This window comes from Phlebotomus papatasi, chromosome 3 (assembly GCF_024763615.1).
Source record: "Phlebotomus papatasi isolate M1 chromosome 3, Ppap_2.1, whole genome shotgun sequence".
Lineage (NCBI taxonomy): Eukaryota > Metazoa > Arthropoda > Insecta > Diptera > Psychodidae > Phlebotomus > Phlebotomus papatasi.
Genome location: NC_077224.1, coordinates 75,781,353 through 76,057,532, shown reverse-complemented (window position 1 = coordinate 76,057,532; position 276,180 = coordinate 75,781,353). Strand labels below are relative to the sequence as shown.

Sequence of the window (276,180 nt, the reverse complement as noted above, 5' to 3'; positions counted from 1 at the left end):
GGCAATGCTGACGGGGCTCTTCTTACCCCAAGGGATCCTCCCTGAACAGTTCTCTTAATTATTTTGTATGTTTTTTTAGCTAATAAGACATTAAATTTTGTCCATCCGGGCTCCCCTTACACTGAGAAAAAACTGGGGTGCGATTAATTTTTTTTCCTCATAACTTTAACACTTTTTCAGGTGCAAAAATTTATTAACATTTTTTAATGTTAATATTACACCTTTTTAAGGGTAAAATTAACATGAAAAAGGGTAACTTTAACCCCCAATACACCTAAAAAGGGTAATATTTACACCGATTTCGGATCAATACTGCAGGGTAAAATAAACATTTTCGGAATGTTATTTTAACTTTTTCGGAATTCTCTCAGTGTACATTGCAGGCTTTAACCCTTTAAGAACGATTGGAACACCGTTGTCCCATAAAGACAAAAATTTTTCGTGACTACCTAAAGTTATTTCTTTAGGTTGAATAAATCTAGGATATTTTTTGCAAGTCTTCAGTTATTTGCTATATAGTAAATTTTTAAGCTCAAAAATGACGAATTTTTAAATTCTCATAATGATAAAATTAATTTTAATTATTTTTTTTAAACTTCAAATTTTTTTTTTAAGCAAAACCGTTTTGGAAAAAGAAAGTACAATACTCAAATACAGTAGACTCTCGCAAATTCGGCTCTTTTAAGATCGGGCTACTTTTTATTTCGGGCAGCGGTTACATTTGAAAAAAGTTTGTTGTCATTTTTCAAGTTTGATTATGATTATCAAATGAATCAAATATGCTCAAATTTAGCATGGTTTTTCTTAGTTTTGATGTGATTTTGCATTATGGAGGGATTTTCATGCAATTTACGATATATATGAGTGTGTAAACTCAATATCTATAAGCACATGTCGCCCGAATTTCTGTCTAATTCGGCTGACATTTCGGTCCTATATGCCCGAATTTGAGAGAGTCTACTGTATATAATGTTTTCCATTAAAGTGAAAATTATCATTCATTATTATTGTCAGAAAAATTACTTAAAATTTTAGGCTACTTTTGTCCCTATCGCTCATAGAGATAAAAAATACACCGAATCGGATTAAACACTAAACAAAGATGTAGCGAACGTTGGCACGGAGGGGCCGTTGCTTTCTTTTCACGATATTCAAGAACAAGAAATAAAAATAAAAATTATAAACCAAAAATAATTCAAAAACATTAAGAATCAGCTCAACTGAAGACCATCTTCACCCAAGGCGCTTTCACTGTTTTGAAATGTGTTTTGTTGGATTTAATGTCCTTTCCAAAAAATTCGAAATCAAATAATTTGGATTAAAAATTGATAAAAGATAAAAACCGATGAAAAATATTAAGTTTTGTACAAAATCAAATACGTGTAAAATCTTCAAAATATACATTCAAGAGAACTTTGGGAGAATTTTTTATCAACTTTTCTCAAAGGAAGCTAAAATGTCGTTTTGGAGGAGGTAGGGAATATCTCTCAAGAGCCTTCGACATTAGATGCCCAAAATAATCGCAATAGAGTTAGAATTGAATTTATAAAAGAAACTGTCAAAAAGTTTTTAAAACTGTAAACAGCATTTTCCATTCCATTTTTGATCAATTTCCTGCCTTTTTCTTCAGATAAAAGTACTCTTGGTGGATTTTGAAAGCTTTTAGTTTACAAAATCCGCTGAAAGATTGAAATTAAATTAAGTTTTTAATTTTAAACACACAAGAACATTTTTTTATGAGAATTTCCACCCAAGAAGGCCCTTGGAAACATCTTAGATTTTTTAGTTTTTTCTTTTTCGACTTGCATACATACAGTAGGTGTCAAAAGTTCGTTGCCTCGTGAATGTTCGGGAAACCAGGTACAAGAAATGATAGAAAAAAAATCACTTTTTAAAATTTTTCTTTTTACAAATTAGTTGTCTGTAATCTAAAGATCTTGTTTATGTATTTCGAAAAAAATATTTCATTTTATTTCATATAAAAAAATATTTGTTTTCCAAAAGTTATTAATTTTTCATGCGTCAAAAGTTTGTTGCTTCATTTGAAAAGTTACTCAAAATGGTCAAAAACATGCAACTAACATAAAATAAACCGGCTATTTTGAGTTTATGTCATTTGGGAGGTAAATGGTGGATGTGGATATTTCTAAAGTTGTTTGTAGTAAATACATGTGTATAAAAGTGATGATAAATAACAAAAAATAATCTGATTTTTTGATAATTCATAATTTAGGTTAAAATGGCAATTTAGAAGGAGTTAAAAGAAAGAAAATCGTCCAGAAATACCGCTGGAATGCATTTTCGTGGTCATTTGATTAATTTTAAGAAATATCACGTCAAAATATATTTAAAATCATTAAAATTTATAGTGATGAGGCATGATCACATCTAAAAAACGCTACTAGCAGACCTAGGGTATCGACTCAGAGGGTTGATAATAACAGCATTGTAAGTATATCTGATAGTGACACAATTATGGCTGCTTCTAAATTTGAAAAACAGTTGGGGGCTGAAGGGACATAGGTCCCTACTGTTTCAAAAACAAACTCATTGAGAGAAAATGGTGAGAATGTTTGGGTAGCTCGCATTATTCCGTTGGTAATCAAGACCAATCTGAATAAAAGGTTGTAGATTTACTTGAAACATGTTAATCAAGTAAAACTACAACATTTTATCCAAATTAGACTTGCCATATAATTGAATATTGCGAGCCACCCAAACATTTTTACCATTTTCTCTTGATTTTTATAATAGTGAGGACCTGTGTCCCTTCAGCAACTAACTGACTGTGAATACCAGATGCTTATAATGCTGTTATCGACCCTGATGCGAAATCCTTGGAGTGCCAGTAGCGTTTCTTAGATGTGTCGTGCCTTATCACCATATATTTTGACGATTTTATGTAGATCCTGAAATAATTTTCCATAAAATTAAGCAATTGACGACGAAAATTTATTCCGGTAGTATGTTTGGACGATTTCCCTTGTTTTAACTTTTTGTAATTTGCAATTTTTAACCAAAATTATAAATTATCAAAAAAATAAATATTTTCTTGTTACAGTGCCCGCTCTCTAATCCGGATCGCCGTAATCCGGACGAAATATCGACGGTTAGATTTAAAATCATTTTGAGGTTATGTATACACAAGTATTCAGCAATGAAAATGAAATATCCTGTGATGTTTTTTTTAATAAATGAAGTATAATAGCATAGAATTCTCTAATTATGTTTTTTAAACTTCTTTGAAACTTTTATTATAATTCTAGAAAAAAAAACCTTGTATTATATTTTCGAGACGTTGAACAAATTCAAAAAATCCATCCGGATTACGAAGCGGACATCTGTCATATTGTCTCCCAATCATCCGGATTACGAAGCGGGCACTGTATTTATCAATATTTTTATTTGTCATTGACAACTTTCGTAACATACAAACCCACCATTTGCCTCTCAAATGACATAAACTCAAAATGTAACCGGCTTACATTAGGTTGGTTGCATGTTATAACCATTTTGAATTACTTTTTTAAATGAAGCAACAAACTTTTGACGAATCACAAATCATCAACTTTTGGACATCAATAACTTTTTATATGAAATAAAATTAATTATTTTTTTTTTAATTATATAACTAAGATCTACGGATTGCAGAGAATTCATTTGCAAAAAGAAAAATTCGAAAAAATATTTTTTAAAATAATTTTTTGTACCTGGTTTCCCGAACGCACATGAGGCAACAAAGTTTTTGACACCTACTGCATATCGTCGATTTTTAATCGACGATTAAAACGAATAAGGGGTCAATCCAGAGATTCGGATTTGTCTGCTGATTTGTTTAGCTAGCTAACAAATGTACGTAGCTATTCACAAATTAAGAGCTTTCTCCAAAAAAGCTCCTAATGGGTACTGATTTATCGCTACTCAGTGTGGAGAGTTCACTCTTTGGTGGGAAATAAAAATTATTTAGTATAAGAACAGTAAGAAATCTTTAATAAAAATTGTTTCATTGAATTTTGATCTTTATCTTTCTAAACCCGCTTATCAGAGAGCAGAGCAGTGATGTCCAATATATCCAATGAATCTGTTCAGTTCTTTGTTTAAATATTTGTTCTACGTTACCATTTACTGATTAAGATCTAATATTTTTTTTGAAAAGCTATCTTAAATGCTTATTTCTATACTTACATTATGACTTCCTTGAGGAAATTCCAAACTCTAATAAATTATACAGGAATACAAAACAAATTCAATAATGTTTTCATAGGAATGAGGAGGTTTTATTTCAAAATGTAATCATTTATAACGAAAATACATAAATACGTTCCATCATTATGTAATGTGATACAACATAACGACCTACAGTTAAAACTTTTTAAAATATCATTCAGAAAAAAATACTTTTTAGATTGGGAGAAAATACAGTATATAATTAATTAATTATACTTGACTAAAAGCTACGAAATACGCAATGTGATTTTTGCAAAGACACAAGAAACTATTCATGGACAGAAATATTTCAAAAAAAAAAGAAAAGAAGATAATTTGGAGACTGATTCTCCAGTGAAGAATTTTCCCATGACTTGTTTTAAAAATAAATAATGCATCGATTAATTTGTAAAATATTTTTGTTTGCCTTAAGTAACCGAACTGGCTATAAATATTGTTAGATCTAGCGAGAAGTTCTGCCACATAACTAATTCATTCGAACTGTCCGTTGCTTATTCATATTTGTGAGCATTAGTGATATGTACGAGGTGAGAAGGTCATCCATCTTGTAGCCCAGTGATGTTTCGCAGAGTAGCTTCGAGCCACGAACCAGATTGCCTATCGTCATGTGGAAGTACGTGTTGCCAGACGACCAATTGGAGATCCGGGTGAAAGGATGCGTCACCAGAATGTCCTGTGATATTTTTTTTAAATTTTTTATTTGTTTTTTTAATAATTAATTCATTTATTTTTAATATGAATTAAACTTCAATATACCTTCGACTGCGGATGAATAAGACTGACTCCGTGTTTGTTGATGGCAATTAAGAGCATTTCGGGATAATTGGGTTCAGTGGTTTGCTTAACTTCAAAGAAGGCTGATCCAAACGTTGGCCATCTGAAATTGGCAAAAACCAAAAAAATAAAATTAACTTTTTCAACTTAACTCTTTCGCGTCATTAGGGTCATATATGACCTGGGGAAAAAACATTTTTTTTTACTATTTATATTAATTGAAATCTATCGGTTTGTGCACGACATCATAATAGAAGGATGTAAGATTCTTGGCTAATTTTCTCAAGACTCCAGATATTTGAGAAATGACTTTTATTTTTCAACATTTTTTATATTCATTTATTTTTTTCAGCAAAAAGTTCTTTAGAAACACAAAATAGAATATCCAAAGATTGCATATTGCATATTTTGATATAATAAACTACTCTCAATTTTCCAGAAAAGCGTATAGAATTTTCCGGGTCATATATGACCCTATTGTCGGGAAGGGTAACAGTGTTTTCGTCCCAAACCTATAGCGAAATGTAGTTGGGACATTGTTTTTCTTTGTGAAATGCAGGTGGGACATCTTGCTCCTGGACATTTCATCTTATATCTGATGAATTATAAAATATTTTGCAATATTTTAGAGTATTCTGCAAGCGTCTCATGTTGTGCAATTGTATTGTGTGTGAATAAATATGTGGATAAGTTTATTTTTGCCAAATACCACTCAAAATATTGTGACAGAGACTGTTCAAGGGATTACCAGGAAGATTCCTTGAACACCAAGAGTACAGTGTTCATCACAACAATCCAGTTTGCCATAGTTTTAGCCAAATTAATAACTTCAAGCAAAAAAAAAACTCTTAAAAAGCCCGTGATATAGATTTTGAAAATGGTATGTACACTTCCCTTGAGGACAATAGGGTCATATATGACCCGGGGTTTTTCCGAGTTTTCACGCAATGGAAAATTTTTTCCCTCTCTGAACTATTATATTTGATCATAAAGCATTAGGAAAAACTCAATTTTACATGAATTTATCTGCTCAAATAAAAGTGTGACAAGAAAGAGTTAAGAAAAATACCGAAAAAACTACCTGTAGACTATTTTGAGGAATGTTATTTTTGCATCTTCAGGACTCATGCCTGCGTCCTGATTGTATGCAGCCACAATCAAGCGTTTCCAGTCATTGCTGCTCTGCAATTTAATGAGGTCCGAAGGCACCAATTCGCGAAGCATTTGCCTACAAAAAGATACGATTTTTAATAGATTGTAGATATAGCCAATGTTAATGATTAGCTTACGGTATAGCCTGAAGCTCCTGTTTGCTCTCTCCAAATCTCACCCGATAGACCAGAGCTGCCAATTTGGCGGCTTCGTCCTTGGCACACTTGTGATATCCCCTCAGCAACTTTGGCAATTCCTGGTGGTAGTGGAAGATCAGATCGGCGTTCCTATCTTTACCAGGCACCGTATTAGTCCAGAGTTTCTTCATGAAGAACACTTGATACGTAAACTGGGGATTGGTTCCATCACGAGTGGGTCTGGCTTTCTTGATCCAATCCGTAAGGTGACGTACGAAATCAAAGAAGAAATCACCTTCGGGAACGGAAATCACCTTATCGGCAATTTTTACAAATAAGCTGAAACCTTCGGCTGAGCGGAGAGTGAGACGTTGTGAGATGTTGTGGCAGAAGTCCTTAGCACGCGTGGAGGAGTCCACTTCGAAAGCTTCGTCTGTGTCATCTGGAAAGTAGACTTTATGGAAGATCTGTGTAGTCTTGTGCTGAATTGCCTCCACTTCTACTTGATGCGGAGGATATTTGCGTTGTCCGTTGCGAATTGTTTTTTGAAGACGATGGAGGCAGTCCTGGGAGATGGGATGCCTTCGTGAGCGTAGGAAGAGTGTGAGTTCCTTCAGTAAGCCCTGGCTGCACGCAAATAATCCACTTGCCAGCCACATTAACTCCCATCCACGCTCTTCTGAGATTCTGTTTCTATTGTCTGTAAGCTGTTTCATTAGTTGGCAGAAGATCTCATCTCTGAGAATTTCATGTTTCAAGGGACCATCGAAGATGTGATCTGTGATTTCATTTCCAACCCTTGGGCGTTTTGAGGGTAAATCTCCCATATACTTCAGAATAGCTGAGAAGGCGAAACATGCTTCTTCAGCTAGTTCCTCCTTCATCAGCAACTTCTTCAGCAAAGGCTGCTTCAATGGTTCCCTTGAGTATCTCCATAATTCTTCATTGTTCCTCTTAGAGCTCAGGGTTAGAGTCTTGGACATGGTCCTCTTGGGTGGTGGTCTAAAGTGATCCAACGCATACTCAGCTAAATTATGTGGCCGATCTCGAGGTTCTGTTCCTCCATTGGACACCGTACTCAAACGTCGTCCATGATGAGCATCCTCCACGCTAAACAGAGCCAGAATATCATTGGGAGGCTTCGTTAGAGTTGGCAAAACGTAGACAGTTTCAGCAGGAAAGTCCCCACGTTCCTGTGTCCTCTCGCAGCGCCCGATACACCAGCCATTGTTGAGCACGGTTTCACCTGTGCTATCCTCCTCTAATATTATCAAATCGCCCTTCAAGAACGACAGGAAACTGGTACCCTCCCCAGGGCTCTTGTAATCCTGCAGTGCGATCACAAACTTGGACCTGAAAGCGTAATATATTGATTTTCATATTTCCCTGGTTTGGGCTTCATTCAGAATTTACCTCTTTTTGAGTCCTTCCAAGAAGTACACAACAAGATCACGAATATCTTCAGCATTGGGACTCTGGAATGTAAACTCTTCACCTCGCACAGTGGACAAACTGAAGGTCTGCGTGAAGACTTTATTGGTCTTTTGACTGGCGACGGATGTGATTTCGGGGAAGGAAAGTTCCAACAAAACTTGCTCTTGATCATCTACCACATAAACTCCTGTCCAGTTTACTGCTATGATGACATCATTCTTGGGTAGATTTGGACCAGAATTCCTGTAAAAAACGATTTATTATGAGATCTTCTTTTGCATATTAGTAATATTTAGTCAATCACAAAAATAGGGTTCATCCCTCTTACAATTGTGATAAAGAAAAAAGAAAAACAAGTTAAAAAAACAGCAACAAAAAAAGAGAAAGAAAAATAAAAGAACGATTTACAATAGTATAAGAAAGGTAAATGAAAATTAAATAAGAAAAAAAAAATCTAATAAGTGTTCTCTTAAGATTCATCCTGAAAAAGCGTCGGATGCCATCTGCAGACCTACGCAGATCACTTGGAACGGAGTTAAAGATAACTACGCCCTTTACAAATAATGACCGGTAAAGGCAGTCACTCCTGACCTTAGGCACTGTGAGTCCCCGAACCCTGGCCGAGCCCCCCCCTAGCCAGAAGACTCGACAGGTACTGAGGACACCCAAATATTAACAAACTAAATAGAAAGAGCACAGCTCTTAAGTTTAAGTGTGAAGTAAGGTCACAGCCAATAAATACATTTCTATGGGGAGTGATATGGTCCCGGTGATTTAAGCCACAGATATATACCTAACACAATTATTGAAAGAAACTGTTAGACGACGGATGGTGTCACTATCCGCCGAAAAGAAGAGTTCTGCTCCGTAGTTAAAGAAAGGAAGAAGAAGCGCTCTCGCGAGGAGTAAGCGAGTGTCATAAGGTGTGATGTCCCGGAAGCGTCGAAGGGTGTACAAAGAATAGTTTACCTTACGGCAAATTGATGTGGCATGATCTGACCAAGATAAAGAAGAATTGAAGATTACTCCAAGGTTTTTTACCTGATCAACAAAGGGAATAATTTCTCCGTGAAGGAGTAGAGGATAAAAATCAAAAGAAGCTGTTCTCTTAAGCTGTCTACACATTACACAAATTATTGAAATAATAGCATTTCAAAGTGATATTGAAAAGAAACTTCAATATTGAAGTGAATATTGAAGACAATATTTCAATAATTGCCTACACACTGAACAAATTGACTTCAATATTAAAACTTCAATATTAAAAACACCAGTCTAGTCAAGAATTCACAGATCTTTTGGGATTTTCTTCCATATTTTGTCATGAACACCCAAAAATACCCTAGTTGGTCAGAAGGTTTCTCCAGTTTCCTCCAGAAAATCCCAGATCTTCTAGGATTTTCTTGTTCATTATGTCTAAAGCACTTCAGATATAGTATCTGAAGTGTTTTTGACATAATATACAAGAAAATCCCAGAAGATCTGGGATTTGCTGGAGGAAGCTCCAGGAATCCTCTGACCACAGAATGTATCTGAAGTGCTTTGGGCATAATGAACAAGAGAATCCCAGAAGGTCTGGGATTTTCTGGAGGAAGCAGGTGATTAGTGCTGACCAAGATGGGTTCTTGAGGAGATTGAACAAAATGTATAACCAAATTCCAAGAATCTGGGATTTTCTAGAGGAAGCAGGAGAGATGTGTCTTGACTTGGATTTTGATCTTGGATGTGTTTTCATTCATGAACAAGGAAAATCCAGCAGTTCTGTGATGTTCTGAAGGAAGAAGATTCCTGACCATTAAAAAATGTTGAAGGAAATATTAAATCTATTTAATATTTAGAATTTCTTTGAAATTTTATTTCAATGTGACTTTGAAATTTTTTATTGACATAATTTGGCCTGTAGCCATTAAAAATAATGAAATAAAATATTGAATAGAATGTTCCATATTGAAACAAATATTTCAATATTTGCCTTCAGACTGGACAATTTTCTTCAATATTGAAACATTTATGTCAATAAATCTTTGTAATGTGGAGGCAATCCTTGTCAATATTTGATATTGAAAAGAAATATATCAATAAATTATATCTAATGTATAAATAACGATGGCTTGAGACTTTTTCGGGTTTAAAAGCAAACCATTCGAAGACGCCCAGTGCTCAATATTAGAAAGGTTGGAATTCATATGTTCAAAGGCGCCCAAGGGACTGGTAGGATCCCCATCCACATAGATTTGAAGGTCATCTGCATAGAGATGGAATAGGCAATTTAACAAAATTGAAGGTAAATCATTGATGAAAAGGGAGGATAAAAGAGCACCAGCAAAGGGTACCAGCAAAGTAGGATTGAATAAGGGCAACAGCGGAAGAAGAAAATTTGAAGAGACTACACAACTTGTATAGCAAAGAAGGTTGTGAGGAAGACTATCAAAGGCCTTAGTGAAATCTAGAAGAACTATAATCACAAAACGACCACGGTCAATAGCTGAAGAAATGTCATAATTTACCTTGAGAAGTGCGGAGGTAGTACTGTGACCCTTTCGGAAACCCGATTGAAAATCACAGAGAAAGCCATTGTCAGTCAGATGTTGAGAGATTTGTTCATGCAGAACAAATTCAAAAGCTTTTGAAAGGACAGGGAGAAGGCTAATAGGTCTAAAGTCAGAAGGAGATTTGGGATTAGAAATTTTGGGAATTGGAACCACAAGGGTCCACTTCTAAGTATCCGGGTAAGTTGAACTTGTACGGATGTGATTGAAGATATTAGTGAGCACTGGAGTGATCATCGGGAGAAGAATTTTTAAGAAGTCAAGGGAAACGCCATCACACCCAACGACACTTGACCTGACACGGGAGATAGCATGAACGACATCCGCTTGCGAGACGCAGCTAAAGCTAAAACCCTCCCAGGGCGCGAGGGAAGAGAAGGGGAAGCCACAGTCGCAGCGGAAGAAGAGGAGAAAAATGTACACAATTCATGAGCAGTAATGGATGACCTATCACTAGGTGAAACAGAAGAGCGCAAATCTAGTTTTTTTCAAGGGGTTATTCATAAGCAAATAGAGTGGCTCGAGTTCCCCGTTCCCTGAAAAAATACATGAGTTCCCCGGGTTCCCCAGAAAAATGCATGAGTTCCCTGGGTTCCCTGAAAAAATGTATGGGTTCCCCGGGTTCCCTGAAAAAATACATGAGTTCCCCGGGTTCCCTGAAAAAATACATGAGTTCCCCGGGTTCCCCAAAAAAAAATACATGAGTTCCCCGGGTTCCCCAGAAAAATGCATGAGTTCCCTGGGTTCCCTGAAAAAATGTATGGGTTCCCCGAGTTCCCTGAAAAATGTATGGGTTCCCCGGGTTTCCTGAGAGTTCCCTGAAAAATATATGGGTTCCCCGAGTTCCCTGAAAAATGTATGGGTTCCCCGAGTTTCCTGAAAAATGTATGGGTTCCCCGGGTTTCCTGAGAGTTCCCTGAAAAATATATGGGTTCCCCGAGTTCCCTGAAAAAATGTATGGGTTCCCCGGGTTCGCTGAAAAAATGTATGGGTTCCCCGGGTTCCCCATAAGTTCCCCGGGTTCCCCGTGGGTTCCCTGGTCAGATTGGCTCGAGTTCCCCGAAATGAGTTACCCCAAGGGGTTATTCATAAGCAAATAGAGTGGCTCGAGTTCCCTGTTCCCTGAAAAAATACATGAGTTCCCCGGGTTCCCCGAGAGTTCCCCGGGTTCCCCATGAGTTCCCCGGGTTCCCCGTGGGTTCCCTGGTCAGATTGGCTCGAGTTCCCCGAAATGAGTTACCCCTTGGTTTTTTTTTATGTTGCTCCAGAGAGTTTTTAGTAAGGTTACGCACTTTGTTTCGTAGGCGCTTAAAATTAACATGATCGCTTGTACAACCAGATCGCTTCCATTTCTTGTATGCAAAATCTCTGCGCTTAATCAGTGACACAACGTTATCGGTGGAAAAAGGCGGGATAAGTGAGCGCTTCTTGGGCACAACTCTCTCAAATAAGTCATTAAATTCAAATCATTAATTCAAAGGATTTTTAGAAAATGGCCATACCTGTACGCTTCGTAAAATCTGGAGAACAATAGTGGCCACTTGTATTTGGCGTAGCTCACGATATCTTCCTTAACTTTCAGTGTGGGAACTTTCTCTTTCAGATAGTAGCTCCTCTTGTAGGCTTGCAAAACGAGGGCTGCCCAGCGATCCATTGCTTTCTCAACACCAGTAAGACAGTAGTCTGGGATAAAGTTGGGCAGGAGAGTAAAGAGACGCTCCATGGCCATGTCATTACCATATTCGATGTAGTACTGTTGGGCTGCAATCATGGCCAAATCCTCTTCTTTGTCGCATCGGTACTCTCCGAATTTTACCCCTCTCACCACTTGCTGGTATATGAGATTCGTGGCAACTTGATCTTCAGTGGGATTGTGCCAGGGAGCAAAGATTTCCTTGCGGAAGAACAGGCGCCAGGGAGCATTCCGTTCTTGAGCACCCTGTTCCTTAGCATACTGTTCGCATTGGGAGATGGCGTCCATAACGTGATCTCCACCGCTACCCAGAGATGATACCTTATCAAACAAAGCTATGTAAAGAGAGAATCCAAACTGATCTTTCAACTGTATCTTGTCTGACAGCTGATTGCACAATTCCCGAGCCGTTGTGGCAGAATCCGCAAGGAGAGTTTTAGTATTCCCATCCATGAATGTGATGGGTAGCATGATAGGCTTCTTGGACTTTGTGGCTTGGAGTTCCAGCCAAGATGGTGGCTGATTGCGCGTACCATTGTTAAATGTTCTCTTGAGACGATCTTCACAGTATGGCGCATATCCTGGTGGACCCTCACGGATGAAGGCTCTCAAGTAGTTTACAAATTTCTCAGATGGTGCGAAACAACCTACGCACAGAGAAAGAAGAATCCACCCACGAGCATGGGAAGATTTGGACGGATTGTTAGTGAGTTCTTTGCAGATTTGACAGTAAATCTCATCCCTAAGTTCTGCCCTTAGTATACCATGGCCGATAATAAAATGCAGTTTTTCTAAATTTGACGTAGGACGTGATTCCAACCAGGATTGATAGCTATCAGCAGTATATTCCTCATCTTGGAGACGTCGACGAACATCCTCACCCAGTTTGTTCTTGCGTTTGAGGGTGAGCGATACAAGTTTATGTCGAATTGAGCGGGGTTTCTGTTTCAGGAATGTCTCAGGATCCAGACCCATCATCTGTGCTTCTTGGAATTCTTTGCTTCTAATAAAATTTCTTCCCAATGTCGCAGTGACTTTGGACATAACGGACGTGTTATCGCGATCCATGGTATGATAGCGTGGTTCAGGAAGATCTCCTGTAAATCTCAAAATGGTGATCCAGAGCGCCTGTGCTGCCAGTTGATCACCTTGAGTATGAAGCGGAAGAAGAGGATGTTTGAGCGGTTTCCTTGAGTATTGATGTGTAACATTGCCTTGGAAGTATGTAGCTGCAAATTTCTGGAACTTGAACTCCGACAAATCTTCCTCATCTTCAGATATTTGATGCACTTGACCAATAATTTCCTCTTGATGATCTAAATGAACCGATGGCAAATCATTAAATACTGAGGTTTCGCGACCACCGTGAGGAGTTGGTGCTTCACTGCTGGAGTCTGGAAGAAAGTCAAACATCGCTTCTACCAATTTGCTATCATCCACTGGTTCATCGGCCTTTCTGGCAGCATCATTAATAAGATTCTTCTTCACTTCTACCCGCCTTCGTTCCTCCATTTCAATTTCCATCTCCTTTCTCTCCATCTCATTGAGACGATCTCTGTAGTGTTGCTCAGCTATTTCCTTGGCCCTCTTGTTGCCTTGATGCTTAAGTTCTTGTTCTTCAATTTTTCTGAGACGCAAGGCCTCATTGTAGCGGCGGTAATCTTCCCTCAATTTTCTGTATTTCCGCACAGCTATCATCTTTCTAACATGGGATTGAATCTTCACTATTGCCCACATTTTATGACCGTATTCCCGACGCACCAAGTACCCTCTAGCATGAGCTTGAAGTCCTACAATGTGACCTCGAAGATGCCTGAACCGATGACTCAAAACTCGTGATCTTATCAATGCTTGAAGTCTCATGTATCCCACCTTCATCTTCACGAATCTCTTTCTCTGAGAGTATCCCTTCCAGTATTTCTGTATAACTATAGCTGCAGCCTTCATCCTAAGGAAGCGTCTTCTGTAGACCCAACCTCTAATTGAGCGTTGGAGAATAAGAATCTTCCTTGTCAATACTCGATCACGTTCTTGTTCTAAGAAGAGATCATGAGCATCTTTCAAGAAGACTTTCGTATGGCCTAACTGGTAGTCAGACTTTCCCAAAACTGCTGCACAAATTCTAGATGTGGCCAAGCGACAGTCTGTCCGATGAGCTGGTGGTACTCCTGAGATGAGGAACCTGTAACGCTCAACAAACTCTCGGAAACCATGTCGTATTGGATAGCCTGCTCTTCTGATACGAATGGTTTCCATCATTCCTGAGTATCTCAACTGCCGACAGCACAGTCCTCGATCAAACATCATTGGCTTCTTCGATTCATTGGGCTTGATACATCGAATAAAGAATGGCTGGCAACTGCTAAGCGTCTTCATTAGAGAATCCAGACTCTTCTTGAATTGTGTAGACAGTGTTGGGGTCCTTTTCCTTGTCTCTGCTCCCATACCAATGTCTTCAGCAAAGACCAACTGAAGAAATTTGTTATTGGATATACTGATCAGTTGCAGAAGATCTGCACTAAAAGTATCCCGATTCTTCTCCAGGAATCCTCTGGTATCATAAAATACAACTCCTGCAAAATGATTGAGTCCAAAGCTCGTGTTGATGTCACTCTTGGGTTTCAGGTAGTTCTTGTGTGATCCATGAGTTTTGTGCAGCTTTGCTAGCATTGTCTGATCAGTTCCTTTGGGAAATTTGGCTTCCTCATCGATCAGAGCCATGATGTTCAGTTGCTTGATTGCGATGAGATCCAGAGCATCTTGATTGTCCACAAATTCAATATGCTGCCAATTGATTCCTTCGTGATTATATTCCTCCTGTTCGAGCTTGAAGATATGCTGCACAAAAAACTGCTGTAGATTCTCATTGGCATAGTTGATGCAGAACTGTTCGAAACTGTTGTGATCAAAATTCTCAAAGCCAAAAATATCGAGAACTCCTATGGAATTTCTCGAGGAGGCACGTGGCCTATAAATGGCGCTATTGATTTTTTTCACAATCAAGATGAACAAGCGTCCGTAGATGCCTTTGACAAAGGCATCTCTAACATCTACGGACTGTTCTCGCGAAAGTGTTGAGACTACGGTTTCCCCATGGGCAAAGAGAGTTTTTCTGGTCAGTGCATCTATTAGGGGCTGCACAGGAACACCCAGAAGATTAGCCACTCTCTCAACATTGATGTTCTCTGTGATTTCTGTAGCATCGAGATTATCTATTACTGTGGCCTTGTATTTGATGTTACCACAGTGAAGTAGAGCAGCTAGCAGCTTTAGAATATCCCAAATTTCACTATCGGAAAACAGGAGGACCTTCATTGCTGAACGAATGTCAGCAAATTCAGCTGCATCTTCTCGTCCTTCGCAAGTTATACTATTTCCTCCGGTTAAGTATCTGTAGTCTTGAGGTTCCCCTAGATTTAGCTTTCTCTTCTCCTCATACGACAATCCCGCCAGAAGGCAGTAGAACACATGGTAGTTCCTCTCATCTGGACTCTGTGATACAATTCGAGACTTTTCCAGCAAGTACTGCTCAATCTTTGCTCCTTCAATCACTCCACTACTGTTGAAGTGGATGTCAATGTACTTCCCAAATCTTGAAGAATTATCATTCCTGATGGTTTTGGCATTGCCAAAGGCTTCCAGAATGGGATTTGCTTCGAGAATTTGCTGTTCAATCCACGAGTGTTTCCCACTAATGGCAGCCAGATACTGTAGAATGAGCTTGGTGCTCTCAGTCTTTCCAGCTCCAGATTCACCCGAAATGACAATGCATTGATCCTGGCGATAGCGCCGCATATGTGCGTATGCATTGTCTCCTATTGCGAAGATGTGAGGAGGAAGCTCACCGATCTTCCGTTCCTTATATAATTTTATCTGGTCTGCGGTGTAAATTGGAAGTATTTGATATGGATTCACGGCCACCAGAATTGATCCCGTATAGGTCTACAAAAGGAATTTAGAAGGATTAAATTTAATAAATCTTTAAGCATGATCTTCATTTATAAAATTGGTATGAACATGAATTTTGAAGAAGATGCAGAAATAAAATTTCAAATCCCATAAGGCCACAATTGTGAAGAAAATTTCTCACAAATGAAACTCTTTTCATCGCAAAAGTTAGTGAGATTTTCATTTTCAAAACAAGAATTAGCATTTCAATAAGCGTGTGAGATAGTAGTTTTTAGTATTTGGCTCACTTACATAAATGAGATTGTCATTGTAGCGTATGAGTAAATTTCTGAGAATTCCCGCCTCATGAAGATCTCCCAGGGAGATCATGTCTTCTACGCCCTGCACCGAAGACGCGTGCATCGCCTTTATCCGCCTCTCTGGCGTTAGCCATTGCTCGTGTCCGTCGTCGTCCTTCACCTGGATCCGTCTACCTTCTGCTGATACCACCCTTGCACCAATTGCTACATCGAATTCCCTCCCGGAGACGGGCTCGATCCAGATGTAGTCACCCTGGAAAACAAAAATGCATTAAATGTGTGGCATCAGAAAACGCATAGTGTAAAAATATTCCGGAAGTATGTCGCTGTATTTGATGAAGCACAAGCCTCTCTCTGCCAGACCCTTTTCCTCTTTTCAGTTTGGCCAGCGATGTGGTGCATTTTGTGCCATGGAAAGGTGAGCAATTGTGAGAAAGAAAAAGAAGTGTGTAGCAGACAGAGGAATTATAAAAAAAACCCATGAATGGCGTGCTACCACTGGCAATTTCTACCAGTTTGATGTCAAGTCACGAAGGCCAGAGACCACGAAATATCCTCGTCAGACACTGGCTCTTTCATCCATCCAACAAATATAGGCCTTCAATTTCCTCAACAATGTCTTATGTTTTTATGCACCACCCACCCAACATGGGGAAATTTTATTTTCTCTAACTTTTCCTCTCCCTCTCTTTCTCTCTGGTCATTCCACTTTCACTTTCCTCGCCAATTACATTGTATCCCCTTTTTTCGACACCTGACCATGTGCCATTTTTCAGCTGAAGCAGAGTGGAATCAAGAAAAGTAGCACAATCAAAGGGGTCTTTTGCATAAGTCAACAGAACACCTCAAATAACAGGTTGATTTTTTAATTCTTTTTTTTTAGTAATCATAAATTCTTAGTGTAAATGATTATTTGGGAATTTGATGATATACTTTCGTTGTTTTGGAAAAAATAACTACCGGTTTAATCTAAATTATACGTTACTTTTTAAATTGATGCTTTGGCACAAAAAAATAAGCAAAGGGCAGGAGATTCATTTGGTTTTATAAGCAATGAATGGCAATTCAGAAATTTTTAAAATTTTCAACAATGGGGCAAAATTAATTAATTAAAAATTACCGCAGAAATTAATCAAAATTTTAAATTTTCATAATAAGAATAATGCAAAGTGAAAAGAAAATTCAACTTTATCTATCTAATAATTTATAGTATCTGGTACAATAAGACGGCGATGGTCGCATGAGAGTTGCGTTAAATTAAAGAGATGACAAATAAATTCCCTATTCTGTTATATAGAAAAATGACAAATAAACACTTATCGAAAGTTCTCAATATGCAAATGGAAGAACAATCGGATTTGATACACGAAATATTGTTTAAAAAATTTATACAAGGTCTTTATAAGTTTGTTGCGATATGAATAAATATAAGTATTTAATTAAAAAGACTTTACATGCAAATCTTAAAAAAAATTACAAACTATGCAACATATTGATTGTTTAAGGCAGGGCAGGTACAAAAAAAGCAACATATTGATTTTAATGTTAATCTTACTAAAGGCATAGGGGAAGTCTTTCAGTCTTCGCAGGCACTCTCCCTTCGAACATTTAATATTTTTCCCATATTTGTGTTATTTATAATTTTTAAAATATCATATAAAAATAAATACATTTTGCAAGATAATAGTTTTTCAATCCTTAAAGTTGATACTATACCGACTCATTACCGATTAACCCCGATGCAGTCAGGTTGGAAATTTCAAAATTTTTCCAAAAAAAAAAAAATTCAATTTTAAGCAAATCAGTTGAAAAATAGGCCCTTCAAAGTAGTTAAGCTCGATAGAAATGTTTTTCGAACATAGGTATCATCGCTTCGAACATAGACGAAATATTTACCTTGCCTATCTTCAAACCATATTCGAAAATGAAGAAAATCTTAGGAGCCGTTTTCGAAATAAACTAAAAAACATGGTTTCGGAGAGAAAAGAAGGGGCTGGGAGGGAAAAGAAAAAAGACTGCTAGATAATGTTTACTTATGGGGGGTCGTCGAAGACCGCACTGAGAGAAGTCCGAAAAAGTTAGAATAACATTCCGGAAATGTTAATTTTACTTTGCAGTGTTGATCCAAAATCGGTGTAAATATTATCCCTTTTAGGTATATTAGGGGTTAAAATTACACTTTTTCATGTTCATTTTATCCTTAAAAATGTGTAAAATTAACATTAAATAATGTTGATATATTTTTACACCTAAAAAATGTTAAAGTTCGGAAGAAAAAAGTTAATCGCATCCTCTTTTTTTTTTCTCAGTGCGGAAGTCGATATCTTTTACCATTTGGCCTCCAGCCCGTGTAACAAATTGAAAAAAGTGGACTTTATAACTGCTCTCTTTTTGAATTCGAGCAGTGAAATAGGGGGTTAAATAATCAGATTCAGTCAAAAAACTAAAATGCGTGATTAAAATAAATTAGTTAGGAAAATACTAATTTTTGTTTACTAAAATCTGACAAAAATTTGGCTAAACATAATTAACATTTAAAATAATTATACAGGTTACAGATACAATAAAAAAAATCTCTTTATTTTCCCTTTGGCGAATCTAAGAGTTTTCTCTGTTTTCATTTCGGGATTGGTTCGGTAAGACGGCGGTGTTTAATACTTCTTAAAAATTGAATTATTTTGTATCCCTGTATTTTTCAAATTTGTTTTTAATAGCACTCGCTCTAAAGTAGTCATGTTAATAAATTAAAAAGTAAATAGAGAACTTGCATTGAAATTTATCTGTTTTTAAGTTGAAAATTGAGTTACCGATCAAATTTGATTTTTCGCTGATCAAGTTTAATTTTTTATTGCCCATCTATTCAGTGTCTTTTAAATTAAAATACCAATTTATGTGAATCATATCTCATTATGAGATCATTAGTTAATTCAAGAATATTAAATCATTATATAATTATTAGTTTAATATTTGATCTTTAATCATTAAAAATAAATTAGGCCCCTTAAAAGATTTTGTGCAAATCTTGTCACATAGGGTAAAGTGGGACAAGTTGGACAGTGGTACAATTTGGACAATAGCACAATTTGGACAGGGTTTTTTGGCTTGATAAATTTAATACTTCATTTTTATTTGTATATTTTTAATTCTTTAGTTTTATAATTTGGTTCCTTGTGCTTAAGAACAAATTTTATACTGTATTTATCAAGAAAAAAGCCATGTCCAACTTGTACCGGCCAATTGTCCAACTTGTAACACTAATTCCAAATTATATCACTTTACCCTAATTACTGTGATTGTAACTATCATCAGGTGGATTAGCAAAATTTTTCTGCACTTAAAAAATTTTAACGGGGTGATGAATTAAAATTTGGAGTTTGAGATAGAGAAAACACGCAAGAGTGGGGCTTATTTTTGAGAGGGCGTAGTATAAAAGCATCTTTTTACCCTTATCCTTCATTTTTAAACATTAATAAGATGCATAACCTTTTATGATTCACTTACTCTTAATAATTTTATTAGAGTGACTTGTCCCTGAATATTGCCATACTCTAACTCTAACCAATGTTGGTTCTAAGCTCTATCTGAATTGGGGCGTTTATATCTTGTAGACTAAATATTAAGAAAACAGTTCTTTCTATCCTCAAGTTGCAAAAGAATCAGAGTTGAGTTAAAGTGCTTTTCTTTTTTGTATTCTTTCATTATAAAGTTCTACAGCATGCTTATATAGATATCATTAGAACTCTTTATACTTATTGTTTATTTGTAATGACTTGTAAATGTTATTGCATTTTGCCGAGTAGCTATTGATTAAAGGAGTTAATGAAAAATCAATATCATCTTAAATTAATAGTTATATAGAGGGAGCGTTAAGTTATTCCCTGCTCTTTGAATTTACAATTAAGGAGATTATCATTTTCTTTCCAATTTATTATTTTCATAATTTAATCCTAACTGAGATTTGGAATTTGAATTGAATAATGGGAATATTTAATACAAAAAAAAATCAATGACTTCTTTTATAATTCCACATTTCGTCTGCTTAATCACCAACAATTGTACGTGCACCTTGAAGATTTTGAGATTTCCACGTAAATGGTGTTATGCAATATTTTCTCTATTGCATGCACAAAACAATTAATAAAATAAATGGAAGATTTCTGATTGACCAGAGATAGTAATTCACTGGTTTTTCCTTCACTCTGCAAATTGTGCCCTGGAGAAAAGTCTCTCAGTAATTACTTATACGACAGCTGATGATGGAAAGACATGGTTTGGCTTTTAATGATTTTCTTAAGAAATTACTGTATGCTTCCCCTATGATTTTATGGAAGGTTCAATTCGATTGTTATTTATATTGTTCTTCCATCTATAAATTATTCATTGAAATTTAATTTATTTTGCATAGAATTGCTGTCCATATATGCCACTAATGAAGACAATGAACGATTGAATTTTGCGTGAAGTGTTACAATTTGAAACTCTATATGCGTGTGCTACTTTTGAATTCTCCACCCTGTATTTAAGCGATTTAAGCATATTAAAAAAAAAATAAGGTAGTGCTTCATGCAGAATTTTAAATGGTTTTGAAACAAAAAGTGTGTAGGAAAGAGTTTTTTTTTGGGTAATACTCACTCGTGTTACGATCACCATCTCTTCGCTTCATTGACCTCTCGAATAAGAAAACAGACTCACTTAACGCTCAATTTATTCGGATTCCTGGTGCAGTTGACGATTCCGTCGAGGGTTTCTATATTGTAGAATTAAAATGCTATAATAGACCAATGTGCATCGGGAATGTTCGTGGTGCATCACCTTCCATTGGCTTCTTTTTCACCTCTTCTTCTACATTCTTCCACATACATTTTAATGTGTATTCTTAACTGTTATTCCCTCTCAATCAGGTGAGTCAAGTCAATTACTTGCGCGAGGTTTTTTTTCTTTACGCCTGTGACGCTTTTGCTCAAATACGAAGTCATAGCAGAGGATGCAATTCAGGAGCAACCTGACGAAATCGCCAGGTTAGCGAAAAAGTAGTAGCAAGAACTATGTGTTAACGGAAATTTAAATTTGAAATTTAGCTTCCACCGAGCGCCATGAGCGCGCCTAGCGGGAAATGACAGTGTGAGAGAAAAAAGAAAAGGAGAGAGCACGAAAAATTAATTGGTAAAAAAGTGAATTAAAAACTTGATAAAAGACAACACAGTTTGTTTTATTTGGCAACAAAGTGGCGCCCAACGTGGGGCACAAGTGAAATGAACAGAGAATCTACTAGATATGATGGAGCTGCCGGGCAAAATGCGGAGCTCCAATTGAGGTTAGATCAGACACTTTTACACGTAGAAGAGCTTCAGAAGGAGGCACGGGATATCCGGAGGGAGATGAAAGCTCGTCGGGAACGTGAAGAAGGAGAATATTCCTCGGGGGAGGAGCGAGATGATGATTATCCTACACCAAGAAACATTCTCTTCAATGAAAAGCGAGATTCCCGGGAGACCACGTGGAAGGAAGAAGTCTCTGCATATCGCGAGTTGACACAGTCAATGACTCAACAAAACCAACAAATCGCAAAATTGGCTGCACGTCAAGCTGGGCTGAAGGAATTGCCACGATTCTCGGGAGATGTGGAAGAATGGCCAATTTTTCTCAACCAATATGAGCAATCTGCGAAGACAGGTCAATACACATCGGCTGAAAATGTTTCTAGGCTGGAAAAGTGCTTGTCTGGAGACGCACGTGAGGCTGTGAAGACGCTCCTATCCATCCCATCCAGTGCAAACACAATTATCGATATCCTTCGCCAGAGATACGGCAATCCTCGACAGCTAATGCTTCGCTTGTCCTCGCGTGCAAAAGAAGCAGAGAAACCCAAAGATGACAACCCAATGTCTATTATCAAATTTGCTACAATTGTCCGGAACATTACATTTGCACTTAAGACATTGGATGGAGGGAGATATCTTTTCGGTTCCAATATCCTTGATGAACTGGAAAATAAGCTCACCCCAATGATGAAAATGTTGTGGGCTGAAGTGATACACTATAAACCGGACTATACAGTGGTTGATCTGTCAAACTGGCTCGATAAACGAGCAGAGTTAGCCCTCAGCATTGTCCCGCTTGAGATTAAAGAGAATACAGAGAAAACTGAGGAACGACGCCGTAAACCATTAAAATCAGGAAATGCTCGCTCTGTGTTTGCTGCAAATGCAAAGGTTGGTCAGTGCAACAATTGTGAAGAGGAGCATTACACCACCGTGTGTCCAAAACTCAAAGCGATGACACCTAATGAGAGATACGAGAAAATAAATGAATTGAGACTTTGCCGATGCTGTTTTGGTCGCAATCACCGATGGATCAAGTGTTTCAGACGTCGAGAGTGTGGAATCAATGGATGTAAGGAAAATCATCACCGTCTCCTTCATGGACATACGGATCCCAAGAAGAAAGCTCAGGCCATGCAAACAGACAATGAAGGTAAAAGTGTACAATAATATGTTTCAAAATTAACGAAACTAAAATTTCACAGAAATTTTGAAATGAACAAAGAAATATGAAATTAAGCTAATCTAATAATGCTATCAAGGAACGTGCTTTGATTATAAAACTTATTGAATTTTCTCGAACAATATGATTAATTTTCTTGAATTGAAGTGAAAAAAAAAAAATGCCGAAAATATTGAAAATGTTTGCCCACTAAATTGATACAAGAAAAATGGAATAAAGAATAAAATGAAATGTAAATTAGTTGCATAAAGGTATTTTTTCGTTATTTAAATGATATTGAAGAAATACATGATTTTCAAATTAGATTGATTATGCTATGAGTTACAGATTAAGTGAATCAATATTGTCTCTACCTTTTCCGGCAAGAGGATTTGCAGTGGGGGTGGTAGTATGACAGAGACATATTTATTACAACCTTTTCCGGCGAGAGGATCGCAGAGGAAGTGGCAGGTGATGGTAGTTAATATTGTCTACCTTTTCCGGCAAGGGTATTGCAGAGGGAATGGTAGAAAAAACGGAATTATGTTTGTCATTACCTTTTCCGGCGAGAGGATCGCAGAGGAAGTGGTAGTTGACCATGACTCTTAATGTCTTTACCTTTCCCGGCAAGAGTATTGCAGAGGGAATGGTAGTAGACTTCAATTTATATTTGTCATTACCTTTTCCGGCGAGAGGATCGCAGAGGGATACAAAGTAACTGATAATATAAATTTAAAATGGAAATATATGAATATTTAGGTACATGTGAGTATGTACATTTATATGTGAAAGTTGATATCATGATTACAGGTGAACAGAGATCTCCTGATAATACCCAAAGAAAAGATAAGGTGAAAACGAGAGTTGATGATGTGATGATTGAAGATAAGCAGCAAAGTGACCAAGGAAACGAAGTCCCTAGTTCTAACGAAACCACGTACTTGAACCGTGTGTGTGCGGCTGCTAATGTCTCTAAAAATGGACTCGTAATGTTGCGAGTATTACCAGTAGTGGTGAAAAATGTGAGTACCGGCAGCACTCACAAAACATTTGCTCTGCTTGACTCAGGTGCTACGGTTACTTTAATTGATAAAAGCGTTGCAAAAGAATTGGCATTGGATGGGACACCAGTTCCTATGAATTTACAGTGGTTGGATGGCACGGTCCAAAATCGGAATACTGCGACACGTGTGACATTACAAGTTAAGGGACAGCAGTCTCAAGAAAAGTGGTTTGACGTTGATCTCTGCTATGTTATTGATGGATTGAGACTACCTGAAGTAAATGTTGACAGAAACAAGTTGATTCGGGCTTATCCCTATTTAGCGAAAGTCAATTTCGAATCCATAAAGGCTGGGAGACCAAAACTGTTGATTGGAGAAGACAATGCTAAGCTGATTGGTACTCAGCAAATGGTGCATGATAAGAATTACAAACCCGTGGCGTCTTTGACAGCTCTTGGATGGGTTATAAGTGGAGTAGTGGAATACCCTGGTAACAAAAATGCAAGGAAGAAGATAGCCTGTCACGTGTCAGAATGTCAGGAACTCATTGACTTGATTAAAAATAGCTTTAGCCTGGAGAATGTTGGTGTTAAACCTTTAACAGCACCAATGATGTGTAAAGAAGACAAACTTGCAGTTGAGACTCTTAACCGTACAACAAGGCGCGTGGGAGATAGGTTTGAATCAGGTCTTCTGTGGCGAATGCCACAGACGCCAATGCCTACCTCTAGAGCAGCGGCTTGGACGCGACTCATGCAAATTGAATCCAAGATGGATCGCAACCCAGAATTTGGGCAGGAATATGTGAAGAAGATGCAATACTATATAGATCAGAATTATATTGTTCCATTAGACGAAAAGGACTTGAACACCGTAGAAGGAGAGACGTGGTATCTGCCACATTTCGCTGTATTTAATCCCAATAAACCGGGAAAAATCAGAATTGTTTTAGACGCAGCAGCAGAGGTTGACGGTGTTTCACTGAACAGCCGCCTAACGAGTGGACCGAATCTCATAGTATCCTTGCCGATTTTGTTGATGCAATTCCGCACAAAATCTCATGGATTTGTGGGAGACATTAAAGAGATGTTCCACCAAGTGACCATCCGTGATGAAGATCAAAATTACCAGCGTATTCTATGGCGAGGTGTAGACCGTGATGTTGTGCCCCGTGAATACAAGATGAAAGTTATGATTTTTGGGGCTACATGCAGCCCAACAATCGCAGCTCATGTGAAAAACATGAACGCGACAGAATACAGCGACCAATATCCATTGGCTGCCCAAGAAATTATTAAAAAACACTACGTTGACGACTACTTGGGTTGCAGTGACAGTGAGGATGAAGCAATTCAACTCATTCAAGAAATCATCGCAGTGCATCGCAAGGGAGGCTTTCAAATAAGAAATTTTGTCAGCTCCTCGAAAAAGATTCTTTGTGCATTGCCAGAAGAAGTCCGCCTACACAAATCCGTCGTTGATCTAGACTTTGAAAATAAATTCGAGAAGATCCTTGGTGTATGGTGGGAACCCTTGACAGACGTGTTCTCATTCAGATGTGAAATAAAGGTGTCTCTGGATACTATACCAACAAAGCGACAAGCACTGTGCACACTGATGAAAGTGTATGACCCGTTGGGGTTTGTATGCCAGTTTGTTATTCGAGGGAGAATTACTTTCCAACAAATCTGGCGATCTGGAATCAAGTGGGATGATGAACTGACTCCGGAGATGTATCAGAAGTGGAGAGCTTGGGCAGCTCAGTTAAAACAACTAACTGAGGTCGAGGTCCCACGTTGCTATGCATCAATCGAAATGAGGAAAGGGCGTGTGGAATTACACACCTTTACTGATTCCAGCGAAGACGCTTATGCAGCAGTGACATACCTGCGGTTTATAACCGAAGATGAGATCCACGTGTCATTTGTAATGGCGAAAGCCAAGGTTTCCCCTTTAAAAGCGGTGACAATTCCTCGATTAGAATTGCAGGGAGCAGTTCTCGGCTGTAGACTAGCCAACTTTGTTTTGGCAGATTGTGGTATTGTCGTGCATGAAAAGATATTTTGGACAGACTCAACTGTTGTTCTTAAGTGGATCAAATCTGACTCACGGACTTTCAAGACATATGTTGCACAACGAGTAGGTGAAATTCAAGAAACATCTGATCCCAGTGAGTGGCGATGGGTGCCAACCGAACTGAATGTCGCAGATATAGCGACCCGTGATAAAGGAACGACTAACTTTTCTCCGACATCACCATGGTATCGAGGTCCAGAGTTCCTTTATGAATCAGAAAGTGCGTGGCCGGAAACGCAACAATCTTTAGTGGCGCTTACCAAAAGTGTGAATGATGATGACCACTGGGAATCTCCAATAAACAGCAAACAGTTTGTAAAATGGCATCATATCCACAAGGTCGCGGCTTACGTACATCGTTTTCAACGAGCTTGTCGAGAACGCTGGAGGACTAAGAGTAATAAAGAGCATCCCAGGTCAGGAGCTTTAGACGCATCAGATTGGAAAGGAGGAGAAATTTACTTGCTCAGACTTGCTCAACGTGAAAGTTTTAATGTCACCAAAGATTTGGTCAAGAGTACAAGTTCCACGGACTTGCTGCCATTAGACGTAGAAAAGGGTGATGTCCTCTATAAGTTCAATCCGGCAACCGACCAAGATGGGCTTGTACGAGCGAACGGACGATTGCAGAGAATGCCACGAGTATCGCCAGAATTTAAAAATCCCATTATCCTGCACGCTGAAAATCGTATTGTGCAATTGCTGTTGAGTTCGTATCACGAACGTCTTGGACATTGGGGACCGGATTATACTCTGGCTGAGTTAAGAACAAGGTTCGAGATTATCAAGGGAAGGACTATTTTGAAAAGTTTGCAGCGTGGATGCAAAAAGTGTCAAATTGCACGAGCTAAGCCAAGTATTCCAATCATGGGACAGTTACCCCCAGAGCGATTGGATTCACATGTGATTCCGTTTACGTATACAGGTTGCGACATGTTCGGCCCAATAATGACAAAGGTAGGAAGAAGCGAGGTGAAGCGCTATGGAATGATTTTCACCTGTTTAGTTACCCGCGCTATTCACCTGGAATTGTGTACTTCAATGACCACTGACTCATTCTTAATGGCACTCCGAAGATTTTTCGCACATCACACCGTGCCAGCGAAGATTCTGTCTGACTGTGGCTCAAATTTCCGGGGAGCGAAGAAAGAGCTTGCAGATGAAACATCAAAACTCAATTTGAATGAAATCGCAGATAAGATGGCTCAGTTAAACGTGGAGTGGATTTTCAATCCTCCTTATTCACCTCATATGGGCGGTTGTTGGGAGCGACTAATTTCATCTGTAAAACATGCTCTAAGGATGTCAACCGAGTTTACAAAACACTCGCCTAGTGATGAAGTGTTATCAACACTGTTCGCCGAAGCTGCCAATATGGTGAATAGCCGTCCTCTTCTGGAGCTATCGGATTCAGGTGAATCTTTGACGCCGAATCACTTTCTGCATCATCATAAGTCATCTCTGACTTCCGGAGGCATATTCGACGACAAGGATTTGATATTACGCAAGGAATGGAGGAAGGCTCAAAGATTGGCGGACCACTTTTGGCAAATATGGTTGAAGCATTACGCGCCTACGTTGACAAATCGCCCAAAATGGAGAGAATCAGGAGAAGCCGTAAAAGTCAATGATCGGGTTGTGGTCATAGATCCGAATCGTCCCAGGAACTATTGGCCGATTGGAAGGGTAATCGAAACGAGGCCGGGCTACGACGGCAAGGTGCGCATCGTGAAAATCAAAATGGAGGATGACGGTAAAGAATATGTACGCTCGGTGGCACGTCTGGCAGTTCTCCGCCCCCCACCACTTATTGAGGATTGATGGAATTGGAGTTCAAAGAGCCTCCAATTCGGGGTGGAGTGTTAACGGAAATTTAAATTTGAAATTTAGCTTCCACCGAGCGCCATGAGCGCGCCTAGCGGGAAATGACAGTGTGAGAGAAAAAAGAAAAGGAGAGAGCACGAAAAATTAATTGGTAAAAAAGTGAATTAAAAACTTGATAAAAGACAACACAGTTTGTTTTATTTGGCAACACTATGTACATTTTTATATAAAGAAACAGTATAAGTCGAAGGATCAATTCTGTACAAATCGAGATTAGAAAGACGACTATGCAGGAAAAAGCATCTGATAGTCTCTATGATTCCTTATCAAGGCTTTGGACCTTAACCAAACGACGAGAGACTGAAAATTTTGGGGTCAGAATATATCTCTTTTTCTGACATCTTATAACAAAACAATAGCATTAATCAATACTACATATTGATACAATACTGAATAATTAAAATTATATCCCAAATAGTTCAATAATAGGTTATAAGATTTGTACCGTTTTATAAATCACCTCAAAGATTTCTCAAATAACGTAAGTGTAGTGCAATTGAAGCGATTAAAACTTAGTTTCGGTTCAAGTTTACTTCCGATTGTAATATGGAGATAACCTCCTTCCGGGTGCAACAGGGATGCTGATCCTTTCTGAGATCAAACAAAAATTTTTTTTCCGCCAAAGCTTTCGGCACAACAGTGCGCCTTTTTCAATAGCTAAAAGGCGAGAAAATTTATTAAAGAGACTTCCATACATTTTTTTTGTTATAATTTTACTCACTCAAAACCGTGATTCTTTAATAATTTTACTATATAAACTCTTTAATAAATTTCCCGCCTTTTAGCCACTGAAAAATTGCGCATTGTCGTGCCGAAAGCTTTGGCGAAAAAAACATTGTTGTTTGGTCTCTGAAAGATCAGCATCCCTGACGCACCCAGTAGAAGATTACCTCCCTATTGAATTACACATATTCTTCGTCAGTTATTCTATTGGTATAAGCTTATCTGGTACTCAACGACTATTTTTGAGTAAATCCGTATTTGTCGTATTTTTTTGAGAAACATAATATTTTTTCTATAACTGTTAAACCTCTGATGAAGTGTATTTTCAAAAGTTAACTCTACTCTAAATTTATGCTACGAGAACCTCAAGCGCATGTTCTTATTATGTACAAAAAGTTAAGGCATAACATTTTTGAAACATATACCTATCTCTAAATTAAGAAATGCACTATAAGACTTCTGATACTAAAAAATCTGCTTTACAACATTTTGTAAACTGATTTAACTGTCTTGGAATTTATAAAGATTTTTTTGTAAACAGTAATATTTTCTGAAAGTTTCAAGTCATTCAGAATATAACTTTAGGAAGAAATTCTAGGGGGGAAAGCGCGCTATCTTCGGACGATTTATGCTTCGAATATATTTCATTTTTTTCAATGTGTTACACGAATTTGGCCTATTGTAATATTATATTTTAATAGCTAGTCCAATGCCTCGAATTTTCAGAAAAGAGCTATGGGTAAAATCCATAAGGAATATAGAGAAAAAATTTAATTGTCCGAAGCTTGAGTCGTCCGAAGGTAGCGCGCTTTCCCCTAGGGGAAACTAGCACAGAATTAGCCAGCAAATAAAATTTGTCTTTGTCCATAATTTGTGAAAAACTTGTTTGAATCAAAGTTGAATAAGGAAGGAGTTTATTATTTTGAGTAAGTATAGTAGTTTAACTGCTATAGTAGTTTGCTCAATATTCTTTCTAAGGAAAACTACAACACCCCTCTGTCTAATTCTACTCCTGACTAATTCGGCTTCGATTTCCTCTACTGTCATTGGAGTAATATTGGTGATTATAAGCCGATTGGAAAGAGTTCAAAGCATGTCTGAAAATTAAAGAAATCGACGAGACCGGTCAAAAAACGTGCACAAAACATTCAAAAAATCTGATTCTGAAGTAAAAGTAATGGGCGCGAAAATTGATCCTTGAGTAAAGTCTGAGTGGATGGGGGTCCTTCAAGATCCCAATTCGTTATCTCTAACCGTTTGTCTTGCAGTCCTAATGAAGTTTAAACTGAAAAACAGTTACTATCAGCGAGTAAACTTTTCTATCGCCACAATTTGGAAAATGGCTTTATACACACATTTCTTTTTAAGTTTAAGAAAATTGGTTTGCAATATCGTTATAGAGTAATAATTTTCTTACAAAATGTATTAACTGGTTATTACTCTCATTTACGAGAGCCGGTTATAAAACGAATAAAAAATATACAAATTATAATACATGTCTAAAATACATCACAACTTTCCAGAACTTTCTCTAAATCAATTTTAAAAAATGGTTCGAAAAACACATTTTTTAAAGAGATAGGTTATAATTATTATCTTTGTAAAAGCTGCAAAACAAATCTCTTATTGGAAATCCGTGAGATAATAATATCCATTTTGTCATATTGTACCTAATGTCACCTTATATTTTTAATATTCATCACATTTTTGTACATTTAAATGGGATGTGGAAGGAGTTTTAATATTTACGAAGATTTAATAAAATTTTTGAGATTTGAGAATACATACAATAAAGTTATGACAATTTTGAATTGCTTTAATTCTTTCTTTAGAAATGTGTTTAGAACGCTCTGCCTTTTTGATATCAGAATTGTGATAATAACTCAAAATCGTGGAAAAGCATAAATTTTTATACTTGGTTCTAGGAAAATTATAATCTTGCATAGTGTCAACAATATTGATAGAGATTTTAGCCAATTATGCCCAGAGCACAATAACTTTTGTTTGTAAACATGTTTTCAAAATTTTTAATGAGAATGAGTGAGATGACTAGACATAGATCTCACTCACTCTCATTGAAATGTCAATAACATGTTTACAAAACAAAAGTTATTGTGCGTTCGGCATTAGAATGAATTTCAGACATTAAACGAAAAGCATCAAAAACATACATAAAATACAAAAGTCTGCAAAGGATTTGCGAATTTCATCAAAGTCAAATTTACGACTTATGCCGAGAAACGGCTTAGTTAGAGGCAAACTGATGGGAATTTAGTCTAATCATTATATTGATTGTAATTACGTTAAGCCGTCTGTCGGCTTAAGTCGTATGTCTGTCTAGGTCATTATATTCATTTATAAATAAAATTCAGAATTTCGTACAACATACTATTTCCGAGCCTTAAACCAAGAGGTAAATTTACTTCCAAGATTTCAAATTACAGATAGTAAATTAGCTAATAAGGTGTCTATTTGTCGGACCCCTATAGTCAGTTCAACTGGGCTTGAGGTAGAATTATTCAATATAAAATTTGAAATTAAATTGTATTAAGAGCTTTAAGCCCCATTTATTTATTCATACGCTCGGCTGCTCGAAATTTCATGAGATTCATTTTTTGGATTTCTAAATATTTGCCGAATATTTTATATCTTCCGCACGATTTCTCTCATTTCAATCCCCCATCTCAATTGAATATTGATATTTGGAGACCATTACGTTCACTTCTTTTTAGTCCCAGAATTCAACATTTTCAATATAAATCAACGGTTAATAGTGCCTGTGATTAAGCGGTAATTTATTTTAAGTAAATTTAATTGGTGTTTTCTTGCACTCAAAAGATGCCAAATTGCATGAATTGTTACAAAGAATGAAATATTTTCCCAGACACTGGGTTTTCACTGTTAAGATGTTAATTGATACACACTGGGAGTTTGGTAAGATTCGAGACTACGTTATTTTACTTTCAGTGAATAATAAAATGTGTGCTTTTGGATCAAGCACGAACGCAGAAAAATATTTTATTTCGAGTGCAGGTTATAAGAGAATTTTATTCCTTCTCAAAAAAATTATTTTACTGAGAGTTTAATTTTTTAGGTCAGAAAATTCTCTTTTTAACTGGATTCTATTGAAACTTTGTAATTTGGGTTGATTTTTTTGCGAAAAATACTATTATTGCAAGTTTTAGCTTCAAAAAATAGTTCTATTAAACTGTTTGATTTAAATAAAAAATCATTGTTGATTTTCTCAAATTAATTGTGTAGTAATAAAAACTATTAATAAGTAAATTATTCCAGTTAGTTGCAATTAATAAAATCGTCCCTAACAGATTTACCTCCAGGAAATTATTTTTTCAATAAATTCTAGTAATAATAGTTAAAATATGAACTTTATATAATTTCTAAAAAAGCCATTGATTGGAATTGCTTATGATGCAAGAAAGCATTATGTACACTGAATTAAATATTTAATCCCTTTAAAGCATTTTTAGGGGGAAGTGGGGCACGTTAGAATTGGACCAGCGTTGAAATTGAGCTTTTTCTCCTATTTTTAAATGGATTGAGCCTTATCATTATGTATTTTAGCTTTGAAAATAGTTCGTGGAGCTAAATTATACCATGGTAAATTCCACTTTCATTTAAAAATAAGTGAAAAAAGCTCTATTTTAAAGCTGCCCTAATTCAAATGTTGTTGCTCTACTTTCCTCTAAATATTTTTTTATAGATCATACATATTCTCTGACTTAAATTCAAAAATCTATCTCTATTCAATTTAATAAAGTAATATGACAGAAATATATTTTAAAAGATTTATTTATTTAATTACATGTGAATAATCCTGACTGAAAAAAAAGTTAATCTTATAAAATACTTTTTGAATATATTATCTTTTCTAACAAATTTAATCATGGAGTGATTGAACAAAAGAATAAGCAGAAGAAATTATTTTCTTCATTCTCTTTTTAATTTTGAATGGAAGAAACCTGCATGGCGCTGGCTTACACTTAGATTAAGAAAATTTCATGAAATCAAAATTAATAATAATAATAATAATCATTTTTAAACATCACGCCAAATTCAATTTAGTTTCAATCAAATTTTGAGTGGGAGAAAATGAAACTGACTAATGCAAAACGTTTAAAAGAGAAAAGGATGTGAATTTTAATTTCACGAAATTTTTCCGATTTAAAAGAAATTTAAAAGAATTTTAATATTTACTGATAAAGAAGGATTTTTAAAATCTGAATTGAAGGAAGGCTAAAAACCAAGAACTTTGCATTTCAGCTGAGATTAAAATTTGTGATTTCTTTTCTCTGTGACGATTATAAATGAGCTTGAAAAGGTCAATTTATAGAAACGTAAAAATTCAGAGATTTAATCGTTTAAGAATGAGAAGGTCAAAAATTTGGTGTCAGAAAAATCACTTTTTCTGACTTCTCAGGCTACAGGAATTTATTTCTGGTACACTGGTATTCCAATAGTCCTTAAAGGGTTAACACAAAATTGAGGGGTAAATGTAATTCTCTACAAATTCTACAGTGGCGACAAGATAAATAGCACACCTTCAGCGATTTTCCTATTTTGATGTTTTATGATACAATATCAATCTTTATACATGATCATACTTTATTTTTTAGAAAATATAATGCCCATTATAAATAAAAATGATTATTATTTAATATTTGTATCTGTTAGAACCATGTGTTTTTTTTGTCATTTTATGAGTTTAGGTATAATTCGTGTGGACAATTTAAATAGCACACTTTCGTTTTCTCTGAAAATATTACCTGAAATTGATTTTTATTTTAAGATTCATTATATTTATGTATTTCTTATCATTTATAGGCATTAATGCCACAAATTTTCGTAAAATAAAGTTATGAGAACTGAAAAATCATGTAAATAGAGCCTCTGGTGCAGATTTATAGGCTTTACGTAAAAGAGTTCAGGATAACTAAGAATTTTTTTTGTAAATCATATTGTTCAAAGAAGATAACCATCAATTCAATAATTTTTTATGACCAAACTTACAAATCACACAAAAACTCGAAAATTTCGAGAAAGAATTACGATTTCTAGAGAAAATTCTGCCATTGTTCGTATAGTAAAATTGAATTTATTTGCCGCCGTTCCGAAAATAAAGGAACAAATTGAACAAAATTTGAAAAAATGACTGATGTGAGCATTACTGAAATCCAATTATGTAAAAATAACTGGTTTAGAAGTGTTTCCAGACGTACAGAGTTAGTATCCAAACGAAACCATACCTGTTGTTTGATTTTTGTTAAAGAGCATATGCAGAAGGACCTGTAATTCTGGAATAATATTCTTTGAACAGATGTATTCTTGTTTAATATCACAGGATATGCCATAATAAAATATTAGATGTCCCAAAAGTCAAGAATGTTGTACTTGATACATAACTAAGAACGTAAAACTTAGCGGTGGTAATTTTATAGTATGGGGTTACTTTTTGCGAAGTGACGTATGGTCTGTATATGGAATATCAGGTAATATAAACCAATTTGTTTACAAGGATATCTTTGGACAAGAAATGCACTTCAACATAGAAAAGAATTTGCTTTTGGTTTTTAAGTTTTACAAATTGATTTTCTGGAATGGTCAGGACGGTCTAATGCCCTCAATCCTGTTGAATTTAAAAGAAAAGATTGACCACAAGATAAATCTCTCGAATGTGACTAATTTGAGATAGTTTTAAGTAGATATCCACACTACATGAAATACAATCACATTAGAATAGTGTCAAATCCTGATTTCCCTAATGATCCTACGTTGTCAAGTGCACATTTTTCCAAAAGTTACTTAACTAAGTACTAATTAATCCAAATTTAATTACAAAATAGAATTCGTAAGTTGTTAATTGCAATAGAAACCGAAAACTATCATTTCTTATGGGGTGTGCTATTTATATTGTCTTCTTAATATGTACCATTTCAAGAATTTTTTGATCGTGATAAATTTCTTGATAGAACTTTCAGGTTTTTCTTCGTAATCAAAATGTATTTATATACAAGTTCATTTATTATTATTACTTTCATCATTTAAAAGCATAATTTTTCGAAAAACAAAGCATATATTACAGTGTCCGAAACTGTGCTATTTATCTTGTCGCCAATGTATGCTTCTTTTAGGTATTTATTTATTTTATTGATTTTATTTTTCAATTTACCAACAACTATTTTGGCTTAATTTCTTTTCTAGTGACTATAAATTGATTCTTCAGAATGGTATTGCAACAGCCATTACTGCAAAGTAAATTGAGGTCGAAATTGTGCCCTTGTAATAAGTTTTTTGATGTCTATACTTAATCCGTTGAATATAAAATGGAATTTTCTATAAATTAAATAGAAAATTTTTAAATTATATAATTCAATTCGATTTAAAGATCAAAATCCCAAACATCTTGAGTTGACTCGCATTAAGAATCTCACCCAAATAAGTGTTAATCTACGCATCTCTTTTATTGCTTTTAATCTTTTGGCTTACCACACCAATAACTTTCTAAATAATTTTCACAGTTTTTTCTTCTTTTAGGAATTTTTCCATTCTTTTAAAATCATCATATAGCGTTGTCTGTCTGAATCAATTAAAAGTGAAGATTTCTATTGGATTTCGATGTGAACAATCCACTATCGGAGAATGTTCATTGGAATTCTAACAAAAATATGAATAACAAATTGATTTTAGATGCTGCATTTTTATAGTGTACAATAAATATTTGAAGGTGGAAAATCATAGTGATGAATATATTTGAATAAGTTTATTCAAAGGAGTAACACATATACAAAGAATTTATATTTGATGTACCTCACAGTATTTTATTTCCATTCTGGGAACATAAAGAATGTGAAGTAATATTTCTCACAGAAACGGAAATAGCGAAATTCTTTGCTGTCTGCTTCGCAATTTTTTAAGCAACGTAACTGCTTAGGAGTCTTTATGATGAAAAATTAAACAAATATTACAATTTGATGGAAAAAGTAAAAGGAAATAAATTAAAAATATCGTCGGATTAAAGTTTCTCCGTAGAGTATCAGTTACTTTCGTGCGTTTATGTTAATATATCACAGAAATTTAAATGTGCGTTTGAAATTACACTGTTAAAAATAGTATGTTAAATCATTACACGAAGGATTTTCATACTACAAAATTCTGAACAAAATACAATTTATATAATGTATGCATAAAATTATGCAACTTCAATATAATAAATCAATTAAAAAAAATTGCAAAATTTCAAGTAAATATTGAGTTCAATTTCCTTTTAGGTTTCTAGAAATTTTTATTTAGTCAATTATTTATAGTACAAAGAATGGAAATTACAACTTCATTTGCTTTCATTAGTAAACAGTAAAATCTTTTAAATACAATAAGTATTTTTGTCTAAATATTACCCACTGATTTACTGTTACTATCGTTCAACTGTATGATCGCATATTAATTCAAGGGTATAAAGTTGAAATGTATGAAATGTACCCCCTCCGGAGGACCACTTTTTTTTTAACATATCTTCAGACGATTTCAGAGAAGTAATGTCACGCTGTTTATCCGTCGCGTCTGTGAGTGTGTCCGTCCGGCTGTTACCACAACTAGAGCCCAAACGGTTAGAGATAGAGACTTGGAACATTCGTGGGACCCCTTCCACACTCCTCCTAAAAGTCAATCTTTGGACTATTAACATGCACCTAATTTTCCGCATACCTGTACCCCCCCTCCTCCCCAAAACCATGTCTTACGATTGCACGAAAACGCGTTGTACGATTTTTTTCATTTTTGGATTATGTTTCAGAGGTTAATAACCAATATCTAATTTCTATCCGAAATTCAATCACATTGCTCCTAAAGTATTTTGGGGAATGTTTTGAGTAATTTACAAATCGGTTTAAATCGATAATGAACCGAAAATGATCCGGCTGTGAACCGATAAATTGTTGTCCGGTTGTAAATCAATCTAGTGAATCTCACTGGATTCAATTCTAATACCTCTAACGCCAGAGAAGTTCTTAGGACTTAAAGGTGATTCGTACTGTGAACATTTGAATCACAGAGCGAGTGCTGTACCACTTGACCCATTGAGTAGGTTCCATAGACTTGAAAAATGTATATGATTCGAGTTCCCCGTGGGTTTTCCCCCGATTTCCCTGTGAGTTTTCCGACTAAAAATGGCGCGTATTCTCTGTAAAGAGTTACTATTTATATTAAATTGAAATATAAATTCGCAGAATCAAATATTTTAGGAGTTCAGCTATTAGTGGGTAATGTGTGATGGTATGAATAGTACATTCTGATGCAAGGCACAATACAAAATTATTATTAAGTTATGGGGATCTCACTCAATGGCGCAATAGGCAAGACCGTTGGATCATGGGCGGGCGAGATTTCTGCCTCGATTCGCAAAGTTGTGAGTTCGAATCCCGCCCGGTGCAGGCAACTGAATATCAGGAAAAGACATTTTCATTGTGATAAAACGTAATATAAATGCAACCGCCTCTGCCCAAAAAACTCGGGAAAGGCGCTCCTTACAAGGAATACAACAGTAATAGCATGATTAGGGGAAACTGTGGCACCACCAAACGTAGGGTAGCACCAAACACTGCGATTTTTTAATCAGATATTTGACTTCAGAGGACAAGACTTATAGAAATTTATAGGCATTATAGAAATAGAATTGTTTGTTCACTGAAGAAATGCTAAAACTAATCCAAGTAGTTTACAAATAATAGTTTAGAAAAAGTGTTTGGTACTACCCCGTGTTTGGTGGTACCCCAGTTTCCCCTACATTGCAATAAATTAGGGGAAAATTATTTTCCAAAAACTTTGTATTAAATAACCAATATAAATTTTAGTTTTAGCTGAGATTCTTTACGAGTAAATTAAAATGTTTAAAGAAAGTAAATATAGGTCTGAAAAAAAAATACGGGTTAGTCGTAACTGTAAGATCCCGATTTGATGTGATTCCCTATAATCGTACATCTTAAGTTTATTTACTTAATATAATATGCTATATATTTTAGGGTAATTTTTCAGGAATTATGGAATTTCTCATTATTCTTAAGGGGTAAAATCTAAAAGAATTCTGAATAACTTCAATAATTTTTGTACATTCATATGGTAAAACACTATATGATCAATGTCACATGATAAATGAATTTCTTGCTATTAACTCTTTTTGTTCACTATTTCCACTGACGTTATCATTGAAGTGACAGTAGCAGTTTATATTTGGAAGTGATGATTTAATTTGGTGTCTTCATTTGAAAACAATTAACACTTTTAGCGGGACGGTACTAAAAATTCTATAATTGTTCATCTAAATTTTACCTCAAAAATGTAGGAAGAAAGTCACTCTTTGAATTCTAAAATATATACCTTTCTGGGCGTGTTGTTATTCCAACATTAACTAAAGTCGAAAATTTTGTTCAGTCGAAAAGATAAATCAGACAGCTATTATTGTGTCTTCTATAGACTTTTTTTCTATAGACTGCGGAAAAACTATGAATAAAATATACAAACCAATGTATATTTTTCCATTATACCATCATGTTTGAACACATATACAGAATTACTGTTACGGTAGAAGAATTTCACATAAATTTGCCATAGGTGTGAAAAGGTATGAATGTATTGAACCTCTCACCTATGCTTCATGTGGTCTTCCATGAATGTGGTGATAAGATTTTAAAATTCTCCTCAATTTCGATATTGATTGGAAAGAATTATATATTTGAAATTATTTGCCAAGTATGAGCTCCTGTCAGAGATACAGCAAAAAAAATGTTGTATCATCGTCAGTGTGTCAATCTATTGAAGTGACAAAATAGAAAATCAACATTTCACTTTGATGCAAGGACAAGTTCAATAACCCACGCGATAGCCATTTGAACATTCGCGATGTTCACCTCTACGATGACGAGGTGTTTTGTTAGAGCAACAGATGATTTGTTGAATTAAATAGGAGAGTTAGTGCATCATTATCATTGTAATCTGCTCAGTTGACTATTTAGGTGCTTCTATTGGGATTTTTACGCATGGTATTCTTTGAGATAAAGCTCAGGTTTATCACGCTCGAATGTAGAAGCGCATATTAAATTAAATACATAATAGGCGCTGTGATAAGAGATAAATTTCCTGCATCTTCCTTTTTTTTTTACAAAGATGACAGTGAACAGAAACTAAAAGCTAATGCAATCTAAATGTGGGAAACAATTTTCATCAAATGTTATCTTTTTAACGATTTTTTTAAATGGCAAATAAAATCCATACTGGTGTTGCAAATTTCAAATAAACGCAAATTTTTATTTTTTAAAATCTGTCCCAGATTTTGAATGAAATTGCTTCGCATTGGGGAGATTTTTATGGCATTCTGACATTGATAAGAAATAATTTTCTATACAATAAATCAATTAAATTAAAAAAATATATTCTTCCTACTCTTATCAACCTCAAACCTAAATGTAATTCAGATGTTTGATAATTACAGTGCCCGGCAAAAGTGACGAAATGTTTTGCAGTACTGTATAAAAATTAAATATTTCATGATCTGATTCCCATGTCACCTTCAACTTTTTTTCCTTGAAAGCTTTATTCTAAAGCTACCAAATGAGCCTTATAAGGATTTTTTGAAAAGGTACAAAAAAATTTTTAGAGCTTTTTACAAAGAGGATGCATTGGGTCACTTTTGCCGGTAGTGTCCAAACGCCAATTTTGATCGTAAATTCTACTTTACGCACAATTTACGTAAATCGAGGTGTAATATAATGACTTTTGAGTTTTATAAGTCCTAATTGCATGATCACTTCCGGGGTTTTCTCACATATAACCACAATAAAGACAATTTTGAACCATAAAGTAACATACATAGAGAAAGTGAACAAAAAATACATTTTACTTTACAAAATGGCCATCAAACATGACGTTGGCCATATAACCAGTGACTAGACTGCACATCCGTGTTTCATTCTGCTATAAAAATAAGCAATAGAGAAATTATTCCGAGTTCATTACAAAGAATACATTGATTCTGGTCGAAAAACTCACTATTAGCGGGGTATACAGAGTTGCCTAACCTATAAAATCGCTCAAAACCGATAGTCTAACTAAAGATCAGTTTCAGGAAAGATTAATAAGCCATGAAATATCTGACTTAAAAACCTATATGGACGATTAAGAAGTCGAAACTTTTATTAAAAAAATCTTGAAATTTTAGACCAAAAACAACCGCTTAACTAATTTCCGATAATATAAAAATAACCATATGGATACGAAAAATGTAAAAAGGTGTTGAACAATCTAAAGAAAAGTCGGTTTTTCGTGAGAAATGACAGGATTAAATTTACAAATTTCAAATATTTTGTTTTTAATGAAAATCTACTACTTTCTAGTCTATATACGTTTTTAAGTTGAATAGTTCATGGCTTACCGATCTGTCTTGAAACTGATGTTTAGTTAGCCTACCGGTTTTGATCAATTTTATAGGTTAGGTAACTGTGTAGACTTCACTGAAAGTGAGGTTGTGTCCAAATTCAACTTCTTCTTGGTAGTGAACTTGGGATCATTTCCCATTATGTTAATTATAAAGCAGGATAGAGCATGGCTGTGTAGTATAATTACTTGTTATATGGCCTACGCCATGTTTGGTAGACATTTTGTAAAGCAAAATGTATTTTTTTCACTTTCTCTATAGGGGAATGTAGGCATGGTTCGTACAGAGTGAACCTTCAAACGATGTGAATTTTCTCTTTGTTTGCAAAGAGCTAACTTAACATTTCTCATCGTGTCTCATGAGCTTAATAATTATCCATCTTATGGTTAAAAAATGACGAACTAGCTCTTTGTAAACAAAGAGAAAATTTGCGTTGTTTGAAGGTTCACTCTGTGTGAACCATGCCAACATCCCCTTTATGCAGCTTTTTGGTTCAAAATTGTGTTTATTGGGGTTCTAAAAGAGAAAACACAGGAAACATCATACAAATCGGACATATAAAACCTGAAAGGTATTATATCACAACCTGATTTACGTAAAATATGCGTAAAATAAAATTTAGGATCAAAAAGTGAGGTTTGGACAGCACCGACAAAAGTGACCCAATGCATCCTCTTTGATAAAGGCTCTAAAAATTACTTGTGCTTTCCTGAAAAAATCCTTATAAGGCGCATTTAGTAGCTTTAGAATAGAACTTTTAAGGAAAAAAAGTTGAAGGTGATATAGGTATTAGATCATGAAATATTTAATTTTTATATAAAATTGCAAAACATTGGGTCACTTTTGTCGGGCACTGTATCTTTTTATAAACCGGTCAACCGAAACCAGGGGCCTCTCTAGATTTCATTTTTCCATACGTTTTTCCATAGAAGCACTGATTCCATATTGGCAAGTTTTTTCCTAAAGAGAATTGATTTATCAGTGTGATATATTTCGAAATTGTGCAATAAAAGCTATCTAAAAATGCATATTTCATAATGTTCGCCCAAATAATACAAGAACTACGAGTAAATTTGTTCAAGTCGCGGTGCAATGGCTGCAAAATTTTTACAAGGTGAAGTGAAAAATAGCTTCACTTTTTATTAGGCTTGATGGGCCCCTGACCGAAACGAAAAATGTCCTATTCTGCCTTCATTTTTTTCCTGGTATTTTGACGTATCAAATCCAAAAGCTTATAAGACTAATGAGGAAGTTAAATCCGCTGTTTAAATTGACATAGACTATGCCATATGTATTATACATTGTTATTCTCGATGTCTTTTTCATTTAACTTAAAATGCGATCATACATTTGAAACTCAACTATAGGAGATTGAGAAATGATTCAAATCTTTAGCAATAAATGTTGCGATAAGAGCAGAATAAATTCTCTTGTGTGTGGGACACTGATAAAACATTTGAAATTGCTATCTGATTGAACAAGGTCGCGGGTGTTTTATTCTGGGAAAAGAAGAGAGCTTCATACTCAGTGTTTTTATCTCATGCATGTAGATCGTCAAAAGTGCGACAAAAGTAGATTAATCGGGCGCGTTATGGGAGTTCAATTATCACAATTTCGTGACTTGTGACGGGTGTCAGAGATTTCATGAAAGAGATACAAGAAATTCATATTGTTGAAATCGTACGTGAAGAGCAATTGTTAAAATTTCGCAAAATTCTTTGTTTTTCAGTTTAATGATTAAAAATTGAGAAATTGGCTCATTTGGAAGATGAATTCCCCAATTGGGATTGAAATAGAATCCAACTGTGGAAAGTACTATATAGAATCCACAACAAGTCTGTGTTAGTTGGAGGTACTACCTGGAGAGAAACCCATTTTATGAGATTATTTCAGAAACACAACTGTATTCTATATAACACACACTTCTAGAAAACACTGTATGTAGTCAGATGTATGATATATTCTAAACAATATTCCATTGAAAAATGGAAATAATAAAACTATACGGGATGACGGTGTAATACCAAAAAAAAAAAAATTAAAACTGAATTTGAATATCTGTGATGAAACTTCTAATGAGAAAGTCTCTCCAATTGTGATCCAATTGTGACATAAATTTCACACAAAAGTCTCACTTTTGACGCCATTTTTCGATGGGGAAGACTCGTGGATTTTGCAGAGAGAAGAAAAAAAGTAAAGAGAGGTGTCTATCTCCCATGGTCTTCAATTAACACTGCACCTGCTACAAAAGCAGTGATGTGGCGTAGGATAGTCCATTCAGCTGAATTTTAACCGTAAAATCATTCATTTTTGCCATCTAGGCTATCACTAATTCTTCAATATTAGCCCTTAGATTACAATTTTTAGCATTTTAATCCACACCCTAATTCTTTTCCATCCACCATTATCCGCAGAAACGCCGTTTAATGGATTGCACAATACACTCAGGTGGAAGAGATGTAGAAGAAAAGCCGAGAAAAAAGTCCATCAGACACTCAGTAGAGAGAATATATATATATTAAAAAAAAAAGACTCTACGGTAAATCAAATTCCAACTTCACAATTTTTCATCACCTTTTTCTCAAATCTAATAAGAATTTTTCCAATAAAGTATTTCACTGAGCACCAGGTAAAAGAGTTTTTGAAGGTATAGAAAGAATTTTTATGAACTTCACCAGGCACCTCGAAGATAGTTCATTCGTCCGAGAAACCAGAAATTAAACTGGACTCTGGCGCAAGTTGAACACTCTTTCAGATATAATCCGTAATTGTAAATAGCCTGCGTGTCACTAAATACAGTGAAACAAACTTGAGTGTCTTGTACCTGCCCCAGGTGGAAACACACCTCAATACAAATATCACACAGCCAATCATTCAGGTGTGGATGACACCAACACAGTGTTAATCTCATCAAACTTTCCGGAGAGACGATAGAAAGGGCGAAAGTGTATGGGTTTCTTAGTGAAATTTTCACATTTTCAATTTCCATTTTCCCCCATTTGGTCATGTTTGAAAAAATAATCCTGACGGTTTTAATCCCTTGTATTAATTCCATTGACTCTGACCAGGTGATTCAGCGTACAACATGGTGGAAATTTCGAAAATATGGGGATCACTACCATCGTCTGTTTTATCGATTAATCCGGTGGTTTCAAAACGTAGATCGTGAGTCATCTAGTGCTTAAAAGCTTACATCTTGCTACACATTTTCTAACAGTGTACTTTCATTGAAAGAAAATTGGGAATCACATGAATTGACTCATCATTTGATGGAAAAACTATTACTGCAATTTTATATTTGAATAAATTAATTGAATAGACCAAAGCAAACAACACTTTGCAGAACTCTCGAGCTACTGTCTGAGAATTCAGTTGGCATTCTAATAAATTGGATGGATACAGAATAGATCGATGAAGTCTTAAGTAGGATTTATGTTTAAAATTTTGCTCTCTACCCTCTCTACAATCTTACTTTATTTTGCCAAACTTTCTATCATGGGTGGAATCTTTTTCAGAGGGCATAGAAATACTAAGAAAAATAATAAGAACACTTATTTTTCAATTTTTAATTTTGGAAATTTTTGGAAACGTTGGCAAGATAAAGTTATAGGGGAAATTGGGGCACCACCAAACACGGGGTACCACCAAACACTAATTTTTATTTCTAAACTACTTGGACTATCTCGATCATTCGTTCAGTGGACGGACAAGCATCCCTATATTGCCTATAAATTCCTATATAGGTCTTATCCTCTGAAGTCGAATATCCGATTAAAAAATCGCAGTGTTTGGTGCTAGCCTGTGTTTGGTAGTGCCCCAGTTTCCCCTACACCAAAAGGGGCGGCAAAATGTCCCAGGCTTTGCGAAATGCTCGAACTCGTGACTTAGCTGTTATACTACAAAAGTACTTTCGTATCATTTACAATAATTTATTTGTTCGCAACCGATTTGAACAAATTTGAACCGATTTTTGAATCACTCAAAAGATCGCCAAATATAAGCTTATGCGAGTAATATATAATTGAATTTTGGATAAAATAAATTATCGCTTCTTATCCGATTGAAAAACGATTCACTACTTGTTCATAACCAATTGGAATCGGTCAAGACTTATTAGAAATTCCAAGACCAGTCTAACGAATTCAATCATGATCCAGAAAAATCTCATAAAGTTTTTTAAACCTTTCATATTTTAAAAATCGTTATTAAGAATAATTCAACGATATTTTCGTATATGGACAAATTGTCTGCCCATGCAAATATGGGATCAAATCAATACATGTATTATACCTTAATTTAAAGCTTGATTGCGGCTGCCGCTGACTTACCACAATCGATCTCATCAGGTAGCCGACGGAAACCACTAAATTATAGAATCATAGAACGTAGATGCCAAAAATTTGTATTAGTTTTATAATTTTTTCATCACATTGTCAAATTGTTTGTGCATGGCAATAGATGCGTAGGGTAACGTGTGGTATTTCTGGACAAGGTGATTTTTGGGACATAATCACAGCGAACAGACTGGGCTTTTCTACATGGTCATTGCTTTATTACGCCTTCATTGCTTTTTTACATGTGGAAAAAATAAGAAAAAAATTGCGGCATCAAACCAATTTTTGCACTAATTTGATATTATTTACGCCCTATAAGACAATATTCTTAAAAAAGAAAATGACATATTAGTAAAAGTTTCCGATTATAAGTACCTTGAGAAAAGAGCAAAGAGCAATTGACCGGTCAATTGCTTTTTGCTCTTGATTCGAGGTGTTCAGATTTGGCAAATTTTACTAATAAATCGTTTTCTTTTTAAAGAATATTGTCTCAGAGAACTGAAAAACATCAAATTGGTGCAAAAATTGATTTGATGCCCGCAATTGCTTGAACAAATTTTGAAAGCTTGAACATTTTTTCCACGCGTAAAAAAACAATGAAGGTGTAAAAAAGCAATGACCATGTAGAAAAGCCCAGTCTGTTCGCTATGAATATGGGTATTTCTGGATACATCAAAAATCCTATCAATATATGTTTTCTTATTATTTTTAAGTTCTATATGAGATTTTAAGCTCTTCACGTATCAGACCAACATAAAACTTCTGAAATTTTATTTAATTTAAAATGTGAAATACGCGTGAATTGTGAGTATCACATTCCACTTTTTACAAAACCTTCAGTGTGGTCAATTTTGCAGATGTCAACACAAACAGTGCTGAGTTTTTTTCGATTTAAGACACTTTACAAGTGAAATATAAACAAAATTTTTATGATAGAGTGAAGTTTAGACCATCTACTTAAGGTAAATAGTCAGGCTCAGTGAAATTTATTTGCTCAATAGCGATTTTTGTCTGTCCCGAAATACACCATTCTTACTTCTTTATATTTGTTGCTATTTTGGATAAAAAATTATGCATTTTTCAAAATTTTTCGCTAAGAATCTTATTCTGGATAGAATAAGGAACATAAATATTTGTATCAACAAAGAAAAAAATAATTCGAGTAATCATTAGGCTGTTTGAAATTTGAAAGTGCTAAAAAGTGTCCTAAAATACCACACGTTACCCTAAGAAAGAGTCAAAAAAGCTAGCACATATTGAGGGCTGAATGGGCTGAATGTCAGCTCGGCCAAATAGGCATGTGTGTTGACACTGGGATTAGTGAGTGTGGGAGAACAGAATTATCAAATCGCAGAGGATCAAAGTAGTGATCTAGAGGTAGTTTTAAGCAGGATCAGGTGGAAAGAGAGGGGGTGCCAAGATGGCCAGAAAGGATAGAGCACTATATGCCAAAGGCACGCTTAAAGTATTCTCAGAGTTTTAAAATATACATTAAATCTAAACTGAAATGAATGGAGAAAAAGTAAGGGCAGAATCACATTAACAATAAAATGTTCGCCGTAGCCTCACCATATTTCGTTAATTTACACATTTTCATTGGAATTCTTACGCAACTTTTCCATTACAGTATTACCTTATCTCATACACGGTGGCACTAGGTGAAAATAATACAAGAAAATTGAAGAAATAAAACGAAAATGCGATAAACGGTGAGCAAAAAAAACTCTAAGTAAGAGAAATTATTCGTTTTATTTCTTCAATTTTCTTATATTATTTTCACCTAGTGCCACCGAGTATAAGATAAGGTAATACGGTAATGGAAAATTTGCGTAACAATTGCAATGAAAATGCGTAAATTAACGAAATACGGTGAGCATTTTATTGTTAATGTGATTCTGCCCTAAAAGTTGTGATAATGATCCTTAGGTCGAATTATGGAAGGTCGAAGGTTCCAAGTCGCTGTCTCTAATCCTTTTGCCTCTAGATCTGATAACGAACGAACGGACACACGAAAAACAAACAGCGTGACGTCAAAGAATTGAAAACTTAAGATTTTCTAAGTTCTGCTAAAATATGACTGAAATAACACTCAAAATATATGCATATATGTAACTCAAAATTGCGAAATTATATAAAGGCTCAGTAGAGTTAGAGCAGTAAAATTTAAATTTAAATCCTGCCTTTAACCCTTTAACGACGAGACACTTTTTACGGACTGAAAATCAACAATTAAAATTAAACTGAGAAACATATTCAATGATAAGTCTTACATCTAACCTTGGAAAATCCAACAGAGTCTGATTCGGTGAATCTTGTGCTTCTTATGAACGATGGGAATAAAAATATCCCAAAAATTTAAGTAACTTTTCTGACAATACCAATGAATAATATAATATTTTTCGCTATAATGAAAAATATTACGTATGAGTATTGTAGTTTTTATTGTCATAAGGGTTTTGCTTAAAAAATTGGAAGTACAAAAAATAAATAAAATCAATTATGAATTTGAGAATTTAAAAATTCGCCATTTTTGAGCTTAAATATTTACTACATAGCAAATAGTTAAAGACTTGCAAAAAATATTGTAGATTCCTTCAACCTTCTACTTTACAATTATGTACAGACATAAGAAAAAAATAACTTTGGATAGTCACGAATAATTATTTTCTTTATGGGACACCGGTGTTCCAATCGTCCTTTAAGGGTTAAGGGTTTGCCTCGCAGACTAGAAAAAAACATATTTTCTCTATTTTGTTTTCAATATATGAAAATATTGTTTAATTCAAACTCTTAAGCGTATAAAAGTACATCGTTTCAAAAATATTTTTTGAGATTTTCATTGAAAGATTTTGAAAATTCCGCCATTGAAACCTGAATCGGAAAATGTCGATGAATTTCTGTGTTATATTAGCAGTAACTTCAACGAAAATATTGTACTTCAACGAAGAATAAATTGAACAGAAAAATACTTCTTTATATAAAACTTCGTTTCGTAACAAAAAAAACTGGGGCAATTTCATACAAAAAACTACATATATTTTCGTATTTTACCCCACATTTTACTGTAAAATAAGTCGTGATAGTAACCAAGTAAAATAAAAATCTCCTTGCACAAGTACTTAATTATTCTATCTAGAAATGGTAACCAAACATTCAATGAAGTTGATGCATATAATCTCAAAAAATCTTTGAAAAAAGTTTTTAGAGAGGAGTATGTTAAAATTATTAATGCTCTGCAACTGGCCGAAATTTACGAATAAAGAAACCTATAAATTTTTATAAGTTTTTTTTTTGGGGTAACCGGTGACTCAATCGTCCTTAAAGGCTTTAAAGATCCTTTAGAAATAATGCCTCCAAAGATTGCTCTTTAACCCTTTGTAAAGGTGTTGTATGGAAATTTGTAGGCATCGAAAAATACTTATGTCGACTAAGAAAGACTTACAAGAAAATTACCATTTAATGATTTTAGTCACTGGATACTTGCTATAATAGTTTCTCATACAAGACATACAAACAATTTGCAATTTTCCATATTTTTGCTTCCAAATTAACAAAAAAAAAAAGCATTGAAAATGTCTGTGTTAATGAGGAATTATACTTTTTTGTAATGAAACCCCTAAAGATAAGGTTTCAACAGACAGGGTTTTTGCCTAATGCTGGTTTCTCCCTGATCAATATCAAGATAGTGAGTGTACTTAAAATCACATTTAGCTATCTCTTTAGTGGCTTTAGTGTTCTTGAAGAGACAATTTGTTATGACAAGCCGTCCGAAGAATTAATTTCATATATAATTAACATAACAAGAGATACTTCTTGAGTTTTGAATTCTTCAACAGTGGCTTCAGGGGATTTCCAAAGGGAATTTCCACTATGCTCACACGACATTTCTTTGGGATTCTTCTAAATAAATGAGAGCTTAGTGATTTTGCAGAAAACAGTGGTTGGGTATTTTGTTGTCTATAGTCTGATAATTACAGGAAAACCATACGAAAGACTGGTAATCTCTAGACTAGAGAATACAAGCATAATTTGCGATATGCAAAATTTTTTGGATAATAGCCACTTTAGCATAAAAATTAATTCATCAAGTTTTCTGAAAGTATTCGCTGAGACGAGTTTTTCAACTGAAGAGGTTAAAACTACTCTTGGCGGTTTTATGGGAAAGTTATTACAGTCAGAGGTAAAGAATGCATTGGAAAAATTCATTGCACTTGCACCAGAATATGTCAGAAAACTACCTGTTGAAATCGTTGAGATATTCCAGACTGGTTGGTTGAAAATCCTGTCAACGAGTGATGGGTTAATTATTGACCATTTCTTTACATTTTAGACATTTCAACACAGATAGATGGTATGTTGTTAAATGCGAACATAATTCAAAATGACCCAAAAGTGGAATATTTTTAAACATAGTGAAAGAGTGAAACAATTTTTGTATAATGATTTTTTTTTACAGAAATTTAATTTATTGCTTCATAGAGGTACATTAACCGTGAATTTATAAGAGTCAATTGTGAAAGAAGCACCTTTTTTGTTTAAAATTAAATTTAAAACACATTTTTGTTATTTAAGTTGCAAATTTTACCGCTAAAAGTGCAGTAATGACAATTAGAAATAATAATTCTGTTAATATTAATTGAATAAAAAATAAGCAGCAAAACTTAAATTCGGTTAGCAAAAAACTAAATTTTGTTCATTAAAAAATTTTAATCTTTACAAAATTAGGTCTAATCTGTGTAATTAATATCTTCTTAAATGTTTTCAGGTAAAATGAAAACACTATTATTTTACCTTAGCCAAAATATCCATGAAAATTTTATTGTTTTTAAAGTTCTAGGACCCAAATTTCCTACACAAGTATAGAGAATTTGAAGTATAAATTCCCTACGCTTGTGTAGGAATGGACATACATTTCTCTAGTGTGTAGAGACCATTAAAGAAGTTTGATACTTAAAAAAAATCTTTATAAAAAGGTGAACAACTTGAGTGAATTGGTTTTTCAGTTGTGCATTGTAAGTCAGAACAAGATGTGTAGATTTAAAAATGAATTTTTTTTCTAAAAAGTAAATCCTAAACTTTAAAAAAATTAAATTTCGTTTGCAGAAAATCAAATTTTAACTTAAACCGTATTCAACTTAAAACTTTAAAAACAGTGGAAGTTTTATGCAGATTTTAGAAAAGGGCAGATGTCTTTCTTTTTACCTGCAAAAATCTTAGAATTAATTAAAACTATTGTTGTTAACTGCTTAAAATTGATTTTCTTAGTGACTTAATTAAATATTTTATTGGCCAAAGTTAATTTTCCTTGAGCATTGTTTTACTGCTGTAATGTACACAGTAAAAAATAAGTTCTTGAAGATAATTAAATTAAACCGAGGGATTATTCTTTATTAATTCCGCGACTGAGCCACCAACTCGTTTATTCTAGAACTCGTGGGAGACTTGTCTTTACCCATTGGAGGGCTAAACCCTGCGCAACCCAAACGCACTCGGTAACGAAAGGAATAGACATGCGCATAGCCCTCATCAAGACGTTACACCTTAAGTAACGACTTCTATCCCAACGAGCATAGATACGAGGGTGACTATAATAATACTCTATAGGGGACTATATTCAAATTCAAATAGAGCCGTTGAGCACTGTTCTACATTCTATGCAATTTAAGTTAACAAAAATATTAAATATATATCAATCAAAGGATAGTATTCCATTTTAAGGCTGATCAAAAGATAAAAAGTACTTTCTCCACTTTCTCAGATAGATAGATAGAAAAATACATTTGGTAAAAATTTATTGATTGCAGGAAATCAGACATCTAGGTTATTTGGAGCGCCTTAAACTACCCGAAAACCACAACTTTTGTTAATATTAAAAATTTCATAACTTATTTGAAGAAACAAGATTAAGAGCTCATAGCTTTCAAACCACTTGTAACAGCCAGTTAGAAGCTCACAAGAGCATTTCCGAAAATATTTTGGGAAACTTCTTAAATCTGTAATGGAATCTGTAATTAAACTTTTCATTTTTCTAAATATATCTTGATACAAGGATACTTGTAGCATTTTAAAATGCTTTAATGGTGCTGTTAAAAAAATGCTTCATTGCTAGTCATCGTTCTTGAGATAGTGAAGCAAATTCAATGAAATTTTCGTCATATCAGCAAACAAATGGTCCGTGAGACGCTTATATCTCAAACATTCATTGAACAAAAATTTTGAAAGGACCTCCATATGAAGCCTTAAACATCTAAAAAACGACAAGACCTTATCGATCCTCAAAAAAAAAGTTATGCTCGATAGACCGAAGAAGTAACTTGGCTTGCACAGTTACCAGTTGCAGGATATCGTCTTTTTTATGAAAAAAAATTTCTCTTTGGTCAGCAAACAAAGTGATTATTTCTATACCTGAAGGGAAAATCTTACGATAATTTGGACATTCGAATGACCACTGAAAGTCAAAGACCACCGTATTTGAAGGCCTGGGCTTCTGTGATGGCAAATTATCGATTTCCATAGGGTCTTTTGTGTTGCAGAGTCAATATGAATACCAATGTGTACATGGAAATTATCCCAGAAAGACCTCTGAAGCCCTGGGCAAACAAAAATTTCGGTAAAAGATACTGGAAGTTCGTACAAGACTCGAAATCATCGCAGAAATCATGCGCCAAAAAAGATTGGCTAAAAAACAGCCTTTTGTTTTTCGGATTTTGGAGCACAATTACCTCAGCGGTTCCCGGATGCAAAACCGTTTGACTTCTACAAAACAGGCATTTTATTGGTTAAGAATAGGACTAAAAAGTAGCGAGGTGTCGATAAGTTGAAGACAGTCCTTGGTCTTGAATGGCAGGGCATTCTGAAGATTAGGATTCGTGTAAATTGCGATGCATTTTCTGACAGATATAAGACTATAGTTAAGTCTTTTAATAGGTCTTTATAAAGGCTTATTTGTGTTCTTCGGTAAATAAAAATTTTGGAGTGTTAAATTATTTTAGGTGTAATAAATTAAAATATTCAAATTTATCAATAAAGAAGCTGGAAAGGAAATGTCAAATATCTTAATATTTTCCTTAATTTTAAAAATCATTAGAATGATCTTTAAACAGAATATAGAAAAATTTGAAGAAAGAATGGTCGCTTTTTGGAAATTTTGTAAGGAGCCAATTCATTTTCAGACATTTTTCAGGAGACAGCATGAAAGATCCAACTTTGTCTAAATAATTATTTCAATTCAGTGACTGAACAAAAACATTTTTTTTTCTTTTTTATTTGTATGAGCATTAATATAAAACCTACATATTTTTATCTTTCAAAATAGTTTTTTTTTATGAGTTATCTCCTGTTATTCTACAGTAGAGCCTCGCTATAGTCCATGTTTGGTTCCAGATTTGACACTTGTGTCGCACTAGTTCATGTCATTTTTTTTTAATTATCAACGATTTTTAGTATTGAAATTTCTCGACGGCTTCTACTTTCTTTGCGATTGTGCTACGTGTCCTCGCTCTATTTATTATGGATCACAATTATCACAACTACTCAATTAAGTTTGCCATAAATATTAAAATAATTATGACAACATTGCATGTCGCGTATTAAAAAACATAATCTAACTTAAAATCGTGTTTTGAAATTGATTGACGGTAGATAAATTGTGAACTATAGAGCGATGGCCTATAGCGGGGTTCTACTGCAAATGATGCGAACATTTTCCTGAAAGTAGAATATCAAAGAATTAATTTGCATGAGTTAGTCCCTTGTTGCACAAAAATTTGAGCGATAAATCTATTTTGTGCCCTTTGTGCCCCTTTACTTCAAACAAAATTGCGCAAGAAATCAAAAAGAGTAAAACTTTTTTAATAACGAAATTTAATAACTTATGTCATCTGAAAATTTATTAAATTTTCAAAATCGTACTTAAAATCTCAAAATCGTAAAACATTAGTTGGCCCCTTTGTAATTTCTTAAGGAGTGATATGAATCAGCATTATTCGTTAACTCAGAATTACTAATTTTGACACCAAGTACCCAACTTAAATCTTTGAGTTAGGAGCTAGCTTTAGAATTAAGGGGAACATAAAAAACCATTATCCCAAAACTTAAGTAATTTATTCAAATTTTTGACATGCCAAACGTAATGAATCACAAAATTCTTTCCCACTTCTGAAATTTGACCGATCTTTTTGCCTTCCTCGGAAGTAAACCATTTGCGCAATCAGAGATTAGGGAGAATGCACCTAAAAGTTATATAATTCGTCTCGAATATTAGTTTGTGTATTTTGTGGCTGGTCAACATTTCCCCCACCAAAAGTTCGCATGCGAACAGCGAGGTGAATAAATTCATTGTGATTTCACGGAATGCTTTCAATCGTGTGTTGTTCGTCTGACCAGACAGTTCCGCAAAAGCTCGCAGAGTGTGTGTCTCAAAAGTTAAACTTCCTGTTTGTTTTTTCAATTTTTTGCCTTTTTGAGACTGATAAGAGGGAGTTTTTCTCATTGATAGAAAATTCCCGTAGAGGATTTATCAGTGAAAGTGCTTGAGAGTGGATTAGGAAGTCAATGGATTTTCTTAATTTTTTTTCTCTGCAGAATTTGCATAAATTGATTGAAGGAGCTAAAAAGTTAATAAATAAGTGAATTTTTGGTAGAAGTGATGTCTGAAAAACTCTTCAAATAAGACAAGTGGTGTTGAAAGTGTATGCAGATCAACTGCCACAAGCTAAAAGATGTTAATTGATCTATCGAAAATGAGAATAACCTTCTTTAACCGGATTTACTAAATCCTTGAATTTGTGAGCGTTTGCTTATTTTAATTTGAATTATGCAAATATCATTAATTTTTCATAAAATATCACCAAATATTGTGTGAAGGAGTACTTCTTGGTACAAAGTGAAATGTGAAAAGTGCATTTTGTCAAAAAAAAAAAAAATAAAATTGCCATTGGATTAAAAATCAAAAATAAACATATTAAAGAACTAGGTCCTGTGGCGTCGTTAAGAACTTCCGGATGTGAATCGAAAACAAATAACTGTGGTATTTGAAGTCTCAATTACCTCGGAAAACGTGAGACGCTGTGCAGTGAGAGACTTGCAATAAAATCCATTCTCCCACACAATTCACTCCTAAAACGTTGCTCCAAGTAAAACAAACGGTCAAGGTCTTGCAGCAATTATGATGGTGAAAGCATCAATAACCGTCCTTGTCGCTGGTAATTTACTTTTTTTATCACCAAATCTTTTAGTCTGTGTGTGTGTGTCGTTTTCTGTTTTTTTTTAAGATGAAAAAGTCAATGAGCGGAAATTGGCAGCAAAAGCCCCCACACATTGTTGATTTTTCCAACGGCGCGACGTGTATACAGATCTGTACAAAAAAAGTTAACGCACTGAAATTTAAATAAAAGTCAAATTGGGATATTCAAACACAATGGATTTAGTTATATAGTGCTCGTTCTATGATACATGTGCCCTGAGTTTTAATCCGTACCTCTTATTAAATTTGTAAACGCTTCCCTTCAATGAATTCCAGAAGGTATAATATTGAAAATCCCTTTTTGTTAACTTACGTATCTTTAAAAATTACAATTTTAGTTTTTTCCTCCTAATAGAACTATGGGGTGTATTGCACAGTAACCAGCTTACTTATTTATAAATAAGTTACTTATTAAAATGGCCGTTGAAAGCTTAATTTCAAATTAATAAGTATTCCTACGCACAGTCCTTAACATTTTATTAATTAATAAAATTTTTTATTTATAAACATGCTCCTCGAGAGGAGTTACTGTTACTGTTAAAATTAAAACCTCTTTGGAATATGTAAAATTAATTGTCATTCCCTCCTTTTCCTCACAGTCCCAGGTTATTTTCAATTGATTTTAAAAAAAAGATTTTGGAAGCTTCTCATCAAAAATGTTTTACTTTGATTTTAAGGTGATCACCTGGTAAATCTCTATAAGACCACATAAATCGTAATTTCCTTCGTAAAATGTATCAATTCCTAATGTTTTTTCTTCTTAGTTTGACGATAATAAGTCTAAAAAGCTCCTCTCGAGGAGCATGTTTATAAATAAAAAAAATTATTAGTTAATAAAATGTTAAGTACTGTGCATAGGAACACTTATTAATTTGAATTTAAGCTTTCAACGGCCATTTTAATAAGTAATTTATTTATAAAAAAGTAAGCTGGTTACTGTGAATAGGTTTTCTTATTTATTAACGAATTAATAAATCAACTGGTTACTGTGCATATCCCCCTATATCACTTTAACTAAAGAAAACTACATTTATTACTATTTCAATTTATTTTGAAATAAATATTTTTTTAATGAGAATTACAATTTGAAATTTACTGTCTCTTATTAAAGTTGTTCTGAAAAAAAAATCACGGGTTTTAGACTTTTTTTTATAAATTTAAAAAAGGTCATTAAGTAATTCAAAGATGATCATTAAACAAGCAAATTTTGGTCATTATGGCTCCGGCACACCTTTTAGATCAGGAAAATTTCATGAAATCAAAATTCACATCCCTTCCCTTCTCACACGCTTTATGTATGTCCATCTCGTTCTTTCGCACTCAAAATTCGATTGGGCTAAATTGAATTTAGAGTGATGTTTAGCAGAAGAAGAAGAGTGCGCAAGAACGAGATAGACATATGCAAGGAATGTGACCAAGGCAGAGATTCGAATTTCGATTTCATGAATTTTTCCTTACCTAAAAAGTGTACCGGAGCCATTAAAATCTATGTTTGATAAGTAGATATGAAAAGTTTATCAGTTAAAAATAGTTTAAGTTATTGAAATTGTAAATTTGGTTAATACAAATTCATATTAAAAACGAACAGTTGAAAGTTAATGTAGGCAGAAAAATTATCAAATTTTCTTAGCAAAAAATTCAAATTTGGTAAGTAAAAAAAATCGATTTTGGGCAGTAAAAAAGAATGACCAAACTTGTTTCTTTTTTCAAAATCTTTTTTTTTTAATTTAATATCAATTCTAGTCCGATAAAAAAACAAACTTGACAAGTAAAATGTCAATTTTGCTCAGCATACCTTTTAGATCAAGAAATAATTGCATAAAATCAAAATTCATATTAATTCTCAAACTTTTTTTATCGCAACTGATACGCACATAAAATTGCACTAAACTAAATTTAATTTGATGTGATGCATAAAAGAAAAGAAGAGCGTGAAAGAACTGGATAAACATATGCAATATTTTTGGGAAAGAAATAAATATGAATTTTAATTTTATGAAATCTTGGTCATCTAAAAGGTGCTCTGGAATTAAACAACATAATTTTGATCAGTAAAATATAAATTTTGGTCAGTAGAAAATTTAATTTATTCATTGTATTGTATTGGTAAATTTAGAGCCTTGGGAACAGCAAAATCATCAGATAAAGTGTATTTTGTTTTCTCTTAGAATAATATTTTTACGGATTTAATTTTATTACTTGTAACAATTGATATTTTTACTCTTTTTACTAGTCAAAATTGATTTTTATTGACCAAAATCGTTTTTATATTTGTAATTTTTTTTATTAACTGGTTAAGTATTTTTCGCTATTTATAAATTATCTTTTGCATCCATTAGTCCTATGTAATATATTTTGCATAAAATAGTTGGTCTAAATTAGAGAATGTACGTGAAAAAATCACTTATCTGGGGTCACGATCCGATCTTCAGTGTCAATAATTTTAACGATTCCCTTAGTTTGATTTTAAGAAATATTCCTGATCTAAAACATTTAGAAGATGATGCATTTAATATTTCGAAGGATGAAAATAAGAGATATAATTAACCAATTAGAAAGAAAAAAATTGAGACAATAAAAAATAAAAATTGCAGTAACATATCTTGCGTGGATCTGTTTTAACACAATTGCTTGCTCTTACAACTTGTTGCAGAAATGTTATTTTTCAAATGTCTTTTTCAAAACAAGTTTCACATGGGAAAACAGTATTTCCCTAAGAGATTGTTTATTTGTCACGTAGTCCAGTGATAACCACTTGAACTCTAGTAGCACCAAAAATGCGCGGAGATTTTTTGTCCTGTTTTGTGGTTCCCGCGATAGTCATCGGGAAGCAATAATTTAGCAGCTCATTCATTCATTCTCTCGTCCATTCATTGATCACATTTTATATTCTTTAATGGGAATCCAAATTTAAACGATATGGCTCCAAGTAAGGTGACCTGCATTAAAGATGCGTTGATTTTCAAAATTATTGATACTCTTTACCAATAATTTTGACTATAATGGAAGTGTTTTACTGTGTTGACTCGCGACGGTTGCATATTTAGCAATTAATAATAAATTTTATCTGTGGAAATTGTTAGAGTTTGGCACAGCAAACAGGTTTCTTCTCTCCCAACGAGTCAGGTGAAATATGAACCGTCCCGGATGTATCGGTAAATGTTATATAAAGAAAAATCTTCCTTGTGAAACAAAGATCAATATAAACGATGTTACGTTCTCAAGGATTCATCGCAAATTGACTTTATGAGGGTAAAATATTATATCAAATCAATATTTTGCCTTTGGATTCTTATATCCGACCACTGTTGTCTAGAGAATGGCAAATATTGCACTTCACCCTGACTGAGAAATTAAGAAAATAAATTGTTAAATATTGCCACAATCTTGGAAATTAGCAATTCGCATTTATAATTTACTGGCAACTTGTAGGATTTTTATTATATCGCTGAACCCTTGTTTTGTTACAATCATACACTTTTTCTATTTTTTAATACCTAATCTTTTCACAGGGATTATAAATTTAATAAAATTTTACACATCTGAAATTTTTAGAAAAATAAATTTTATAGCCTTTAAAGAAATTTGAATCATATCTCGCTTGAAATATTTATATAGCAAAATTTGGCAATAAAAAATGTATGCAAAAAATCTTTAATCCTTGATCCCAACTTCTCAGTGTGTTTTAGTTGAGCTGATGTTTTACTAATAAATTTTACTAGCTCAAAATTCTTTAGGATAAGCTTTATCCTAATTGAAGCTTTAAGAAAGCATCTGATTGTCTTTAGAAGAGATTAAAGAGGAGTCAGAGGAGTAGTCCATCCATAAAAAATATACTTCTTCCCTTGTGATGAAAAAAACATTTAAATTATTCTTGTCAATATTGTAAAGAACCAATAACGAGAATATCCGTTAACAGATTATAAAAAAAAAATCATTAAAACCTATAACTCGTTAACGAACTAAAAGTACCGTAAGTACGGGCGACTTTGTCTCCTGCAAGTGACTTTGACCTTCGTTCGTAAACTCTTCTTTAATTCTAATGTTTAAGAATGGTTCTCACGGTTCTCACCGATCAGACATGGTAGATTGGATCGGTAAAGACCACCCTTAAGTTCTAGAAGCAAAGAAAAGCTTACGAAAGTACGGTGTCAAAGTCAAAGTATGGTTCAAATATTACTATTAGTAATAATAATAATAATTATTATTATGGCACAACTTTCCATAAAGAAAACAGTCTTTGAAAGCGATATTTCAGGACATGGATTATTTTTTTTCTTCCATTCGAAAAGCTTTAGCGCCAAAATAATTTCTGGTGATCTAAAGGGGATATGATCCCAGGACATTTTCTTCATAAAGCAAGACTCTACTTATTTGACCTAGGATCGAAAGAACACCTCTTCGACAGGGAACCTTTATTGACACTTTTGTCAAAATGATGAAATTTATTAATTGTATCTAATAAAATGGAAGCAATACGGCGTTTTTTCATTATTCTACGTTTTTCGATAAGGAGAACTGTTCAAATTTCGTATTCCAAATGGTACAGAGTAGGGTGTCAATAGGTCCTGAAGCGAGCTCTTAAAGTGTCAATAAGTGTTCCTTTCAACTTACTGAATGTCTCAATTACCTTTTAAAATCCAATTGAAATATTTTCTCTGGAAACAAAAATAAAGGTACATACAATTGAAAGATTTAATAAAGAATAATAATAAACTTCTTTAGAGCAGAGCAAAGGTGATTTTTAGGTTTTAAGCGCATGGATGCTCGGCTCACTATTTGCGATTTGTACACTTTTAATGTTAAATTGCAAATTGTTTAACCCTTTAAAAACGATTGAACAGTGGAACATCGGTGTCCTTAAAAAATAAGTCCTATGGCCTTCTAGAATAATGTTTTGCTTCAAAAAGTAAGAAAAGGTAATTTTTCTGTTCCTAACTTTAGATACTCGTTTTTAAAGGGTTAATTTTTTTTTAAAATTCTTTAACAATGATATGTGAAATTCAATTTTCGTGTTTAATATAGGCTTTAACCCTTTAAGGACGATTGGGTCACCGGTGACCCAAAAATGAAATTTTTCCTACGACCTTCTGAAGCTATACTGTGTTCTAAAAAGTCAGAAAATGTGATTTTTCAAGATACTCCATTTTTGATCCTCTCGTCCTTAAAGGGTTAAAAGCTAGTTCGTATTCTCTAATAAGAATCTTTATTTATTATATCAAATTTCTTTAAGCTTTTAAGCTATTATAGCTAAACTTCACACTTGGAAATGTTAAGCTTCTTTAAGTTGTCCTTAGCCTTAAGGTTTTTTTTTTTTTTTTTTTTTTTTTTTTTTCTTTTCCCACCTCCACCCCCAGGTCCCAAGCTCATAGAGCTTATCTAGGACAGGGACATTTCCATCATTGTGCACTTAGACATTATGACCAAAAACACATGCATGGTATAAATAATAAATAAATAAATATATGAATAAATAAATAAATAAATAAATAAATAAATAAATAAATAAATAAATAAAAAAGCAAATAAATAAAACAATGCATGTGTTCTTCCGAGACTTTGAATCGTCGAAGCAGTACCAGGTCACGCACCTGAAGACGAATCCCGCCGAGACATACCCCGCCCGGTCATTGAATGCCCGCGTTTCACATGTGGAGGTTGAGAGAGGCGAGAGACCCTCCCAACGCGGAAATCCAAGCCGAACGACCTATTAAGAAACATAAGGTATCCCGCGGCGCATAAGACTGCCTCCCGGCACATAACCCCTCAACCACCTCAACGGTACAGAGCCTCGGGCAAACATTAAATAAGAATATTACAATTTTTAACGAATTTAGCAACAGCTCTGGGCATTCTCTTGTCGTGGTTTTCAAAAGCAGTTGCCAACACGTCTCTTACACATTTCATACCATGGCACGCACTAATTAAATTTTGTCTACTTACTTGCTATCTGAGGGCAATAGAATAAAATATGATCCACGTCCATGTACGTATTACACGAATTACATAAAGGAGTACTACTGATGTTAATTCTATATAAATGAGCGTTAACTCTAGTATGGTTACTTGCTATTCTGCATGATACACTGATCTCAGATCTGGTAAACCGCGCTGTACCCTTGAACCACGCATTTAAAGACACTCTAGGCAGTATAGAGTGACAGTACCTGCCCAACTCCCCAGAGTCCCAGACTTCCTGCCATGTACACAATGCCCGATCATGTATCTTCTCATATATTGCACCCACTTCGGACTGAGAAGAGAAACCATAGTTTTGCAGCCTAGCCATAGCCATAACCACCCTACTACTGGGGAGACGGTCCTCGATTCTAAGCACGTCCCTTAACAACTGCTCCTGAATTCTTAGTGCACGATTAAGAAACCGTTCCATTATGTAGTCAAACCTTAATTCTAAGGGCAGAACACCAGCGAGGACTTCGACTGAACCAGTATGCGTACTAGGCATTAAACTTAAACAAACTCTCAGAGCTCGCCATTGAACTCTTTTGAGCTTTAATATATGTGTCCTAGCAGCTCCGCTGAATGCAAAACACCCATACTCTAAAACCGGCATTATAGTGGTTTTAAAGAGAATTAACATTAAATGTGGATGGGCACCCCAAGACGTACCAGCAATCGCTCTCAGAAAATTAATCCTCAGATCACATCTTTTCACGACATCCCGACAGTGTCCCCCCCATAAACACTTCCTGTCAAAAAACACACCCAGGTATCTAAATGAATTACACTGTGAAATGGAATTGCCTTCAACAAAAACATTTACTACAGGATCCCTGTGTCTCCTTGAAAAAATAAGTACTTCCGATTTCTCGGATGAAATTCTCAGGCCTAAACCTCTAAACACCACAACTAGGCTATCACAGACAATATTCAGTTTGTCCTCTATATATCTATCATAAAGGCTCTCGACACCGACTACAATGTCATCCGCGTACTGCAGAATAAAGCAGTCTGGAGGAATCGCCGTCTCCACTGCCCTAACATATATATTATACAAAATAGGAGACAGTGCAGATCCCTGAGGCAAACCCATACGACCAACTCTCTTCGTGACCACTTTAGAATCAAGGACCAGCGATATTTCTCTATAATTTAACAGTCCATAAAGAACTGCTGTGAAACCCGCCGGAAGACCCACAGTTCTCAAACCCTCACATAAAACGTCTATAAGCACGTTAGCCTTAAGGTTAAACATTTAAATATTGATCATTTTCAAAAAAAGCAATTTTAATCTTTTAATTAAGGTAAATTTTCAATTTTCCTTCACCCTAGAAAGAGGCATATTAATTGAATTATGTACTCTTATTGAGATAAAAAGTTTAAAGTTTAATATTTTGTGACATTATTAAAGATTTCCATTTTGAGTTGAGACATAATGACGATTCACATATTACAATAAGCTTATGTAATAATCTTTAATACGCGAGGTTTTGAAAGGTACTCGCAATTAGCTAAATTTAAAAGAACTGAACATTTTCATTATAACCTCGTTCTTGTTAAATATTATACTGTGTTTTTGCATAATACGGTAAGGACAATTGGAACACCGGTGTTCCAAAAATTTTTTTTCCTACGGTCTTCTAAAGTCAGAAAGAAAAGTGGTGTTTTTCTGACCGCTAATTTTTAAACTTCTCGTCCTTAAAGTTTTCCTTAAAATCTTCGGAACTGCAGCATATGAAGCGAGCCAAATTTCCGATTTTTTGATCAAAATTGTCTTATTTGGTTCCGGAATTGAGTGAGGTCGTACAAAAATATCCTATAGATTGAATCATCCTTTTTTATCGGTTCTAAACAATTTATAAAAATTGTTCTTTTATCAGAATATCCATAGTTTTCTATGAGTATACCTAAGGCTTCTAAAGCGAAAGAGGTAAAAAATTAAGGAAATTTGAGGCTTTAAAATTAGAAATTTATCTTAAAAATGAAGAGCTTAATTTCGAAAATAAATTTTCAAACTTTTAAAAGTGAATTAACTGAAATCATCAAGTCTGAGTAAATAAATTATATCATTGAGCAAGTGTACTTGGGGCAAAAAGTGCAAGAAATTTAAAAATATAAGCCTTCCAAAATTAAAGAAATCAAAGTTTCATATTTTAACCACTCACTTAGCCTTAATGAGTTTCCTTAAATGTCCAAAATCTAAAATAACGAAAAAAGAAATACAGCAAACAAAAAATTAATTAAATTTTCAATACTTTTTTCGCATGTATACAAAGTCATTATTTAGTAGACCAACTTTTTTATAAAAATTTCTGTATTAGTGATTTTTTTTTCGAATATTTTCAGGGAATAGCCTGACATTCATGAGTTCAAGCATTTCGCGAATTCCTTTTCATTTCGCCATCTCTCATTCTTCCATAAATTATTAAAATTAATTCATAGATTCATATATAAATCTATCTATCTTCAAATCTAATTAGGCAATAAAACGTTTGATGAATTAATTGAATGACAGTGCAAATTTTTAGGGAAATTCGTGATTTTCATTTTTCTCTATACAAAGAAAAAGTAAATAAATTTTATATAAATTGTGCGTCTTTCAGTTTATGTGATCGGGCGCGCCAGTCCGTCTAGTGCAGTCCCGCCTCCGTCAGAGATCATAGAGTTCAAGTGCGCCTTTCCGGATGACTATCTGTATGCCGTTCCCGGAACTCTGTGTCGCTCCTACTACAAGTGCCAGGGAGGCCATGGGGCACAGTATCAATGTCCCAATTCCACTGTATTCAATTTCTTCAAGCAAACTTGTTCGAGCTCATCAGGTGAGTTTCGCGCGCCAGTGGCATTCCAATGATCTATGCTGGAGATAAGAGATGTTTGATTTACACAATTTTGATATTAAGAATATTTTTTGGCTATTTTTAATCACTTTATTGGCTGGCTCTTCCTTCACCTCTCTGAAAATATTCCGTCCCTTGGGCCATTCTCTAAAATTCTACACGGATCTTCATTATTATTTTTTTTCCATTCCTCATATTGTCAAGATCATTCATGCAATTCCCATATTTTCCAGCTCAAAAAATTTCACAAAATATATCTCTCATTTTGATCCAACCACTGTTTTTGGGATGTCAAAAGCCTTGAGAAGATGGCTAATTCTGTTTAAGATACAAAAATAAGAAAAAAAAAGAAGTAAAGCATCATCTGCTGACCATTGAAGCAATATGAGATCCCATAAATAAATAAATTTCGGTGATAAACCTGAATTTGTGAATGATTCGTAGAATTATGGGTTCCCATCTAGACAATCCGGCAACTAAATAACCCACACAATTTTGGTTTGCGGTGTGAAAAACCACAAAATTCCACTTAAATCGACTGATTGCTCCTCTTAAAGCCATCTGTGGGTGGCTCATAATGCTCAATCATTAGCATTTTGGACATAAAATGAACCACCTGTGAAAATATGGCAAGTTTTCACTTTCTGCAGATGTTGCTCAAAAATTTATTGGGACTTTGCTCCATCAATCAGATTACATTGATGGGAGTCCCAGTGAGATCTTTATTAGAAACAATAAAATTGAAATGAGATCACGAAGATGCTGAAAAAAATGTGATCATAAAGAATGAAATAAGATGGCATTTTTATCTAAATTATTTCATAGAGAATCATTATGTGTTAAATCATTCAAGAAGAATTTTTGCAAAGCTTTCTGAAACACCCAATTTAATCAATTTTTAGAATAAGCAGAAAATTTATTGGATTCAGAAATTATACTTTTTAAATGTAAAAGATTTATTCAAGCTTATCAGATATTTTTGAGTCGTAGTAGAAAGGATTTGTTGTAGATCTCTTAAAAGTGATGAAATGTTACTCTGAATTTTTTTTTGAGATATTGAAAAAATGGAAATTTTCAGATATTTAGCAAAGCAATATAAATATGAATTTTCGATATGAAATTGAAATAAATAATTTTCATAATTCATATAGATAATAGATTCAGATAGATGACGTCTTCTCTCGAATTTTCTTTAAAAATTTATTTGACTAAAAAAGAATAAACAGAGAGAAAAAGAAAATAAAATTCAGGATTGAGTAGTTGGTTCCCTGAAGATTTGAAATTACTATTTATGTCTTTGTTCTTACTATAATGTCTTTATAAAGGTTATATTGGTAGAAGAGACTGAAGCAATTTCATATTTCATGTTTCATGATTCCTTTTAGAGGGATAAGCTTAAACTTTCTAAAGTATACTTACCTAAACCTAAATAATACGTACCTTATATTTCGAGTTCTGAAATTGAACTTATAAAGCTGCATTTTAACTTACCTGACAAAGTAATATAATTGCAACAGTACTTAAAATAATAATAATAAAATATTTACAACCGAATGAGTTGTATGATGGCTCTGAAAAATTTTCTTTCGATTCTGGAAATACGTGAAAGACAATTCCAAGCAGGTTTTTGTCTTATTTTTAAAATGTTAATGATATTTTAAGTTTGAAAATGATTTATAAACATATTTAAATCGACATTAATCTTATATGCACCAAAAAAATGCAAAAAAGGCAGAGCTCGTTCTCAGGAGTTCGAGCAACTCGCAAAGCCTCTGGAAGCTTTACCACCCCTTTAGGGAAAAAATAATTATAAATTTAACTGTAATTTATCAAAAGGATTTAGGGGAAAGTGACCATGCTTGATACTGTAAAATGATGTCCAAGGTTTGTGATTTTTTTCTGATTAACACACAAACCGAAGCGATTCTTCCACTATGACAAAAAAATGTCTCACTTATTAGGTTCATAGTCCTACCTCACATAGTTCCTGGAAATCCTCAGATTTTCCTCAAGAAGAAAATGGAAATTCAGTAGCGATTTTTATACAAGTTGGGTCCGGGGCCTTCCTGTATAATAATTGATTCGACAATTCGGAGGCCCATTTTCACTGCAAAAAATTCACCGGATACAAAAAATTGAACATCAATATTTAGACGGAACTCTAATCTATCTGCTTAAATCGTTTGTACGACTGGTTATTAGTTTTAAAATCACTTTTATGTAATTTTTCTAAGCCGTGTTTTTATGACATTAGGGCGCTAGCGAAAACCATTTTTTCACTTTGAGTCCATGAAAATGTCATTCTGCAACCTTAAAATTCAGGCAACAGGGTTGAAGATTATGTCAATTGTCGATAAAATTGGCGGATTTCAATAGGTGTAATTATGAAAGAATCACATCTAATGATAGAGTTGCCACAATTAAATTATCATTCATGGACCCTTTTTAAAATATAGGATGGACACAGGTAGAATTTATGAATTTGTCACCACCCACAAAAACAGTGTCCCCAAGTAAAAATATTTTTACATAAATATTAGTACTGATGACTCCTCTATGTGCCCATGATAGTAGTTTTCCTGAAAAGCGACATTAATTAAGAAACACTTATGAAATATCATGTATCGAAATTACAGTTTTGGACCCATTTTTGATTTTTGCTTCCTGAAACTAGGAAAAAAGAGCTAGGATCCTAATTTTTTTAGGAAATGTGAGGCTTAGCACCAGCTATTGAAATATATTGCGATGAGTCATAACTATTGATTAACATAGGAAAAAAATAGTTATTATCAAGCTTGGATCGTATCAAGCATGGTCACTTTCCCCTAATACAAAAAATAGGTACTTCCTCAGTTCAAATTTAATTTTCAAATTAATGCTTAACCCTTTATGGCCTCTACACACTAGAGAAATTGATGTCTATATTGAAGCACATTCCCTACACTTGTGTAGGAAAACCCCTTCAGTATTGACGTAAATTTCTCTAGTGTGTAGAGGCCATTAAAGACGATTTTACCAAAGTTTAACACAAAATTTTACCTTTAGCCATAAAGTAATGTTTTTCTCTAAAAGTTATTAAGAAATACTTTTTGTGATCCCCAATTTTTGACTCTCTCGTTCTTAAAGGGTTAAAACTGACCAACCATTTCGATAAACCGGACGTAGTAAATTATTCTAAAAACTTTAAGGGCCACAATTTCTGTAGAAACAGATGTCTATAGTTTTTATTATTTTGGTACTATTTACAAATGAGTTAATTATAATTTGATATAATAAATATATATATGTAAATCTATAGAAGAATTTAAAGAAAAAATCCTCAAACAAGCATTTTAAGAAAATTTTAAAGATAGTTTAAATAAACTTTGACCGAAATTAAAAAAAAATGCTGGTGGTAAATAAGTCAATTAAAAATCAAGTATATAGCCAGTTAAAAGTAATTGATCCAAAAAAGTTTAATAAAAGAATAATTTTAAATCAATTAAAGGATTATGTAGGTCAAAATAGAATTAAAATAGCATATTTTCTCTATATTTTTTTAAAATAATTTAAAAAATTAATTCAAGCTTTTAGTCATACAAAAATACAACATTTAAACAATATTTTCTGAAACTATCATTTAAAACTTTTAAAAATTAAGCCTCTGAGACACTTGATTTTCGGATATCTTTGTGAAAAAACATACTTTTCGAGTCCTTGAACTTGAAACTTACTTTTCGATACTTTACTAGTTCTTGAACGAAGAAATTTTCGAAAAATATAAAACTTGATTTTTTTAAATACAAAAAATACCATTTTTAACGTATTTTACACCACGTTTCGTCTTTTAGAAGAAGATGCGATCAAGTAAACATAAAATCCTTCGTTCAATTGATGAATTTTTAAAATTTTTAAATAAAAATTTTAGAAAATATAGCTTGAATATTGTACTTTTATATGTTTTAGAACTTGGATTAAATTAAAAATTTTATACGCTAAAAAAGAAACTCTGCTTTATTTTTGAGTCTTCTTGACCCACGTAACCCCTTAAATCGTTAAGGGTGTATAAGATAAAAATAAGATAATGTATTAAATTTTCATGAAAAAAAAACTTTTATTTTTTTATCTTAATCTAAAGATTTTTCATGAAAATTTAATATAAGGGAAGAGCACCAGCGATCGGCAGTGTTCCTCGGATCGTCAGGTTAATATTGTAATGTAGCTTCAAATAAAATGAATATTTAAAAATTATTAGCTACTTTTTACCATTTAATTCTCACAAGAATGCAGTGCATTAGCTCAGATTTAATTTATGAAACCAGTTTTTCGTGAGACACCTGATTAAATTCATGACGGTCCGAGGTACATAGTACATATCTGCAATTAGACCTATTTTTTATTATTTTTTGTAAAAATTTAAAATGCAAATGCATAGATATAGTTAAATGGATCACTACTAAACCGATTAGCATACACAAAAATACTTCAACTAAATATCGAGCATGTCTCCTAACATTCCGATCCGTGGTACTCTTCCCTTATAATGTTGACAAATTTATTTAGTAACTGATTAACGCTTGGAGGACGAGAAGATCAAATATTTGGTTATCAAAAAAAAAAAAAAAAACACATTTTCTGACTTCTTAGCGCAAAACATAACTTTAGTTAGAAGGTCGAAGGAAAAAAAATGTTTGGGCGCCGGTATCTGTATCGTTCTTCAAGGATAAAGAGCAATGGACAGTATTTCTAATAAATATGATCAGTTAAAAAAGTTGTTAGGTAGGTAATTTAAAATCAAATTGTAAGTTATTTACGTTTTAAAACAATAATGAATTGGAAAAAGGAAAATTTAGAAGTTGTGACATTTTAGGAATTTAAGGATATGATTTTCAATTAATTCTAATTCATTTTTGCGTTAAAAGAATATTTTACAACCGTAAAATACTTTGTTAACCGTTTCAATTTTTTGGTGACTTTATTGATTTACGGCACATAATTGTTTAATTTCTTTTTCACATGTTATAAAAATATTTTTCCCTGTTAATTTATTTTATTATGCAATTTAGCAAGATAATACCTACCAGTTTATTTTTGCATAAAAATCGTATGTATGATTCTGCCCATTTTCTGCCCCACTTTCTTGCGTACCACGGCAGTTAATTACTTTAATTTTTTTTCCAATATTATCTGTGAAAAATCCAGTCTTTGTATCAAGTTTGAAACAGGATATTCTTAATAATCAAATTACATTGTTGGTAAGTATTTATTAAAAAACAAAATCGAATGATTCATCCTTGCAAGTATAATTGAAAAATAAGACCTTTCCCTCTACCGACCGTTATTACTTTTAAAGTTGTAAGCATTTCCTCATGAAAAACTTTACATTTAAATACTTATTAAGAATACAATTTTCTCTTAAAATAAAAAAAAACATTTTGTCTCTTGAGATCAATCTCTAATTGTTTACTCATATACATAACTTTCTCATTTAACATTTTAAACATCTGCAGACTGATGACCTTTTGCGCAACTTCTTCAGTCCATTTTTGCGATGACTCTTAAGTGCGACTCATTTGTTCAACGCCTTCGTTCACAAATTTGTCTGTCATGTCAATTTTATGATAATTGACAAAATTAATGCAAAATGTTCTCAAAAAAATATTATTTTAAAGATAAAGTTGCAGTGAATGGAAAAAGCCCGAAATACGCAACTTTTCAAGTCTTTTTGTTTTCTCCCAAAACAATTGTACTCTCCAAGTTGTTTCGACTATTTCTGCGTCAACTTTTAATGGTTTTGGCGGACCAGTTTGTAAAAAAAGGTGTCGTCATTCTTAACAACTCTTTTATATTTCAAGTTCACGCGGTCACTGACGTGAATGCAAAGTGATATTTTTCTCACAGTCGTGTGCCTCCGATTCGACTCACTGAGCCAAATGCAAGGCATCAGCCGGTAGACTTGTTCCAAATGTCTACGTGACTTCTTACTCAAATTGCGTAATCAAATACCTAGGATGCATAAATTGAAAATTAATTACAACTTTTGCTCTTCATTCTCCTCAATATTAATTGATTATAATTAGCTATAATTTTTATTCGATATTATGCAGGCATTTTTTGTTCTATAAATTGAATGATACGTTTTGCTATCAGACACATTAATTTGACTAGTACAATCGGGTAAATAGCTCCAAACATGGTTTTGATTGTAAAATAAAACTACTAATTTAGGGTAAAACCGACAGAAATTGAATTCACCAATTGGAATTTCCAATTAGATTTCTTTGTGAAAAAACACGCAAAATCAACTCAAGTGAAAATTTAAGGCATATCGAAAAACAATGTTTGTTATTTTTAAAAAAGCATAGCAATAAACTTTAGTATGTGTTTTTGTTGTTAACAATTTCTCATGAAAACTTTCGTAAAACAATTCATTCAAGTCAAATTAGGAATTTATTATATCTAAACCACCTTTAAAAATAAAGAATAACAATAAGTTTTAGCCTGTATTTATTAGCACGTTAATAGATTAGTGACTGTGACTATGGATAGTCGGCGTTTTTATTCTATTTTTTTTTTATTAATGCACCCCGAGTTGCACGCATTTAGAGGTCACCTTTAAAGAATCGAAGCTACTATAAGCGGGTCCCGGTTAAAATCCCGAAAGCCAAAATTACGAACGCCAAAATCACGAATGGGTCAAAATCACGAAAGTCAAAATCCCGACAGCCAAAATTCCGAACGCCAAAATCCCGAAAGCCAAAATCCAGAATTCTTAAAAGTGTCACAGCTGTATCTTGGGAAATTATTCAACACATTATCCTTCATATATAAATTTCATCTCTTTCAGGATTTTGAACATTCGGGATTTCGGCTTTCGGGATTTTGGCTCTCAGGATTTTGGCGTTCGGGATTTTGGCTTTCGAGATTTTGGCTTTCGAGATTTTGGTTGCCTCCGACTACACTCAGTCCCGGGATTATGCACATTTTCGGGACCGAAAAAAAACGTGTGAAATTGTTTTCAAAATTCCCGCGTCACACAATAGTATACATTCAGGCGTAGCCCAAAAATAATTTCATAACTTGAATCCTAAAAGTAGGCAAACTTGCATAATTGTAGGGTAAAGTGGTACAAGTTGGACAATGGTACAAGTTGGACAGGGTTTTCTTCTTGATAAATTTAGTACTTCATTTTTATTTGTATATTTTTAATGCTTTAGTTTTATAATTTGGTTCGTAGTGCTTAAAAAAAATTTAGTTCTGTATTTAGGGTAAATTAAACTAATTCTAAACCTACTCCAAATGGAAATTTTTCGCTACTCCAAATGGAAACGTCATTGTTTTCATGATAAATACAATACTAAATTATTATATTTATATATTTTCTATAACACAGTTTCGTAATTTAGTTAATTTTGCTCCAAATAAAACGAAAATCAATTCATATTCACAAATTTTAATTTGTTAATTTCTCAGAAAAATTAAAACTGTACCTTTTCACCATCGAATTTTTCATCGATCGACCTTGTTTTCCAATGAAAAACACAATAAAGTGACTGTTGTTTATTCGTTTTGTTTTAACATTTAGGTCATATTTCTGGCTAATTTTAATTAAATTAAGTGCTAATCTTTATTGTTAACGGTACGTGAAGTTTTCAAATGAAATAATTATATATTTTGTGAACAAAAAAGGGTTTTTCTGAAGTGTCTGCAAATGCTTCAATAGGAAACCCCGGAAATATGATTGTTTTGGAGAGATTTTCTTATTGTTTTAGATGGGAAAGGAGAAAAGACCAGGAATAAGAACAAATCCTGCACTAAAGAGCAACTCAACAAGGTTTTGGAAGTTTTTCGTCGCAGTTTCACTTACACTGTTTGTCTCTAATTAGAAACTTTCCCTTGTCTCCATTTGGATTAATATGTTCTCAATAGAAGTATTTTGCACTCTTGTATTTTTCTTGTATTTAAGAAGTTTTCAAATTATATCTAAAGAATTTTCACCAAACAGTAACATTCTAGAAGAGCCAAGGAGCAAATTTATGTAATTCTCTTCAGAAAAAATATGAACTTTATGTGTTGAATCTTTTGTCAAAGTTAAAGCTTCTGGAAATGGTTTTGGATTAGGACATTTACCCTATCAAGAAAAAATCCCTGTCCAACTTGTACCGGCGAATTGTCCAACTTGTAACACTATGTCCAACTTTTACCATTTTACCCTATGTGCATAATTTCGTCAGGTGCATAATCCCGAAGTGCATAATGCCGGGACTGAGTGTATAAGCTCATCTTGGCTTACAGTGGTCACTGGTTTTATTATTATTATATACCATAATTCATTATTGATAGTGTTCGGAAATTCATGTCATTAGGTTCAGCAGATAAGTGATTAAAGATTCAATCACACTTTTTTCTTAAAAGTCTATTTTTTAAGTTGTTTATCATGATTTCTGAAACCGGAAGGGATATTAACTTTCGGTCTTCGTTGACTACCTCTAAAAAAGTATTATCTAGAGACGTTTTTCCCTTTTCTCCACTACTTTTCTTTTATCCCTCGAAAACCATGTTTTTTAGTTTTATTACCGGGAAATTCGCCAGAATTTTATTGAAGCTCAAAGGCCAATCACTTTAGAGAACTCATTTTTCAACCGATTTGCTTAAATTTTGATTTTTTGGCCAGGTCAGAGGCCCATCAAGACTAATAAAAAGTGAGACTATTTTTCACTTTTCCTTGTAAAAATTTGGCAGATATTGCACCACGACTTAACCCTTTAAGGACGATTGGAACACCGGTGTCCCATAACGAAAATAATTTTTCCTGACTACCTAAAGTTATTTTTTTATACTTCTAATTTTTTTTAAGCAAAACCCTTTTGGGAATAAAAACTACATTACTCATTACGTAATATTTTTCATTAGACTGAAAATTATTATTCATTGTTATTGTCAGAAAAGTTACTTAAAATTATGGGCTATTTTTGTCCCTATCGCACGTAGAGGTAAAAAATGTACCGAATCAGACTCTGTTGAACTTTCCAAAGTTAGATATGAAACGTTTCACAAATTTTGTTTATCGGTTTAATTTTTATTGTTGATTTTCGGTCTGTAAAAAGTGTCTCGTCGTTAAAGGGTTAAATAAATTTGCTCGTAGTTCTTGTATTATTTCGGCGAACCTTATGAAATATTATGTATTTTTAGATAGCTTTAGATGTATGATTTCGAAATCCCCTGGGCTATGTCGTAAAAATTATTATGCGCCTAAATCAGTCCCAATTAGTAATGAATTGGCCAAGTAAATCGTAATTAATTTATATTTCTCAAATATCCTTTTTTTATTTGTGCGTAAGCATACTACTAGTGTCAAAAACATTCCAAAATGCATACTTTTTAACCAATTTTTTAAATTCAGAATTGTTTTGTGATTTGTTAATCATTTTAATTGATTTTATCCTTGTAAAGGCGATTTTATAATTCATATCTTGTAACAATGTTTAAACAAGGCAAATGACCAATTAAATTACAATAGCATGAAATAATTATGCAAACTAAGATAACAAAAAGAGCAAAGCCCAATAAGTTTAAGGAATTCCAAAGAATAGCCAAATACGCAGAAGAGATAATAACAACATAAAAATTTAAACAAGACTTTCTTCCTACAGGAGTTTGCTATGAGGCTGTTTGCAGAGGACGTAAGGATGGGAATTACCCAGACACAACTCATGCTTGCCGCAGGGCTTTTATTTGTCGTGGAGGATCACTCGTTGGTCTCTTTAACTGCCCCTCTAGACATGTTTTCAACGGAGCTTCTTGTATTAGTGAAGAGTCTGGGGCATGTGAACCTCCAGAATCCACAGCCATTGCCTATCCATATGCAGGTGATCAAAGATGTCGCGGATTGCCAGATGGACACAATCCCCTGCCAACAGATTGCTGTCGCTTCCTTATTTGTGCTAATGGAGAAGTTTCTGAGGAGAAACTATGTCCCAATGGCCAAAGATTCGACAGTTCTACGAAAAAATGTGTTCCACCAGATCAAGTGCCTTGTATAGTGCACAATCCCTGTCTCGGAAAGGCTACAGGACTCCATGCAGATGAGTTATCCTCAAACTGTCGAGACTACGTGAAATGTAGTGAAAATTCTATAGTAGCTCGGCTAAATTGCGGTGATCAGGGAGTTTTCAATGGGAAGCAGTGTGTACCAGTAGGGCTCTATGAATGCCCTCAAGATAGACTTCCTAATCCCCAAGCGGCTTTTAATATTTGTCGAACTAAATCGAATGGATTTCATTTGGATCTCCGTAGGGGATGTCGCTATTACGTTAAATGCACATCAGGACGTATCATTAACACTTATGAATGCCCTAATGGGAACTTCTTCGACAGTGAATTACGCAGCTGTATCCCGGAAAATAAACAACAATGCGAGGATCCAACTCCTTCACGTGATTGTGAATTTTCAATTGGATCTTTTCAGGTAAAATCGATGGGAGTATTAAAATAATTAGATCTATGATCACTCACAATCATTCACTACACAATGTGAAATGTTAATTTTACCCTGCAGTATTGATCCAAAATCGGTGTAAATATTACCCTTTTTAGGTGTATTGGGGGTTAAAGTTACCATTTTTCATGTTAATTTTACCCTTAAGAAGGTGTAAAATTAACATTAAAAAATGTTGATATATTTTTACACCTAAAAAGTGTTAAAGTTATGAGGAAAAAAGTTAATAGTACCCTCATTTTTCTCAGTGTAGAAATCCTGTAAAAAAGATATAGTGTGATATGGGGTAATTTGGAACCATTTACAATTTGGGACATTTGATATTTTCTCACTGTTTTAGAGATTTAAAAGGAAGAAACCACCCAAGGGGCATTTGATATCCAAATAATGTATGTCTCAAATGTAACCAACATATTTTCAACGTAATCGAGCCATTTCTTAAAAATATAATGTATGAACGCAATGGATGTATATTATCTGAAAATTATGTGCGTTGAATGCCAGTATAATAACTTGACTAAAAATTGTATAGAAAATATCAGTTATTTTCTATTAATACATATAATACATTTTGTTTGATAAATTCCAGTTAAAATATTGTTATTTTCCCTTAAAATTACGACTAAACATTTTTAGATCCATAAACAAGTCATAATATAATCTATTTTTGAGTGAAAATGTATAAAACTATGTCAAAAATTTCTGAAGTATATTTATCTTACATATTTATACCATTATGTTCACACAATGTCGTGAAATTGTATGAACATCATGTTCTGATATATTTTAGTTACATTTGTTCCATAAAAGACACAAGTTACATACAACTTGTCTTCTTTTTGTATGACGCTGCCAGATTGTCAAATTCTACTTTGTTTACTAAGCAGAAGTTCATCTGCGAGTGAAAATTTGTGGAAAAAGTGATGTCTCACATTAATTAGAGTCCTGAAATGCACCAGCGTGTGCAGAAAAATCGAGTATACAGATAAAAGGCATTAAATTTTACAAAGTAAGTGCAAATGATGAAAAAGTAGTGAATTAACACTTCGTTTGTGAGAGCTAATATTTTCTTCCTTTAATTGCAGTGTACCGCAAGTACAAGCATTAGGACAGTTTCCAGATCATTTGTTATGAAATCAAATTGCAGAATGAGTGCCCAGAATGCAGAAAAAGTTTATCAAAAGCATAATCTTTCAGTGTTTTGACATTTTTGCTGTATAATGATAATATTGTCGTAAGAAGTCTACAAAATGTAAATATGATATACGACATCTTGTAAATATAATCACTAAAATATATAAATGTGTTTTATTTTCTGCTTTTCTTACTTATTCGGGTTATAATACCTTGATTTTATTTTATCAGAACAAAAAGAAGATTATGGCGTGGAAAAATATAGAAAATTGGCGACGCCAAAGTCAATTTAATGGAAAAATGATACGCAAAACATTGCAGTACAATTATATTTGACCAAATTATTATTTAAAGGGCTGTGTTCTATCAATACACGCAGTAAAAATTTAAGAACCATAAGTTTTTTAAATTATGTAATGTAAAAAGCAATAAATTTATTCAATTTTGTTTTATTTAACTTCTCAGCTTTCCCTTAAGAATTTCGAGTCGGGAATGAAATTTTGTTCACTAATATTTAATCCTCTAACGGAAAACAGTTATTGCATTAAACCTTCATACGCGATAAAAGTGCACGAAGCACAGAAAATGTCACTGAATCGTTGAGGATAAATAATTATTCATTTGAGGAAAATATTTGAGCAAGTCTTAAAAAAAATGGACAAGAAATGACAGTTCTTCAGTCGATATAGTTATAATATTGGTATGACAGAGTGATTATATTTTATTTAGTCATGAACAATACATTTTACCGTACACGATAACTTGATTAACTCTAAAATAAAAAATTGTTATATTTCGGCTATAAAAATTCCCCATTCACCCAAATATGGGCCTGTTTTATGCGATTATATAGAAGAAATTTGTAAAGTTTTCGCCATCATTTTCGTATAGATATCAGACATCTCTACTCATTTATGGCGATAAATGCTCAAACGTCTTTTTCTTCTATTTTGTGGCCTTTGTTTTCTCTTTGCTCATTTGAAACAGTGAGAAAATCTAAAGTTTCCCAAATTATAAGTAGTTCCAATTTTTTCTCCTCATTTTACCCTACTGGCTGTGCTCTTGCTTATAAATATATCATTTTTTTTATCTTCAGGATAAAACTGATAACACAGACTGCACTCGCTACTTCTACTGCTACAACGGCCTCAAGACCCGTTTAAAGTGTCCTGAGGGCAAAGTCTTCGATGGTGAGGACTGTGTCCCAAAATCTGTATACCAATGCCCAACAGCGGATAGTAATTTTTGCGAAGGCAAACCAGACGGATACTACAAGGATCCTTCAGGAGGATGTCGCTCATATTTTAGCTGCATTCACGGCAGGAAATTCACCTACCTCTGTGCCGAAGGGCAAATCTTCAATGGTTCCCGCTGTACCGATCGTCGTCCTGGGGAACAATGTGATCGCGATGAGTGCGTAGATAAACCCGATGGCTACTATCCTGATCAAGTCAGTGATTGCCATAAATATTTCTTCTGTCTCAGAGGCGAAAAAATTACCACACTAACGTGTCGAAATGGGAAAGTCTTTAATGGACAGGGATGCGTAGAGCCTGGCATGTTTTCCTGCCAGACATTCACGCCAAAATGCATGGAACATTCATGTGAAGTAGAAAAGTGCCATAGGGATGGATTCTTCATGGACATCTCGTCGGGATGTCGCAACTACTTCTTCTGCATCGGTGGCAAGAAGAGTGTACTGTCCTGTTCCGAAGGACACCTATTCAACGGTGAACTCTGTGTACCCCGAAAGACTTTCCACTGTCCGAGTTTCTGTCAACCTCAGAATCAATGTTCTTAGTTCAATATCCACCTTACCCCCAATTGATGGTTTCTTTGAAAATGTGCCGTGAATTATTTAATTTGTAATCCCTTAAGACTCTCTGGCTCAAACCGATCTCATATAAACGATTTTATTCACAAAATATTTGATCATTTTCTTCAACGATTTAATCACCGATTTCCATTTGAGCCTAGTGTTGTAGGTAAATGTAAGTAATCGTCTTTTGGATTAGAAAAAGTATACCTTCTATATTATTAAAGCCATTCTTAGCATAGAAATTATTCAGAAAAATTCCAATTTGTGGAATTTAAGGCCAGTACCTTTAGTTTTAAGGTTGAATTTCAGTACGATTTGTCATAAATCCAAACAATAATTACCTCATTAGCTAATAGAAAAACGTATTAGTTTATTTTAATGTTACCGCATTACTTTGCAAAACTGTAATAAAAATCCAAATAAACTCTAGCCGAAAGGAAAAGCCACGCCCCGTTGAAGATTTGTAACAATTAGCTGAAGTACAAATTATTTATAAAACATTTTACTAATAGGAAACATGTGCTGTAGCTTTCCTTAAGTAATCCATCCACAAAATTGCAATCGAAGACACTCAGAAGAGATCGTCCCACAAAAATTTAGGACACGCCCCTAACAAAAAAATATTCCGAAGAGACTAGAATAATTTATATTTATTAAGTTACTTCCAAAACATTTTAATTGCTAAACATTTTTAAGAATTTGTCACTTTGGATATGAAATAATTAAATTTGGTTTTAGGCGGAAAATGCCATAATTGGACGTGACCTGTATATATGGTAAGTGTGCCAAATTTCGGCGTAGTTGCATACAAACAAGCGTCAAAGTCTAAAGTTTGAAATGAAATATTTTAAATTCAAATTGATTTTTTTATTCTTTCTTCTTAAAGTGTTGCTTGGAACCTTGTAAAGACTTTACCGTCTTTATTTACTTTAAAATCATTCTTAATACATTTTAAAATGAATAAAAATATACACATAGCTTTGGTGCCCTATTTCGGCCACCTTAATTCTCATAGTTCCTTGCCCTTCGGGAATTCTTCCAATATATTTTTCACGTCATCTCGTTTGTCGAATCTACATTACGTAAAATCTAAACGTTCATGAAAATTCGAGGAACAAAAAAGGTGGCCGAAATTGCAAGCTGGCCGGAATTTGGCACACTTACCCTATGTGGGCTTAGGAAATATTCAACTTCTGCTTTTCGTTTGCAGAATTCCGTTTTCATTTGCACTCTTAATTCCTTCAAATATTATAATTTTACAGTCATACTACTGAAAAGTTTGAAGAGCGAACTTGAAAAAAACAAAACATAATTGCAAAACTAATTTTATTATACCTAATAATCCCCTATGACTTTAATGAACTTGGCACAGCGACCCTTCAACAATTCTATTCCTTAGCATGAATGTGTCTCTGAAAGTACCGCCTAATCTGATTTTATTGTTTGAAGTTCACAGAGAAAGCAGGATACAATCCCTTGATTTTTCACCTCCTAAAATTTCCTAAGAGAAATGGCGTCAAGCTGTTTGTGCGTCTATCGCTAGGACGATTAACTAACGGATGGAGCATTTTAATTCACAAATGGTATATTTTTCTTAAATTCTTTAGAATTTTCAAGCTTTAGATCCCACAAAAATAAATATAACACGAAATGGTAGCCACATATACAGAGAATATATTTTTATTGTGTTTAAAATTTTACTGGCGTTACAGATAGAAAATTTTTCAGAAAAATTCAAAAAATTGCGAATTTTACATCTTTTTCATAAAGGTTTTAGAAACTATTAACCTCGTGCAATCATTATAAATTTTGTGCTAATAACATAACATTAGATACTCTTTCATTTGGTAAAAGTTTTAAAATGATTGCATTTGGTTTTAATACCAAAACTAAAAAAACCACTTAAGAAAAAATATACCACATTTTTGTACGAAAAATGTATGAGAATGCTCTGCCCTGGTCTGTCGTCAGCTCTATAGAGGCCAAACGGTAAGAAATAGCGGACTTGGAACCTTCGGGAGAACCCCCATAAGTCCCACAAAAGTCATGTTTTTTGGAATTGCTCGAAAACGCATCGTGCGTTTTTTTTCATTATTGGATATTTTAGAAATTACCCAGGCGAATATTTGACCATGTGTAAAAATACTGTTGAATCGTTCCTAATAACTGTTTCTTAACGTGAAAGGTTGAAAAGGCTCTAGAGAACGTATATCTCAACCGAAAGGTATCATGTTTTGGCTCGTTGGAAAGTTCTTGGAATTTTCTTGATCTTGATTCTTTTCTCTATTCATCAATGATCATCAGTACTTTTTGTAACTGTTCCTTTCATCTCTATGCAGATGACTTACAAGTCTCTGTTGTGGACGAATCCTCTAATCCTTCATTGAATGGATTGGTTCTCAACCCTACTAAGCCTCAAGCCCTGATTATTTCCAAGAGAGCTTCAAACTGCTCAAGTTATCCCATTCCTCAAAGTGCCAAAGCTATCCCCATTGCCGACCAAGCAATAAATCTGGTCGTTCTTTTCAACTGAACTTTGTCCGATCATGCCACTTTCATTTGCCGCAGGGTCAACTTTTCTCTGTTATACCCTACGACGCTATCGGGACCTCACGCCCTTTGACACTACAATTCTCTTAGCTAGGTTACTTCTTTTGCCTTTCTTCTCACTGTGCAGAGCTTTTCTTTTCGGCGGATAGTGACACAATTCATCTGTGAACGTGAACTTGGTCCCCGTGATCATATCTCATCACACAGAACTATAAGTGATGCCCTGCCTACCTGGCGTCATTTTTGACATCATTTTTGATTTATAAGGGCTCGGCTAGAGTTCGGGGGATAATCGTGCCGAAAGCGTATTCTGATACTTTTTATCTTACGCGTTCTTTGTGGAAGGAGTCACTCACTTCCTCTTTAAGTTTTCTAATATCTTTTTTTCTTCTTTTTCTTTCCTAATTTGTGTAGTTTACAAAATTGAATTGAAATAAAATTTTTGACAAGCCTGAACTGATTCTAATCGTCTGAATCGGAAATGAACCGGTTCATTATCGATAACCTCAACTAATTTTTATCCGAAATTCAATTATATTACATAATAAGGTATTTTGTGTGATTTTTCACTAATTAATGAATCAGTTTAGTACACTTACCGGGTAAGTGTACCAAATTTCGCCATACTTGCACGCCAGCGCCAAAGTCTCAAGTTTAAAATGCAATATTTTTAATACAAATTAATTTTTTTTTGTTACTTCTTAAGAAGTGTTTCTTGGAACTTTGTTGACAGTTTATCGTCTTGAATTTGTCTAAAATCATTCTTGATTCCATGACGATTCTTTATTGAATTACAATGTAGACATAGCTTTGGTGGTCTATTTCGGCCACCTTCATTCCCATAGTTCCTTGCGCTTCCCTAATCCTTCTAAAGTCTTTTTCACATCATTTTGTTTGTCGAAGTGACATTTTTTGCTATTTTTTTGCATCGTATAATCTCTAGAGCAGGCCTGTGCTAAAATAAAAGCCGAAGTGAATTTGGTGGTACCAGTTGGGATTCTTCGAAATGCCGCGAAAATCCACGTAGAGAACATGAGAGATTTTTTAATGTGAAAATTGTTTAATTCTTTAGAGTTAAGTCATTTTCACAAGAAAATCCTTTTAATAATTTATTTGAATACAGTTATTTGGGTTAATTGTCAATAATTTTCGATATCACAACAAAAACATTGGGAAGAAATTTTGAGCTGGAAGACTCATATTCTTTTGAGCTGTCTCAAAATTCAGGATAAGTCTGAGAAAAACCCTTTTGAACAACACTATTTTGGTTAATAAGGAATGCAAAAGTACATATTACAAGAAGAGACACGACCTGCTAATAAGGATAAAATAGAGAAGAAAATATTTTGTCGCATTTCAGAGATTTTTTTCAACCGCAGCGCCGCCAAACGTTTGTCAAGTGAGTTATTTGTGTCTCTATCTCTCTCTCGAGTTGAATTGCGCGTGGTTTAGGAAGATTGTTATTTGAAATTATATTTTCTTTAAATTTCTTCATATTTCCACAAGATTCAAGTAAAAGGGTGTTTAGTGAACAGCTATCCGTCTTCCGACAAAGATATCAAGAAGACATTTTTATGAGAGTTTTTCTTTCTATTATTTTTTTTGGCACAAAAAAAATCATCATGGCACCCTGAATAAGCGGGATTAGTGTTACTAGCACGTCAATCTGCAATTTCCATTAGAACTATCAACACAAAATTTCCGATACTACACGACTTTTAATAAGCACAGGTTTGCTCTAGAGTAAGCAAAAACTAAAAATTCATGGAAATTCGAGGAACAAAAAAAGTGGCCGGAATTACAAACTGACCGAAATTTGGTACGCTTAGGGCAGAATCACATTGACAATAAAATGCTCGCCGTAGTCTCACCGTATTTCGTTAATTTACGCATTTTCATTCCAATTCTTACGCAAATTTTCCATAACCGTATTACCTTATCTCATACTCGGTGGTACTAGGTGAAAATAATATAAGAAAATTTAAGAAATAAAACGAAAATGTGACAAACGGTAAGCGAAAAAAACTGTACTATTAATTTCTCTTACAGAAAACTCCAAGAAAATACATTTCATGCATTTTCTTTAAATTATTCATCAATAGAGACATATACCCTGATATAAGCTTACCACTGAGAGTGAGTGGCCTTTCCTTTTATTTTTTTTTGAAAAAAAAATACAATTTTGCAAAGTAATGCCAATAAAAGTGCCTGATTGTGCTCAAAAAGGGAAAATAAATCAATGTAAAAACCTTTCCTGTTTTTTTCTATAAGTTTTTTTATTTATATTCACTTTTTTTGTAAACATATATTTACAGAAAATAATTATATAGCTCAATATCTCAATATCTCAAATATCAATAATAGAAATGAATTCATATATACTTTTCATTCATACAATAAGTGATTCATTTGATATTCCTCGATACAGCGAAATAACGTAAGAGAATGAATCCAATCCTTTTTTGTTGCAAAGCATTTTTTTTATGTTTATTTAATTTTTTTTTCTTGATTTTCTTTTCCACCAAAAAGAAAAACAAATAGTCATTGAGATAAATTGTTTAGCATCATGACTAGGAATGAAGGATTGTTGGATTTCATTATTTTCTTAATTTTTTTTCTCTATAATATATTTTTTCGTTTTGTTTTTCTTTCTCTTTCTCTTTTTTTTTTTAAACACAATTACAACTTATTTATTCATTTAAAAAATATATAATAATAGAAAGTAAATCTTCCCACTTAGAGTAGTGATTATTTAACAAAATAATAATAATAATAATATTTTTTTCTTTATATGAAATTGTATTAACATGAGATTAAAAATAAGTCATAATAAAAATTTGATGTTTTAACTTATGATATGATTTTTTTTAATTCCTCTTTGTGGTGGACTAAGGAATATTGATTTGGATGTTTATTTTTTTTTGTTATCTATTGCGAATAATGTGAATTTAGGAAAAAAATAAGAAAAGAAAAGAAGAATAAAGAAGTCAAAATAAATAGCATTCACTTACCCAAAAAATGTTTGTGGGAAACACATTCAGGAGAAAAGAAGAAAATGCCGATAAGCACTGCCACAGAGGCATTATGAGAATATTGGTAGTGTTACACATGCTTTTTTTTCTTATTTCATGTTTTTCTTTCTTTTTTTTCTCTTTTGCCCCACCACAATTTGCCATTGTCCATCAAATTAAGCCCAAATCGATGAAAGGTCCCAGACTTTTATAACGCGATCCTGACCAATGCTAAGCAGTCTTTTGCGTCTTTCGTCCAAATCCATCGCCACAATGCTGTGTTTAGCATCATGAAACATCGCCAGAGATGGTCTCCTATTAAATGAGAAAAAGTTCATCCCCAGCTTTAGAACAAACTCTTCACTTTACCTCAAATGTTAAACTTACTCAATGGGTTGGAGAACTTTGAAGCATGGATCACACACTCGTACGTCAAATTCAAATCCCATTATCGGTATATTAATACGTTTCGTCGAACATTTATCACAAATAGCTTTGCCACAGTGACGACAGTGATGTTGTCTTATACCTGGAAAGTATGTAAATAGAACAAATGGAGAATTTCAACTTGCCCTTGTGCACTCTTTCAATGGAAACAACAGCTAAAAGGGGAGAATTTTGTTTGTCAACATTATTCACTGTTTGTGCAAAGATGATAATGCACTGCCAGTACACTATTGGAGTTTCAATGAAAATTTGGCCTCAAATTTTGTAATTTTATTCCTCTGCAAATCAATTGTATTATCAAAAAAAATTTTTTTCGCAACTTTTCCACTACTTTTTTTTATATTCTATTTTTTTTTATTTTTCCTGAATCTAAAGGTGTCTACACATTATGAGAAATTTCTGTCAAAAATGAGCTTCAAGAAGTGTGCATCAAAAAATTTACCTACACATTATTGGTATGAATTTTTGACAAAAAGATGGGTTTTTGAAGAAAATTTGTCTAAAGGCGTCTACACATTGAGAGCAATTTTCGTCAAAAATTGCGTTTTTGACAGAAATTTGACGTTTCCCCCTACAGCGCTGCAGGGAATTTCCTTCAAAAAAGCAATTTTTGACAAAAATTGCTCCCAATGTGTAGAGGCCATAATGTGTAGGCAATTTCTTTCAAAAATCATATCCAATTCAAAGTAATTTCCATCAAAAATTTTTGAAGGAAATTACCCTCTACACATTGGAACAAAATTCATCAAAGTCGTTTTTGACAGAATTCTTGAAGGAAATCATTACGATTCAAGATTGTTTCTCATGAAAATTTGTTGTTTTCTAATGGCCTCTACACATTGGGAGCAATTTTTATCAAAAATTGCTTTTTTGAAGGAAATTCCCTGCAGCGTTGTAGGGGGAAACGTCAAATTTCTGTCTAAAACGCAATTTTTGATGAAAATTGCTCCCAATGTGTAGACGCCTTAATGGAGAAAGTAAGTAAAAGTGTTTGGTGAAGTTCTTTGGGATAGTATTTATAGTGAATTTGTATGGCAAATTTTCCAAAAATGCAAAACAAGAGTGTTTTTTTTTTGAGATGTTGTTCCTAGTGGAATCAGATTTGAAGGAACATTTCCTCTAATTTTTCTCTAGAAATTGCCAGAAGTTAATCAGTGTACAAAGCCACTGTACTGAAAAACACCTCAGGAATACACAGTTGCAATGATTTCCATCAATATCTAGAGAAAAACCAGAGGAAATGTTCCTTTAATGGCTGGGTTGGATTCCACCGGGAACTACATTTCCAGAAAAACACTCTTCCTTCGCATTTTTGGGAAATTTTCCACATAAATTCACTAAATACTATCCCAAGGAACTTCCACAAACATTTTTCTCGCTTTTTTTCAACAGAGAAATAACAAATTTTCATGAAAAGCAATTACAAGAGCAAGAGACTTGGGAATGATAGCAATCTGTCAAGAATTTTTGATGGAAAATAAACCCAAATGTGGAGGCATTTTTCTTCTAAAATTCCTTCAAAAATAGGAATTTTTTTCAAGAATTCTTGATATAATTTTTGATGAAATCAGCTCCAATGTGTAGACACCTTAAGATAGATTTTTCCATTTTCAATATCCCTTTATTAACCAATCAAATTACTATACTCTCAAACTAGGATTTTCAAGCTTCAATTTTAAATTGAATTTCTCATTAAAAATTCGAGAATTAGCTGAAATTTGCCATCTAGCAGACACATCTGCGAGAAATTTGCTCAAATCAAATGATTTCCGGGATTTTTGATAGTGAAAAATACTCCAAAAAATAAGAAAATTTGCCTCTTACAAACCTCCTACTATCAAGTGCGCTAATCCGGGCTCTTCGCTATGTGGATCGTTATGACTACGCTAACTAGATAAAGTCCACTTAAAATAATACTTTTATTTTTATTTCCGTAATATAGTCACTACCGTAATATAATATAACTATTCAACTTTGAGAAAAAGCAAAAATAATATTTTTATCCATTAAATAAGTGAGTGTAATCAACTCATTTCAAACTTGTGCCAGCTGAGTTCTCTACTTAAAACTTTCTTTCAGAGATATTTTCGCTAATGACATCTGATTGATTGAAAACATTTATTGATTTTTTCCTTGTGGAAAAAAAATATTTTAAATCCAAAGATTTAATTAAAAGTGAAGTGCAGTCATTCCCCTACAAGGTTAGTAAATAGATCAATCAGAGCATATGACACCCAAATCATCCAGTTTTTTCTCAGTGGAGATAGGAAAAATTCCTCGGCATCCAAAAAAGGTCTAAATTTTAGGGAATAAATTTCCTAACAAAACAAAATACGTTAACTCTTTCGTCTCCTTTGGGACACTGGGTACCCATGGAAACAACAATTTTTTTTAGACTATCTAGAATCGATAAAAATCCGATTCTTTTGGATAAGTACAAACTATAAGGATGTCCAAATCTAGGATATTTTTTGCAGGATCCCAATTAACTCCTGAGCTTAGATATTTTTGGTCAAAAATAGTGAATTTCCGATTTTCTGCTTCTTTGCAGATATCCTGACTTTTTCATATTTCTAGACAAGAATAAGGAAAAACCTCTCGGGGCCAATAAGTATGATAACTAACAATTACAGATTACATAAATTCGAAAAACATTTTTTTCTTAAATTTTCAAAAAACTTGTTCAAACACTTTATGGGTACTCTCATCTGCAAAAATCTAGAGAGAAAATTCCAAGCAAAACCTTGTGAGAAAATTCCAAGCGGGAGCGAAATTTTTGCCAATATGGCCGATAATTTTGACATTTGGCAACGAGGGAGATTGCTTTCAGGGAAGTTTTTCCTATTCTTCCTGATTTTGGTGAATTGTGATTGTCGGGGAAGTGTCTTTTATGCTTTTGAGAAAGCTTAATGTGTCTACAATAACATCGTGTTGAAAGAAATGTGTTTTAAAGTGTTATGTGTAAAATATTATGAGGAATCTGTTTACAAGCAGGAGCTGGGTGTCTTTTTTAGCACTTCCTGGACATCCCACAAGATACTGGTCAATAAAATTCACCTTGTTTTAGTTAACAACATCGTACAGGAGTCCTTTGACACGCTCAAATAGTTTACAAAATCGATAATATTGGCTTTGGGAAAATTGAAGTTTGTATCCTTTCCGTTCTTTTGGGGACGAGAGTACCCTTGAGTTTTCCAATTTCCCAGAGGTGGAAAAAATTCTTTCTCTGTAAAAGTATCATATTTGACCACTAAGAGTTACAATAAAGTGAGTTTAACTGAAATTCGTTCGTTGGATATGTTGTGGTCCGGAAAGAGTTAATGATGGTCATTTTTTAATCATTTTGATTACCATATAGATACGGGTAACTTTGCACTCCGGGGGTGAATTTGTACCCGTGGTTTTCGTAAGTTTTTCTCTCATTCTAGCATTGTCACTGGACCATACATAAGTCCTAGAATTGAAGCAAAGCTTCCAAAAAACCGGGAGTACAAAGCCATTCGCATCTATGTTACTCCATCTCTGGTAAATATTTTACCTAAAATTTGTGAAAATTATCACAAAATAAATTTTGAAAAGAATACTCAAAATGTATATTTATTTTGCTTGAAGATGGGGGAAATGGTTTTTGGCAAAAATGTAATCGCGAAATTTTCCTAAAAGTGTGCAGTAATTAAATAAAAATTTCTTAAGTCTCATGGGAATGGGAACTCGTGAAAAAATAAAATATCCGTTTTGACACATTTTGTTCCAGATTTCCTCACTGAGAAATTAACACCATTGTGTTAATTGGATGTTTATTGTTTCAAATCTATATAAAAAATATTTTATGCATCTCTTGGTTTAATGAATGTAATTTCTGTTATACTTATAGAACTGAGTCTTGTGAATTTATGAGTTTTATTTCATTTGTGTTTTTTTTTCTTATTGTTTTTCTGTTAAAAATTTTTCAGTAGGAAATAAACAAATTTGCTCAGTATTATTCGGAATGATAAGTAAAAATATTCAATTTGGTCAGTAAAAAGCAAAATTTGATCAATAAAAAAAATTAAAAATGAGCAGTAAGAACTTCAAGTTGACCAGTAAAAATGTTCGAGTTGATCAGTATAAAAAATCAAAAAGTGATTACTAAAAAGAATTAAAAATTATCAGTAAAAAATAAAAATTAATGAGTAAACAATAAAAAATGTTCAGCAAAAAATTAGAGATGAGCAGTAAAAAATAAAATATGATCAATAAAAAATAGTAATTGGTCAAGAAAAAAAATTAAAAAGAACAGTAAAAAAATAAATTGTGATAAATAAAAAATAAAAACAATAATTTTATTCAGGCATAATGATTTTACTTAAAATTTTTATACTGTAAATTTTGCATTATAAATGAGGAAAAGTGGATGATAAATGCATAAAAGTATATCCGAAAAACTTTAAAATAGATTATCCCGGAAGTTATGAGAGACACAGGCTTCTAACTTCACACTCCATTGAAGCCTTCTTTTGACTTGAAATGTGCAAAATTTCACTTGAAAATGACGAAAATTGGAATTGAAATGCAAAGAGTTATTTGAAAAATTTTAATGCCGACTTTAAAGTTTTTCAAATCACACAGACCATATTTTATTTTTTACTGCTCATTCTTAATTTTTTACTGAACACATTTTATGTTTTACTGGCCACTTATAATTTTTTACTGACCAATTTTAATTAACTACTGAACATATTTTATTTTTTACTTCTTAGGGCAGAATCACATTGACAGTAAAATTTACACCGTATTTCGTTAATATACGCATTTTCATTGCAATTCTTACGTAAATTTTGCATTACCGTATTACCTTATCTCATACTCGGTGGCACTAGGTGAAAATAATGTAAGAAAATTGAAGAAATAGAACGAAAATGCGATAAACGGTAAGTAAAAAAAAACTGTACGATTAATTCTCTCACAGTTTTTTTAATTTTTACTGACCATTTTTTATTGCTTTCGGTACTCCTTTTTGAACTGTAAAATTTCGTGAAATTAAGATTCTCGTCCCCTTCTTCCTTAAAAGATTTGAATAGGGTAAGTGTGCTAAATTTCGATATAGTTGCATATAAGCGCCAAAATCTCAAGTTTGAAATCCAACATTTTCATTACAAGTTGATTTTTTTTGTTACTTTTTTATAAGGAGTTTTGCTTGGAATCTTGTAAAGAGTTTACCGTCTTTATTTTCTCTAAAATCATTCTTAATACATTTTAAAATGAATAAAAATTTAGACATAGCATTAGTGGCCTATTCCGGACACCTGCATTCACATCGTTTCTTGCCCTTTCGTAATTCTTACATTATCTTTTGCTGATCATCTTGTTCGTCGAAACGATATTTTTTTGTTATTTTTTACATTGTATAATCTCTAGAGCACACAAAAACTAAAAATTCATGGAAGTTTGAGAAATAAAAAATGTGGCCGGTATTGCATGCTGGCCGGAATTTGGCACACTTATCCTAAGTCTATCCCATTTTTCAGAAACAAAAATTGGATTGAACTAAATTTAATTTGGTGTGATGTTCAAAAAAAGAAGAAGAGTGCGAAAGAGTAGGACAGACACATGCAAATCTTTTACGAAAGAAAGGGATGTGAATTTTGACTTTATGAAATTTTCCTGATCTAAAAGGTGTGCCGAAGCCATTACTGACCTTGTTGAATTTTTGGTTGACCAAATTAATTTTTTTACTGCTCGAATATTCGTCAAAATAAAGTGTCTTACTCTTAAAAAGGGGACACTGGGACAGAATGAGCCAGAAAAGGAAATTTCTCTTTTCCTGTCATTTGTGAAAAACGTGTTTAAAATGAACTGATAAAGGGGTTAATTACTCCGAATAAATATTAGTTTTTTTAAGGTTCTTTCTAAGGAAAACTATAACACGTCACTGTCTGATGTCTGATATTACTGCTGACTAATTCTGCCCCTGTTTCCGCTAATAAATTTTTCTTGAGTGAGATCCAGCTGCTAGGGATAGTTCAAAAATTAATGTCTCAAAATTTCATTTTCAGTATTTTTTTCAATAATATACTAGTGCTAAATAGTAATTTGTAACCAAAAGAAGCAATGGATTTTGAAAGAAAAATTTTAAAAACTCTAAAAAAAAACAATTCTATATAAATTCTGTGGTATTATGGAGCATGTTATTCACTTGAAAACCTATCCTGAATATTTAAATTTCAGCCTGTTTGCACCTACAACCCTTTTTTACTATTCCTTCCGATACATGTGATTGCGATACTCTTTTTGGCCTTGATCTGTATTACTGTCTTGCGAAATTTAAATAAATTTTAATCATTTTTTATCGCTTCTTTCTTGACTATCCAAATAAGGATTTAATTTGATTATCCACAATTTTAGAAATTGTATGATAAATTCATCTGACTTAGAATTTATCTTTTATTGACATTTTTTTGTTCTACAAAGAAAAACGTGTTGACAAAAAAATTCTCCGCCACGTTAAATTATTGCAAATGATAACGAGACAATCCCCTTGGGAAAGAGCATGACTCACCAATTTGTCGTTGATCCATCATTGCTTTCAAATTCCAGAAGAATGGTCGGCTGCAGAGTTGGCAAATGTCCGATTCCACCCATTCGGGCACTTCCTTGCGCATCGCATTCATCTCCCAGAACACAATAACGGAATCCTCGCCGGCAGAGATGAGCTGCTGCGCGCCATTGGCATAGGCCAGAGCTGACACTTTGTTGCTGTGTCCCTGGAGCTCATAGATAGTGCCACGGCGTCCGCCTACATCCCACACGATGACCGACTGGTCGAAAGAGCCGCTGAAGAGTAGCTGTGGCCCCGGAACCCAGCTTAAGGCACGAATTGAGCCAGTGTGTCCCTTGAATGTGGTCACCACGGTGGTGCCGGTCGAATCGAGACGCAACATCGTTATCTGACCGGCATAGTCGCCCACAAAGGCGTACTTGGCCTTCACGGAAGGGAAAGCAATGGGATCTTGAGAATTTATCCAGGTTTGGGAAAAGGGGTAAAACTTACCTGGGAATCGTATTGGAGGGCTGTACAGATGGCCTCAAAAGTGAATCCGCCGATGCGATTGCCAGTGCTGGTGCAGTGATAGGAAAAGATCTTATCTCGTCCAGCACTGAGTATCCAGCCACTGTGTTTGGCAAACACCACAGCCACAACACGAGCCTGATGAGCCAGAAAGTCCCGTATGAGCTGGAGACTGTTGCAATCCTCAGCCAGAAGGTACTGTGACACTGTGCCATTCTCCTGACCCACAAATAAGTGCCTCGTTTCGGGAATGTAGTCCAGAGACGTACATCCGGATGGCATGTACTGACAAATACTTGGCCAGTACTGCCCCGAGCCCCGTTTTAACCACACCCGAATCGTCTTGTCATCCGACACACTGATAACGCCATCCTCACCAGGAATGAGGCAGGCAGCATTGACGTCGTCGCCACTGCCTTCCAGCTTACTGAGAAGCTCAGGCTTTGGCTTTGACGTACTGAATCTCTGGTCATTCCCCGTACGTGGGGCTGGTTTTATCTCTGCCGCCATATCACTCGTTCGTTCCTCTCACACTTTGCACAACACACTGCACACCACTTGAACTTTTTCACTAGTTTTTTTTCTTCAGCAAAAGAAAAATTCCCACAAGACGCAAAACTTCCTTTGACAGATTGCTCTTGGAAAAACTTCACACAGATTTCCAAAAATTTCCACCAGAGGCGCTTAGCATTTAGCAAAGTTTGCTTTTTATACCACCTTGAGGGCGCTGCGATTTGTTTATAAACATTTGAAACAAAAATTTTGCACACTCAAGAAAACAGTGAAAATTCACAAATCTTCCGGCCGAAAGTCACTCACATGAACACTTACACTTACAGACCAAAAAACAAGAATCTGGTGATCGTGTTCAACAGTATCAAGAATCCACTGATTAGGGAGACAAGATAAAGTTGTGCCCTGTTAAAGCGCAAATTGTGCTCTGGGAAAGACACAATTTGCGTTCTGGAGGACACAACTAGAAACCCTAAAAACAACACTCAGAAAGACACTGAGAACATTACTGGGCACTGGGAAAGAATAATCTAGTGCAATAATTGTCTTCCAGCATCAGATCCCACTCCCAGAAGCGATTAAATCTCACACATTTTAATTTGCACTTCACTGTGTTTTCCAGTATGGCTGTCAAATTTGGGTCGTCATTGTGTGCTAGCTTCAGCTCACTCCAATATTCATTTCAAATTCATTCATTTTTTATGTTTTTTATTGTGGAAATGGCCTCAGTGTCGATCCACAAATTAAACCAATTTATCTAACTATCTATCTCTATTCATTTTTTTTCAAAAATGCAAAAGTAAAAAACGATGAGAGGCAATTTACGAAATATCCAGACAAAATTGAATGGCGAATATATGGATGGTGTGGCGAAAAGGGCGAAAAGTAAAGTCGCGGGTGACCCGGTGACCGTGACATGTTCTTTTCGATATAGTATCGACTGTAGATTCTAAAAATTTTAAATTATTGGCTATATGGATCTAATTTGAATCCAACAGCCGTAAAAGTAAAATAAAGAAGAAGAAGAAGAAATTATATGAGTCGTCAGTTAAATCTGCATTTATCGTAACTTCATTTTTGCGATTTTGGGATACATATTTAGAATCAGCGTAATTTTGTTTATTAAACTCATTTGAGAAAAATTGACATTTTGGGTTTTTGAATCTGGTCAACGGTTTTTCTATTTTCTGCTGTGGGAATTTGTTTTTTGTCGAAAAACAACAGAATTTTCATTGTGGTGTGTTTATGTTTCATTTTGAACCTGTAGCACGATTGTGTGTCAAAAACTTTGATAAAATGAAAATAACACATTAATTCACTCTGGACAAACTGCACGCTTCGTAAAAAATCGTATTTGAATACATCAACCGCCAGTGTTTGGCAGCTGTCACCCGGATAACGAAGTACCGGATAACGAAGAGCCGAGTGTAATCAGCATTTGCCGTAACTTCTTTTGCTCACTTGCGTGGCTTGTAATTTGCAGAAAAAAATTAATATTTCTCATTAAAACGTTCACAAACTCTTCCAAATACCCAAAGATAGGACGAATAATACAACATTAAATCATTTTAATTCATTATTTGTGAGAAAAAAGTGAAAAAAAATCCCTGCCCATCTGTCATTAATTCAAAACAAAACAAATGACGCGGTGCACAAAATTTATTTAATACCATTTATGAAATAAAAGCTTTTAGGGACAGGGATAGTGAAATAAAGACACTCATTGTCACTAGAGTAATTAAAATTTATATAATGTGTTTTTAAAAATTGTCGTAACTTCCAAGATCTCCATACATTGGAATTTACGGATTTATAAACGATGGAAGTTACGATAAAATCTTATTGTGTTTCATCGAACATATATCTCATTATCTCAGCTTTCAAATCATTTTAATAAAGATTTTTTCGAGTTAACTTACAGTTTATTAGTGCCACTTTTATTATTTTGACTCAAAAGTATCGCATTCGGGGCTCATTTTTAAGAAAAATAAAGCTGAACTGAAAATTTCGTCCCCTGAAAAGTTGTCAAAAGGAAGTTACAAGTTTAACTGACGAAGTTACACTTTTTTTTTTGGATATTACAAATATTTAGCAACAATCATATTTTTTTTTAAAATGGTACAATAATCGCAATGTGGTCCAATAATGTTTAAAATCTGTTATTTACTCAGTCTACAAGACAGATTTATCGATACCATAGATTCGATAGTATCGAAAAGTTATCATTCCACTGAAATAAACATGCATTTTTCAATCTACACTGCCCGCTTTGTAATCCGGATAATTGGGAGACAATATGACAGATGTCCGCTTTGTAATCCGGATGAATTTTTTGAATTTGTTCAACGTCTCGAAAATATAATACAAGGCTTTTTTTGTAGAATTAGAATGAGAGTTTTAAAGAAGATTAGAAAGACATAATTAGAGAATTCTATGCTATTACACTTCATTTATTAAACAAAAACATCACAGGATAATTAATTTTCATTGCTAAACACACATGTATACATGACCTCAAAATTATTTTAAATGTAACCGTCGATAACTCGTCCGGATTACGCCGATACGGATTAGAGAGCGGGCGCTGTATCTTTATCGCCGAAAAGTTGGGAAAAATCAATAAGCAATTATTACAATTATTATATGAATCTTCTTCTTCTTCTATTTTATGTAAGGCTGGCGTACTCACTAAATCGTTGCAATTTCTTGTGAATTTGAAGCATTTTATGATAGAGGAAAATTTTCAAACACCAATTATTTATATTTCAGTGAAGCATGGAAGATTAAATGGGGTATAGTAGAGTTCCTCAAATTTGAACATTTGGGAGGTGTGTGTAGATGACATTCTCACTCCTCTAATTTGAACAATATTGCAAAAACGTAACGGAATTCATGTAAAATTAACTTTTCCTAAATTAAGGAAAATTACTGAATTTTATCAATGAAATCTGTTGTTAAATAGGTGGAATTTGTTGAGGAAATTAATATAATACGACAATATTGAGGAAACACCAGAGAAAAATAGTTCTAATTCAGACTCCATCGACTCCTCAGAGAAACGAACAACTCGCGAATGGCCTACATTACAGGAGATCGATTTAAATCTGAGATTTGTATTTGCCAATAAATCAATTACTTTAACTTTACTTTCTTATTATTGTACATCAAATGAATGGATTCAATAATAGCTATCTTATTTCTAAAAAAAAAATGACAAAATAATGTATATTTTATTAACTATTTCTGAGCTGTCGTCATATCAAATTGTCACTAAGAAAAATGAGACGAAATATAAATTAGCTAGCAGATAGATAGATAGATTTATTATCATCAATGCTCTCTGGAATAATGCGTTACAAAATTTATATAACAAAAATTGCAATTACTATAACAAATGAAATTTGCAATTAGATCATGAGATATTCATTTTTTTATAGAGAATCGTGAAACATTGATACAATTTTGCCTCTCACTGTAACACTTTATTATTTTCTGTATTAAATTTATTACTCACACGTCACAAAACATACACTAAATATAATTCTGAACAATACCACCAAATATAAGGTACTTTTAGTATAAGACAGTTAGTTTAACTTTAGAATTTGCTTCAAAAATGCCAATTGTTTGGGAGAAATTTTCTGGTACAGAAGAAGAGGTTGAAAAAGTGAAATATGCTGGAATGGAGGAGTTTATCATTGTGAAAAATACGGACGTTTCGCAAGCACCTGTATGGCCGAAAGATCACTCGTACTTTCTTCCTGGTTTCTTCCAGGACTCCATAGAAACCATTTATGATTTCGAAGTGCGTCCTGATGATGTTTGGTTGCTAGCTTTTCCAAAATCCGGATCTACATGGACTCAGGAAATGATTTGGCAGATTTGCAATGATTTAGATTATGAACGATCTGAAAAGAAATATGAAACAGAGACCTTTACCTACCTTGAGTAAGTTTACATAGTGTCATAGTGATCAAACGTATTTCGTTCGAAATGTATCACCAACGTGGAGAATCTTTCATAATGGTATAATCTCCTTATTGTATATTTTAATAAATACCCCAAATGTATCTCTGTTAAAATTACCACTCAGGATCAGTTTAAAGTGGGTTAATTCGAAATGTGCATAATATTTCACTAAATTTGTGCTTTATAAATTAAGATATGAAAAATTCAATCTGGTTGTTAAAACACATTAAGGGATTTTTATTTAGAAAGAGTAGCTTAGAATCAAGATACTCACGCTTAAAAATACTCTTTGAAACATATATTTCATATAATATTATAAATATTTTCTCAGAACGAACTACATCTTATCTAAGCAAGTGAAATTACCCAATATACTGAACATGCTGAGAGAATCAAAATCTCGTCGATTTATCAGGAGTCTATTGCCAGCCCCTCTGCTTCCCAAGCAGCTATGGACAGTTAAACCAAAAATGATCTACGTGGCTAGAAATGTTAAAGATGTAGCCATCTCCTTCTACCATTATTATAGAAATGTGCACCACTTTTCTGGGAGTTGGGAAGACTTTTTCGATATCTTTATGAAGGATCGGGTTATGTTTGCTCCATATCATACCCATGTGTCTAACTTCTGGCACATAAGAAATGAGGACAACATACTTTTTCTCACATATGAAGAGATGAAGAGAGATCATCCCAATGTTATTAGAAAAACTGCTCAGTTTCTGGGAAAATCTTTGAAAAAAGAAGAAGTTCTTGAGCTTGCAGACTACTTGTCTTTTTCAAGATTTTCTAGTAAGTTAAACAAGACAGTTTTATATTTAGCGATTTTTTTTTATTAATAACCTACTAAATTAACTTTAAGGGACGAAAAATTAATGCGGTGTCTTTTTTTATAGAAAATTCTAGGATAAATTTTGAGAAGCACGTTGATAAATTTCAAAGGGACCTTCAAACAACACTACCTGATGCTGACTTTCATTTTGTGAGGAAGGGAGTGATAGGATCTTACAAGGAAGAAATGCCAAAAGAAGTGATTGAGCAGTTTGATAAGTGGACTCTAACAGAAATAGAAAAAAATAATATGGACCCAGATATTCATCGTGTTTTCTGTGACATCTAACTCTAAGAATATTTTGAAAAGAGTGTTTTCATTCAGAGATCGTCATAAACATTAAATAAGACAGCGGTGGACGAAAATAAAATAAAGTTCTTTGATGTTAAAGTGTTTTTTTTAATTGTTTTAAAAAAAATATAAATATTTATTGATATGACTCCTCAAATTAGCTTTTCTGTTTTTGTTGTATTTTTGCGATAACGACGTATAATATTGATTTTTTCAGTCTTGATCTGCATTACGCAAATAATTGACGATTGCAAACAAAAAAGTTTAATTTGTTTCAAGTATATGTTATAAATACGTAGGAAAAACGGTAACAGGAACTAGATAAAGTTTTTGTCGTAAATGTAAATCATTAAAAAAAAATGCGATAGTTACTTCAGTGTTTTCTATGTGTTGTTTTAACCTATTTTTATTTATTAGTAGAGCTTTTTAAATATGAAGCACAAGGCTAGTTAGTCATTTAATTAATTTTTGAATCTGTTTCTCTTAAAATGAAGGCTATTCAACAAGCAAAAAGATTATCAGAACTCAATAAGCAATTGTTTATTGAGCTTTAATTTGTGTTTCGTAATAGGAATACGACTACCTATTAGGGCGTTTCAACTAGGAAAAAAATTTTTTGGCACTATTCTCACGGTGTTGTATTTGATGAGACAAGAAAGTTTTACTTCTACGACCATATGATCAGACGCTGTTTAGAGGTGGCTGAACGACCCTCTCTGTAGAACAAATTTCTGATTTTATCGGATTTTACACTACAGAGAGGGTCGTTCAGCCACCTCTAAACAGCGTCTGATCATATGGTCGTAGAAGAAAAACTTTCTTGTCTCATCAAATACAGCACCGTGAGAATAGTGCCAAAAATTTTTTTTCCTAGTTGAAACGCCCTACTACCTATACTTTATAAAACAAAATAATAAAATAATGCAATATGTCTGTTTTACCCTTACTTTCGTTTTGAACTAAAGTCACAATCTTTAGGAAGTTACGTGGATCACGAAGATCGAAGATTGAATACAGTAGAGTAGAGTCTCTCTCAATCGGGCATATGGGGCAAAATGTCACCCAAATTATCGGGGGATTTGGGCATCAAAATCATTATAAATTCCACAAAAAGCGCTCAAATTTTGAGAATCACGATAAAACAAGGGGAAATACAGCAAATTTGAAAAAAAATTGCTTGAAAATCAACAAATTTTTGCGCCCGATTGAAAAAGAGCCGATTGAGCGAGAGTCTACTGTAGCAGCATATTTTTTTTTTTGAATATTTTAGTGCTCGAAAATGTAACCGCTGCCCGAATTTAAAAGTAGCCCGATCTTAAAAGAGCCGAATTAGCGAGAGTCTACTACTGTATTAAGGGATTTTCATGCAATTTACGATATATATATATATGAGTGTGTAAGCTCAATTTGTATGCAGATGAATAAAAAATCGTTGCATTTCAAAAAGTATGTTGCCCGAATTTCTCTCTATTTCAGCTGACATTTTGGTCCCAAATGCCCGAATTTGAGAGAGTCTAGTCTACTGTATATGAGACGCTCAGAGCAGAAGTGGAGTGTTTTAATAGGGAAATGCGGGAAATGCATACAAAGGAGACCACTTCTGCTCTGAGCGTCTCATATAAAATTTAATTCGGAAATAGTTTACGTTATCAATTTAACAGATCCAGAAAATTGTGTAAAAGTCAAGGTAAAGTAGTATTTGAAAAAATCCCTGACCCGATGTGGCCACAATTACACTGAATCCCAGGATTATGCACATTTTTGGCACCGAAAAAAACGCGCGAAATGGCATTATGTAAGGTAAGGGAAGTATGTATCGGCCAGTTAAGTAAAATGCTCCACAATTTGCTTAAAATAAAAGCTCCAAACCAATTTTTGGTACTTTTGAACATGTTAATTGGAACTCTAGTAATCCATTTATCTATATATCTCTACATTTGATTTCTTAATATTTAGAGAAATTAGTAAAAAAAAATAGATAAAATTGCAACCATGCACTGTGTATATATTGTATCTGCCATATAAAATCAGATAAAGGGGACATATCGGCCAGGAGCGCCAGGAGTAATGCGGGTATCGGCCGACAAATAAAACCCTTTAAAAATAATACAAATTTGAAAATTTTTCTAATTAATTAATATGTACTCGGAGAAACACTCTCTGCCATCCATCCCTTATTAGCACAGATATTTTGCCTTCCATCAGGAGCAGTTTTTTTTTTATCACTTTCCAGGGAGTTTGTTGGTGAGGTCTGCCTGCGCCTTCTACAGTAGTCTCGCTATAGTCCATATTTGGTTTCAAATTTGACACTTGGGTCGCACTATAGTCCATGTAATTTTTTAAAATGATCAACGATTTTTAGTATTGAAATTGCTCGACGGCTTCCACTTTCTTTGCGATTGTGGTACTTGTCCTTGCTCTCTTTATTGTGGATCGCAATTATCACAACTACTTCATAAAGTTTGCCAAAAATATTAAAATAATTATGCATGTCGCATACTAAAAAACATAACCTAACTTAAAATCAGTGTTTTGAAATCAACGGTCGATAAATTGTGGACTATAGAGCGATGGCCTATAGCGAGACTCTACTATAATTTTTCACTATAATTCTAGCCCAATTCTGAAGCTTGGATTTAACGACAAGAAATCTAGTTTCGGCTAATTTCATAATCCTCCACAAGCTTAGATCATTCTTTTTCTTGACTTTGTACAGGCTTACCAGTGATTTTCCTTTTGATTGTCTTCCGGAAAGTTTATCATGCAGGGTCATCGTGGGCACTCCATACTTAACAGACGTTTTTAAAGGAATCACCTGCCGTCATGACATTCAAAACATTTTTCAATCTTTCCTCTGAATATTACAGTTTCTAACGGCGTTATCACACTTACACATTAAAATTTTAATGTGATTCACATTAATTGTCGCTTGTGAGCGTCGAAATATGTTATTTGTGTCTTTGAGTCACTTAATATTTGGGGTTTTTCTATTTATTGATAAAGAAGTGGACTTGGCCTGCAAAAATAAGTTTCAATTCACCTAAAGCAAAAATATTTTTCACATTAAAAAATTAAAGAGAAAATCGCATTAATTTTTCGCATTAATGCTATAAATCAATTTATATCAAATTTTTCGGGCCAAGTCTACCTTTTTATCAACAAATAGATCAAATTTTGAATATAAAATGATTCAAACACACAAATTACACATTTGGACTCTCACCAGCGACAATTAATGTGAATCATATTAAAATTTTAATGTGCAAGTGTAATAACACAACTTCAAGATGTTTAACGTTGATAAAATGCAAAAGTCACGGTTTTACAGTAGACTCTCGCTTATCCGTGAGAGCGGGACCAAATGTCATACGGATTTTGTGAGTGATTACCCATTAAATTGTTTGAAATCCAACGAGTTTTTTGTTTAGGGGGAACTGGGGCAGTAGTAAACTGGGGTAGTTGTAAACACTGTGATTTTTTTCAATAATTTTAAGACTCCAGAGGATAAAACCCATAAGCATTCATAGATACCATGGGGATGTATGTCCACAGATGAATTGGTCAATAAAATCCTAATACTTTAAAAATAAAAATCATTTTTCCCGAAAATGTTGATATTTCAATTATTTTGGTCATTTGGATTTCCACCTGGAAATTAAAAACTGTGTAAAATAATCGAAATATAGCAATACCAGTTCTTTCCTACATCTTTTAGGATTATATTTATGCATTTACTAGACCAATTGAGATTCTCATTATTTCAAAAGAATTAATAATTGGTGAGAAAACAGCATTTGGGGTAGATGTAAACAGGCAGTTTCAATTTCACAAAATGAGTAGATAAAAGAGCGGAAAATTGACCTTCAAGCGAAATATCTATAAAGACCTCTACACATTAGACTAATTTATGTCTATATTGAAGCAAATTTCCTACGCTTATGTAGGAAAAACTCTTCAATATGGACATAATTTTGTCTAGTGTGTAGAGGCCATAATTCATAGATTACGAAAAAAATTGGTGGCGCTGTGTTCAATAAAAAGTCACATGATGTCAAAATATGGGGAAACTCCATTGAAAAATGTCTTTGATATGCATGCTTTTAGTTTTTTTGCTATTTTAATTATTCTTTGTAAAAAATATCGTGATTTTTTGAAAAATATGCAGTCTTTATATATCTTTTAAGTAATTAAAATAATCGAAGGTGGTGCAAAGTTAATTTCAAGGGTGGAAAAAAGGGTGTGTGGAGAATTACCTGTGGTAAACAATAATTTCTCTGTGATAGGATTCTGTGATCTTTAATACCCTCTTCTTCCTGCCCAGTTTACCTATAAATATATTGTGGTGTTATAAATCTGTCAGGGACTGTGTGTTTCTTGGGCTTCCTTCTACCGTTTGTGATATTCACGTACAGTAGACTCTTCGATATCCAGCACTTCGATATCCGGGTGACAGCTGCCAAACACTGGCGGTTAATATATTCAAAATTATTTTCACTAAACATGAAGTTTGTCCAGAGTGAATTAAAGTATTATTAACATTGTATCGAAGTTTTTAATACATAATTGTGATAAAAAATGAAACATAAGCACACCATGAAGAAAATTCTCTTTTTCTTTGTCAGACAGAAAATAAATTCACACTGCACAAAATAGAAAAACCGTTGATCATTCAAAAAACCTAAATGTCATTTTGTCCCCCAGTCAGCCGGATATCGAAGAGTCTGCTGTACCTGGAAATATATATTCCTTTATTAAATATCTTCAACAGTGATCCGGAACGTAGGCGGCTGGATTTTCCAGAAGACGTTTCCTCGATGACCGCCAAATGCCCTTCTCATAATCCACTGAGGCAGTGAAACACAATTATTCCCTTCACCAATTATTTATTTACACCAATTCTCCTCTTAGATTTCACTGAACACGTTTAACTCTACGTCACGTAAATTTTTCTGTAGTTTGAACTAATATTTAACTTATAATTCACAAAATAAACTTGTACACTTTTCTCCTCACGTCTCTTTGTCAAATCAAGTCTTACGTAATGCCCAGACTGGACCGCTCATTCCCCTACTTTTTTTCCAGCTGATACTATTCACCACTTTTTCCTCTTTCTCTCTCCCTCCATGCATATTCAAAATCCAACCGTCTTTTGTCTCTTAAAATAAGAGATCTCCAATCAATGGAAATTCTATACAGGTGTTTACATCCTCCCCAGAAAGTGTTTACTTCTACCCCAGGTATTTTGTGAAAAGAGAAAAATGCACAGTGACACAAATTTTATTTTTATGGAAAACTCAATTGTTTTCCAGCATCCGACAATTCCTCAGATTACCTTCGACGAATTGCCTATACCTAAGGGTAAAACATGAGCTAAGAAATATTTTCCAAAAAATCACGGTGTCCTTGGAAAATCACCTCAAATTCGCATCTATCGAAAATGGTTACATGTGCCCCAGTCTCCCCTACATTGAAAATTTATGGAGTGAATCTTGACTTGACCCGACTGAATCCGACAGTCTCTCTAAACATGCGTACTGTCCAAAAACAGTGAGTAAGAATTGCAGTAGATAGAGCACATTTGCTTAACAAAAAAAAAACCAAAACGGGAACAATGTGTCATCAAAATTTTGAAAATTCAACTGCCTCACGGATTTTTTTATGTCACCCGGAAAAAAGAGTCCACGGATAAGCGAGAGTCTACTGTAATTTTTTAGTTTGCATACTCATAATGGAAATTGTTTTCGAATTAATATTACTGACTGTTAGTCATAGTTGTTCAGCCGGGTATCAGTCAAGTGGTGAAACTGTGAACTAAAATGGAAGCTGTGGCAGCAGAGGAATTGCCAGAATTACTGTTTTTCGATACTTTCTCCCACGAAATCAATGAGGTAGATAATACCATTTCAACCAGAAAATTCTGCTTCACACAATGCAATAAAATTTTTTGGGGAAAATCACGAAATACTCTTGGGAGACGTTGAAGAAACAAACTAACCTCAATCATTGTTTTGTTTTCTTTTCCGGTTAAATCAAGGAAATCAATTTGGACTTGGTGCAATTTCCTGCACCAGTTTTCATCACAGAAATCCGCATAATCCCCTTGGGAGCTCGGGTGGAGGCTGATTTTCCAGGAGGTGTGAGATTGGGTGCAACGAATCCCTCAAAGTTCTCAATAGACTTCTTTGTGAATGACTTGAGCAAACCGGGAGCTTCGACATTTGAGATTTTGGGCAGTTTTGAGTACAATCAGAATGACTGCATTCAGCTGGAGTGTCGTCCGGAGTTGGGTACTAGGTCAATTCCTACAGATGGATTGGTGCTCAGGGGATGGTATACAACGATAACTCTGGCAGTTTATGGAACTCAGACGAAGAACATCACAGAACAGATTGCTTCGCCACCGGCTAGTAATGTGGTTGCTCCTGTGGGAGAGACTGTGGGTAATTCTGCGCCAGTGGAGGTTGAGACGAAGAAGGAGTGGCCAATTGAGATGGCAGTTGCTCCAGTTCCGGCCCTGGAAACCAACTATGGGCACGCTGGGGCCACCACGGGGGAAATGTACCAGGGACAGTACTATGAGAATCAAGAGTACCATCCGGAAAACTATCCTAGTGCTGTGGATCCCATGGTTGTGGATAAGGAAGTTGCCCCGAAAGATCCTAGGACTTATGCTGAGGACATGAAGAAGGAAGTAAAACCGTCTCATGATTTTGGGCATGGGCGATATGAGCGACATGAATTTGAGGAGAGTCGCAAGAGGCCAAAAAGTCCCCCAAGTCCTCGACGTCCACGTACTCCAGATCCTCGGATTTCAGCCAGTTCCAATGGATCTGATGAGGATGTGTGCTCGGGAAAGGGTCAGCCGATCCGGGTGATAGATCATGGGAGCACGGTGACTGAGGAGAGAGTTAAGACCCAGCAGAGACGTACACAGAGTCCAAGTTCAACAACGGGAACACCTCTTGAATCCCCAGCTGCCATTGAGGAGGACATTTGCAGTTCTGGCGAACAATTTGAGCCCATCCTCAGTGACGAGGACATTGGGGATGATGATTCAGGAGACAGTCAATTTGACATGGATTTTGAATGTGAGGATTATTCAGAAGAATTCACCAAATCCTTCAATCCCTTCACAGTGGAACTTTCAGCTTACACTCCACGCACCAGCAAGCAACTAACGAAAGAATTCGATTCCATCTCCCTGATCATTGACAAATTCCAGGGACGCTTCTCCGATGAGCTCTCCTGGAGCAAATTTCCAGATTTAAGCTACGACTGCAAGGAAAATTGGGTTTACTCCACGGAGAGGATTGTTCAGTATCTATCCTCGAGTTATCAATGGGAAAGATCTGTAGTGATGCCCTATTTGAAGTCCCTGCTAAAGGATGAGAAGAAAGCAGAGAGTATCATCGAATGGATTGCCGTGGGATTGAGCTATGAAGCAGCAACATCGCAGCAAACCTACAAAGTTCGTCATCTCAAGGCTGGAATTAGGTTAACGGAACTCCTTGGATGCTACGAGGATATCGTGATAATGCTCGTGAAAAAGCGGAAATTTGATGTTTTTGGGGCACTTTTTGGGCTGCTGAGGCAGGAATTTATGGCACTCTCCCTTCAACTTTTCATCCTCAGGGCAATTTCTTCATTGCTGGACACTAAAATTGGCGTTGACTACTTCCTGGGAGAAGGAGATAATCCCACAAACAGGTAAATTTTTTTTTAAATTCTATTTTAATCCTTATTCTTCTCAAAATTCTTCATTTTTTTGACCTCTAATCAGTTTTGTACTTGATTATACAAAAAATTATGATTTTCCTTCAGCAGCATTTCTGCGAAATTTTTTTTCAATTATTCAGAACTGATTAAAATCCAATTCTTGTAGATTATTACAAAATATAAGGATGTCCAAATGTAGGGGAGACTGGGGCAAAAAGTCACAAATCGAAAAATTCAAAATTCAATATCTTCCAATGTAAATAAGATAGGGTGGAATAACCACATATCGCCATGTTTAGGAAAAAAAGGTACAGTAGAGTTCCTCAAATTTGAACATTTGGGGGGTATAGATGACATTTCTCACTCCTCAAATTTGAACGATATTTTCAAAAACGTAACGGAATTCATGTGAAATGCACTTTCCGTAAATTAAGATAAACAACTTTAAAGAATATATCAATGTAATTTATTGTGAAATAAATGAAATTTGTTGATGAAGTTAATATAAAACGATAATATTGAGGAAATACCAGAGAAAAATGGCACTCCACGCAAAACTTTCTTGACATAACCTCAAATTTTACATTTTGAACTCAACTGTCGTTCAAATTTGAGGAGTTTAAATTTGAGGAACTCGACTGTATTAATTTTATTATAACTTTTGAACTCTTATTGCAAGATAACTCAAATTTCATACAAAACTACTTAGAAGTATTGGCTTTTGATACGTGAGAACAATAGTCCTAGAATTTAACGCTAGACTATTTAAAAAACTAATTTTCATTAACAATGCAAAAATAACCACTTCGTCGCCACTTTTCACCACTTTTCGCCAGTTTTGTAACCACTTCTCGCCACCCACTTGTAAAGGTCCAAACTCAATTATTTTAGGCAATGTTATAAAAAGAATACATTCAGCATTTTTTTCCTTATGATCGCCTTATGATTACTCACTTTAAACGATTTTTCTCCACTTTTATTTGAGAAATCAAACTATTGGACTATTGCAAAAAGTAAAAAATCCATATTTGACAACTGAGAATCTACGAAGTGAAGTTAGCGTGGCCTTTTGAAAAGAGATGGCGACAGGTGGTATAATCATTCCAAAATATTACCACTTTTCGCCATACCTCATTCTTATATAAAAATAATATTTATAAAATGAAATATTAATTAACTAAATACAAATTTTATGTATTCTACAAGGGTAATTAAATGTTCAATGGACAAATTATTTATCCAAAAAGATATTTTTTGCTTGATGAAAATTTGATGACACTTAGTATATTTGGTACACTACTGAGAGAAATCCAAAAAAGTTAAAATAACATTCCGGAAATGTTAATTTTACCCTGCATTATTGATCCGAAATCGGTGTAAATACTATGCTTTTAAGGCGTATTAGGGGTTAAAGTTAGTCTTTTTCATGTTATTTTATCCTTAAAAAGGTGTAAAATTAACATTAAAAAATGTTGATATATTTTTACACCTAAAAAGTGTTAAAATTATAAGGAAAAAAAGTTAATCGCACTCTCTTTTTTTCTCAGTGTAAGAAATATTGGATTCGATGCACTTGGTAAAAATATTACTCTAAAAAATGCTCAAAATCGTAAATCCAAAATGAATAATTATTATTTTTCGATTCTATACGCACCAGCAGTAAAAATACAAAGAACTTTGTGGCTCATTTATTTCATAAATCGCAAAAAATATCCATTTCAATACAAGTGGCGATAAGTGTGGGGCATTGGCTAGAAGTGGTGATTCCACCCTAGTGGCTCAATTTTTTTTCTATAGATAGCCTCCATAGACCTTCTTCAATGTCGTAAGTTTCTTAGAATTCGGACTTAAACTCGTATTCTTAGAATTCAAACAAGGAATTTAGAAAATAAAAAATATCAAAATTTTTAGCCCTATTTTTGAAATATTTTCCTTGCAGAAGATAACAATTATTACCGACTTATTTTCCAAAATTGATGCACTGGTGAATATTTTCTAAATAGGGTAGAGTAAGTACTTTTCGCCACCTTAAGGTTTGACACCCTTATATTCTTACACTTTTTGTCGAAATAAAATGAAATTTTGTGTACAAGTACTTTGAAGCATTGTCTATCTATTGAGCCAGAAGACTTTCCGGGGACTTTTGAGTATCTGGTTGAAAAAGTACATTTCTTGCAACAATGCATGTTTCAGTACTTTTCGCCACCTTGTAAACACTTTTTCGCCACTGTGTAAGCACTTTTTCGCCACTTGTTTTCAATTGATTTTTAAGAAACAGCAGCTTTCAAAAACCCCCAAAAGTACACGGAACAGTACTTTTCTTATTTAACACCGATTTTAGACAATTATTGGAGTATTTCGAATGATTTTTTGCACATTTTTTATTTGCGACAAAAATCAATTGAAAATTACGCCTGTTTGAACTAAATTCCGCGAGGAGAGCCACTTGTAAAATGCTTGGAAAAAATGAATGGCCAAAAGTACTTACACAACCGAAAAAAATAAGCCCTATTTCACCACATCCGTATTTCTTTATTTTTTTTAAAAAACATTATTAAAAAATGATATTAGAACAAAGCTTAGTTAATAACGGATTGACTTTCAGTGAAAAAATATCGAATACTGTACTGAAAAAACATAAAATAATGCAAGACAATTTGTCTGAGCGTTGACAAGTTTATTAAGAACTCCATATTTTTTGGTGACTGTTCACCTTGTCGACAATTTCTTTAATTAACTTGCAAATAATCTAATCGGTGGATCATCTGATATGGTTTTGTGATTCATTTGGCTAGAGGTCACGAAATAACACTCATTTCGTAGTTCCATGAACTCATAATTTTCTTAAAATGTGATTTTAATTTAGGTGGCGAAAAAGGGCTTACTGGCGAAAAAGTACTGACTCTCCTCTAATTTGGATTCTTTGAATACGAATCCGCTATCTATTTTAGAATTTCACAAAAGTTCTTTTCTCCAGAAATCCTTTTATTAAAAATGACCACTTGGGGTAAAAAGTAACAAAAGGTATAGAGCAAAAAGTACAGTAGACTCTCGCAAATTCGGCTGTTTTAAGATCGGGCTACTTTTTAATTCGGGCAGCGGTTACATTTGAAAAAAGTTTGTTGTCATTTTTCAAGTTCGATTATGTTTATCAAATGAATCAAATATGCTCAAATTTGGCATGGCTTGTCTTAGTTTTGATGTGATTTTGCATTATTGAGGGATTTTCATGCATTTTACGTTATATATCAGTGTGTAAACTCAATATCTATATGCACATGAATAAAAAATCGTTGCATTTCATAAAGTTTGTGGCCCGAATTTCTCTCTGATTCGGCTGACATTTCGGTCCCATATGCCCGAATTTGAGAGAGTCTACTGTAACAAAAAACGAAGCAATTTCTGATGTCTCACAGCGAAAAGAAACGTCACTACCATGTCTCGCCGCTTGTTGTTTGCATTGGTCAAACGATTTGCAGTCTTTTGTGTGTTTTTTTTTCTAAAAAAAAGCTTAAAAAGGGCTTTTCTCGTTTTCTCACTTTTCTTTTGAATAAATTTTCTATGAAAATATGTCCTATAGGTATTTTTTCAAATTTACGGAAGCCCATAATAAAACAAATCAAAATATGATAATACCCAATGTCTGGTACTATTTTCCCCAGCATTTTTGAGAATAGTCACAAAATTACCTTTTAGAAATTGGCTCGATAAACGTATTTCCTTACAAAATAGAGGAAAATTACTTTCACAAAGTTATAGAGCGGTAAATTTCCTATAAAATTGCGCTAATAAGAAATTTTTGAAGCGCTCGAGTTGCTTGTAAAAAAATAAAATATCCGTTTTGTGACTTTTTGCCCCAGTCTCCCCTACAGAATATTTTACGATCCCGAAAGGGTTAAGGTATTTGGTTAACTTTTTTTTTTAATCTTTGTTATCGTTCTTAGTAATTATTTAGTTTATCCCATTTGTTATGATTTCCATCATATTAATCATATTTCCAGTTAAATCTTTAAATGAATTATAATGCCCAACGCACAATAACTTTTGTTTTGTAAATATGTTTTTGACATTTCAATGAGAGTGAGTGAGATCTAGATCTAGTCATCTCGCTCATTCTCATAGGAAATTTTAAAAACATGTTTAGAAACAAAAGTTATTGTGCGTTGGGCATAATGCCCAATGCATAATAACTTTTGTTTGTAAACATGTTTTCAGAATTTCTTATGAGAGTGAGCGAGATGACTAGATTCCGATTTCATTCGCTCTCACTGAAATATCAAAAACCTGTTTACAAAAGTTATTGTGCGTTGGGCGGCTTCGCATAATTATGCTCAACGCACAATAACTTTTGTTTTGTAAACATGTTTTTGACATTTCAATGAGAATGAGTGAGATCTAGATCTAGTCATCTCGCTCACTCTCACAGGAAATTTTGAAAACATATTTACAAACATGCTAAAAAAGTATATCTTATGTTGACCGAACAGGTACTGCGAATTGCTGAAAATGATTGAGGAAAATCCAAAAATATGCGTAAAATTTGCCCTCAAAGCACTCGTAAAGAAGATCAATCTCTATGAATCTCTCAGTCTTATCCGTGATTTGACATCAAAGTGGTTTATTGAATCTGGAGGAGGAATTAGTGAAGAAGATGCCAATCTTTTGACATCATGCCTTGGTGAAGTTATAAATGCGTATACCTGGGATGAGAAGAGCTATGCTCAGCCCAAGGGATTATTTCCGATTGTGAAGAAAATTGAGCATGTTCAGGATCCGGTTGTCCGTCGTGGAACATCTCATGGATTTCATGCTCATTTTCGCATTCATTCCTTGTTGGAGTCTTTGGTGTTGCTGGTGACAAATTCCCATGCAATTTCCGTTGATTTGATGGCCAGATCATTGAAGATGATTGTGGCTCTTGTGAGGAATCTCAGTGGATTGAATTACTTGACGGAATGCATTACTGCGACGAATTTGTTGCAGAGATGTTTATTGCATGAGGGAGCTGCCAATGAAGATGCCTATCCGAATCCTGGGAGAGAGATTAAATCACACAGAATTGCCATGGAAATTATTTATAAGGTGCAGACAAAGTTTCATCTTGATGCAATGTCGTGTATTAAAGGGGATGACGATGAATTGGTTGAGCATTTATTTGCTCTGCATGCATTGACAGTGACGACAGGAAGGTGTTTTGTGGTGAATTATCTGACCATGGAGGGAAATATTGGGATTATTTTGGGTCTGATAAATGCCCAGAAAAATTACTATGCTGAACATCCGGAGAGTGGAAAGTGTAAATCTCCTGTGCTCAATTATGCAGTTGATATTTTGGATTGTGTTATAAGGAATTGTACAAATGTGGGATTTTTAGTGGATTCTGGACAGGCAATTGTCAATGTGGTGAAAAATCATGAGATTTTTGAATCTTCCGTGTCGGCAATGCTACAGGAAATGGCGATATATATGAAACCATTGGAGATTTCAACAATTTTTTCCTACAATGATGTTCAGTCTCTGTGTGAAGTGATAAAGAGGAGTTTTGATTTTTTCACCACTTTCCCGGGAGATCTAATAACTGCCCTTCGGATTGCTAAATTTCTGGCCATTCCGGAGGCATATGGTGAGGAAATTGAGAAGTGGAATGAAGCTGATGATGATACCTTGGAATTGAGGTATAAATTCTTTGTGATGCAATTTTATTCGGCTGATGGTTTGGCTCTGATGACGTCGATTCTGGAGAAAATGGTGAATTTCTATCAGCAACCAAGTGTCCATGTGGCTACTTTGGCGTCTAATCAGGGTGTTCTGACAATGCAAATTCTCCTGCCGACACTTCAGGTGCTCCGAAGACTAATGACTTGTGTTATCCTGGCAAGAAATACTCAATTCAGGGATACAACTGCCATTGAAATCCTCCTGCAGATTTACAATCTTACTCACTGCGTTCCCAGGTCAGGAGCAGCCTATGCAGATGCACAAATGGCTCAAGAAGAAATTATCAAAACTCTCCTGGTTTATACGCAACCAACACCAGAGGAAGGAGTAGACACAGAATCGGTCCGGAAGAGTTTGTGGACTCATCTAATTGGTGATCTCATTAAATTCACCCTCAAAGGACCCTCAACATTCCTTCCTGGATTGTTGGTTTTTTCAGAACTTCTTCCACTTCCACTGCCAATTCCCACTCGGGATTCCCTCAGTGATGCCGAAGCAGCTAAAATTGTCACAGAAAGACAACTCTGGTCAGCTCATCTTCATCCACAATCCACCAATCTCATCGAACTCATTCAGAGTCTCTGTACATCGAGCTATCCACAATTGATCCTTCTACTGAGTCGTGTTTGTCTCCAACTGGCAGATTTGGCACCCAATATGAGCCTGATGGTCTCAAAGACAATCATCAATCTCCTTCTGGCTGATCCATTGACAAATGGAGTTGCCACGAGTCATCAGAGTCGTCTGATTAATTTCTTTGCCAGTCTCGTGAGTCATCCTTCGGTAAAAGTGTCTGTCTTGTCAATTTTACCAGGAAAGCTCATGGAGCTCTTTGTGGCAATTCTGTCCACGGAGAATACCTCAGTGGCACACATTCAGGCCCAGGAGAATGTCTATGAAGCTCTACAGGCTCTGCTGGACTCTGAAATAACCATGATTGCGCCAAAAAATGCAAAAAGTCGTGAATTGGCTCTGGCTTGTGCCTTTCCAAGCAAAGAACTTCTCCTGCCCATTGTTAATTGTGTCCTGGATAACTTCACAATGGACTCCATGCCGTGTCCACTAACATCACTGAGGACGATGCTTCTCATGTCTGAGCACGAGTGAGTATTTTTATTTATTTATTTTTTTTTATAAAGTTTACTTTCAGGTTAATGCCTAATGCCCAACGCACAATAACTTTTGTTTAGTAAACGTGTTTTTGACATTTCAATGAGAGTGAATGAAATGTAGATCTAGTTATCTCGCTCACTCTCACAGGCAATTTTGAAAACATGTTTACAAACAAAAGTTATTGTGCGCTGGGAATAATGCCCAACGCACAATAATTTTTGTTTGTAAACATGTTTTCAATATTTTTTATGAGAGTGGGCGAGATGACTAGATTTATATCTCACTCGCTCTTACTGAAACATCAAAAACATGTTTACATAAAAAAGTTTTTGTGCGTTGGGCATAACGCACAATAATTTTTGTTTAGTAAACATGTTTTTGACATTTCAATGAGAGTGAGTGAGATCCAGATCTAGTCATCTCGCTCACTCTCACAGGAAATTTTGAAAACATATTTACAAACAAAAGTTATTGTGCGCTGGGCATAATGCTCAGCGCACAATAACTTTTGTTTGTAAACATGTTTTCAAAATTTCGCATGAGAATGAGCGAGATGACTAGATCTAGATGTCACTCATTCTCATTGAAATGTCAAAAACATGTTTACTAAACAAAAGTTATTGTGCGTTGAGCATAATAATGGCTTCCACGCACCATCTATTTCAGAAAAATTTCATAAAATCAAAATTCATATAACTTTCTCAAACATTTTGGATATGCCTATCTCATTCTCTTGGACGCAAAATTTGGTTGAACTAAATTGAAATTGTTCTGACGTTCAAAAAGGAAAGAAATGTGCAAGAGAGTCAGATAGTCAGTGCAAAACGTTTGAGAAAGAAATGGTCGTCAATTTTGACTTCGTGAAATTTTCCAAATCTAAAAGGTGTGCCGGAACCATTATTCAAATTGAATCATTATGGCTCCGTCACACCTTTTAGATCAGAAAAATTTCATGAAGTCAAAATTCGAAACCCTTTCTTACATGTTTTGCATATGACTACCTCATTCTTTCTCATACCAAATTCGATTGAGCTAAATTGAATTTGGAGTGATCTTTAAGAGAAGAAGAAGAGTGCGAGAGAATGAGATAGACATATATGCAAAACATGCGAGAAAGAAAGGGATCCGAATTTCAACTTCATAAAATTATCCTGATCTAAAAAATGTGCCGGAGTCATAATTGTTTCAAAATCAAAATATTTGCGTTTCATCACGGTGTCAAATTAATTATTTTTAATTAATTTAGTAATTTGCATTTTATTAAAGTAAATAAATATCACGTGAAGGAGAGAACTGTAAAAAAAGTCCATAAGGAAACCGTAGAAAAATTTAACCAATTAGCGGATATACACACCATGAAACTAATTGTCTGGGATAATATGATTTTGTTTTCTTTTACAAGGCTTTTTCGAATGAAATATATAAATGGTTTTTTTTATTAATTGAAGCTAAAAAATTGAAATTAAATAAAAATAATTGATAAAAAAATATCTAAATATAAATAATTAAAAAAAATTAAAAACTAATAAGGTAAGGGCTCATAATTTTGGACAGTCTACTTATTAGCATCGATGTTCCAAGTTTGAAGTGCGATATTTTCAATACTAATTGACTTTTTTTGTTACTCTCTTTTCAGAAGGGTTGATTAGAAACTTGGCAAACTATTTATTGTCTTATTTTTACTAAAATTAGTTTTAATACGTTTAAAAATTAATTGACATATAGAGGCGAATTTGACTCTGATTTTGGACAACTTGGTTATTAATTTGGACAACTTGTCTGTAAATTTCGACAGCTAATCCGCCTCAACAGGATGTCCATTGTTCTCCATTTCAAGAACCTATTCTACCAAGTCCTCATCCAGTTTGTGTAAGGGAAACGTAGAATGTCACAAGAAGCCCGGAAACTTTCCATATCATTCATTAAAGTGAGTTGACTTCGGTACTCCAAGTACGTGCAGATTCGCTCATTCCCTGGCCTTTCCGGGAGCCTTTCAAGCCATTGCTCGCTACATCTCTTTCGTAGAGATGATGCTCCTTTGTTTCTCAATGAATTTGTCCAACCTAGTCATCACGAAAGCTAAAACTTTACGAAATTTCGTGAGAAAAACACCTGTCCAAAATAAGGAGTATCACCTCACTGGTAAATGTCTTAAAAAATTTCCATTTTCACACGAAAAATCTAATTCACAAGTCAAATCTCACTTCAGGTCGAATGTACAAATCACCACTAACGTGAATCAACACAATATTCAATGAATAATCAATAATATCACTCAAAGAAAGCGGAGAAACATTGTTAGTACTTCACCACAGCTAAATAAGACTGAAGTAAACACGAAGTTCTGTCATATTTCTCGTAAGCAATTGCTCATACTGAATTTTCAACAAAGCAATTTCAACTCAAATCATATTCAAAATTTAACGTATTTAGTGTTAAAATCTTCCAAAAAAGAACAAATATTTGGATAGAATTCATTATTCATCAAATATTGGAATAAAAATCCATCATTTTAATCAATTTATTTTTAGTGTCCAATTTTATCCTCAAAGTGTCCACAATAAGAAACTGTACAAAATTATGAGCTTTTCCCCTAATCAAAAAAAAAATGATATAGGTTAAGTGTGCCAAATTTCGGCATAGTTGCATGCAAGCGTCAAAGTCTCAAGTTTGAAATGTAATATTTTAAATACAAATTGATTTTTTTTATTCTTTCTTCTGATAGAGTGTTGCTTGGAACCTTGTAAAGAGTTTAGGGGGAGGTGGGGCTACATTGAGCTGTGGGGCTACATTGTTATACGATTTTTTCGCATATTTCTAAATGAAACTGGGTTTTAATATGATGTAAATTAGATAGACAAAATAATTGTGCATCTAAATAAAATAATTGCAAGGACCAGTTTCATTTAGAAATATGCGAAAAAGTCGTATAACAATCTAGCCCCACAGCTCAATGTAGCCCCACCTCCCCCTACCATCCTTTTTTACTCTAAAATCATTCTTAATACATTTTAAAATGAATAAAAATGTAGACACAGCTTTGGTGCCCTATTTCGGCCACCTTCATTCTCATAGTTCCTTGCCCTTCGGGAATTCTTCCAATATCTTTTACGTCATCTCGTTTGTCGAAGCTACATTTTTTGTTATTCTTTTGCATTGTATAATCTTTAGAGTACGTAAAATCTAAAAGTTCATGGAAATTCGAGGAACAAAAAAGGTGGCCGAAATGGCAAGCTGTCCGGAACTTGACACACTTACCCTAAATTTTAGAAAAAACTTAAGAAAAATTTCAAAATAAATTGATATTTCCGCAAAATTTGAATTTGAATAGCTTTTTACTGCTCGAACTCTACGGAGAGAGCAGTATATTTCAAATTTTCACCTTCAACTCCCCGGAGACCACTTTTGTCAAGAAATCTTCACGTTTCAAACGATTTCTGAGAAATGTCGTCACGCTGTTTGTCCGTCTGTCCGTCTGTTACGTCTGTCTGTCCGGCTGTCGCCGGCTCTAGAGGCCAAACGATTAGAGATAGAGACCAGGGACCTTCGGGGGACCTCCCGGTAAGTCCACCCAAGCATCGTTAACATGCCCCTCATTTTCCCCCACCCCTCCTCTTCCCCTCCAAAACTATGTTTTTTTGGGGATTGCTCGAAAACGCGTCGTGCGATTTTTCTCATTTTTGGATATGTTTTAGAGATTACCCAGGCGGACATTTCGTCCTTAAACGAAAATACCGTTGAACCATTTCTAATAACGGTTTTTCAAGGTCAAAGGTTAAAAAGACACTAGAGAGCGCATTTATCAAGCAAATGGGGTCATGTTTGTGGTCGTTGGAAAGGTCTTGGAATTTCTAACAAAACTAAACCGGTTCCAATCGGTTTTGAATCGGTAATGAACCGGTTCATAACCGTTAAAAATTTTATCTGAAAATAAATCCTATTACTTTTAAAACTATTCTGGGGGATCTTTTAAGAGATTTATGAATTGGTTCAAATCGGTTGAGAACCAGTAAATGGTAAATGAAGCGAAAGTACTTTTGCGGTTTAGCATCTAAATCACGAATTCGAGCATTTCGCAGAGCCTGGGACGCTTTGCCACCCCTTTGTATTCCATATTCTTCGTTCTAATCCCTGAAAAAAAAAAACTTTTAAGCCTGGGTCTCTTTTATTTTCGAAGATATAGAATTTTTAAATTTTCCATTTGTTACATTTTGCCCCATATTTTCCTGTTATATGTACCTTGTTTAATATTTGTTTTTATTTAATTGGAGTTTTGACTTTCAGAAACTTGAGTTCCTAATTTTATAGAATTACTTGAGTCTAACAATTGAGCCAAAAAGTTTAACATTAAGCTGTTCTAAGTGTTGCATACTAATAAAGAGTTCATTTTTTTTCAAATTATCTCCAAATTTAAATTTATCCGAATCGATTCTAGTCCATTTTAAGAAATGACCTTGAAATAACTTAAAGAAATTTTTTGAGGTCACTGTTTTTGATGATATGTTATTCCTAAAATATATATTAAACTATATAAACAAATAAATAAAAAATATAAAATTAATTAATCACGAAAATTAACAACATGGTTTTCATGTTTCGCACACATTCTGACTTCGAACATTTCATTTTTTTTCCATATTGCTTTAATTGATCTCTCTATATTTCTCTCTCTCTCTCTCTCTCTCTCTCTATATATATATATATATATATATATATATATATAGATGAATTTTTAGAAAAGAAAAAAATTTTACCTTTCATGGGGGCGCGGGGGATTCCTGTTAAACACACGTCTTAACGGTCGCTGAATTTAAATGCTGTGCATTAATTTATTACAAACTCTATTGCTTTAGATAGTTCCTCATCCAAGAAAACAAATTGGCAACTAGAATTCAAATCAGGAAAGAAGAAAGAGGCCAATTTTAAGAAATTCAACAGAATGTAGCATTTTCCGTCCGCCATTTTGAGCAAAAATTTTGCATGACCTTCCGCGAAGCAAGAAAACAATAACAAAATGTATTCCCATCTCTGTCGGACCATTTTTCTCAAGAAATTGAAGAACTAAAATTACTAAAAATCCATTCCCGACAGCAATTCGGATTAAAATTGCCCGGGAATAAATCATCTAAAATCACTCAATTTGCGTATGATGTATAATACCATGGTAAGGAATGGGTTAAGTCAACCATTTCCTGAAAAAAATAACTCAGAGTAATAAAGCAATGTAGAAAAACATGAAGTGTTCGAAGTCAGAGTATGTCCGAAGCCTGGAAAAATGCACTGAAAAACAAAAGCAATGTAAACAAAGCCTTTTAAAGTTTAAAATTTAATAATAATTTCATTTGGTAGAAAATTTCCTAATTTTGAAAAATTGACATTAAAAAACAAAACAAAACTCGATTTGCGAAAGAGCGTATAATAACATTTACGAAAAATCAAAAATAAATAACGCAAATAAAAGCAGTGCGTTTAATCAGTTTATTACTAATTATAATGATTCAATTGAAATTCTCTGTTTGATTGCACAGATGAATTTTTCAATATCGACTAATGAATAATTTATCAAAAACCATTCTGTGGACTATTGTTTTTTCATATACAAATTGCGGTGGCGCACCATCAATTGCTTTTTAATTTGTGAATAATATTTTCCTTTTCAGTGTTATGATCAATTTGCTGTATAGTGAATTTGTTAAGAGAAAAAGTGCTGTTGGTGAAATTCTCAAAAAACTCGTGAGTAATTTCACAGAGAATGTTGATCAGAATAGGGGTATTATTGAGACTCTGATTGATTTTTTGCGAACACTCATTGCCACTGAAGTGGTTGAAGATAGTGAAAATCAATTGATACCACCAAGAACTCTGACTTTGTCGGGTAATCAGTTGGCATCGATGATAAATTGGTGTACAGAATCTAGTGAGAGAGTTAAAGACAATGTTGATGATATTCATGCTCTAGTGAATTTGCAAAAATTCCTGGAACAGGATGAAATATGTGAGAAGCATCAATTGGAGGGGATGTTGGAGAATATTCGGCAAATTGTTGAATTTATTGAGAAGGAGAAGGAATTAACGGGAACAGATCCCATCTTGGAGGTTAATGTCGATGCAGCTCTGCCACAAGCTGAAGGAATTGTCACGCAATATGCATCAAGGATAATTTTTGATGTGTCTGAAGGCGTTGGAGAACGTCTTACAGTCAATTACTGGCTCAATTCGCCAGTTTGTTCCAAGGACTTAGTCGAAGGGATGGAACAAATCCCTTGTGATCTAGCTGAAATGATTAGAGTTTGCCTTCCGGCAGAGACAAACATCGTGGCTGATTGCAAGAGACTTCTTCATCTGGTGGTGTCTCCACAGACAACCCGCGAACGTCCCATTGCAGCACCATGCTTCAGGACGCGTCGTGTTGAGGTGGAACCATCAACTGGAAGGCCAGAAAAAAAGATATTTGGTAAGTTTTTTTTTCTATTTTTTTTATTCAGGGTCTATAGTAAAAAGTTAATTCGTTTAGATGTCATTTTTTATTTATTCTAAAACAATGTGCTCTGTTTCATGAAAATTTCCCCAACATAATTTTTATTGTTCTTTTTCCTATATTCTCTAAATTTTTGTTCATCATATTTCAAGTTTTTGTCAATTAGCAACTTGTTTTAATTTAATTACTGCGAATTTATTTGGTAGAATTGCCAATTTTTCTGTCTTCAAACAGTTTTGCGCAAAATATTTGACTCAGTGTTTAAACTATTAGCATGAAAAAAATACTTTTTCATTATCCATTCATTTTTTTTTAAAGAAGTTAAAATTATAAAATACCTCTTTGCACATCACAAATTATCAGCTCGATAAAATTCATTTTAGTAGGAGAAAATCATATGATTTAATAATTGTGTCTTGTTCATAATGAACACAAAACCAAAAGTATTGTTTTTCCTGCAAAAAAAGCCAGTAAAAACCAACCAAAAGTTGGTTACGTAAAAACAATATGAATTTGTCTAATTACAAAAATAGTTGAAATTTTTCCCCAATAATGTGAATTTGCAATGAAAGAATCACCTCTATCATAAGCTTATGTAGGCTTATCACTGGCTTTTTTTTTAATCTTGACAAAAAGGGATGGCAAAGCGTTTTAGGCTTTGCGAAGTGCTCGAACTCGTGACTTAGATGATATACCGCAAAAGTACTTTCGGGTCGTAATTTACCATTTACCGGCTCATAACCGATTTGAACCGATTCATAAATTATTCAAGATTGCCCAAAGTAAATTTGAGAGTAATAGAATTGATTTTCGAGTAAAAATTACTTTGGCTCCATTCGTCTCGTTCAGTAATAACCTTCCTGATTTGAGAGCTTTCTAAAAATCGGAGAGAACTTACCTAAAAACCCGTTGGAAGTTCGAACGTTTAAACCGAGGAGTTACACAAAAGTGAGCAAGTTCATCAAAAGGACATTTAATTGAATGAAATTGCAATTAAAATGTTCTGCCATCCTAAAATTCCACAAAACTACCCAAAAATTCACTTTTTGCTGCAAACGTTTGCACACTGTTGCCGATAAGAATATCGAAATTCGAAATGGCAGAACAATCAGCGCTAAAGCGGTGGGTATATCAACTTGCACTTTAGGCTTCCGGTAGCTTTTCGAATAGGTTTGGCTTCCCGTCAAATCATTGCTCTATCTGCCGATTTTACTCGGAGTTTTTTTTAATTGTAACGGTATATTCTAGTACATTCAGAGGAAATCTGTAGATTTTCGGCAGAGTTTCTGCCTGGAAAATTTGTAGATTTTCGGCAGAAATTCTGCCGAAAATCTGCAGATTCTCGACAGAATTTCTGCATCAGAAATCTGCATAGTCTCTATTGTCTCAACAAAAATATTGTTGATTTATCAAGAAATTGTAGAAGTTACAAAGAAAATGGTATGCTCTGCTTAACAAGCATTACCAATTAAACATTTTAAATAACTAAAAAGTTGCGAGCAAAAATACTAATTTCTTAAAAATCGCCAATCGAATTATACAAAAACACGAAATTTAGGTCGACACTGTGTTTAAAGATATCACTTCACTATACTCTACTTATAACACGACGTCGCAGAATTCTTTATTTTATATAAACACTGTGAAATCACCAAGAATCACTCTATTGAATTTTGCAAACTTCAGTGAAAAATATTCCATCTTTTCTGACACAGCTGTCTGGAAAATCTGGAATGTAGAAAAATCTACAGAAAATCGGCAAAATATCTACAGAAATTCGTCAGAGTGTGCAGTAGGATTCGTCAGAAAATCTGCAAAAAATTCTCACGAATTTTGTCCCAAGCCCAAAAAAAAATTCGTAGAAATATCTACAGATTTCTCGGCAGATTTTCTGCAGAGGTGTAGATATTTTCTGCAGAAATCTTAAAGATATCTGACGAAATAATTTGACGAGAAGTTCTCTCTCATATACCTTCGAATCGGTAAAGGAAAAACCTCAACCGGAGAGAGTTCTCAAATCGGAAAGGTTATTACTGAACGAGAGGATTCTGAACTAGTTCCAATCGGTTATAAACCGGTAATTAATCGGTTAGGAACCGATAACTAAGTTTTATCCGAAATAAATTGTACTACTTCTAAGCTATTTTGGGCAATCTTTTGAGTAATTTATAAAGCGGTCCAAATTGGTTATGAATCGCTAAGTAATTTTTAGTTTTTTAAAGCATTTTTTTTTTAAATATCTATGCATTAATCAGTTAAAATAGTTATAGAACGCTCAATATTATAAAATACAATAAGAAAATAGGGATTCTACGTAAGCTCGAGGATCAACATCTAATTAGCGAGATGTTCCTAGTTCAATATTTAGCGAAAGTCGAAATTTTTCCTACCTCTGCTCTAGTAGGAATTCGACTTTGAGCGCAATCATTGATTCTGGTTAACGTTCTTAATTATTTATCGTACAAAATGGCGCATATTTGCCTTTATGCTTGGTATTTGGTTAGTGATTGAACTTTGAACAGTACGAACGCGAATTTTGATTTGATTCTACAACAGTAGACTCTCCCTTAATTGGCTCTTTTTCAATCGGGCAAAAAATTCTGTTGACAATTTTCACGTTTCATTTTGAAGCAAATTTGCTCAAATTCACTGTAGTTCCTCTTATTTTATGATTCTTTATAATTGAGCGCTTTTTGTGCAATTTACAATGACTTTGACGCTCAAATCTATCGATAATTTGGATGACATTTTGCACCATATGCCCGATTGAGAGAGAGTTTAGTGTATTGCTTTATGTTTAGGAACTTTATAGTAACTTTTCTATGTAAATAGTCCTTTTCTTTTTATGGATAGCAGACAGTAGGGGAGACTGGGGCAAAAAGTCACAAAACGGATATTTTATTTTTTTTACAAGCTACTCGATCGCTTCACAAATTTCTAATTTGCGCTGATTTATAGGAAATTTACCGCTTTACAACTTTGTGAAAGTAATTTTCCTCTATTTTGTAAGGAAATACGTTTATCGAGCCGATTTTTAAAAGGTAATTTTGTGACCATTCCCAAAAATGCTGGGGCAAATAGTACCAGGTATGGGATATTATCACATTTTGATTCGCTTTATTATACGAGCTTTCGTGAATTTAAAAAAAAATAGCTAGAAGACATATTTTCATAGGAAATTTATTCCTTTACACCTTTGTAAAACACCGTTTTCTCTGCGAGAAAAGTGAGAAAACGAGAAAAGCGCTTTTCAAGCTATTTTAGAAAAAAACACACAAAAGACTGTAAATCGTTAGACCAATGCAAGCAACAAGCGGCGAGACATGGTAATGACGTTTCTTTTCGCCGTGAGACATCAGATATTGCTTCGCTTTTTTGTTACTTTTTGCTCTATACCTTTTGTTACTTTTTACCCCAAGTGGCCATTTTTAATAAAAGGATTTCTTTAGAAAAGAACTTTTGTGAAATTCTAAAATAGATAGAGGATTCATATTCAAAAAATCCAAATTATTTAGAAAATATTCACCAGTGCGTCAATTTTGGAGAATAAATAGGTAATAATTGTTATCTTCTGCAAGGAAAATATTTCAAAAATAGCACTAAAAATTTAGATATTTTTTTTTATTTTCTAAATTCCTTGTTTGAATTCTAAGAAACTTACGACATTGAAGAAGGTCTATGGAGGCTATCTATAGAAAAAAATTTGAGCCGCTATCCTTTTTACCTTGGAAGATATTGAATTTTGAATTTTTCGATTTGGGACTTTTTGCCCCAGTCTCTCCTACTATTTTTATTGAGTCCAATGTTTAATTCAATTAATTTGTTATTATTATTTATATTCAAAAATCGTTTAAATTTGTACACAAGGCAACACAAACAAAATTTCAAATGATAGAATCATTATTTCCCGTAAGTTGATCAAGGTTCATCACGGGCATTTTGTTTTTTTTTTTTAATTTATCTTTCAGTGACTCCTATGAGAGGCAGAGGTTTTCCGAGAACACCCCAAGCCAGAGGAGATTTGTTCAGATCTCGTCCGCCAAATACATCCCGTCCACCGTCACTCCATGTGGATGATTTCCTGGCCCTGGAAACCTGTGGGGCTCAACCGACTGGACCAACGGGCTACAATAAGATCTCTCGTGACATGATCAGTATCCGGGGTAGTCGGGGTGGCCGAGGAAGGGGTGGTTTCGCGTCAGATCGGGGTCGTGTGAATTTGGGGGGTGCCAATGGATCGGGGGGAGGTGGTGTCTATCGACCAAACAATTCACCAACAACCTGGACAAATCCCCATCTAACGCAGCATATGATGGTGGATTCGGGGCAGACGCAATCTGGGGGACACTTCAGGAGTACCGATGGGGCGTCTGCCAGTGGTATTGTGTACGGTGGGGACTACAGGGAGTCACAGAGTCATTTTGGTGGGGCTGCTACGAGGGCTAGGATGACACGGGGCTTCGTGAGATCGACAGCGAGAAATTTTACACGGTAAATTCTTCTTTTTTATCTCCATGATTTTCTTTTTTTTTAGTATTTTTATTTCATCCAATTTCTGGGTGGTTCGTCTCATTGCTGGCATTAAAGTCTCTTCAAATTGCCTGATGATGTGATTTGATTAATTATTGGCACACAAAAATATGAAGTAAATGAAGGAGTAAGAAGTTTATTATGCTGTGTGCGAGGGAGGGGGCAGGGTTTTGTGTGAAAAGAGAGCCGGAGAGAATGTGTGAAGAAAATATATATGAAAAGAAGTTTTTTTTTTGCATACAGAGACAGAAAAGTTGACAATGCAAAATCAGCAAGAATTTATTTTATTTCAAATATGGAATTGCGGAAATCAACAACTTCCGTTTCTCATTTCTATATTGGAGTTTTATAATATTTTTTTTTGTTAAATTATTTTTCTCCGTGTCGCTGTTTTTTTTTTACCTGAAACTCACGTGAGTTTTTTTTTCGTGAAGTTTTATTAGTGACAAAGTGAAGGTATCCTGAGGGAATTTTCTTTACAAAAAGAAATTCTATTCTTGTGAAGTTTTCTTTTGGTTTTTTTTTCTCTTTGGCATATATTTAGTGCCGGGAGGAAAAGTGTACAGTGATTTTCTGTGAGTGGTTTGTGTAGTTGTGTCATCTTCGTTCGACGACCTTTTAGCGCACACTGGTAATATTAATAGAAAAAAAAGACACTATCACTAAGTGCCAGGTGCGTACTAAGGAATTGTGGATCTAAGCGAGGAGTAAGGGACGAATGGTGTAAGGCAAACTGTGAAATGTGAATCTAGCAATTTCAATCAATTAATTGCAATAATATCCTCTTTAGAAAAGACGTTGAACGAGAAATGATGACGAGACCGTAAATTCCAATTTATGAGCATTTAAGAGGCAAATCGACATGCAAAATACTGCTTTAGTAAAATTGTCCATAAGTTCTTCAAAATGAAAAGATGCAGGGAAAATGGTTAAAATGGGGCAATATGTGCATAGAAATCGAATTGAAGTAGAAGTAAAAAAAAAATCATTGTAGTAAATAGTGATTTTGGAATATGATAAAAGAAGAGGCTACGGCATGAGTATACGCGCGCGAGAGAAGATGGAGAAAATGGGGCCCATAACTTTATATAATTTTCTCATATTAAAATAAATCAGGGTGTTATTTTCTTAAAATTGATATTTCCGGACACTTTAACTTCATTTAAATTCTCTCTCGCGCATCTAATACTGTTTCTCCACAATACGAACAACTCTGTTGTATACAAATACCACGGGATTTGTCTACGAAAACACAAGCTTTGGGCTTGTAAAGTGGAGATAGTTATACATATAAGTAAGTAGTTATTCTCAGATGGGCATGGAGAAGTGAGAGAATAATGTTGTGGCAAAATAACATGGGGACTCTGCAATAAAATGGAATTATATAGAACAAGAGTGTGAGTGAAAATTATTTAAAAGATGAAGAAAAAAAAAGATGTCGTAGTTGTCAGAAAGCAGAGAGTATCCTTGTAACTTTTAATAAAATACTGAAAATTAGTATGGGCGAATCATTTAGTATGACAATCCGGGGGCATTTAATTCATTCAGAAAATTGTGAAGTAACTTCTGTCACTGCCAATAAATTTAGATCACTTTTGCAACATTGACCCCATTTGTCGCGTGTGTAGACTTACGGTAATAAAAAAAACTCATTCTTTCTGAATTGCATTTTCTTAATCAGTCAAAGCATTTTATTCAGTAACACAAAGCTCTAAAGGCACTTGCTGGAGCTAAAAATTCTTAAACTGTATCAATTTTTATTTTGAAAATGATAGAGGATCAAGGGGAAAAATGTGACAAAATGGATACAGTGCGACTCCCAAAGTGTAAACGAATTCAAAGTATTATCATAGGGTAAATGTCCTGATTCAAAACCATTTCCAGATGCTTTAACTTTGACGGAAGATTCAACACATTAAGTTCATATTTTTTTCTGAAGAGAATTACATAAATTTGCTCCTTGACTCTTCTAGAATATTACTGTTTAAGTGAAAAGTCTTAAGATATAATTTGAAAACTTCTTAAATACAAGAAAAAATACGCGAGTGTAAAATGCTTCTATTGGAAACGAATTAATCCAAATGGAGACAAGGGAAAGTTTCTAATTGGAGCCAAACAGTGTAGGGGAGACAGGGGTAGAATTAGCCAGCAAATGAAGCTTTTTTTTCGCGAGTGGCTTGTGAAAAAATGATAAGTTTTGTCTAATATTTTTATGTTTCATAAGTAGCATTAGGATATTGGCTATATGAAACAGTGTAGTTCAAAGCTCTAAAATCCTTGGCTTTTTCTTGAGAGGATAATGAAAAAAGTACTGCACATTGGCTACACTTACCCCTGCCTGGGTAGAAATAGCCACTTTTGGGGTACTAATTGCCACTAGTTTCCCAGATGAAATTTTAAACTGGAGATACCAAATATTGTTTCACTTGATACACTGAAGCCCACTGATGCTAAATATGTTACTTAAACCTAAAGAAAATGGCTTTAGCCAACTTTTTTATGACATTTTTGTAATTGAGGCAAAATTAATGCAAACATTCTGAAAAATCTATTTCTCAAGTTGCTCATACATATGGCAATATTGCTTGGAATATCAATAGTACTTTTACATCTAACAATTATCCATCTATTAGTGAAAAATCATTGATAGTTTTAGCCCGCCACGGAAGAGTGACTACAACTGCCCCGAGGGCTGTTTCAGTGTTTATCATCTTATAAAAAAAAGTGGATAATTATTATCCAAGTGAAAAATATTTTTTAATTAGGTTTATTAAACCAGAAACGAGGTAAAACTATGAAATCTTGACTAGAAATTCAGAAAACCAAATGCTGGTCCAAAAACTGTAACATCAAAACTACAATTTTATACCCATTTTATAAAAATGTTTCTAAATTGTAGGATAACAGGATCAGAATTATAAATATTTCTGGGAATATGGGGATGTGTTCCTACTTTTATTAAAAAATACTTTGCTCGATGTACATTTTAAGAAAAACGAGAAAAATCCACTGTCTACTTTTACCCCTGGCTATAGGTACCCCGGTCTCCCCTAAGTGAAACCGCGACGAAAGGCTTCCAAAACCTTGTTGAGTTCCTCCTGAGTAGGGTAGAGTCAGTACTTTTTCGCCAGTAAGCCCTTTTTCGCCACCTAAATTAAAATCACATTTTAAGAAAATTATGAGTTCATGGAACTACGAAATGAGTGTTATTTCGTGACCTCTAGCTAAATGAATCAGAAAACCATATCAGATGCTCCACCGACTAGATTATTTGCAAGTTAATTAAAGAAATTGTCGACAAGGTGAACAGTCACCAAAAAATATGGAGTTCTTAATAAACTTGTCAACGCTCCGACAAATTGTTTTGCATTATTTTATGTTTTTTTCAGTACAGTATTCGATATTTTTTCACTGAAAGTCAATCCGTTAATAACCTAAGCTTTGTTCTAATATCATTTTTTGATAATGTTTTCCAAAAAAAAAAAATAAAGAAATACGGATGTGGTGAAATAGGGCTTACTTTTTTGGTTGTGTAAGTACTTTTCGCCACTCATTTTTCCAAGCATTTTACAAGTGGCGCTCCTCGCGGAATTTAGTTGAAACAAGCATAATTTTCAATTGATTTTTGTCGCAAATAAAAAATGTGCAAAAAATGATTCGAAATTCGAAATACTCTAATAATTGTCTAATATCGGTGTTAAATAAGAAAAGTACTGTGCCGTGTACTTTTAGGGGTTTTCGAATGCTGCTGTTTCTTAAAAATCAATTGAAAACAAGTGGCGAAAAAGTGCTTACACAGTGGCGAAAAAGTGTTTACAAGGTGGCGAAAAGTACTGAAACATGCATTGTTGCAGGAAATGTACTTTTTCAACCAGATACTCAAAAGTTCCCGGAAAGTCTCCTGGCTTAATATATAGACAATGCTTCAAAGCGCTTGTACACAAAATTTCATTTTATTTCGACAAAAAGTGTAAGAATTATAAGGGTGTCAAACCTTAAGGTGGCGAAAAGTACTTACTCTACCCTACAGGTTTTGTTCTTAGTCCTGGTCTTTTCTCCTTTCCCATCTAAAACAATAAGAAAATCTTTCCAAAAAAATCATTTCCGGGGTTTCTTATTGAAGCATTTGCAGACACTTCAGAAAAACCCTTTTTGTTCACGAAATAGGTAATTATTTCATTTGAAAACTTCACGTACCGTTAACAATAAAGGTTAGCACATAATTTAACTAAAATTAGCCAGAAATATGACATAAATTTTAAACAAAACGAATAAATAACAGTCACTTTATTGTGTTTTTCATTGGAAAACATGGTCGATCTATGAAAAATTCGATGGTGAAAAGGTACACTTTTAATTTTTCTGAGAAATTAACAAATTAAAATTTGTGAATATGAATGGATTTTCGCTTTGTTTGGAGCACAATTAACTAAATAATGAAACTGTGGTATAGAAAATATACAAATATAATAATTTAGTACTGTATTTATTATGAAAACAATGACGTTTCCATTTGGAGTAGCGAAAAAATTCCATTTAGAGCAGGTTTTGAATTAGCTTAATTTACCCTATGGCCCTATTATAATTGGAAAAAATCATAATTTTAAGATGAAAATCCTTGTTTTAGAGTCTTTGAAAGGCTTTGAAATAATTTTGCTTAGGGGTAGACTGAGGCAACAGTAAACATGGAGTGATTTTTATGTCTACACTGCTTGGAATTTTGTCGACCATTTCTTAAATGAACAAGGATCTCTATATAGTATCTGTGAATTCTTATAGGTTTCTTCCTCTGAAGTTTAATATTTTTAATTTTTTGATTTTTCTTTAATATTCAGCACAGATAGGGTCTACCTCTCAAGAAAATTCACAAGAAAATTATTTAATATCCCAAAATTTTCTTGTGAATTTATTCAATGGAATCTCTGATGAGTCAAATATCCCGAGCGGCGTGCACAGTGTGACCCAAAACAGTGAGGAATTCTCAAATTCGGTCGTCAGTAATTTTGACAGATGTTTTTACGAAGCTGCAAAATTAAATTTTCCAGAGCTGCAAGGGTGGTAAATTTTATGAATTTTCCTCCACCCACAAAAACGATCCCCTTCAAGCAAAAGATTTTCACGGTAAATATTAACCAGTATAAACCCTCTATAACTTGGAATAGTTGCATTTTCGAAAAGACACTTGCAGTGTGCAAAAATGCATAAAATATTACACATCAGAATTAGGATTTTAGGTCCATTTTTTATTTTTGCCGTTTGGACCCAGGAAAAAGGCCTAGGCTTTCAAGTTTGTCAGGAAATGTGAGATGTAGGACTAGCTTTTAGATTATATGTCCATGAATGAAATTCATTTAGTAACTTGGAAAAAAATCAACTTTTACAAAGCTGCAACATTACGAAGGTGCAAAACCTTACCCTAATTCTCAAATACAGTAGACTCTCGCTAATTCGGCTCTTTTAAGATCGGGCTACTTTTTAATTCGGGCAGCGGTTAGATTTGAAAAAAGTTTGTTGTCATTTTTCAAGTTTGATTATGATTATCAAATGAATCAAATGTGCTCAAATTTGACATGGTTTGTCTTAGTTTTGATGTGATTTTGCATTATTGAGGGATTTTCATGCATTTTACGTTATATATCAGTGTGTAAACTCAATATCTATATGCACATGAATAAAAAATCGTTGCATTTCATAAAGTTTGTGGCCCGAATTTCTCTCTGATTCGGCTGACATTTCGGTCCCATATGCCCGAATTTGAGAGAGTCTACTGTATTCTGCTGATAGAAGAAAAAAAAATTTCAGGTGATATTGAGTAAGGCACTACTGGCTTTTAAGTGGTGCCACTACCCTATATTTGATGAAAAATAAAAATTTTCGTTGTGCACACATTATGCTTCTGTGTAAATTGTAAACAAATGAAAAAGGAAATTTCGAAATTTGAATTAATGTAAATAAAATGTACAAAGGTATTTAAAAATGATAAACTTGTGATTGAGCTATTATTATTAAAAATGCAAACTCACTATTCTCTAGCCATCACACAATTCGGCTGTGGGTAAATATGACTTAAAATAGAGCCATCAGAAAATGGGAAATACAGAAAAATGAGAAATTAAATGCCCCATGTTTCAACCAAACAATATACCAGAGCATTTGGATTGCAAGAGAAATTTATATGCATATCCACTGTAAAAATTCAATTAATCGTAAGGTTTGCTCTTTCTCCCTTCCATTTCTATTCAAACATAATTTATTGACATAATTTTTTGTCACTCTCTTCCTTTCTCCCGTATAAATGATTTTTTTTTTTGCTTTTACACTTGTTGGCAAATTGTGACAAATATTAATTGGTCATTGAAGCGAAAGAGACGCGACGACAAATTGTGCGTAGTTGAAGGATTTCCATATGAACCCTGAAATCATTTCTGCCGGAGAAATTATACAGAAAATCGTCCAGAAAATTGTGGTCATTAGAGCACCATGTTTATCTCTTTTTCACATCTAAATGGTCTAAATGACAATATTTATGAGTTTTTTTTTCGTCTCATGCTCTTTTAGTGTGGCTAAAATCCCAATTTTGGAATTCGTCGTGCTTGACCGGTATTGCTCATACATCTCTATGCTTTTAAATGCTGCTGAATTTTCAGTGTCATGCAGAAATTACTTGAAATTCCATAATATCAAAAATCTATGAACTTGAACTCACTTCAACTCGGGATATTCACTGATGTGTGGCAATAAAACAATATGTTGATTTTCTCCTCTCTCTCCCCCCTACACTTTCGGTGAGAGAAAAGAAGTAAAAAAAATTGTATTTTCAACTGAATGAGTCACTAAAAAGTGTTTTTGTACCAATGAACTCAAAAAGCTAATTTTTCAATGGAGAAAAAATACTGGAAATGATAGATATTTCGACAAATTTAAATTATATTAAAAAAAATAAATATTGATTTTACTAATAGGAGACATTTAAAGAATTTAAAATTAGTGTATAACTATTACGAATTTTTGCAAACACAGAAAGATGTTGGAGCAGCATCAAACATTAAATTTCGAATACTAAATTGGTTTGTAATGGCTCCAGCACACCTTTTAGATTAGGGAAATTTCATGAAATCAAAATTCACAACACTTTCACTTTTTGCATATATCTATCTCATTCTTTCGTGCTCGAAAATAGATTAAACTAAATTTAAATTGGTCTGATGTTTAAATTAAGAAGAAGAGTCTGAAAGTGTGGGATAGACATATGCAAAACGTTTGAGAAAGAAAGATGTGTGAATTTCGATTACATGAAATTTTCCTGATCTAAAAGGTGTGCCGGAGTCATAAAAAATCAAATTTGATCAGCAAAATATTAAATTTAATGGCTTCGGCACATTTTTTAGGTCAAGAAAATTTAATGAAATCAAAATTCACATTCCTTTCTTCCTTAAATGTTTTGAACATGTTTACCTTAGTCTTTCGCAAGCAAATCTAAATTGAATTTGTAGTGATGTTGAAAAGAAGAAAAATAGTGCGAAAAAGCAGGGTAAACTTATGCAAAACATTTGAAAAAGAATGAGATGTGAACTTTTATTTCATGAAATTTTTACACTCTTCTTCTTCTCATGAGCGTTACAAGAAATTCAATTTGGATTTGAGTGAGAAAAAGTAGCATAGACTTAGGGGAAGTGCTCATAATTTTGGACAGTCTGCTTATAAGCATCGAAGTTCCAAGTTTGAAGTGCGATATTTTCTATACTAATTGACATTTCTTGTTACTCTCTTTTCAGAAGGGTTGTTTAGAAACTTAGCAAGCTATTTATCGTCTTATTTTTATTAAAATTAGTTTTAATACGTTTAAAAATGAATTGATAAGTAGAGGTGACCTTGGCTCTTATTTTGGACAACTTGGTTATTAATTTTTACAACTTGTCTGTAAATTTGGACAGCTAATCCGCCTCAACAGGATGCCCATTGTTCTTCATTTCACGAACCAATCTTACCAAGTCCTCTTCCTGATCATGTAAGGGAAACGTGGAATGTCACAAGAAGCCCAGAAACTTTCCATATCATTCATTAAAGTGAGTTGACTTCGGTGCTCCAAGTACGTGCGGATTCGCTCATTCTCTGACCTTTCCGGGAGCCTTTCAAGGCATTTCTCGCTACATCTCTTTCGTAGAGATGATGCTCCTTTGTTTCTCCAGGCATTTGTCCAACCTAGTCTTCACAAAAGCTAAAACTTCACGAAATTTCGTGAGAAAAACACCTGTCCAAAATAAGGATCATGACCTCACTGGTGAATGTCTTAGAAAATTTCCCATTTTTCACACGAAAAATATAATTCACAAGGCAAATCTCACTTCAGGTAAAATGTACAAATCATCAGTAACGTGAATCAACACAATATTCAATGAATATTCAATAATATCACTCAAAAACAGCGAACAAACTTTGTTAGTACTTCACCAAAACTAAATAAGACTGAAGTAAGCCACGAAGTTCTGTCATATTTCTCGTAAGCAATTGCTCACACTGAATTTTCAACAAAGCAATTTCATCTCAAATCATATTCAACATTTAGCATATTTAGTGTTAAAATCTTCCAAAAAGAACAAATATTTGGATAGAATTCATTATTCATCAAATATTGGAATAAAAATCCATCATTTTAATCAATTTATTTTTAGTGTCCAATTTTATCCTCAAAGTGTCCAAAATAAGAAATTGGACAAAATTATGAGTATTTCCCCTATGTGAAAATTTTGTGAAAAATTGATTGATTTCGTGATTTGTTTTACGAATTTGAATGTTTTTTCTGAATGTATTTCCTTACTAGTTCACTACTTTTAGAGTTAGAGTGACTATCTATTGATCAAAATTGATTTCCGTTGGCGAAATTTAATTTCTATTGCTTGAACTTAAAGAGAGAGCAATATATATATATATATATATATATATATATATATATATGCATCTACTATACCACAAACAACTCTATTTAGATCAGCATGAGTAAAGAAGTGTTTAAAGGGTTAAAAATTTAAAACAATTACGAATGAGCATAAAAATGCACAGTGTGAAGTCTGAATTTCGTATTTGGTGCACTACATCAGTGAAATTCCTTTATAAGCGTGAAATTGGCAGACAGTCTTGAAAAGCTTGTTGATTTGATTTTATGTTGAATTTGGCGGTGAAATATCATCACATATTTGTAAAGCATTAAGTAATAATTTAGGTTATGCCTCCTTGATAGTAAAACGACCAACCAAAGTGCAATAGATCGAAATTAAAAGTCTTCTTCTGTAGAACAACTAACTGTTTACTCAAGTAATGTTCTTAGTTCGAGACTACAGTTAAGTTCCTCAAATACAAATTCTTTAAATTCGAAGGACGGTTGAATTCAAATTAGGTGAATAAAAGCTGAGTTCCTCATATCAAATTTGTAAATAAAAATCAAACTTCATGGTTGCTTCCTGGATGGAACTGTATGAAATGCAAAGGAAATACGTTAGAATTAAGATTTGTCAGAAAGTTATTTTCAAACACTCGAGCTTTTACAGAAAGCATAATCCCTGGAAACAGTGGCAAAGAAGACAATGAGATTCAGTGTTGGAATATCAACAATAGTGAGCTGTAAAAGCCATAAGAAAAAATTGAAAAACATGTTTGTTTTTTAAATTCTAAAAGTAAATAATATCACCGTAATGTCATTAATGTTATTATTTTTTTTCTTTTTGAAAATGGCATTTGAATTTAAGGATTGGGAAATGTCATTTATAACCCTTAAACATTCGAATTTGAGTATCTTGACTGCAGTTGTTTCATAATATTTCTGATGTATGTCTTGTATTTGTCTCATGGCCTCTAACTAGAGAAATTTTTGTCCATATTGAAGCAAATTCTTTACGCTTGTCTAGAAAAAAATCTTCAATTATGTACATAAATTTCTCTGAGGATATAGGTGAGGAAAAAATGAAAAGTATGTTAATAATATTTAAAAAAAAACTGAATAGCCTAAAAGTATTTGATACTGCTAAAAAGTGATAGAGAGTGTATCCGGTGTTCCCCAGTGGAAAAGTGGTCACCCTAAAGAGGAAAACACTTTTTTGCTCTTGCCCAGAGCTTTCGGTCTCTATGTGGACCTATTTCAGTGGCTGGAAGGGCATCAAAATTTATTTTGCAACATTTTCTTTTATTTTCTTGTTTTTACAAAGGTAATTTTTGGATAATTTCAACACTCACTTGACTAAATTGTGTTTTCGCAGCTTTCCTCAGGGATCGGTCGATTTTTGTTGGCTAGGAAGATCATCATCAGTAGGATGTCACTATGGGGGGTCTTTTCTTGTGAAAATTTCTCACTATTTCTTGTAATATTTAAATAGTAATATTTAATAAACACAATTTAGTCGAGTGAGTGTTGAAATTATACAAAAATGGCCTTTGTAAAAACAAGAAATTGAAAAAAAATGTTACAAAATAAATTTTGATGCCGTTCCAGCCACTGAAGAAGATCTATATCGGAACCGAAAGCTCTGGACAAGACTAAAAAAGTGTTTTCCTCTTAGGGTGACCACTTTTCAAACTGGCGAACACCTGATACACTCCCTATCAAGAAAATCGCGCCAGTTCCCATTATTAAATTACGCTAAGAAGTGAGTTCCCATAATGAATAGTTGTAGGGTCATAGGAATACCTATTTGACAGGGAACACTTGTTGGCAATTTCGTCAAAACTGTCAACAAGTACTTCGATATCGATATCGATACCGAGTTAAATCAACATTTTTGGTCGTTTTTCAGCGCGTTCCGTCAAATGACTGACCGCGGTAGGGCAAGATACTTCTTGGAAAAGAGGAGAAATCAAAATTGATACACTGAAAAATATATTCATTCATTCATTCATTTTCAACCGCTTATCCCTATTGGGGTCACGGGTCCATGACATCCAAATTAGCAGCCCACGCTTGTCGATCCTCCGCCACTTCAGGAAGATGTTCGGGTTCGATCCCGAGGCGTTCCAAAGCAAGATTCTGAATTTGATTCAGCCACCTTGTCCTAGGTCTGCCTCGAGGCCGAGGTCTCCTCACAATGGCTTGCATAGCTTTTCTGGGGAATCTTTCTTCATTCATGCGTTGAACATGTCCGTACCATCGAAGTTGTGATCTCTCAACCCGAAGAAGCAGCTCCTCGACTCTTAGTTCTCTGGAGTTAGTTCTCTGGAGTGACATCAGGTTTGACAAGCCTACCACGACGACAACGGCACTTCAGAATGGCTACATGGAAAAATATATTACGTGCATATTTTAAGAAATTCATAAAGTTTGATAGTGACTTTGTACAGTTTAAATATGTAAAAAGTTTTGGTAGATTTAGTGTTAAATCTACAATTTTTTTCTTAGTGTAGAGACAGATGTTGATTTTTTTTTTATCACGAATGGTATACAGGAAGGTTGACAATAGGTCGTGACGTGAGTTCCTAATGTGTCAATAAGTGTTCCTTCGACTCTACCTTAGTCGACGCCATTGACGCAATATTCACTGCCATTGATTTAAAAACACTCCCAACCCAAGAAGCAATTTTTTCTTAATATAGTCTTGTAGAATTCCCTAAGTAAGGCATTATAGAACCTTAAATTTTTTTATTTGCTTATAACGCTCTTGGTTCCATCACTGAGATTACTATAAGTAAAGTGGCGCACTGTTAAGGATCTTAAGAGCTCCTATAGGAATTTCTACAGAAAATTCTCACTTTAAGTCTTTTAAAAGTGCACTAAAAGACTTGTTTAATACTTGGTTCTATAAGGCAGCTATTTTGCTTCTTGGGAAATGGATTGTCGTATAGCACTGCCACGTGTAAATGTATAGGGAAGACAGGGGCAAAAAGTAACAAAACGGATATTTTATTTTTTTACAAGCTACCCTAGTGCCCCTGAAATTTCTAATTAGTGCAGTTTTATAGGAAATTTACTGCTCTACAACTTTGTGAAAGTTATTTTCCTCTATTTTGTAAGGAAATACATTTATCGAGCTGTTTTCTAAAAGGTAATTTTGTGACCATTCTCAAAAATGCTGGGGCAAATAGTACCAGGTACGGGATATTATCACATTTTGATTCGCTTTATTACGAGCTTTCGTGAATTAAAAAAAAAAATAGCTAGGTGATATATTTTCATAGGAAATTTATTCCCCTACACCTTTTTAAAACACAGTTTTCTTTATCTGAACGAGAAAAGCGCTTTTCAAGCTATTTTAGAAAAAAAAAACACACAAGAGACTGCTAATCGTTTGACCAATGCAAACAAAAAGCGGCGAGACGCGGAAATGACGTTTCTTCTCGCCGTGAGACATCAGAAATTTCTTCGGTCTTTGTTACTTTTCGCTCCATACGTTTTGTTACTTTTTACCCCAAGTGATCATTTTTAATAAAAGGATTTCTGTAGAAAAGAATCTTTGTAAAATTCTAAAATAGATAGTGGTTTCATATTCAAATAATCCAAATCATTTAATAAATATTTACCAGGGCATCAATTTTGGAAAATAAGTAGGTCAAAATTGATATCTGTTGTAATGGCTCGGGCACACCTTTTAGATCAAGAAAATTTCATGAAGTCGAATTTCGGATCCCCTTCTTTCTCACATGTTTTGCATATGTCTATCTCATTCTCTCGCACTCTTCTTTTTCTCTTAAACATCACTCTAAATACAATTTAGCTCAATCGAATTTGGTATGTGAAAGAATGAGATAGTCCTATGCAAAACATGTGAGAAAGAAAGGATTTAGAATTTCGATTTCATGAAATTTTCCTGATCTAAAAGGTGTGCTGGAGCCATAAGGAAAACATTTCAAAAATATGGCTAAAAATTTCAATATTTTTTTCATTTTATGAATTCCTTGTTCGAATTCTAAGAAACTTACGACTTTGAAGAAGGTCTATGGAGGCCATCTATGGAAAAAAAATTTAAGCCGCTATCTCTTTTATTTTGAAAGATGTTGAATTTTCAAATTTTCAATTTGTGACTCTTTGCCCCAGTCTTCCCTACGTATGTAGAAAAGATTGATAAAGAGACAGTGATTCGGAATAGAATTGAGGAATAAGTATGCACAACAGGCTGAATTGGGGGCTTGGATTCTAAATGGGGGTGATAGGACCATGTATGTATGTATATATGTATTTATTTCTTCATTACCATCGATAATTGCATGTAACCCATCCACTTTACCTTGCGGCCATCGCCGTCTTAGTGTTGATGACCAACCTCCAGGGTGAAACGATGGAAAACCCCTTCGCAGGTTGTATGTTTGACCATATTCCCTTCAGCCTATAATATTTTCAATAAAATTATTTTTTCTTATCTAACACATTATTGGTAATAAAGGCTTTCAAATTGTTTTTTTCCAATGAGGGTGTGGCCTATTTATTATTCGACAACGGTATTAGACCCCGCCCCTTGTGCATCTTTCAATATTCTGTGTACATTTTATAAGAAAATTAGTGAAAAATGTTGGAATGGTATTTAATGAATGAAAAAGGGAGGCTATTAATTATGTAAGTAAAATTTAAATTTTAAAAGGGAGATTAAAAAAAGAAATTTACAAAGTGTATTAAAACTTTTTTTTTCAGTGAATTGTGCCGATTTAAAGCTACCTATGTTTTGCTTTGATGAAGAGTTGCGTGATGAATGAAAGAAATGAATCACTTCCACGTGAAAAGGATATCAATGAAGGTGTGAGATTGGCTCTCTCAGGAAAGATGAAGAGAGAGAGAGAGAGAAAGACTCCTGGAATGAGAGATAGAGCAAGGAGTTGGAGAGAGATTTGGAGAAATAGCATAATGTTATACGATGATTTGGATATGAATGTTGAATGAGTGTGTGAGGTGGAAAGGAAATATCATTGCTCTCAAAGTACATACAATTAAATGGAATGCTCCCAGATGGAGAGTGGCAGAGAGTGAGTGAGAGAGCGAGAAAATTGACAGTGTGATAAGGCAAGGAGATTGTGTCAAGGTGGAAGATTGAGTGAGATGGGGAATGTTGACGGGGGCAAAACGGTGTTCAAATCCGCACACATTGAGTTAGTTGCTCTTTGGAATTCGATGGGAGCGGTTGTTGGATTGTGGATATAAGGAAAGGCACGAAGTGGATATCCCCCCTTCATTTTATTATTTTTTTTTTTAAAATAAGAAACCAAACAGAAAAGAAGAAGGAAAAAAAACGGCAAGAAGTTGAAGACGTAGAGAAGGGAAAATTCTCTTTTGTTTTTTCTTTTAAGTTAGACTTTTTAAAGAAAAAAAATAAATAAAAAAGATAAAAGTATATTCTTCTTAATTTCACGAATGAACAAGAAGTGAGAATTGTGCGGAGGCGGACAACAAATGAGATAAACTCCAAAGTGAGATTTCATGTGAAGGAGAAACAGAACATACCTGAGTGAATAGTGTGTGAAATTCAGGTGTGGAAAAATTTTCTCTCAACCTGGGTGTTTAAGTCTCTTTGGCCAGAGGCGGAAAAGAAAATTCACCAACTATACACCTATTTTCTCAGGCATTAACAATTTTTTTTTTTTGAAAGAAACTTGATGCTGGCAAAATTGGAACAGAGTGGCTGAAGAATAGCTTATTTCCCAATTTTCACGACAATCTCCCTAACCGTGTGAAAAGTGCGGTTTTTTTTTTTTAAGAAAAGGAGGTGTTATAAGTGTTGCAAGTGATAGAGGCAAGTTTTTTTTGGTTACTCCAAAGATCACAGAGAATCCTCGTGATTAGACCGTGACCAACTGTGCAGAAGTGGGAGTGCAGTGTAGGGAAGAAAAAGGTGAAAATTGGTTTTTCCTACAGGATAAAAGTGGTCCATTATAGTAAGTGTTTTTTGGGGGAAAAATTGCAAGAGAAAATAGGCTCAAAGTAAATTTCTTCAAAAAAATTGCTGAAGAAGAGACTTGCGAGAGAAAAGAAGTTGACGTGGACTTGTTGCTTCTTTTTATCTTCTTTTTTTTCTTGTGTGTTATCCACATATATTCACCTCTTCTACGTCCAACTTTAATACCATCTTTCTTCGTGTATTTCTTGTGCAAACTTCTCGGCTGTGTTGGGATTTTAAAATACAAATACACAAATCACACGAGAGTTTAATTGGAGAAATTTTCTATGATTTCTGCTGCTATTCCATCTATATTGGATGATCTTTTCTTTTAATATACATAAACTAATTCCACTGCAGTCCAAAATGAAAATGTCTGATCAGTGAAATGTATATTTCTATTCAACTTCATGTTCATTTATTAAATATACATATCCTATGAAAAACAAAAACCAGGAATATTTGCCATGAGTTAAAATCCCTCAGCCTAGAAATTGCTCACAGGATAAATGAATTTGTCACGAAAAGGGATTAAGTACAACATAGTGCTTTGGGGCTTAAACAACTCATCCCCTTTATTTCTTGCAAATCCCAACGAGATTTATCAATTAGAGTCTGTATGTGTTTGATACATTTTCCCATGATTGAGGTATTTTGTGAGCTATTAAACCACATTAAATGAATTTCAATCATGCAAGTGAAGTGCATTAGTGAAATCTCTCTATCCTATTAAAACAGGGGAAAGGGGAATATATATATATTGCAAATTTATAATGGCAAATTGACTCAAAGAAAAAGTCCCAATTGTGGTTTAATTTATAATAATATTAACTCTGTTGTACTCATTTAGCTCAAGTTTTGATAGAGTTTTCGGTTGCACTTGCAAATCCAGTTGCGGTCAAAAGTGCGATTTAGTTGAAAATATGCATAACGTATTCAAAATATCTCTTTCGAGAGAGCCCACACCACAAAATAGTTGCTTGGAGTTGGGTGATCAAAGGTAATTGGGTTTTTTCCAAGTTGCTCAGGTGGACACCTGGTGGCAGCACCCGCCAACAGGTAAAAGACGCTCCTCATTCTCACACATTCAATACCGTAAAAACCTCCATGAAGATCAGTCCGATGGAGTGTGCGTGGATGATCATGAGATGATCACATGTGGTGGTATTGAAATTTACTTAATGGGCACCTAACTGATCACAGGGGATAGTTGGGGGGGGGGAGCATACCCAAGAAGATGGAAAAAGATTTAAGAATGTGTTAGAGAGGATCACTCTGAAGATCATCTCTGTGTGCACGATCTTCTCCAGGTTCTGCCCACAAATACGTAGAGAAGAGATTGCAATGGAAGTGATCAGTGACTCTGTGGTTAATAAATATGATCATGTTTCGAATACACTTGCAGCCCTAATGAATTGAAATAGGTCTCGAAACACGTTGCAATTGAGTGCAATTTTCTTTAGAATTTCCATGTTGGTACAAAATATCTCAGCTAATGCATCCCCTTTTCGTGAGAAAATTCATTTTATAGGGTGAAGTCATAGGTTATGTCAATATTTCCCATACTTTTAGTAATTTTTTTATTACATTCTCAAGAGTTCCATTGGTGAAATTGGTACAGATTTTTTTATTTAAATCAGCCATTTCCGTCGAAAATACCTGATATAAGATCATGAGAAACTTACGATAATCGCTGATTCAAGCGACATTGTGACGAATTTAACATGATATGCACCTTATTCAGGGAGGGTGAGATTGAAATTTTAATATTGGTTATGAAATTTTTTAAATTTGAATTTAGAGTGTTATCTCAATTGATTTCTCAAGAATTGTGAACAATTTGTATTGAAAATCTGGGTCAAGAACAAATTATCCAAGATGAATTATATGTATTGCTTTGAATTAATTGAAAAACACACAGAATAGTCGTTTAGAATCATTGAGTGACAATAAAAGGTTCAATGAGGATGCTTCTAAAAGAATCCTGACCTAAAAGGCCCAACAGAATGCTTGTTATAAAAGCATCTATAAATAAGATAGCCGGACTTTCCGTATATTTCTAGCACGGTTGCCTAGTGTTCATTTTCGTTCGCCTTACCCCCTAAGAATTAAGGCTTTTGGTTTGTCTTATAACAGATCCCCATTAAATAAACGTTCCCATTAAGTTACATTTTGATGCTTTCTTAAATTCGATCCTTTCATAGAGATCAGCAATTAAACGTAAACTTCGGGAGAGAAAATCTTAAATTAAATAGGGACAGAGTGAAGACAACGTGTCAATTTTAACATTTTAAGAGTATCATAATCGAAATCATACATTTTAATTGATTAACTGCAAATTTTGTAAATTGTTTTTCGTTTTTACTGTTATAAATATTTTGAACAAAGTTGTTTAATTCGAAATAATTTTTACACTATTCACTGGTAAAATTAAGAGGATTAAATTGATCCAAATTTAATCCTTTTTCAAAGAATGGATCATATTTTAAACTTTGAATTCATATTATTATGATAGAACTTGTTAATTTTATCCATCAAAATGATCGAATTTGAATCAATTTGATCATTTTATTTTTACTAGTGTTATAGTGTTGAAAAATACAACTATTCTTAAAATATACTTAGGCGGCGACCTGCTTATGCAATCGACTGGTGTGGGCTCTAGACTATTGTGAGCTCTCCGCACTACGTCCTTTCACTTGTACGACTCATGATGAACTTTCATCCGTACTCACTGAGATCGTACGATCGACTTAATTACAGTCGTCTCCACCATCACCTGGCGCTGGCCTAGATGGGAGACATTGCATCTCGAGTATTTAGGGTTGCCTTTAGCAGAGCTTTTATTGCTATAAGGCGAGAATTTTAACCTCAACAAACTATAATATTTTTTTGTCATATGGCACGGCACCACGAAATTAAAGTTTGACATTAGTTTTTCAAACTATTTTAGTGAAAAACTTTGTGCATTTCATTCAAAGTTGTTGAGTTTTAAACAACTGAGTTTTGTACAACTGACACCAGGGGCGCTGTAGTCTCATAAATGTCAGAAAACATGGGAAAATCGAACTTTTTAGCAAATTTGATCAAAAATATCTCGAAAACTAGGACTGTCCCTAACAACCTGTTTTGTGGGTTTGATAGAGAATTTAATCAGCAACATTTTCGTCTATGTACAACTTTTCTCTCAGATTATTTTTTAACCTCGATACTGAGGTTCTTTGGCAGTCAGATTTTCTTTCAGTTAAGATATCCTTCTCTTACATTGGAGATAAAGATTCCTTCCCGGAATATTACACAATTCTTTTAGTAGAAAAAGATCGATGTGATGAAATTAAATTAGAAAAATTATTCTTTTAAAAAATCATTTGACTGTTTTGGCCTATTTAAAAATATCATTTGATGGTGAATTTCAAATGTTTATCAGTTTCTAAAGCGGTCTTTAGACTATAGAGGTTTAACCTATTTGCCAAAGTTCTTAATATTTTATATAACAAGAAATTTTATTGATTTTTCAAAATCTATTTAATCCTTAACCTTGATATCCAACCCTAAAGCAAAATTTTCCAAAAAAAATTAATTAGAATTTGGAGAAATTATTCCATATGACTAAGTCACAGGTCTCAAGCCCGTATAAGTTATCGATAAAAGCTATCAAATCGTTTTTTTTTTTTAATTTTTACTAGTATGAGAAGTTTACACACTGAGCTCTTGTTTAAATTTTTTATGATCATTTATAAAATTTTTCTCTCATTTGCCTTAAACTTCAAGAGGCAATACCAATTGAAATAATTCTTAGTGGCCACCATATGTGTAAAAACTCTTCAATATAATTCATACTTATGGCCATATCGAATTTAAAATATTATATTTGAAAAACCATAATGACATATAATAGTAAATGATATTTTATTGATAACAGAAACATATTTGTTGAATCCTACAAATATTTTGGGATGAAGGCATGAATTGAGGGCGTTAACGATTTTGCGACGAGCGTAAATTTCTTAACGATTTTATTTATTTTTTCAACATAGGGAGAATTGGGGCATTTTTAAATTGGGGAAGTTTTAAAATAGAGCTTTTTTTATCCCATTTTTAAATGAAATTGGACTTTATCATGATAAAATTTAGCTCCATAAACCATTTGTGCAGCTAAAATACATCATGATAAGGCTCAATTCTATTAAAAAATATGAGAAAACAGCCTAATTTCAAAGTTGCCCCAATTTAAAGGTGCCCCACTTCTCCCTAAGCAAAAGCAACCATTTATAGAACAAAATTCTGGACTTTAGCGAAACGGCCATAACCTATGTTACCACCCTATTCCTTCCATAATCAATAAATATTTATTTTATTATTACCTTCAATGTTATCCAATTTCTCAACTATTTTTTAATCATATTTTTATGCAAAAGATGATTAATTGTTCTCTCACACATTTTTTCTCTTCATCTTTTCCCATAACAGATCAAATTGAATATTGAATACGCAAGAGGATTGAGTGTAACAATTGTGTAGTTGTTCCAAGAGATCAAACAAGTAGTGTTAACAAAAAATTGTTATATCTATTGGAGGAGAATATAAGTGATAGTGTGAATATTTCTGGGAGAAATAATCCAGTGAGAAGAGAAGTCCTTTAGAAAAAAAAGAAAAGAAAAAAAAGAATTAAGTAAAGTGAGTGGAAAGTGATGTTACCGCTGATTAACCATTTGGATTACACATTTTGTTCCTGATTTGCCACGCACACTTATCACACGCCCTCGACGGTCTGTCTCAGAGTTGATCGACGGAATGGAGGAGTCGTCATCGAAGCGAATATCGCGATGGAAATGGAGAAAATTACTTCACACGGCGGCTTTTGTCAATTGGACAGTTGCAGCTCTGCTGCTGGCTTTTGCCGGTGTCCAGGGACAATTTGTGTCCACTGAAACGGCACCAGGACAAACAGGTGAGTCCAAAGATTTAATCTATATTTTTTTTCTTTCTGATTATTTAAACCCCATTAATATCATTGAGGTTTCATTCCCTGAAAATTTCAAACTTATACATTCTCTGTAATCGACGATATATAAAAGCCACGTTGATGCTTCGATTTTTGTCTGAAGCCTCATTATAAACTAGGTGAGGTAGATAGAGTATCTTGCCAAGTTTTCCGTTAACTCTTGTTTGACCACACCAATATTTATAATATTGTATCTTTATTCCAATTTTCAAAGTAGTTTCTGATAGAAGAAAAAAAACATAGAATAGGGGAGACCGGGGCAGTTTAGCTAGTAAATGAAATTTTTCTTTGCGTATAATTGAAAATTTTCTTGAATCAATTACTTAGATTGAATAGTAGTTTGTTCAATATTATTAATAAAGAAAAAATATAACATACTAATGTATAATTCTACACCTAACTAACCTGCCCGCCCGGTCGACTCTATATCGAATTTGAAATAACTTGAATACATTTTATAAAATTTGATATACATTTCTAAAAGTATTTATTTAAAATTTATTTCTAAAATCCATTTTTATGCTGCTGGCACACCTTTTCAATTGAGTGAATTTTAATCGATTGAAATTTTACATTCTTACTCTTTCAAACTGAAATAAAATATGTTTGTCTCTTTCTGTCAAATGAAAATTTAAATTTAAATTTCAATTTTAATTTTAATTTAACAGAAAGAGACAGCTACGTCTGATTTCAGTTTGAAAGAGTAAGAGGTAGAATTTCAATCGATTGAATATCACTCAGTCAGTTGAAATGGTGTGCCAGCGCCATTAAGTTTTTTTAATTGATCGAAAATTAAAAATTTATTTGTACTATCTCATATATTTAACCAATACAAGACAACCGTTTAAACCTGCCTTTAACTGAGATAGCTGTAAGACACATGAATTTTAAACAATTAAAATGAATTAAAGTAAATCAATTATTCGGATTGAAATCATTATACGAACTTTTGCTGAGTGTACTTTTTCGGTTTATACAGCAAAAGGAGCCTCTCGTACATTTTCTTATAAAAATATCCCCCTTTTGCTCCGTGTTAGACTACTAATGATTACAGAAAGGGTTAAAAATATTTTATTTTGGTAGTTAATAGGCATTCAAGTATTTTTTTCAGTAAATACAATCATCTGTTTTTGACTTTTCAATGAGAATGAAAAACATCTACATCTCGCTCACTCTCATAGGCAGTACCGAAAACATGTTTACAAAACAAATGTTATTGTGTGTTGGGTGTAATGTCGAATCTACAAACATTTTGTAATGTTGTTTTTGACATTTCATTGAGAATGAATGAAATGTCAAAGATATCTATATATAGTCATCACGCTTACTCTTGTAGACAGTTTTGAAAACATGCTTACCAAACAAAATGTATTGTGCGTTGGGCATAAATCATCCGAAAACCATATTGAAATCGATTTTAACGACTTCTGTTTTATAAACAATGTTTTTGACATATCACCAAGAGTGGTCAAAAAATCTAGTTTAATGTTAAACACACAATAATTTTTGTTTTGTAAACATTTTTTTTTTCAAAACTGTCTGTAATGGCCTCTACACACTAGAGAAATTTATGTCCATATTGAAGAGTGTTTTCTACACAAGCGTGAGGAATTCGCTTCAATATGGACATAAATTTTTCTAGTGTTTAGAGGCCATAAGAGTGAGCGAGATGACTAGATCTAGATATCTTTGACATTGAGTGAATTCTAAATCTAATCATCTCGCTCACTCTCATACGAATTTGCGAAAACATGTTTACGAAACAAAAGTAATGCAATGCTGCATATTATGTCAAAAAGAGCATTTTCAGTATTGAATGGAAATATGACATAATTTAAATATCTGGTAATCTATTTGTTGCAACTTGAAAGGGTTAAAAAAGCACCAAAGGAAATGATTAATCTTTTCTAGTATGGGAAACAAATTGAAGTAGCAGAAATATTTCTTCACTATCTTGAGTGAGAGAGGGTTGGGAAAAAGAAAACAGAACAGAAATTCATTTTTCATACACAATATTCACAAAATTCTCAAACTGCTTTTCAATAAAATCCCATCACAATTGAAAAATGAGACCAGAAGAAATAAAACTCAGAAAAGAAGTCAATTTGAGATCAATCAATGCTGTCAAGTGAATGATTGCAAAAATTGTGATGTGACAAGAAAAGGATTGTATAAAAATGTCACAAATTAAGTAGAGCAAAGATGTTTCTCTTTCTGTTCTTTGTGTTTTATTTTTGTTGGGAAAAGGTGGAATAGAAAGATAGAGGGGTGGAGAGAAATGAGGTGAAAGAGTTCTATAAGTGAAAGAGAAAAAGGCGGGAAAAAAGGAGGAAATAATCTCTTCATTTAAATGCACTCAAGTAGAATCTTCCGGTATTTCTGTGTGTTTTGTGGCGTCTCTTTTCATTCTTCATTGTCGTCTTTTCGGCATAAGGGTTTGGGTGGGAGATTTCCCGCGGGGGAAATAATTACAGTGGCGCTGACAATTCCATTGCGGTAATACGTGGGTGTTGCCTTCGGAATGGGTTCGAATCATGTGAAGCCATGAATTTTATGCTAGGTATATTCAGTTTGCCCAACTCAACTGGGGTGAAAGTATTCGATTCAGAAGGTCCTTAAAAGTTTTACTGAATTTTCTCCATTTGCTTATTACTGCTGTATCCCAGTCATAGCTTAATAATTACGAGATATAATTTCAGTGATGTTTAAATTACGTAAATCAGCATACATACTGATTTACTTAGTAATTTTATTTGTCGAATTTCAAAGACTAACCCTTTAACGACGAGACACTTTTTACAGACTGAAAATCTACAATAAAAATTAAACTGGGAAACATAATCAATGATAAGTCTTACATCTAACCTTGGAAAGTCTAACAGAGTCTGATTATGTGTATTTTATGCCTTTATGGACGATAGGGACAAAAATAGCCCAAAAATTTAAGTAATTTTTCTGACAATACCAATGAATAATATTTTTCGCTTTAATGAAAAATATTACGTATGAGTATTGTAGTTTTTATTGCCAAAAGGGTTTTGCTTAAAAAAAAATTAGAAGTATAAAAAATAAATAAAATCAAATATGACTTTGAGAATTTAAAAATTCGCTATTTTTGAGCTTAAATATTTACTACATAGCAAATAGCTAGAGACTTGCAAAAAATATTCTAGATTCCTTCAACCTTCTACTTTGCAACTACATACAAACATAAGAAAAAAATAACTTTAGGTAGTCAGGAATAATTATTTTCTTTATGGGACACCGGTGTTCCAATCGTCTTTAAAGGTTTAAAGGCTTCTAGAGAACGCATTTCTTAACGTATTGGAATAGAAATGAACTTATTTGAAAGGTCTTGGAATCCCATAGAAGTCTCAAATTGTCCATTGTTATTTTTTAAATAACAGACAAGCTTGATTTTATTTTTAAGATATTTCAATTTAACAATTGATTTGAAAGAATGCTTATAAATTCGAAAAATTTCAAAGCGTTTTAGCATTTGATATTAATATTTCTTGTATCATTACTTGCACTGAGATTTCTCTTTGGTGTGTTTTCTTTTGAGTTAATGCCTCTACACAAATTTAAAAAAAAAGCATTTCTTTTAGGAAAATTTGACCAATCAGTAGGCTGAAACGTCAAAATTAAAAAGCAATCTTTGACGAAAATTGCTACCAATGTTTAGAGGCCACAAGTCAGCGGTAGACGCACAGAGAAACGTGTTGTAAATTTAAAATTTTAAACTATTAAGGTCAGATTATTTGGGAATGTTCGAGTGACAAATTTAGAATCAAGAAAGAAGGCTATATAGTTCTGAAGAACCTTAGACTTAGGTGGAACTTGGTTCTTAAGATACATTGGATTCCTGCAAAACCTATTTTTAACTTTTTTAACTTTCTGTTGTAGCTGCTAGTCTGAAAAAAAGTTTTGTCAAATTAACAAGAAAAGTTGGTCAAAAGGATGTTCTATCACACATAATATGTAAAAGTTTAGTCAAACTGGCGGCCAAGTGGATCTTGTTGAAAGTTTGTCAAAAGAATATTCTTTTTTTTTAATTTGGAAACTGAATTTTAACAAGATGTAATTTGGATAGACAAAATAATTGTGGATCTAAACAAAATAATTGTAAAGACTAGATTCATTTAGAAATAGACGAAAAAGTCGTATAACAATCTAGCCCCACAGTTAAAAGTAGCCCCACATCCTCCTACTAGCACAATTAGTCAAATTTAGTTTTTAATGGCTATATAGGGTAAGTGTGCCAAATTTCGGCATAGTTGCATGCAAGCGCCGAAGTCTCAAGTTTGAATTTGAAATGTAATATATTTAATAGAAATTGATTTTTTTCATTCCCTATACTTAAGGACTGTTGCTTAGAACCTTGTGGAAAGTATATCGTCTTTATTTACTTTAAAATCATTCTTAATACATTTTAAAATGAATAAAAACGTAGACATAGCTTTGGTGCCCTATTTCGGCCATCTTCATTCTCATAGTTCCTTGCCCTTCGGGAATTTTTCCAATATCTTTTTCACATCATCTCGTTTGTTGAAGCTACACTTTTTGTTATTTTTTGCATTGTATAATCTCTGGAGTAAGTAAAAACTAAAAATTCATGGAAATTCGAGGAACAAAAAAGGTGGCCGGAATTTGGCACACTTACCCTAAGTTTAGTTTTAGAGTTTTAGATTACCCTATATAAAAATTAAATAAGAATTTTCATTGTAAACCCAATTTAGTTTTAAACTTGGGTTCCGACCTAGGATGATTAACTAACGGATGGATCATTTTAATTCACAAATGGTACATTTTTCTTAAATTCTTTATAATTTTTAAGCTTTAGATCCCACAAAAATAAATATAATACGAAATGGTAGTCACATATAAAGAGAATATATTTTTATTGAATTTAAAATTTTACTGGTGTTACAGATAGAAAATTTTTCAGAAAAATTCAAAAAAATGCGAATTTTACGTCTTTTTCATAAAGGTTTTAGGAACTATTATACTCGTGCAATCATTATAAATTTGTGCTAATAACATAACATTAGATACTCTTTCATTTGGTAAAAGTTTTAAAATGATTGCATTTGGTTTTATACCAAAACTAAAAAACCACTAAAGAAAAAATATACCACATTTTTGTACGGAAAATGTATGAGAATGCTCTGCCCTGGTTCCGACACACCTTTAAGATCAGAAAAATTTCACGAAATCAAACTTTACATGCCTTTCAATCACATTTTGTAGAGAAAAGCGCGCTACCTTCGAACAAGTCAATTTTTTCTATGTTCTTAATAGTTTTAATTTATGACTCTTAATAGGAAATTTGACGCATTGGACTAGCTATTAAAGTATAATATTATATTGGGTCTAATTCATTAAAAATAAATGAGTTCGATGTTCGAGTCGTCCGAAGGTAGCACGCTTTCCCCTATGTGCCTATCCTACTATTTCGTATTCTTCTTCTTTTGCAAATCACAACAAATTTAATTTAGTGTCAAAAAGAGTGAGACAGGCATTATGGTCAACTTTTGAGAAGGAAAGAGATGTGAATTTTGATTTTATGAAATTTTCTTGATATAAAAGGTGCGCCAGTGCCATGAGCTCCAATTGTTATCTACTTAAGTTGATATAGGGTAAAATGAGGTAATTTGGAATCATTTACAATTTGGGACACTTGAGATTTTCTCACTGTTTCAGATGAGCAAAGAGCAAACAAAGACTGTAAAATAGAAGAAAAAGACAATTAAGAAAAAAAGGAACAGATTTCTTCCTTTTCAATCTCTAAAACACTGAGAAAATCTCCAAATGTCCCAAATTGTAAATGGTTCCAAATTACCTCATTTTACCCTATCCATATAGCACTCGTTTTGCTGAATTGACTAAAGCTATCTTGATTTAACAAAGGTCTGCAAATACGCGTAAATTTTGATCAATGTCTCCTGGTTGAGGGTGAGGTGACATTCTAGGGGGATGATTTCGAATAAAGTGAATAAAGTGCCAAAGTAAAAGTTGCTTCCAAAGTAATTGTGGGATTTAAATGGAAAATGAAAGATCGCCAAGAGATTTTTCGTGGTGACAGAGCGCAAAAGTTTTCCCATCTTCTTATTCCTTTTGCTATCCTTTGCGTCTTTTTGTGATCAAGCTCTTTCCTTTTTCCTTTTTTCGTATTATTGAATCTGTACAGAAATCCAAAAGGGGGGGGGGAGAGACCAAAGAGCCATGACAAAGGAAGAAAAGAGATTCAATTAATAATAAGTCATTTGATTGTCTTCATCTCATTCTCTACAATAATCCTCTTTCCTCTTGAGAATCACAACGTTTTATCTTTTATCATCATCCATTAGATAGACGTAATAACTACGGAGTGTTGGGTATGGTGTGAGAAAATGGAGAATTCACTTAATTAATTAAAAATCGCTGATTTTTTTTTGAGAATGTGAGTGGTGTTTATCTCACTGTGGCAGAAAATGTTGAATTGTTTTTCTGCGAAATTAAGCCATTTTGAGTCAAGTTTCTCTCCACTTGTTCCAATTAAATGAGATTTTGTAGTGGAAAAAATTTATATGGCCGGGTATTTTAGAATATGTTTTAGTGTTAATAGCCATCGGGAATGTCCTCTGTTCAAGGTAAATTTTCTTGTAAATATTTCAGTTAATTTGTTAAATTGACTTTGTGGTACATTTATGCCTGATAATATCGTCTCTACCTTGTTGGATTTGAGAAAACCATTGACTTTCTTCATTAATTTTCCATTTCATCCTAAATGAGAATTTTATGTGATTTCTTTTTTATCATTTATATTAATCTGTCACATTTTCTCCATGTTTGGGTTGGAATTTTTCAAGAAGGAAAATCCTTCCTGAAGATATAGTTGAATAATCTCTGTTAAAAAGGAGAAAGAAAATGAGGAAGAAAATTCCATTAGACTTAAATCGGATTCAAAGTGAATTTCTCCTCATGTTGCTCTATCTTTTTTAAGAGAGAGATGATTTTGTGGAAAAATCGAGGTAGAAAGAAGTTTTAGTTATTTTATGTTTTTTATTATAATTCAATATTTGCATTTTCCTCTTTAAATTTTCGTATATGAACTTTTGTGAGAGGTATTTTTTTTTAATTCTTAAATGTATATTTTATATATTTTTCTAACTTGTTTTAATATAATCTCTTGATTTTTTTTGTAAATGAAAATGTAGTATTTTGTCACGTTTTATGCATAAAATTGTGACATATTGTCACGTTCCTTGCAGAAGGAATTTTTCAACATTAGTTTGTAGTGCTAGGAAATGTTTGGAAAATATAACCAAAACTGTGACTAATTCACGATTTTCCTATAGGTACACACAGAAACATTAGGAGATAGGAGTTTATTTTAACAAAAAGACATATTTTTTTTTTCCTTCTCATCTTACTTCAATAACTTTCACTCTGGAGGTGACAATTTCTTCTCATTCATTTCCTCATTTCATCCCACTTATTCATTGTGATTCAGTGAGATTGAGAGCGAGAAAGAGTATGAATAATAAATTTACGTGTGTATTTTTCATTAAAAAGATATTCGCGGTTTAAAAAAGAGACTCCAAAGAGCCGATCAGTAGGTCAATATTTGACCTAGAAAATCAACGCTATAAGCGCCAAGTCTTTCCCTCCTTCTTCCACTACAATGTACGATATAAAATTTTCAACAGTGGTCAGCAAAAGTATTCAAACTTACAATGATATTTAATGTTTTATTCTATTTTATATCTCTCATATTACATGTGACAGTATGTCTTACATAATTAAATGTACTTTTGTAGGTCATGCGCCTCCATTGAGACTCATATGTGAAGTGGTGAAAATTGGACAAAAAAAAAGTGTGCAAATTTAGAGGAATTGTTTGCAAATTTTCAGTCAAATTGTTGTTTGAATTGAAATTTATTCCCAAATTTGTCAATAAATTATCATATACTATTTTCAATTATCCCCCAGTGATAAACAATATTATTTAGGCTTGGAGCCTATTTATGGCACGCAAATTAGCTCTACTGATTAATCACTATGCTCATACGTTCTGCTAGACCTATTTGTCTAACTAAAATAATCATTTATTTGCAATTGTTTATAAAATGATTTACATCACTGTTCTATGTCATCTATTAAATTAAGTTAAATTAATTTCATGAATAATTTATATTCGATGAAAAAAATCCAAAGAGCAATTTTTGACAGAGAAAAATGTGAATATAAAATGCATTTTGCGAAATGCTAGAATTCGTGACTTTGATGCTGCCGAAAACTAGTTTTGCGTCATTTGTTTAGATTTAAAAAGTTTTTTTTTAAATGAATCATAAATCACTTCAAAGTTGGTCTAAAATACAATTATTGTTGATTAAAACATCAATAATTTACAGTACGACTCCAATAGACATGCACATCTCCAATATTCTATGTTATTAATTGCTGTTCTTATTATTTCACTCGTTAAATATTGTGTTATGTTCTTACTTAATAAAAGCAGTTGAAAAGTTTGAAATTAAACCTGGAATTTTACATAGTTTTTCAAGTTGTTTTAAATTTTTGGGGATTGACTCTAGCGCAGTCGCACTGTAGTTCATTTTTTTTCGTATTGATACAGATTTTTCACAGATTCAAAGACCTTTCCAACGAAGCCAAACTTGTCCAAATCGATTAAGAAATATGGCCCCTAGAGTCCGAAAAGTCTATAAAAATAAAAAAAAAACATGACTTTGACTGTTAATGTTTGAAAAATCATTAACAGAAATGATTCCTGTGTTTTGAAAAATTATTGAAAATAGTAGGAGAGACTGGCGCAAAAAGTAACAAAACGGAAATTTTATTTTTTTACAAGCTACTATTGCGCCCCAGAAATTTCTAATTAGTGCAGTTTTATAGGAAATTTACTGATCTACAACTTTGTGAAAGTCATTTTCCTCTATTTTGTAAGGAAATACATTTATCGAGCTGTTTTCTAAAAGGTAATTTTGTGACCATTCTCAAAAATGCTGGGGCAAATAGTACCAGGTATGGGATATTATCACATTTTGATTTGCTTTATTACGAGCTTTCGTAAATTTGAAAAAAATAGCTAGGTGACATATTTTCATGGGAAATTTATTCCTCTACACCTTTTTTAAAACACAGTTGTCTCTATCTGAACGAGAAAAGCGCTTTTCAAGCTATTTTAGAAAAAAAACACACACAAGAGACTGCTAATCGTTTGACCAATGCAAACAAAAAGTGGCGGGACGCGAAAATAACGTTTCTTCTCGCCGTGCGACATCAGAAATTGCTTCGCTTTTTTGTTACTTTTTGCTCCATACCTTTGGTTACTTTTTATCCCAAGTGGTAATTTTTAATATTAGGATTTCTGGAGAAAAGAATCTTTGTAAAATTCTAAAATAGATAGTGATTTCGCATTCAAAGAATCCAAATTATTTAGGAAATACTTACCAGTGCATTAATTTTGGAAAATAAGTAGGTCAAAATTGATATCTGTTGTAAGGAAAACATTTCAATATTTTTTATTTTCTGAATTCCTTGTTCGAATTCTAAGAAACTTACGACTTTGAAGAAGGTCTATGGAGGCCATCTATGAAAAAAAATTTAAGCCGTTATCTCTTTTATCTTGGAAGATATTGAATTTTCAAATTTTCAATTTGTGACTTTTTACCCCAGTCACCCCTATTGAGATGAAACATGGAGGTGGTAAGAAGGCAAAAGTGCTTTTAATAATAAGGAAATTGGGTTACTGAGTGTTCCTTTAAAATCTAAAATCGTTATCTCAAACCGTTTGGCCTCAGGTTGAGCTTACAGTGTGACAGTGACATCATATTTGAGAAATCGGTTGATTTGCGAAGACATTTGAAGAGGTGTCAAAGCATCTCATGCTTAGCGAAGTGTTCAAAATCGTGACTTACTTACTATACCTCAAAATCATGAATAGGGGATTTTGGAAGTAGTCTTGCAGTAACAGTCTCTCAGGGAGATACATCAATTTTCTTCAGAGCTTTTGGTTTGGTCTCCAAACCTTTATCAGGGGCTTAGGAAAAAGGTCAAATTTTATTAAAACAAAAATTACTGTTCATAACTGATTGAAACTGACTTCAGACTAGCACTCACGATTACCATACACGGATCACGCATTGGCCGAATGTTTTCACTGCCTGTTTAATTGTTCTTTCTGTGAAATTCGAACAAAAAAATGAGAATATGTATATACATATTTTTTTTAAATTTACTTAATGAGCAATTTTAAACTATTTTGGTTTTTCATCTCATTTTGGCATAAAGTGTTTGAGTTTTAACATCAATGAGTGTAATTTAACGTTTAATTTATTTCGACGTATTTTGACAGTTTTAAAAACTATAAAAACTGTCGTAATGTTGATAATATATATAAAACATTTTTTTTGTTAAATTTTTATTTGAACTCATGCGTGTATTTATCTGATGGATAAAATGAGAAATGAAAAAAAAGAATAACCACTCAGCGAACAGTGTGAATAATAATTAAATAGACGCAGACGTGCAAAATGAAATAAAGGAGACAAAAAAAAAACATGTTGGGGAAAAAATAAAATTTTTATAAAAAGATAACCCACATAAATAATGCTGAAATGTGCAAACAATTGCTATTTAGTTTGTTGCTGCTGCATTCTCATGTACAAAAGAAAGAGAAGTGTATATAGTGAGGGAAAAAAAAGCGAGGTAGGACAGTGGTAGAAAAAAAAGATTGCAATTGCTAAACATTGTGTTTTTCTCTTGTACATTCTACAATATTATAGTGTTTGCGGCATAAAATATGTGAAGCCGTGGTAGCAGAAAAAATAGGAAATTCCATACGTCAGTCTTTCCCTGTCTCTCACTGCCACATTTGCTACATAACGTGGACTGCACGTACATAATATGAATCACTAAATCCACCCAGAAATAAAGTAGAATTGTTGATGGTGTGCAACAATTGTAAGAACAACTAGCAATCTTTTAGTGCATTTTCAGGTTGTGATATTTTAAATGTAATTCTTTACAATCACGGCTTTTGGGGTTTGAGATAAAACTCTATCTTATATTGACAGTAATATGGTATTCAGTCCTGAGGTTTAGTTATATGGCTTAAATACTCTATGTTCTTATCATATGCATGATTTTCGAGAAAACTGTGACTTAAAATTGGTTATTAAGGGCAAATGATCTATTAGATTTTGAAAAATTACGAAAATTACTTGTTTTGTTTTTGAGAATTTTAAGACCTTCTTGAACTAGGATAAACTTGCAGTCTGAAGACTGCTTTATAGGAATACATTAACTTAAAGTTTTACTACAAACGTCTACAAATCTCTTTTCCTTAAGCATGTAATAATTTCGCTTTATGAATATTATTGCTTTACTTTATTATATTGTTTGAGCTTCACAGATAGAGCATATAAATTAATTTTATGATAAACCTTATATATATAAATTTTATAATTTAGAAAATTAATGTATAATCACGGAAACCACTCAGACGACACGTCTTCATTTGAAACTAGTCGGAATGTAATTTATCTATCTTGGCACTAAACTCTAACAGGTCTAGGTGATCTAAATGAAAGTCTGATGTTTTTTTTTTCAAATTAAATTGTGTTCAGAATGTCGATCATTCTCCTCTCGAAGAGAAAAGTTTTAACGAATTCTTTTCGAATTAAACAATTTCCGAAATATGACATCTCGTTACTTACTCGTCAGTTCGTTCAGTCGTTACCAGAATTAAGGACGAAACGGGCGAAACGGTTAGATAGGGTTCGAGCCCTTTAGAGGACTTTTCTGACTTCATAGACCAAAACATGACTTTAGAGGTCCGTAGGGAAACAATTTTTTTTGGGACACCTTTTTTTTTGAGACCCTATCGTCCTTAAAGGGTTAACTTGATTCTACGTAATACTTACACCTACCTTTACCCTTCAAAAATATAGTTTTCTTTATAAGAATACTATATTATAAATAAAGAATAGTGTTGCTACAACTTTTTTTTTAGAGATTAGAGATTATAAGGGTTTTAAACTTTAGGTTTTTGACACACTTAGGACTTAAGCCGAGAGACGGCTCAGTGCAAAATGATAGAAATGTGGTGTAATCATTATTTCGAATATAATTACGTTAAGCCATATCTCGGCTAATCCTGAAGTCTGTCAAGGCCGTTAGTCACACGTAAGACTTAAGCCGAGAGACGGCTTAACATAATTATAAGCAAAATAATTATCGGACTACATTTTTACCAGTTTCTGACTAATCCGCCTCTCGGCTTAAGTCGAGAAACGACTTAGTTAGTGAGAAATTGATGGCAATTTAGTCAAAGGAATATTTTGACTATAATTACGTTAGGCTGACTCTCAGCTTAGATCGTAAGTATAACCAGGACATAAGGCTTAGCCATATGGCTTAAATTTTCTAATTTCTTCTCAGGCGAGATCTTTTTTAGAAAATTTTGACTTAAGATTGTTTTATTACACTGAGAAAAAAAGAGGGTGCGATTAACATTTTTTCCTCAGAACTTTAACAGTTTTTAGGTGTAAAAATATATTAACATTTTTTAATGTTAATTTTACACCTTTTTAAGTGTAAAATTAACAAGAAAAAGGGTAACTTTAACCCAAAATACACCTAAAAAGCATAATATTTACACCGATTTCGGATCAATAATGTAGGGTAAAATTAACATTTCCGGAATGTTATTTTAAATTTTTTGGATTTCTCTCAGTGTAAGGGCAAACGTATCTATCGTATACTGAAGAATCAGTTTTGGTTGCTTATTTAGGATTTTGACATCTTTGGGAACTGGGCAAAACCTCTGTTCTGAAGACCGTTTAAGTTTTCTCACATTTACCTCAAAGTATAAATTTAATCCTGTCTGAATTGGGTTCTGTGAAGAATCACAATTACCACAAGCTTGTCGTGATTTTTCACCTTAGGTGTTTTTTGTAACACTATTCTCTCAGCATATTTTTGCTTCTGTGCTTTAATTTAGTTTGTTTTGCGAAAAATGGGTGTTTGGTAATTTTATATAGAGTACATAGTTCTTTCGAGTCTGAGAAATTGTGCAAGAAAAGCTTTCTGGCTTGATTTCAATCTGTGTTTTGTGATTTTGTGCAGAAAAATGTGTACAATTGGGAGGTAAAACCTTCAAAGAGCATCTTGACTTTACATAAGTATATAACCTTTTAATACACGATAGCAAATATATATTCAATTTTCGCCAGTAAAATGTTCGTCACGTTTTCTCTACCCCAAGGCAAAAAAGCTTTTTTTTCTGTTAATCACTTAAAAAGCTCTCTCATCATCCAGAAGCTTCTAAGCACTTTACGCGAGATGATATTCAGTGATTTTTACGCTTTTCCAGTGATTCTGTTTAAATTACCAGTTTAAAAAATATTATGTTAATAAAATATAATTTAATTAGTTAATTTTATTTCCGTGAAATTTTGTGCAATATTTTAAGGTTTATGGAAGTTTTGGGGGTTTTGTTTATAAAGCAAGATGGCGCTGTAGCTAGTAATTTTAAATATTATATAATTCCAATGATCTATTACCTAATTAGGGTTATAAATTAATTCTTTTGTAACTTTAGTAGTGTAGTCTACTAAAATTAAACAAGTATTTTAATGAATAGGTTATTTTTAAATTAAATATTTCAATTAAAGCGCCTTATATTCCTATTATTGCATAAGGGGTATAATAAGTACTTTTGACTAATTCCCTTATTATAGTAGTTATTCTAAATGTATTTAAATTTGTATAAGTATATAGGTGATGTCGTATATTATCGTTGGCGCTAATTGCTAATCTCATTGGTCATTTTTTAAATTTTATCTGTCTTTTTTCCTCTCAATGGTAATTAGGGAAAATTTTAAATGAAGGATGGATGTAATAAAAAGCGTGCTCATAAGGCTGATTGCAAATTAGTGCGTTGGAAGCCCTCATGTAGAAGTAGAGCTTTATATGAGGCAGATTTGTGAGGGAAAATGTGGTATTTTCCTTCTAAAATCCCAATTTAAATCCGCTGTAATTGACATCTTGTGTTCAAGAGCTTGCTGAATCAATTGATTTCTCATGATTTTGGAGAGCTATGGAACGATGAATACTTCTAAGTAGATAAATTTTCGCAGATAGAGATGCTGCATATATAAGTATGAATATCTCTTATTTCATATAGCATTTTCAACTAATGGTAAATCGTTTCTACTTTGTTCGGCTTTAGTGTATAATTTGTTGAATTGTCTGGGGTATGGGATTACTTTAGTATGGTGTTGTGTTTTGGGAGTTTTTTTTAGGGGAATTTGCAATGAGAAAAAAAAACGCAAAGTTTTTCCAGACGATCCTTTCATTTATAAATCCGTACACTGACTGTACACAAAAAACTATTTTAAACTAACAGTTCCACTTTAGCAAAACTCTTTCCGCAATTTCTGTACAATTTAAAACTACATAAAACTATGGTGAAATTGTTTGTTAAAATTGTGCTGAAAAATGTTGAATATTTATGAGAATAATATTTTTGCATCGTTTGGAGGTCATACAATAATTTAATTGTTTCATGTTGAGCATCTCACAAAAGTACTCTCTGAATAGCTTGCAGGAAATTTCATTTTATACTTCCCTATATAAATAATTTTACCAATTAAATAGTTTAACAGTTTGGAATTGATTGGGAACTTTTGTAATTATGCTGAAAAGTTATGATGTTACTGGATGACATTGCAAAATTTAATAAAATTTGAGATTATTTCTTAGATTTTGTTATTCATTTATGGGATGTTGTTGGTTTTATTGATGGGACACAGTGTAAAAGAATGACTAACTGGAAAGAGAGAAAAAGAAAGAAAAGAAAGAATCCAATGGAGATGTTTAAATAATTTAATTTGAATTTTGCTCCAGCATCTTCTGTGCCACACATTATATACAATTTGTGTGCAAAATCACATTCTATCTCCTTCAGCCCATTGCTCGTGATGTTGGTGCTTAATGATGATAATTGAAATGAAGTAGTAGTAGAAGTAGCAACAGCTAAAGCTTCAAGCAAAAGGCTAACACCGTGAGTGCCTTTTCGGAGCGATGGTTGTGTGTACTAAAAGTAACTAAGTATTTAAGAGAGTGAGGGAGATACTCTTAATGTTTTGCAAGAGCGGTGGGTGGCACAGAGGGTGGCGAGAGAATCTATTTTATTGTATACATACCTTAGCATTTCACTGTGCTTATAACATATTTTATTCCATAAAGGTGTTAACATGTGTGTACTGCAATAAAAGATATATACCTATATATACTGAGCACTTTAAGCTTTGAAGAGAATGAGAGTCTGAGAAATTGGGGATCCTCAAATAAAATTTTCCCGTAATAAAAGGCAATGTTTTGTTTTCCTTATTTTATTTGTTGTTTTTTTTAATCATAAATATAAGAAAATATTATTTAAAAAAATTTAATGAAACTATTAAAATAAGTATAGCGATCTATTAAAAGCCAAGACTTTATACTAGAAAAATCAGCATAATCTTATTTTAATTTAATTTTTATGATTTTTGGTGGTTCACGGATAGCTCATAAACAGTTTTCATTCGTTTTTCATGAACAATATTAGCCTTTGTTTTTGTTTTAGGGAAAAGGATGAAAAGCAACTTCAGTGTTTTTTCCGGGGTCATGACATTTCCTATGTTTCCCATATGTTTCTAGCGCGTCGAAAAAACTTTTGGGTTTATTAGCTGTTTTCTGTCAGTGTAGAATGAATTAGCAAAAAATATAAATGCAAAATAAAAGTCAATTTAATATTGAATAGGCAACCGAAAACCCCAAATTGGCAACCTACGTAGTTTTGGAGATAACTCGTGAAATGTGTACGAAAACAGGGAAAAATTTACACTAAATTCGGTCGCATTTTTCAGAGGTTTTTTTTTGAAACTTCTTTAGGAAGATTTGAACAAGCTTTCTATTTAAAATTCACCATAATTCCATTTTCATATAGTTTTTGATGAACTTAAGTTATTTGGAAAGACAAGAAAACTTCCAAAAAAATTTCTATAAAACATTTAAAGTATATTTCAAATGGGCTTTTTTGGGTGGAAATTCCAATATAGAAAAAGATATTTTTTATGTATTTAAAATAAAAAAAAACTAATAATTTAAATTTAATCTTTCTGATAATTTACTAGAGCTATCAAGAAAGTTTTTCTTGAATAAAATGGTGAGAAATTGATCAAAAATTGAACGAAAAAATGCTTTTTGCAGAATCTCACAAGTTTTTGAAAGTTTCTTTCAAAAATTTAATTCTAACTTTATTTTTATAATTTTGGGGCCTGATGTAGAAAGCTCTGGCTAGATATTTCCTAAAACATCGTCCAAGACGACATCCTAGGTTCCTTTTGATCAAAAATTTCCCAAAGTTCTCTTATAAGCCTATTTTGGAAATCTTAAAAAAAAAATAGATTTTGCACAACGATTATAATATTATTCGTAGATTTTGGACTTTGGTCATAAGATCCAACAAAATACCAAATACTGTATAAAGCGCCTTGGGTGAAAATGTCTTTAAGGTGAGCTAAATCCTATTGTTCTTGATTTTTTTTTAGGTTTTATAGTTTTATTTATTTATTTATTTATTTGAATATCGTGTAAGGGAGTGACAAAAAAGGGCAAACTTGTGAATTTTCACAAAGATATCGCTAATTTTCTAAGTTACCAGTCCTTTTTGGCGTGGGTCTTGGTAATTTTTAAATCATTACCGACACCTACAAAATGTACTTAGTCCCATCTCTAGAGAAGGTTTGAATCAGCTCCCATAAATTTCTGTCCATAGTCCTTTTACAAGCTAAATATTCTTTAGGATCAACCTAAGTCTATTTATTTTCATTGGGCGATATTCAGGATTTTCAATTATGAAAAACAAGTCATAAGGGTTAAGTTTAACCGTCCTCGGGCTTAATCTAGTTGCGCCGTTTGTATACTAAATGCCGCTACGCTGACTTTCCAGTTAACTTGTAACTCGGAATATTTGCATATTCAATTGTGACGAATTAAGACGAAAAGTCTAAGGTCATGTATGAACTGAATCAAAATCAAAAGCAGGTGGATTTGAATCCTTGATAGCAGAGGCGTGCAAAAACCGTTGAAACCGAATAAACGTCAAATGAAACATGTACGTCAGTGGTCAAAACGCTACCAGACAAACTTATTTTAACGTTTATTCGGTTTCAACGGTTCTTGCATACCTCTGCTTTATAGTATGGACGTGTACTGATCTTTATCAAAAGCCGTACGCGGATATCTCTCTCTGTTCTCTCCCCAAAATCGTTTGTACTAAAAGAGATTTCTGTATTTGTATGACATTTTAGTACTCCAAAATTATATGCATGTAAGCTGTAGAAAACTTGAAAACCTTTCAGTATATACCGCATTTTAAAAAATTATTTAAAAAATAAAATCCACTTCGAAAAATTACTTAGTGAACATTATAACGTAATATCTTTTATGTTTACTATATGTGCATCTTTTGGTGCCTTATATCAGAATCAGTTTAGCCATTCAGTTATTTATTCACTTATAACTGGGTTTAAAGAGATAACCCTTCAGTATAGTCAAGGAGGAAAAACATTGTTAAAAGTTTTCGTGAAATGTAAGATAATTTGTATAGAGGAACAGTATATTCATAATCTTGCAAGAATGTGCTTTTACTGAGGAAATTCATCAATCAGGAAATGATTTGTGACTTTCTAATGTTACTCTACAGCAGTTGAGGAATTTTCTTTCTACAAAATTGACATTCCTTGTGATAATCAATTTTGATTTAATTTGAAATAAAAAGCAACTATTTTTATGTTTAGTAGTTCTGTATGATTTATTGAGTATTGTTTTTTCAATATTGAAAATGTTTAATGCTGCATTATGCCCATAGTGTTAAATTCCAAAAGAATTTTCTTTGGTGTTTCCGGTGTTTCTCACTAGATAGTTTAGTAGAAAACAATATTAGGCCAAGTTTTCCCCATTTCAGCATAATTTACTGTATTGGATGAAGAAAGTAGGAAAAGAACTATGAAAGGAAAACTAAAGGAGAAGAAAGTTGTGTATGTCTGTGTCTAAACTTTTCTCCATCAAATCTTAATTTACAATTCAGAAAGTTTTTTTTTCCAAGAAAAATTTACTATCTCAAGAGAAATTCTAAGTTGTTAGTTTACTGGTTTTTTTCAAAATCCTTGCTGTAGTGAGTTAAATGTTTCCTATTTTGGAATTCAATTTTATTTAATGTATGAAGAGCACTGTATATAACTGCAAAAATCCATTTAGGAAGAGAGTTTAGTATTGAAGAGTCACTATATGAGAATGCAAATGATGAGTTTTGAAAACTTCCTGATTCATTGAATTGCGTCCTTTAAAATCACATTAAATCTTCTATCTAACATTCTAAATTAACAAGCATGTTCCGTACTGTGTGTTAAGTATAGAGAATCGTGATTTCCCAACTTGAAACCATCATTTGACTTAACCTTTAGTAGAGGGATGGTGAAAAAAAATCATTCAATGTGAAAGAAGATCGAGTGATATCATGTTCGTTTTGCTATATTGTAAATTGTGTGGTATATAAGAATACAGTGTAACATTTAAATACAGTCCCGTGATGAAAATTGCTACTTAATGATATCCGATAAATGCAACTTTTCAATATTTATCAATTTATTTCGTAAATCTTCGTTTTTGTTATTCACACTTTTAAAAGTTACACTCCTATTCCGTATACGGAAATTAATTTTACTAGGAGAAGGTGAGGCAGTTCACACAGCTGAACTTTTATTAAAGACAGCACAATTCCTACACATAAAAAAATTGACTCTAAATGTCTAAATTTTAGAATATATAAGACGCTGGGACTTAAATTTGTACGTGAATCCCTGAAACGTTTAAATTTGGAAACTTAAGTTCAGCATTAGCAGAAAAATGAAAAAATGTCTTGAGATTTGCAAATTCCAACTCAAACTAAACCATCAAGGATTCCAGAATTAGGGCATTGGCATTCATCGGATGGGATTTGAAATTAAATTTATAGGTGTTTCTATTTAAGAATTTTTCATTTTTCTGTCTGTAGATAATCCTCAAAAATGCATACAGTAGACTCTCGCTCAATCGGGCGAAAAATTTTGTTGACAATTTACACCAACGCTATAAAATAAATTTGAAACCCTATCGAGGGTTATTTTTACACTAATGGTATTTAAAATTTGCAAACCTCGTCATATCTACATATTACCCCTCTTTCTTTTAGGGGTATATTCTCCATCCATCCCATTAAAAAATATATTTGGTTTCAAAATTCTTTATTTTTTCATTTTATTTTGTGACATATCAATACATTGCTTTATTATTTTTATATTAACAATTTTCTCCGAAACTTGCTGATAAAAATATTTCACATATTCTATTTTTTTTTCGGATAATGTTTCTTTACTGATATTGTTTCAAAAAAATTTAGGCCTCCCAAAGAAGTCATATTTTGCTATATTATGTTAGGAATTTATACTCTATTGGAAATGAATATTCTTTAGGTCTTATTTAAATACTTTTCACGAGATGTAATATTATATTTATAATAAAAGTTGCATCTTTTGTTCGTAAAATTTTTCTAATCATCTTCATCATCTTAAAAGCAAATTTTTTCCATAGAATCCATTAATATTGAGGGTGGAAAACAGGACAGTTTCTGGAATATTACTCTCGTAAAAATTAATATATTAAGTATTTAAAATATCTGTTAAGGTTGGTAAGAAAAACTTGAAAATACTTTTGTTAATATTAGAATGCCTTATCAACATATTAGAATGGATTTTTGGAAACAATATTTTTATGCACATTTAAAAATTTTACACTGTCATGTGTCCTTTTGATATATATATATATATATTATTTTTTAATTTGTAATTTAAAGGAGAATTAATGGAATTAATTTGTGCTAAAGTTACTTGTAAAAAACAATTTAGCATCTTACTTTTTTCCCAGTTAATTTAGGAGGTTAGGGATCTTCAAAGCATTTTGAACTGTCCTGTAGCTGCGAGGTCGTTCAAAATTTGTGCGAGTGGAGTAGAATTTCACATTCCGGAAAGTGTAGAATGATTCTTTTTTAGGTGTGATTCTTACATATTCAAACCTTTCCTTAATATCCTGCCTAATCACGATAAATCCAGAGGGAAAATCATGCGCAGACCATGAAGACTTACGATCTTCTTTAGATCTAGAACACACAAAAGAATATAATATTACTATGACGATTACACAAAAAAACCCATAATTTTATTTTTTTTAATTAAAAAAGGTGCTAAAAAAAACAAGTAGCAATTTTACCTTTATTAAGAATGAGTCTGTAGAAGTAGGCATCCCATCGTTAGGGTGCTTTTGAGGTCTATAAAAGTGCGCAGCCGTGTTCGGAAGATAGTGATAGTGGATTTCATTTCCATTCTTTGCATTATGTAGTACATAAAGGTAAAAAGCCCACAGGTTTCCGACATGAAAACAATAAGGTGTTTTCCCCAAAACTGCAAAAGAAAGTAACCAATAATAAAATTTATGTAGTGAAAATTATTTCTAAATTTCTAGATTTTTTAGGCAACCCGTAGCACACTATCAACACTTCCATATAAAACCAGAAAATTTTTCTTTTTCCAGCAAATATCTTACTTTTTCACCAAATTCTAAATAAATTTGCACACTTAAACACATTTTACATTTTATTTGTTTGCACACATAAACATTTGGCGTCTAAATCACAATTTTATCACAGAATTACATGGAAAAAGACTAACACGGACACGGAGCACTTTCTTAAATGCACGCTCTTGAAAGACTGAAATAAAGCGAGGAATGCAAAAAAATTAAAAGCGTCCTTTTGTTCAACAACCCCGAAGAAGTGTTCGAAAAACACTACTAAAGTGTATTTTTCACACTCATCTTGTATTTGCTTACCTTTGTTGCCAGCAGTGTAAATCTAGCACTCGATGAGGTTTAAATTTTTAACAGCGTATTATTTTCTAGAATAATATATTTTTAATACTTTTTTCATATCATAAATAAAGAAAAGTGTACTAAATTCCGACTAGACATGTTCATGACATTCCTAGATGATAAAAAATACATTTTTATGTCCTTTTTCACGTATTGTATGAATAGTGTAGATGTAGATGTAACACTCGGCAGGGTTAATTTTTTATAAAGCGAAGTTGGTGTGAATTTCACTTTTTTCTTCATTTTTTGGTGTAAATCTAAACCCCGATTGCCATGGTGCATATTCAACACCTCTTTCTAACCCCGGCTCCCAGATCCATTTCCCTCAGTGTAGCTTAGCCTTATAATTATTCGTAATGGTCTTAAAATCTAGGGGGTATTAAGTTATCCAGAAACGGAAATCTGGGAAAGAGGTTCGTCAAAGATCTTGAAATAATTAACGATTTTTAGTAAGTTTAAACCCATAATGAATAAATAAAAGATCAATCACGCTCTTAAGCTGAGATTAAAAGAAATATGATTTTATTTAGTTCAGTTCTTTAAGAGGATTTATTTCTAAACAATTTTTATTCAGAAAAACCAAAAGTCTTACGAGAAAATGTTTTACAATTTGGATTTTTATCTGACCTCTGACTCTGCCCTCTGCTTTTTGTAATATTTTCTTTAATCCTAGTATTTAAGTATATAGTCTAAACTTAAAAGTAACTTAAGTCACTCCTTGAATGCAAAGCTGTCTGCAACTACGGTGCAGTAAAGGTACAAAATCAACAGTAACCAGAATCTTATTTTAACATGTTCAGATTACTATCAGTGTTCATTGATCTAGAAAAATAATACGAATACTTTCAGGGCATAGCATCCAAAGTTGAGGGAATAAGGTAAAGTGCCCTCGGTAGATTTATTTATTAAATTTATTTTTATTTGCTATAATATTTTGCTTATGATCTAACATTAATAGGTCAATCATTACATGAATAATACGAACCAGTGACTAATTCATACACTCTGAAAAATAATCGAGTAAAACTTACTCGTATCGATGTTGAATTGACTCTTTTTCGTTGTTAGGGTGGAATCACCAGTTCTCGCCAGTGCTCCACTTCTCGCCACTTACATTGAAATCGCTATTTTTCGCTATTTATGAAATAAATGAGTCGCAATTTTTTTGTATTGTTTCTGCTTCTACGCATAGAATCGAAAAATAATAATTATTCGTTTTGGATTCACGATTTTGATCACTTTTTAGAGCAATATTTTAAGCAAGTGCATCGAATCCAACATCTCTTACCAAATGTACTAAGTGTTGTCAAATTTTCATCAGGCCAAAAATACCTATTTGGGTAAATAATTTGTCTATTGAATATTTAATTGCACTTGTGGAATACATAAAATTTGTATTTAGTCAATTAATATTTCATTTTTTATTTTTTTTGTATAAAAATGAGTCATGGCGAGAAGTGGTAATATTCTGGAATTGATTTTACCATCTGTCGCCATATCTTTTCAATAGGCGACGCTAACTTCATTTCGTACATTCTCAGTTGTCAAATCTGCATTGTTTACTTTCTGCAAAAGCCCCATAATTTGATTTCTCAAATAAAAGTGAAGAAAAATCATTTAAAGAGAGTAATAATAAAGTGATCACAAGGAAAGAGAAATGGTGAATGTATTCTTTTCATAGCATTGCCTAAAATAACCGAGTGTGGTTCTTTGCAAGTGGGTGGCGAGAAGTGGTTACAAATTTTACAAAACTGGTGAAAAGTGGTAAAAAGTGGCGACGAAATGGTTATTTTTGCATTATTAATAAAAATCAGTTTTTTAAGTAGTCCAGCGTTATGTTCTAGGATTATTGTTTTCACGTATCTAGAGCCAATACATCTAAGTAACTTTGTGTCAAATTTGACTTATCTTGTAACAAGGATTCAAAAGTTATGATTAAATGAATTTAATTTTTTCCTAAACATGGCGATAGCCGGTTATTCCACCCTATTTTCGATTAACTATATTTTAGAGTTGATTTTACTTCTATTTAGGTGTAATATTCGGAAGAGTTGTTTTAACTTTTTTTTCCTAAAATTTACATGACAAAAGAGTGTAAATAACTGTTTTTAAGAGTTAAAATAACTCGTTCCAAGAGTTAAAAAATCTTTTTTGGAGTTAAAATAACACTTTTAAATCCCAAAATGGATAGATTTAGAAATTATATTTATTTTTTTTTTATTTTATCATTTCTTTATTTAAATTTTCTTGATCTTAAGTTCCCTATATTCCTAGCGAAATATCACGTATGAAACGTTCATGAAACACTGTTAGGCATATTTCTAGTTGATGTTCCATATGAACTTTGTCACACGAAAATCTTCTTGACTGAAGTATATTCTTAAAACGAAAACACTTAAGCATATACTTCAGTCGAGATGAAATTTTACATTGAAAAAGAGTAATAATTACATCGATACCCGACGAATTAATTCAACTTACACGAAGAGTTGTTTCAACTCTATTTTTTAAAATTTACAACGAAAAAAAGTAACAATTACATCGATATTCGTAGAGTTAATTCAACTCTACCATAGAGTTGTTTTAACTTTTTAGGTTTTTTCTTAGTGTAGAAATTGACGAAATTGACGAAATTGACCATCAAACATTCAAAAATTGATCCATCGGTCGAGTGAGGGTACTTTACCTTACGAGTATTTCAATTTAGTAGAGTGTATTGTGACGAAAAATTTAAAAAATAACGTTTTTATTTTTTGATATACCACTGTATCGCGGATTTTGATTGAGCATTGATCTTCTATTGTTTAAATTGTTTTTTTTTTTGTTAATTCTCTTAGAATTTGGCAAATGAAATGGGGAATCTAAAAAAACACAAAATACAGTTTGACAAAAAATACGTGATGTTAATTCGTGGAGAATGAGAAAAAAAGCTCTATTCTTCGATAGGAATTAAATTGATGAATTGAGATACCTTGCTGAATGTGATTCTTTTTGTGTTTCGTGGTGCTGCCCGATGGATAAACCAGCCGTGGAGTAAATACATAAAAAAAGTGGGAGAGAATAAATAAATTTAAAATAAAATTTATATTGCAGACCCATCCTCAATTTATTGTATTGGACTTTTTTCAAAGATGTGTTTGTGTGTAAAAAGCTTGTTTGAAGTGTGTAAAAAAATCTGAGCTTTGGCATTGAGTTTTCTCTCGGTTATGCTTAGAGACACTGTAAATTGTCTGTATAGGTTGGTTGATGGAAAAAAGTTTTATCGTGGATTTTATGTGATGGTCGCAAATTTTCAATGTCAATGACGATGATATAGTGGCGGTACAGTAGCAGAAAAAATTTGCACTCGTCTAAATCATTTGATAGGAAATCTGTCTGAAATTCTATGCACTTCCCATATGGAGATAATTACTTACCTGTCGGGATTTTTTTTTACTTGGATGTTGATTTTGCGTGTGCAAGAGATCTGGCAGAAACTGATATAGCAGGTTTACATCCAGAAATTTTTAAATTAAAATCTTTATTTTTTGCACCTGGGAATATGGGATTTTTGGTCATAGGATCTGTTTTTTTTTGAAGGGGAATTCCCAAGAGATGTGTTTTCTCAAAGATGTTTTCACATTGCTTCAAGATGGTGCGGAAGAGAGAGCGGGCAGGGAGGAATGAGATAATAAAATAGCACACGAAACGACCGGTTTTCCAATATTTGCTGACGTTAATTTCCACCTTTTAAAATTCATATGGGAATTAAAATAAAGAGTCACATGCAAATACCGAATTGCACAAACACATATTGAAAATACTATGGCAAACAAGGACCAATGAAAATAACTTTGGTGAGGAAAACAAAGAATCAGAATTATCTGGAAAAAATAATATTTGAGAAACATGTTTGTATCTTATGCATATTTTGGGATAGAATACACAAAGATTTCATTAGTCGCTATAATGTTTTTTTTTGTTGTTTGCAAAACGAGAGACGCGAATAAAGTGTCTCAAATGACTTTTAAGAGGTAAGGGAAATATACCAGGTTAACTTGTACAGCAATAGTATGAAAAGTAGATGATAAGCTTGGGTATTCTAAGAATTGTCTGCAATTATAATGCAAAAGCTGGTGAACACTGCAAAAGCATTTAAGAGCAAATTTGTTTAATCAGCTTTATGGTATAACAAACGAAATGCGCAATTGAATGAAACAAGAGGAAATAATTTACGGAGTTTTACTTTCTACCTGATTGCTAGATGGTCATGTCTTTAAAGGTTTCTACACATTGGGAGCTGTTTTTGTCCAAAATTGCCATTTTGATAGAATATTGACATTACCACTACCGTGGCTTAAATCATTTCCCTTAAAAAAAAAAAAACAATTTTTAATATAAGAACCTCCCAAATGTGCTTTAACTCTTTCGTCTCTTTTGAGACTCTGAGTACCCAAAGCAGCATATGAATGTTCTGTGAAAAACAATGTTTTTCTATTATTCAGAACTGATAAAAATCCTATTCTTGTGGATGATTACAAACTATAAGGATGTCCAAATGTAAGATATTTTTTGTAGGACCTCAATTAATTCCTGAGCTTAGATATTTTTGATTAAAAAATGGTGAAATTGGCTTGCAGCATATGCTGCGGTCCGGAAAGAGTTAACCCTTTGACGACGAATAGGACACCGGTGTCCCACAAATAAAAACTAATTTTTCACACTATTTATACATTGAGAGAAAAAAGAGGGTGCGATTAACTTTTTTTCCTCATAACTTTAACACTTTTTTGGTGTAAAAATATATTAACATTTTTTAATGTTAATTTTACACCTTTTTAAGGGTAAAATTACCATGAAAAGGATTACTTTAACCCCTAATACACCTAAAAAGAGTAATATTTACACCAATTTCGGATCAATACTGCAGGGTTAAGTCAACATTTCCGGAATGTTATTTTAACTTTTTCGGATTTTTCTCTGTGTAGGACAAAATATCTTTCTATAATTAAAAAAAAATGTTTTTAGTATGTGACTCCGGTATCCCATTCGTTCTTAAAGGATTAAGTCAGTATATTTATTGATATTGAGTCTAATGTCCGAAATGTCTTGGATATTATGTTATGTAACTTAAAGAAAAATTAAGATGGCGGCTACGCCGAAAAATTATTCTGACAGTTTTTTTTTCAATTTCTCTTCTAAACGACTTAGTTATTTAAGGCAAATGTGATACAGATGGAAAAGCCTTGATTTTATCTACAATCTAAGCGTGTTCATCTTTTTTAATAGTATAATCTTATTATAATAGATATATGGTAAGATTATCTTAGTATAATCTTACTATACAAATAATAAAATAGTATAATTTTTTGTTCCTTACAATTGTCGGTTCTATAATATTAACAAATGTTTGTAGTCATTGGATTTTAAAGTGAATTTAAGGCCTTATAGCTTTTATCCTACAATTTTTCAATTTTTATAGAAATTTGAGATTTGTTTGTTATTTTTTAAAAATCACGTATAAAATGCATTTTTAACAATTACAATAACTTGATGATTTTTAAAATTTGCTAATTATCAAAAGAAGATGAATGGGTTGTATTCTATTGTTCTTCTGTACTTTTTGAACTTTTGAGTACACAGAAAAAATATTTCATAATATTGTTCGCAAATATTTGTTAAATTCGACAGGGGACTTACGAAATGCTTGCATTGTTAGTAACTTGAGCAGTTTACGAGCATTTTTTGTTTCTTTACAAGCATTTATTCGTACATTTTTCATTGTGTGACAAAACTTTACGAACAAACGACAAGATTTTACGAACAATTTTTTAAATTTACGAACATGATAAAAATGTTTTTTAGTGATCATGTCATGAAAACTATTTGTGAAGAAGTACAAACTTTTACAAACTTTCTTGTTTGCTGTACGATTTTCAAGCATTTTGTAAGTTCTCAGTAATAGTTCACAAACATTAACGAACAATTTTACAAAATATTTTTTTCTGTGTAGCAATTTTTTTAAATATATTTTTTTTTATTATTTAGATTTTCTTGTATTTAAATAATTTTAATACATGATTTTTCTTTAGTGAAAAATACCACCATGTTACCAACATACGGCCTGTCAAAATAATTTTTCATTGCTTGCAACAATACGTTAGGCGACTAATGAGTCATATCGATTTTAATTCACTTTAGAGAAATGATTAATTTGAGAGCATGTTCTGATGTAATTTATTACCTTAGCTAGTCTTAATTGATTAGCTACTCAGTGCTAAAATTTGCAACAAAAAATTTATTCGGTTATAAATGATTCCGTCAACTATAAATCACTACTTTAAATTGTCACACCTTTAAACTTTGCAGTATTAGGGGAATGTGGGGTAAAATATCATTGGATTTTTTATTTTGTAAACGAGCTGCTATAAAACTTGAGAGATTTCTAATCGTACATTCTTGCAATGAATTTACCAATCTACAACTTTGTTGCAAGATTATTTTCCTTTATGGCCTCTACACACTAGGAGAAATTTCTTTAAAAAATGCCCTTTTAAAGAAAATTTTCCCTATCCTTGCAGAAACGTCAGAATTTTTAAAAAAAAAGACAATTTTTGACGAAAATTGCTCTTAGTGTATAGACACCATTATTTCGAATGATTTTATTTTTTACGAAACATTTTTGAAAGTTTATTTTGTTAAAATCCATGTGTAAATTATAGGGCAAAGGGTAATTTATATAAATTTAGAAGGAAATGCATAAGGTAATTTTCTAAAAGCTGCTATTAGGAGTTCTGGCAGAAAAGGTGAATTAAAGATGAATTTTCCTTAATAATTTTCACGTTCTACTCCTATTGGTCATGTGATTTTAGAAAACCGTTATTATAGAAATAATTCAACGGTGTTTTCGTATGGGCGAAATGTTCGTCTAGGTGGCCTCTGAAATCTGTCCAAAAAAAATTGTACGACATTCTTCTGAGAAGTCCAAAAAACATGGTTTTGATACTCGAAAATCCCGACCGCAAGTCGTATCTCTAACCGTTTGGCCTGTAGAGCCGTTATGCAGCTCTTGCGACTTGTCGGCTTTCAATGTGTCACATTTTGCCCCATATTCCCCTATATCCGAAGAAGGATTTTGTGTATGTCCTTCGTACAGCTTTTATTGGAAATTCGTTCATTGACACGTGTAAAATGTAGTCAATGTCCTGAACGTCTTAAGAATTCAAAGAAAACATTTCCTTTACGTGTAAAGAAATTCTATAGAGTTGTGAAGTATTCTAGCAATTCTAGCCATTTCTGAGATGCTTACTAGGTATCGCAAAGTAACTTCCTGAATGTGTTTGTTGACAAAGAGAGAGGCGTGATTTATGATGGAATTTTTTTCTACACATACTGTTCATCTGTTGAAACTTCTCAAAGCTTTTACCTTCCATCATCTCATTTTATTGCTTGTTTATTAATTGTTGTGAAACTTCAATGATAAATTCTTGAGCAAGATCTGGTGCGGGTGCTAAATGGTAGAAATATTTCCAGAATTTGAGTTGATGTCTGAGAGAGAAGAAGATTCAGCGAAAGATATATAAATATACCTTAAGTAAATGTTTAATTCAAGCGCTCAAGACAGTGCTGAAAGTGGGGATTTATTAATACAAAATTTAAACTTTTTTTTTATGAGTTTAATCTCCTAAAAATTTTGGCAAGGGAATATCGTCTGAGTAAGGAGAGAATGCTTTATTATTATTTTTTTATGGCACGCTATATTTTGTGTTTTATTTGAAATCTTAATGGATTGATGCATTAAAATCTAATCAAATAATCTTTCACAGCACTCATGCCTCCCTTTTTTCTGAGCATATCTAATAATGTTACCGAATCTGTCGGCAATTTTTTTTCCTCGAATTTTCTTTGATATTTGCTTGAAGTTTCACAAATCAAATTAAATCTATGATTATTTTCAATTAAGGCTTCAAAATAAAATTTCACTGGCAATTTGGACATTGACAAAAAACGGAAATGAGAAGAATTGCGAGAAATTGTGGAAACCAGAAACAAAGAAATATGTCTTCGCGAGTCTTTCTCCCTGTATGCCTCCAATTCTTTTTGTTTCATTGCAATTTGCCAAGCAAGTCTTCAAATTGCTGCAGAAGACACAGACATGAGGACTTTTATTTTGTACAAATTAAAATGTGACCCACTTGACAATGTCACGATTTAATTTTTATCTCTCTTACATCCATGATCTTTTTTCGGTTTGTTTGCATTGGTGATGCGAGGAAAAGAGAAAGAAAAAGATCATAATGTGTATATCTTTTACTTTATTAACATTTGGGGTTTGTCATTGTCTACAATTGCAAATATTGTAATAAAAATTTGCATATTATTGGGGTTGGTTTGTGGGAGCTTCACAAATAACAGGGTAGACCAGTTTTGTTGGCTCTACATGAAATTTTTTATTTAAAAAAAGATGGCAAAGAGTCCCAGCTTAGCGGATTGCTCGAATTCACGACAAAAAGCTGTGTGTGTACTATCTTTTCGTATGCTTTTTGGGTGCATACCTCTTTACTATCGATTAAATTGATTCATAAATAGAAAAACATTCTGAAATAAAAACTTGGTTAAGAAAGCACATTTTAGAATATTTTAAGAATGAGTAAATCGCATACGGACAAATAAAAAAGTTAGGGGAAACCGGGTCAGAATTAGCTACGTATAGTATTAGTATCTTATAGTTTGCCTTCGAAGGAATATTGAGGAAACCACTCTTTATTCTAAATATATACTTCCCTTAGGGTAATTGTCCTATTTCAAAACCATTTCCAGATGCTTTAACTTTGACAGAAGATTCAACACATTAAGTTCATATTTTTTCTGAAGAGAATTACATAAATTTGCTCCTTGACTCTTCTAGAATGTTACTGTTTAGTGAAAATTCTTTAAATAAAATTTGAAAACTTCTTAAATACAAGAAAAATACGCGAGAATAAAATGCTTCTATTGGAAACAAATTAATCCAAATGGAGTCAAGGGAAAGTTTCTAATTGGAGACAAACAGTGTAAGTGAAACCGCGACGGAAAGCTTCCAAAACCTTGTTCAGTTGCTCCTGAGTGCAGGATTTGCTCTTATTCCTGGTCTATTTTCCTTTCCCCTTTAGAAAAATAAGAAACTCAATTTAGAATTAAGTGAAAACTAAAATTTATATAGTCAGTTACAGAATGTATATTCTTTTGACATGAAACAAACATATCTATCTATCTATCTATCTATCTAAAATCTCTCCAAAAAAATCATTTCCGGGGTTTCTTATTGAAGCATTTGCAGACACTTCAGAAAAACCCTTTTTGTTTATGAAATAGGTAATTATTTCATTTGAAAACTTCACGTACCGTTAGCAATAAAAATTAGCACTTAATTTAACTAAATTTAGCCAGAAATATGACATAAATGTTAAACAAAACGAATAAACAACAGTCACCTTATTGCGTTTTTCATTGGAAAACACGGTCGATCGATGAAAAATTCGATGGTGTAAAGGTACACTTTTATTTTTTTCTGAGGAAATAACAAGTTAAAATTTGTGAATATGAATGGATTTTCGCTTTAATTGGAGTAAAATTAACTAAATAATGCAACTGTGGTATAGAAAATATATGAATATAGTAATTTAGTACTGTATTTATCATGAAAACAATGACGTTTCCATTTGGAATAGCGAAAAATTTCCATTTGGAGCAGGTTTTGAATTAGCTTAATTTACACTATTATTCATTGAAATATTTATCAGCCTCATACAAAAATATTTTTTTACAAATTATACGTAATGAAAAGTTTCATTTGGTAGCTAATCTACCCCGGTCTCCCCTAATTTCGAGAAAGGTATAACATTTACGCGTACATTACCGATTAATTACCGATTGAGTCCGATGCAGTCCGGGAGGTGGGTGAGGGGGGCGGATAAAAGACTAGACTGTCTTAAGATAATATTGGCTTATGGGGGATCGTCGAAGACTGGAAGTCAATATATCTTACCGTTTCGTCTCTAGCCGTATTACAAGCTTTTAACAAATAAAACAGATTTTTGAAAAATTACATATTTATATTTATATTTATATATGTAAAGGATTTTAGGAATAAAATTTGCGTAACTATATCTTCAACATTTCGAATAAACATAAGCAAAAATCAACGTCTCAATGCTAAACCCGAAATTTCATGCAGAACATTTTAATTGCCAGTATGCTCGTTATTGTTAAATTATGACGAATTCTTGAAGCATTTTGCATAACCTATACTATAGAGTCTTGTTAACGTATGATAATGAAGAAGTTTAATAAATTTAGTTACTTGTGTTTGCGTGTGCAACTTGTGACTTAAAATTTACTAATTGAAAAATTAATGATTGACTTATAAAAGAATGTTTTTTTTTGCATATTTCTTAATCAACAGTTTTTCGAGAAGCTAATTAAGCCATGGTTCTAAAGACGCAAAATAGTCTATGTGTACCAGAAACAATGGCTGAAAGTCTCACACAAAATTTTTCATATAAAACTTCTCCATTGCAGTCACTGGCAATATTTGCAGTTGGATGAGATATAAAGCTTTTGTTTCAACAATTTTAGTACATAATTTGACAGAATATCTCATATTATGTATAGCTTCTTTCAAATTTAATATTAAGTTTTCTTCCTTATCAGAACATTACCATAAAAAGATAAAAGATCTGTCTATTGAACAAGATATTAAGTTCATAGAAATTGTTATTAATTTCTTTTCAAATTGCTTTTATGCGATAAGAACATTTTGATATTAAATTTTATAAACTACAGTTTGCTCTGAAATAAAATAATAATAACAATTGAAATAGTATTAGGGTGAAAATCCTATAACTTCTGATAAGATTGGGACACACTGTACATTTACAATTGGGTTTATTTGCCTGAGCCCCAAGTGTTGAGTGTTATTGCTATTTTAATGATTTTCTGTATTGTACCTGGACTAATGGGTGAATTTTATTTGGAATTTCTGGTAAAATTGACCAATCCATTTCAGGAGGAAGAAAAAAAAGAACATAAAATAAAACTTCAACAAACTTCCGTTATATGACTCTCAAATGAAAATGTTAATTAGCCGGAAAGCAGGGAGAAAGAGGGTGAAAATCATTAAGTTAAATGGGAGACAAAATGGCTTTTCAAAGGAATTTTCTCAGTCATCATTTTCACTTTTGTAGAAATTTTCTGTTTTCTCCTTTTCATGTTTATAGGGATCCTTTCTAAAAATAACCAATAAAATTGACAACATGTAATAGGGAGGAAATTGAATTTTTGTGATGCGAAACGGAAAAACTTTTCAAGTGTTTTTTCTTCTTATACTCTCTGCAAAATTATTTTCCATGTGACTCGACTCTTTTGTCTATTTCAGTGTCTATTTTTCTCCTACATCCAAAATGCCATAAATAATAATTTGTATTAAATTGCGACACAGTGTAGCGTGTCTTTTCTCAATATGTGCTATATTGAATGATTTTTCACAATATAATGATAACGGAAAGTCATCACGTTTCACATGAGAGGCATTTTTATTGTGTTTTCGGGGAATGAGAGAGTGAGAGTTTTGGACAAGCGGAAAGAATAGGATGGACAATCAAGCATATATATATATATCACTGATTATATGTCACTAGTAATCAGTAAACTAATATACAGTCAAATCACTTCCGATTTTGTGCCATTGAATCGTACATTTGACCCAGAGGGGTTTCCCATATTTACAAATGAGGACGTCTGCAAATTGATGGGTTCACTAATGCCAGTACATGACACCTGCTATTAGGCACATTTTCATGGATGAATTGCTAAGTCAGTAGAATATCCATCATCACGACCAAAAAGGTTATATTTTATTAAAATTCTCTGCAATTTTCCATTGATTTTCTCTATGTTACAAAATGTTTATACGAATATATTGTGTACAGATTTGTATAAAGGAAGCTGGGGCATCAAGGGCACTTTAGGACAAATTTATGAAATTTGAAGTGCAAAAATCTTATATCCTAATTTCAGACTCAAGTCTGCCTAATAAATTTAACTCCATTTGTCTTAAAAATTGCCTGTTACTGCTCGAACTCCATAAAGAGGACAATATATAATTTCTCGATTTTGAGTTATGTATATATTTCGATTCCTAACCCCCCAAGGGGTTGTAATTTGGTAGAATTTTAGAAAACTCAAGTTTCAGTTTTTTTTTGACATCATGTTGTTTGTCTGTGTGTCTGTCCATTTGTGCGTTCGACCATTACCACGACTAGAGTCCAAATGGTTAGAGGTGAAGACTGCAGACCTGGGCCTTTTCGGGGACCTCCTATAAGTTCACCCTGAGACCATTAACCTGACCCTCCACTACCCTTCCACACCAAAAAAAAATTTTTTTTGGGATTTCGTCCACATACGATAATACCGTTGAATTATTCCTAATAACGGTTTTCAAGGTCAAAGTTTTAAAAAGCTTTAGAGAGCGTGTTTTTCAACCAAATAGTATAATTTGGACTCGTTGGAAAGATCTTGGAATTCTTGAGAAGCCTGAATCGATTCCAATCATCTATGTTATTACTCCTAAGGTATTTTGGGAAATGTTTCGAGGGATTTATAAATCGGTTATGAGCCGGTAATGAACCGGTTATGAACCGATAAGTAATTTTTGTCCGAAAATCAATTCTATTACTCTTAAAACTACTTTGCGCAATGCTTTCAGTGATTTATGAATTGGTTCAAATTCAAATCGGTTGAGAATCGGTAGGGTAAATGTCCTAATTCGAAACCATTTCCAGACGCTTTAACTTTGACAGAAGATTCAATACATTAAGTTCATATTTTTTCTGAAAAGAATTACATAAATTTGCTCCTTGACTCTTCTAGAATGTTTCTGTTTAAGTGAAAAGTCTTAAGATATAATTTGAAAACTTCTTAAATATAAGAAAAATACGCGAGCGTAAAATGCTTCTATATTGGAAGCATATTAATCCAAATGGAGACAAGGTAAAATTTCTAATTGTAAACAAACAGTGTAAGTGAAACCGCGACGAAAGGCTTCCAAAACCTTGTTGAGTTGCTCCTGAGTAATAAAATGAAACTGTGATAATCCTGAGATAATGAAACTGTGTTATGGAAAATATATAAACATAATAATTTAGTACTGTATTTATCATGAAAACAGTGACGTTTCCATTTGGAATAGCGAAAAATTTCCATTTGGAGCAGGTTTTGAATTAGCTTAATTTACCCTAAATGATAAATGATGTGAAAGTGTTTTTGAGGTATAGCATTAAAGTCACGAGTTCGAGCACTTCGCAAGGCCTGGAACGCTTTGTCATCCCTGTTTTAATATTTAAGAAAAAAAAACACTACTGAAGATTGACACTATTGGTGTCGCATTGTATATATTACTTACAACCTGATGACAATATAATGTTGTTGGAAATTTAACGATTTCTATATAAATGAAACGAAACGATTTTATGTTCGTTGTTTATGCCTTTGCTTTTTCTAATTCTTATTATTTTTGCCCTAAAATTTTCATAAAATTAGTGGTAATAACTCTTTTTTAAGAGTTAAAATAACCCTTTCAAATCGTAATTTTGCATTTTATGTTTATTTTTTTATTTTCTTTTATTTATTTTTTGATCCTGGGGTCTCATTGTTGTGAGATACTCGCATATGATGCACTACAGATGTCTTCGTGAGAGACTTTTAGGCATATTTCTATTTGATGTCTCATATGAATTTTGTCAAACGAGAATCATCTTGACTGAAGTATATTCTTAAATCGAAAACTCTCAAGCATACTTCAGTCGAGATCAAATTTTAAAATGTACAACGAAAAAGAGTAACTACATCGATATTCTTCGAGTTAATTTAAGTCGGTAATAGTGTTGCTTCAGTTCTACAGGTTTTTTCTTAGTGATGTGATGTGCAACAGCCATTGCTGGTCTAAATACCAAACGTTAAAAGGTATCGTTTTTTGTATTTTAAGGACTCTTCATACTAAGAGTAATTTTCCTCAAAAACATATTTTTGACAGAACCGTAACACTTATTCCCGCTACAGCAGCATAGATGATCTCCTTAAAAAGCAATTCTTGATGAAAATTGTTCCCAATGTGTAGGGGTATTTAGATGATGCAGTCCATAATTGCTTACTTTTCGTTCTTGTGAATATATAATATTATTTTTCAATTAATTCAGGTGCTTCATTCTCTATAAAAAAAATCTTCATATTTTGATAAAATTGAATGATCGATAATATCAAACTATTAAATCCACGTCCAAAATGATAAGTGATTAACCTCATGATACTTTTTTTCTGAAATTCACATTGACTGATATTGAGAGGGATTTAACAAAATTTACAAACTCATATTATATCTAGAGATTAAAAAATTTTATTCCACAAAAAAAAAACAATTGGATAATCTATAAACCTGTCAGTTGATGAGTTTATGTCAGTGTTTATTGTTCAATATACGCTACACTAAATCAAGTGTTTTCACAAAGGATTTTTTTTTATTTAGTGATTCCATAAAACTTTTTGGCAAGCTTTTGGCATTTGTAACAGTTCAATTCATGAGTGAAATAGAGAATAAAATATATTGTAATTTAAAATTTATTTACAGTGAGTGCTACTTCTGGGAATTAAATTCATATAATATACTTTGATTGATATGCACGGGAATTCCAATAAGAATATCATTATTTTTGTGGTGAGAAAAAAATCCAGGAACACCGGTTAGATGGGTGATTCTTCTTGGCAAGATTATTATGTAAAAAAAAATCTTGTCAATAAGTTTTACTGAACTGTGCAATTATATTCCTTTCTTTTTTTACTCTCGCACATCTTTACATAACAACAAAGTTCAAGTGTAACGAAAAAAAAACAATCAGTGATTCCATGAAGCGTGAAAACCCCTTGGAGTGACTTTCATGTGTTGCGATGCAGATATAAATTTATTGTGAATTATTGCAAGCTCAGCTGATGGGGGCGCCTGGTCATCACCCGGCGTCTCCACTTGATTTCAACAATAACATGAGGACTCAATTGTATTATTGTGATTTATGGGCAATTGTGGGGGAGGTGATATTGTAGGTGGGCAAGGGGAGAAGGGTTCAATGTGGGACAAAATGAAAAATCCCTACATATAGAATTAAATTGAAAAATTGGTAAAAATTTTTCAATTTCCACCCATTCGGTGTCGTCAGCTGTTGAAGAATTCGTCTTTTTCTGTACCCATTCTCCATTCCAGGGCGGAAAAATCGCGTGCATTTGCAATAAAATGCAAATGATTTTAAAAATGTCGAATGCACAAATGTCTCACATAAAGCAATGCTATGCTGAGATTTATTCTATACAGATTTTATTACGCTTTTTGTGTATACATATACTCTAGCGGGTGGAATGTTGAAATAAATGGCCTATATTTGTGTTCATTAGATGGTGCAGAGATGATGGTCATTTGCTCTTACAAAAAAAAAAAAGAAAAAAGATTGGCATAAAAACCTTTTTTTGTCCTGGGTCTCTCATATAGTTTCAAATCGAAATACTCTGGATCAGGAAGGATATTTTTGGGGGGAGGTTTTAAATTGATTTAATGATTCGATGATATACAGATGAATGTTGAAAGTGGAATTAAAATGATTGATAGTTGAGAAACAATGGAACATCCAAGTGAATCCCTAGCAAATTTTATTCCACTTTCCATTTGGTATGAAAATTAAATTTTGATGTATATACATAAATAGCGAATTTATGCTTGTCTATGGTTTTCATCAAATGAACATTCCATGCTATGTGTATGATATTGCTGGGAGAAATGGGGGTTAGGAAAAGAGAGGTCTCTTCATCTTGAAAGGGTGCGGAAACACGTTAAATTAATTTAGTGAGGGTTGAAATGCGTTGTGTAAAAGGAGGAAAATTGAAATAATAAAGTAACTTCCTTTCTCGTCATTTTCTCATGCCATCTATACTACCCTTTTTTGAGTATATGTGTCTCCTAAGTAAAAGAGCATGAAAATTAATTACAATCGGAAATTGTTCATCTCAAATCACTTGTAAATTTTCCCAATGATGGGAGTATACCACAAGAAATATATATATTTCCATCTTATTACATTTTACGTATATGAAAATTCTATATTTACAAAGTCGTGTGTTTCATTTTCAGCACTACTCATGAAGAAAATAAAACATTCCAATGAGATTGAAAGATGGAAAAAAGTTTCACTAAATCGTTTTTAATATAAATTTTCTGCAATATTTCTATAATTCACGTGCTTGAGTGAATTTTATACACATGAAACATGATTTTTTTTAACCATTGCACTCAATCTCAATAGCACGCAGTTCATTTCAGCACGAGAGAGCGTATCAATTTTCTTTGGCGCTTTTTTTTATAATTCAACATCTCTTTTCAACTAATGTAGTTTGAGTCCTCTGTGGTCACCCAACCACCCAACCACTAACAGTGTGAAATGTGTGATCAATTAGGAGGAATGAGAGAGACAAATGATAGCAAAGCATCCTAGCTTTGCTAAATGCCCGAACTTGTAATAGTTCATGAAATTAATATTATGCTCATGAATTCGAGTATTTTGTAGTTATGTTTTTTTTTCACTTAATTTTTAATGTTCAACCGTTCGCTACTGTGCACAGGACTTCAGATTTAGATAAAAATTAATTATCTCACGTTCCTCGGGGTGTTATTCACGAGTGATGGTGAGATGGACACAGAACCCTCGTCACGAATCGGTCAAGCTTTGGCATGAGGGAGCTTGGCAGAAGCGTGGTGAGGAAGGCCTAGCTTATTCGTTAAGCTAAATTATCGGTTCTCAAAGTTGTGTTCATTCATATTCTTACCTATGGTCATGAGATTTGGGTAATGACCGAGAGTATAACGATCGCTCAGAATAAGAAACGAATAACTCGCAGTAGGCAAATTTTACAGGAGAGCGATTTAAATCTGAGTTTTTCATGCAGAGTATAGGATTTTTGAGATTCAAAATCTCTATAACTTGGAAAACAATTATCTTTGTAGTATAATATTCACAGGGGAGGTAGAGGGTATAAAGAAGTATCTAAAAAGCGAATAAAACGATTTTTGTCAAAATCCAGTTGTTCGACTTATATTCTGAGTCGTCGATAAGATCGCGAGTGCAATCTGCCTAAATGAGCTACCTCCAAGCGGTTAAGGGAATCGTTCGTCGACATCGAGTGAGGAATGTGGCCGTTCATGAGGAGCTAAGAGTTGAGGAGTTGCGTCTTTGGGTCGAAAGATCACAACTTCGATGGTATGATCATGTTCAGTTCATGAATAAAGAAATATTCCTTAAAAAAGCTATGCAAGTCATTGTAAGGAGGCGTCGATCTCCAGAGGAGACCTAGGACAAGGTAGCTACGGCTGTATCAAATTTAGAATCTTTCCTTAGAGTGCCTTAAGATCAAACCCGAATATATTTTTGAAGTGGCGGAGGATCGACAGGCGTGGGCTTATAAACTGGATTTCATGGGCTCACGTCTTCAATAAGGATAAGCCGCAGATAAGCGGTTGAAAATGATGATGATGATGAATTTATTATCGGTTTATAGCCAGTTCTTCGGTTTAAATACATTCATAACCCTTTAAAACTGGTTGACACTTTTTTGGGATTCCAAGATCTTTCAAATGAACTCATACGTACTTCAATGGGTTGAGAAATGCATTCCGTAGACTTAATAAACTTGTGACCATGAAAATGTTATGAGGCATGATTGAAGGTTATTTTTAAGGCTGTGACGTTGGCTATGTCTTCTTTATATTTCTCATAGAGTCATTAAGCTTTTGAGTTTGATTGCTGTATTTAGTTTTTGTGTATGGGAAACTTGTCAAATGTATTAATTGAAACTCCAGATTAAGTTAATATGAAATAATTTACGAACATTTTTGTTAACAATACGAAACTGCAGTACGACTCCGATAGAGTCAACCCCAAAAATTTTTAAACATCTTGAGAGAAATATTTAAAATTCGAAGTACAGTGTAAAAATTTAAACTACTTTTGTTAAGTAAGAATTTGATACGATTTTTAACGAGTTAAATAGTAACTACAACAATTAAAAAAAAATAGAATACTGCAGAAATATAAAAATCAAAAGTGTTGAATGATTGCAGTCGTACTGTAGATCTAAACATATAACGAGAGAAACATTTGAATGCTTAAACTGAAAGTGGTAGCACTTTTCAGAGTTAGTAAAAACTTTCTTTTCTTTAAAATCAAAAAGAAAAATCACAAATATTTAATAAGTATTTTGCGTTAGATTTATAAAATACTGTAATATTGATAAAAAATACCTCTGAGAAAAATATCTTGTTAAACGGATAAATGTATCTTGTTCAGATTTTGTCAAAAGGATGTTGTTTACTTGTTTGACAATTTTTTCTTGCGTTTTATATAGAAAATCATCCTTTTTACAAACTTTTAACACGATCTAGTTGATCGCCGATGTGACAAAACGTTTCAATATCCCGTATGGAAGACTATCCTTTTGAAAAACTTTTTTTTGCTAATGTGACAAGACATTTTTTTCCAGAGAATATCACTACTCTAATTGCAAAATATCCACTCTGGACAACATTTACAACATATCTGTCAAAAAATGAAAAATGTTGCACAACACCTTTTTGAGACATGCTAATAAAAAAGACATGGTTTTAAATTGTGTGGAAGTAAAAACTCGTGTTAATAATCATTGAGGCGTTTTATAAGGAATTCTCTGAAGACCCCAAGTCTCTATCTCTGAATGTTTAGTTTGTAAACCGGACGCATACATACAGGTCGGTTTACAAACTTCTGAGCCCTGACAGGAAAAAGGGAATACATAATTCCAAGATTTTTTTTTTATCAATAATCTCCTATAACTTTGACGTACTTGACCTAATGAGCCTCCAATAATTCTAATGACTTAAGCGTGTTGCTGGAACATCTGTAAAAGATGCTTTTATGACTACTATTGCTTCTTTATTCAGCTTAAAGTGTTGGCTACGGAGAAATTGATTCACGTTTTCCGATAGATAGATGTTGCTGGAGTTTAAATCTAGTTAATAATGATGGATTATTAAACAATTCATACATATAATATTCGAATTTTGGATTAGTGTTGAAGCAAGTTTTTGTAACACATCAACTTCAATTGACTTGAAAGATAAGGGAGAATTTTCAGTTGGAAACTAAGTTAGGTATAGATCCATATTAAGAGTGATACTAAATTACTAACTATAATTTATAATTCTCCCAATTGTTTATAAGGGAAGAGCTCATAATTTTGGACAGTTTCTAAATTTGGACACTTTGAGGGTAAAATTGGACATTAAAGATAAATTGATTTAAATTATGGATTTTTGTTCCAATATTTCATGAATAATGAATTCTATCTAAATATTTGTTCTTTTTGGATGATTTTAATACTAAATTTGTTAAATTCTGAATAAGATTTGAGTTAAAATTGCTTTGTTGAAACTTCAGTGTGAGGAGTGTGAGCAATTGCTTACAAGAAATATGACAGAATTTAGTGTTTACTTCAATCTTATTTAGCTGTAGTGAAGTAGTAACAATATTTCATCGATATTTTTAATTCACATTAATGGTGATTTGTATATTTGGCCTGAAGTGAGATTTGCCTTATAAATTACATTTTTTCGTGTGTAAAAATGGGAAATTTTCTCAGAGATTCACCAGTCAGGTAATTCTTGTTACTTTGAACAGGTGTTTTCCTCTCGAAGTTTCGTGAAGTTTTAGCTTTTGTGAGATAAATAGATAGAGAATTAAAGGAGTATCATCTCTACGAACGAAATGTAGTAAGAAAAGCCTTAAAAGGGACCCGGAAAGGCCAGGGAATGCGCGAATCCGCGCGTACTTGGAGTACTGAAGTCAACTCACTTTAATGAATGACATAGCACATGTGACATTCTACAGTTCCCTATGGTACAGGAAGAGGACTTGGTAAGATTGGTTCTTGAAATGGAGAACAATGGGTATCCTATTGAGGCAAATTAACTGTCCAAATATACAGCCAAGGTGTCCAAATTTCAACCAAGTTGTCCGAAATTTGAATCAAAGCCATCTCTACCTATCAACTCAATTTTAAACGTATTAAGGTTAATTTTAGTAAAAACAAAGACGATAAACAATTGCCAAATTTCTAAATAATTATTCTGAAAATAGAGTAACAAAAAATTCAATTAGTATTGAAAATATCGCACTTCAAACTTAGAACATTGATGTTTATAAGCAGACTGTCCAAAATTATGTGCCTTTTCCCTAAGTGTCGCTCTCAGAACTTTTCACCCGAATTGTGGATTGATGTCCAAAAACTCAAAAGTTCAAAATTTTATTTTGCAAGCTGTACAAAAATCAATGGATTGTATACATGTGGTACTCTCTGTAATGTTCGAGCAATAAAAACGCGTGCAATTAATAGCTCTTTGGTTTGAATTTTCACTCTCAAATAGACGGCAATTGAGTGATTTTTTTCTTATTTTATTTTCCTCCTTCTTTCACTATAACTTCACTGCAATTTACTTTATCTTTTACCTCATAATACCTATCTCCCTTTCTTTTAGTACTGTACACTCAAAGAAATCCCTTTCTTGGAAAAAGTACCGTAGCAGTGAAATCTAGGTATTTCCTGTTGTAAAATAAAAAAAAATAAGAAAATAAAAACACTTGGAATTGCTCTTCAAGTTTACTTAATTTCTTGTATAAGAGGCTCTAAAAAGTCATGAATAGAAAGATATGAGTCAAGCAAAATTACAAACGAAACTTCAATGAAATATCTCTGTTTAAATGGAAATCAGCTATTGTATGAAACAAATATATCAAGTGGGTTTTGGTCTTCTTCACCATTGTTTTTCTTTCTCTAAGATAGATTAAATTTACCTTACAAAATTCTACTTCTTTTCATAGTCAATTTTTTATGTGGTTCGGATAGAGGCGTTTAGTGGTATTTTAATTGAGCAATGAAGATAGGTTTTTTTTCAATGAATTTCTTGAAATTTGTGGGCAGGAAATTACAATCAATTCTTCAAGTGTTTTTATTCTATATCAAAATTAAGGGGAATAGATCAGACGCAAGTAACACAACGTATTGTTGCATTATTTTATTATTGGCTACAGAAAGGACAGAAGACTGGTAAAATTAACCAGTAAATATGCGTTCAGATAGTAAAAATATTGTTAACGGAAAGAAAGTTTAAAAGTTATGAACTATTTAAATGGTATGCAGACATTTCTGATCAATTTTACGTTTTTTTAATGATAGAAATGGATTGTTTAACTGACTATAAAACTTTTTCATTTAATAAAATGGAATAAGAGAAGAAAAACTTTTTTTATGAAATACCATATTGCATTATTGATCACCATTTTCATCAACCATCATATAAACATTTTCGCGGTTTTCTGATTTTATTATGAATTGAAAATCAGCCACATTTCTGAGTGATGATTTTTCACTATCACATCTTCGAAATTCAACTACGGAAGTTAAATCAATAATGGGGAATGCTATTAAAGATATATTTGTTTTTAATAAATACGATTAAATACCTTGTTCACGATTACGTATTTCACAAAGTTTAAAATTTCATTTTGATAAAATTATGTTTCAACATTATAAAGTCTAGAGATTTTTGAATTAAGTATACACGGTAAATAATTATTAGCCGTTTCACCATGATTTCCATTGAAAATTTACATAAATGTGTAATTTTTGTGTACTGCTACACATTTATGTAATGCCTACACTTTTTCTCTAAAATTTGTGTAAATTCTATATAAAATGTGTAAAAATTGGGTACAGAATATCCACAACTGTTTGAGTCTTCATTCCAAATTACACAGTTTAACATTACTTAGAATTAATATTACACATTTTTAAATTACACATACATTTTCCTGAAGTACATATTTGCGTAATTTTACTACAATAATCTTGGCAAGAAAGCAAGTCAGTAAATATATTTGCAATCTTGTTCCATGTGTAAATGGTTACGTTATACTTTAAACACCTTAGAGATTAGTTTTCATCTTAAACGTTCGTAACATAATCAGTTGACAAGATTTTTTTTGTTCTTTTAGAAATATTTTTGGGTTCCCAATTTGGGAAACCCCCTAATAACTGTATATAAAACTTAAAAGTTTTATTTATTGTCAATCGTTTCATGTGATGAATATACTCTCGATTTTATTGTTTAGGGGAAAGTGCTTTTCTTTCGAACGCTCATGCCTTCGAATAATGTTAATTCCTTTTCTTTTTCGTAAGAGATTTACACTAAATTATTACGGAATTATCAACAATTGGTGATAATGCAACTAATATTTAATAGAAATGTGTAAGTCTCTTAGGAAAACTAAAAGAAAATTCAAATTATTCGAAGGTATGAACGTTCAAAGGGAGAGTACTTTCCCCTATAATAATAAAGCAAGAATATTAGATATAAAAATTATACATCTGACTCTGAATAAGTGCATGTTCTGAGTACTTGATATCTTTTACTTGGGTTATATCTTAGAATTTATATGGTAATGAAATTTTCCATAGTGTTTTCCTGCATTTTCTCTGGCTTTCAATTTTTCGTGGTGAGGAGAATCTTATCGATACTCATGAATTTATGAATGTGTATCTGGCTCTTCGTGAATAAAATTTGACTCGCGATTGTACTTTCATTGATTCCTGTGGTATATTGGCCATTTTTCCATTGTTTTAGCATCTTCCTTTCTTATTTTTCGACTGACTGCCGACTCGTATAAAGAAAAGTGTGTGTGCAGAAATCACAATTCAATAGAATGGGATGGTTGAAGGAGTTTTTGCCGGTACAATGGTTGGAGTGAAAGAGAGAATAAAGAGACATGAGATGTATTAAAATGGAAAAGAGGCCGTGGGAATAGTAACTTTCTATGATCATCTTCTCTTTGCCCTCTTCATCATCATCATCGAACACACACGCTCTTTTTAACACCCAAAGCATAAGCATAAGATACCAAAGATTTCTTAACTTAGCTTCATCTTTGGGGGCTTTTCTTGTGCCCTTCCACGCGACTCAAGCGGAATCAGTTACAAATGTCACCTCTTGACTTTTATTGTTTCATGGCGTGGACAAATCTATCAGCAATTTTTATACCAGAAACATAAGCTTTCTTGTACGGAGGAAGTTTGCAAGAAGTAAAAAAAAAAGAAAACAAAAAAAAAAAAACCGAGCACGGAAAAGACAAAAAAGTTGGAAAATCATGTGTCCAGAGATGTTTAAGAATATTAATTGCCTACAAGAGTGTAAATTTCTTCACATTTACCCTCATGATACAGTAGAAAAAGTTTAGTGTTCTTCTTCTTTTGGACTTAAAATCACGTTTAGGTCATTAATATTTAAGTTTAATTATTTGCAACAACACGATAATTTCTCACTTTGTATCTTGTTCACTTTGGTAGTTTGTTCTTCTCTAAATGATATTGTGGTACTTTTGGGGGCATTTCAAAACTCCCTCCCAACACTTTGCTGGATAAGGAAAATGAGAATATGTAGGTGCGAAAACCACGAATGAAATGGGAAGCAAGGGAAGGATGCTATTTGTTTCTCGAATTAAGCCGTGGTAATTACTTAAAAATCTCTCTACGTACACTACAGAGACTAATGAACGTACTAATGGAGTGCTACAGGACAATGGAAGTAGAGGAAAAATTTTCAAGTCCCAGATGAAAAAGCCCACGTATTCAACTTAATGGTGGAAATATCATAAATGTTTCATTTTGCATTAAAGTAGCTTTTCGGGACGCGAAATATAGTGTAAAAGGTGAATGCAAACATTTTTCGCAGTATGCTCAATTGGTGCGAAAGTAAAAGTGGACATAATGCGCACCTTAATAATTAATTAATCTTATAATGTATTTATTTCGAAACACTGTATTCACATTAAACAGTATTTAAAATTTATATGTGTATTCGTCCACTATATCTAATAGGGTAGGTTGGAGCAGTTTCATACAGTAGTTTTGATTTTAATCTTGCGACGGTTTCATTATCGTACTAAAGGTACTAAAGAATGCAAAAGGCTTGAAGTCGTAACATATGGCATCTACACATTAGAGGCAATTTTCGTCAAAAAGTTTTAAAAAATACGTTTTCGCCGACACAGAAAAAAAAAATATTTTGTAAAAATGTTCGTAAATGTTCGTAAATGTTTGTGAATTCCGGGGGAGTTACGAAATGCTCGTGAATCGTATAACCGACAAACATGTTCGTAAAAGTTTGTACTTTTTTCACAAACATTGTTCGTAACATGATGACTTGACGAGCATTTTTTGTACTTTTACAAACATTTGTTTGTAAATGTTCGTAAACACACAAAAAATGTTCGTAAAATTTTGTCATTTGTTCGTAAATGTTTGTTTTCCTGTCGAACATTTACGAACAAATGACTAAATTTTACGAACACTTTTTGTGTGTTTACAAACATTTACGAGCAAATGTTTGTAGCAGTACAAAAAATGTTCGTCAAATGATCATGTTACGAACTATGTTTGTAAAAAAAAGTACAAACTTTTATGAACTTGTTTGTGGGTTATAAAATTCACGACCATTTCGTAACTCCCCCATAGGAATTCACAAACATTTACGAACATTTTTACAAAATATTTTTTTCTGTGTTCAGTAATAGGTGGAATTGTTTTTAAAAAAGCAGTTTTTTAATTGCTCCTAGTGAGTAGACGCTTTTAGATGCCACATTTCAAAAGTACTTTCATAGTAATATCCTATATTAATGAAGTTCTTTAGAGATAAAGTTCATGGGGAAAAGTATATTCTTCAGTTCATGATTTTGAAATTTTACAATTATTTTTGCTTGAAAAGAAAATTTAAAGTGATCAATAGGGTGGAAGGTATACCTTCTCGACAATATAATCATCTACAATCTACATCGACAATCTAATCTATCCTTTTTTACAAGTTTTTAAAGTGCCAATAGGTGTTCTTTGGACCCTAAATCATTGAAGAATTTGCCTGAAGTATCCTAGATGGAATACAATTTTGTAGCAATATTGCTACAGGTCTCACACGAGAACATGCTAGAGCACCTTTCATCGTTAGACTCCCGGAATTGAGCCCAATTGCCCATTTCAGGATAGCCACAAATCTGGTGTCCTCCTCACTTCACTGGTGAAGACCGAGTGAGGAGCCGATTCGATTGTGCCTTCGAAATAACTCGTCGAGCACTCACAACCCCACCTAGCGGATAACTATAGCGATATAGTTACTTGAGGTTAGCCGTCGTTATAGCACCCCTCAAAGTTACTATCCCAGCTGAACAGTGATTGATACCGTTGGCTTAGAAGAGTCTTCGTCAGGACGGGCTTTCTCCTTCCAACTTATTCAGGCTCAACAGTCCTACTACAATTTTATTTCGTTTAAGAAATAATAATTGGATCATAACCGATCAAAATCGATTCAGACTTGTTTGATTGACTTGATTGACTTATTTGAGCGGTATTTGATTCAAATACCGCTGCAACGACGCCAAATTTAATTAAGTCTGTTGAGAAATATACTTTTTAAATTTGCTTAATTCGGATTTTTTGCAAGAACTTGAAATTTCCAACCCGGCTTCATCGGACTTAATGGGTAAATCGATAAAGTTCCCGTAAATGATTTACTTTACTCTTCACTTGTCTGCATGCTTGTTGCTCATACCGAAGCATTCTAAAATGAGCTCTTCTTAAGCAATTTTCTATTTCGGTATGGTTATTTTTTATTTTAAATTTATGAATTAATTTAATTGGTAGTAAAGTGGTATGCACCCAAACACCATGCGAGAAGATAACTCACAGAGAGCTGTTTCTTGTGAGTTCGAGCTTTTCGCAAAGTTGAGACGTTTTGTTATATATTTTAATAATATATTACGTCAAATATAATTTTTTTTTAAAGAATTTTTAAAAAAATAAGAAGTATAACTGTTTCAGAGTTTTGTATTTGTTACTAAATAGTTTTTTAAGAGAATTATGTAGCACTTTTTGGGCTGTTGAATGTAAATATTCATAACATTTTATTGCTAAACGTATTAAAATGAATTGCATTTGTTTTCTTTTAAGGAAATGTGTATAATTGTTCTGTTTTAACGCTTTCCTGAATTGAATTTATTCAAAAATTGTATCGAAAAACGTTAATTTTATGATGGTGAAATACGGTTTTGGGAAAGAAATCTAGTTGCAATATGCTTTAAAGACGAAGATGATACTGAAAAAAAACGGGAGTGCAATTAACTTTTTTTCCTCATAACTTTAACACTTTTTAGATGTAAAAATATATCAACATTTTTTAATGTTAATTTTACACCTTTTTAAGGGTAAAATTAACATGAAAAAGGGTAACTTTAACCCCTAATACACCTAAAAAGAGTAATATTTACACCGATTTCGGATCAATACTGCAGGGTAAAATGAACATTTCCAGAATGTTATTTTAACTTTTTCGGATTTCTCTTAGTGGACGAATAGGACACGATTCACATCCTGTGCTACTGTACGGCACTTGCTATGAAACGGAGGATGTCCTTGGGTGACTCTGTTTGCCCTGCCTCTCTCATAAAAACATCTTAACCTGGAGCTTTATTGTCCTTCAAAGGACATCCCAATAGAGCTGTAACAAACAAAAAAGTCATTCAGTTCCTAAACATTGATTTATTATCCGAAGAAATTAATGTTTAAAATTCTTTCTTTAAAGTTTTAAGACTTAAAGTACCCCTCTTTCCCTTTCTCAATTCATTTATAAGATTATGTTTCGCATATTTAAACTATTAGTTCATATTACATTTGTCACTAGATTAAATGACAGTTTAAATTGGAATCTTGAATATAGCCTACCCATGTCTATCTCCGTAATTTAGGTCACATAATGTAATTTAATAAATTATGTAGGATTTCCTAAAGTCTATCGATTAATACCATATTTTTTCATTATGGTTTAGCTGGAAGAACAGGATCAATAATGTAGAGGTTAGATAGGGTGCAAAGTGACAATTCTAAGAACTATTTGTATATTGAACTGTGATAGTGACACTTAAGTAGTGCACTTATATATAAAACTTTGTGATTTCCACGTGATGTTGTGAAATAATGCCAAAGAAAATTTTATGTTGCAATAATCATTCGTAACATGTCTTTGTCATTTCTTTTCCATTTTATTGGAGTTTGAGACTCTTTATTGTGATTCTTCTGTTCCACGTGAAAACCTCTCCTCAATTACTGTGTCTTTTTCATTTTCTTGTGCCAAAATTGACGAAGAGGAAATTGATGGGTGGCAATAGACGACTTTTCTCTGTCGTCTTATGGTAAGAAAAAGGGGGAAAAACTTTTCAATTTGATTGAACGAAGTGAGAGAGAGAAAGTGATTAAATTGTCACACACCTTATTTAGGTGGAAAAAAATAAGACACGTTCACAACCAATGTGTAATTTATGCCGTAATCATGGAAAAGTCCATGCTTTTTATGACACAGTACTTCTCTATTACGAACCATTTTCCACCGAGTTTTCGAGTTCTCGTTCAGCTTTTTTTTTGTGTTTTAAAACTTTAATGAGACGTTTTAAAAGATCGTAAGAAACAAATTTATGGAATTGTTTTTGACGTGTTTTTTTCTTGTCACTCTTGTTAAAACAATTAACACTTTGGGAAATTAAACAAGACACAGAAGCTTGTTATGGTATAGAAGTTTTTAAATGAGTAGTTAAACTTTTGTAAACAGAAACTTGAACATTCTAGAATACTTTATGTTCGCACTTCTACTTTTGTATCACTTTCAGATGAAGAAATTAAAATTTTATTTTTATATCTTCAAGAAAAAGTATAACATTTGTAGGTCACAAAAAAATAATACATTTTATATGGTCATCTTGCGAGTTTTTTGTTTTTATCTTTTGAGATTTAATTTTATCTTTTGAGATTTAAAAAGGATGATTTTATTTAATAATAAATATATAGGGGAGACTGGGGCAAAAAGTCACAAATCGAAAAATTCAAAATTCAATATTTTCCAAGGTAAAAAAGATAGCGGCTCAATTTTTTTCTATAGATAACCTCCATAAACCTTCTTCAATGTCGTAAGTTTCATACAATTCGAACAAGGAATTTAGAAAATAAAAAATATCGAAATTTTTAACTCTATTTCTGAAATATTTTCCTTGCAGATGATAACAATTATTACCTACTTATTTTCCAAAATTGATGCACTGGTATTTACTGGTTGATATTTTCTAAATAATTTGGATTTTTTGAATACGAATCCTCTATCTATTTTAGAATTTCACAAAAGTTCTTTTCTCCAGGAATCCTTTTATTAAAAATGGCCACTTGGGGTAAAAAGTAACAAAAGGTATGGAGCAAAAAGTAATAAAAAAGCGAAGCAATTTCTGATATCTCACTGCGAAAAGAAACGTCGTTATCATGTCTCGCCTCTTGTTGTTTGCAATAGTCAAACAATTTGCAGTCTTTTGTGTGTGTTTTTCTAAAATAGCTTGAAAAGCGCTTTTCTCGTTTTCTCACTTATCTCGCAGAGAAAACGGTGTTTTACCAAGGTGTAGATGAATAAATTTTCTATGAAAACATATCCTCTAATTTTTCAAATTTACCGAAGCCCGTAATAAAACGAATCAAAATATGATAATACCCCATGTCTGATACTATTTGCCCCAGCATTTTTGAGAATGGTCACAAAATCACCTTTTAGAAATTGGCTCGATAAACGTATTTCCTTACAAAATAGAGGAATATTACTTTCACAAAGTTGTAGAGCGGTAAATTTCCTATAAAACTACGCTAATTAGAAATGTTTGAAGCGCTCGAGTAGCTTGTAAAAAAAATAAAATATCCATTTTGTGACTTTTTGCCCCAGTCTCCCCTATGTATTATATTTTAAAAGGCAATAACAAATATTATAAATATTTACTTTCTGAATGTGTTAACGAAAATTATAAACAAGGTACTATGTTGTGAATAATGCAATTTTTTTCTCAATTTCCTTTTTCGAAATGCTATTCTAGAATATTTTTGGCAAAGAACTGCGAGTAATACACTTACATATAACTTATAATAGCTTAAAGTGATTAGAAAAGCGAATTATTTTATTGGATACAGTAAGTTGTTCTTAAAAGTCTGCTTGAATGTTACATTATAGAGAACTTATTTCAGATAACTTTAATATTACTAATATCAATTGTATTAAAGGATATACACTATTCAGGGTATCCAGCATAATTTCTAAAGGGCGCTAGACTACACCTAGTTATCATTTAATTTAGATCCACAATTGTCTTGTCTATCTAAATTACATAACTTTAAAGGAGCAGCTTCCTTTAAAAAACTGCCAAAAAAATAGCATTTTCAATGTAGCTCCATCTTCCCCTATTTATATATAAACTGACCATTTCTAAATTATGTCTCTTCCTCAAGTTCAAGACCCTTATCGAATTTGTAGTTATTTTGAGTTTACTCTCATTAAGAATCTCATCTAAAAGCTGATTTAAGGTTAATATACAATCGTAATCTGAAAAACATGGTTTAGTCACGCTGTATAAACTATAATATGAGTTAGCTGTGATTGAGATACTTTATTTTATGAGTGCACTTGTGTATCGTTTTGCATTTTACGAGCGTGTTCTTAATATTTCGAATAAAATAGTCGTTTGTCTATGCCTAATTTTGCAGTAGTGCGCAAAGAAATAAACTTTTAATGCATTTTTACCCGACTATAAAGACCAATTCAATGCAAATTGCTTCTTGCAGAATGTTTTTTTTTTTTAAGAAAATTCTGCAGAATTTCTGTGTTATTTAGTTGGCTATTATTAAAATAGGACATCTCGAAGTGTTTTTTTCGATAATTGAATCTCTCAAACACGCAATACTATACTTAATGAGGCCGATGATTAGAAAGATTCATATTGCAGAAATTCACACAATTGATGATCATTTTCACTTTTCATCATCGTAAATTGTTCTGAGAGTTCTTTGAGATTTTTTTTTTGTACACTTACATTTTCTTACGAGGCTCATTTGTGACCTTTTGGTTGGGTAAATCAAAATCAAATAATAATATGTGTTCCACTTTGATGTTTTCTCTCTCTATCTTTAAGTGAAAATTTATGTACTCGATTCGCGTGATGATGGATAAGTTTCTAGTTGTGTCACATAATTCTGCAATTCAAGGTTTATTGTTTGCAAACTTGAGCTCTAAGTCTTTCACTTTATTCTCTAAAAGATTTTTTCTTCTATACACAATTCTGTGATAATTATATTCATTGAATATTGCAATGAGACAGTTTTAAGACAATATATTTGCTATGTGTCACGAAAGAGAGTGAAGAGATTATAGAGTTTAAATGTGACTTTCAGTGAGATTTTTCTTTTCCACTGCTTGTTTGTTTAATAATGCCACAAATTTTCTTAAAAAAATACATATATGGTATACTTTCTGATGCACCCATAAGATATGAGAGAGGTGAGAGAGATGAGAAAAATTTCTCGGAAATATTTCATAAACAGAAGAATTTTTATAAATATTCTTCGTATTTGCAATTTGTTGTGTGCATTTTAACATTTCATTAATGACTGTCTTGTAATCATGTGCAGATGGTTAAATAGGGTAGGGTGGGATAGTTTCGGGTATAAATTGCAAAGTGAGTTTTGAGAGCGTTTTATAAAAAAAGAACGATAAACTGAAGTAAAACTTAATTATATCCTGTGACTTATGCCCAACGCACAATAACTTTTGTTTAGTAAACATGTTTTTGACATTTCAATGAGAGTGAGTGAGATCTAGATCAAGTCAACTCGCTCTCTCTCATAGGAAATTTTAAAAACATGTTTACAAACAAAAGTTATTGTGCGTAGGGCATTATGCCCAACGCACAATGATTTATGTTTTGTAAATATGTTATTGACTTTTCAATGAGAGTGAATGAAACCTACATCTAGTCACCTCGCTCACTCTCATAGGAAATTTTGAATACATATTTAAGAGAGAGTTTTCATACAGAGTTAATAAAAATAAAAAAAATAAATAGTTTAATCTCATTGGTTTATTTTGGGAGGAAAGATTAAACGTGAGTGTTAAAATGTGTGACCTGAAATCCAGGGAAAATTTATGCAAAACTGAGATTGTTTCTAAGAAATAAAATTTTAATTTAGTTGAAACTTGAAGGGGAATTCTATAAGTGTTGTGACATTGTCACGCGTGAGTTCGAAACCTGACAATTCGAGCTTTTTTTGTCACATCACATGAATTCGAATTCGTAAAACAATTAATTGCTATTTGAATGAAATCTCTTAAGGATATTATGTAACTACAGTCCGTCTTGGTTAATTTGTTTCGTAAAATTCATTGTTATTTATGTGTCAAAAACTCTTATGTGACTTTTGACATTGCCACGTGAGCTCAAATGACGATGTCATGGTTACAGAATCACTTTTTCGAAAAAGCTCTCCTAAAAGTCGAATTCGGATGCAATTTGTCATGTGGCATTGTTAACGTGTTACAAAATTTTCCTACAGAAATTTTCTGAGACTTCAAAACACAAAAACTATAATCGAATAAGGTTTTATTATTTAATTTAAAAACTTTTTGATTATAAGATAGAAAACATTGGATTTTGTTTGTAGGGGGAGGTGGGGCTGTAGGGATACATTGTTATACGATTTTTCGCTCATTTCTAGATGAATCTGGTCTTTACAAATATTTTATTTAGATCCACAATTGTTTTGTCTATACAAATTAGATCAAGTTAAAACTCAGTGTTCTTTAAAAATATGCGGATAAATTGTATAACATGTAGCCCCACAGCTCAAAGTATCCCCACCTTCCCCTATGTTTCTTATTAATTGTTAAATTTTGGTAATTTGATATGCGATTGGAAGGTCTTTTAGTGTTGAATTACTTCAGAATATTGAAAGATCTCATTATACCGCATTAAAACTTGTTATTATTAGTATAACTATCTTTTTAATAGCTTTTAAAAATCTTGAATTATCATAATATCTAAAATATAGAACATTCTACAATTTATATTCTCTCAAAGTATGTTAAAATATATTTCTGTTCTTTTTTTTAATTTCTTTTTAAGTGTATATTTTTAAAATCTGGGGTGGAATGATAACTTTTCGATACTATTGAATCGATAGTATCGATAAATCTATATCTCTTACTCTTTTTACTCATCGTTAGGCCATTTATTGTGTCATTTTGAGAAGAATATGATTGTAGATAAATATATTAGCTACAAAAAGTATAGCTATTAATTAAATATTTCAGAATCGATAGTCGATACTATCAGAAATAAGTTGAAAATTCTCCCATGTTTTTCGAAACATCGATTTTTATTGACAATAACAGCCATCGAGTCTTTTTTAATGAACATTTCAGGTTGTTTTTTTTAATAAAATATTTATTTTTGGATACAGAAAATTCTCTATGACTGTGTATGAATTTTCCCTTTACGTATATTCAGTAAAATTAGCAGAATTATTTAAAAGTTATTCAGTTTAAGATTATTTATTATAATCATAAAATCAGTATTAAACTATTATATTTTATTGTTCGATAGATAACTGCAGTCAGTGGTTCAGAAATTTCTGAAAGTAAGGCGTCCCAAAAATTTTCTTTTTTATGCATTTTTATGAATTTATATTTTATAAATTCAATCGTAGAACTTAAGCGCAGAGTTTTACAATATTGACAAAAAAATAAAAATGGCACTGCCCCTTTGTTAAACAGCTCCATCCTCTATACTAACTCTGGAATCACATTTGCTTTCTAGTATTTTAATATATAGCACTTCAAATGGTTAAAGGAAAAAGACAAGACCACAAATAAGTAGGGGAGTCTGGGGCAAACAGTAACAAAACGGATATTTTATTTTTTTGCAAGCTACCCTAGCGCCCCAGAAATTTCTAATTAGTGCAGTTTTATAGGAAATTTACTGCTCTACAACTTTGTAAAAGTTATTTTCCTCTATTTTGTAAGGAAATACATTTATCGATCTGTTTTCTAAAAGGTAATTTTGTGACCATTCTCAAAAATGCTGGGGCAAATAGTACCAGGTATGGGATATTATCACATTTTGATTTGCTTTATTACGAGCTTTCGTAAATTTAAAAGAAAATAGCTAGGTGACATATTTTCATAGGAAATTTATTCCTCTACACCTTTTTCAAACACAGTTTTCTTTATCTGAACGAGAAAAGCGCTTTTCAAGCTATTTTAGAAAAAAAAACACACAAGAGACTGCTAATCATTTGACCTATTGCAAAGAAAAAGCGGCGAAACGCGAAAATGACGCTTCTTCTCGCCGTAAGACATCAGAAATTGCTTCTGTCTTTGTTACTTTTTGCTCCATACCTTTTGTTACTTTTTACCCCAAGTGGTCATTTATATTATAAGGTTTTCTGGAGAAAAGAATCTTTGTAAAATTCTAAAAGAGATAGTGGTTTCGTATTCAAAGAATCCAAATCATTTAGGAAATACTTACCAGTGCATCAATTTTGGATAATAAGTAGGTCAAAATTGATATCTGTTGTAAGGAAAATATTTCAAAAATAGAGGTAAAAATTTCAATATTTTTTATTTTCTGAATTCCTTGTTCGAATTCTAAGAAACTTACGATTTTGAAGAAGGTCTATGGAGGCCATCTATGAAAAAAATTTAAGCCGTTATTTTTTTTATCTTGGAAGATATTGAATTTTTAAATTTTCAATTTGTGACTTTTTACCCCAGTCTCCCCTACTCTTTGCCCATGTGATACAGTGAGAAAATCTCAAAGTTCTAACTTAACTTCGTACCAGTACGCCAGTTTAAACTCTCTCTGACGAAAAACTTATACAACTCAATTTATGGAACATCTAATTAAAATGTATATTTCACTAGCAAACAAATATAAAAAAAATATTGTTAATATTTTTTTAATTAATTGAATAATTTATTTTAATGATTTTGTAACAATTGAAAATCGTAAAAAATCAACTGATGTCGCTTCCATTGCAACTATCCGGTATAGCTTAGCAATTTCTTCACAATGTGTATCAACGAACCATACTCACGTCACAGATAAACAGTTAAATCTTGGCACTGGTTAATGAAGAATGAATGAGAAATGAAGAAGGTGGCAGTTTTGCCAAGATCGAAATAGCAAAAGTGCGATCGTGTTGGGGAAATTCCATTTTCTTTGTGCACAATAGATCAGTTCTTGTGATATGCAGATACCTATCTCAGAAACTATGATCTTATATCGATATCATGTGATCTTCCAATGGTCTCATGTGATCTTCACCGGAAAGATTCCTCCTCAATTTCCAGTTTTTGTTCATGAATGAACTTATAGTACATTTTTCTATTTAGACACTTTTTTTTCCTCCAACTGTGAAATAAATCTCTCTTTTCCCCTGCATTTGACTTTCACACACTCATATTGTGCCTGTGTTGTGCGTCGAAGAATGAGGTGAGAGACCTAAAGAGTTGTGTTGGATGTATTTGTGGTGATCATGTTCCAATCGACAGCTTCAAGAGTTCATTGCCTCTTTTCTCACAGTGTTTTATTTTTTTATTCAATTTAATTCATTTACAACTCTCGGTCGCTGAGGTAATTGTTGACTTTCATAAAAATTTTTCGTCATCTTTCACTCAACAGGTTTGTTTATGCGGCTTTTATGGTCTTTTGCCCACTACAACTCGGCTGTATCGCATATCTTTTCCTCCACTTTTTCCACGTGCAATGATGTTAAGAATGCCAAACAATTTTGCTAGAGAGAAATTGTTAATTTGTCAATTGAAGAGTCATAATTGATGAATAATCTATTAAAATATTTTGGATAGTCTTTTAAAGGAGTCAATAGCCTCAATGTAGGAGTGATTTATTGGTATTTGCCTGGGAGGAATGACCTAGTTCTTGAAGAACATGTAACTTCATGTTATTATTCTGCTGATAAGACAACAAGAACTTCATGTTTTAATGGATTTACTGCATCATTGGGTTTACTCTATGTTTATGAGCTTAATACGATAATATTTCAGTGAATATCATGAAGCATTAATAAGTGAACTTTCCTTAAATTGTAGGGAAGAGCTAAGCAGTTTGAAAAGTTTTCACAGGTTTTATGCTAAATCAATGTAAACTATAGAGGAGACTGGGGCTGAATTAGTCAGCAAATAATAAAGTTTTTTCTTGCCGATAATTTGTTAAAAAATTGATTTGATGAAAAATCTTATACTTATCAATAAAATTATAGAGATGGTCACATTGGTAATGAATAGGAGAAACTGAGACAGTAGTAAAGCTGGAGTAGTTATAAAAGCTGATTAACCGATAGGGGTAATGGTGTGCTAAAAAAAATTCACAGTCCTTTAAAGTTACGTTTTGCTTTAAGAAATCAGAAAAAGTGATTTTTCCTGACTCCTAATTTTTGGCCCTCTCGTCCTTAAAGGGTGAAAATAAAGTGCCCTCAAGACGGCTGATTCTTCAACTCGGCCGGTAGAATTATAACCAATTTTTTACGTTTTGTAGTCAATTACTCTGAAATTTTCACTGACTTGCACTTTATATAATATAATAGATCTTATAATGTCAGACCGGTTAGAGCATATTATAGCAATTCTAAGTAAATTGAATAAATAGTCCTACTAGCCGAGTTGAGAAACCGTCCGACTACAGGACACTTTACCTTATAGGGGAAACTGGGGCACCACCAAACACGGGATAGCACCAAACACTGCAATTTTTTAATCATATATTCGACTTCAGAGGACAAGACTTATAGAAATTTATAGGCACTATAGGGATGCTTGGTCACTGAAGAAATGGTCGTGGTATTCCAAGTAGTTTAGAAATAAAAATTAGTGTTTGGTGCTACCCCGTGTTTGGTGGTGCCTCAGTTTCCCCTATGTCTATATTGGACTTATATCGACCATTGTGTCAGTGGCCAAGGATCTCTATAATAATCTATGAATTCATATATAGGTTTGTTATACATATAATTCATTCAAGTCTAGGGGAGACTGGGGCAGAATTTGTCAAAACGAAAATTTCAATATTCACTACTTTCTAAAATAAAAGAGACTGAGGCTTGAAATTTTTATTATAGATCCATCACGAACCTTCTTAAACTTACAAAGTTTCAAGGGATTCGAGGAAGGATTATGTAAAATAAAAAATAATGAAATATTGAGCCCTATTTTTGGAATATTTGGCTTATAGAAAATATCAAAACTGATCAGCTCAATTTAAGCACATTTCTCGTTAATATAGAGAAAAACTATCTTCGACAAAGTTGTAGAGGAATAAATTTCCTATAAAAATATGTCTATTTAATATTTTTAACGTTTGCGAAAGTAAAACGTCACAAATTATCCGAAGACTGACAAAATTTTCCCGAACAATTTTGAGAATCTCCACAAAATCGACTTTTAGAAAATGATTCGAAAATATTGTATAGCAGTAAATTTCCTATAAGAGTATGCTCAATATAAAACGTTTAAGGGTTCTCAGAGCTCGTGAAAGAATTAAATATGCGTTTTGACAAGTTTTGCCCCAGTCTCCACTATATATCAACTTTGTATTTTTAGGGAAAAGAAGAAAAGATTTTTCCTTAACTTCACTATCCCTCAAAAGCTTACTTTTATTATATGTTAAAATCTAATGAATTCTTTGTTAATTTTAAGCATAATAAAAACTATTATCTTAAGGAAAAATCTTTTCAATCAATAAATGAACAACAAATTTGAATAAATTTAAATTAATTAAATAAATTTAATTAAAATCGGTCGCATTTATAAAACTTATTATGATTTTATTGCTTTTAATTCCTCCGCCGCACTTTCGTGATCGTGAAAATTTCACGAAATTAAAATTTCCATCCCTTGTTTATTTTTAGACATATTCCGTATTCTTATGAAACTGGAACGAACCTGAAATTTTTTTAAGAAGTTTTATAATTAAAGTAATTCAATTATTAACTTTTTATGAAATCAAAATTGCGTTTGACTCACTCAATCACTTTCACATCTAAATTTAATTTGTTGTGATGTTCACAACAAGAGGAAAAATAAGAATGCGAATAAGTAGAATAGGCATTTCTGCAATGTGTTTGAGAAGTAAAGGGATGTGAATAGTGAAGACCGTGGAAAAGGTAGACAGAAGTAAAATTAGACAGTTCTGGAATGTTCTAATTTTTCTTAGAATGAATATTGAGCAAACTACTATTTACTCGTAGTACTTAACTGCCTTATTATTCATTGAAAGATTTATCAGTTTAATTTAGACAAGTTTTTCATAATTTATAGACAAAGAAAAAATCATCGTCTGACTAATTCTGCCCCAGTGTTCCCTATTAACGTCTTGAAATTTTCCAGGTCTAAAAGATGTGATGAAGTTGGCTGAAGTAATATGCAATATTATTTTCAGTTAGGTATTGCCCTGATATCCTCTATTTAAAATATTTAACATGAATATTTTGTCAATTTTTGTGTAAAATTTATCTATAACCGCTATAGGGTAACGTGTGGTATTTCGGGACACACTGTTTAGCACTTTCAAGTTTCAAACAGCTTAACGACTTCTCAAATTATTTTTTTTTGTTGATACAAATATTTATGTTCCTTATGCAATCCAGAATAAGATCCTTATCGAAAAATGTTGAAAAATGCATTCTTTTTTTTATACAAAAGAGCAAAAAATGTAAAGAAGTAAGAATAGTATATTTCGGGACAGTTGAGTATTTCGGGACAGACAAAAGTTGCTATTATGCAAATAAATTTTACCGAGCCTGATTATTTACCCTTAAGTAGAAGGTCTAAACTTCACTCATTCATAAAAATTTTGTTTAAATTTTACTTGTAAAGTGACTTTAATCGAAAAAAAACTAAGCACTGTTTGTGTTGACATCTGCAAAATTGACCACACTGAAGGTTTTGTAAAAAGTGGAATATGGCACTCACAATTCATGCGTATTTTACGCTTTAATTTAAATAAAATTTCAGAAGTTTTATGTTTATCTCATACGTAAAGAGATTAATATTTCATATAGAACTTAAAAATAATTAGAAAAAAAAATATTTATATGATTTTTGATGTGTCCCAAAATACATATAATTATGTCCCGAAAAGCACCTTGTCCAGAAATACCACACGTTACCCTAGTTGTGTCAACTTTGAAAGTCGACATATTTTTTGTAAATAAGGCGATCAACTCTGCCAAAGTATTATTTTCTTCTATCTCTCACTTACTTCTTTCGTTCTGTCAGAGAAGAATAAAATCTGGGGTATGGCATAGAGGTTCACAAACATCATATTGAACCATGACAATTAACATTGAGCATGTAATTTTGTTCACCAATTTTCTCAATTAATTTGCAAATGTGACACGTGCCACGAACATTTAAACTTTTCCACCAACATCTTGTAATACAATTTGTATTTTTTCCATGTCGCTTTTCACCGTGAAAGGGTTTTGTCTTTCCTGTTCTCAATGGGTATTACACTTGGTGAATGAAAGTATATGTAATTTTCAGGTGAAGAGACACTCTTATTGAAATTCTCAAGAGTTATGCTGTACTTAAAGATATTGAAAATTCCAGGGATTTTTTTTGCCCAGCCATCCTTTTTTATCCTCTATGTGCGCCTCCTTTTGCAGGTGTTTGCACAAAAAAGTGGAGAGAAAAAGAGGTGGATGACATGAGTATAGAATGCGAGTGAGAATTTATTGAAGAAAATTTAATACGAAAATTTCATATAATTTCTGTATGACACAAAATTTATTCCACCTGGATGAGCTGCGCTCTATTTTCGTTCCGGATGAAAAAATGTATCCTCATCCATGTGTGTTGGATTGTCGGTGCTAGATAAAGTTTAATCAAAGAGATGCTGATCAAACTTGTTCATGGAACTTTGTATTGAATGGTATATAATGTCAATGGAAGTTGTGGGTATTCCCATGCTTGGTAGAAGTTCCTTCTCAACAGAAATTATAATCGATTGAATTTGGGATTATTGATGTAGTGGACATGGAAAGGGTGATGTAGGGGGAGGGGGAATTTTATTCCTTGCCAAGAGGTAAAAATCGATTTTGCTAATGAGGGTGAAATGCTGTGGAGAATTTGATACTTTTGCCCCAAAATTTCACATCAAAGGGATGTAGAGAGGTGAATTATAATGAATATGGGGGTGGTTCGTTATAGTGTGGGTCACAATTAAAATATATTCATACAGTTTGAGGATGGAGATAGCTACATCGAAAGATTAAAGCATATCTTCAATATTTTAAGGGAGTGAGGGAGTTGAGAGAGTTGAGAGATAGAGAATTTGGGGGTGTGTGGATACTGAAGGAAAATCTTGTCTCTGTTGCGACAGATGGTGGCATAAATTAATGTCCTTTGACCACAATTTGTAATAAATCACACCAGCATTTGTATCTTTGAATGGACTTTGCCTCACCTCCATAGGGGACACTGGGGCAGATTTGTATTTATTGCATAACTCATATTTTATTTTTGGGATTATAAAGGATAATAAGAATGATAAAAAATACAGTTTTTCATGAAAATGAAAATTATGTAACTTTGTGAAAATATTGCATAGGTTACAAACCAGAGCCAGAGGCCTGGACGAAAATTTCTTTTAAGGAAACTTTTGTAAGGGTCCAAATGGACTCAAGTTGATCTTTGAGAATATTTAGCCCGTAAAACTCGACAATAAAGATTTACCCCAAATTATCATACACTGAGAGATTAGGATCATCTGAGGGGTCTTTTCCATAAATTTTCTTGATCTGACACTTAATTGCCAAATTTTACTGGATAAATATTATCGAAGATCATCGTGAGTCTGGGTCCTCACACATTTTTTCTCAAAAGAAACTTTTGTCCAGGTTCTCACAAAATTTTATACACACGACTGCTAACTGATGTTTGTACCGGGTCCCGGTCAAAAACCCGAACGCCAAAATCCCGAAAGCCAAAATCCCGAACGCCAAAATCCCGAAAGCCAAAATCCCGAAAGCCAAAATCCCGAATTCTTAAAAGTGTCACAGCTACTCCCACGATTGTACCCGCGCTTGCTGGAGGCAAAGGGAAATCTTCTGTGTGTTAGGAAATTATTCTAAACATTTTCCTCCATATAATTTCATCCCTTTCAGGATTTTGAAAATTCAGGATTTTGGCGTTTGAGATTTTGGCTTTCGGGATTTTGGCTGCCACCGGTTTGTACCAAATGCTCGTAGGGAAGAAATCAGGAATCGAGGGTTTTCGTTCACTGATCAGTTGATTTATAGGCTAGGATCATTCAGCATTAGTCAATTTTTACTCGTTTCTGTAATAGGGTTTCAGGCCTAAGGCTTAGCCAAATGGCTTAACTGATCTAATTTTTTATCAATTACGATTTTTTGGAAAAATTTAACTTAGGATTGGATTATTAAGGGAACATGATCAATTAGGCTCTCAAAAAACAATAAAATTGCGAGCAATTTAAGATTTTGAGAGATTCGGGAACTGGGCTAAAACTCTAGTCTGAAGCCGGCCTAAGACCAATCGGTTCCGCGGTTAAAGTTCCTGATGCCGTTATTATGAATCCCCAAAGACAGATTGGGTACACAGGATACACGATGTGCTTTGTCCGTAGGATTAGCTCTCTGGATGGGAGGTAAAGGGTGCAAATCTTTAAAAAACCTAATAGTGATCATGCATTTCGATGTGTATCAAACTTTAGGCAGAGATTATGTGCCTTACAATGATATGCTTTCACCAGATCGTCAGTTGATCTTGAGCTGTGAATACGTCAAACATACCCTTAGTAAGATCAATCTTATCCAACCACTACAAAGTTGTACAACTATATGTGCGCTTTCCAAGGCTTCAATTATTTTGATCTCACATTTCCAATCTCCTTTTTGCCTTTGCTGGGCCCGAAGAAGATTCATGGTTAATAATGTTGCTCGCATGAAGTTTATCCTCCAGTTATTGTCCTTTATTGTCTTATATGTCTTTCCCTTGCACTTGGACTAGGGTAAATGTCCTAATTCAAAACCGTTTCCAGACGCTTTAGCTTTGACAGAAGATTCAACTCACTAAGTTCATATTTTTTCTGAAGAGAATTACATAAATTTGCTCCTTGACTCTTCTAGAATGTTACTGTTTAAGTGAAAAGTCTTTAGATATAATTTGAAAACTTCTTAAATACAAGAAAAATACGCGAGCGTAAAATACTTCTATTAGAAACATATTAATCCAAATGGAGACAAGGGAAAGTTTCTAATTGGAGACAAACAGTGTAAGTGAAACCGCGACAAAAGGCTTTCAAAACCTTGTTGAGTGCAGGATTTGTTCTTATTCCTGGTCTTTTCTCCTTTCTCATCTAAAACAATAGGAAAATCTCTCCAAAAAATCGTATTTCAAGGGTTTCCTATTGAAGCATTTGCAGACACTTCAGAAAAACCCTTTTTGTTCACGAAATAGGTAATTATTTCATTTGAAAACTTCACGTACCGTTAACAATAAAGATTAGCACTATTTTAACTACATTTAGCTACATTTAGAAATATGACACAAATGTTAAACAAAACGAATAAACAACAGTGAACTCATTGTGTTTTTCATTGGAAAACATGGTCGATCGATGAAAAATTCGATGGTGAAAAGGTACACTTTTAATTTTTCTGAGAAATTAATAAATTAAAATTTGTGAATATGAATGGATTTTCGCTTTAATTGGAGCAAAATTAACTAAATAATGAAACTGTGGTATAGAAAATATATAAATATAATAATTTAGTACTGTATTTATGATGAAAACAATGACGTTTCCATTTGGAGTAGCGAAAAATTTCCATTTGGAGCAGGTTTTGAATTAGCTTAATTTACCCTACGTTCATTATTTCTTCCTGTGAAAAACATTTCTATAAAGTATCTCAATACACATGAGTCTCGTCTTTTGGACTCAATGAAAAAATTGCAATGTTCGGAACTGCCCCTATGCGGATGCACTACAGCTTCCTCTAACCCCAGAAAGCTTTTGTCTGGTGTGGTTGTTGAAGCTTTTTGAATTGGTCTCTGGAAAATTTAACAGGGTGTTGAACTATATATACTTTGGAAAAATTCTCTCTGTCGTTGTCTGTTGTTGGGAAAATTTGCTTCCCTCATTTGAAAATAAATGTGCAAGAGAGGGGTTGGAGCATATAACGAGAAAAACAGATGGAAATCCTCTTCAGTTGTATAATATCTTCAGGAGAGTGGGAAAAAAGTTGCTTCTTTAAACACCATCTACCACAAATAAAAATGGTTTGGGTGAAACAATAGAATGAAGAAAAAAAATTCAATTGAAAAATTAAGGAACTTCATTAAAAGTTTTCCATTTTCAATTTACATAAAATACTCCTCTTGTTCTTATATCTTTTCTGTACCAATTTCACCTTTTTTTCTTCACTTACATATGGTCCAGAGTAAGGACAACAGTCAGTGACGAAGTAGAGCGGGAATGAAACATTAGGGAAATGCGTGAGACAACAAAGAATTTAGTAGAGAATATAACCAGCAGAAAAAGCGAAAACATGATAGAGGAAGAATTTCTCCATTACCTCTATCTGAGAATATTAGAATATAAGGCTATTCCAAAGGACGTAGGAAAAAGGCAAAAAGAATGAATAACAGATGAATGTGTAGAATTGAAAAAAAAAAGAATTCAGGAAATATTTCGTTCTAGCAAAACGCAAACGATGATGACAAAAAATCTGTGGAATTTACAGAATTTAATTTAATTTTCTGTGGTTTTTAGAAGAAACATACAGGGAATTTTGGTTGTTTTTTTACGTAGTCATTCATAATATTTCCTTTAGCTTCCTGTAAAGATGGCAAGGATCGTACAACACTTGACAGAAAAGAATGTCTCAAGTGAAACGAAGTTTTTGTCTTGAACTTACAATCCAGAAGAGATAGAGAGCGTAGAACTTGAGGGAAATTGGTTCAATTTTACTGTGGATTCACTTTTTATCAGCTAAAGTACTTTTTAATTATGTGTTTATTCTCCATATATTTTTAACGAGCTCACAGTGAGATTGGAAAAGTATTGTAGGGAATCCATGAAGATATCCATAGTACTATACTTAATGACTTCCCACATGAATTTTGGAGGTATTTTAGGAAGTCACGTTGAGTACCAATGTGATTTAGATTTTGATGGAAATTTAATTGGATTGAAGTTGTACGTGAATGTTCACGGAAATTAGGAAAATTCTAATCATGGCGTTTTCTAACTATTTCATTTTGTTTCAAATCATTTCTACGAACTAAAAGGAGTTTTTGTATCCCAAACTAACGAGTTGTGCACGGATTTTCATTTGTAATGCTAATGGAAAATAGAAATTTAAATGTACTGTACTAATCTTTTTGCTTTTGCACCCTCTAATAATCTGATGCACAAGTCTATAAAGCGGACCAAGCCTTATGGAATGCTTAAAATTTGGACTTTCCTATTTTATGCTCTAGAAATTGATTTTGCATTATTTTTTTGATTGAATAGAGCTGTGCAGTGCTCCAATTCCATTTTTTAGGAAAAAACATCTTGCTCACAAGAAAAGTTTGAGATTTTAGTGTTTCTTTTCGACTTTTGCATTGAACTTGTATACTTATGTACAATTAAATATATTATTTTAAGTTATTTAAACCGATTTGGTTTATAATCTATTTAAATCAGCTCAGTTTATTCAAGGACTCAAATTAATGTATTTAAAACGAATTCAAGCTTGTTTAAACTGATTGAAATATGTACACATATAGGGTAAGTGTGCCAAATTCCGGCCAGCTTGCAATTTCGGCCACCTTTTTTGTTCCTCGAATTTCCATGAATTTTTAGTTTTTACATATTCTAGAGATTATACAATGCAAAAGAATAACAAAAAATGTGGCTTCGACAAACGAGATGACGTGAAAAAGTCATTGAAAGAATTCCTGAAGGGCAAGGAACTATGAGAATGAAGGTGGCCGAAATAGGGCATCAAAGCTATGTCTACATTTTAATTCATTTTAAAATGTATTAAGAATGATTTTTAGAGCAAATAAAGACGATAAACTGTATACAAGGTTCCAAGCAACATTCCTTAAGAAGAAAGAATAAAAAAATCAATTTGTTTTAAAAATATTACATTTCAAACTTGAGACTTTGACGCTTGCATGCAACTATGCCGAAATTTGGCACACTTACCCTATATTCGTTTAAGATTTGACTTTCACATTCACAAAATCTTTATAAATGTGAAAATTGACATGTAGAAATTTTTGAAATGGTTAATAAAAATGTGATATGATCCCTCTATTTCGAGATAGGTGATGATGAAGCTTTATTGAAAATAATGTTCTCTATACTTCATTCTATATTAAATTTATAGCTTCATTCAATCTTTTAAAAGCTCATTAAGTTTTCAGAACTTCACAGATAGAACAAAACCATAAATAGACTCGAACATAATCATGTTCGCATTGTTGCATTAACACAGCAGTGTTCCAAAACCTAATTATTGTTAAACATAATAAACCAACAATTATCACTGTATAGTTTTTACTGAGCATTCTTAATACGATTAATACACTCAGTCCCGGCCGGGATTATGCACATTTTCGGGACCGAAAAAACGCGCAAATTGGCATTATGCATCGAGAAAATTTACAAATTTCAAAAATTAGCAAAGTATTTAACCTTTCTGCCACTGCTCTTTCAGACAAATAAAAATGAGTCTATATCACTTCAATGGTATTCAAAATCTCAGGGTAAAGCTCTTCTTTTTTTATTTTACATGCATTGGTTTATATATCTTGGAAATGTTAATCCGAATTTGATATGAATGTTTGATATGAGCGAGACTAATAAGGGATCTTCTACTATAACATCAGATTAGGTGTTCCCTTATTCTATTCATGTTTATTACTCTGAGTAATAAATCTTATTGAGAGAGAATATATGTGGTTATTCAAGCTTTACGGGACAACTCAAATGTAAGAATTTTGTAAAGAAAAACTTACCTTATCTGATATTTGAATTATTTCATTTAATCATAAGCTTGTGTTATTTGTGGCTCTTATGAAATTCTTATGAATGGAAATGTAGTGGGGTCTGAAAGTAATTTATCCATCTGACTTTTCCATCCATGAAGGTGAAGTTTAATTAATCCACCCCGGTAGAAAAGTGTAAGTAAACGAAAGTGTGTACGGTCAATGGTTAAATCAATAGTAAAACATAAAATGCTTATGATTTTTTTTTCTATACACCTGAGTTCCTATCGTGAAAATTGGATAATATTTATTTATTGCCATTTATTCATTCTTCGTTTTTTTTTTATTTTCAGGTGTGTCAGAAGTGCCATGTCCAACAGGAATGTTTCGATGTTCTGAGGGCAAATGTATACCATCGCTGTGGGTGTGTAACTATCAAAAAGACTGTGAAAAGGGGGAGGATGAATTTCAAGCGTGTCGTAAGTCTCTCATTTTTATCTCTTTCTATATCCCTATTGCTATCCATTTGCCAAACTGAAAAAATAACGCTTCTCTAAATACAAGTCACAGGGAGAAAAATGTGTCAAATGGACAGGAAAGAGGAAAAAGTGACTCACTGAGATATATTTCCTTCTTCAATACCAAACTATAGGTCGAGTGAAAAGTGTTGAGAATGAACATGAAAACTGATACATAATTCCAAAAGAAAATTGATTCTTAAGCAGTTACATGGATCACGGCAAATAAGAAACAGCATATTTTCTTTTACCATAATTAAAAATATATATTTAAGTTCTTAAGCATGTAAAAATATAATATTAGAACTTTTATTTTCTGAAATTTTTATTCAAAAATTTTAAAAATTCTACCGTTGGGACCTAATTTTCAAAGACTCTTTAGAAAACACTTACTTTGCAAGGTTTGCAAGAGTTACGATTACTCAGACAGAGTTCATCACAAATCAAAAAACAAAATATTACCTGTTATTAAATTAATAAGACTCATACTTGAACGAAGGATTTTTAGTTGCCTTGATCACAGCTTCACAGTTCGCCAAAAAATTGTGGGTTTTTTTTTTAATAAAATCCTTCCAAAAATCCAAAGGACAATGGGCAAAAATTTATGGGGTTGGTCTATGTGGCGTCCACAGATGAGACTAAGCGCATTTTATAGATAATGATGTAGGATGAAAAACTACCGAGATCCAGGGCGATATTCACCGGGAGTCCTTGTAAAAACGCCTTTTATCCTTTCGAAAAAATACTATTTTGACATCGAATTACTTAAAATCAGTTGAACCAATTATGATGAAATTCGGTACGAAGCCAGTGTACGACTTAAGCTATTTATCCATGGATACTACCCCCTTCCCCTACTCCTCCTTCCAGTAGCCCCTATACAAAATGAGTACTTTTTCCACTATAACTCCCCTCTGAAAAATGATAGAAAGCTGAAACTCAGCATGGGAACATGGTTTATGGAAGGCTATTCAATCATATAAAATCTGATTACGATTTCAAAAGAAAATAAATAAATAAATCAGTTAGAAAAATAAGTCAAAAAAGTGTAATGATTAGAAAATAAGTGTAATGATTCTACTGAAATCGATGAATACAATGAGGACAAATCTTTCTATAACACATTACAAGTATCAGACATTACATATTATAAGATCATTAAAATTGCTTGATTAGTTTCGAAGCTTAACACATTTCTTGTTAATTGAAAAATTTGATAACCTGGAGCGCCCCTTGCGGTTAACTTGTGAATATATATATATACCGTCATTTTGTAGGATTTTTCGAGACCTTTCGATTGAGTATTCATTTATTAAATTCGGTTGATGAATCTCTGAGATATAAGGTTTAAGGTTTTGACTCTGGACCATCACGTTTCAATGTCCTCCTACGCATGTTATGCGTTGTAAAGACATATGCTTTTATGTCCATTTCGAGAATATGCAGTCATTTAATACATTTTATGTTGCAATTTATTTATTTCCTTAATTTCGTATAAGAGATTATTTTTCTCTATGAAAATAGTTTTTATGCTCTAGAACTTTTCCTCCATGATTTAGAACTTTGGTCCCGGAACAAAAGTTGTTACCTATACCATAGCCTATTCAATGATATAGGTCTCATTGGTGGTCGTACCATAGACCACTCTTGCCCATTGTCCTTTCAGTTTTTCAAAAGTCCATTATTGTTCAAGTACGAGCTTTACGTGTAACTACTGCAAAGTTTTTCAAAAGAAGTTTCCGAAAATCAGATCAAAATGGTTGAATTTTTAAAATTGTCAAATGAAAATTTCAGAAAATATAGTTTGAATGCTGTACTTTTATATTCTTACAACCTTAAATTAATTTTTTATCAAGAAAAAAAAATTAAAGAAAACATATTGCTTTTTTAGTCTTCGAGATTCACGTAACATCTTAAGTAATATTCTTTGATTTTGATGAACTTGGTTTCTTGATTCACCAATAATTTAATGCCATGGAGGAAGTATGTTTTCGAGAATCTACTATATTTATTCATTATTCAACTAGTAATGATTCCTACGCAAAGAAATTTCTTCGCGTTTCTGAATAGATGAAAGTCACTGAAAACCAAAATTGGCGAATACAGCGCATGATCAAACATTTCGGACTTCGAATCTTTGAATTTCGATATTCGTAAGACGCGTTTGTGAGCAGGTGCTTTGTCGTGGTGAAGAATGATTTTCTTACGATAGTAACCCAGATGTTTTTTTTCACGACTTTATGGTTGAAATTGATCCGAAACGTTACAATAATGTTCAGAATTAATTGCTTTACCTAATTAATTAACAATATTTGTATCCCAAATATTAAGCTTAAAAATATTTTTGGTCTCTAGTACTTTGTCTGCTTTGAAACTGAATATCAAGATTCACTCCTCTGTAATCGTTTTAGTTCTAATTTAAAATCATAGTGAAGGATCCAACGTTCAATAAAAACGATTTTATTCTTGTTAAACTGATTCAAGTATTTGTAGATGTACCTTCCCTTTAAGGAACTCCCATAGAAAGTACCCCTTACTAAATATATGTGAAGGATATTGCTTTGCGTTCGTAGCGGTGAGCATTGGAAATACCAAAGTTATGTTTTCGGCCGTGTTACTCAGCCATCACTGACAAGAAGGAATACTTTTCAAGATCTGTACTTGTACTGTACTTGTAATATCTACCGTTTGTAGAATATTCAGAAAAAAATCAGGTGATGCATTTTACAGTTTTATTCGCCCGTCATTAATGTACGTGGAAAATCCAGTCCTTACTTAGGGCCTATCATTTAGAGATCTTACCGGTAGGGACTAAAACTAATATCTATAACCGGGTGTTAATTAAAGCCTTAATGCTGAAACCTCTTTACCCTGTGTCAAGCGGGATGTTTTCTTTTGCAAAGCCTGTCACACTAATTTATTTAAAGCCCTTTTGGTATGAATATATTAATACATATTTGTATTTGAGCCTTCAGAAACAATAACTAGGATTTTTTCAATTATTTTTCGATTGAAGTGCTCTTTGGGATTTCACTGCTAGATCATATTCATTGCTTACAAATCAATTGAAAGCTCTCTAGTGACCAACTGTAAACCAATGATTTTGAAAGACCAGATAACGCTATTGCTTTTACCGTCTTAGAATTAATTTACGTAGCCCTTAAATATTTTTTAACAAAGGATTTCATCATTACGGAGTTCAAAATTTCCAATTTAAAAAAGCATTGATATGTAAAATTTAACTGACTTATACGGTAAGAAAGAATTTTCAGACGATATGTAGACTTAGCATAGGTTCATACGAAGATGGATAGCGGAAAGTGGGACTCCTTTACAAGTGGGGCACCTTTGAAATTGGGATTTTTCATCTATTTTTAAATAAAATTGAGCCTTATCGTGATATAATTAGGTGCACAAACAGGTTGGGAAACTAAATTACTTTACGAAATGGCTCAGTTCCACTTAAACATTGGAGAAAAATCCCAATTTTAAAGGTACCCCACTTTTAAAGGTACCCCACTTCTACCTACTATTAATCCACTATTATTTATAATTCTATCGTTTACTTATATTTTATAAGAGTTGCTCTCAAGACTTTTCATTCGACCTACATTTGGGGAGATTGGTTGGGGTCACAAAGTGTGGGATTTTGGGTGGTAAATTTATGTTTAACACGTTAGTCTTCTCATACATGCTTTTCCTTCCTCTCTTTTTATATTCAACCCTTTTATCTTCCTTTTTCTTCCAGCTCCACCTGAATGTGAGCCACAGCAATTTAGCTGTAATCAGTATGTCTTCAATAAGACTTACTGCATCCCGCCACATTACAAATGCGACATGACCATTGACTGTGTGGATGGATCTGATGAATCAGATTGTCGTAAGTGCCTTTAAAATTTTCTCTCTACCTTGGCTCTTTCTCTCCCTCACAGCTTAATTGCCATTTATGATAGAATTGTCTATTTGTTTTATAAGAAAACACAGAGGAAATTCCATTAAGAATTTGTTGAGAGTTTAAGCTGTTTTCTCTGCCAATTTACTAGTTCAATCTAAATCCAAAAGTGATTTCGAAGTAAGAATATACCTATGCACTTGTACTTAATGGAGTTTCATGCACTTGTGGTAAACTATTGTTTTGACTTTTAAGAGAACCTAGTCTCTCTCAGTGAATTATTTAATGAAAATCCTATAAAAGTTTTAGTCTCTTGACAAAATTGCTTCCTTGGAAGTTGTTCTATTCGAAACTGTTCCTTCAGATAGAGAGACTTCTATTTGAAATTGACTTGTAGAAGTTTTTTTTCTTGCCATTTTTTATTGACTTTTACATCTCCATTATCATTGTAAGGTTAGACAAAAAAATGTTTCAATAAAAACATCTAGGGGAAAGTACTCTCCCTTCGAACGTTCATGTCTTCGAATAATGTGAATTTCTTTTATCTTCTCTAAGACATTTATACATAAATTATCACGTAATTATCAATAATTAACGATAAGATAACTAATAATTAATATATATGTGTAACGGCGTTATCACACTTGCACATTAAAATTTTAATGTGATTCACAATAATTGTCGCTTGTGAGCGTCCAAATATGTTATTTGTGTCTTTGTGTCACTTAATATTTGGGGTTTTTCTATTTATTGATAAAGAAGTGGACTTGGCCTGCAAAAATAACTTTAAATTTACCTAAAGCATAAATATTTTTCACATTAAAAAATTAAAGAGAAAATCGCATTAATTTTTCGCATTAATGCTATAAATCAATTTATATCAAATTTTGCGGGCCAAGTCTACCTTTTTATCAACAAATAGATCAAATTTTGAATATAAAATGATTCAAACACACAAATTACACATTTGGACTCTCACCAGCGACAATTAATGTGAATCATATTAAAATTTCAATGTGCAAGTGTGATAACACAGTAAGTCTCTTAGAGAAATAATATAAAATTCACATGATTTGAAGGCATGAACGTTCGAAGGGAGAGTACTTTCCCTTAACTATTTTAGATTTAATACATTTATTCATTTTACAACAGATTTAAAACTATTCTTAAATCGCATTAACGTGAAAAATTTATAATGAAATTTGTACTCTGCTCTTTAGCAGTATAAAATGATATTGAACCATTAAAAATAAAAAAAAACTGCAATTAAAATTGTCATTAACAATGAAATTTGTTCTATATTAAAATAGAGATCATAAACAGTATAATTTGAAAATATTATTTTTCTTTCACAAAAAAGGGATGACCCTATTAAATGAGCATAATGAAAAATTATAAACTATTTTGACAATTTTGATTTGATATGAAGAGACTTATGATTTTACTGGTTCTTTACAAACTTAACATTGAAATTTGTTTTAACAGTTTAAATTATATAGAATGAACAAATTGATTTTTATTGACCAATCTGCTAATTTAATAACCAAAAATGTTTATCTCAAAAGTAAATTTGGTCATTTTAGAAGTTTATATCTTTCGTACACTTTTGGATCAGTAAAAATTTCAGTAAATAATAATCACAGTTCTTTTTATCCCAAACGATTTGCATACACTGAGAAAAAAAGGGGGTGCGATTATTTAAATACATTATGAAGTACGTAATGACTAAAGATTTGTGAAAAAACACGAGTATTTGATTTAAAGTACAATCTTCCATAAATTCCGTTAGTTTTGAAAATATCGTTTGAATTTTGAGATGAGAAATGTCATTCGTACCCCCCAAGCGTTCGAATTTAGAAGACTCTGCAATAGGGTGGAATCACCACTTCTCGCCAGTGCCCCACTTTTCGCCACTCATATTAAAATCGCTATTTTTCGCGATTTCTGAAATAAATGAGCCGCAAAGTTCTTTGTATTTTTATTGCTGCTACGTATAGAGTCGAAAAATAATAATTATTTATTTTTATTTATTTATTTTATTTATTGTGCTTACACTCGAGTCCTTTTCAAGTAATATTACATTTTGCATTTATGCGGACACCGCCGTCTATTCGTTTTGGATTTACGATTTTAAGCATTTTTTATAGTAATATTTTAAGCAAGTGCAGCGAATCCAATATTTCTTACCAAATATACTTGTGAGTGTGATCAAATTTTCATCGAGCAAGAAATATCTTTTTGGATAAATGATTTGTCTATTGAATATTTAATTAACCTTGTGGAATACATAAAATTTGTATTTAGTTAATTAATATTTCATTTTATATTATTTTTATATAAAAATGAGGCATGGCGAAAAGTGGTAATATTTTGGAATGATTTTACCACCTGTCGCCATCTTATTTCATAAGGCGACGCTAAATTCACTTCGTAGATTCTCAGTTGTCAAATCTGCGTTGTTTACTTTCTGCAATAGATCTATAATTTGATTTCTGAAATAAAGGTAAAGAAAATCGTTTAAAGTGAGTAATAATAGGGTGATCATGAGATAAAAGAAATGCTGAATGTATTCTTTTTATAACATTGCCTAAAATAATCGAGTTTGGACCTTTTCAAGTGGGTAGCGAGAAGTGGTGACAGAACTGGCGAAAGGTAGTAAAAAATGGCGACGAAATGGTTATTTCTGCATTGTTAATAAAAATTAGTTTTTTAAGTAGTCCAGAGTTAAATTCTAGGACTATTGTTTTCATGAATCCAGATCCAATACATCTAAGTAGTTTTGTGTCAAATTTGAGTTATCTTGTAGTAAGAGTTCAAAAGTTATAATAAAATTTATTCCTCTTTTTCCTAAACATGGCGATAAGTGATTACTCCACCCTATATAAATAAGACTTATAAGTATTTTTTATTGATAAAAAATTTAATTTATCAATTATTAAATCTAATTTTTGACTGATTAATTGTTTTATTCTTAATAAACTCATAATCAAGTGCTATCACACTTAGGATTTTTTACAATTTAATTTTAAATTGAACTCAACAAATTGAGCATTAAAATTGCGAGAATCACTTGAAATTTTTCATAGTCAGGACACATTTTTGCGAGAAATTTGCTAAATTCAAAAAAGCCGCGCAGATTGCCAGTTGTTTTATTTTGTCATTTGTGATTTTGTTACATTATTAGAAAAATGAGTGAGTCCAGTGATGAGGAAGAAATTTTCCTATTTTATATAGGATGCATGTTCAATAAAAATGTGTCTCAAGGTAAAAGGAAGAGATTTTTGGGCCAGAAAATGGATCCAAGAGAGATCTGCCCACGGATTCATTGAAAAAATGTATGATGATATCGCAATTGGTGATTTTTTGGACACAACAATTTTCTTCATATGTTTAGTGAAGAATTTGAGGAACTACTTCACATATATAGTTGAACCTCATTTGCAGAAAAAAACAACGAAAATGAGGGTGCCTATATCGCCTAAGTCCAATAAAATTGGAATAATTGAACAATTTTAACATTTTAATTTGCTGAGTTAAAATTAATTTGAGCAACCACATTTATGCTATTTTAGCATATTTAAACATGTTTTGGTGGACCAAATATTACTTTATATGAATAAATAAGCGAAAATCTATTAATTCAAATGATTTTTAATGCAAAATAGCGCATAGGAATAATTCATCTGAAACTTAAATTGAATTTACAAATTGAAAAATCCTAGTGTGATAGCACGGTAAATCTCTCAGGTCGATCTAGACCTGTAGGGGAATTCTGTAATAGTATGACAATATCATATGACAAATTTTGAATATGTTAGTAAATTCAGAAAAAAAAAACTAATTGAAAATGTGATTCGTGTCAATTACTGAGAACTTCTTAGAGTTCCTTAATGGCCGTTCAGTGACCTCTGACCTTTAATGTTACACTGATTTCGAATTTATCATAAATACTTGTCATATGACATTGTCATATTGTTATAGAATCGCTCTACTGGTCAGGTGTTTCAATACCTTTCAAATGAATCCATATTTACTTGAAATTGTTTAGAAATACGCTTTTTAAACGTATTTAGACTTTGAACTTCTAAACTCAGTTTGTTTGATTAGATAACCTATGAAAATTATCCTTAAAAAATCATGACGATTTCAAGAAATATTAAGCTTACGTTTACGCTTTTAATAGACAAATATGCCGCTTTTACCTCTTCTCGCTATCCTACACTGAGAAAAAAAAGAGGGTTCGATTAACTTTTTTTCCTCATAACTTTAACACTTTTTAGGTGTAAAAATATATCAACATTTTTTATTGTTAATTTTATACCTTTTGAGCCTTTTAAGGGTAAAATTAACATGAAAAAAGGGTAACTTTAACCCCCAATACACCTAAAAAGGGTAATATTTACACCGATTTCGGATCAATAATGCAAGGTAAAATTAACATTTCCGGAATGTTATTTTAACTTTTTCGGATTTCTCTCAGTGTAGGTACCACTTTGGGCCACTTAACATATCCACTTTTCCACAGGTCCACTTTTTTATGAATAAACAGATCAAACTCTAAAAAACAAATAAAATTCACAGACACAAATTACACATTTGAACACTGATTATGACAATTATTTATTGTGAATTGCATTAAAATTTTAACTAGCAAGTGCATGTGATACAAGGGATAGATCAATCTTTTATTACTTTAGAAAATTACATAATTAATTTAGAGATGATAATAGTAATATTTCATGTAACCACAAGACGATAGACTACAATTACAACTTGGTAAGCCCCCATTCCTCCTGAGTCAGAAGAAAAGGGAACACAGTTGGCTCGTTGAACTTTGTCATTGACCTCATGCTAAATTGTTTGTGTCAGAAGAAAAGCCACAAAGTGGGAGTGAGAGAAAGAGCAAGATTCTCGAAAAGTAATTTTGTATTAAATTAAATTGAATTTCCTGTCTTTTTCTTCTTCATATACCCTTCCATCCAAAAAAAAAAAAAAAAAACTAACAAAATCTGTCCCGCCAAAATACGGCAATAAGCAGCATATCGGAAGTGTCTGCAGGACGACATTCACTGTGGGCCAGCGCCAGAAGGGCAACAGGCAACGATGAATGGAGGCCATGTGACGGATTTGTGTGTGCCAAAGGAGAAGAAATGTGACGGATATTTGGACTGTCGGAGTGGAAAGGATGAAGAGGGTTGTCCGGGGGTGTCGTGTCGATTGGACCAATTTCGGTGTGCCAATGGACAGCGATGCCTCGATTTGCAATTGAAATGTGATCACAAAAATGACTGTGGAGATAATTCCGATGAGCAAGGATGCAGTAAGTCTATAGATTAGGCTTTTGTTGTGTTGAATATTTATTTTGAGAGTGAATGTTGTTAATAATGTGGCACTCTTGTGCTGTACTGCAGGTTTCCCTCCATGCCATAGTGGACAGTTTCGATGCACAAATGAGGTCTGCATCCCAAGCAAATTCCATTGTGACGGCTACAATGATTGCTTCGACAAGAGCGACGAGACGAATTGCACTGTGATTGCGTGTCCAGACAATAAATTCTTGTGCCCACAGGGTGGACCAGGTGGCACGCCCAAGTGCATCCCCAAGTCACAGCTGTGCGATGGCAAGAGGAACTGCGAGGATGGAGCTGATGAGGAGACAGCATGTTGTAAGTGCACATTTTTCTTTTACCAATAATTTCTTTTACCATCAAGCCTTTCCATGCGATTGTTCCACTCTCGATCAATAATTTGCAGCGTATATAAATAATTGATTAGGGAGAGGGGCTATTAAGTTGTTTAATTACTATTTATAATTGCACTCTAACTAATTGCTTTTATTGTTAATGAACAACTTATTGTAAAATTCTATTACTTGTTATAATATTTTTAATGAGTTTTCCATTTAAAATATCTATCTATTTGTCTTCTTTTCAAATTTTTACCTCAAATTTGGCCCAGTTTCTGATTTCTGACATAGTAGATTAATCTTACTGTAGAATTGTGGATTCGCATTAAATAGAACTTTGTTTCATTTATAACCATATTTAGCAAAAAATAATTAGGGGAAAGCACGATACCTTCGCACGACTCAAGCTTCGAATAATTCAGTTTTTTTTTACAATATCTTTTTAATAAAATTGTCTCATTTAATATTATTTTTTATTAACTAGTCCAATGCCTCAAATTTCTTGAAAAGAGCCATAGGTCCCATCCATTAAAAACATAAAAAAATGAGTTCGAAGGTTATGTGTAATACAAAATTTTCAGAATTTTATTATAGAATCTAAACTACTCCAATGAACATTTTAATAGGGATACGGGAATTTGTTTCTTTAACTTTTAACTTTTTAGCAAACGAATGAACAAGGTTACGCTGCAAATTTTATAATTCTTGACTATTTTTTCATTTTGGATATTTTTTTTTAAAATTTTATTCTAAGTTCTGAAACAGACCCCATTTATCCGTCTTCCTTGCACTTTTCTTAATATTTAGTCATTTTTTTTAATCTTGTGACAGAAAGAAATCTCATATATTAATTCAAGCAGAGATATTTCTTTTAGTTTTTTATTGAAAAATGGTAAAGCGTTGCGGAATGCTTCAATTCATTCCGAAGGTAGTGCTCTCCGTGAAATATCCTTTCGGATACTTTTTGGGTACTTGTCGGTTTACGGCTCTTCATAAATGAATAAATTAAAGTCATTGGCATAGTCAGGGGTATGACGTTTCGTATGTTTCCCATATGTTTCTAGTGTGCCGAAAAAACTTTTGAGTTTATTAGCTGTTTTCGGTCATTGTAGAATGAATTAGCAAATAATACAAATACAAAATAAAAGCCAATTTAATATAAAATGGGCAACCGAAAATCCCGAATTGGCAAACTACGTAGTTTTGGAGATATCTCGTGAAATATATACGAAAATAGGGAAAAATTTACACTAAAACTGGTTGCATTTTTCAGTGCTTAAGTCACCCCCCTGGGCATAGTCATTACCGGTTGGAACTACTAATGTAGTTGTTTGAATGAAATCTAAAATAGACCAAATCGATTTAAATATAGGCCCTTCTGGCTTAATTCCGTAAAGGGTTGGAAAAATGTCTCATGCTTTGGGTTGGTTCGAAGCTTAAAATTACTTTGTCGCATCATCTACTGTTTACCGGTTAACAGTCGATTTGAACAGATTTATAAATCAGTCAAAAGACCGCTCAAAATGCCTTAGGAGTAATGCATTTGAATTTCGGATTAAAATTACTTATTAGTTCATAACCGGTTCATAACCGACTAGAATCGGTTCGGGCTTGTTATGAATTCCAAGATCATTCTAACAAGAAAAACATAACCACATTCGGTAGAGGAATAGGCTCCCTAAAGCCTTTTTAACCTTTGACCTTGAAAACCCGTTATTAGGTTTATTGGGAATGATTCAACAGAATTTTCGTATATGGGCGAAATATCCGTCTAGACAACCTTCAGAACATATCCAAAAATAAAAAATCGCAACGATGCGTTTTAGAACAATCCCAAAAAACATGCTTTTGGAGGGGCATGGTAATGGATTCCGGAGGCAGCCAAAATCCCGAAAGCCAAAATCTCGAATGTTCAAATTCCTGAAAGGAATAAAATTATATGAAGGATAATGTTTAGAATAATTTCCCAAGACACAGACAATTTCCCTTTACCTGCAGCCAGCGCAGGTGCAATCGTGGGATTAGCTATGACTAAGAATTCGGGATTTTGGAATTTTGGCCCATTCGGGATTTTGGCTCTCGGGATTTTGACTTTCGGGATTTTGATCGGGACCCAATGGAACCCGATGACGACTTACGGGGAAGTCCACTGTCCCCAAGTCTTTATCTCTAACCGTTTGGCTTCTAGGTGTGATAACGGCTGAAGGGACACACGGATGGACAAACAGCGTGAAGTCATTTCTTGGAAGTCGTCTGAAACGCGAAAATATGCCGAGAAAACTTGTTCCCGGGCGTGAACATGTCGTAAGATTATTTAGAGTCTCTCAAATCTGAATCTCTCAAATTCGAACGACGGACGTTTGGATTCAAAGGTCAATTGTGGCGTTATATTAAAAAATTCGTATACTGGATAAATGAAAATCACATTTATGTGCTTCTTCCTGAATGTTTACATACATTATGATCGTATAAAATGAAAAGGAGGTATGTTACCACTAAGACTTGTGAGAAAGTATGGGAATTTTATTCAAAGTACAATTTAATCTCATATAAATTTCGTTAGTTTTGACAAAATCGTTCGAATTTGGGAGATGAGAAATATGTCAGAAATAGGCGGAGATTAGGGCAAAATTTGTCAAAACGAAAATTTCAATATTCACTATTTTCTAAAAATAAAAGAGACTGAGGCTTGAAATTTTTACTATAGATAGCCTTCATGGACCTTCTCAAACTTACAAAGTTTCAAGGGATTCGCGGAAGGATTATGTAAAATAAAAAAAAATGAAATTCTGAGCCGTATTTTTGGAATATTTGGCTTACAGAAAATATCAATACTGATTAGCTCAATTTAAGCACATTTCTCGTTAATATAGAGAAAAACTATCTTCGACAAAGTTGTAGAGGAATAAATTTCCTATAAAAATATGTCTATTTAATATTTTTAACGTTTGCGAGAGTAAAATGTCACAAATTATCCGAAGACTGACAAAATTTGCCCCAGCAATTTTGAGAATCTCCACAAAATCAACTTTTAGAAAATGATTCGAAAATCACATTTCTTTCGAGATAGAGGAAAATAGTCTTCTGCAATGTTGTAGAACAGTAAATGTTCTAAAAGAATATGCTCATTTATAAAACGTTTAAGTTTTCTCAGAGCTCGTGAAAGAATTAAATATGCGTTTTGACAAGCTTTGCCCCAGTCTCCCCTACCGTCCGAGCGTTCGAATTTAGAAGACTCTACTGTATTGCTCTCTCTGTGCAGTTTTAGTTTTAGTAGATTTAGAGAATGAAATTGCTTGAGCCAATTTCAAGAAAAACTAAAAAGATTAGTTTCGTCAGGAAGAAGAAGACAGGTGAAAAACATCTTTATATAATATTACCTTATTGGCAGGGAAGGGGGGGGGGTCACCATAGACCAAAAAACAGTATCCCTTACCGTTTAAACTCCATACTAGTATAACAAAGAAGAAAAGATAAATACAGAGGTACAATATGTGGATTTAGAATAGGTTTTAACTCTTTCCGGACCGCAGCATATGCTGCAAGCCAATTTCACAATTTTTTAATCAAAAATATCTAAGCTCAGAAATTAATTGAGGTCCTACAAAAAATATCTTACATTTGGACATCCTTATAGTTTGTATGTAATCCTCCACAAGAAGAGGTTTTTTAACAGTTCTGAATATTTAAAAAAACATTGTTTTTCACAGAACATTCATATGCTGCTTTGGGTACTCAGAGTCCCAAAAAAAACGAAAGAGTTAAGTAGGAATATTTGAAATCATTTATTGTTTCGGAAGTACAAAGACCACAAAGACAAAAAAAGGCCGTAAGGAAGCACAAATCCTACAATTAAAAGTACTTCTTTATGATTACCTATTTTTGTACCCTACTGCTCCTATCTTTGAGTTCTATCAGTAGAAAACATATCTTTTTTGGTCATTTTGATCCCATTAACCCTCTTATAGCTTATTATTCATATCTCACTGCATTCTCTTTACTCTGATGGTGCTAATATCATGTTTTCAAGCAATGCAAACGTAATGCATTGCATCACAATCCTCAGCAATAACTGCACACGTGTACACTACACGCTTTATATTCAACTTGTGTCTTCATTAATCCCGCGCATTAGGGAATAGCTTGACAATTTTCCTCCAGTCACGTGCAAATGATCAGGGAGTCATATAAGTCTATCGGGGTTTGTAAGGGAGTAAATCGAAAGAAATGGCAATTCTTTCCATTTCTTCCTAATATTTTTTTTGTCCTTGGTAACTATTTTGTCATTTTTTTTAAATTTTCTTTTGCATTATTTATTATAAAAAAAACAGTAATATATTTTATATTTAAAATAATTTGTTAAGAGCTTTATTTTGAACTTGTTAACAATTCAGTTTTGAGGAGGGTAAAATGGGTAAATAACATTAAGACGGCGGTGAACGCAAGCAAGAACGATGCAACTCCAATACAGTAGACTCTCTCTCAATCGTGCATATCGGGCAAAATGTCATCCGGTTTATCGATAAATTTGGGCGTTAAAGCCTTTGTAAGTTCCACAAAAAGTGCTTAATAATTAAGAATCACGATAAAATAGGAAGAACTACAGCGAATTTGAGCGAATTAGCTTCATAATTAAACGTGAAAATTGTCAACAAAATTTTTCGCCCGATTGAAAAAGAGCCGATTGAGTGAGAGTCTACTGTAGTATAAATGCGTTGCAGTGTTCATGTTGTTGCAGTATTAATAATAAGTCTCTAATCATTGTAAATTACTACTCCAAAAGAAAAAGTTTTTAAGAGCAAAATCGATTTTGTTAAAATCTAGTCAGAAAGATGTCGTAATATCAATTTGACAAATTCTTTCTTACATTTTATGTGGAAAATCGTCTTTTTTTTACAAATTTTCAATAAGATCTAAGATCTTATTAAAAACAGTCTCTTTAACTCGTAAAAGACAGTCTCTAAATTAGTAAATTTTAATGAAATAGTTTTCATTAGCAAAAATTTCGTACTTCGAATGAAAAACCCAATTGATTCGAAATATCAGGGTAAAGAAGTTCGTAAATTTCCATGAAATTATTAAGTGTTTTTAGCTGAGATTCTTTACAATCTCAGCTTTTGTGGTCACAGGTGAAAATCGACCTCGTCAGATCGGGCCCAAATTTTGGATTTAGACGTTTTGACCCTCATAGATCACGAATATCATATGCGCTAAAAATCGATTTTCGTGGACGTTCGTCCCGTCCGGAGTACAAACGCTTCTTGAGATAGAACGGAAAGCGATATCGACAAGCGGTTTTCGGTAAAGGTTAAATATCGATAGGTGGCTAGAAGTTGGTGATGTCAGAACCATCCCCAAACCCCCCTCCCACCCCCTTCCGCCGTTTTGAAACACCCCCAAATTTTGTTTTTTCGATAACTCAGCCCCTATGGCATCGATCGATCTCAAATTTTAGTATGTTATATCTTGGCCTAAGGGCTTTCGATCAATACCAAACTTAACTCCCTCCGACCCCCCTGCCCCCAGCTAGAGTGGGTCAAAAATTCAATATTCAAATGGCCATATCTCCGCTTTTAATTATGGGATTTGGAAAAATTTTGGTGCTTTGGAAAGCTCTCGTTGAGTACTACAAGCCCTGTGACACCTCGATTTCATCCGATTTAGTCGAAAGTCCGATTAATTGTAAAACCGATTTTCGATCTCGAATATTTCGAAAACTAGGTCATGCTTTTTCTTTAAATTTTAATATGTTGTAGCTGAGATCGAGACCTTTCCAACGGTGGGTCGCACTCCTCTCTAGATGTTCCCTGACCCGAGCTATAATCAAAAATGTCTTGATCGGACTGCATTTTTAGTGTTTCTGAAGCGATTTCTCTACCCCAACCCACTGTACCCCCACCCTTACTATATCCATATGAACCGGATTCTATTTTTAATGTATAATAGATTAACCGATTTCAATGAACTTTTTTTTTCTTTTTTCTTTTGGAGTCTGACGGGGAACTTTATGCTCTCAATTCTTCCGGTGTTCGTCAGAAGGGTATTCCTCTTTCATATTAAAAGAATCTGGTTTTTCTCCAAAGCTTTCCCAAAGAAGACCCATACCAAGGGTTGAAAGCTTTGGAGAAAAACCAGATTCTTTTAATTTGAAAGAGAAATACCCTTCTGACGAACACCGGAAGAATTGAGAGCATTTTTTTTCTTTTGTTCGCCTTCCCCACTCGGACTATTTAAAATAGAAAATGACAAGTGATAAGCCCAGATAAGCTTATGGTAGCTGAGATTCTTTACAGGTGACTTCGAAATGCGTGCAACTCGGGATGCTTGTAACTCGGAATGCGTGAAAATTCGATTGTGAGTTGAATTTTGGGGGTAAAGAATCGCGTCGAGCCAATTTCATCCATTTCGACTGCCGAAAACAGTTTACTCGACGCGATTCTTTACCCCCAAAATTCAACTCACAATCGAATTTTCACGCATTCCGAGTTGCACGCATTTCGAGGTCTCCTGTAAATAATCTCAGCTACCGTAAGCTTATCTGGGCTTTTTTTTCAGTTGACAAAGTTTTCTTGAAATTAAGGGTTGCTTTGTTTTTGAATTTTCAGCTACAGCTTCTTGTCCAGCTCTGAATTGTGAACACAAGTGTGGACCATCACTAACAGGAGGCACTTGCTATTGTCCTCCGGGACGTGCTTTGGCGGCAGACAATCGCTCATGCACAGATCTCGATGAATGTGCTGAGTGGGGTCACTGTGATCAACTCTGTGCCAATACAGATGGTTCCTTCTCGTGTTCTTGCGCTGCTGGGTACACATTGACCGAGAGGAGTCGATGTATAGCCCCAAATGCAGCTAGTCTCGAGTTGATCTTTGCTCACGATCGAGCTGTCGTGAGGATGTCGTCACATGGGCAAGAGGCGAAGAATGTGGCCAATGCCACGGGAGCGAGTGGGGTGGCGTTTCACTACTCACGAAACCTGCTGTTCTGGTCAGACATTAAGACGCGCAAAGTGCAATCGCAACCACTCAATGATGGTGGCTTTGGGGGATCAGATTTAACACTTCCTGGCACTTGGGCCCCTGTGGCACTGGCTGTAGACTGGATTGGTGATAAGTTGTATGTGGCGGATTTTGTGGGACAAAAGGTGGATGTCTTTGAACTCGATGGCAGATGGCATGCTGTTGTACTGGGGTCAAATTTAACCAGTCCGGCAGATTTGGCTCTCGATCCAACGTCTGGATTGATGTTTGTGGCTGATGGAGGACAAGTTCTTCGGGCCCATATGGATGGTACCCATGCGAGATCTATAGTTTCTGAAGCAGCCTACAAAGCTTCTGGGGTTGCTGTTGATGTCATCTCTAAGAGAGTCTTTTGGTGTGATTCCCTGCTGGATTACATTGAAACTGTGGACTACGATGGAGGATATCGGGTTATGATTCTCAGAGGACAACAAGTTCCAAGTCCATCGCGATTGGCTCTTTTTGAGAATCGTGTCTTCTGGACAGATGCGACCAAACAAGGTATTATGTCTGTTGACAGATATGAAGGAAGTTCCAGTATTCAGGCAATTTACAAGTCCAAGGAGATCCGGGAACCAAAGGCCATTGTTACAGTTCATGCTCTGTGTCAGCCACGGGTTTCCAGTCCCTGTGGGAATAACAATGGAGGCTGTGCTCAGATGTGCATTGTAACGGCCGTCAAAGGAGCTCCATCGGGTCTAGGATTCCGTTGTGCATGTCACACTGGATGGCAGTTGGCGAGTGATTTGCGAAATTGTCATTTAGTCCAGCAATTCCTTATGTATTCGCAACAGAGATTCATTAAGGGAAAGGTTCTGGATCCTGTTATTGAGGGATTCAGTGATGCAATCCTACCAGTGGTCTCCCGGAGAGCTAGATTTGTCGGATTGGACTTTGATGCCAGAGACGAACATATCTACTACTCCGATGTCCTTCAGGATGTCATCTACCGGGTGCATAGAAATGGAACTGGCAGGGAAATCGTTTTAGCTTCCCAGAATGAAGGTGTTGAGGGATTAGGAGTTGACTGGGCATCCAAGAATCTCTATTATATTGACAGCCGCAAGGGAACCCTCAATGTCCTGTCCACTAGGAATGTTACTCATCGAAGGACCCTCTTGAAGAATCTCAAAAGACCCCGAGCCATTGTTGTGCATCCCAATAAAGGGTTTATCTTTTTCTCCGAATGGGATCGACCGGCAAACATTACGCGTGCCAATGCTGACGGATCGGGACTCTTGGTCTTCAAGAATGTCACTCTAGGCTGGCCAAATGGTTTGTCAATTGATTTCAAGGAGGATCGTGTCTACTGGTGTGATGCTCTCTTGGATCACGTTCAGCATGCCAATCTCGATGGAACTGATATTAAGACAGTTAACTCCAGGCTCATCCGGCATCCTTTCTCAATTGTTATCCATGAAGAGTGGATGTACATTACGGATTGGAGGCTCGATGCCATCGTGAGGATGCATAAATTGACGGGAGAGCAGGAAGAGATCATGGTCAGGGAACCACAAACCAATAGACTGTATGGCGTTAAAGTTTACAGTCATATCGTTCAGTCTATCGATTCAAATCAACCTTGTGCTATCAACAACGGAGGATGCGAGAAACTCTGCTTTGCTATACCCAAGAATGACTCAACAGGCCTTCAGGTGAGTTACAATTTTCGTCTTGACTTGTTAAACTTTTATGCAGAGAAATCCGGGTATAAAATTATCTATGAACTATTTTTTTTACAAAGAAAAACTTTACCAGATTTTTATTTAAATTAAATATTTTAAAATATTAATATTAATATTAATATTTTTTCATGCAAATTAATATTTTAAGTAAATAATTATAAAAGAAAAGTAATTATTCTACAAAGTGGATGTCCTGATAAGAAAATTCTAACATTTCTATGTTTTTCTAATACAATCTGTATCTTTTAAGAGTGAACTGACGTTCAAATCTGCAGATCTCATGGCGATCTGCCGATTTCTGGCCAAATAGTGCTGATATGCAGATTTTTATATCCAGATCGGCATTATTTTGCCGATCGACACTCACGGTTCAGTCAGAGAACCACTTATTTACCCCTTGATTCAAAGGGTAACTCATGTTGAGAAACCTTTGTCCATTGTCCGAGAAACGCTTTGCGAAATCCGAGAAGCCCACTCTTTGCATCGTGAGACCCGAGAAACCCACTTTTTGCATCGCGAAACCCGAGAAACCCACTTTTTGCATCGTGAAACCCGAGAAACCCACTTTTTGCATCGCGAAAACCGATTTCTACATTGCGAAACCCGAAAAACCCAATTTCTGCATCTAGGAACCCAAGAAACCCACTTTCTGCATCGCGAAACCCGAGAAACCGAAAAAAAATGCATCGCGAAACCGGAGAAACCGAAAAAATGCATCGCGAAATCCAAGAAACCCACTTTTTGCATCGCGAAACCCGATTTCTACATCGCGAAACCCGAAAAACCCAATTTCTGCATCGAGGAACCCAAGGATCCGAAAAAATGCATTGCGAAACCCGAGAAACACACTTTTTTCATCGCGAAACCCGAGAAACCAAAAAGCCTTATTAGAGATAATGAAAATGAGTTACCCTTTGTCTTGATTTCAGTTATTTTGGATTTTGACACATTCGGAATTGCGGTTCTTCAATATTTTGACTCATTTAGGATTTTAGCTTTTCTGAACAATGATCCTTTTAGGATTTTGATTTTTTTGGACTTCCATTCATTCGGGATTTTTACCCATTCGGGATTTTTGCACTTAGTAATTTCGATCTATTCAGAATTATAAGATGAGATTTCGAATCTATCGGAATTTTAGTTTTTTGGGATTTGGACCCATTCGGTATTTTGTCTCTTCAGGATTTGTCCTTATTGGGACTTTGATCGATACGGGGTTTTAGCTGGAATTTCAACCCATTTGAGGTTTCGGTTTTTTAGGATTTCGACCTTTTCAGGATTTTGGCTCTATGGGATTGTCACCCATTACAGATTTCGGCTTTTCGGGATTTCTATTCACTTGAAATTTTCGCTTTTTGGTATTTCGAGTTTCTGAGATTGTAACCTATTCTGGACTTTAGCTTTTTGACACTTTTCCTCTTTTGAGATTTCAGCTTTTTAGAATTTTGACCCTTTCGGAATTTTAGCATTTCGAGATTTGAACCCTTTCGGTATTTTGACTCTTCAGGATTTTGCGATTTTGGAACTTTGACTCATTCGGGATTTAAGTTTTTTTTTTGCGATTTCGATCTATTCAGGATATCGATCCATTTAAGATTTTGGTTCATCTGCATTCTTGTTCATTTGGAATTTTCAGTTTTCGGAATTTCAAGCTATTCAGAATTTTGTTTATTTGGGATTTTGGCATACAAGATTTCCACTTGGATCCACTTTAACAACATCGACAGCATCCTAACTCCGCTTTCAATATTGACTGGTCATTTGACCCCAGTTATTAGTTTACTCTTACAAACGGAATTGCTGAATACATAAACTCGGAGAAATCTTAGACTAAAATTAAGAAATGCTTACTTAAGGGCAGAATCACATTGACAATAAAATGCTCGCCGTAGCCTAACCGTATTTCGTTAATTTACGCATTTTCATTGCAATTCTTACGCAAATTTTCCATTACCGTATTGCCTTATTTCATACTCGGTGGCACTAGGTGAAGATAATATAAGAAAATTGAAGAAATAAAACGAATATTCCATAAACTGGAGTAAAAAAAAACTGTACGATTAATTTCTCTGACAGTTTTCTTTGCTCACCGTTTATCGCATTTTCGTTTTATTTCTTCAATTCTCTTATATTATTTTCACTTTTAGTGCCACCGAGTATGAGATAAAGTAATACGGTAATCGAGAATTTGCGTAAGAATTGCAATGAAAATGCGTAAATTAACGAAATACGATAAGCATATTACTGTCAATGTGATTCTGCCCTAAATCGTACTAAAATTAGGGTAAATTTTGTTCCGAGTAATTAAATTTTTTAATTTTAAGTTAAATTACTAAAAATTGCCTAAGAGGCTGTAGGATTAATTTAAATACCTGGTGGATAAAAAATTCTAAAATCTTTATTTCATTTTAGAATATTACGGATTAATAATATAATAGTTTAAAATAGGGTTATTTCTAGAATATCTAAGGGATCAATTTTAGTAACGTGGGGAGTTAATATTAGTAACTATCAGGATTGCTTTTAGAATATCCCAGGGGTACATTTTAGTGGGGGGAAATTTTAGTAACTTTCAGGATTGATTTTAGAGCATCGAGGGGATCAATTTTAGTAACCTGGCGGGTTAATCTTAGTAACTTTCAGGATTAATTTCAGTAACATTCAGGATTGATTTTAGAATATCGAAGGGTTCAATTTTAGTAACCTAAGGGGTTCATTTTAGTATTTTTCGGGATTAATTTTAATTTTTTATTATTATTATTATTATTTTTCATTAATTTTATGAATGACAAAACGACGGAATTTTACAATAAAATTCTAATAAAAACACTTTTAAAACACTTGGGATGCAACCATATTATGACTTTTCTAAACCCTTACCAAAGTTCTACGCTCAATTAAACCGACTAAATACGGATCATGAGAAATTCGTTCCATTTAATAAAAAGTATCCTATTTTACTTGTAATTTTGTTATTTAGTTTAAAAACTATATTTTTTATAATTTGCTACTCACGAATTAAAAAAAAAGTTTAAAATTTAGTTTTTAGTAAAATTTAGTTTTTTCGACTCTTCGGTTTCTCGGTTACTCCCCGGGTAAAATTTCAAACTTTAATGAAACTGGAAGGGAAAATTAAGGCATAAAATTTCGTTCCAGGTCAAATGCGCTTGTCCCTATGGGGAAAGGATCAATGACGATGAACGAACTTGTGTTGCTGATCCCAATGCCGAACCACCAGTTCAAGCATGTCCCAATTCTTGGGATTTCACCTGCAACAATCAACGGTGCATTCCTAAATCCTGGCTGTGTGACGGTGATGATGATTGCCTAGACAACAGCGATGAAGAGCAGAACTGTACAAAGCCAACATGTGGCACTAATGAGTTCCAGTGCAAGTCCGGAAGGTGTATTCCGCTCAATTTCCGCTGTGATCAGGAGAATGACTGTGGCGATCACAGCGATGAGGCTGACTGTGGCAATGTTACGTGTGCTGCATCGCAGTTTGCATGCGAGAATGGTCGATGTATTCCGAGTATTTGGAAGTGTGATTCTGAGAATGATTGTGGCGATGGAAGTGATGAGGGAGATTTCTGTGCTGAAAAAACCTGTGCCTACTTTCAGTTCACCTGTCCGCGGACGGGGCACTGTATCCCACAATCTTGGGTATGCGATGGAGATGATGATTGCTTCGATAAGCAAGATGAGAAGGATTGTCCGCCAATTACGTGCCTTGCCAATCAATTCAAATGTGCAGATTTACGGCAGTGTGTTGAGGAATCGTACAAGTGTGATGCCATACCGGATTGCAATGATGGCAGCGATGAGCTGGGATGTCCGTCTGTCGGACCAAATCAGTGCAATATGGAGAAGCATTTTCAGTGTCGATCCAGTGGAATTTGCATTCCAGCTGCATGGCACTGCGATGGATCGAAGGATTGCGATGATCATTCGGATGAAGAGGATTGTGGTGCTATTTCATGTCCCAATAACTTCTACAAATGCAACAATTCTCGATGTGTCTTCAAAGCTTACATTTGCGATGGGAAGGATGACTGTGAGGATGGTAGTGATGAAAGTGCTGAACATGCATGTGTTGCACCACCATTCCGATGCCCAACTGGTCAGTGGTTGTGTCCCGAAGTGACTGGGCGTTGTGTAAATATTTCGTCAGTTTGCGATGGTATTTTGGATTGTCCAAATGGAGCTGATGAGGGTGAAGGATGTGATTTGGCTGAGTGTCAACATCAAGGTGGACTGTGTTCCAATGGATGCCAGAAGACACCCCTTGGGGCCATGTGTATTTGTCCACCGGGTGAAGAACTTGCTCCGGACAATTATACGTGTCAGGATCTCGATGAATGCAATCCAGCTGGATTGTGTTCGCAGAAATGTACCAATACCAAAGGAAGTTACTTCTGTTCCTGTACAGATGGGTATGTCCTAGAGCCGAATAAACACACTTGCAAAGCAGTCAATCATACAGCAGCTTTCCTGATCATTTCCAATCGACATTCAATCCTCGTGGCAGATCTCAAAGAGCAAGGTTTGGAAAGGGTGCCCATCATTGTGGAAAATGTAGTAGCAACAGCTTCAAATATGCATACTGGTACCATCTTCTGGAGTGACATGAAACTCAAGAAGATCTCTCGGTTAGATCGGGGAATGGAACCCAAAGAAATCATATCAACGGGCTTGGATTTAGTTGAAGGATTGGCGTATGATTGGATTGGGAAGAATCTGTATTGGTTGGACAGTAAACTCAATACGATTGAAGTGTCGTCGGAAAATGGTTCAAATCGACTTGTCCTGGCCAGGGAGAATATCACTCAACCCCGGGGGATGTGTCTTGATCCCAGTCCTGGTACTAAATGGCTCTTTTGGACAGATTGGGGTGAAAATCCGAGAATTGAACGAATGGGAATGGATGGTACGATGCGAGAAACAATTATCAATACAAAAATCTACTGGCCAAATGGTCTGACACTGGATATTGCAACTCAGAGGGTTTACTTTGCCGATTCCAAGTTGGATTTTATTGATTTTTGCTACTACAACGGAAGCGGAAGGCAACAAGTTTTAGCCGGAAGTCACTATCTCTTGCATCCACATTCACTGTCACTCTTCGAGGATACACTGTACTGGACAGATCGTCAACTCAATCGAGTACTGTCAGCGCATAAATTCAAGGGGAACAATCAAACTGTTGTCAGTCACTTGATTTCTCAACCTCTTTCCATCCACGTCCATCATCCATCTCTTCAGCCAATCACGGATAATCCCTGTTTGAGGGCTACCTGTCAACACATGTGTCTACTGAGTCCTTCTGCATCTGCAGGATACTCGTGCAAATGCAAACCAGGGTATCGTCTTCAATCCGATGGAAGGTGCATTGAAGAGGAGAATCCCTACCTAATGGTGCTCAAGGGAACCCAGATTGTCGACGTTCCGCTCAATGGCGGTGACGTCAGGGCAGGATCTCTCGTCCCAGTAGTGGGCATTGAAAGTGGAACGGGAATTGACTTTGATAGAAAAGGCGAAATGCTATTCTGGGTACAGGGTCGTGAAGATGACGATGAAAACTGTACAATCTTCACGACTCCCTACGGTGGAGGCAACAAAACTGAATTCCTAGGGATGGATTCAGGAATTATTGGTGCCCCTTACGTCATAGCCTTTGATTGGCTAGGCAGAAATCTCTATATTGGCAACCGAATGGCCAGTAACTTCGAAGTTGTGAGAGTTGATGGAAAAATCCGACATAGAAGTGTTATTTTAGCCAATGATGGGAATAAGACGTCAGTGTCAAAACCCAAGAGTATCGCCCTAGATCCAACAGATGGCAAACTTTTCTGGACGGACGAAGGAGGCTATGGAGTTCCAGCCAAAATTGGCAGAGTTAACATGGATGGTTCCAATGCAATTGTACTGCATGAAGATGTAGATAATCCGGAATCCATCACAGTAGACATTGATAGGAAGATTGTTTACTTCAGTACACAGCATCCACCGACGATTATGGCTATGCGAGTTGATGGGACGAACATGCAGACAGTTCTTTCGGAGAAAGATGACATTGCCCGACCAAAATCCTTAGCAGTCCTCGATTCAAGGCTATACTACTTGGATCCGGTGTATGAGAAAATTGTTCGAGTGGATTTACCCAATGGGGACAATGCCAAAGTGATACTGGAAAATGAACCAGATCTCAGGAGTATGACAATCTTCAAGAAGCGTTCAATGCTCTTGCATCCTTGTCAATCAAATAATGGTGGATGCGAACATATTTGCGTCCCCTTTGATAATGGCTCTAGGGTTTGTGCCTGTGGCGTTGGGTACAGGAAGGATAATGAAGTGGGATGCACACCGTATAAGCAGTTCGCGGTAGTTGGACAACTTGACATCACACGCGGATTCAGTCTGAAAGATAGCACAGAAGCCATGGTTCCGATCGCAGGTACTGGTCATCATATCCTCCATGTTGATGTTGTCTATAGAGATTCCTGGATTTACTGGGCAGAATACAATCGTGGTCATTGGAATGGTATCTTCAGGGTACGTCCAAATGGCACGGAATTGCAGCATGTCATCAAAGATGGCATTGGAAGCAATGGTATTCGCGGATTGACAATTGATTGGGTTGCAGGAAATCTGTACTTTACCAATGTCTTCCCGCATGAAAACTACGTCGAAGTCTGTTGGCTCGATGGAACTAATCGAAGAGTTCTGGTAAAAACTACAACAGACGCACCGAGAGAGTTGGCTGTGAATCCCATCAAGAGATTGCTCTACTGGATCGACTACGGTCAATATCCACGAATTGGTAAATCCTACCTCGATGGAAGCAACTGGACTCCCGTTGTAACGTCAGGAATATCAAATCCACGAGATCTAACTGTTGATATGCTAACGCATGATGTCTACTGGGTAGATTCTAAACTCGATATGATCCAGAAAGTGTCGTATAGCGGAGGAAATCGTCAAGTGATCAGGCGCAATCTACCCAATCCCATGGGCATTGCCGTTCACTTGAGCGATGTCTACTGGGTCGATCGGAATCTAATGACAGTGTTCAGGGCGTCAAAACTCCCAGGAAACACTTCACTCCCCGAGAAAGTCAGAACAAATCTGCAAAAACTCCGTGATATTGTCATCTATGATGTTTCAAATCAACCACCCGATGAAAGCAATCCATGCTTGAGATTGGGCAATGGTGGTTGCGATCAACTCTGCTTTAGCTTCCCTCCGGAGAATTTTGGTAGTAACCCTGGTGGACGTCTCAATTTCCGATGTGAATGTGCAACGGGAAAACTCAGTGCTGATGGTAGAAAGTGTGATCTTGTCAAGGAATTCGTGGTATTTTCCACGAGAACTGAAATCCGAGGCATCAATCTTGATCCCAGATCAACAGGTGTACCATTCAAAACCTTGGGTAACTTGACGAATGTCGTCGGACTTGACTTTGACTATGCTGACAATAAGCTTTTCTTCACACAAATTCGTCCTTGGTCGAAGATTGCTTGGACTGTTGCGGACAATCCGACAGCAACAGATGTCAAAACTATCCTTATGAAGGGTATCAATCCTGAAGGTATTGCCTATGATTGGACTCAGAAGAAGATCTACTGGACAGATAGTTTAAATAATTCGATATACGCTATGAATCTCGATGGATCGTCTTTGGTGATGATTTCAAGGGTCGAGAGACCTCGAGCTATTGTCCTTGATCCTTGTAATGGAACTCTGTACTATACAGATTGGGGTAGATTTGGAACATCCGGGAAGATCTTCAGAACAACAATGGCTGGTTCACTCAAGAGAGCAATTATCGATAAGGATCTCTCGCAGCCGAGTGGTTTAGCTATTGACTATGAAGATCGCATGCTCTACTGGACAGATGCCGTACGAGAGAAGATCGAACGATCACAGCTAGATGGCAAGGAACGAGAAGTTCTCGTAGCAGCTACAATCTATCCCTTTGCAATAACAATCCATCGGAACTACATCTACTGGACAGATCTTCAGTTGCGTGGAGTCTATCGAGCTGAAAAGCATACTGGAGCTAATATGTACGAGATGGTAAAACGTTTGGAGGATTCTCCACGAGATATTCACATCTACAGTGAAAGCAGGCAACAATGTCAGGCAAATCCATGTCTCCAGAATAATGGTGGTTGTGCCCAGAGTTGTCATCCGGGACCAAATGGCACGGCTGAGTGCAAATGCGATGACAACTCGAAGTTGGTGAATGAGGGTAGGATGTGTGCTCCGAAGAATCATACTTGCGACTCTAGTAAATTCTATTGTCGCAATGGGAAGTGCATTTCGAGGATGTGGGCATGCGATGGTGATGATGATTGCGGAGATAATAGCGATGAAGATACCAATTACTGTGCCTTCCATTCGTGCTCACCCAATGAATTCCGCTGCAATAATGGCAGGTGCATCTTCAAGACATGGAAATGTGATCATGAGAATGACTGCAAAGATAACAGTGATGAAGAGGGTTGCACATATCCACCGTGTGTCGATGGAGAATTCACTTGTCTCAATGGTCGTTGCATTCCACAATCGCAGGTTTGCAATGGCATCAATGACTGCAAGGACAATGCAACGTCAGATGAGACTCATGAACGATGCCCCAAGAATACAACTTGTCCGCCAAATCATCTAAAATGTGAAAAGACAAATATCTGCGTTGAGCCATACTGGCTATGCGATGGTGACAATGACTGTGGTGACAATAGCGATGAAGACGCCCTACACTGTGCTCAGAGAACTTGCCCACAGAACAGCTTCAGGTGCCCTAATCACAGATGTATTCCAGCCACATGGTACTGCGATGGAGATGATGATTGTGGAGATGGAGCTGACGAACCACCGGAGTACTGCAAGTCAGAGGGAAGAACATGCTTCGGGGATCTCTTCACATGCGACAATGGCAATTGCATTCCCAGGATTTACATCTGCGATGGGGACAATGATTGCCTGGACAACAGCGATGAAGACAACAGGCATCAGTGCAGTAAGTGTCTTTTTTTTTTTTAATTTCAAATGAAAAATATTTTTGCATGACAAAATTTTTAACACTTTAAAACCCGAGCCAAAAAATCACGTAAAATACCAAACTAGCATAAAATGCCAGTGCAGATATTCTCAACAAAAATGCAATTTCTCAATAGTTTTTCATTCCGTAGCAGTTCTAGGACCCATAAATTTATTTTACAATAAATCTTTTAACATTTTCTAGTAATTTTTATATATATATTTTTTTTGAAAATTGACAAAAAATGCCAAAGTGAATTTTTACAGATTTTCGTAGCAAAAAGCCAATTTCCATTGAATTTCCTTTTTTTGTCTTTTTTCCAGCAATTGGCAAGAATTTTAGGACTCATATCAATATATTTTCCTGTAAAATTTTCAAATTCTCATAATAGTTTGCGCTTTTTCTTAGGAATATTTTATGTGAAATTTCAATAGAAATTCAAAAAAGAAAAACAAGGCGTGAAGTGAATTTTTTCCTTAGTTTTCTCTACAGTACCACTTTACAGCAATTCTAGGTCTTATATTATTTAATTTTTAATCATTACACTGTGCAACGACGATTTTGTCTCTGGGTTCTCATGCTATTTTTTCTATTACTAGGGTCAAATGATTTACGAAAATACTTATCATTTTGATTTCATTTGGTTTTTGCACCTGGAATCTAGGCAAAACCGTTTTTGCCGTTTTTTGATACTTGGGTGCCTATATCTCCGATTCTGCTGAACCGATTTATTTCTTAATATGGGAACATTTGTTCTCCTTTATATGCCCGATAATCCTTTGTACAGATGGAGTTCGTACAACTGACACCAGGGGCGCTGTAGTCTCATAAATGTCAGAAAACATGGAAAAATCGAACTTTTTTGCAACTTTAATCAAAAATATATCGAAAACTATAACTGTACCCAAAAATCTGTTTAGTAGGTTTGATAAAGAATTTTATTAGCTACATTTTCATCCATGTACAACTTTTCTCTAAGATTGATTTTTGACCTCAAAAATTAGGTTCAAACGAAAATCGAGCACTTAGACAACTAGAGTCCTGTCATGGTTATGTTCCATAAGCTACATATTCAAATGTCCATTTCTGATGCCAACTCCATAAAAAAGGTGGCATTTTACGCCAATTTGGTATTCTACGCCCATTTTCTGTTTTTCCCCTATTTTTCAAGTTAATAGAAAAGCTATCAGCTATTTTTTCCACTAAACGAAAGCTAATTAAATTCTCTTTATATTCGTGTTATTACTTTATCATAATATTCAATAGAATTCCTACAATATGAAGCTTTACACTTAAAATTGGAGTAAAATGCCACTTTGGGTTTTAAAGTGTTAAACTGAAGAATAGGGGAGAGTGGGGTATTTTCAAACGCGCATGACTTTTGAAAATATAAAATTTTCGTGTAAAATAGGGGTGGCAAAACGTCTCAGACTAGTATTCGTTCATGACGCTTATGCTATACTTCACTATACTATACTATACTGCATCATTTCCCGTTTACCGGTTCTAAACCGATTTGAACCGATTCATAAATCATTCAAATGATCCTACAAAATAATTTTAAGAGTAATATAATTGATTTTCTGAGAAAAATTACTTATCGGTTTATAACCGGTTCATGACTGGTTCATAACCGATTTGAATCGATTTATAAAAACATCAAAACATTGTCCAAAATATCTTAGGAGTAGTACAATTGATTTTCTGATAAGAAGTACTTTTCTGTTATAAGGTTAGATACCGGTTCATAACCAATTGGAACCGGTTTAGTCTTGTTAGAAATTCCAAGACCTTTCCAACCAGCCAAAGCATGACCCTCTTTTTAACCTTTGATATTGAAAAAAACCGGTATTAGGAATGATTCAGCCGTATTTTCGTATAAGAACGAAATTTCCAGCTAGATAACGTCTAAAACATGTCAAAATATAAAAAAAATCGCGCGACGCGTTTTCGAGCAATAAAAGACATGGTTTTAGAAGGGATAGGCAAGGGTCGGGGGAAAATGAGGGGCATATTAATGGTCCCGGGGTTGACTTATGTGAGGTTCCCCGACTATCTCAAGTCGCTATCTCTTACCATTTTCGTCTAGAGCTGACGACAGCCGGACGAGTCTAAAACGCGAAGATTTGTTGAAAAAAAATGGTCTCCGTGAGATGAAAGGTGTAAATTTTGGGAGGGGGGGGGGGGTGAAAAAACCGAGGGATAATAATATTATATACTGTTGTCTCCGTGGAGTTCGACCAGTAAAATGAATAAGGGAAACTGGGGCACCACCAAACACGGGATAGTACCAAACACTAATTTTTATTTCTAAACTACTTGGCCTATCTCGACTATTTTTTAAGTGGGTAAGCATCTCTGTAATGCCTATGAATTTCTATAAGTTTTTTCTTCTTAAAGTCGAATATACGATTAAAAAATAGCAGTGTTTGGTGGTAAAGTAGACTCTCGCTAATTCGGCTGTTTTAAGATCGGGGTACTTTTTAATTCGGGCAGCAGTTACATTTGAGAAAAGTTTGTTGTCATTTTTCACGTTTGATTATGATTATCAAATGAATCAAATATGCTCAAATTTGGCATGGTTTGTCATAGTTTTGATGTGATTTTGCATTATTGAGGGATTTTCATGCAATTTACGATATATATCAGTGTGTAAACTCAATATCTATACGGACATGAATAAAAAATCGTTGCATTTCAAAAAGTTTGTCACCCGAATTTCTGTCTAATTCGGCTGACATTTCGGTCCCATATGCCCGAATTGAGAGAGTCTACTGTATTAAGGAATTTTAATGCAATTTGCGATATAACTGTGTAAACTTAATATGTGTGTGCAGATGAATAAAAAATCGTTGAATTTCAAAAAGTTTGTCGTCCGAATTTCTCTCTAATTCGGGTGACATTTCAATCCCAAATGCCCGAATTTGAGAGAGTTTACTCTACCCCAGTTTCCCCTAAATGTGTAATGACCTGTTTTTAAGTGATCAATCCCAAGGAAACTATATGGACTTAGCTTAATTATAGTTTATAAACTTTTGGCAAATTATTCTCCAAGAACACTTCAGGTGCGTGAAACACCCCAGGTTCCTCTACAACAAATTCGTAGAGTTATGGAAACTTTAGAATGATTTTTTTTAGCAATAAAACAACCATTTTATTCCTATAATTCTTATGCCAAACGCACAATAACTTTTGTTTAGTAAACATGTTTTCGAAATTTCAATGAGAGTGAGTGAGATCTAGATCTAGTCATCTCGCTCATTATCATCGGAAATTTTGAAAACATGTTTATAAACAAAACTTATTGTGCGCTGGGCATTACACAGAAAATAATATTTTGTAAAATTGTTTGTAAATGTTTGTGAATTTCTACTGAGGACTTATAAAATGCTCGTAAATTGTATGACCCAATCAAAGCTCGTTAATGATCATTTAGTGAGCATTTTTTGTTCTTTCACAAACATTTGTTCGTAAATGTTCGTAAACACATAAAAAAGTTAGTAAAATTTTATTATTTGTTCGTAAAGTTTTGTCAAAAAAACAAAAATGTTTGTCAAAAAAACAAATTTTTGTAGAGGAACAAAAAGTGTTCGTCAAGTGATTTCTTGTGATGATCTTTCTAAAGATGGGTAACATCCGACCCTACCCCACCCCACTGTACCCTGACCCTTACTATATTGAAATTGACCGGACTCTATCTCTAATGTTTATTAACCGATTTCACTAAACTTTTTTTTCTTAGGTTGCTCTTCACCACTCAGACTATTTAAATTAGAAAATGACCAGTGATAAGTCTAGATAAGCTTATGGTAGCTGAGATTCTTTACAGGTGAACACGGAATGCGTGGAATTTGGGGAGCTTGCTACTCGGAATGCGTGAAAATTCGATTGTGAGTTGAATTTTGGGGGTAAAGAATCGCGTCGAGCCAATTTCATCCATTTCGACCGACAAAAACAGTTTACTCGACACGATTCTTTACCCCCAAAATTTAACTCACAATCGAATTTTCAAGCATTGTGAGTTGCAAGCTCCCCGAGTTGCACGCATTTCGAGGTCACCTGTAAAGAATCTCAGCTACCATAAGCTTATCCGGGCTTATAGTGATACTAGTGAGTTTTTATTGGGGGTCATCAAAAACAAAAAGTTGATATCTTTTACCGTTTAAAGTCCAGAACGGTCACAAGTTTGTAAAAGAGGCGATTATACAACTGCTCTTGAGTTCGAGCAGTAAAAACGAAGATCCAAAATGAAACTTCTCTCCGTATTTTATGGAACGAATAAAATTGCTTATTTATTTCGATCATTTTTTTTAATTTAATGGAAATATTTCGGTAAAGTCCGAGCGTTTTTATTTGGCACTTAAATACTTTAGAAAGTTTATAAAAGTTCTTTTAATTTTACATACTGCACTTATTTATTGAATTTTAAATCACAAAATTAACTTTACACAGAAAAAAATATTTTGTAAAATCGTTCGTAAATGTTTGTGAAATCCTATGGAGGACTTACGAAATGCTCGTGAATCGTATAACCCATAAGCAAGTTCATGAAATGTTGTATTTTTTTCACAAATATTGTTCGTAAAATGATCATTTGACGAACATTTTTTGTACTTTTACAAACATTTGTTCGTAAATGTTCGTAAACACACAAAAAAAATGTTCGTAAAATTTTGTCATTTGTGCGTATTTGTTCGTAAATTTTTGGCAGACAAACAAAAATTTACGAACAAATGACAAAATTTTACGAACATTTTTTGTGTGTTTATGAACAAATGTTTGTAAAAGTACAAAAAATGTTCGTCAAATGATCATTTTACGAACAATGTTTGTGAAAAAAGTACAAACTTTTACGAACATGTTTGTGGGTTATACGATTCACGAGCATTTCGTAACTCCCCCATAGGAATTCACAAACATTTACGAACATTTTTACAACATATTTTTTTCTGTGTATAGTTGAGCAAAAACTTTTGAACATTCTTTTTTATCATAAAAATTTGTAGAATTTGAAACTTGTAGTCAAAAAATTAGGAATTTTCATTACTTGGCATTATTTGAAGTGGAATTTGTAATTTACATTTCACTCTTGAATTTGTTGATGATGGTAAATTTTGCCAAAATGGCAAAGGAAATGTAAAGGTAACGTGAAAATTCCTGCGTAACAAGAGGAGTTGCCACTTGTTGACTATATAATGCGCTTTACAAATTTTCCAACAAAATTTGATTGTGGAATTTGAACAGGTACAAAGCAAATCATTATCATAGAGGTGCTTGTTCACTAAATCTAACCAAACCATTTGACCTAAATAAATAAATCAATAGAGAACCTGTTACACTTCACTTACCTGGCTGATAGCAAAATATGCTAATTTATGCTTCGATATTTGTTAGATGATCGAAAATGCGATGAAGAGACTGAATTCACTTGTGAAGAGAATAAATCCTGGGGTAGATCACAGTGTATTCCCAAGAAGTGGATTTGCGATGGTGATCCTGATTGTGTTGATGGAGCAGATGAAAATACTACCCTTCACAATTGTCCAAAACCTCAGCCCTGCGGTGAAGATCAATTTACTTGTGAGAATGGTCGGTGCATCAATCGGGTGAGTGATTGAATGAAGTGGATTGAGAGTGTTTCTCCCTGCCCAGGAAAGTATTAAAGGTGAGGGGTATTTGTAATTTACTTTCCAGGGATGGCTCTGTGACCACGATAATGACTGCGGAGATGGTACAGATGAGGGTAAATTCTGCAATTCGCAATATAAGACGTGCTCCACGAATGAATTCACATGCCAGAACTTCAAATGTGTAAGAAATCAATATCGGTGCGATGGTGAGGACGATTGTGGTGACAAATCCGATGAGGTGGGCTGTGTGAAGGAGAATGTCACATGCCCTGCCGGTCAATTCACATGCACCAATGGACAGTGTATTGATTACCATTTAGTGTGTAACAAAGTGTCTGATTGTTCAGATGACTCTGACGAACCGCTCCATTGCAATGTTGATGAGTGTGCTAAAGTTGAAATTCACCAATGTGGTCACAAGTGTGTTGATACTCTCACGGGCTATTACTGTGACTGCAATCAAGGCTACAAGTGAGTAACATATTTCTATTAATTATGCATTATGAATATTGTAATTGAGTGGGTGTTGAACATTGAAGTTCGAGAAGGCTTTCAGGCTCGCACACACTCTGGCTTCGATCAATTCATATTTTTCTCATATTCCTTCAATAAAATGAGTCTCGCATTTCCTGAGAAAAAAAATGAGATGAGATTCATTAAAAGAATATGGGAAAAATATAAAGTGTTTGAAATCAGAGTATGTGCGAAGCCTGAAAGGCTCTCCCTATTTAAGACTGAAGGCGGTTCTAATTATTTTAATTTTCTTATGAATCTGGTTAACCATTCATTTGCAAATTAATGGACTTTTAAAAATGATCAGAGGAAAATCCATAGTTCATTTTAAGAACGAATGATTATTTGAAATTCGTATCGGTCGATAACTAATGAAAGCTGTAGTATTATAATTTCTATCAATTGGACAAAATTTTGTTACATAAATTAACATTTCCATAATTTCTCGATGTAATTTGATGAATATTTAAAGTTTTAAAAAAAAATATTTTAAGATTTTAGGGTAAGTGTGCCAAATTCCGGCCAGCTTGCAATTTCGGCCACACTTATTGTTCCTCGAATTTTCATGAATTTTTGGTTTTTACATACTCTAGGGATTATACAATGCAAAAGAATAACAAAAAATGTCGCTTCGACAAACAAGATGATGTGAAAAAGACATCTGAAGAATTTCCAATGGGCAAGGAACTATGCGAATGAAGGTGGCCGAAATAAGGCACCAAAGCTGTGTGAACATTTTTATTTATTTTAAAATGTATTAAGAACGATTTTAAAGTAGATAAAGGCGATAATTTGTCTACAAGGTTCTAAGCAACATTCCTAAAGTAGAAGGAATGAAAAAAAATCAATTTCTATTAAAGATATTACATTTTAAACTTGAGACCTTGGCGCTTGCATGCAACTATGCCGAAATTTGGCACACACTTACCCTACAATATTTATTTACACACGAGTAGGGTAGGTGTGCCAAATTTCGGCATAGTTGCATGCAAGCGCCAAGGTCTCAAGTTTTAAATGCAATGTTTTTAATTCATATTGATATTTTTTGTTACTTTCTTTTCTGGAAGGTTGTGTGGAACCTTGAAAACTAGTTTATCATCTTTGTTTTCTTTAAATCACTTCCTAAAATATTGAAAAATTATTAATAATATGGACATTGCTTTGGGTAGTATTCCGGCCACTTTGTGTGAAATTCCGGCCACCTTTTTTCTGACCACCTTTTGTGACGGAACGGATAGAAAATTTTAAAACGTCAAACGGAACGAGTTTAATATTTAGTTTAATACGTTTATATGACCCACAAGCCCTGATATCTTCCGTGTAATTGTCCTGAAGACCTAAAGAGCAGCATCTCAAACGCGCAAATTCCCGTAGCAATTTACTCTTCCTGAACTCTTCCAATGCCTTTTCCACATCATCTTTTTTATAGAAGCGATGGTTTTTTTTCTCTGGACATTGTAGAACTCAGAAATTGAAAAAAAAACATAAAATGAATAAGAAATTTAGGAAAGCAAAAGATGTTGCCGGAATAGGCAACACTACCTCACCGGAGAGACGCCCACAAAGTATATCGACGGCTCCATTCCATACTATTCTAAGTCGACTTAGAATTATATTACTCCGAGAGATATGTTGTTCCTGGGACCGAGATCTACTACTGGTGAAAATTTGGTGATCATCTGACGTTCGGGTAACGAGATATTCAATTTTTTCGAAAAAAAATTACACGGGCAGCATAGGAAATCGCCAACTTCAAATGGCTCTCCTGAAATGTTGTCATTCTGAGATAGAATAGTATGGAATGGAACCGTCGATATACTTTTTTACGCGAAATATAGGATCCAGCTGGGGAATTTTACTCGAAATTTAAAGATTGATTCACTATTAACATAAAGAGAAACAATCTTTAAAGAAAACTAATCAATTTTCATGAAAAACACCGAAAGAAAACCTTCTGCACTTCACCACAAATCAGAAGACTGCTAGAAACACAATCGATCTGACATATTTTTTGTAAGACTGTTTCCACACTGAGTTTTTACAACGCAATTTAAATTAAAATTATACCTAAAATTTTACGGTCTTTGTGTTAATACATCCTAAAATGAATAAATAATTTAAAAGCAAAATGAATTCATTGACTATTCGAAAATTACATGGATAATTTTATTTTATTTATTTGCATGGCCGAAATTACACTCAAAGTGGCCGAAATTAGAAGCTGGTCGAAATTTGGCACACTCCCCCTACCTATATTAAAAATCATCGTGAAATTTTTGTGAAAAAAATCAATAAATTCTTTCAATAGTTAGTTGAGGTTAAGTGTCTGAAAATTAAGTGAAATTCTTAGAGGAATGTGGGTAGCTTCCGAATGCGCCAAACTTCGATTATTGCATTTTTTATTCCACATAATTTATAAATATTGAACACCATATTTATTTTTAAGCAAATCATCTGCCTGTAATACATAGGGTGGAGTAACCACTTATTATCGCTACTTTTAGGAAAAAGTGAAATTAACTTTATTATAACTTTTGACTCCTTTTGATAACTCGAATTTGACACAAAGTTACTTAGATGTATTGGCTCTAGATTCGTCAAAACTGTAGTCCTAAAATTAACCGCGGGAGTACCTAAAAGACTGATTTTTGTTAATATTGCAAAAACAACCACTTCATCGCCACTTTTTACCACTTTTAGCCAGTTCTATAACCACTTCTTGCCACCCACTTGGAAAGTTTAAAACTCGATTATTTTAGGCAATGTTATGCAAAGAATACATTCAGCATTTGTATTTCCTCATGATCACCTTATTATTACTCATTTTAGGGTAAATGTCCTAATTCAAAACCATTTCCAGACGCTTTAACTTTGACGGAAGATTCAACACATTAAGTTCATATTTTTTCTAAAGAGAATTACATAAATTTGCTCCTTGAATCTTCTAGAATGTTACTGTTTAAGTGAAAAGTCTTTAGATATAATTTGAAAACTTCTTAAATACAAGAAAAATACAAGAGTGCAAAATACTTCTATTGAGAACATATTAATCCAAATGGAGACAAGGGAAAGTTTCTAATTGGAGACAAACAGTGTAAGTGAAACCGCGACGAAAGGTTTCCAAAACTTTATTGAGTTGCTCTTGAGTGCAGGATTTATTCTTATTCCTTGTCTTTTCTTTCTCATCTAAAACAATAAAAATACCTCTCCAAAAAAATTATATTTCCGGGGTTTCCTATTGAAGCATTTGCAGACACTTTAGAAAAAACCCTTTTTGTTCACGAAATAGATAATTATTTCATTTGAAAACTTCACGTACCGTTAACAATAAAGGTTAGCACTTAATTTGACTAAAATTAGCCAGAAATATGACATAAATGTTAATAAACAAAACGAATAAACAACAGCCATCTTATTGTGTTTTTCATTGGAAAACATGATCGATCGATGAAAAATTCGATGGTGAAAATGAATTAATGAATTAATTTTTACTTTATTTAGAGCAAAATTAACTAAATAATGAAACCGTGGTAAAGTAAATTATATTAATAATAATTTAGTACTGTATTTATTATGGAAAAAATGACGTTTCCATTTGGAGTAGCGAAAAGTTTCCATTTGGAGCAGGTTTTGAATTAGCTTAATTTACCCTAGTTCACGCCAAAAAATACTCGACTACTCTTGGGAAAGGCCTTACTCATATCCATACACATAGTAACCTACTGGGGCTGAACTCTTCTTCGCAGTGGATTGTGAAAGGCTACGAAGGGTATGCGTGACCTTCCACGGTTGTGTCAGGTACGTTTGTGGCTTTTGCCCCCGTGATCACATTTCCGAGCATCATCACATCCCAGTGGGTTATGATCTGCCATCACATTCTCGTCTCAGAGCGGTGTCATTCCTTTTCCGTTTGATCGTTTCTGAGAGATCGCAATACTTACACTGAGAAAAAAAGAGGGTGCGATTAACTTTTTTTCCTCATAACTTTAACACTTTTTGGGTGTAAAAATATATCAACATTTTTTAATGTTAATTTTACACCTTTTTAAGGGTAAAATTAACATTAAAAAGGCTAACTTTAACCCCCAATACATCCAAAAAGGGTAATATTTACACCGATTTTAGATCAATTCTGCAGGGTAAAATTAACATTTCCCGAATGTTATTTTAACTTTTTCGAATTTCTCCCAGTGTAGCTTCACTCTTGATTCCCGGGGCCTCTTGGTTTAAAATCATTCTCGAGGAAATAAATTTACTTAAAAGGGGGTTGTTTTGAATATTCAAAACTTCTATCTCAAAGCTTTTAAGTTATATATTGTGGGGAACTAAACTACAACCGATTGAAAGTTTCATTACTTTCTGTATTTGACCCATGAAACAGTTGTAGTTCATTGGTATTTCGTGTTCTTTGTAGACTCCTTTCTGACGGGAAGGCTTGTACGGATATTGATGAGTGTATCGAAACTCCGGGAGTTTGTTCTCAACACTGTTCCAATACTCCCGGAGGTTACTATTGCAAATGCGATGATCGGTACTATGAACGACAACTCGATGAGCATACTTGCAAACGAAAGGATCGCACTGAGCCTTGGTTGATCTTCACAAATAAGTACTATGTTAGGAATATGTCTGTGGATGGTCATCAGTACAATTTGATTCATCAAGATCTCATGAATGTCGTGGCACTTGATTTTGATTCACGGGATCAGTACATGTATTTCTGTGATGTCACGGCTAAAACGATCTACAGGTCTCACTATGGAGAGGATGATGTGACGGAGAAGGTGGAGAAGGAACCTGTTGTTCGGCATGATTCTCATGGACTTGAGGGATTGTCTGTGGATTGGGTGGGTAGAAAGTTGTACTGGCTGGATAGGCACTCGAAGAATCTCGATGTATCTGAGTTGGATGGGACAAAGAGGAAGACACTGAAGAGTGGAATTGTCGATCCAAGGGCAATTGTTGTGCATCCAGGAATTGGTTATCTGTACTTTACTTCGTGGCACCTTCAGGCATATATAGCCAAGATGGGAATGGATGGAAGTAATTTTACCAGAATTCTTACATGGGAGGATGATATTGCCTGGCCAAATGCCCTGACAATTGATTACTTCACGGACAGGATTTACTGGGCAGATGCTCATCTGGATTATATTGCTTTTGCTGATCTCGAAGGACGTCATAGGCATATTGTGTTGTCAGGAAATCAAGTACCTCATGTCTTTGCTCTTACACTTTTCGATGACTGGCTCTACTGGAGCGATTGGAATCTCAAAGCTATCAGACGAGCAAATAAATTTTCCGGAAAGGATCTAAATACCATCAGGAATACTACTCATCGTCCATATGATCTCCATATTAGTCATCCTCTGAGACAAATTCCTTTCCCCAATCCCTGTGGAGAGAATAATGGAGGATGCTCCCATCTGTGTCTCCTGTCGCCACCTCCGGAATCAACCTACCTCAATATCGAGGGTTACATTGAGGAAGGAGCTCCGAGCTATAAATGCGCCTGTCCCAATCAATTCTACCTGGCTAGGGACACGAAGACATGCATTGCAAACTGCACAGCTGGTCAACATCGTTGCGGCGGTGTCGATGAGAAGTGCATTCCGTGGTTCTGGAAGTGCGACGGTGAGAAGGATTGCAAGGATGGCAGTGATGAACCGGCTTCATGTCCAGCTAGGCACTGCAGAGCTGGAACTTTCCAATGTCGCAATACCAATTGCACTCCATCTGCAACAATTTGTGACGGAACTGATGACTGTGGCGATGGAAGTGACGAACAAAATTGTGATCTTCCGTGTCCAGAGTCAGACTTCAAGTGTCGCTCGAGTGGAAGGTGCATCCTGGAGAGCTGGAAGTGCGATGGAGATGCAGATTGCAAAGATGGAAGTGATGAAGATCCGGCTATTTGTCGTGAGTATTTTTTCATGTTTACATATAGATAAATCCGAGTTCATAGCATTCTACGAGTAGATGCGTTTTTTCAGCCTCTGACGTAATTTTTCAAAAACATAAATTCAATGTTCAATTTCTCGAAAACTGCTCCATAGATTTTCAAATATGGAGATATTTTAGAAAGGTCTTAGGTAGATCTGCAATATAGGAAAGAGTAACATTGTTTCATCTACATACGACTTTAAAAAAATAATATTTTTAGTTGATGCAATTAATAAGTTAAACGAACCGAGATAATCCTTTAAGGACGAGAAGCTTTCCGCTGAGCGAAATTCAATGAAATCAATTTTCCCTCGATATTTTAGCCTAAATAACAGATTTATGGTTAGAAAAAGAATTTCCTATCCCTAGAAGTCCTGGAAAACAATGGGTCATATATGACCCAATCGTCCATAAAGGTAAAAAAGCACAAAATTTTTCAGACGACTAATTTACTCGTTTGCTCTGTTATTTTTGTAGGAGGAATAACTTGAATATATTTGTGATAACAAAAAAAGTTATTTAGAGTACGAGTAAAAATTAAAATGATCAAAAATTAATTTAAAAAAAATATCTCATTCAATTTTTGGTCTCAAAGAATCTTGGAGACTGGTACACAAAAACAATAATTTTTATCATAAAAATGTATTAATGTTTGCATCATTTTTTATTTTTATGATATTAATCGAAACAATTTCCAGTACTGGTAACACAGAGATAAATGTCGCATGGCTCACAAATACAATTGGTCTTATAATCCTTTTTTTTCTAATAGCACCATGTGCACCTGCGCCTTTCTTCAGTTTTCTTCAAAACATGTTTCATGGTAATGGGTATGTGCAATGTTAGTTGTCTCTGCGAATTTCAGACGTAGTTGCACATTGCTGTGAATCCGGGAGTTCTTCCGGCATTGATGCGTTCTCGATGAAACTTCAAAGTCCACTTCAACCACGTCTTGTTCCAAGTATATTTTGTCGCTTTCGTTCAGGATAAAATTGTCGTCTGGGCATTATGTGGATGATTTCGTGGTCATTGATCTTGAAATTTATTTTCCATTTTTGAAGTCATCTACAAGAGTAAAAAAAGTTATAAATTTACAACATTTACGTAGAAGCATTTTATAAATTATCAAAATATTACCTGCTTCAGTCAGTATTTCACTGGGAAATCTCAGCTAAATGATATTATCACACAATATTATACGAATAATTGACTATTTTGCGCACACATAAACAAAAACATGAAACATTCTGACCTCAAAAGTTGGAAAATCCATTCGGTAATTTTTTTACCTTTATGGACGATTGGGTCATATATGACCCATGAAAAAAAAGCTTCCCTGAAAATACCAATAAACTATAATTTTTACTTTGTTGAGAAATATTATGTATAGTTATTACAATTTCTATTCCCAAGAGGTTTTTGCTTTAAAAAAATTAGAAATATTAAAAATATCAAAATTCAAGCACCAACGTGAAAATTTGAAAATTCGTCATTTTTGAGCTCAAATATTTTTTATATAGCAAATAGCTGGAGATTTGCAAAAAATATCCTAGATTCCTACATCTTTCTACTTCGAAATAACTTCAGGTAGTCAGGAAAAATTATTTTCTCTATGGGTCACGGGTGACCCAGTCGTCCTTAAAGGGTTAAACTAACAGGATATCAGTGGAAGAATTTTGACAATTTTTTTCCAAGTGAAATGGCTCTGCCAACTCTACCTTCTTCTACTAAAAAAGGGATGGCAAAGCGTCCCAGCTTTGCAGAATGCTGGAACTCGTTTATTATTAATCTATCGAATCGGGATATATTGTTAATTGTTACAATATAATCATGTTATATTGTTGTTGATCCCGTTTGGAAGAATAAGGTAAGTCCGTTTGCAGACCGCCAGGAGCGCCTTCCCCGTAGTGTGGATGCTCCTTCCATGCTCCCGGAGTTGTTGGGCGAAGGCAGTGTATTATTATTACGTTTTATTCCGTGTGAAAATGTCTTTTTCCGAACATTAATATGTATTGCACCGGGAAGAACTCGAATTCACAACTGTGAGAGTCGAGTCAGAGTAGTAGGGTATCTAAGGGGGTGCGGGAGGGGCGGTCCGCCCAGGGCGCGAGCCTCCAGGGGCGCCAATGTTCCTTTTTTAGACAACTGAACCCTGACCCTTTATTCTTGCCATGTTGAAGTAAAAAAGATTTTAATAAAATAGACTCCGAGTTCTGGAGTGTCCCACTTCTTGCAATGCCTTTTGTCCTTAATCTACCAAAATTTGCGTTAACACTTTTAATTTTCTCAGAGACTTTTTGGGGCGCCTCTCTAGTTCTTAAAATGCATTTTGTCGTTATAATTCTGCAAAATTTCGCGTTGAAATAAAAAAAACTTAAAAATTTTCTGTGGCGCCCTTTGGTTTTTAAATTGCATTTTGTCCTTATAATCTACCAAAATTTTGCGTTGAAATAAATAAAAAAACTTTTAATTTCTGCACAAGACTTTCTAGAGCACTCCTCGAGCTTTTAAAATGCATTTTGTCCTTATCTATCAAAATTTCGCGTTAAAGTAAAGAAAAACCTTTTTTAATTCCCTTACTTTCTGGGGCGTCCAATTGTTCTCTAAAGGTTTTCTTAGAGCTTATAAAGATCTCAAAAAGCATTTTGCCTTTATATTTTTGCAAAGTTTCGTGTTGAAATATAAAGGAACGCTTTAAATTCCTTCAGGTGCTTTTTGTGGACGCCTAATTTCTTTGCAGAGTTTTCATGGCGCTCCTCTTGCTCCTAAAACGCATTTTGTCATTTTGTCATTTTGCGCAAAAAAATACTTCGAAATATTAAAATAAAATTGTGTTGAAAATACGCACAGCTCAAGTATAAGATGGTTCAGAGTGTGTATAAAACTGGTACTTCTCAGTAATATTTAATTGAATTTCGCATAAAAATTAGTTATCGGTTATGAACCGGTTCATAACCGATTCATAACGCCATTTCTTACCGTTTGGCCTTTAGAGCTAGCGACAGTCGCACGGATCAGATGCACAGACGGACAAACAGCGTTATTGCAAATTCGAAACATCAGATTCTCAATATTCTACCAAAATACGATCCCTTGGATGGTAAACACTGCTCCCTCTCTGAAGTTTCAGCTCACAGAAAAAAAAAATATTTTGTAAAATTGTTCGTAAATGTTTGTGAATTCCTATGGGGGAGTTACGAAATGCTCGTAAATCGTATAACTCACAAACAAGTTCCTAAAAGTTTGTACATTGTTCGTAACATGATCACTTGACGAGCATTTTTTGTACTTTTACAAATATTTGTTCGTAAATATTCGTAAACACACAAAAAATGTTCGTAAAATTTTGTCATTTGTTCGTAAATCTTCATAAAATGTTCGTCAAATGTTCATCAGACAAACAAAAATTTACTAACAAATGACAAAATTTTACGAATACTTTTTGTGTGTTTACGAACATTTACGAACAAATGTTTGCTAAAGTACAAAAAAATGCTCATCAAGTGATCATGTTACAAACAATGTTTGTGAAAAAATACAGACTTTAACGAACATTTCGTAACTCCTCCATAGGAATTCACAAACATTTACGAACATTTTTACGACATATTTTTTTCTGTGCAGTAAAACATCCTTTTGACAAACTTTAAAAAAGATCCAGTTAGCCGCCGATTTGACAAAACTTTTACATAGTTCTATATGGAAAAATATCCTATACACAGAAAAAAATATTTTGTAAAATTATGCCCAACACACAACAACTTTTGTTTAGTAAACATGTTTTTGACATTTCAATGAGAGTGAATGAGATCTAGATCTAGTTATCTCGCTCATTTTCATGGGAAATTTTGAAAACATGTTTACAAACAAAAGTTATTGTGCTCTGTGCATTATTCGTAAATGTTTGTGAAATCATATGAAGGAGTTACGAAATGCTCGTGTATCATATTACTCTCAAACAAGTTCGTAAAATTTTGTACTTTTTTCACAAACATTGTTCGTAAAATGAACATTTGACGAACATTTTTTGTACTTTTACAAACATTTGTTCGTAAATGTTCGTAAACACACAAAAAATTTTCGTAAAATTTTGTCATTTCTTCGTAATTTTTTGTTTGTGGCAAAAATTTACGAACAAATACGAACAAATGACAAAATTTTACGAACATTTTCTTGTGTGTTTACGAACATATCCGAACAAATGTTTGTAAAAGTACAAAAATTTCTCGTCAAGTGATCATGTTACGAACAATGTTTGTGAAAAAAGTACAAACTTTTACGAACTTGTTTGTGGGTTATACTCTTTACGAGCATTTCGTAACTCCCCCATAGGAATTCACAAACATTTACGAACTTTTTACAAATTTTATTTTCTGTGCAGTAAAAACATCCTTTTGACAAACTTTTAAAAAGATCCAGTTGGCCGCCGATTTGACAAAACTTTTATATATTCTATGTAAAAAAATATCCTTTTCACAAACTTTTCTTGTTAATACGACAAGACAGTTTTTTCAGCTTACGAATTGAACGACCAATGAGAAAAAAGAGGGTGCGATGAACTTTTTTTCCTCATTACTTTAACATTTTTTAGGTGTAAAAATATATCAACATTTTTTAATGTCAATTTTACACCTTTTTAAGTGTAAAATTAACATGAAAAGGGTAACTTTAACCCACAATACACCTAAAAAGGGTAATATTTACACCGATTTTGGATCAATACTGCAGGGTAAAATTAACATTTCCGGAATGTTATTTTAACTTTTTCGGATTTTTCTCAGTGAATGAATTGAATTTTAGTAGCATATTGAATCATATTATGGTCAATATGAATATGGTTTCTTTGCAGATAAACGATCTTGTGATCCTGAAACGGAATTCAGCTGCAAGAATGGACGTTGCATCCCAAAACTATGGATGTGTGACTTTGACAATGACTGTGGAGATGACTCAGATGAGCCAGCGTACATGTGTCGTCAGAAGAACTGCACCACGGGATGGCAGAGGTGCCCAGGACAGTCCAACTATCGCTGCATTCCCAAGTGGCTGTTCTGCGATGGCAAAGATGACTGTCGGGATAACAGTGATGAACTTCCAGAGAATTGTCCAACTTGCCAGTCTGAGACGGACTTCAAGTGCGGCAATAACCGATGCATTCCTAAGTGAGTTTGTCTTTTTTTTCCTCAAGGGTTTTATTTACAACTGAGAAAAAAATTAGGGTGCGATTAACTTTTTTTCTTCATAAATTTAACACTTTTGAGGTGTAAAAATATATCAACATTTTTTATTGTTAATTTTACACCTTTTTAAGGGTAAAATTAACATGGAAAAGGGTAACTTTAACCCCTAATACACGTAAAAAGGGTAATATTTACACCGATTTCGGATCAATAATGCAGGGTAAAATTAACATTTCCGGAATGTTATTTTAACTTTTTCGGATTTCTCTCAAGTGTAGGGGGTTTATTATATGAGATAAATTGTCTTTCAGGCAGTGGATGTGCGATTTTGCCGATGACTGTGGCGATGGAAGTGATGAGACTGAGCAACAGTGTAAGGGTAAATATCGAGATTGTTCAGAATCAGAGTTCCGCTGCACGAACGGGAAGTGCATTTCAACACGATGGAGATGTGATCATGAAGATGACTGTGGAGATTCCAGCGATGAGCTCAATTGTGAAGGGTTCCAGTGCAAAAATGGTACATTCCAGTGCGCTTCCGGACACTGCATTGCTGCATACTTCCGGTGCGATGGGGACAGAGATTGCAGAGATATGTCTGATGAAGCTGGGTGCCCACCAAGATTCCCTGGTGGCAGATACTGTCCGGAATCTAGGCATCAGTGTGACAATAATCTCTGTGTCTCTCCGTCGGATCTGTGCGATGGCACTGATGACTGTGGCGATAATTCAGATGAAGCTCCAGCTGTTTGTTCCAATTTCAACTGTGACACTCTCAGGCGTTTCCAGTGTGCCAATCATCGATGCGTGGCCCGGTATCAGATTTGCGATGGCGTGGATAATTGTGGTGATGGATCAGATGAGAATAACATGACTCTCTGTGCTACCAGGCAGAAGCCATGTGATCTCTATCGACAGTATCAATGTGCCAATAAGAAGTGCATAGAAAGGCATCAAATTTGTGACTATGCTGATGACTGTGGCGATGGAAGTGACGAATTGGGATGTCATAGGCAGAATACATGTTCAGATCTCACACGAGGTGGCTGTGAGCATCACTGTCTCAATCTCACAGACGGAGGATACATCTGTGCCTGCTATCCGGGATACATAATAACGCCAGATAATCGGAAACACTGCAATGATATCGATGAATGTGCCACGGGAATTCATACGTGCTCACACATTTGTCACAATATCAATGGCAGTTACAGCTGTTCTTGCCAACCTGGCTTCCGGCTGTCCGATGGAATGTCTGGGGTATGCAAGGCTGAGAAAGAAGATGTACTTCTAGTGTATTCAAATGGGCCGGAAATAAGAGGATACGATCTTCAGGTAAGATTTTAATTATTAATTTTCAGATTACAATCCAAAGGTTTAGCCAGGATTTTAGTAATAAGGGCTCTTTCTTAATTCAAGCTTATACTATTTGGTCTCTAAAGAGAATTCGAAGGATTATAACTGAAAAAAAAACATTTTTCAAAAGAAAATAAGAATAATTTTCCCGAAAAATTGCAAAAAATCTTATTTTAATTTTTAATAATTAATTTATTATGGAAAAAATCACATTAGGAACAAAACTTTGTTTTGTGATCATTTCTGCACCGATTTTAATGATTTTGTCGGCTTTAGACAAAGGGTACAAAAACGTTCTGATGGATCTGAGAAGTTCTCTTTGAAGAGATGCGTTTAAGCCTGAAAATAATATCCCAAAAGGAATGTTCTTAGATTAAAAAAGATGGCAAATTGTTCCAGTTTTGCAGAGTGCTCGAACTTCGGCATAGAGTTCCCCGTGAATTATAATTTTCTTGAAAATCATCTCAAAATTTATAATTATTAATAAATTGCAATTTGTTTTTTTTTTTAGTAATTTTACTTTAAAAAAATTAATTAGGAAGAAATTCGAGCGTCAAATTGTTTGAAATGCAGCGATTTTTTGTTCTTCTGCATATTCATATTAATTTTACATACTCATATTTATGGTAAATTTTATGAAAACCCCTTCATCATGCAAAATAACATCATGACTAAAATAAACCATGGCAAATTTAAGCATATTTGCTTCATACGAAATCTTAAAAAATGTCGAGAAACTTTTGTCAAATTTAACTGATGCCCGAATTTGAAAGGCAAAAACCAAACGATCAGTAAAAAAATCTAAATGGGCAGTAAAAAATTAAAAATGAGCAGTAAAATGTCTAATTATGGTCAGTAAAAAACTTAAATTTTTACAAAACTGGGCCTAATTTATATATTTAACAATTAAAATATTTCCATATAGAGTGAAAAGCCATTAATTTTCCCTTTGCCAAAATTTGGACGATAATATCACTGTTTCAGATTTTTTTGTTACTGATCAATTTTAACTTTTTACTGCTCATTTATTCAATGCCAATTTAAAATAGTCCGATTTTAACACTTGGAAGGACCCTAGTGGCAGCCGCTGCCAATTTAGTTCTCAATTTAATTTTTTATAGTGAAGAATATATCATTTCGCCTGGAGACCTGATTGAATGCGTGTAGAATTTATCTGGCTATTTTTTCGTTATAAAATTTTTAATAAAAATTAAATATTAATGTAAATATATTGCAAAAACAAAAAACTGCACTCGGAAGGACCAAGTGGCAGTAGCTGCCATATGCATTTTATTTGGGAGTCTGACGTCCTGCAGATATAATTTTCTTGATTGTTAGTGTATTAAAAGCCTTAAAAAACAAATTGAAAGTGTTTTTGCAAATAATTGAGAAGAATTATGGGGGAAAGTGACATGCCTTTGAATGCGTCAGTTTTTGAATGCTTCAATTTTTCTCTTATTTCCCAAAGCTAAAAATCCATTTTGTTAAGCGAAGTTAATAGAAAATAGTTAATAGTATTAACTATTGTTCATAAAGTAGAATTTTTGCTTTGAAAAATAAGATAAAAATTGAAATATTCAAAGGCTGCCGCATACAAAGGCAGACCACTTTCCCTTACTCCATGATTCTGATAAAGATGAAAACATCGAATTGTTAAAAATCTTTAGATACAGTACCCAAGAAGATGAAATTTGTGATTCAGACACCAGAAAAGAACTGACTAAAGCTCAGAATGTTTAAATATAAGTAAAAATATCAAAATATTATGTAAAATTCGATAAATGGCAGCAGCTGCCACTTGGTCCTTCCGTGACACTTTTAGTTAGGGTTCTACGAAGTGTTAAAAGAGCCGAGAGTCTACTGTACCTAAAAATTTAACATTTGAAAATTCGATATCGAAAATTTTTTCGGTCATAGGAATGATGGACGAAATATTCGCCTAGGCTACATCTAAAACATATCTGAAAATAAAAGAAATGGTAAGAACTGTTTTTGAAATAAATCAAAAAACACAGTTTAAGGGAAAAAAAAACATCTCGATATAATACTGACATATTGAGGGATGGGGCAGGTTATCGAAGACCAGTAGTCGATATTTCTTACTGTTTGACCTCTAGCCCGTTAACAAACTTTCGAACAAATAAAAATAAAATATTAAAGAAAGTTAAACCAATTACGAGTACTTTACTGATTCATTACCGATTGGAACCGATGCAGTCGGATTGAAAGTTTCAAGACCTTTCCAAAAAATTCACATTCAAGCAAATCAATTGAAAAATGGTCCCTCCAGAATGGTTTAATTTTGACGCTTGAAAATTCGATGTCGATTTTTTTTTCGATTTTGAACCAACCCAGCAACGAAAGAGTTTGAGGTTCGAAAAGCCGCGACGGTGGCGGCCTCCCAAATGAAAGAAATATTCACCTGCTTACCCTCAAAACATATCCGAAAATGAAAAAAAAATCGTAAAAACCGTTTTCGAAATAAACCAAAAAAAACACGGTTTTAAAGTGTGAGAAGGACGTGAGGGAAAAAGGAAAGAAACGTCTGGAGATAATGTTTTTTTTTATTAGGGGTCACCGGTAAGAGATATCAACCGGAAGTTAAGATCTCTTACCGTTTATGCTTCAGGACGGTGACAAGTTGAAAAAAATGCTTTCTCTTTGAGTTCGAGCAATCAAAAGTTTCAGACTTTATTAAAAAATCGAAAAAAATTGGAAAAATCTTTGAATCCAATTTTAATTATTTTAAGTGATTTCGATAGCTGAAAAAGTTTATTTGTTTTCTCAAAGAGTGAATATTTAGCTTCTTTTCTAGAGAAAATGGGAAAATATATGGAAAAGTAATCTTTAACTTTTCTTTGAAACTTGCTTTAGAAGTTTCCCAACAAACTTTCTGTTTATAATTAAATATTAATTTATTTTCACATCAATTTTGATGATTTCAAACTAAATGGTGAAAATGGTGAAAACGAGAAAGTTACAATAAACAAATCTCTTAAGGCATTTGCAAATGGATTTTTCTTGGTGAAATGTGAAAATTGAAAAAAATTATGATAAATAAAAATGTTTTCTAGATATTAAAGATGTAATTTAAATTCAATATTGATGAAACTGGTGGATTTCTTAAGCCGTAAAGCTTTACTAAAGACACCAAGAAGACTTTTCATTGAAGAAAATGCAGTGAAATTGATCAAAATTGTATGGAAAATGCTCTCAAATCTCAAAAGATTTTCTAGTAGCCTATTTAAACAATTCGCCGAAAGTTCAATTCTAAACCGATTTTGACTATTTTGAGCAGATGTGAAAAGCCCGAGAGATTATATTAAAGCTCTTCTAAGGCGAAATTATAACTTTCTTGCAGAAAAATTGATCAAAAGCATCCCTAAAGTCCTCCCACAAATATCAATTTGAATATTTTTAATTTTAGATTTTGTGTATTTTTTTTATTCAAATTTTTTAAAAATCCAAGTTGAATGATTTGGAGATTTTTGAAAAAATTTCAACAAAATGTGTTTCAGCTTCAGGTCCGTCATACGAATTTCAAGCATAAGATTTAGCTTATGTAGCTTAACTTCACAAATTTTGAAAATTTTGACTCAGGATCGGAGTATTAAAGGCAATAAACCTATTGAATTCTGAAAACTCCATATGATTGCCTTTTATTTAGGATTTTGAGACCTCAAGAAATTTGGCCAAACATCTAGTCTAGTCTGAAAACCCCTTAAAAGTGCTTTTTTCATTTCCTTATTTACTGGACACATCTATGACTTAAGCCGAGATACGACTTAATGTTAATACACTCAGTCCCGGCATTAAGTCCTTTGGGATTATGCACCTGACGGAATTATGCACATAGAATTATGCAAGTTTGCCTACCTTTGAGAGTCAATTTATGAAATCATATTTGAAATACGCCTGAATGTATTAACTACGTTGCGAAGCGGGAAATTTGAAAACATTTTGCTACTTTTTCAGAATAAAACTTTAATTTCTTTTATTAAGGTAATTTTTTTTTTAAATATTCTAACTATTTATTGAAAAACTCTGGCCAAAAAGTACCGTTTTTGAATGCATTTCTATTAACTCTTTCGTCTCCTTAGGGACTCTGGGTACCCATGGAAAAAAGAATGTTTTTTGGACTACTTAGAACCGATAAAAATCCGATTCTTGTGGATGATTACAAACTATAAGGATGTCCAAATCTAGGATATTTTTTGCAGGATCTCAATTAACTCCTGAGCTAAGATATTCTTGGTCAAAAATCGTGAATTTTCTATTTTCTGCTTCCTTGCACATATTGTGACTTTTTTGATATTTCTAGACCAGAATAAGGAAAAACCTCTCGGGGTCAATAAGTATGATAACTAACAATTACAGATTGCATAAATTCGAAAAATATTTTTTTCTTAAATTTTCAAAAAACTTGTTTAAACTTTTTGGGTACTCTCGTCCACAAAAATCTAGAGGTCAAATGTAAGGTTATCCCGCCAATGTCCGCCATTTGCTTTTTGACACCAACCTTGTAAGAAAATTCCAAGCGGGAGCGACATTTTTGCCAATATGGCCGATAATTTTGACATTTGGTAGCGAGGGAGATTGCTTTCAGGGAAGTTTTTCCTATTCTTCCTGATTTTGGTGAATTCTGATTGTCCAGGAAGTGTCTTTTATGCCTTTGAGAAAGCTTAATGTGTCTACAATAACATCGTGTTGAAAGAAATGTTTTAAAGTGTTATTATGTGAAATATTTTGAGGAATCTGTTGGCAAGCAGGAATTTGGTGTCTTCTTGACCACTTCCTGGACATTTCAGAAGATACTGGTCAATAATTCTTCTTGTTTTAGTGATCAACATTGTAAAGGAGTCATTTGACATGTAAAAATAATTCACAAAATTGATATTATTGGCTTTTGGAAAATTGAAGTTTGTCTCCTTTTCGTTCTTTTGGGGACGAGAGTACCCATGAGTTTTCCAATTTCTCAGAGGCGGAAAAAATTCTTTTTCTACAAAAGTATCATATTCGGCCACTAAGACTTACAATAAAGTGAGTTTTACTGAAATTCGTTCGCTGAATATGTTGTAGTCCGGAAAGAGTTGAATCTTTCTGTTTGAACTACTTTTAATCTGCGCGAAATTTGTTCTACGACCGATTTACTCAAAAGAAAGCCCCTGCGGGTATGCAAATTTTCTCGATGCATATTACCAATTCGCGCGTTTTTTTTCGGTTCCGAAAATGTGCATAATACCGGGATTGAGTGTATAATCAGAATAATGATTAGTCTACATTCCCACCAATTTCCAATTAAGCCGTCTCTCGCTTTACACCGTAAGTTTGTTCAGGGCATTAAGGTGAGCTTAATCTTAGATTTATTGAAGTACTTTTAGTTTTATACTTTAAAAAAATGAATATTACGTAGTACGGGCTTCAGACCTAACGCTTAGCCATCTAGCTTAACTTCTCTAATTCCTTATCAAGCACAATTTTTTAGAAAATTGTTGTTTAGAATTGGATATTAAGGGCAAGTGATCCATAAGATTTAAAAAAAAATCATTAAAATTGCTTGTTATTTAGATTTTTAAGACCTTCGGGAACTGGACTAAATCTCCAGTCTGAAGCCGGCATAGGGGAAGGGGAGGGGGCAATAGCCTTATACGGGCTTCTGACCTAATGACCTAGACACACTAACGACTTAAGCCGAGAGACGATTTAGTGGAAAATGATGGAAATGAAGTTTAACCATAATTTCGAATATAATTACGCTAAGCCGTCTCTCGGCTAATCCTCATGTCTGTCAAGGCCCTAAGTCTTAGCCATATGGCTTAACTGCTTTATTTTTTATATCAATCACGATTCTTTGGAAATATTTAACTTTGGATTGGATTATTAAAGATGAATGACCTGTTAAGCTCTAAAAAAGCAATAAAAATGCTCGCTATTTAGGATTGTGTGTGAGACCTTCGGAAACTGGGCTAAAACTTCAAGTCTGAAGACCGCTTCACCCTCGCTCTGCCCTTATTGTCAGTTCAAATTTGTCCGAGATTTTAAAACCTTTCCAATGGACCCAATATTGACTTAATCGGTTGAGAGATACGCTTTCTAGAATGGATTAATTTTACGACCTCGAAAAATAATTATCTAGGAATAATTCAAAGTCGTTTTCGCAAACGTATTGTCCTTATCAACTCCGTTTTGCAATTAATCCTTAGGCTAAGGAACAAATCGATGTTGTGGCAGCTGAAAAGAGGATAGAGGCCATAGATTATCATCCGACGGCCCAAATGATTTTCTGGGCAGACAGCTATGATAAAACCATCAAGAGGAGCTATATGGTTAATGCGCAAAATGGTCAGGCGAAGATTGGTTTTGCCCAAGATCTCAATATGAAGGGAGGCTCAAAGCCTACTTCAATCGCCGTTGACTGGCTGGCGGATAATCTCTATTGGACAGAGATCGATCGGGCCAGTACGAAGCCTCGGGGGAAGGTTATGGTGGCTAAAACAGACGGACGATACAGGAGAGCTCTGATCAATGCTGGCCTGGAAATTCCGACTTCAGTGGCGGTAGATCCTGAACGTGGAAGAATGTTTTGGGCAGATGCTGGATCTGCTCCCAAGATAGAAGTATCATGGATGGATGGGTCTAAGAGGCGTCCTTTGATCACTGAGGAAATTCGTCATCCTGCTGGAATTGCTATTGACTACGCCATGGATCACACAATCTACTGGGTGGATACAAAATTGAACACAATTGAGTCAATGCGACAGGATGGAAGTCTCCGGAAGGTGATCATACGTGGTGAATCACTTCGGCATCCGGTGTCTCTGGATGTTTTTGAATCCAATCTGTACTGGGTGACGAAAGAGACAGGAGAGCTTATTCGTCAGGACAAATTCGGACGTGGAGTTCAAGTGGTTGTCCAGAGGAATCTGCTGAATCCATCAGGAATCAAAGGTATAGGTTCAAATTTATTTCAGATCTTCATTGAATGCAGATTTTTCAAATGTATTTTGGAAATTTCAGTGTATCACGATCAACGCTACAATACTTCCCTGGAAAATAAATGTCACTCGAGCCCGTGCTCCCATCTTTGTCTCCTAGTTCCGGGAGGACATCACTGTGCCTGTCCAGACAATACAGCTCCAATTTCCCATCGAAGCACCGCTGAAGTCATCTGTGATGCTGGTAAGTGATTAAATTTGCTCTCCATGTCGCTTATTCTTTTTAGCAATGCAAATTCTGGATTTTATTATTCTCAGTAGGCTTTAGTAAAGATCTGTTCAGTACGTTAAATGACAGAGCGCGTAAAGTGCAAGTATCCCGGGTTCGAAGTCAATATAAATTTATTGTTTTCTTTACACAAGGAAACTATAAATCACACGGGACGAGAAATAAGTTATATAGATTTTTGGATTGTAGGGGAGACTGGGGCAAAAAGTCACAAATCGAAATTTTCAAAATTCAATATCTTTCTAGATAAATAAGATAGTGGCTTAAAATTTTTACCACAAATACCTTCCATAAACCTTCTTCGATGTTGTATGTTTCTTCGAATTCGAACAAGGAATTTAGAAAATAAAAAATATCAAAATTTTTAGTCCTATTTTTAAAAAGAATATATCAATTATTACCTACTTATTATTCAAAATTTATGCAATGATGATTATTTCCTAAATGACTTGGATTCTTTGAATACTAAGCCGATATCTATTTTAGAATTTTACAAAGATTCTTCTTTCAAGAAATATTTTTATTAAAAACGACCACTTGGGGTAAAAAGTAACAAAAGGTATGGAGCAAAAAGTAAGAAAAACCGAAACAATTTACGATGTCTCACGGCAAAAAAAACGTCAATGCCATGTGTCGCCGCTTGTTATTTGCATTGGTCAAACAATTTGCAGTCTTTTGTGTGTTTTTTTTTAAATAGCTTGAAAATCGTTTTTATCGTTCAGTTAGAAAAAATGGTGTTTTACAAAGGTGTAGAGGAATAAATTTCATATGAAATTATGTTATCTAAGGTATTTTTTTAATTTACGGAATCCCGTAATAAAGCGAATCAAAATATGATAATATCCCATGCCTGATAATATTTGCCCCAGCATTTTTGAGAATAGTCACAAAATTACCTTTTAGAAATTCGCTCGGTAAACGTATTTCCTTACAAAATAGAGGAAAATTAGTTTCACAAAGTTGTAGAGCGGTAAATTTCCTAGAAAAATGCGCTAATTAGAAATTTTTGGTGCGTTCGAGTACTTTGTAAAAAAAATAAAATATCCGTTTTGTGACTTTGCCCCAGTCTCCCCTACTGATTTCTGCAAAGATTGGCTTAATCTCTCGATCCGTAAAAAAACGCGTTGATTTGCTTATCTTTTCTGTAAAAATCGTCTCGATCTCTGGTTGTCGATCTCGAATTGAACAGCTATTAATAACTTTGCAAAAATCATTCTAATCTATCGATCTCTGAAATAAAAAAAGTACCGAACATACCGAACCGCTGTACTCTGCAAAAAACGTTCTGATCTCCTAATCTCTGAAAAAACATGCCTATCTGTTAATTAGAGATCACTCTGAATTGTCAATCCCTGCAAAATTCATACTGCTCCTCCAATCGTTCTTTAATCTGCCGATCACTGAAGTAAAATTACCGAACTGTTGAGCTTGACAAAAATCTTCTGATCTTCCGAACTTTAGAAACGTACCGGTATGTTAATGTTATTTTAATTAGAGATTGTCTTGATCTGTCGATCTCAGCAAAAATCGCTGTAATCTTCCAATCTAAGAAAAAACATACCGATCTGTTAGTTTGAGTTCGTCCCGTTCGTCCCGATTTGTCGATCCCTACAAAAATCGTACTGCTCTTCCGATCTTTTGCTAAAATTGTTCTAGTCCGTCGATCTTTGAAATAAAGCAATTGAACTACTGATCTTTGCAAAAATCGTTCTGATCTTTTGATTTCTAAAGAAACGTATCGGTATGTTATATTAATTAGAGATCGTCCTGATCTGTCGATCTCTGAAAAAATCGTTGTAATCTTCCGATCTCAAAAGAAACGTACCGATCTTTTAATTTGAGATCGTCCCGATTTTGTTGATCCTTGCAAAAATCGTCCTGCCCTTCCGATCTTTTGCTAAAATTGTTCTAGTCCGTCGATCTTTGAAATAAAGCCTGAAATAAGCTACTGTTCTTTGCAAAAATCGTTCTGATCTTTTGATTTCTAAAGAAACGTACCGGTATATTAGTTAGAGATTGTCCTGATTTATCAATCTGTGCAAAAACCGTATTCTACCGATCTGGGAAGAAACGTACCGATCTGTTAATTTGAGATCGTCCCGATTTGTCGATTCCTAAAAAAACGTACAATTCTTCCGATCTATTGCTAAAATTGTTCTAGTCCATCGATCTTTGAAATAAAGTCAGCGAACTACTGATCTTTGCAAAAATCGTTCTGATCTTCCTATTTCTAAAGAAACGTATTGGTATGTTATGTTAATTAGAGATCGTCATGATCTGTCGATCTCTACAAAAGCATTGTAATCTTTCGATCTCAGAAAAAACGTACCGATCTTTTAATTTGATTTGTCCCGACTTTGTCTATCCTTGCTAAAATCGTTCTGCTCTTCCGATCTTTTGCTAAAATTGTTCTAGTTCTTCGATCTTTGAAATAAAGCAATTGAACTACTGATCTTTGCAAAAAATCGTTCTGATCTTTTGATTTCTAAAGAAACGTATCGGTATGTTATATTAATTAGAGATCGTCCTGATCTGTCGATCTCTGAAAAAATCGTTGTAATCTTCCGATCTCAAAAGAAACGTACCGATCTTTTAATTTGAGATCGTCCCGATTTTGTCGATCCTTGCAAAAATCGTCCTGCCCTTCCGATCTTTTGCTAAAATTGTTCTAGTCCGTCGATCTTTGAAATAAAGCCTGAAATAAGCTACTGTTCTTTGCAAAAATCGTTCTGATTTTTTGATTTCTAAAGAAACGTACCGGTATATTAGTTAGAGATTGTCCTGATTTATCAATCTGTGCAAAAACCGTATTCTACCGATCTGGGAAGAAACGTACCGATCTGTTAATTTGAGATCGTACCGATTTGTCGATTCCTACAAAAATCGTACTGCTCTTCCGATCTTTTGCTAAAATTGTTCTAGTCCGTCGATCTCTGAAATAAAGTCACCGAACTACTGATCACTGCGAAAATCATTCTGTACTAAAGAAACGTATCGATATATTAATTAGAGATCGTCCTAATCTTTTTTTTTTGCAAAAAAACGTATGCTTCCGACCTGGGAAGAAACGTAACGATCTGTTAATTTGTACTGTTTTTCCGATCTTTTGCAAAAATTGTTCTAATTTGTCGATCCTTGAAATAAAGGCACCGAACTGCAGATCTTTGCAAAAATCATAATGATCTCCAGATCTCTGAAGAAACGTACTGATCTGTGTATTTTTGCAGAAATTATTCCAGTCTATCTGTCACAGCAAAAATCGTTCTGATCTTCTGATCTGTTCCAAAAATTGTACAGATATCTGAAGAAACCTACCGATCTGCTGATCTCTGAAATTATCATGTTGGTCTATTAATTCTTGTTCAAATTAGTTCTGAATTCAAAGACCGGAATCTTCAATTAAAAAAAACTGTGGAACGTAGATCTGCCGATTTTTCGCTTATGGTTTTCTACGACAACATTGTTATACTGGCTTCAGACCTAAGACTTAGCTATATGGATTAAATGCTCTAATTTCTTTATCAATCACGATTTTTTGGAAAATTTTACTTAGAATTGGATTTTTAAAGATAAATGACCTATTAGACTCTTAAAAAGCAATAAAATTACTCGCTATTTAGGATTTTGATACCCTCTAGAATTGGGCTAAACCTCTAGTCTGAAGACCGCTTTATTCACTGTTGTATTCAGGCAGAAACCTCACTGATTTTCTTTTCATGGTTCCTGCGTGTTTTACTAAATAAGAAGAGATCAAGGAGATGGAACTTCCTCTAGATGCATCAGGGGATGTAATCCTTTCAGGACAGGAAAACACATAATTTTTTGCCAAAGCTTTCGACGCTTCAAATCACTAGTTTGACCACTGAGGAAGACGCGTTGAAGCGTCGAAAGCTTTGGCAAAGAATTTTATGTTTTCCTGTTTCTGAAAGGATTACACCCTCTGACGCATCCGGAGGGAGTTCATCTCAGTGATATTCTTACACTGAGAGAAATCCGAAAAAGTTAAAATAACATTCCGGAAATGTTAATTTTACCCTGCAGTATTGATCCAAAATCGGTGTAACTACTATTATCCTTTTCAGGTGTATTAGGGGTTAAAGTTACCCTTTTTCATGTTAATTTTACCCTTAAAAAGGTGTAAAATTAACATTAAAAGATGTTGATATATTTTTACACCTAAAAAGTGTTAAAGTTGTGAGGAAAAAAAGTTAATCGCACCTTCTTTTTTTCTCAGTGTATGCTATTTGTCGTCACACTGAGAAAAGAAAGAGGGTGCGATTAACTATTTTTCCTCGTAACTTTAACACTTTTTAGGTGTAAAAATATATTAACATTTTTTAATGTTAATTTTACACTTTTTTATGTGTAAAATTAACATGAAAAAGAGATCATTTAATCCCTGCTATTTGTCGTCACACTGAGAAAAAAGGGGGTGCGATTAACTATTTTTCCTCATTACTTTAACACTTTTTAGGTGTAAAAATATATCAACATTTTTGAATGTTAATTTTGCACTTTTTTAAGTGTAAAATTAACATGAAAAAGAGATAATTTAATCTCTAATACACCTAAAAAGGGTAATATTCACACCGATTTCGGATCAGTAATGCAGGGTAAAATTAACATTTCCGGAATTTTATTTTAAATTTTTTCGGATTTCTCTCAGTCAGTGCAGTAAATCGACCAAAGTTTTACTAAACGGTCGCTTCTTCTGCATTATGCATTTGTTCATGAAACTGTTGTTTCCAGCTGCTGAGCGTCCTCGTCCATCTCCAAGGATCTGCCCATGCCAAAATGGTGGTCTGTGTCGTGAGGATGCAGATCTGGAGTTGGCATGTGATTGCATGTCTGACTTTGGTGGAGTACACTGTGAGAAACTTCTAGGTCACTCACATTCCCATTCGCCAGGCAATACAGCAGCCATCGTGGTACCAATTACGGTGATCCTTCTGGTATTGCTGGCAGCTGGTGGTGTGTGGTTTGTGATCAGGAAGAGGCCATTCGGGAAGATGGCACGTTTGAGTAATCTGTCGTCATCGCAGAGTGTCTCATTTAGGCATGGAACAAATGTAGAGTTCAATTCACCGGGTTTTCCGCCTAATGGACCCACTCCGGCGTCCAATGTGGCACCTCTGGATGGCTACAATCTCGAGACCGTGACGACAAAATCGAGGGATTTCAGTAATCCCATGTACGATGCTGTTCAGTCAGGAACAACAACAGAGCCCAATATGGAGAATGGGTCAGGTAGGTTTTTTGTGGTTTTTTTTTCTTTAGGGGCTTAGGAGAATTCTACAATGAACGGTATTGGTTTTGTAATAGGGATCTATGAGGTGCCTGGTAATCCCAAACCCAAAACCGAAGCTGGGCATTTTACGGAGCCGGTATCGGCAATTCTAGCGCCCAGTAGCATCACCCATCGGACGTCACCTCAGCTCCAGCTGCGTGCTCGTGAGCTGGATCCATCGGCGGATACGGGCAAGGATACGCAGCAATTGGTGGAAGAGGATAAGTCCGATTGCTGATACAAACTTTCTCCGGTTGTACTCACGGCCAGTACTCTGGTCCGGAAGTGGGAAAGAGTGCTGGGTGGTGGAGGATTTGCGCGTGAATGTGTGTGTGGAGCCAAGCTCAGAATTGTGGGGGATTCTCGCAGGAGTCCCTGCACTAAATTGCAATACAACATCCCTCAAAGTCCACTCGTAAAGCATTCCTGAATATTTTTATTTTTAAATTGTTCGTCGAATGTGGTTTAAGTTTTTTTTTTTTAATTAAAATGAAAGTGAGAAACTCCTTCCCAACTGAGTATTTTCCCCCCAAATTTAATTTTATTATTATTTTTGTTGTCTGTATTACTATTTTATTTTTTTTTTGTGTATAGGCTGAAATGTGAAAGATTTCTATTTGTATTCTATATTAATGAATTTTTTTTTTTAAATTGAGAACACAGATTAAGTTGAAGATATTATCGTGAACGAGAGAGAGGTTTTCTTTTAGTGTGAATTTCACAAAATAAAAAAAAAACTAGATTTAGGGAAAAAGAATCAACTAAATAATTGTATAGGTTGAGAATGATGCAGGAGAAAAGTGACAAAAGACCTAGAGAAAGATGTGTCAATAGACGATTTATTAATATATTTTTTATACTTGACGGTTTTGGTGAAAGAATACTGTTAGGAGAAATTTTGTTTTCCTGAAGTATAGAGAGAGAGAGAAAAAACACTAGTAATGCGTAAAGAGACATTCCCATCAGGAAAAATTAAAAGACCTGAGAGACTCGTCAAGGAACAGAGTCAGAAAAAAAACCCAACATTCCATAAAGAAAGAAAAAGAATTGTTGATTTGAAAGGATTATTTGATGAGAGATGAAAAATGTTCCAGTAGACAAATATATTAAAAAAAAAGACGAAAAATGAAAAAAAATAATATTGAAAGATACTTGTAAATAATGTTAAGGAGGAGGAAAATCATTATCAAACTTATTGAGTAAGGAATTTATTAAGAGGAGATATAAACAATTATTGTAGAATGTTGAACGTGAGAAAAGAAAAAACAAAAAAAACATTTATCATTCCAGCGCGCGCGATATCAAACAGAAAAAATTGGGGTTTTCTGTAAAAATGTTTTATTTTTTTTCTTTTTAAATGATAACTGTATATTTCTGTTTTTATTTTCTTGTTTTTAGTGCTGCACGACAATATTAAGACAAAAGAAAAAGAGAAAAGAAAGAAAAAGAAAAGAAGAAATGGAGAACAGAAAATGCGATGGTGACAAAAAGTTGTTGAAGATCGATAAAGAAAAGAGCAATATCCACTTCTATACATTCAATTCACACAGATATCATTCAATTAATAACCGTCCAACTGCGATAAATAAAGATAAATTAATAAATAGGACAAATATTTATATTTTTTGAGGGGAGAAAGTCTCTATGTTTAAGAATTTTGAATTTTTTTAAAGTCTTTTTTACAGGTATCATGAAAAGCAGTTTTTCGATGGTAAGTAATTTAGAAAGAACACTAGAAAATTTCAAATCTGAATATTTGACCATGGGGTTAAGTATTCAAATTGGAGGGTCTATGATTCTGGGTCCCATATAATCCTTTAAGGACGATTGGGTCACCGGTGACCCAAAAATGAAACTTTTCTTACGGCCTTCTAAAGTTGTATTTTGCTCTAAAAAGGTAGAGAAAATGATTTTTTCGGACCCTCGATTTTTGACCCTCGTCCTTAAAGGGTTAAAATACCGAAAATCAAAATCTCCAATGAATCAAAACCCCGAAAATCCACTGAAAGGACCGAAATTCCGAGTAGATTGATATCCCGAATGGGTCAAAATTCCTGAAAAGTCAAAACCCCGGAAAGCCAAAATCCTGAATTCTTCAAAGTGTTAAAGCGGTATTTTGATTCCTTCAAGATTTTAGCTTTTTCGGAATTTTTGTTCTCGAGATTATGGTTTTAGGGATTTTGCCCCTTTCGGTTTTTTGGCTCTTTCAGAATTTTGGCCTTTTCAAGATTTTGGCTCTTTCGGGATTTTAGCATTGGGTATTTTGGTTCTTTCAAGATTTTAGCTTTTTCGGAATTTTTGTTTTCAGGATTATAGTTTTAGGGATTTTGGCCCTTTCGGGTTTTTGGCTCTTTCAGAATTTTGGCCTTTTCAAGATTTTGGCTCTTTCGGGATTTTGGTATTCGGGATTTTAGCTCCTTCAAGGTTTTAGCTCTTTCGGAATTTTTGTTTTCAGGATATTATGGTTATAGGGATTTTGACCCTTTCGGGTTTTTGGCTCTTTCAAGGATTTTGGCCTTGTCAAGAATTTGGCTCTTTCGGGATTTTGGCATTCAGGATTTTGGTATTCGGGATTTTGGTTTTCGGGATTTTGGCTTTCGGGATTTTAGTTCATTAAAGATTTTGGCTCTCAAAATTTTGCCTTTCAGAATTTTGCCTTTCGGAATTTTGACGTTCGGAATTTATTTTTTAGGGATTTTAGCCTTTTCGGGATTTTGGCCCTTGCAAGATTTTGGCTCTTTCGGGATTTTGGCTCTCAAAATTTTGCCTTTCAGAATTTTGCCTTTCGGAATTTTGGCGTTCGGAATTTATTTTTTTTTTTAGGGATTTTAGCCTTTTCGGGATTTTGGCCTTTTTCAGGTTTTGGCTCCTTCGAATTTTGTATTTCAGGATTTTGGCTGGCACTGACGGAAGTTTTCTATTAGGTGAAATAAAAGAACAATTTTCAAATTTATTTCTGAATATCGTTTTCTGCATCGACCGGTATCGATAGTTATCGTATCTAAATTTTTGAATTTCTAAATTTTAAATTTTCATAAATTTAATATATAAGTATTTTTTTGTTAACTAAATATATTTCAAATATTAATAGCAATTAGGAACTTCAGTAAAACTGAAAAAATGGGAAAGTATTTTAAAGCTGATAATAGAAAGTTAGTTGTAGATTCGATAATGATACAAAAAGACAATTTTTTATTCTGAACTTCACAATTTAGATAATATTAAACAGAATTATTATATTTCGGGAGATCTCAGTGGCGCAATAGGCAAGACCATTGGGTCTTGGGCAGATGAGATCTCTGACTCGACTCTCATAGTTGTGAGTTCGAGTCCCGCCCGATTCAAGCAACTGAATATCTAAAAAAAAAAAAAGAAATTTTCACTGTGATATAACGTACTAAAATGCATCACCTCTGCCTAAAAACTCCGGGGGCACGGATAAAGCATCCACATCGTGGGGAAGGCGCTCCTGATCGGTCTATTATGGACTTAGCACGTTCTTCCAACGCGGGATATACGACTTTGCAGCATTACATTGTAAAAAAATATATTCCGACACGATTTATAATTATTTCGGATAAAGAGAGTATAAATAAATCTCTTTTCACGTAATTTTTCCAATCTCTTGTGCGTATAATATAATTTTGAGAATGTGATTTTTTTTTAATGAGAAAGACCCTTTGGCACTTTAATTCTGAGACAAATGAAGTTTAAAGATTAAATTATCCTTATTGATTGGCAAAATAAATTATCTTACCAATCATTGTACGGGAAAGCGCGTTACATTCGGACGATTTAAACTTAGAACAATTCATTTCTTCAAAACGAATTTGGATCATTATAATATTATATTTTAATAGCCAGGCCAATGCCTCAAATTTGCAAAAAAGGGCTATGGGTGAAATCCATAAGGAACATAGAGAAAAAATTAATTGTCCGAAGCTTGAGTCGTCTAAAGGTAGGGCGCTTTGCCCTATACGCTTCATTGTATGTGTTAAAATTTCAGTAAAAAATTCAATATTTAACTTTAAAGTGAAAAAATCCTCTTATTTTTTTGTTTTTTTTTGTTCAACTAACTTTTAGTCCTAAACAAAATAGTTTAGGAGTAATACAATTAGTTTTCTGATAAAAATCAACACAAGCGATTAAAGTTAATAATCAATTTGAACTGAACCGGTTCAGTTTTAGCATTAAATGATAAATATTCTCTAGAGCCCTTTTAACATTTGACCTTTAAAACCGGTATTATGAATGATTCAACGGAATTTTCGTATAAGAACGAAATGTTTGACTGGATAATCTGTAAAATCTGTAAAATATATCCAAAAATGAAAGAAATCAAGAAATCGCACGACGCGTTTTCGAGAAATCCCAAAAAACAAAAGAAGTCCTTTAGATGATCCTTAAGACCAATAGCTATTTTTTAGGACTTTTATTGGTTGGTTTGCCCATGTTCATTCATTCACCGTTCTTAAATTATTATCGATTTTTAGTACTAATAGTAAAAGAAATCAATCTCTACTCTTAGGTGACTTGCGACTGTAAAAATATTTTAAAAAAATTAATACATTTTTAAATTGTAAGTTCATTTTTTCTTTCCGAAGCATTTTCCAAAAAAAAAACAGTTTTAATTAAAATGTTAGAGCGGATAACTCTCTTGATTCTACAAAGTTGGGTTTTTTAATTTATTATACTTTTGAAAAGCTTTTCAAGTGGATTATAGCACATTGAGATATAGCTGGAGATAAATTATATAGATCTATTCGATCTGTTCGTTAGATATAACAATTTTAATTATTTTCGGCAATTTAGAACGTTACACATTGAGTAATGAATTCTTGGATATTGATAATCTTGAAAACTTGTTACCGTCGTTGCGGGTGACTTTGCACGTTTTTTCGCTGTTTTTCAACTTTGCCCTCTAAAAGTGGATAGTTAAAGTGAAGGGAGGGGGGTTTTTGAGTAAAATTATTTGTATTCAGTTGTTAATGAATGGATTTTGTGCCACTAACATTAATTTTATAAAATTTTACTATGTTAAAAAAAATCAAGGAAAAAGGCTTGTACTTGGGATAAGGTGCGGGTGACTTTGCACTTTTTAATAAATACTAAAAAATCAACAATTTCTGATAATAAACGACAATGAAGATCTTCACATCTAAGGGTAAGATGCACGAGATCTACAAGATGACGTGGTCGCCATCTTGATTTGACGTTTCTGTCCGCCATTTTGAATAACTGTCAAATCCTAAAACTAGTCCGATTGGCTTGAAATTTTAGTATGTTGTAGCTGATATCAAGGCCTTTTCAAAACGTATCTATGTTCCAGTCCACGTCAAGTATTTACCTAGATACAGAGGCTCAAAGTTTAAAATTTTGCAATACTCATATTTTGGCGGTCTTTATTTTTTAATCTTCAATATTTGAAACCTAAACGAAATGCCTCAGTAACCATTAAAAATGGTTGAGACTTTTATTTTATATATTTATTTACTTTAACATAATTAAAAAATAAATAAACGAAAAGTACATTTAATTAATTTTTTATTTTTCATCTTTGGGAAAACAGTTTATAAGATTCTCAAATAATGCGCTGTTATAAACAAAAAATTACTTTTCTTTTTGTTTGTTTGTTAGATCTCACCGCCTAACGATAGCGCTGTCTTTTTTCTGATGGTTTCGATAAAAGAAGCTCCCTGTAGTTCTGTATTTATGAAAATGTCAAAATTTTGAACTTGGAGACCCTATATCCAGACAATCACTTGACCTAGGTCGGATTTTATATATGTTCTGAAAAGGCCTTGATATCAGCTACAACATACTAAAATTTCAGCTCTTCTTCTTCTTCTTCTGTTTTATGTAAGGCTGTCGGACTCACTCGGGTCTATATAGCCACTTTTGTTCACTTAGTTCAAATTTAGGTTTTCCGTTATCCCATGTACTTCACTAATTTCACTATTTTATTTGTATTTTTAATTTATTTGTCTCTTGTTTATTATCACTCTTTTTTTATATCACTTATTATTATTATATCACTTATTGTTGTTATACGATCACAGTTTTTGAATTATTATATGCTCACTTTTATTTCTTTGATATATTTGTAGATCTCTTTATATGTTTTTTCATTTGCTATTTTAAGAATATTTTTTATGCTCACTTTTTCATTATTAATGCACTTATAGTTTTCTCTTATCTTATTAAATTTTCTGCATTGGATCACTATGTGATTTATATCTTCCAGCTTCCACGGTTTCGCACTTATCGCATAATTCTGTGTCCTCTTTTTTTATTAGTTTTAGGAACTTTTTGTCACAGCAATGTCCACTTCTAATCCTTTGGATTATTTTTATTTGATCACTTCTTAAATTAATATTTTTGAACCATAGTTTTTTTTCTAATATTCCCTGTCTGATGTCATGGTTGAATTTTCCTTTAGTTTCACAATTTTTTTTCCACAAATTTGTCCATTTTTTCCACATAAATTCTTTTCTTGTTCTGTCCACCTCTTTTCTACTTAAGCTACATTCGATGCATATCCCATCCTTCGTTGCTTCCTTAGCTGCTTTGTCAGCTCTCTCGTTTCCTTTAATATTTATATGCCCAGGGATCCATTGTATGGTAACTTTTGTATTTTTATTAGCGCTCACAATTTCTTTAATTTTGTTTTCGTATATTTTTTTACTCTCTTTTAAAAGTGATAAACATGCGCTCTTGGAGTCTGTTAATATGACTATCTCTTCCGCCTTTTTTGCAACACTGAGTTTGATTGCAATAAATATTGCGATGAGTTCTGTTTCTTTGATCGATATTTTTTGTTTTATTTTGCACTTTAACACTTCTTCCGTTTTTTCGAAAAATATTCCAATTCCTGTGTCTTCGTCAATGATGGATCCATCCGTGAATATTCGCTCTTGATCCTTATATTGGTTTATAGTTTCATATGCGTAAGCTCTCAATTCTTCTATGCTAGTATCCTTTTTATTGCTCACTTTATTAACTAACTCTTCTTTGATTATTAGGTTGTCTGGCATTCTTTCACTCTTTCTGTCCCTTGCGATGTCTTGTATGTATTCATGCGATCTCATAATTTCTAATGTTGTTCTTGTCTCGGGGATTCGAAGGTCCATAATTTTCTTTTTAGCTATATATCTAGCTGTAGTATTTTCAAGTTCCATTGCTATAGGTAATTCTGCGCTCTCTGCTAGTATAGTGTTTACTGGCGTCGACTTGACAAAACCAAGGATTGTTCTTAGTGCCTGGTTCGCGATTATCTGCAGTTGGTTGCCTAACTTTTCTTCTGGTACTGCATATTGTATTACTGGTGCTCCATAGATTATTCTCGATTTAACCAGTGCATTGTATACTTCCAACATTCTTTTAGGATGCGCTCCCCCATTCATGTTACTAAATATCTTTAACAGGTTTAGATACGGTTTACATTCTTCCTTAATTTTTCTTATATGAGCCTTGAAATTTAGTCTTTTATCTATAATAACTCCTAATATCTTTTGTACATTAACTTTTTCTATAGCTCTCTCATTGATTTTAATTTCTATGTTATCATTATCTTTAAAGTTCCCAAAAATCATATAATTACATTTTGCTGTGTTTATTTCTAATTTGAGGTTGTCAATTATCTTTGTAAATTCTTCTAAGTAAAATTTCGCATTACTTATTAGTTCTTCATCATTCCTCCCTGCTATTAGTAAGGTGATATCATCTGCGAATTGCATTACTTTACAATGTTCTGAATTTAACTTGTGCACCTTGGTAGTATATAAGTTGAAAAGCAAGGGACTCAATTTACTACCTTGAGGTAATCCTGAATTTGTATTAATAAATTCTGTGTATTCGTTCCCTACTATGTGTACTTTCCTGTTTAATAGGAATTGTTTTATCCAGTTTGTGTATTCTGGCGGAAAATTCATTTTTTTTAATGTTCTTATTAGTATTCTAGTATCTACTCTGTCAAATGCTTTACTTTTAGATCTGTAGCTATAGAAATTAAATTTCAGCTCAATCGGATGAGATTTTTGTTTTGACAGTTATTCAAAATGGCGGATAAAACGTCAAATCAAGATGGCGACCATTCCATCTTGTAGATCTCGGTCATTTTATCTTAAGTTCCCACGAAATTGGATAATTTTTAGCCAAATACTTCTATAATAAAGCTTTAGAAAGACCATTATATGCAATTTTATAACATAAATAATGCGTTCTTAGGAAGATAATAGGGAAAAAAATATTTTAATAAAAATAATCAACAAAATCGAAGTGGATTATTCTAGCCAGATAAATTTAGATTGGATTTGGGCAATTTACTACTCTGAAATCGATTTTGGAATTGTACCTTCAGATAACTTTTTCACGGAGCCGTTTTTTGACAAAATACCTATATTTGCATTTCATTGACTATTACTGAAACTACAAGAATCCTTTTGGGGATCATTGTACCTTACTTGGTACATAACATATCCCTATATACTTTGACATGGTAGACCGGATCGGCGAAGACTATCAATAAGTGCTAGAATTGTTCAAAGTCTCACGAACAGCAGAGTGCAAAGTCACCCGCAACGACGGTACAAGAGATTATTTTAAAAATTTAGCTTTAGTTATATTCATAATGTTAACCCATTCCTCAAAAGCGTAACAAATTGATAATTTGTTCGAGTTACACCCTAGATGCCTATAGATATACTTAACCCTTTAACGACGAAACAGTTTTTGTGGACCGGAAATCAGCAATAAAAATGAAACCGATAAATAAAATCAGTAAAAGATCTTACATCTGGCCTTAGAAAATCCAACAGAGTCTGATTCGGTGTATTTTTTACATCTGTGAGCGATAGGAACAAAAATAGCTCAAAAATTTAAATAATTTTTCTGAAGATACAAATAACTGATAATTTTCACTTTAATGAAAAATATTATGTTTGAGTATTGTAGTTTCTTTTTCCAAAAACGTTTTGCATAAAAAAATGGAAGTATAAAAAATAATTAAAATTAATTATCATTATGACAATTTAAAAATTCGTAAATTTACTATTTAGCAAATATAGCTGGAGAGTTGCAAAAAAATATCCTAGATTCCTTCAACCTTCTACTTTGCAATTACGTACAAACATAAGAAAAAAATAAGTTTAGGTAGTCAGGAAAAATTATTTTCTTTATGGGACACCGGTGTTCTAATCGTCCTTAGAGGGTTAAAAGGCTTAGGCAGAGAGATGGCTTAGTGGGAAACTGATGGGAAAGTACCCAGCGAGCACCAAATGCTAAGCTTTTTCAAATCAGCTGAAAACATATATTTTTTCAGCTGAGCTCTGCTGACCTCGAAGTTACACTAGCGATCGCAGTGGCAATTAGTCAAAGTTATTCTTTTTCCCCAATCGAGTGAATGACTTTAATGCACTTGGTTTTTGTCTTTGCTGAGTTGAGTAGAAGCTAAGGTTAACCTTTTCCATTATTACAATTTTATGATTCTTACAATAACCACATTTGACATTAAAAAATAAAGCAAAAAATTCAAAATTCACAAAAATTTTAAAAAATCATATTTATAATATATTTTGAATAATATGTATTCTTAAACCTTTTCCGACCAATAAATTTAATTTTTTTTGTCTAATTTTATCAAAAAATATTGCGAATTCATTTATAAAAAAATATACTACACCTAAATTAAAATTGCATTGCCAAGAATTCTTGTCCGCTGTGATTTTAGAAAATTAATAACCCAAGAAATTCTTGGGAATTCTCAAGATATTTTGATATTTAATGAATTCTAAATTCGAGAAATATTGAAAAAACTTCGGAACCTCATGGAAATACCAAGAAGATGAAGAACATATAGAATTTAGAGCCTGTATAATTTTTATTTAATGGTATACACAGTCTATTCAAAATTATTTGAAATTATTTCCAACAAATTAGCATATTTTCCTGACTTTAAAGGTATTTAAAAACTCTCTTCTAAAAAATATAAATGCATATCATTTTAATTTAAAAAATGAATCATCAAATTGAATAAATTTTTCATTTAAAAAAGAATAAGGGAAGAGCACCAGCGATCGGCAGTGTTCCTCGGATCGTCAGGTTACTATCATATTGTCGCACCAATTCAAATGAATTTTTAAAAATTATTAACTACTTTTTACCATTTAACTCTCATAAGAATGCAGTGCATTAGTTTAGATTTAATTTTTAAAACCAATATTCCGTAATACACCTGATTAAATTTGTGACGATCCGAGGTACAAAGTACATCGTTGCAATTACATCTATTTTTTATTAATTTATTCGTAAAATTTGAAATTCAAATGCGCGGATATAGTTAAATGAATCACTAGTATACCGATTAGCAGACACAAAAATACCAAATAGTATTTTGAGGCTTATATTTTCAACTAAAGATCGAGTATGTCTCTTAACATTCCGATCCGGGGTACTCTTCCCTTACGTACAGTATTAAAAAAACGATAATTGTTGGTTTGTTATTTTACCACGATAATAAAAGTAGTTTTTTGCGTAAAAATGCGCTTTAGAAAATTTATAATCGAAAATTTATAAATAGAAAAGTGCAGCATATACATTATGCATATGCATCGTGCACGGATCATACATTTATTTCACTTGTAAAATATAAAACATTTTATAACATAAAAAAATATATATTTTCCGCATTTGCCGCAACAAACAAAAACGCTTTTATGTAAATTTTTCAACTTAAATTGTGATAAAACAATTATATTTTATTTTGTAGTATCCATAGAAATTTTTTGTAGTATTTTTAAAAGGCATTATTGAACTCATTAACTCTTTCCGGACCGCAGCATATACTGTAAGCCAATTTCACTTTTTTTTTTAAATCAAAAATATCTTTGCTCAGAAATTAATTGTGGTCCTACAAAAAAATATTTTACATTTAGACATCCTTATAGTTTGTAATCATTTTATAAGAATAGGATTTTTATCAGTTCTGAATAATTAAAAAAAAACATTGTTTTCCACAAAGTATTCATATGCTGCTTTGTGTACTCAGAGTCCCAAAAGAGGCGAAAGAGTTAAGTGGGGGAGTCACAACTTTTAAATGGATTTTTTTAAATGCATCTGCAACTTTATTTACCATAAAAAAGTTAAAAAAGTAGAAAAATCCTGTTTCAAGATCAATTACAATAGTTGTGACCGACTGTGAGCATAATACATCAATGGCTGTTCCAGGAAAGATGCCAATATTTAATTGCGAAAATTGAGGAAAATATGCTTTTTGCAAAAGAAAAAACATATTTTTCATAAATAATGAATAATTTTATAACCCCCGACTGAATATTTCCTCAGAAAAAAATAATTTTTTTTCTCGGGAAAATAATGACGCAATTCACTAAAAAATGCAACATTTTTGGTCGGGAGTATGTTTAATACACCTATTAGACCATTCTCTATAGACAGCATACCGCAGCATAATTCCTATAATAATATAAGTA

The 276,180-nt window shown here is 33.6% G+C and overlaps 7 protein-coding genes across 11 annotated transcripts; 5 read left to right on the top strand and 2 right to left on the bottom strand.

The window, feature by feature from the left end:
• Positions 1–4,255: 4,255 nt before the first annotated feature.
• On the bottom strand, positions 4,256–42,575 carry LOC129805798 (myosin-VIIa). Of its 2 annotated transcripts, none has more exons than XM_055853952.1 (9): positions 42,359–42,575; positions 20,807–20,921; positions 16,167–16,427; positions 11,776–15,908; positions 7,704–7,967; positions 6,291–7,643; positions 6,083–6,229; positions 4,984–5,104; positions 4,256–4,900 (listed from the first exon to the last, which is right to left on the bottom strand). In XM_055853952.1, exons 2-9 carry the CDS (start codon positions 20,822–20,824, stop codon positions 4,694–4,696), a joined length of 6,504 nt encoding a protein of 2,167 aa, XP_055709927.1. In that variant the 5' UTR covers positions 20,825–20,921; positions 42,359–42,575; the 3' UTR covers positions 4,256–4,693. The 2 variants fall into 2 exon arrangements, with proteins under 2 accessions (XP_055709927.1, XP_055709928.1); XM_055853953.1 differs by lacking the exon at positions 42,359–42,575 and adding an exon at positions 20,987–21,018.
• On the top strand, positions 21,427–27,558 carry LOC129806767 (uncharacterized). The gene is made up of 2 exons (XM_055855539.1): positions 21,427–22,648; positions 23,468–27,558. Exons 1-2 carry the CDS (start codon positions 21,427–21,429, stop codon positions 27,556–27,558), a joined length of 5,313 nt encoding a protein of 1,770 aa, XP_055711514.1.
• A 9,946-nt stretch (positions 42,576–52,521) lies between the features above and the next one.
• On the top strand, positions 52,522–75,951 carry LOC129805809 (peritrophin-48-like). Of its 4 annotated transcripts, XM_055853985.1 has the most exons (5): positions 52,522–52,553; positions 52,702–53,321; positions 61,927–62,142; positions 71,793–72,607; positions 74,868–75,951. In XM_055853985.1, exons 2-5 carry the CDS (start codon positions 53,285–53,287, stop codon positions 75,570–75,572), a joined length of 1,773 nt encoding a protein of 590 aa, XP_055709960.1. In that variant the 5' UTR covers positions 52,522–52,553; positions 52,702–53,284; the 3' UTR covers positions 75,573–75,951. The 4 variants fall into 4 exon arrangements, with proteins under 4 accessions (XP_055709960.1, XP_055709958.1, XP_055709961.1 ...); XM_055853983.1 differs by lacking the exon at positions 52,522–52,553 and having other exon boundaries at positions 53,040–53,321; positions 71,778–72,607; XM_055853984.1 differs by lacking the exons at positions 52,522–52,553; positions 52,702–53,321 and adding an exon at positions 56,093–56,517 and having other exon boundaries at positions 71,778–72,607.
• Positions 75,952–80,798: 4,847 nt separating this feature from the next.
• On the bottom strand, positions 80,799–89,930 carry LOC129805821 (WD repeat and FYVE domain-containing protein 2). Its single transcript, XM_055854010.1, has 4 exons — positions 88,629–89,930; positions 88,137–88,560; positions 81,539–81,680; positions 80,799–81,466 (listed from the first exon to the last, which is right to left on the bottom strand). Exons 1-4 carry the CDS (start codon positions 89,154–89,156, stop codon positions 81,328–81,330), a joined length of 1,233 nt encoding a protein of 410 aa, XP_055709985.1. The 5' UTR covers positions 89,157–89,930; the 3' UTR covers positions 80,799–81,327.
• A 2,845-nt stretch (positions 89,931–92,775) lies between these two features.
• LOC129805825 (luciferin sulfotransferase-like) lies at positions 92,776–94,347 on the top strand. Its single transcript, XM_055854015.1, has 3 exons — positions 92,776–93,107; positions 93,460–93,920; positions 94,025–94,347. The coding sequence occupies exons 1-3, from the start codon at positions 92,776–92,778 to the stop codon at positions 94,246–94,248; spliced, it is 1,017 nt and encodes a 338-aa protein (XP_055709990.1). The 3' UTR covers positions 94,249–94,347.
• A 5,691-nt stretch (positions 94,348–100,038) lies between these two features.
• LOC129805800 (protein virilizer) lies at positions 100,039–120,081 on the top strand. The gene is made up of 5 exons (XM_055853956.1): positions 100,039–100,139; positions 100,286–101,958; positions 106,455–108,788; positions 114,459–115,252; positions 119,245–120,081. Exons 1-5 carry the CDS (start codon positions 100,068–100,070, stop codon positions 119,769–119,771), a joined length of 5,400 nt encoding a protein of 1,799 aa, XP_055709931.1. The 5' UTR covers positions 100,039–100,067; the 3' UTR covers positions 119,772–120,081.
• Positions 120,082–133,594: 13,513 nt separating this feature from the next.
• LOC129805838 (low-density lipoprotein receptor-related protein 2) lies at positions 133,595–266,307 on the top strand. Its single transcript, XM_055854040.1, has 17 exons — positions 133,595–134,604; positions 139,120–139,600; positions 206,072–206,197; positions 209,985–210,116; positions 215,167–215,448; positions 215,540–215,794; positions 222,420–224,488; positions 227,675–233,540; positions 238,956–239,167; positions 239,256–239,662; positions 244,119–245,623; positions 250,497–250,809; positions 251,139–252,162; positions 258,387–259,131; positions 259,201–259,362; positions 264,157–264,654; positions 264,730–266,307. The coding sequence occupies exons 2-17, from the start codon at positions 139,444–139,446 to the stop codon at positions 264,930–264,932; spliced, it is 13,956 nt and encodes a 4,651-aa protein (XP_055710015.1). The 5' UTR covers positions 133,595–134,604; positions 139,120–139,443; the 3' UTR covers positions 264,933–266,307.
• Positions 266,308–276,180: the final 9,873 nt, after the last annotated feature.

What these genes read in the sequence shown, in the direction of transcription:
- LOC129805798 (XM_055853952.1), bottom strand. An exon ending in ACAATGACAATCTCATTTAT is followed by an intron (nt 15,909 to 16,166) that starts GTAAGTGAGCCA and finishes TTCCTTTTGTAG; the next exon opens with ACCTATACGGGATCAATTCT. An exon ending in TTGGAAGGACTCAAAAAGAG is followed by an intron (nt 7,644 to 7,703) that starts GTAAATTCTGAA and finishes TTACGCTTTCAG; the next exon opens with GTCCAAGTTTGTGATCGCAC.
- LOC129806767 (XM_055855539.1), top strand. Translation starts at nt 21,427, where the DNA reads ATGAACAGAGAATCTACTAGATATGATGGAGCTGCCGGGCAAAATGCG. An exon ending in CATGCAAACAGACAATGAAG is followed by an intron (nt 22,649 to 23,467) that starts GTAAAAGTGTAC and finishes TCATGATTACAG; the next exon opens with GTGAACAGAGATCTCCTGAT.
- LOC129805809 (XM_055853983.1), top strand. Translation starts at nt 53,285, where the DNA reads ATGATGGTGAAAGCATCAATAACCGTCCTTGTCGCTG. An exon ending in AATAACCGTCCTTGTCGCTG is followed by an intron (nt 53,322 to 61,926) that starts GTAATTTACTTT and finishes TGCGTCTTTCAG; the next exon opens with TTTATGTGATCGGGCGCGCC. An exon ending in AACTTGTTCGAGCTCATCAG is followed by an intron (nt 62,143 to 71,777) that starts GTGAGTTTCGCG and finishes AATTTAAACAAG; the next exon opens with ACTTTCTTCCTACAGGAGTT.
- LOC129805821 (XM_055854010.1), bottom strand. Translation starts at nt 89,156, where the DNA reads ATGGCGGCAGAGATAAAACCAGCCCCACGTACGGGGAATGACCAGAGA. An exon ending in GATGGATCAACGACAAATTG is followed by an intron (nt 81,681 to 88,136) that starts GTGAGTCATGCT and finishes CATACTTTCCAG; the next exon opens with GTATAAGACAACATCACTGT. An exon ending in AAAGTTCTCCAACCCATTGA is followed by an intron (nt 81,467 to 81,538) that starts GTAAGTTTAACA and finishes CTCATTTAATAG; the next exon opens with GAGACCATCTCTGGCGATGT.
- LOC129805825 (XM_055854015.1), top strand. Translation starts at nt 92,776, where the DNA reads ATGCCAATTGTTTGGGAGAAATTTTCTGGTACAGAAGAAGAGGTTGAA. An exon ending in GAGACCTTTACCTACCTTGA is followed by an intron (nt 93,108 to 93,459) that starts GTAAGTTTACAT and finishes ATATTTTCTCAG; the next exon opens with AACGAACTACATCTTATCTA. An exon ending in GTCTTTTTCAAGATTTTCTA is followed by an intron (nt 93,921 to 94,024) that starts GTAAGTTAAACA and finishes CTTTTTTTATAG; the next exon opens with AAAATTCTAGGATAAATTTT.
- LOC129805800 (XM_055853956.1), top strand. Translation starts at nt 100,068, where the DNA reads ATGGAAGCTGTGGCAGCAGAGGAATTGCCAGAATTACTGTTTTTCGAT. An exon ending in TCTCCCACGAAATCAATGAG is followed by an intron (nt 100,140 to 100,285) that starts GTAGATAATACC and finishes GGTTAAATCAAG; the next exon opens with GAAATCAATTTGGACTTGGT. An exon ending in GGAGATAATCCCACAAACAG is followed by an intron (nt 101,959 to 106,454) that starts GTAAATTTTTTT and finishes TTGACCGAACAG; the next exon opens with GTACTGCGAATTGCTGAAAA.
- LOC129805838 (XM_055854040.1), top strand. Translation starts at nt 139,444, where the DNA reads ATGGAGGAGTCGTCATCGAAGCGAATATCGCGATGGAAATGGAGAAAA. An exon ending in ATGGTCGGTGCATCAATCGG is followed by an intron (nt 239,168 to 239,255) that starts GTGAGTGATTGA and finishes TTTACTTTCCAG; the next exon opens with GGATGGCTCTGTGACCACGA. An exon ending in TGAAGTCATCTGTGATGCTG is followed by an intron (nt 259,363 to 264,156) that starts GTAAGTGATTAA and finishes TGTTGTTTCCAG; the next exon opens with CTGCTGAGCGTCCTCGTCCA.